We start from the raw sequence: 288,358 nt of genomic DNA, 5'->3' as shown, positions 1-288,358 counted from the left end.
AACTGGCTTGATGTGGCAGTGTGTCAGGGAAAGTCCTGCCAGTGTCCGTGTGTATGTGATGGTGTGGGGAATAATGGGTTGGCAGGGAGGGGGTTACATTTCTCCCTGTCAAAACATGTGTATAAATAGGGTGGTCACAGGTGTTAGTTAGAAAAAAATGGTTAGGGTTAATGTTAGTGTTGGAGAGAGGGTATGTGTTTTCGTGCCGTTTTATTTTGTGAATGTGTTTTGTTCTGTTTAATGTTCAGTTTGTTTGTATTAAACGTGCACATTAGCGCTTCACTGCAGAGTCTCCCTTCCTGGTCTAACAGCATTGCTAGTGACGCTTTCCTGTCACATTTGAGTTCGACACTCGACCTCACCTTGGTGTTGCGTCTACATTTATATTGACATCTCTGAGGCTCTGAATGCCAACCCCCCTGGTAGAGCTTAGGGAGGAGGAGGTGAACTCAAAGCATGGCACAGACTGCAAAGTGATAGCTTTAAATGTACCTGGCTTGATTACTATTGGAAGCTGCCCCTTGCTGGAGGGAACTGTGGGAGTCACCTCCTTAATCCAGTACTTGACTTTTGGTAATGGCTGCAGAGAGTCAATCCAATGATGGTGAATTTAGAATGTTTGAAATGCTTTGCATACATTTGTTTTTTCCTTTAAAAAAACAGGAGTCAATTACAGATTGGATTAAACATTTTGAAAATAAGCACCAAATATGTTTCTTTGTGCATGCTGAGATTAAAAAAGAAAGAATCCAATCAGGGGTAAAATCCTCACCCGCTTCGGTGAGTCTACAGGTATGGGAGGGTAATCGGCATTGCAAGGCGCAGCTTGTATAATTGAGTCGTGTGAGCGTCAGGTCCTCTAGGGTCCCTTGATTAACTCGCTACATTAAATCATTTTTACATCATTAAACAACAAGAAGTCGCTGCATAGGGCCTGGGACTCTGGGAATTGGAGGAAAATGAACAGTTCTGAGACTGAATCACAGTACAAAATCATTTTTTTTGTACTGTCCCTACACCATTTCTGCTGTTCGTTTTTGAAAAGGAAAACATGTTTGCTATGTGTTACTTTAAAAACTGCTCATGCAGAATGACAGTGCTAATGTCACAAAGGACCAAAGTTTTAATTGTTTTATCACTGGTGGTTTAATTATATACTGTTTTAGTTGCACTAATTAGTGTGTTTTATTGCACTATTTATTGTATTTTTATACTGTGTGTTTTATTATTTTTACACCCAAAGGGAGACCCCAATAAGGGGTTAAAGTTATATGTTTTATGTACCCAAAGGGAGACCCCAATAAGGAGTTTCATGCATGTGTTTTATCCTTTTAATCATTAACTGAGTGAAGCCTGTTTATCTAGCCTCTACACTGTAGATTCATTCCCTGTGCAACAGCTATTAGGAGCTCATGTGACACCACCTAAAGTACAAAAAGTGGGTTAAAGATTCAGGTGAGTGGGGGTGTGTGGCAATGTGCCCCGCCCGTGTTTATTTGTGTGTTGTGTGTTCTGTGTTGTGTGTTAATGTTGGTGTATTGTAGTTGGTACACTGGATATAATGTGGGTAATGAGCACGAGTGTTTAAAATGTATGATTGTATTTAGACATGATGGTGACACAAATCACTTCACGTGCAAATTAAAAAGTGTATTGATATGTGAGCACGGGAGTGCACAGATTAGTTCACGTGCAGGGATTCAAGTGAATAATTAATTGGCAATTGAATCCCAGCATAATTGTGTATATATAGATGCACGAAGCACTCACTCTGGGTTGTGTGTTCAGGTTGAAAGAACGGGAGAGAGTGAGGAGAGTAACGTAAATTAAAAAAGAAATCATAAGCAATTGCTACGTCATGCTGGAGGACCAGCACGGTACTTGTTTGTTTAGTGTGCGTCCCTGTGTGTTAGTGTCTGCTCGTTTTGGTTATCTGTCTGTTTATTTTGGTGTCAAGTGCTGTGTGCTGTTTTTGTTTCAATCTTTTCTTTGTTTCATTAAAACACTGAGCGCCGCAGCATCTCAATTTCACTCACCAGTACTGCCTGTCTGTGTGTTTCTTTCTGGCCTGACGTCACCCCTACAGCCAGCCTGTTCACACAGGTGCACACCTAAATTATGGTGGCAGGATAAAGTAATATTAGCTAACAAAATAATTCCATAAATCTAACCCATTTTGCAATTGTGCACTTCCATTAGCTACACAGGTCTCAAGTGTGATTTAAAAAAAAAAAAGCAATCATGCAATCATTTTAAGACAGACATCTGGTACTACATTAAGTTTTCAGTTTGCTTCCCTTGTCATCCAGGAAGTCTGTTGCAGCTCTACTTTCTTCACCCCAGCAGTATCTTCTGGGTCATGTTACTGGCTGAAAGCATGCCAGCCAATAGGGGAGGCAATGGATGGGTTATGGACAGGAACAAAGTCAGTGAAGGGGTGGGGACAATTTTAATCTAGGAAGTGCGACAGTCTAAAAGCATAGCTTTTTAAAATGAAAAATACATGTTTGTGAAAATATGTTTTTCTTTCAAAACTGCACATTTGGACATACATAATGAACAGCTATACATAGCATAGAAATTGTATGGAACTATTTGTTAGTTGAAAATACTTTTAAAAGATTACTTTTCTTTAACTCTTCCCTTCATGTCGCCCTTCCCTCTAATCTCCTTGTGGCAAAGTGGGTGGTAAGGGGAACAGGTGTAGCAGTGATGCGGTGCAGGAATGACGGGCAGACAACGGTAATCCAGGAAAACAAGCTTTTATTTTCAGTCCTGGTCTAGTGACCACAAATAATAAGCCCCGGCAATACACAACGATGTGTAAAGCTCGGGGCTGAAGAACACAGGTTGCAGTCCTGACAAAGGAAACAAAAACACGGTCACCCGTCTCGGGTGTGTGCAGTCGTGATGGTGGTGCGTGAATATACTTTATTCCGTGACAGTTCGTGAAGTGGTGATCCGGCTTGTGCTGGCCCAAGGCGACAGCTCCGGATGTGCGTTTAGCTGTCTAGTGATTTCAAAGACACAGACAGTTAGTTTACAGAGACGAACAAACACAAACCCACACACACACAACTCTTTGCAGAGTAATACAGTGATTACGTCCTTCTCGGTCCTTGGCTTAACCCAAACGAAGGAAAAGAACAGCGTTACCCTGGCCCCTATATGTAATCCCGCATGATATCTAGGTAAACGGTTGCAGCTGCCTTATTACTTGCAGCTGCCCCTCGTTTACCTGTCAAATCAATACGGTCTTACAACAGAGTCTCGCTTCCTTCCAGGCTGACCCACTTTCCGGTCCCGGAAACGAACTGTCAGGCCAGCCCTTCCAGATACTTCTCCTCCCGTTCTTTAGCGCCCTCACAGGTCGGGAGGAAGATTTATCACCAGAACTCATTGTATTTCTGTCACACTCCTTCATTCCCCTCTCTGTCCTCCGCTTTCTCTCTCTCCCTCTCTCCTCTCTCATAGAACGCTCAGTCTCCTGCTCCCTCAGCTGCCATCTGCTGCCGCCCACATGTTAAAAGAAATAACACTTGCTCTTCAGCACATCGTACTTTCAAGCCATTGAAGGAGCTGTCAGAGTTTTATTGAAGGGCAAAATCACTCTGAAACTAAACCATTCCAGAAAACTGAAAAACCGCACTTTAATCCTACTTTCATCACAGTCTATTACACCGAGGAGACCCCAGAAGAATCATTTTGCAGACCATGGAATTACCAGCAATGACAGTACAATGGATTGGGAACAAATGCTGTACATTGGTACTGCTACAGTAGCACACTATGTCAGATTCTGATATAGTGCATCTGTAATGGATTACCAGCATTGTGTATTGTATGCTCCTAGATATACACGATAAACTACAATATATTATCACAAATATAAACAATATACAGGGGTCTATTCAATTGATTTAAAAAGTGACAAATCTAAATACCACCAAATAAGGACCAATGTCTTTTTACTTTTAAATGCACAAATACATCTAAGAGACTCACACATGCTGTTAGAGATGTTGACTTTCACAAAGCCGCCTTTTTTTTTAATTTAGAGTATCCTTGCCCCTGTAAATAGTGTGTGTGTGTGAATGTGTGGGGGGGGAATGTAAGGTTGGCAGGGATGGGGTTAAGCCTGTCCCTGCCAGCAATCACAGGTGAGGCCATTTCACAACTAAGTAAATGATGCAAACTGAGGAGTGGCCACACATGTATAAAGCAGGGAGAAATCCTTCGTTTTGGGAGGTGGGAGTTTGGGTGTGCTACCTGAGTGCTACATCTGTGTGCTTTGATGTGATGTTGCAATGTTATAGTGTAGGCAAAGGCCCAACCTATATTGTATTGTAAGTTTTGTGTTTGACTCTTTATTTTGTTGTGCTGTGTTTTTTTTTTGTTATTTTTTTGTTAAATAAACGTGCACTTTAGCGCTTAAATTAAGTTTTGCAGAGCCAGGACTTTTTACATTAAGAATGGGGTTGCAATGTGGTTTGAAGTAAATCTCACACAATCACCTGCTTTCATTATAATAGAACCCTTTTTTAGAATCGTTTTACTCTAACACCACTTTGTAATATCGTAATATCAGGGATTATTGTCGCAGATTCCTGTACCCACTCACGGCATCAACAAAGCAGTGCTGTCAGCTATTCAACTTCCCTCTGAAAGAAACCATTAGGTCTTCAAGAATGACATGCTATTTAGCAGCTCAGACAGCTATATTTTCCCTTGATACTGGATCATATGTATCAAGCAAACAACCATTGTGCAAATCCTAATTTTTCAGTTAGATGTGTTGGATTTGTTTTGTGGTGTTAGATCCAACACAGCTGTTCATGGAGCTCTGTAGTTATGCTGTAGTTACTATGTTGTTGACTGCCATTAAATAACCACAGCGCTCCAGGCGTGTTCCTGGATTATTCTGGATTATACCTGGGATCTCTCCATTAATGGAACGCTGGCCCTGCAGGTGTCTGCAAAAGCTCACTAAGAGCCTGGCCAGTAGGGTCCACTGTAGACGGTTTTGCCTCCCTAACCCACAGGTGCATCAGAGCCAATGTTACGCTCCCTGTGGAATCCCCAGTGAATACCTCCAAATTCACACAGCCAGGAAGCAAACTTGCACTCCCCTGACTGCTGACTCCCACTGTACACCATGCAGCCGTGCTTTTACCAGGTGAGCCACTTGGGGACTCACACGTTTTTTAATATGCCGTACCATGCCCCTCTGGGCTTTACATTGCTTAAACTAGGCTTTATTACAATTTTCTATGCATTTACTATGGGAAACTTTTATAAGAGAAAATAGCTCTTATAAAAGTTTCCCATAGTAGCTATTTATAAAGCAAGCTTCAGATGTGTCAGTATTAGCCAAGGAAAGAAGTATACTGTATACTGCAGCAAGAGATACATGCTTACATTGACTGTTTTTATTCTCTGAATAAAATCTTTAATTGAATATAATATACAAAACCATAGATTTTGAAACTTAGGGGAACTGTCTGAATATTTAAAAAGATAATACAAAACAGATACATTCCAGGTGTCTCATATTGTCAATAATATTTCACGCAATCAGGGCAGAAAGGTAGTCAGGGGATCGGGATGATGAATGTGTTGTTCAAGTTCATCCCAAACATGCTCAATTGGGGTAGCCGTGTAAAATGCCTGAAGTCTCTGTCATGCTCCTGAAACTATTTCAAAACAGCCATCGACATGGCATTTGTACCAACAAAGTTAAACTCGAACTACAAGGCTTACTGCCTTTTATCAATTTTACTTACACACCGTGCTGTCGTAAAGTAATGCAGGTTTAGAAACACCTACCCCCACGCCCTGCATTTGCACTCATCTTCAACCATGTGGGCACTTACACTTTGAGATAGTGAGTGGGCATCTAAAGTGGCATCAGGGTTGGCTGTTACCATTGTGAAAACAAATTTAGTTTGGAAATGAATGACAAAATGATTGACCCAGTAGCTCTGCGTTAGTAGTAAAATCTATCATCTCTGACGTTCCACTGCATTTGTGAGATTAAATTATTTTGCAAGTTTTTGGAAATGGGACGATTGTATCAATACCAAGTAATTCTGTAGGCAAGAGAGGAAACACATGATTAATGTGCTCGTGTAGAACGGTGACCAGAGTTACGACAACATTACATTTATTATACGCTCAACATTAGGTTCATCAAACAGTCTGACCCAAACTACTTGAGTCTGCTAGCCAGAAAAGCTTGTTTAAACAAGTACATTTGCAGATGAGATTTGAAAACAGACAGACCTCTTATCTAGTGGAAAGGCATTCTATAATCTTGGAGCATGACAGCTAAAAGCTCTTTCTTCCTTTGTATTCAAATTGACTCTATGCCCAGGAACATAGGGTGACAAGAACACAGACAGGCAGGACCAAGACTGGTTACAGTACAGCCTTATAAACTAAAAACAAGGTTTTTGTATTTCCATTAGCTAAATAGGTCATGTGCAGTTTTGAAAGAAACACATGTTCGAGCACACATGTACATGTTGCTGGCTGAAAGCATGTCAGTCAACAGGAGAAGCAGCTGGTTGGTTAATGACAGAAAAGAACCCCTTGAAGGGGTGGGGACAATTTCACCCTCCAGGTACAATTACCAAGCAAGTGCAATACTAACTGAAAGCATGGCTTGCAAACAGAGATTTATTAAACCTAAAGTTGTACAAGATATATTACATTAAAAATACATGTTTACTACAACCTGCGTTTCCTTCAAAACTGGACATTTGAGGCATGTCTAACAGATGGAAGTACACAACCTGTAAGTTGCTGAATTATTTTGTTAGCTACAATCACTTTAAAATAATCTCTAAAGCGCACTGGAAGCCAATGCAAAGAAGCCGGTATTGGAGAGATGTGTTGCAGATGCATTTTGCACAATATGCAGTCTAGACAAGGCCTTATAGGCCAGCAACTAAGCCATTAAAATAGTCAGTCCTAGATGACACAAACACTGGAACGAGCCTCTCAGCAAGACAAGGCCTAATTTTCTCAGTAATGTTCTCAGATTTTAGAAGGAGAGCTTTTTGGATATGCTGTGGAATCATATTTTGTCCTACTGTACCAATGGTATCACAGTAGTATGAAAAATCCAATACACATTGCTGGTTATCCATAGCAGTACCCTTAACCCTAACCAATATTTTAAGTGCAGAATATAAACCAGACCCGGGAGACACAGTTGGAAATTAAGTGGAGATATTGTTAGGACCGACAGAATGAGACACCTCTTCACACAGAGTGGTGAGGGGATGGAATGGGCTGCCTCTTCATGTTGTTAATGCTGAATCACATGGATCACTTAAGACCCAACCAGAAAAAGTTCTGTGATCAATCAGCTACTAGGAACCGGACAAGCACACGCTGTAGATGGGCCGAATGGCCTCCTCTCGTTCACACATGTTCTTCTATGAGTACCAGACACACAGCTACTAGATTACCCATGGTAACATTAAACTAAATCCACTGTGCTGTCATTGCTGGTAATGCTGTGGCCTGCAAATGCTTGTTTTTTAAACATTTCTACTGGAGCTCATCTGATTAAGTTTCTCTAATTACTGTGTATGTACATAGTAGTTACTCAGTAAATACATGTGCACTTACATATAATTACAATGCTATTTTGCATAGTTACAATGTAATTAATGTGTGTTAATTTTGCACTAACCCTAACCCTAACCCAAACCCTAACTCTAATCCTTTTATGATACATGTTAAGTACATTATAAGTACACATGTATTTACTATATAACTGCTATGCAAATGCACAGTAATTAGAAACACTTAATGTAATGTTTTACCCAAATGGCTTAGGATCTACAGTACTCACATCTCTGTTCATTGTGAATTTTAAATCAAGCGAGATGCTTAAACACTATCAGGCTATGATTGAAACGTATTCCTGGAAGTGTTATGCAGAGAATATGTCCCGATGAACAAACAGGGTTTCACAGCCCTATAAAACACCTGCTTTGCTGAGATATTACTTCCACAGTACTGGGCAGGTGCATCGTGCATTAAAACCATCAAAGAATGGGAACTGTTATTGAGCGAACACATCATTTCTTTATTACAACTTTCATTTAGAATAACTGGACCTTTCCTCACACAGGCCTTGAATTTCATTACATACATTTGAATGTGCAGTAATGTTGAAAAGCTCCATCCTTCAAATAGACTCAGGATTCAGACATTATTGTCACTTCAAATCCCTCGAAGGTTCCACTATGAGCCACAAACCCAGTCAATATTATATATAATAACAGCTGAAATCAGGAACATCTGTATTATATGGTTATATAAAATCTATAACAGGTTTTTAATTATGTTATCAAAGTTAAGCTCTTGATTTGCTGGTTCAAAAGCTCCTCTACTATAGGCTCAGCTATGCATTAGCATATACATGATGTTTTAGAACATTAACACATCGTTTTAAGCACTTAAGTGCTGAATTTAGAACTGCTAAAATAAACTAAATAATTACATTTGTTTTAGGATTGTGTGTAAGTTAGTGCACTAACAGTTATGAAACAGTATGTTCACAAATAGAGCAACAGACATTTTTTTTAAATGGCGACTAATAGACCCAGTTGACTATTTTTACTATTCATTCTTCCCCTACTTCCAACTCCACTGATACCACACTAGGAGAATGTATCGTTAGAACAAATCCAGGTTTTAATACAAGGAAAATCATTTTCTAGCAGGGATAGTGATACACAATACTACCTGATGGGAGAGCCTTCAGTTACTAAGATATGCCAAGAAAAACACGGTGACACCACTGGAGTAGAGAAAACTAGAATCACAAACTGAAAACAAAAGTTTTGATAAGGCCACTGCACTGTGAATCAGACACAAGTGAGGCCTTTGTTTTTGTAAGTCAATATTAAAGCAGTAAATGCATGGACAGCCTCTGCTGAGGCCTGTAAGAGAGTGGAGAATGTGTCCGCCCGCCCAGAATAAAATGTTTCAGTGAGCATGAGATCTGAGTTACAAGTTTCCACTTTGTAAACCAGAAGGGTGTCTGGGGATACGATGACATTATTGCAAAGCAAAAGCAGGGGAATCGCCAGCATGGTCTCTGCCTTTGTCGATACTGACTGAAGGTGAGCTTAGGCAAGGGGGCTCTTGCTCTGATGCTTAATCAAAACTTTGTCCACATCAAAACATATTAGGTGTGCTGGGTTTGCGCTGAGTGAGAGTAAAGAGGAATGACACTGCGGTCCCCTGGGGAGCGTCACAGTCCTGCAATTCGAGCCTCTAGCCGGGGGCAGATGGCAATGTCAGTTTAGCTGGCGAGTACCTTTTTATCCCTGTATGACTAAGTCAAATAATCACTCAGTTTAAACGCAATGCTGCTGACTGTGTTTCAATGAGGCATCTATCCTCAGGGGGAAAACAGACCACAAATAAGTTTAGCATGTCTGGCCATCTAGCACAAAACTAACTTTTATTAACCTTTTGAATACTGACAAGATTTGTTCCATAAATTTGCTGTTGAAAATAAAAAATCAACCTTTAATGTAAAAAGGGGATGCTGAGATATGTGCTCCTACAGACTGATAAAATGTCATTAGTCTTTGAATTGTATGGCTTGTGGTTCACATACAGCCCTTGCATTTTCATTCATTTCCATGGGCTGAGATGGCAATTCATTACAAGCCCCTTAATTTAAGTTTAATGTATTCCACTAATTTGAAATGAAGGTGAACATTTATGGAACGAGGGGCCTGGGTGTTGTGAGGATGAAGAGTATCTGTGGTGAGTTAATTCACTTAATCCACAAGTAAGGCACAGAAATAAGGGATTCAAGCCACTGTTTTTTCACATGAGAGTCGCTGTTATACACTTCATGTTAATTTTGGACTCGGCCAGATAAAATGAGATATTATTATTTATTTCTTAGCAGACGCCCTTATCCAGGGCGACTTACAATTGCAAGCAAATACAAATACATTCAAGTGTTACAATATAAGTCATACAATAAGAACAAGAAATACAATAATTCTCAAGTGTGACAAACCACAATTCAATAATACAGCAGATAATAGTGAAAGTTACATCAGGATATGATTAAATAGTGATAGTTACATCAGGATATGATTAAGTACAAAATACTACAGATTAAACACTTGGCAGATTACAATATTCTGAGGTACAGGATTAAATGCAGTAAAATAGGGGGCAGATAAGAGCAAAATAAAGCATATTTAAATGAAAGGTGATAGTGTCCCAGGATACAACAGAGGAGTTCTACAGGTGCTGTTTGAAGAGGTGAGTCTTAAGGAGGCACCGGAATGTGGTCAGGGACTGGGCAGTCCTGACATCTGTAGGAAGGTCGTTCCACCACTGCGGGTGGAGAAGGAGCGGGCTCGGGAGGCAGGGGAGCGTAGCGGAGGTAGAGCCAGTCTTCTAGTGCAGGCGGAGCGGAGAGGTCGAGTGGGGGTGTAGGGAGAGATGAGGGTCTGGAGGTAGCTGGGTGCAGTCTGATCAAGGCATCTGTAGGCTAGTACAAGAGTCTTGAACTGGATGCGAGCGGTGATCGGGAGCCAGTGGAGCGAACGGAGTAGTGGAGTAGCGTGGGCGAAGCGAGGTAGAGAGAACACCAGGCGAGCAGCAGAGTTCTGGATGAGCTGGAGCGGACGGGTGGCGGACGCAGGGAGGCCAGCCAGGAGGGAGTTGCAGTAGTCTAGGCGGGAGAGTACCAGGGCCTGGACCAGGAGCTGGGTAGCATAGTTGGTGAGGAAGGGTCGGATTCTTCGGATGTTGCTCAGGAAGAATCTGCAAGTGCGTGCCAGAGTGGAGATGTGCTGGGAATAAGAGAGGCAGGGGTCCAGGGTGACTCCAAGGTTCTTAGCTGAGGAAGAGGGAGAGAGTGTGGTAGATTCCAGAGGAACAGAGATAGAGAGATCAGAGGAGGGGGAGGAGGAGGGAAAGAAAAGGAGGTCAGATTTAGAGAGGTTGAGTTTGAGGTGATGCAAGTGCATCCAGGAGGAAATAGCAGACAGACAGGTAGAGATACGGGAGGAGATGGTGGAGTCAGAGGTGGGGAAGGAGAGGAAAATCTGAGCATCATCAGCATAGAAATGGTATGAGAAACCATAGGATGCGATGAGGGGGCCCAGGGAGCGGGTGTAGAGAGAGAACAGGAGAGGACCCAAGACTGACCCTTGGGGGACTCCAGTTAAGAGAGGGTGAGGTGTGGAGGTTGCTCCACGCCAGGTTACCTGGTAAGTGCGGTTGGAGAGGTAGGAGGAGAACCAGGCCAGAGCAGTGCCAGAGATCCCCAGGTCAGCAAGAGATGATAGTAGAATAGAGTGATCAACAGTGTCAAAGGCAGCAGAGAGGTCGAGGAGAATTAGGACAGAGGAGAGAGAGGCAGCTCGGGCACACTTAAGTGAGTTGGTGACAGACAGGAGGGCGGTTTCAGTGGAGTGAGCAGAGCGGGAGCCAGATTGGAGAGGGTCAAGCAGAGAGTGGTTGGACAGGAAGATAGCGGTGGTGGGGACCCAAGATGTAGCTTTGCTGTAATATATGAGCCTTCAGCTTTTCCTCCAGGTAATGTGGATTTCCTATTGGCCCGGTGTTGATGGCTGAAGTGTTATGGTGGCTCCAGGGATCAGCCTATTTTCACCCTCCCTGGTGCACAAGCACACACGGCAGTGATGCTGGCTTCATGCAACAACCAAAGTGAGGCCTCCCTAGTGCCTCAGCATGGCAACCGTCTGGAATGGGCTGGGTGGTGCTTTGCAGGGGTCATCAGATGGGCACCTCCCATCTTCTGGGTTTCCTCGACTAGCCCACAATATCTCAGGAAGGCTTGACAGTGATGCTGGCATCCCAGCACCACTCCCCTCCAATCTCTGGTTAAAATCATAAAAAGGTAAGTGGCAGTAAAAAAGCTACTTGAATCCTCTTTATTAATTGTTTCTGTTTGGTTATTTGTTATTGTAGACTGACATCCCAATTAAATAAAGACAAATTAAAGCTCTGACCTCATTATTAATAGTTAAGAAAGTAATTGTTTGCAACTGGAAAAATAATCAAACATCTAGCTTTGAAAGAGTGCATAAACCCCATGATGGACACAGCTATTTGAAAAGGCACAATACATTTCCCACATAAAATGAGATATGAAGCTATTTTATTTGATCTATTCTTTCAAATAAGTTTATAGTTGAATTCATCATTTTTATTAGTGATCTCAACCCTCTTGTTTTGTACATTTAAAATAAAAAATAGTAATAAAATATAGTGGCATGAAAAAATATTTACAGAAACCTGCCAATTATTTTGTCCAAGATTTCCTCTCCAATTAAAATGTCCAATTCCGTTCACTCACCTCAGTAAGTCCCCACACAGCTCAGGAGAACTGATGGTTCAGTATGCTTCCACTGATCCCACGACCGAGCCAACTGCCTCTTTACACCCAGAAACTCGACAGCAGATGTCTGCTGGACTCTGGAGGACAAAGGCCAGCCATGCGATTGCCTACTTGAGCTCACAAGGTGCTTGACCGGTAGGGTCTGCTGCAGTGTGATGATGAGAAAGTCCCAGAGCCAATGTGACTCTCCATCTGGAATCCCAGTTATTATAACATCTTTAAAAATCAAATCTGGAAATCTATTAAAAGGATAGGAAATCTGGCTAGCAAAGATAATTAGTGTCTATGTTAGCGATAAAAAGTAGGTTGAATGCTGTCAGGTTAATACATTGTGATAATTCTAAAGAGGCTGAGTCAATTATTGTTTCCCAAGCTGGGTATGTAAATGTATATAATCCTCAATTTCTTTAAACAGGACTTTACACATGAGGTTCTCGGAAATGTCACATTATATTTGCAGAAAGTACTCGTCAGCAGAAACAGAAATCCAAGCTATTAAAACTAGATATTTTCTTGAAATTTAATCAAATCTTGCACTGCCCAGGATAATACTGTACTAGTAGAATGTGTCTTCTAATGTCATGTTTGATAAAGTTTAATTGAAAAATATAAAATTGAGTTTGTAGCTCCTTAGCTCCACACCACTGCTAAGTATACAAGCCTCTAGCTTACTTAATATATGTCCTTGGAAAACAACTAACATTTAAGAGATGCTCCTGAACTGGCAAAAACACATCTTAATATAGAAGCAAACATAATAATAATAATAATAATAATATGTGCAATAAGAACCAACAGTAATATATTATATATATATATATATATATATATATATATATATATATATATATATATATATATATATATATATATATATGGATAAGGGCATCTGCTAATAAATACATAATAATAATAATAGTGAAGCTGGCTTTATGTTGCTGCTTAAGTTCTAAAAAATATCTTCGTAGGATTTTTAACAAATGTAATTGCATGATTGGTGGCTGACCGGTAACCAGTGTCACACCCCAGTGTGACACAGCAAGGTGGAAGTTTTCCATGGAAGCCACTAGAGACTGTATAAAAGTGATATAGGATCATAAAGCACATGCACTGCCTCTGAGCGACTCTCCCTGAGCCTTTCCACACTCATTCATATGAAATCCTCTTTCCAGACGCTAATGTGAACACTCAGTCATACAGAAAGGCATTTATGTGTTATGGAAATGCTTTATTAAACTGAAATGTCCATTCCACTGATTAAATGTATCTACAGTGCAGTGCTGTTGGAAATGATGGAAACATGCGTGCAGATTCTTTCAAGAGGTGCTCACTAAGCTTGTGGAATCAATTCCCCTTTGCTTTAACATTGCCACGGATCCCTTTTCTTTTGCTAAAGATATCATTGTATGTCTGTATTAAAGAAGTGCTTGCCAAGGTTTTTACATTCACATGTCTTACCTTTTATTGGCGCTAGCAATTCTATCGCTGGTTCTAAGATCTTTTGGTTAAAAGATAACCCTGCTGATTAAAACAGACTCGGTGGCTGTGTGGTTTAGTGGTTAAAGAAAAGGGCTTGTAACAAGGAGGTCCGTAGTTCAAATCCCACCTCAGCCACTGACTCATTGTGTGACCCTGAGCAAGTCACTTCACCTCCTTGTGCTCCGTCTTTCAGGTGAGACATAATTGTAAGTGACTCTGCAGCATAGTTCACACACCCTGGTCTCTGTAAGTCACCTTGGATAAAGGCGTCTGCTAAAAATAAACAATATATTACTTCATGGGGTCTGTTTTTCTGAATATTTTCTGAACCAGAATTTCTGAGCTTTCCTTTACCCTGTATTTTTTTTTTTTTTATTGAATGAAGTATTTTGGATCAATAAATAACTTCTGGGGGAAAACACCACCTGGATTTTTTTTTTAAAGTTAAAAGGTGGTGGGTTTTGGTCATTGTTAACATAATTAAAATGTATTTAGTTCAAACCAATGGTCTAGCTTCAATCAGACCATGTGACCCACATCAAGGGTACCAGGATGCAGGCTTTTATCTAGAGTTGTATTTCATACAATACTATAAGATCAATACATTTGGATACATTTATTGTTATTGATGATTATGAGGCATACAAAATGAACGGACAAAATAACAGACAGCACCAAGGGAGGAGATGGGGGAGGCGGAGGGATATGAATTAATCAAACGCAAGAAGGGTAAGTTAACAGTCTATTTATCTTTCTGTGATAGGTTAGAAGAAGATGACATCATGTATGTAGGGGGCAGTCCTTACTCCTGAACCTGTTTTAAACTTCATTAAAAAAATGCAAATCCTAAAACTTATACCTCAGAACTTTTGGGTGCTAGTAGCTTAATACTTTCCAAGAGTATCAGTTAAAGATATTGATGTGTGTGTGTGTGTGTGTGCGTGTGTGTGTGTGTGTGCGTGTGTGTGTGTGTTTGTGAAAGCTTATCTTTAGGATAAGACTCTTGAAGAACATACACATAGAGAGCCATGTAAAAGAGTATGTACACACATAATCATTTTACAAAATAAAACATTGTTAGGAAGTATAAATGATACTACTAAGGAGAATGAAGATGCAGAATCAGTGTGTGTATCCGTGCGAGTGTGTCACTGTATCACTGGCTTTGCTGAGATTATTCCAGCTCAAACTGCCTGCAGCTGATACTGACTGATTCGAAGCGACTACTGGTTGAAAATGTTAATTTGCGCCAGTGGCGATCCAGGATTTAAGGAGAAATCTTTTTACTTTTAAAATAAGTTTTTCTGATACAAGCAGCAATCAGTCCAAACAGCCCCACTCTCCTCGACTCTGTGTGAGCCGCAGGCAGAACTTAAGATCATTGCAGGCAGTATTTTGCCAGTGCTTTACAACAGGCTGGTTATCAAGGTAATGGTGTGTCAGAGAGCACTGCACTGTGGCATGGATAATGTATGTGTGGATTATATATGAATGTATTACAATGCAATTGTAAGAGGTTTATGAGCAGCGAAGACTAAAAACAAAGGGGCCCATATGCATAAAAAATGGCGGCAATTTAAAGCCATTAAAAAGAATTACACTTGGTAATGTCCCACGATCAAAGAACACAGAGGATTTATTTTCACAGCTCTGTCAGGTCACTCTTTCTGAGCAATTCTAGCTCTGTGGTTGATTCAATGCGATTATTTCTCTCCCTCACTCTCTGCTGAAAGCTTCTGGCTCTCGGTTCCCTTTTAAAAGGTTGGGCGCTCGGCAAAACACAGCCCCCAGCCAATCAGGGATTCCCGGTCACAGACCACCCAACTGACCCGTATTCCGCAGGTCTGACCCATAAATTGACATTAAAAACGTCAGACCCACGACAGTCATTGTTCAACCCACAAAATAAAACTTATATGTAAGATCATTGTTTGGGTGGTGTAATTCAATTTGTAAATTACATACTTTTAAATTAACCAGTGTTGTTGTTTTCTTTTTTCTTTTATTGATTTGAAATAATCATTAATTTTAGTAATTTAGGTGAGATTAATTTCTCCAGGAAGGATAACCCGAACACTACCTCCACCCCCCCACTCATCTGATAAATACAAGATGTGTTTCTTTCAAAACTACACATTTGAGCCATATATGAATAGAAAGTGCACACAGTGTCAGATTTATGGAATTATTTTGTTAGCTACATTGACTTTAAAGCCAGATTCGCACAGGACTAAAAATCACCACATAAATAGGTGGATTCTGAATTTTTAACGACATCGGTGAAATTTAGTCCTGTGCGAACCTTTCATTTATTTTTATCCCAGGTCCTCCAATTTTTTTACAGGACATCGGGACCGTCTGTAAAATTGTATGCACAACATCGCATTTCATTTTGAAAACTAATCCATGTCTGGGAGGTTACTAGACATCCTCTGCTTTTGACCAACTCTGAGGACACCTTTATTTTCTATATTATTTTCTTTCTCTAGGCTGGCTGTCTTCCTCAGCCGTACTTGCCTATTTTGGTCGCTCGCTCCAACAACTGGCGTTCCTGCCTGGTCTATGTTTACACTGGCCTTCTCAGCCAGCGTCTCTGTGTATTCCCAATCACGGCCACCTGAATGCATAACCAAGCACAGTTCTTATGGGCCGAGCAATCCCCCAAGGTCCGCCTCTCAGCCACTCAGAGAGGGAAAGCTAACACACCCTCTTCCCCACCTCTCTGTGTCATCGCCATGACTGACAGGCAGATCTTACGAGGCTGCCACCCTCTTCCTGCAGAACCACGCATGCACCAGACAGTACAGATCTCCCCCACCCCATTACAATGAACAAAAAAAATGTAATAATATTTTCTGTTCATTCTGTATCAGTTTTACTTCATGAAATGAAATATGACAAATCTATTAATAATTAATACAATGTGTATTATTATTATTATTATTATTATTATTATTATTATTATTATTATTAATGAAGCGTGAAAACTCCAAATGAGTTATCTGATAAAAACCTGTGGCTAATATTTTAATAGCGTTTCCTCGACTCTTCAAATAAATCCTGTTTTTTGAAAGGTGAAAAAATCATGTTAATGTTACACAATAAGCAAAAGCCCTTGAGAGTGCTGAAGAGAAGTAGATGTTTATTATTTAGTTGTTTGGTTCTAGTTTTGTAAAATTAACAGACGTTTTACCTTGTTAATTAAAAACTTCAGTAAACACTTTTAAAATATGTCCGTGTGTGTTCCCAGCATTATCACAGCGATTCACTGTCGAAGGGAGCAGGTACAGAGCAAAGAGAAAAACCAGGGTGGAACAGATTTATTTTCAAGAAAATGTATTAAATGTCATACCCGCTATTTCTAGATGTGCAGTGCAGGAATATATAACCCTAGTACCTATTACCGTAAAAATTTCAAACTGATGCATAAGTGCATGTAATAGGAGTGCGCTTATATACATGAGATAAGCACATGGGCTTGTATGCAGAACTAGTGAAAATCTATTAGAAATCAAATTACTTTAGGGTGCTCTTGTATCAATGTTACTGTCTGATGCATAGAATAGCATGCAGTATTTATTGTATACACATTTCTGCCCTCACGCCCTTCATATATACTTATCTTCAACAATGGGGGAGTCTAATCCTGGAGATGGCTCGTGGGCTTATAGATAAAACCAGGAATAACTCTCAGAAAGCACCTAAGCCCCTGCTCCTATTTGTGTGATTATACGGTAAAATGAGAAACATGCTTACACACACACACACACACACATCCACTGTGATTGCCTGCTGTATTCGGAGAAGGGGAGGGTGGTTCTGTCCTTCGGCTCTGCCAGCAGAGATCCACGCTGCAGTGAAAGGGCAGCTTTGTCCCGCAGTGGCAGCTGCTGTGTGCCAGGTTCTGTCAGTGTGTTGTATCCATGGCCTCTCAGTGCTGACGAGATGGGGGGTGACAGTCCTGAAGAGAGGCATATTGCAGAGTTGCCTCTTCAGAGCGTAATAACCATGCAGTGTTGAGCCAGGGACCTGTCAGGGCAAACAGGGAAACAAGACTCGGCACACAGTAACACTATCACACATGTTTAATCCCTTACCAAGTGATCTTCATGTACAAGTGGCAATGTAAGGGTACCAATATAATGCATTATACCACTCATGTGGCTACATTTCCATGAGTTATTTTATGTTATGTCATGAAAAGCTAGTGACTGGATCTTTTTTTTTTGCGACATACTGCAATGAAAATATATTCTATTGCTAAGCATACTGCGTATCATTTAAAACAAACTGTTTTCACAACATACCAGCTATTTTAAGATGGAAGTAAACTTTGATCTAAATTTCAGAAATTTCAAATAGCTTTTAAAAAACACCAGGCTTGTAGAATGCCCTTCTCTACACACCTGTCTCACCTGTCTGAAAAATGCCCTTCTCTACACACCCGGCTCACCTGTCTGAAGAATGCCCTTCTCTACACACCCGGCTCACCTGTCTGAAGAATGCCCTTCTCTACACACCCGGCTCACCTGTCTGAAGAATGCCCTTCTCTACACACCTGTCTCACCTGTCTGAAGAATGCCCTTCTCTACACACCCAGCTCACCTGTCTGAAGAATGCCCTTCTCTACACACCCGGCTCACCTGTCTGAAGAATGCCCTTCTCTACACACCCAGCTCACCTGTCTGAAGAATGCCCTTCTCTACACACCCGGCTCACCTGTCTGAAGAATGCCCTTCTCTACACACCCAGCTCACCTGTCTGAAGAATGCCCTTCTCTACACACCTGTCTCACCTGTCTGAAGAATGCCCTTCTCTACACACCCAGCTCACCTGTCTGAAGAATGCCCTTCTCTACACACCCGGCTCACCTGTCTGAAGAATGCCCTTCTCTACACACCCGGCTCACCTGTCTGAAGGGATAAGGTCTGTACTGCCTACTCTGTGCTGCCTTGTAAAAAATAACAGATTACCGTACAGTACATTTAAACAAGTTAGGGAAATTATACAGTAAAAAATGGCAACAAATGTCCCTCCTCTAAGCACCACAAAGCAGTGTTTAAACACTTTTTCCATGTGAGGCTCAAAGCTTGTCTGTCGATATCAACTCACACTGGCTATTAAATACTATTAATAAAATTAATGATTGCCACAGAGAGGAAAATAAGAAATACAGTGAAGAATAGAACAAAGCAATACATTCATTTAATTAACAGTAAAGATAACTTCTATAAAATATTTGGCAAAATATTTATTGAAACTGCCTGAATGTTTTTTGGTGTTAATGTGTTGAGTTCGCTATGGAACAGAAATAATTACATATAGTTTAAGAAGCGATTATTGAAATTCCTCATAGCTTCCAAAGCTTAAATGGATTATGTTAAACAAAAAAATGGTTACTGCATTTCTAAATGAATGGTGTTTCTTTGGAAGATTACAAAAAATTATGTTGTGCAGTTTCTGTTTCTTTATCGTGTGTGTTTTTCAGAGTCATGCAAATCCTATTCTACACAATTAACTCTGAGGGAACTTCACCCTGTGTCATTATGAGGCTTACAGTAATAACAAGCAAGTCAGACAAGTTCAACCCCTGAGTGACTTTCAGTGGAGCTGAAAGTTCCTGGAGCCTCTTTCAGTGGAGTAAGGCTGCACCCACCAACAAGAATACCGCCCGTCATTGCACAGCAAAACACAGGTCTGTAAATTACATACTACTAGGGTACTCTTACTGTCTACTGTATTAGTTATGATGAGAAAAGGAGATTTAAAAAGTTTTCTAACCGCACACCAGCTTAATTTCTATTAGAAACTGGAAACAGTATTTTTAGGTGAATGCTTCTAAGTGGAGGGGAGCAAGGTCCATGGGGGATATCTGGGGGGGGGGGGGGGGGGGGATCTGGAGAGGGGGGTAGCAACGATTTTTATTTTGACCAATCACCACATATCACAAAGTGAAGCTGTAAAATAAATAGCCATTGAAGACTGTGGCAAAGTGCCCTCCCCTGTGTGTATTTTGTGTGTTATGTGTTGTATGTATGGTGCGTATGTTAATGTTGGTGTATAGATTGGTACACGGGATATAAACGGGTCTGTGTTTCACGTGTGTTTAAAGTGTATAATTATATTTAGGCACGAGGATGGCACATCACTTCACGTGCAGATAAAATATGTATAATGTGTGGCACGGGGTTGCACAGAATTAATTCACGTGCTGGGATTCAAGTGGATAATTAATTAGTAATTGAATCCCAGCACAATAGTATATATAGACGCACATTTCATTCAGTCAGGGTTGGGTGTTCGGAAGAGGAGAACGGGTGAGAGAGAGAGGAGTAACTAAAAGCAAAATAAAACGTGCAAGATAAGTGTTTGTTCTCACCGTGTTTGTTTGTCTGTCCGTGCACCGTTTGTTTAGTGTCAGTCGTTTTGTCTGTCTGTTTATTTTGGCGTCAAGTGCCATGTCCTGTTTTGTATTCCGTTGTTTAAACCTTTTATTTTGTTATTAAACGCTGAGTGCAGCCATTGCACTCGGCTCATCATCACAACCACCGTCTCTGTGTATTCCTTTCTGGTCTGACGCCACCCACTCTGGCCGTCTTTGTGACACGTGGTGTCTTCGTGGGATAGCCGCGCCTCCAAGCGTCAGACCAGGAGGGGTCTGGATTAAAAAAATAAATAAATAAATAAAATTTAAAAAAATAAATAAAGGATTACAAATATTGTTTTGGGGGGAAAAAAAAAAGTCAATGGCAGAAGACGCCATCAAACTACGGGGCTGGTTCCTGGAGAATGCTGGGCTGGAGGCCCAGTCTCTACCCATAGTCGTCCGGGCCCTGTGGATGATGGACAGTGAGAGATGCGAGGCATATCAGGAGGAACACACCCCAAACACCTTGGAGGAAGGTGTGGAGTTTGTCCTCAGCTACCTGGAGGCAACCATAAACGGAACAGCAGCCCAGGTAGCAGGACCACCAGCAGAGGAGTACCTGCTGTCCCCATCTCCACCAGCAGAGGGTGAGTACCTGCTGTCCCCATCTCCACCAGCAGAGGGTGAATGCCTGCTGGTTGAGCGTCCACAGCCCAAGCGGAAGGAGCCTGAACGTCCTACGCCTGAGTGGAAGGAGCCCGAACGTCCTACGCCTGAGTGGGAGGAGCCCGAACGTCCTACGCCTGAGTGGGAGGAGCCCGAACGTCCTACGCCTAAGTGGGAGGAGCCCGAACGTCCTACGCCTGAGTGGGGGGAGCCCGAACGTCCACAGCCCAAGAGGGGGGAGTCGGTGCGTCCACAGCCCAAAAGGGAGGAGTCGGTGCGTCCACAGCCCAAAAGGGAGGAGTCGGTGTGTCCACAGCCCAAAAGGGAGGAGTCGGTGCGTCCACAGCCCAAAGGGAGGCAAGTCGGGGCTTCCACAGCTCTGGGACCCAAGCCACCAGCAGAGGGAAAATGCCTGCTGGTTCAGCCCCAAGAGCCGGAAGGGGAGGAGTTACAGGCCCAACCCCCTGAAAATTTTTGGGGGGGAGAGGGGCAGGAGGCTGGTGTCCCCCAGCAGCCTCTATTCATGCTGCTGAAGGCAGCACGGCGCGCACCAGCCCAGCCGCCACAGCGGAGGGAGCCAGCGCCGCCAGGAGCAGAGGAGCTGCCTCTGCCTCCGCCACCTCCACCGGAAGGAGCAGAGGAGCAGGAGCTGCCTCTGCCTCCGCCACCTCCACCGCTTCCTCCACTAGGAGCAGAGGAGCAGGAGCTGCCTCTGCCTCCACCACCACCAGGAGCAGAGGAGCTGGAGCTGCCTCTGCTTCCACCACCGCCCGGAGCAGAGGAGCAGGAGCTGCCTCTGCTGCCCGTACCTCCACAGGGAGTACGGTGGCCGGAGCCCCAGAAAGGGGAGCTGCCGGCCACGAAGAAGGGGGACGAGGTCTGGAGACCACTTTCCCCAGCAGCAGTTTCGCTGCAGGAGTTCTTGTGGCCGGAGCCCCACAGGAGGGAGCTGCCGGCTACGAAGAAGGGGGAGGTCGGGGGACCACCTGCCCCCGCAGCTTTTTCGCTGCAGGACGGGACCAGCATGCTGTCAGCCGTGCCACTACCGTCAGGGGAGCTGACAGCATTTCCAGCCATGGGCCCACTGAAGCCTCCCTTCCCAGCCCGAGACTTTGGCCTGGACTGCTGGGTATTTAAGGGGGGAGGTGGCCGTTGAGGCCATGTGTGCTTTGCACAGGGGGGGGGGTATATGTGGCAAAGTGCCCGCCCCTGTGTGTATTTTGTGTGTTATGTGTTGTATGTATGGTGCGTATGTTAATGTTGGTGTATAGATTGGTACACGGGATATAAACGGGTCTGTGTTTCACGTGTGTTTAAAGTGTATAATTATATTTAGGCACGAGGATGGCACATCACTTCACGTGCAGATAAAATATGTATAATGTGTGGCACAGGGTTGCACAGAATTAATTCACGTGCTGGGATTCTAGTGAATAATTAATTAGCAATTGAATCCCAGCACAATAGTATATATAGACGCACATTTCATTCAGTCAGGGTTGGGTGTTCGGAAGAGGAGAACGGGTGAGAGAGAGAGGAGTAACTAAAAGCAAAATAAAACGTGCAAGATAAGTGTTTGTTCTCACCGTGTTTGTTTGTCTGTCCGTGCACCGTTTGTTTAGTGTCAGTCGTTTTGTCTGTCTGTTTATTTTGGCGTCAAGTGCCGTGTCCTGTTTTGTATTCCGTTGTTTAAACCTTTTATTTTGTTATTAAACGCTGAGTGCAGCCATTGCACTCGGCTCATCATCACAACCACCGTCTCTGTGTATTCCTTTCTGGTCTGACGCCACCCACTCTGGCCGTCTTTGTGACAAAGACATAGTATTAGATGTCTTGGTTTTGTCCCAAAAAAATAAAAAGGAAAACCACAAAGCTCACCGGAATATGTGCTTATTGACACTGCAGAGTATAACCGCAACTAAACATTGTGTGCTATACAAGCGCATTTTTCTGCTGTGCACATGTTTCCCTACAGTATTGTACAACCACTCAAGCAAATATTGCATTTATCATTATTTCATTTTTGTTTTTTGTATGATTTGATGCTGGTATGATTTGTTACAATTTTCCTTTCTTAATAAGCATGTTTTTTTTAACAAAATATTCATAAGTGTAATTTGGAAGGAAACGGGACAGACATTCAGTGGAGTAGTAGCTTATACTGAGCTTTATCTCAAGCAAAGATTGCATACTATTGTATGACTGTTTAATGTTGGGGAAGAATACACGTAGGTGCATGTAACCAAGAGCACTTCAATTAACACAAAGCTTATTTCTCTTGAAACATTGAAAGCTTTATTTTTTCCTTTTAGAAAAATGTTGCAAAGTGCACGGTCATGGAAGCTTATTAAAATAAACCACTTTGTATAGGATCTTCATTGTATTTCGTAGTTGTTGAGAGAACTGGAAAATAGGGAGATGTAACACATACAGCTATGTAAAGCTGTTTAAAGTAGCTTTATTTTGTATTACTTTAAATAGCTATTTTAAAACAAATGTGAATGACATTTATATGGGTTTTAATAGCTGCATAATAAAAAGACATTCAAAATGTTATACCGTGACATCTATATCATGTGCACAGCAGGGCATAAATAATGTATAAAGAAATGCCCCTGTTTGATGTAGCTGTGCGTGACACAGGGACCATGCGCAGTGGGGAGGTTTATTTTCACAATTGCATTGTGTTTTTGTATTACCATATAATTATAGTATATTTGCAGATTTCAAGAATTGGTTATCATTGGATATGCCATGTTACCTGAGACACACCTGTAAGTGCACCGCATGCAGAAATACCACACAGTCACAGGGGAAATCACACTGAAATGAGAGAGAACAGGTGCAGAAATACCACACAGTCACAGGGGAAATCACACTGAAATGAGAGAGAACAGGTGCAGAAATACCACACAGTTACAGGGGAAATCACACTGAAATGAGAGAGAACAGGTGCAGAAATACCACACAGTCACAGGGGAAATCACACTGAAATGAGAGAGAACAGGTGCAGAAATACCACACAGTCACAGGGGAAATCACTCTGAAATGAGAGAGAACAGGTGCAGAAATACCACACAGCCACAGGGGAAATCACATCGAAATGAGAGAGAACAGGTGCAGAAATACCACACAGTCACAGGGGAAATCACTCTGAAATGAGAGAGAACAGGTGCAGAAATACCACACAGCCACAGGGGAAATCACACCGAAATGAGAGAGAACAGGTGCAGAAATACCACACAGTCACAGGGGAAATCACACCAAAATGAGAGAGAACAGGTGCAGAAATACCACACAGTCACAGGGGAAATCACACTGAAATGAGAGAGAACAGGTGCAGAAATACCACACAGTCACAGGGGAAATCACACTGAAATGAGAGAGAACAGGTGCAGAAATACCACACAGCCACAGGGGAAATCACATCGAAATGAGAGAGAACAGGTGCAGAAATACCACACAGCCACAGGGGAAATCACACTGAAATGAGAGAGAACAGGTGCAGAAATACCACACAGCCACAGGGGAAATCACTCTGAAATGAGAGAGAACAGGTGCAGAAATACCACACAGCCACAGGGGAAATCACACCGAAATGAGAGAGAATAGGTGCAGAAATACCACACAGTCACAGGGGAAATCACACCGAAATGAGAGAGAACAGGTGCAGAAATACCACACAGTCACAGGGGAAATCACATCGAAATGACAGACATCTTTGCTTTTACCACACACTGCGTTAATCAAGGTAGAGAGAAAAACCCTGACCATTAACTTTAAAAAAGTACTTTTGACCTTTGTAGGGCACTAGTAAATGAAGAACTGATGTAAGGAATCTGTTCCATACTTTTAAAACATAACCGTGGCAACTCTTACTTCAATGGGGCACTGAATTTATATTTATATTTTTATCAATAAACTTTATTCGCAGTATTGAAACAGCAGACCAGATCTGTTGCACACACACAGTTCATGGTTTGCCAGTCGAATTTGAAATATATTACTAGGCACCAGCAATACATAAGAACATAAGAAAGTTTACAAACGAGAGGAGACCATTCGGCCCATCTTGCTCGTTTGGTTGTTAGTAGCTTATTGATCCCAGAATCTCAATCAAGCAGCTTCTTGAAGGATCCCAGGGTGTCAGCTTCAACAACATTACTGGGGAGTTGGTTCCAGACTCCCACAATTCTCAGTAGTTATTTATTTAAAACCGCTTATCTTGGCTGAAGCTCAACCACCTTGGATAAATAAAAGACATTTGCTGCATTCCTGGAATTACTTTTGCCTCAGTAGGTTGCCAAGCAACCAGAATACTATATACTAACAAAGCAAGCTTAAAAAAACACAAATAAAAAATCAACCAACAAGCCTTTAGGATGTCCTTGATATGTCAAGGCAAAGACAGCAAGCAGCAGAATCAATAAGGATTTAGTATGGTTATGTTTTCTACATTTCTGCCTAAAGTAATATTGGTTTATCATATGTTTTGAAAGGTTAAACTTCATCAATGCTTATATAAAAACAAATCTCCAAAGAAAGACCAGCTGTATAGTAAATATATCTGCCCAAATATATTTCACATGTACAAAAAAATATGAATAAAAGGAACCAGCTCTGTAAAGATGTCATATCTACGAAAGGGGCTGTCTGTTAAATTGATTTTATTAGGTCCCTGAGTGGCACCTGGTAAAGCATGGCCGTGTGTTGTGCAGGATGAATCATGAAGTCAGAGCAGTGCAGGTTCACGTTAGGGAGGCATAACCGTCAGGAACCGTTTCTGCTTCTTGCACTACAGCACACCCTACTGGCCAGGTGCCTGGATAGGGTAATACAATGAACAGCACTAACCTCACCCGACCTGGTGCAAGCAGGAGTTGTCTGGTCAAAATGTTGCTAACACACAAGAGATAAGCCAGCAGCTAAGCATTGCACAGAAAGGGGAGTAAAAACAGTATAAAACAGCAGGCACTTGGAGGTGCATTTGAGAAGCATAAAGATCCTCCATGAACACACACCAGCACCATGTCCGATGCTTCTTCCAGAAATTGCTAACTCATATCACTGCTTAATTTCTGTTAATCACTAGTGGCCTCATTATTGTGTCTGATGATAATGATTAAGCTGTTAAAGTGTGACTTTTGATTATTGGACCAATAAAGGAAACTTGTTAAATTCTGCTTAAATCCTTGCTGTGTGCGTGCCTTCATAAAGAGAACTACATAAATAATCTAGTTTCCTTCATTCAAAAACATTGAGACAATTCCCTATAGGACTACTTCATTCAAAACATTCAGACCATCCCCTATACAATGACTTCATTCAGAAACATTGAGACCATCCCCTATACAATGACTTAATTCAGAAACATTGAGACCATCTCCTATAGGACTACTTCATGCAAAAACATACCTTGTTGGCTCTCTGGTTTGTTTACATTCCCTATAGTTCCAGCTTCAGGCACAAAATAGCCTTCTTCCTGTTTGCTACTCTGCCATTGTGACTGTTCCTGCTACTACCTGCAATGGGTTCTGTATGTCACCTGTAAGCTACACTGTAACCCAGGGAAGCAAAACAGACAATTGGGAAAAGACTGGTGTTGTTTCTCCTGCTCCTCCCTGCAACAGACACAGGTTACAAATGTCATATCAACAAATGTTACAAAGGTACACTGCAAACTAAGGAAGCAAAACAAACATGTAAGCAATGGGGGAAAAGGGGAATTTTTTTCATCTGTTTGGTTTTACAGATTTTACAGAAAATATCTACATAGCTGGTGTTTTCAACATGGGCTAGAAGGTATCAGCTTTTATAAATAAGTAAAAAGAACGTTTAAATCACGTCACTAAAGTAAATGTTGAAAAGAAACAACTGTTTGCTTTGACCAGTGCAAAGGAAGAAGTCATGTTTATATAACCTCTCAGGTACTGGAAATGATTAGAAAGGAAATCAGTATGTTCAAGCCACACTTTCTTGTTTGCTTGTTTTGGGGATAGTAAATACAGTATGTAGTCCTGTGATAGGGTACACCTCGTCCCTGTATTATTATTTTTATATTTCGTATTATTATTATTATATTTGTATTTGACGGTGGGAAAGCCGTGTTTTCTTATTGTTCGTTTTGTTTATTAATTTAAAAAACCTGTGTGAATGTGGCTGGAGCCTCAATAAGGTAATTGTTTTATTGATAATTAATTAAGGCTCCAGCCACAGCTTAAAAGAACGAGCTCCAGGGTAATGGGGGAAGATTTTCCTTTGAGTTAGAGACGGGAGGACGGTTTAGAACGAGATCATACATCCGAAGCAACTGCTACCGCTGTACCACTCGGTATTTGTTTCTTTATGTATTTTTGGCCATCGAGCCCTTTTGTTTGTTATAAAGTGTTTTGTTTATTGTTTGATTTATTATTAAAACCCGAGCGCAAACGCGTCTCGTTTTCCCTACCTACCTTTGCCTTTGTTTTTGTATTGCTTCTTCCTGGTCCGGGACGTCAGTACTGCAACCGCTCTGTCACAAGTCCCTATTTAAAAACCAGTCTTATAGTCTGAATTAACATATAATCCGAGCCACATTATCATAATGAAATGCAAGACTGAAGCTGTAGAATTACACATTTCAATGGTAGTGTCTTAAGCATTGACAGAAGTATTTTGTATTCAAATGGTTATTATTGATTTCTGATTTAATATAAGTATCAAAAACATAGAACAAACAACTTTTAGTTTGTTACAGATAATGACCAGTACTCACTAAATCACTATTCTAGGCCATTCCAAACTGATTCAGATTAGTGTTGTTAGCTTCTGTACCACAGCTCCCCTTACCATTGAGCACTGAATAGTTTCATTTCTAATGCTTGTTAATGTTTTAAGGTCATTTGTTTTTGCTGCACCCTGTTAGCCTTCTTGGTTCTTTCACCATTAACAAAAGAAAATCTGTACTCAACATAAACTTAATAGAGACAATGGGTCAAATGTTCAAAGTGTTTCCTGTAGTCTTTAATGAACTCCTATTGCTTTAAAGATGAGAATTGAACAGTAAGGTACAACACTGAGAAACACATTCAGAATGCTATTAAATGGCGTTGTAAAGGCAATAGGTCATTTTCTCCTTTCAAAAATATTAAAGACCACCCTTATAGGTATATGCAGTGGATCTTTCCAGTTTATTCATGTAAGAGCAGCCCTCTTCTCTTCTCCTAGATCAAACTTTTTTTCAGCCTTTAACTTGCTTACAAGCTGTTGTTTCTGTTTGCTCTTTTATCTCTGACAATTCCTGGCAGACCCAATCTAAGCAATACAACATTGGTGAACACAAATTGAGCTTTAGCCTGTGGCCTGCATCAAGACATGCTCTGGAAATGTACAGTCCACTGTGCTTGCCTGACAGAGTTAGAACTCCACTTTGCACATGCTGTGCCATCCTGCTTTCTTTATTGAAACTGTGGGGCAGGTGACCAGCAATATACAGGAGTTTTAACCAAGTCTTTTATAACATATTTGGCCAAACACAGCAGACAACGGGGACTGTTCTAATCATCTTAATAACATTGCTCTGTAACTCAGTGTAATAGACTGCTGAGGATCTTTCAGCCAATCAGAGTGCACCTGAGTTCCATTCAACTGCAAAGTCCATTCAAAACATCCCAATTGGCCATCTACCTCAGCCACTTAATGGTATTCTGTTCACCAACCTCTTTCCAATAGCAATGACCATGGACTAAAAAGTAAATGATTAGAAAACAAAACTAGCTGTTTTTTTTTTAAAACTTGAATATTAATAAAAGAGACCAGTATATAATCTAGACTCAGGTGAAGTAAGTAGTGTGGTTGCTGTACAAGCTCTCTAAACCTGTTGGTAGGTAATGTCAAGGGTGTTGACTACAACATGTCTGACACAGTGTCAGTAGTTAAATGTCACCACTTCACAAATAAAAACAACACCAACCCGGCATTTCACTTGAACACACATGTATATTACAACAAATATTTACTAAAGTCTGTATCAAATTCCCAATACTGTATAAATTCTAATGTCAAAGTGAATTGAATAATGTATATATAATAGACCCCTTTCAATATGAATACCATTTAATTCTGAATGGTCTGTCATCATGTACTGTGAAAACGATGTAGAAATGTACACCAAACTAATACATAGTCACAGTTTCTGAATTAAAAATGGTATTTATATTAATAATCAAATATGAATATTAACAGTAAAATACAGTATAGAAGAATATATAGGATCACAGTGAAGCAGTACCTGCAAAAATACTTTCTTTACAGTGTGTTTGTACTGTAATTCATATATTGTTATAACTGTTTCAAGGTAATTTGTTTCATAAGAACACTTTTATGAACAGCCCATCTGAGCTCGTCTGGTTCCTAGTGGCTGATTGATCTCAGAACTTTGTCAAGTTGGGTATTAAAGGATCCAAGGGTTTCTGCTTCATATGTAGCCCATTCCATATTGAAGTGAATTGAAGTGTCTCCTTCCTTTCCCTCAACACTCTCCTTCCCTCTGTTCCGAGTCTCCATTTAGTCCGACGAGTGCATGCCAGGGAACCTGCATCCACTTTTGACACCAATGTAGCGATCTCGGTTAACGCAGGCAGGCGCATCCCACAGGGCAATGTGCCTGCCTGCGTTAACCGAGATCGCTACAATATATATACTGAGCATAAAAATAACCTTATCATGTATATTTGAGCATCAAAAGAAACGTATCACTTATATTTGAGCATCAGAAGAAACTTATCACTTACATTTGTATAAAATTCACTAGATGTGATCGAAAAATGACAAACTCATTTTTAGAGCAGGTGCAGTGACTTTTTTATTCTGCTGATTAACAATTGACATCACGGAGATGCTGCAAAATGATCTGTCGATCTTGGGCAGGTATTGTGACTCTTGGTCTCCCAGTTCGTGGCCTGTCATTGACAGAGTGTGTCTGGTTATACCGTCTCGCCAGGTTTGAAATTGCTGGCTGTGAGCGCCCAAGACAATGAGCCACAGTACCCTACCCTAGTTCAGCCTCCAACATGCCGATTGCACGAAGGTGCTGCTCACTTGACAAACGTGGCATATTGTTTTTTTTTCTGTGATTTTCTTTATTGCTTTTACTCAAGCTTGCAATTCAACAGCTGAAATCACTCCATATCCAGTGTCCAATTAACTGTCTCACTAATTAGGTGATTAAGGGCAGCAGTGTTGTGGGTTCAATCCCCAGTGGGGGACACTGCTGTTGTACCCTTGAGCAAGGTACTTTACCTAGATAGCTCCAGTAAAAACCCAACTGTATAAATGGGTAATTGTATGTAAAAATAATGTAACAATTGTAAGTCGCCCTGGATAAGGGTGTCTGCTAAGAAATTAATAATAATAATAATAATAATAATAAGTGCATATGCTTCAGTCACAGTCACTCAAGCATGTCATGGTCAAGGATGAATGATCGAGTGATTAAAAAGAAAGCAAAAACATTTCGTCAATGTCCATCATTTATATACCTTAATTAAAAAAAAAAAAAAAGTGTTATAATAGTGATACGTTTCTTTTGATGCTTGGTATAGATTAAAACACATGAGACAGAATAAATGTTCTAATATAACTGTCAAACACATCAGATTTACAATGTTTTTTCCATGCCTTTCTTACCTTTCTTACATGTTTCTCTGAAGCAGGCTGTGATGTCTTTTCTCTCCGACATGACTTTTTTCTATAGGCAGAACCTTGACTTAAGAATTAACTTAAGAATCTTTACCAATTTGATATGAAAATGCTTATATAGCGCCCGACCACTGCATTTTCGGTGCCTGGGCACCAATAAAGCGATCTCTTTTCTGTGGGGAAGTCAAATTAGACTTTCTGTGCTTGCTACTAGGAACAAAAAAAAATAAGTGTCCCGTTCCCTACATACTAGTTTTGATGGTACACTCCGAATCAAAGTCTCTGATAACCGGCGCGCATTTTAAATGTTGCACAGTCAAGAGTCCACACATCTCCAGCACAATTGTCTGAGTCAGTCAGTCATCCTTGTGATGCAATGAAGAGAACATTAGGAATTACAAACTAGTGCTACTTTAAGAAGGCTAACAATTTTTTTAGTAAAAATGCTGTTTTTTAATATAAATGTGACTGAAGACAGGGAGGATGTGATATACTATACAGGGCATCACTGTGATTATAGACAAGGAGGATGTGATATACTATACAGGGCATCGTGGTGATTGAAGTTCTGCATCGGAGATGACTTCATAATTGAAAGGAATTGAAACATGGATGATAAAAATAGCCAAATAACCAAACCAACAAACTTTTAAACAACATTTACCCACTCTAGATGCTTTCAAAACAAGTCAAATTTGGTTGGAAAAATGGGGGGGTGGGGGGGGGGTGGACTAAATGTCACACGCGAGATGCATGCATTACATATTAAATGTTCCCTCAAGTTCAATGTACAAATAAAATGCGAATTTCTTTAAGAAAAATCTATATTTTAATTGCTCTTCCAGTACTTTAAAATTTAGCACTACACCACTGATTATTATCAGTAATAAGGAAAAAAAAACCTAACAGATAAATTGAGTTGATGAAAGATTATCTGCTTATATCCACTTGTTTCTTGATATTTATAAATGTTGTAAACATATATATTAAAACACATGAGACAGAATAAATGTTCTCATATAATTATAATTTGAATACATTGTTTTTCTGTTTCTTTCTCATCTCTAAACATGTTCCTGTGATGTTTTGTTTCTGCATGCTGCTGTAAACTTTCTCCACCCTTTAAAATTCAAATGCCCGTCACGGTGACATCACACGAAAAAAAAAAAAAAACTATCAGGGAATTCAATTAAATCCCTCCTCTATCCAATGATATGCACTTCCAACATGTACGACAAGGTATGGTGGCCCACTAGGTCAATAAATTGAAGTGCGTTTTTTATCGTGTTTACCCGATCACAGGTGCAGAAAGACATCAGTATGATCGTGTTTACATGATAACGGTCCTTAAAGGGTTAATATACTGCTCTCTGGAGGAGTAAGACCAGCCAAACAGTTGTCCATTTGAGCTTAGGGTCCACGGTGTGTGCCTTGGGCAATTGTCTGACAATTATTTACAGTCCCCCACCCCCTTAATTTTGTAAAGGCATTATTCAGTCATAGTAAATTATATAGTCATGGTAACTGGCACCGGGCCTACTCACATGCGTTCACATATACTTCCCTCAGATGAAAAATGCTGCAAATATTGAACTGTGTGAATTTAGTTTATTTCGGGATATGGATAACACTCTGCCCACTTTCAGCTAAGTAGCTAGAGACCCCCAAACTCATTTCACTTGCTAAGCTGTATTTGAACACAGGCCTCCTGAGGCATGAGACAGTATTGTGACTAAGCCCACTGTGTCGCTTAATGGTTGGGGTTAGTGTTAGAGGCACGAGGCAGTATCATGAATAAGCCCACCGTGTCAGCTAAGTTAAGCACCATTATGTCGTCTGTCATTCGCTTCCTGTCTGGTAGCAGAATCACTTTATTATTTCTTGCTGAGAACTCTGACTCCATTGCCTGTCAGCACCACTGTTTCCATGACAGCCAGTCCTGTCGAATGCAGGTAGGCATGTAGCACTAGCTACATGAATGCAGCATAAGTAATTTGCTGCCTGCTGCTCTTAATTGAGTATCAGAATACCAGGCCAGGTTAAGTTAATTCTCTATTCAATTGCTAAATAAGTAATTTTGTCCTCGTTTCTAAAGTGGGCCTTTCAGATTCATAAGGTAAAACGTAGGTGAAGCTATATCAATTTACTGTCAGTTTTTGGTAAGGGGTTTATCTCTGCACTGGTCTCTCTTGTTTTAACTGAATGATCTTTTCCTAAATTTCCACATGGAAGTTCTAATTAGAGTCAGGTGTTGCTAATTGCCTGGCAAAGGGCTTATTGAGCTTGATTTATCTTTGTCTAAGTATCTTAATTGGGAGCCCTTTAAATATGGCTATTACTTCCTGGGAAGGGGGTGGTTCTTTTTTTGGGTGATTCTTTTTCTGGGTGATTCTTTTTCGGGTGTGGTTTTGTGTGGCTGCAGAGTGTTTGGAGGAAAGAGCAGGGTTTTTTGAAGAAGGTTGCTGTCTATAAAAGAGAGATCGGGAAGCAATGATCGGTTGGTTGTTAGAAACAGTGTATTTTTTCTAATCTGCCATTTTCCAGTTGGAAAGTAACCAGTTATCTAAATCTTCTGCCCAATGGAAACTATCTACATCATTCAAATTGTTTATTTTTTATCCTAAGAGCAACAACAGTGACTAATCCATTTATTATCCAAATCATCACTTTTTGTCTCCTTACCTGGTTGGAAACTCCAAGCTCGACAGGACCAAGGAAGAACTGGGTGAGATCCCCCAATGGGGAGGAATCTTATTTTTCTGCTGCTGGATTATCTGTTTTGTTCTGACTGTTTGGGATTATTATCATTTTGTTTATTTATCAGGGTTTAACGAGTACCTCGCATAGAAGTCTCATTTTGTTTATTTATCAGGGTTTAACGAGCACCTCGCATAGAAGTCTCATTTTGTCTTTTGTTTTGTGTTTAAACTATTCTAGCTTAACCTGTATTCTCAATATGGACCTGATATAACAGCCTGGGACTTTTAAAGTATTGCTTGTGGTTGTTTCATGGACATTTTTTTCTATAAGGACTGCCTGATGGACTCTGTGATAAACACTTTAATCAACATGGGCATATTAGGCTGAACATTTACTAAACACTTGATCTGTCCTATATGATTAGTATTAATGTGGTCTCTGCTGAACATTTGTGAATGGTCCAAATGCTGTCTGATTAAAACTCATGTACATCAAATGTTTGATACCTCTGTTGACAAGTATAATATTCCACACATATTCAATAACATCTGCTATGTGAATTCTGGTGCTGTCTAATGATTTAATTTTCTTAATATTTTCTATGTGTTGTAAACAATCCTGCCTTACCCAGCAATTTTTCTTGGTTCTGTCGCGCAATCCTACTGCTTTGGAGAGTTTATATTGTTCAGGGTAGTTTACTTGTAATTCTGTCACAAAATACTAATTATTGGATGTTGCTTAAGGATTGGGTTTGTTACAGGCATATTGTGCTGTCTGAACTGTTCTCTCTTAGTATTTCATTTTTGTCAAATATTTTTATTTTCAATTGCCAGCTCAGGGTACGCCACAGTTTTCAAACCACGTCAGTAATTCAATAGAGTGGTTTCACAAATCTTTACCTGATCCTTCCAGTCCTGGTTAGTGCAGAACTCCATGTTTGGAAGACTAATTTCAGGGTCAGAAATGAAAGTGTTTGTTTTAAATTAAACAATAAAAACTGACACACAAAAAAATAGCATGTTTTTGGTTTCCAGACTTTTACAATCTGAATTATAGTATTTTGAGATATTACATTATGGCATTTCTACCAATAGTGTACAAGAGGAACCAAAAAAATAACAAAATAATTAAGTAAATCTTACCTGTTTTGAACATCTGTTCACTATATATAGTAGATCTCAAATGTGGAATTTTGAAAAGAACACATTGCATGGTAAACATATATAAGAATGTTTACAAACGAGAGTAGGCCATTCGTCCCATCTTGTTTGGTTGTTAGTAGCTTATTGATCCCAGAATCTCATCAAGCAGCTTCTTGAAGGATCCCAGGGTGTCGGCTTCAACAACATTACTAGGGAGTTGGTTCCAGACCCACAATTCTCTGTGTAAAAAGCACCTCCTATATTCTGTTCTGAATGCCCCTTTATCTAATCTCCATTTGTGACTCCTGGTCCTTGTTTCTTTTTTCAGGTCGAAAAAGTCCCCTGGGTCGACATTGTCTTGAAACAAGAGCAGTACCAGATATCGTATTTTAAAATAAAAATACATGTTTACTCTTACATGTGTTTCTTTCACAATTTAACATTTAAACACTGCAGTATATTATGGAAGTGTGCTACAGGTAAGATTATTTTTTATTTTTTTTTAAATATATTACACAGTTTGATAGAAGCTGTACTTGGTGCTACTGCAATTCGATAAACTGGTATTTTTGCATACCCTCTGACTGTACCGATTTGGCTGGTACAATACCATCTGTTGTACTTTGGTACCAGATCCTCACAGCTTGATCGTGTGCACTGAATTTTGAAATCCCACTCTTTCCCGAGTAGGCTGACAGTGACAGACACTCGGCTTACAGCACTGCTTTAAACAATACAGACAGATTTGTCTGAGGTAAAGAAATGACTGAACATTTTATTACAGGTGGGGTGCTGGGGATTAAAACCTGAGAGTAAGGAGAACAAATACATAGTTTTTTAACAAGGTTGGAACCCTTCCTGGTGCCAGGCAGTCCACATTTCTCTCTTATCTCCAGGGGAACAAATCATTTTAATAATAATTGAATACTCTTGCTCACAAAGTATAGCTGGCTTCTAAAGCAGGTGTGGTCCAGGACAGGGCAACTGAGCACAGGGTTCATGAAACAGGGAAGGCCCCCCTAGAAGCACCTCTCTCACGTCTCTTGCTCACTTCGCTGGAGGTGGGGCGGCATACTTTCAGACCCCCCCTAGAAGCCTCTCTCTCACGTCTCTCGCTCACTTCACTGGGGGTGAGGGGGTGAGGGGGTGAGGGGGGGGGGGCATGCTGTCAGACCCCCCTGGAAGCCTCTCTCTCACGTCTCTCGCTCACTTCACTGGGGGTGAGGGGGGGATGGGGGGGGGGGCATGCTGTCAGACCCCCCTGGAAGCCTCTCTCTCACGTCTCTCGCTCACTTCACTGGGGGTGAGGGTGAGGGTGAGGGTGAGGGTGAGGGGGGGGGGGGGGGGCATGCTGTCAGACTCCCCTAGAAGTCTCTCTCACGTCTCTTGCTCACTTTGCTGGCGGTGGAGGGGCATGCTGTCAGACCCCCCTGGAAGCCTCTCTCTCACGTCTCTCGCTCACTTCGGTGGGGGGGGGGCATGCTGTCAGACCCCCCTGGAAGTCTCTCTCTCACATCTCTCATTCACTACCAAACCATGAGCTGCTCTCTCGATTACCACAACACAAGTGGACCTATTTTCATCTGTCAAATGTTGGAGGGTAATGTTTTCATACAGTTTATGCTGCTGACTCTTCCAGTAAAGACAGGGCAGATTTATGGCTTCTGCCGAGTGGAGTTGAGTTATGTTTCCAAACTTTTGTTCAGTGAGGAGTTATGGTTGTATTGCACTGAGAAACATGTAATATAAACTGAGTTACTCCACAATGAAATACCCCCTCAGAGAGCGTGGTGTTCGGGATGATATACAAACTGTGAGTGAGCTTGGGGAGTTGACAGGCTGAGACTTTGTAACGTATCCGTTTCCTAATATTTCTCGTATCGGCCCTAAATCTTCACAGATATACCACTATGTTTTTGTAAAGATTCATAGTAAAAGTTGAAATACTGTAAATAAAAAGTGGTATGCTTTCATTATACTGCAAATATAAGAAAACAAGTTTGGTTTAAATACAGAGAAGTTTGAAAACTCCCATTGGGATCCCATTATGTATGACCCTGAAGAGATCCTAGCAGGACCATTGATATCCCTTTAACTGTCAAGAATTGCACCTTTTGTAAGTACTGAACATAGTGTATATTATTATTTTACTAACATGAATGTAACATGATGCAGTTATTAAAGAGTAACTTGAATGTGTTTGAAATATGAATTTGAACGAATGCATTGTTCTTGTTTTGTAGCTCTCAATCATATCTTTACACCAGAGTGTAATCATTCACATCCTGCAGAACTCTTCCAATAGCACTAAGACATACCTCACAGAACAAACAAACCAACACCCAACACCATTCACCTCATGCAAAACTCTTCCAATAGCACAGAACAAACAAACCAATCCCAACACCATTCACCTCCTGCAAAACTCTTCCAATAGCAATGAGCACTAAGAAATACCTCATAAGAAATATGATATTCTGTATAATATATATATTTTTATACAGTACTTTAATTCAGGGCTTGCCAATTGTCTAGACTGAATCCAAGCCTGCTTTTTGGTGCCAAACCATTTCCTGTGCCATAGGTCAATTCTACCCCAGTGGCCTTACTTCGAGCAGGAAGTGATTATGTAATAGTAATTATATATAACAAGGAACCAAAATAAAACAAAGGGTTGTTTACACTAATAAGTGAGAAAATGGATGCCAGCAGTCTCATTCACAATATCCATGTTATTTGTACTGCGTGCCCAGTGGAAATACAGCATAACTTCTTAGATTGTTCACTGCTAATGACCCTGAAGTCTGTACCTGGCTAATATCCTTTATTTGTACAGCTCTGCATCCAGGTGCTTCAGACATGGGAACTATTTATATGCCTGGTAAGTAATTTTAACACAAGCTGATAATAGTCATATCAAATTTGGACATATTGAGGACTAAATACTTATATGCATTTTATTTAGTAAGGGATTTAGTTACTGTTGTTGTTTAATATACCATATTTAAAGATTGTAAATTGAATCACAAAAAATAATGTTACTTCACAATAAACCCCAGCAATCTGCTAATAAAAAATAAGAAAAAACAAAGAAACCCAATCTTAAACGCTATTTGACCTTTTTGAATACCACTTCAGCCTTTCTTCCAATGTCTTTCTACTTAGTCTGGGAGCACAACTGTTTTTATTAGTTTTTTCTTTTATTAGAAACATCAGAATTTTAATCTAACCGTCAACTCAATTTCAAGGACATACCATACAGTAGAGCACTATCTAAAATGTTTAAAATAACAATAAAGGCCATGTTTACCAGTTTATAGCAATAAAACCTGGATTTTCCAATAACGTCTGATAGTTCTGTACTGCTTCCATCTCTGCTACTGTACATACATACTGACTGAGCGAGAAGGTGGGGCTGAAACATTGCAATATATTGTGGAAGGCTGTTAGTCCCAGCATTTAGGATTCTCCAGACGAGCACAAAGCCAGGTCGATTTAGAGAAAAATGGTAATAACTCAATACTGGAGCAACAGAACCCAGAACCACGCGGGGAATTATCGGACCACCATCAGCACAAGATCGAGTTCTGCCAGACCACCTAACTGGGTCCCAGTTGAAATGGATTTGATCTCAGTCTGCTGCTGATGGAAATGAACAAGCCTGATTTCAAATCGTTTTCAAGTCAATCCCAGTGGCAGATGGAGCCCCATCTACTCTCTGTCTCTATGCAGTATGTGTAGAGCAGTGTAGCTAGCAGAGTTAAAAAGTCACATTTGAATGGAATGAGGAAGGCTGTGTGATCCTGGCCGTTAGGATTCTCCAGACAAACTACAATCCAGGTAAAGGCAGATTTATAGAAAAATGATAATAACTAAATTAAAGCACCATTACAATTACAATTGCATTTCAAACAGCTTAAGTAATGTGTCTGAGGTCCTGTAGTTTTTTTCCAGTCGTTTTCTATTTTTTTTTTACTGATAAGATTATACTTAATTGACGGATTTCAATTAGATTTATTTTTCTTACCCACCAGGATAGTCAAATTGAATCCCTCGTCAAAATGACCTGATCTCCAATATGAACTAAACTACAGAGCACAGCACTGACACATTCAAGCAAACCCTTCTGAAGTGCATTGAGAGGTGTTGGGTCTTGGTTACATCTTCTCAGTGATATAGTGGCCTACAGGTTAACAGGCCACTGAACATGTTTTACACTTAAACGCTATGTAAATCACAAGGTTACAAAATTCCCCAGCATCCCCACCAGAACCAACCCTCACATTATATCCCGAGGGCATGTCAATCAAACTGTGTATGATTCGGATCCTTTCTAAAAATGAAATGTCACCCATGATACAAACTTGCTAATTCTCTTTTAGCAAAAGACAGGCTGAACTTGTAGCCCTGTGCGATGATTAAAAACTGATTGATGCAAAGTGGCGTCTGTCTGTGTATGCTCAATACAGTGCCATGATGCTAGCTGTGAAAGTCTGTAACCCTTCTGCTTAACTCCTTCACAGCTTATCAGAGATGTTCTCAAGGTGGTTGTTCACACATGCACGCTTGTCGGACAACCAGGTTTCTGTTAACCCACTGTGATTGTTAAATTCCATTGGGATCCCATTATAACCATAACGTATTGTCCTGAATAAACCCAATCAGAGCCATAAGCCCACATTGCCAGCAATGGATACATAATGTATTGGAACCCATGTGACCTTTTCTAGGAATCTCGATCCAATGTGCAGTCTACAATCCAATCTGCAACTGGACATTACACAAGCATCAAAGATCACCAGCATGTATACATGCATGATTGCTATTTATTAATTCATTCACCAGCCTCTGATATTTCCCTGATGGTATAATATATTTACAGTTTTCATTTTCAACCAACATATTTGTTTCTGCAGTCTGAGATCTAAAATCTCCCCTCCAGTGCATTGTGCGCTCGTTAGGAAACTTCCACCATCTGTTAGGCTGAGACAGCCCCAATTGGAATCACCTTTCAGTCAGTCCCAGATGGAAACATGGCATTAGTTCATTATACTTTTTACCGTAGGGTAATACATATTGTACACCTGTCTTTTATATCATTTTAAAAAATGCAACAGGCAATGAAATTGCATAAAAGAATGAAAATGATTACGAAGTTAAAAAACAAATCTCTTCCTAACAAAACTCCTGATTCCATCTAACTAGAAGCTAATTCCTGACTTTGTGATATGGAAAGACACTAAACCACATTTTGCTGATTCTTTGATTAACACTGGTTATTAACTTTAGGGCTTTGCTAATTTTTCTTTAATTGCTTGCTTCTGCTGAGGACTAGCAGCATGTATTACTTCCCAGACAGTGAAATCCCAATGCAGGGTCTCTGGAGCTCCCATTAGCTAGCGCACTGCTGATACAATCAACCACCTTTCTCTATTCCTCTCCTAATAGCATTACAGGTGAATGTTGAAGATAATACAAATATATCACCTCAAGGTACTAGGTTATTTATCAAGCTTTATTTTAATGGTCACTTATTTTACTTTATTAAACACATAGATTCAGATTTGCATACCAATTGGCTAATGCCAACAATAGTTTGAGCTTTTTGCCCCAAAAAACTGTCTATATTTAAGCAGTCCCTTTTTATGCCACCCCACAATAAACACAATGGTTAACCAGTAACACCACCACAGATTTCTCTGGATGAATCATTTTTATTAAGAGTTTATTAAAACAGATTTTGACTGCAGTTTTAACCTTTATAGTGGACAATTGATCCCCTTGGGTTAACACTAGAACCGCCGGATCTTCAAACTACCTAGAACCACCACGTGGGTCATTTTGACCCATACATTTTTAAACTGCTTCATTATGAAAATGAAAGACATACTATCAGATACAACGGAAAAGGTTTATTCATGAACATCATATCTAACATTTGCATTGCAGAAACACCGTATTTAAATGGAAAATTAAACATAAAAGGCTTTATTTTTAAAATGAGTGCATATACAGCATGACTACAAACAGTGAAAAAATATAATAAAATACACATTTCAAAAGAAACAGGTATGTACGTATACCCGTGTATAGGTGTAAACGGGTATATGTACACATAAAACTGTAAAACCGAAATCATTGTTTGTAATACTACATAAAAAGAAAATATAACACTACTTCTGGTATGACGGCTGCATTGTACTCTATGGAGGAGCCTATGCGTCTGCCAGCTGACTGTGCCTGCATCCAGGAGCTGTGTTGTAAACACAGATGCAGTTCCATTGACCACTATTGTGTAAACACGTGTAAACTGGTACATACAATCCTGTAAAACTGAATTTTTTTTCTGAAAATAATATATAAAAAATAATATATAACATACATTTCATATTAGGTACATAAGTTGTTATCCTACCTGTCATTTCAGTTTGCTGTATGCATCTGAGTGCAGCTTGCCGTATTCCAATCAAAATGTCTACTGTCAAGATTAAATATTTCCTTCTGATATAGTCCCAGCTGCATTTCTAGAACAAAACGAAGGATTGTTGTCTCCAGGTACATAGAAAAAATAAGCAACTAGCCTTTCACTGAGTTTGCATCTTGACAAATCCACAATCATAGCTATCTCTGTCTCGTAGTCACGTGTGCTAGGAAGAGGAGGCGTGTCTTGTTTGCTGCATTTACAAAAAAAATAGAATATCTTATGTTATATAAAAAAAAGACATGCATTGTAATGCATGGGTCATATTGACCCACTTGGCGGTTCTAGGTAGAACTGTTTATGATTTTATAATTTTGGTGATTCTGGCTATCAAACGCTGTCAGGATATTTAATTCATATATTTAGGCAAAGTCAAAAATGGACACACACATACGATTTACAACAGAAGAGTAATTAACATTTGAGTCATATAGTCAGGGGAGCGCAGGGATCCCCAAGGTCTCCCCTGGTAAAGACATGGCTGCATGGTGTGCAGGGTGAGTCATACAGTCAGGGGAGCGCAGGGATCCCCAAGGTCTCCCCTGGTAAAGGCACGGCTGCATGGTGTGCAGGGTGAGTCATACAGTCAGGGGAGCGCAGGGATCCCCGAGAGTCTCCCCTGGTAAAAGCACGGCTGTGTGGTGAGTCACACAGTCAGGGGTGCAGGGGTCTGTGGCAAAGTGGTAACTACGTGCAGGTGAGTGCAGTGCAGAGCAGAATAATCACACAGAAACGTATGGTACAGGTGCAAGGGTGTTTATTAATGTTTATAATGTCCAGAGCCTTATGGCAACAACCTGTAAATAATAATTCTGTTGGAAGTGGTACAGCGGCGTGTATCACTCCGTTTATACAGATCCCACGGGTTTGACCCGCAACCAAAAACAGTCCCGTTTTTCCTCACCCACACAAAACACAAAACACAGACACAGTTTATACAGTGCGTGAATTAGGTGCTTGTGGTGAAAAGACAGTCCTGAAGTGAAAGAAGTGAGTGCTGAAGTACGGGTTAATGCTGGCCGACAGCTACAGCTCCGGATTGTGCTAGTACTCTTTAAACGACAAACAGCACAAAACAAACAGTATTACAAGACAGACGAATACAGCGAACACTCACTGTTTCTTATTTTTCAAGTTCATGGGCTCCTTCTAGGTTTATTTGCTTAACCATCTACAAAGGAACAGATCACTCAAGCCATGCCCCCTATTTATACCCTCGCTCATGACCCCGAGGTTAACGAGCGCATCTGCTCCTCCAGTCCTCGGATGCCACGCCGCTTACCGTCTGGGTCACTGAGTTTGGGTGCCGTAGCTCCGTCCCTTTCCTAAATGACCGACTTCCACCTACCCTACGGAATAAATTGTCATGCCATTTAATTAAGGGTACTCTGTTCCTCTCGCACCATGCCCTCACAGGTCGAGAGGGAGATCTAACACCAAGAATCATTCAATCTCTGTCACAGGGTCCCAGAGGGTCTCCCCTGGTAAAGGCATAGCCATGTGGTGAGTCACACAGTCAGGGGTGCAGGGGTCCCAGAGGGTCTCCCCTGGTAAAGGCACAGCCGTGTGGTGAGTCATACAGTCAGGGGAGAGCAGGGGTCCCAGTGGGTCTCCCATGGTAAAGGCACGGCCGTGTGGTGAGTCATACAGTCAGGGGAGCGCAGGTTTGCGTCCTCGCTGGGGATTCTGGAGGGAGCGTCGCATTGGCTCTGGTGATCTCGTGGGTTAGGAAGGCAAACCCAGCAGAGAAGGCACACCCCGCCGGATCTGACCGGCCAAGCTCAGGCAGACACCTGCAGGGCTGGCCTTTGTCCTTCAGAGGCCAGTAGCCCGCTGAATCTGTTCTCGAGCTCCTTGATGTAAAAGAGAAAATTGGCTTGGTCACGGGATAGGAGGAAACCCACTGAACCTTCAGTCCTACTGAGCTGTGTGGAGAAGTGCTTTGGTGAGGGAGCATAATTGGATTTGGAGAAAAACAGGGGTAATCCAAAAAGGTTCAATTTCTAAGATTTAAATTTCAAGGCAGACATGTGTACAGGATAATCCTGATTTTTATCACATCAAACTGTTATTTATCATAAAAATGCATAAGACGAAAACAATTGTTAGACAACTGAGAAAGCCCAATTGCGATTTAAATAATGACACATGTTTTCTTTATTCCCCCTCGGGAGGCACAATAAATCTTGTTCTCTTGTTCGTGTTTTCAATTATCTTTGTTCATTTTGATCTTTTCATTTGTTTAATGGAATCACAGCAGCTCAAATGCCTCTCTCTCTCTCTCTCTCTCTCTCTCTCTCTCTCTCTCTCTCTCTCTCTCCTCCTCTCTCTCTCTCTCTCTCTCTCCTCTCTCTCTCTCTCTCTCTCTCTCTCTCTCTCTCTCTCTCTCTCTCTCTCTCTCTCTCTCTCTCTCTCTCTCTCTCTCTCATTAGGTATCAGTTTGTGTCCCATCGAGGTGACCTACACAGTTTCGGAGCCAAACCAATTACAAGTTATAATTGGAGGAGGAGCAGTAATTATCTGCAGACACACACAAGCTCATTAATATACATAACCAGACCTTTCTTTTACAAGTGAAACATGTCTTTCTTTTTTGTATGGCCTTTTCATCCCCAGCCCACTGCATTATTTCAGGTGACACTGTCAGTAAGATATAGGTTCATTATTACTTATTAAAGTGATTGCAGCTCACACAATAGTTCATTTCATGCCCTCTGCTATGCACATACATTCTCAAATGTGCAGATGTGGAAAAAAAAGAATAAAAGGGGCTACATAGTCAAAGAGATTAAGTCTTTAATTAACTCCTATTTTTTGGATGGAGGAAAACATCTGTTAATATAGGTAAAAATAATTAGGTAATATTATACACAGTCTCCCAAGCACCCTAAAGTTGTTTGTTTTTCATTTGGTAACATTAATATGATTTGGTAACACTTTACATTAAGTGTCTCTAATTACTGTGTATTTACATAGTAGTTACTCAGTAAATACATGTGCACTTACACATAATTACAATGTTATTATGCATAGTTACAATGAACTCAACGTGTAAATCTTTTTCCATCTCTCCAACCCCAGCTCCATCTCTCCAACCCCAGCCACTCTGCTGGATTACTCCCTCTCCTTCACTCCTTCGACTTCTGTCTCTCTCCGTCCCCTCCTACCCACAAAGCTGGCCGTCAACTGGACCTCACCTTCTCCAGGGCCTGCTGCCCCTCCACCCTTTCTGTCACCCCCCTGGACCTCTCTGATCACTATTTCATCTCTTTTTCTCTGTCTCTCCCCCCTCTCCCTGCTCCTCCTACCCCCACTGTCACCTCTCGCCGTAACCTCCGCTCTCTCTCCCCCTCTGTCCTAGCCTCCACTGCTCTCTCTCACCTCCCTCCTATCGACTCCTTTTCACAACTCTCCGTAGACTCTGCTACCTCCACCCTCTTCTCCTCACTCACCTCCTCCCTCGACTCCCTCTGTCCCCTCACCTCCCGACCTGCTCGCCCCTCCCCTCCCCTCCGCTCGGCAAGAATCACACTGCGATCTGCTGAAAAGAAATGGAAGAGAACCAAACTCCCTGCTGCCCTAGACCTTTACCGCACTCTCCTCTCCTCCTTCTCCTCTACTTTCTCCTCTGCTAAATGTGCTTATTTCCAATCTGTAATACAAGCCTCCACTAACAACCCACGTAAACTATTCTCTACCTTCTCCTCCATCCTAAACCCTCCCCCCCTCCTCCTCCCTCCTCGATCTCCCCTGATGACTTTGCCTCCTTCTCTTCTAAAATCTCAGATATCTGCAAACTCTTTGACACCTCTCTCTCCCCCGCACCCCCTCCTGCTCCAACCCCTACACCCACTACATTCCCTACTAACTCTCCCTCCTTCTCCACCTTCTTGCCCCTCTCAGACTCTGACCTCTCCTCCCTGCTCCAGGGTCACAAACCCACCACGTGTGCCTTGGACCCCCTCCCCACTCACCTCTTTCAAGCTGCTGCTCCTGCTCTACTCCCCTTCATCTCCTCCCTCCTCAACACCTCTCTACATTCTGGTATCTTTCCCTCTGCCTTCAAAAAAGCCTCTATCACTCCCCTCCTCAAAAAACCTACCCTCGACCCCACCTCCCTCCAGAGCTACCGTCCTGTCTCCCTCCTACCCTTCCTCTCCAAAACCCTTGAGCGGACTGTACACCGCCAGCTCTCTGCTTTCCTGTCCAACCACTCTCTGCTTGACCCTCTCCAATCTGGCTTCCGCTCTGCCCACTCCACTGAAACCGCCCTCCTGTCTGTCACCAACTCACTTAAGTGTGCCCGAGCTGCCTCTCTCTCCTCTGTCCTAATTCTCCTCGAACTCTCTGCTGCCTTTGACACTGTTGATCACTCTATTCTACTATCATCTCTTGCTGACCTGGGGATCTCTGGCACTGCTCTGGCCTGGTTCTCCTCCTAACTCTCCAACCGCACTTACCAGGTAACCTGGCATGGAGCAACCTCCACACCCCATCCTCTCTTAACTGGAGTCCCCCAAGGGTCAGTCTTGGGTCCTCTCCTGTTCTCTCTCTACACCCGCTCCCTGGGCCCCCTCATCGCATCCTATGGTTTCTCATACCATTTCTATGCTGATGATGCTCAGATTTTCCTCTCCTTCCCCACCTCTGACTCCACCATCTCCTCCCGTATCTCTACCTGTCTGTCTACTATTTCCTCCTGGATGCACTCGCATCACCTCAAACTCAACCTCTCTAAATCTGACCTCCTTTTCTTTCCCTCCTCCTCCCCCTCCTCTGATCTCTCTACCTCTGTTCCTCTGGAATCTACCACACTCTCTCCCTCTTCCTCAGCTAAGAACCTTGGAGTCACCCTGGACCCCTGCCTCTCTTATTCCCAGCACATCTCCACTCTGGCACGCACTTGCAGATTCTTCCTGAGCAACATCCGAAGAATCCGACCCTTCCTCACCAACTATGCTACCCAGCTCCTGGTCCAGGCCCTGGTACTCTCCCGCCTAGACTACTGCAACTCCCTCCTGGCTGGCCTCCCTGCGTCCGCCACCCGTCCGCTCCAGCTCATCCAAAACTCTGCTGCCCGCCTGGTGTTCTCTCTGCCTCGCTTCGCCCACGCTACTCCACTACTCCGCTCGCTCCACTGGCTCCCGATCACCGCTCGCATCCAGTTCAAGACTCTTGTACTAGCCTACAGATGCCTTGACCAGACTGCACCCAGCTACCTCCATACCCTCATCTCTCCCTACACCCCCACTCGACCTCTCCGCTCCGCCTGCACTAGAAGACTAGCTCTACCTCCGCTACGCTCCCCTGCCTCCAGAGCCCGCTCCTTCTCCACCCTTGCTCCGCAGTGGTGGAATGACCTTCCTACAGATGTCAGGACTGCCCAGTCCCTGACCACATTCCGGCGCCTCCTTAAGACTCACCTCTTCAAACAGCACCTGTAGAACTCCTCTGTTTGTATCCTGGGACACTATCACCCTTCATGTAAATGTACTTTATTCTGCTCTTATCTGCCCCCTATTTTACTGCATTTAATCCTGTACTTCAGAATACTGTAATCTGCCAAGTGTTTAACCTGTAGTACTTTGTATTTAATCATATCCTGATGTAACTATCACTATTTAATCATATCCTGATGTCACTATCACTATTATCTGCTGTATTATTGAATTGTGGTTTGTCACACTTGTACTTTGCTTGAACAAAAGTTATTGTATTTCTTGCTCTTATTGTATTACTTGTATTGTAACACTTGAAATGTATTTGCTTACGATTGTAAGTCGCCCTGGATAAGGGCGTCTGCTAAGAAATAAATAAATAATAATAATAATAATAATGATATATGTAAGTACACAATTGTATCAGAAAAGGGTTAGGGTTAGGGCTATGCATAATAACATTATAATTATGTGTAAGTACACATGTATTTATTAAGTAACTACTATGTAAATAACTAGTAATTAGAGACATTTAATGTAGAGACACCTCTATATCCTCACAATCATATTCCCAATAACTTTTGCTTAATAATGTTAATACCAAGTTTCATCACAATTAACAAGTTATCGATGTATGCAAAAATGTAAGTGTGACATACAGATGGACAAACATACGCTCAAATATATTGCCAGAATATAATCCTCTCAATAATCAATGCTAAATAATGTTAATATCAAGTTTCATCATAATTGGATGAGAGGTTTTCAGATATAAGGAATAATGAAATGTGTGACATAGATACATGCGGGATAATAAAGTGCAGACAAGCATGGTTATCATTGGGAAAGCACGTTAAATGCATGAAAAACTGGCAAATTACTTTTCAGATTTCCTATAGTAAACTTTTATAAGTGTATTCCTGTCAGGTCTTTGTGCAGTTTTCCTATCAATCAGTTTGACTGCCTGCTTTTACTCCTCAGTAAATCTCAGCAGAATAGACGACACTAGCATGTCACAGTACTTACAGCAGGGGAACGCTCAAGGAAATTTCAATGATACATCACTTAACATGCATTTATGATAGTTATTCATTTTAGCTGTCAAATAGTTCCTGGATATGGCGTTTAATAAGAGTGCCATTAGCAGAAATTAATTCAATCTTCTCATTAACTACCTGTATGCTACAATTCATCTCTACCGAATAAGTAGAAAGGGGTTTGGCCAATCATTTTAAAGACCTACAATATACAGTGTGCATTTTGGAGTAACACATGACTGATTCCAGTATTGCGCATATAGAATCCCTGATGTGAGTCCTCGATAACTGATTTGAAGAGTTGATACTGTTTATTAGAGTGTTGTTATGTTTTAAATGCTTGCTGTATCATATTTGAGACCAGTGCATTGCATGACCATTAAGAGTTTAAGAAAGCATTTTGTTAGCGCAACCACTTTAAGTACATTGTAGATAATTTTGTCGAGGTGTGTTTTGTAATATGTGCACTGCAAAAATGAACCACCTTAAAATTTGAAGAAAAAAAAAACTAAACACTTTGTATTTTTTTAAGTTATATAAGAAAATGTATCTGCCGGTGTGGCAAGGTAATTATCTTAATACGGTGATCAGTGGAAAAGGTGGCAACCCTAATTTTAGTCCTGCAACAGTAAGCAGACGCCCTTATCCAGAGCGACTTACACTCTTAAACAAAAATACATTAAAAATCACAGTACAAGTATTAATACAATTAAGAGCAAGATAAAATACAATGACTTCGGTTCTAGCAAGTACAAGTATATGACAAAATACCTTGCAATGTATGCAATGTATTCTTTTCATAGAAAAAACTAAACAATAACCATTGAAGATATAAAATACTAATATGACTGGGACAGGGTAGATGAAATCCCTGCACTGAAACGTGCACCTCCCACCAGCAGGGGGAACCTGTCCATCCAGCAGGCTCTAGCAACTACAGGGTTAATATTCTGTAGGAGTCGGCTTGCTAGGAGGCTGGTGGAGGGGAACGAGGTACACCTTGTTCCAAGCCCAGGTAATCGGGTAAGGACTTGTGTAACTATTATAAATAGTCACCTTTTTTAAAGGCACAATACCCATTTATTTTCTGAACGCGCATCATTTCCAAAACCTGAACTCTCTCTCTGTTTCATTTCCAGGCCTTCCACAATGACATGCTTGGTTTAGAAGAGGGAGGTCAGGCAAAGTGTAGTGTCCTTTATATTGTATGAAGTTACAAATGATGGCATACACTGCTTTTTATTTTAAAAATAAATTTATCAAAATCTATCAAAAACATGAAAAATGTCAGTAGTTTCACTAATTCCCCACCCCATAATCCTAATAACATAACTGGTATCCTAAACCTAATCCTAATCCTAACCCTACCCTAACCCTAACCCTAACCCTAACCCTAACCCTAACCCTAACCCTTTTCTGATACAATTGTGAACTTACATATATCATTTAAAGATTTACGCATTAAGTACATTGTAACTATGCATAATAACATTGTAATTATGTGTAACTACACATCTATTTACTACGTAACTACTATATAAATACACAGCAATTAGAGACACTTAGGGCAGGGTTTTCAAAAGGTCATAAATGGTAACTCCAGTGTTAATCAAGAAATCGGTACGTAGCATTGATTTTGGCATTTTCAAGCGGTCTATTTCGTTATTAAATAATCGTCCTAATGTGATTTCCAAAATTATGTTGATTTATGAAATAATGTTAATATCTTAACGAGCAGGACTTCTTGCGACTATTTATTTTGTTTGCGTGGGAATTTAAAAGCAAATCCGTGTTATTTGTCATAATTTATTGGGAGTTAATTTGCACTTGGAAAAGGAGGGTTTTCATTAACAAAACAGTAACTCGCCCTGAAACAGAAATTTAACTGTGACGCCGACGATACAGAGACTGCCTAGATAATTCAATATTTGCAGTTATGGAAATATTTTTGATATACTTGTGGTTGTAATTGAGATTTGTTCACTTGTTTGAACAATTTGTAAACTTAAGCCCGGAACACACTGCAGGAAGGGATGTATGGATGCATAAAGTCAGTGGCAATGGGGTAAATCAATAGCCGAAAAGATAAGGCTATGGCAGTAATAAATATCTACAATTTTGTCTTGCACCACATTGCACTTTTTAACTATTAGACAAAATATTTACAGAATACTTCAAAACTGCTGCTATAATCATGATTCGTTTATTATTAATAGTGTTATCTTTTTTTTTTTAATTTGGAATCACCAATTTTTTTTTTTTTTTTCTCCCCAATTTGAAATGCCCAATTTTTTTTATTTCAACACAGCCCACCGCTGCAACCCCCGCACATCACTTGCTACTAAAGCTCTCGTTACTATACCACAAGTTCGATACAATAACACTGTTTCTTGAAAATCCTGCCCTTAATGTAGTGTTACCACATAACCTTACCAAAAGCCTAATTGTAAAGTCTAGAAATTACTGGCAATGCAGTGCAAATCTACATGACACTAATTGCTATAATGCTGAAAGTAATATATATATATATATATATATATATATATATATATATATATATATATATATATATATATATATATATATATACAGTACTGTGCAAAAGTTTTAGGCAGGTGTGAAAAAATGCTGTAAAGTAAGAATGCTTTCAAAAATAGACATTTTAATAGTTTATATTTATCAATTAACAAAATGCAAAGTGAGTGAACAGAAGAAAAATCTACATCAAATCAATATTTGGTGTGACCACCCTTTGCCTTCAAAACAGCATCAATTCTTCTAGGTACACTTGCACACAGTTTTTGAAGGAACTCGGCAGGTAGGTTGGCCCAAACATCTTGGAGAACTAACCACAGTTCTTCTGTGGATTTAGGCAGACTCAGTTGCTTCTCTCTCTTCATGTAATCCCAGACAGACTCGATGATGTTGAGATCAGAGCTCTGTGGGGGCCATACCATCACTTCCAGGACACCTTGTTCTTCTTTACGCTGAAGATAGTTCTTGATGACTTTCGCTGTATGTTTGGGGTTGTTGTCATGCTGCAGAATAAATTTGGGGCCAATCAGATTCCTCCCTGATGGTATTGCATGATGGATAAGTAACTGCCTGTACTTCTCAGCATTGAGGAGACCATTAATTCTGACCAAATCCCCAACTCCATTTGCAGAAATGCAGCCCCAAACTTGCAAGGAACCTCCACCATGCTTCACTGTTGCCTGCAGACACTCATTCGTGTACCGCTATCCAGCCCTTCGGCAAACAAACTGCCTTCTGCTACAGCCAAATATTTCAAATTTTGACTCAACAGTCCAGAGCACCTGCTGCCATTTTTCTGCACCCCAGTTCCTGTGTTTTCGTGCATAGTTGAGTCGCTTGGCCTTGTTTCCACGTCAGAGGTATGGCTTTTTGGCCGCAAGTCTTCCATGAAGGCCACTTCTGACCAGACTTCTCCGGACAGTAGATGGGTGTACCAGGGTCCCATTGTTTTCTGCCAATTCTGAGCTGATGGCACTGCTGGACATCTTCCGATTGCAAAGGGAAGTAAGCATGATGTGTCTTTCATCTGCTGCAGTAAGTTTCCTTGGCCGACCACTGCGTCTACAGTCCTCAACGTTGCCCGTTTCCTTGTGCTTCTTCAAAAGAGCTTGGACAGCACATCTGGAAACCCCTGTCTGCCTTGAAATTTCTGCCTGGGAGAGACCTTGCTGATGCAGTAGAACTACCTTGTGTCTTGTTGCTGTGCTCAGTCTTGCCATGGTGTATGACTTTTGACAGTAAACTGTCTTCAGCAACCTCACCTTGTCAGCTGAGTTTGGCTGTTCCTCACCCAGTTTTATTCCTCCTACACAGCTGTTTCTGTTTCAGTTAATGATCTTGTTTCAACCTACATATTGAATTGATGATCATTAGCACCTGTTTGGTATAATTGTTTAATCATACACCTGACTATATGCCTACAAAATCCCTGACTTTGTGCAAGTGTACCTAGAAGAATTGATGCTGTTTTGAAGGCAAAGGGTGGTCACACCAAATATGGATTTGATTTAGATTTTTCTTCTGTTCACTCACTTTGCATTTAGTTAATTGATAAATATAATCTATTAACATGTCTATTTTTGAAAGCATTCTTACTTTACAGCATTTTTTCACACCTGCCTAAAACTTTTGCACAGTACTGTATATATATATATATATATATATATATATATATATATATATATATATATATATATATATATATATATATATGTGTGTGTGTGTGTTTTGGTTTTTTATTTTTTATTACCAAAACTAAACAACACTGTGCATGCTGGGAATCCACATTTTTAAGATTAGAATCCTGGATTTAGCAAGGTGTCTAATGGTTATTTTACACGACTCTGATTGCAACACTAGTTGATGTTGTGAGTACCCCGAGGCCATTTGAGTTTTCACAAGTTATTTAGGTGATGTTACCGCAATGCATATAAAATATTTGAACCCCAAAATATCAGTCAAAGACAACCAAAAAAATCACATATAATTGTAATAATGATTTTAAGAAACGTCATATCTGAGATTTGAAAAACAATTAAACATATAACTGCCTCAACACCCTAAATTCATGACATTACATTAAGCAGAACAAAATGATGTGTAGCAAATGTTATAGTACGATAGCATGTAGACCTTTCATGTTTTTGGTTCCATATAAAACACTGACATTTTCTAATAGACACAAAGATGCAGTTTGTATCACATCGACGTTCTTGTTGACTTGGCTGGGAGAAAGTGAATCATGCATAATAGATGATAAAGGAGTGAAAAGGAAATGGAAGAACGATAATCCTCTTTTCATCTGGAAGGTTGGCTCTTCTGCTGTTTCCTCCTGAGGATTCACACCTGAGGTGAAATGTCACATTTCAACGTGACACTTTAAAGCACTGTGGCAACTCCCTCGCAGGAAATCCAGCTTCTTTTCACAACAGTGATTCCTGTCACTTTCTTTGTTGGAACAGGAAAGATGTACATTAAAGGAGGAATAACTGCAAGTGATCTGGGTCGGGTATTTCTTCAAAGAAGAACAGCGTTGAAATCCAGCTGAAGCTCTTCTTTTATTTTCTCCCTGTTTTTCTCCCCAGTTTAGAACGTCCAATTCCATTCCCTCACCGCAGCATTTCCCCACACAGCTCAAGGGAAATGAAGGTCAGTGGGCATCCTCCGATCCTACGACCAAGCCTCTTTAAAACTTGAGATGCCATGGAGCTACCTTAGGAGGACAAAGGCCAGGTCCGCTTTAACTCACCAGGTGCCTGGCCAGTGTGAGGAGAAACAACGAGTGTGCCTGAGCCAATACAACGCTCCCTGCCTAACTAAAACCTAAATCTAACAGTCTAATTAAGAACTATTAGTTCTCCACTTTTATTTTATACTTCATTTTGGAAAATGACAGGGGGAGCAGTAATAACGTTAATAAATAACCAGAGGTAAATAGATTCAGTTAGACAGCACTTTAAAAAAGTAAATACATACTTTAGCCACTGCGTAAGGGTTATTGTATTTTCATCCAGCTCTAAATGGTACTGTCATGTGTTTTGTTGCAAAATATGTCAAATCTGTTTGTGCTTCGAATGATTGGAGATACGTGAAAGGACAGCATTTTCATTCATGTGACATTAAAAATAGAATTGAATTGTGTACAGGGATCAGTGAATGAAGAAGCAGTTTTCTAAGTCTAATGAGAGAGGGGCTCCTGCGGTGAGAAGGCAAGGTGAAATTGCACCCTGAAGCTGAGGGAACACAAAGACACTTCTTTAGGAACAGCGGCTTGAAACCTGGTTCCAGGAGACCGGGAGGCCTAGTTTGAGGCAACTTTGCTGTATCAAACCCCAAGTCTCCCCTTTTATGTCAGGCAGTGGCCTGAAACCTAGTCTCCTGAAACCAAGTTCCAAACGTTATATCGTCTGTGTTCTTACCAAACCTTGTTTGTCACATTTATGATTTTATCAGGAACCCAAATAACTGAGATTCCCACATTACCACATAAAGGCCAAAGGTAAAGTCATGGGGTCTTTAGATACACTTTATTATTATTATTATTATTATTATTATTATTATTATTATTATTATTATTATTATTATTATTATTATTATTATTATTATTATTATTATTATTTAATGAACTGGACATGGTAAGAGACAATACTATTCAATTTATCTAGGAAACCCAAAAGTACTAAAAATGGATATCTGCTAGTGTCTAGTGTACAAGTAACTATGTGCAATCTTAAATGGCTATTGTAAAACAAACCTAACCTATTCCAACCAGTTTTCTTTTTTTGTCTCCAAGTATCACCGAAGATGTGACGAGCTCATCTCATTATATGACAAGAGTTCACCACAAACAACGCAGAGCGGCTGCTTTGGTTCCCCGTCATTAACTTTGGAAGCTCATACTTTGATTTCTCAGACTTGCTCTGAGTTCTATTCTTTGTCAGTGGTTCAGTGGTACAAACAAATTGATACATTCCGATTAAGTGAGTATTGTGGTTGGAGAATCACAAGCTCTGGTCTAGATCTATACAGAAAAGCTTCTCTGTTTGCCTAAAAGTTTGGTCCTAACTTGGCTGGAGTCAGTACTGTGACTATAGCTCAACTGTGCCAGATCCAGTAAGAAAACAAGAGTGACAGACGTCCAAACAGGTGAAAAAGGACTAGTGACTGGAATGGAGGTCACCTGTTGTTCTTTAGTCTTCATGATCGCTAAGTGTGTTTCAACGAAGGAGCAAATGGGTATACCAAATCGAGTTGAAAAACAGAGATGAAATTGAGAAAAAGGATTTTTAAAAAACTCAAATGACACAGAAGAGCTACTGGCCAAATGGATCTGAATTCTAGTTTGGCATTTTGATTGCATAGCATGAAGCACAAAATCACTGGTGTATTTCTTCCCACACGTCACTTTTTTTAGTTGGGCACAGTACATAATACTTAAAGAGAAATGCTTTTTTTATGTTAGCTTGCGAGGTTCGGGGGGCGTGGAGCTGGGGGGGGCGCTAATCTCTAATCTTTCAATTTTCTAATCTCCAGTTAATTAGTTCTATTTACTATTTAAGACCTGATCACCTGCACCTTTTCTGTCTAGTGTTTCGTTTTTCCTCCTCCTCCCCTCCTCCACCTTCTACATGCCTTCGCATCGGTCATCTCTGGGGGGCAAGTGAGGCTCACTTCCCCGACCTCAGGGCTAGGCAGCCGCCTCCCTTACCTTCAGGGGTTCTCACCGCGTGAGTCAGAGCGGACCCCCGGCCAAACTCTGTTCTGTCGCAGCTCCTGCGCTCATCTCACTCGAGGCTCTCTTCTATTCTGCCTCTCTTCAGGACGTGGTCACTCGTGCCGAGTCCTATACTAACCTCAATGCTCTGTCCTTATTTTCAGGTCCCAGGCAGCGTGATGTCTCGGCCAATCAGGGGTTTTACGAGCGCCCCTTACATAAGCCTCAAATGCTGGGTACCTCTCTCATCTCCTCCCGAGGGGTGGCTTTTCAAGTCTAACCCTCATATGTGTTTTCAGGTTGCCGGGTCCTCCGCCCCTGGGATGTCGACAGCGTCGGCCCCAGTCGACGACCTCTTTTCTATCCCATTTCCGGTTGCCGGGTCCTCCGCCCCTGGGATGTCGACAGCGTCGGCCCCAGTCGGTGACCTCTTTTCTATCCTGTTTCCGGTTGCCGGGTCCTCCGCCCCTGGGATGTCGACAGCGTCGGCCCCAGTCGGTGACCACATTCTGTCCTACTAACTGCTCCTTGCTGCTTCTTCTGCCTTATCTTTCCCCCCCAGCTCACGCCCAGTGAAATCAGCATTAAATTTACAGAAAGGAAAAAGGGGTAGTTATTGTAATGAGAATTTGCCACTAGATTAATTTACAAAGTGCTGTTTTGCAGATGCAGAGAATCAAAGGTAATCATTTCTGACAGTATAAACCATCCATCTGGATTCGAAACCTGCATCAATGCAGCAGAAAAACAAAGCTAGCTACTTCTGACAGAGAAGCAAAATTCTGATGTCACTTTCTGACAGAACACACAACAGCCACTACAGTATAGCAGATGCTTCAAATTGTGTATCTTATACTGGTACACAAATATGATGCACAAGAATAAATACCCTAACCCAATTTTATGGAATAATAAATACTATCAAAGTGGATAAACTGCATGACAGCCCCTCTGGGTAATTGAGGATTATGAAAATTAGAAAAATAATTTTTTATATCACAGTCTGCAACTAATTACTACAGATACTATACACCTTTCCACTTCAGTACCTAAATAAAACTAAACAACTGCATTAATCCCTGCGTTAATCGAAAATTACATCAATGGTATGCTTTTTTATTTTATTTGTACTATTAAATCATAAATGCATTAACTAAGTAGATGTTCATTATACAGAGTCTCTGAGGAGAAAGAAAGCAAAAATTCACAATCAATTAATTACCAGCGTTTGCAGATCATTCATCTTTATTAAAACTGAATGCAAATGAGGGAGAATGGATTTTGTAATGCCCTTCCTAAAAGACCTTTTAACCAACACAGTTTGTATTTGTGTGTTTCTGTACCTATTTTAGCAATGCATGGTGCTTGTTCAGCCTAGTTCAAGAGGAGACTCAGCCCCAGTGCCTGCCAACAGCACTCATGCTTTCACTAAGTGCAGTAGGCAAGAGGTCAATCTTGTTTTCATGGACTGTTTCCATTTATAATTTATCAATGCGCCAAAACAACAAGATGGAATTAGTCTTTGCTACTTAAGTTGGTGTTCCAGCTAATTAGTTTTAATCTATTTTATGAATTTCTCTAGTTTCTCACACAATCTTTTCCTGTACTTTTATATTCTGTGTTAGCAAAAAAACCCTGAACCAGTGAGTCATTCTGCCCATCTTATGCTTTTAGGTAAAAAGCTGCTTTTTCATGCTGTTTTAGAAACTATTTATTCTGATGATATATATCACGCCTGGGGTGGTGATGAGGCCTGAGGCGTAAGCCAAGAGCCTTTAACCACTTAACCACCCCAGAAGTGGTATATATCATCAGAATAAATAGTTTATACTGTTTATAACATGGCTACCTGTCATTTGGGGGAAGAAAAATAATTAAAATAATTAAAACACATTTTAAAGACAAAATCAGAAACTTGTATTGTGTAATTTAATTAAATTTATTATTCACTTATTAAAAATTACACATGTCTATTTATTATGAATTTCTGCATTGAAAGTGGCATCTCACTAGAAACTAGAGACCTGAGCACAAGCTGATGATGGGCAGAGTTTCAAATGACATTGAGGAAGGCGATGGAGGCTTAAGCTGGATCTTGGGGTGAGTTTGTGTCCTCATTATACGCGAGGCACACATATTCAAGTCTGTTTTCATCCTTATGGATCTCAAAAAATGTTTTTGTTAGTTGTCGAACACCCTTGAGTCCAAGTCGTACCAGATTAAGTTGAAGATCGATTTACACACCAATCCGACCGCGGTGTCAGGGGACAGTGCCTTAGTTTCCTGCAGACGCTTCAAATCCCGGCCGGTAATTCAGGGGGTGGTGTCTGGCCTTGTCTTTACCTGCTTTACTAAACGTTTTCATGACTGACAGAAATACATTATTGCTGGTTTTAAACTCGCTGTCAGCAAACTTATACTGTTAAAATATCTATTTACTGTGTAGTTCAGTGTTATAAAACTGGAGACTGAATACTGGTCCCCAGTTGAACTTCTTGCACTGGCATAAAATCCCTTAATGTTGTTTCACTTTTAAAATGTAAATTACTCTCCGTGTGTTAAAGATCCGCGGTTGTCTACTCTTGACTTTTCCTAAATACATGTATTAAATACACTGACAGCATTTGAAAGTCAGAATCGCAAAAAAAAAAAAAAAAACACTTCTACCTAAGGAATATACCGGGGAAAATATCAGTAGGAGAGATCTCTTATGATGCTAGCCACGGAGCTTTGGCAGAAACATTTCGATCAGAAAACAGCAAAGTGGCAGGGAAACGCAGCTCAACCTGGATACAGTGCGCAGCAATCAAGTGACACACGCAACAGAAAACAATGCCAGGTAACTAAATGCCAGTATGAAAGAGCAGTGGTAAATGCACACAAGTTGATAAGCATTACATCTGTGTGGATTGTGCGAATATGGGGGCTACTTTGAAGTATGTTTCCCTGAATGCACATTCCTGTTACACAATGGGAACTGAGTTATTTTCTTTTTTATGTTATTTTTTATAAATAATTATTTCGATTTTACAATTGTGTATGTAGGCCTACATATAACCAGTTTACAGCTGGTTGCACAATATTTTCTTTTGAAATGTTTATTTTATTATAGTTTTTCATTTCTTACATCATGCATTATACGTGCTGATTTCGTTGAGCTAATTTATGTTTATTTTTTCATTTAAATACAGTGTTTCTGCTATGCAAATGTTAGCTATGATGTTCATAAATAAAACTTTTGAGTTGTATCTGGTAGTTTGTGTTTCATTTTCATATTGAAGCTGTTGAAATGTTTTTTAAGCTAGTCTTTAAGTACATTAACAGCCCAGCTGTAGTTTTTGTGTGTGTGTGTGTGTGTGTTTTCAATCTTTGTTTTCTTCTATTTCATTTAGCTGTTCCTCACCTATTGTCCTTGACAGTTGCTGGTGCACTTATTGTTTATTTTTATTTTTTCAGGTGGACTGCTGTCTTCACTTAGAAAATTGGTGTTGTACCAGTTATGTGGAGTTTCATCCCCAAAGATATTAAAGGAAATAGGTGGAAATCTACTCATTTTTGGCTGTGGTTTTGTAAAGGCCACCATACACAGGGTGATTTTTGTCGCCGGCGATGTGTCATCAGTGATTTATCGTGAGAACCTTCTCACCATACACGGGCCGATTTCTGTCGTCATCCATTGAGAGAATGGCAGAAGAAGGACTGGTTGTTTTATGTGCTTGTGCAGCTCTTGCTTTGAAAAACAGTTAATGTAAATGGGGGTGTGGGTTTAACATATATATATATATATATATATTTTAGCTCAAAGAGCCAGCAGACACACACACATACTGCATATGGACTACAGTAGCATATACCAACCGAAAATTATAGCAGATCGGCGTACAATGTATTTTTTTTTTTAAAGTGTGTCCCGTAGTGAGCTGGCGAGAGGATTGTGTATGAGAAGTGTAGTGGAGACGACTGAGACAGAGAATAACCGAAACAAATTAAGAGAAAGACTAATTAAAGGGGTTTATTATTTTGACGCGGACCGTGGCTGACAGCGGTTCTGTTTATTGTAAAAAAATAATAAACCCTTCAATTTCAGAAAACGAAGACCCTACATGTGTGAGTCTGCTTTATTTTCACACAACGCTGCAGTGTCATAGCGTGTCAATGCACAATTATCTGTTATATTAATTGTGTACGAAGTATGACTATGTTAAAAAAATAAAAATAAAAATAAAGTGCGCTGAAAGCATTTAGTTTCAATTTTAAATAATCTTTTTTTCGCATTGTACAGTACTGTGAACAAAGCATCACAATCTATGTTTTGTTGCCAGTAGCCTGTGCACTAAAGTATAAAGAACGTGCGCTATAGCTGTAGATATTTATTTGAGTTTATGTACTAAGGCCAACTGTGAGAAAACACAATGTTATTTTTCAAGGAAACTATCTATTTATTGCCACGTAACTATAGACACCATTTCTCCAAGTTGTTTGAATGACTTTTACCACGTGACATCGACAGCCTTGCTTATTGGTTGATTCGCAGGAGATAAAATCGCCCCATGTATGGTGGTCTTAATAACAAATAAAACGGCAGTTTGTCATGGAATTTAGAGTGTAGTGGTGCGTAGTGATTTATTCAATGTGAAGCGGCTCATTAGTATGCAAGCTATGGTATACGCTATATATACCCACGGTCATGTGATGCTGTTTAACCAATCAGAGGTTGTTATTTTTCCAAGCAGTGTTAATTGTTATTGTATGGCATTAACTGGATAACTACCAATGGTTCCTGCTCGTACATGGTAACTAGTGGTGACATGCAGTAAGTGTGTATTTACATTGGGTCGTGGTGTTACCATGTCATTACATCAGGTAACAAGATACTGTTCACAAGGCCTTGTGAATGTAATTACATAGTGATTACTGTGTAAGAGCAGGAGCTGTGGGTAATTACTCAGTTATTACAATGTAATTATTATTATTATTATTGTTTTTATTATTATTATTATTATTATTATTATTATTATTATTATTATTATTATTATTATTATTTATTTCTTAGCAGACACCCTTATCCAGGGGGACTTACAATTGTTACAAGATATCACATTATTTATTTATTTTTTACATACAATTTACATACAATTACATACAATGTTATTATCCAGAATGCTACTGAAGACATGGGATTTAAAGTTACCACTGCTTTCATTTCTTTCCGAAGCGGAGCAGGGAGTTTTGTAGGCACTGTGGGATTGATGACAGTGATAAGACAACCACTCTTCTAAGGGCAGTTTGTTTAATTTGACTTTTTTAACCTCAACAACTTTTATGATTGACGACTGGTTTCAGACTGGTCTCTTATGTTGTTTTCTAGGGGGGTCTGCCGTTCTCAATAATGGAAACTGCGTCCGAGCGATAGCACTAATTAATGACACCTGTTCTAAATCCACTGCTTACTGATGAAGTATTTCTCATACACACTTGAGCCCTGCTGTCAAAAACTGAACTATTTCGGTGGACTGCAATGATTATTTCAGACAAACTGAGGTAAATTATCAAATTAACAGCAACACTTTACATTAAGTGTCTCTAATTACTGTGTATTTACATAGTAGTCACATAGTAAATACATGTGTAATTACACATACTTACAATGTTATTATGCATAGTTACAATGCACATAGAGTCATATTATTTAATATTATATATAGAGGAAGTTATAGAAACAGTAAAGAAGTAGTGTTACTAGTTAGGTGTTGAAAATGGTTTGCTTCTTTTTACTGTTACAGTCTTTCAGACTCCTGCGTAAGGGTGTCTGCTCTACAGAGATCTGCTCAGGAAGATGCGTGGTCCTGCTCCGTCTCCTTCTGGAATCAGGATGTTACAAGATGGCCTCTCCAGTGATAAGAGTTACACTAAAAGTGTTATAAGCTTGTCTCTTATTGAAGATCTTGACCTTGTTTATTAAGACTTTTGTTTATCAGAGTAGGTAAGAGAAAAGACCTGAACCAGTTGTGGCCAGACCTTCTTCAGAAGCTAATACAAATTAGGTTCATTTGAATTTTGTTAACTACTGAAATTAAAGACAGGACTCAGTAAGCTATTCCTCAATAAATTACATTGTATTCTATATAAAAAAGCAGCAGGCATGCATACTACCGGGACCTCTTCTTGCTGCATAATTACTTAATCAAATAGGATGCAGCTGTTATTGGTATAATGATATCACAGTGGCTATGGGGAGCAAGAGAACATTGGTCTCAATTTCATATAAACCAGAAGCCCCCTCCCAATTCTTCAAGGAGAAAACCAGTTGTTACAACGAGTACTGTCTGTAGCAGCACGAAAAGCGCACTTTATAACAATTTTTTTTTAATTATAGTAAACTATTATCAAAGAAAAAGAACACCCTAAATTCCATCTTCACATCAGATAAAATAGTGATGAAATATGAAGAAATGGATACCATAATGCTATACCAAACCGTAAGGTATGCAGTATAGTTCAACTTTATTTCTTGACTTCTGGGGTTATGTGTTGTATAATGTACAAGGTGCATGGTATATAACATACAGTGAATTACTTCTTATAATACAAATTCACTTAACACAAATTTCCTGTTAGTGCAAATTATTTTGGAGCCCTGCCAGTGAAGAAAAATTTGAATAAAACGCAATGCCCTAGTTTGAAATAGTAAAGGATATCCCATGTAGTAGATCCCATGATGCATTTCGAGTTGCCATAGTGCTCACGCAAAAACCTACACTATCCTTGCAGACAAAACATGGAGGTGTTGAAAGAGGTTGATAATGCACCACTGTATGAGAAAAAGAAAGATGTTGCTACAGATCTCTACATTCCCACAAACACGGGGTTCAATAATACAGGGCTATGAACAGCACACTGGATGCCAGTCGCCAGCGTGTCCAATTTGCTCAATACCCTGATGTTGAGGGTTCAATAATACAGGGCTATGAACAGCACACTGGATGCCAGTCGCCAGCATATCCGATTTGCTCAATACCCTGATGTTGAGGACGTCTTGCTTTGTGGTTTAAATGCCTCTGATCAGAATAGGACATGCAGGTTTCAAGTGCAGTTCATTTGCAATGTACTTTTCAAAAGTTCACTTTCAACTGTATTTTCAATAAAATGCACAGTACTTTTAAATATATAATACTTTTCATTGTTCTATAATTGAAATTTGATTTCAGTGTTACTGTAACTTCAACACTAACTAACTGGATGCATTTGGCTTAGACTCCTGATAATACCAATTATTGATAAGACACATTTTTTGCTGCTCCCTTGAAATTCGTATTAACGAGAATTGACTACATATAGTATTCTGTAGAACAGGGGTGTCCAAACATGGTCCTGGAGGTTCATTCCACTGCAGGTTTAACAGGTAAAATGAGATAATGAACCACTGCATGGTCTGGATGGAGGTTTCATTGGTTCAATTAAACAATTTAGAACAGGTGTGGAGCAAACATCAGTGCTGAAAGGACACCTGCTACAGAGCATTGTTTCTATTAATATTGTGCTACTGTAGGTAGACAGTTCACTGTGCAATATTCATTTCAACTCCATTGTGCTGACATTACTGCCAATTGAAAGTAAATGAAATATTCGCTTTAATTGAAATACCATAGGGTATATCTGCAGTATCACCACATTCCTACTGGTTCGAATCCTATGTAGGGCCACTTGTTCAATGTTTAAACACCCTCAGTCTTCAGTATATTGTTAAGCATTATGAGATGTGATACATGTTAAATGATGATATTATGGGTCTACAAATTTGATACACATGGAAAAAATAAGAATGTAGCAAATCTATCATATAGTAGTTCTATTAAAGGTGAAACTACTTTCACAGTAAATATTCCAATATTGGCCGTCACTTGTAGGCAACATTCTATCTTTATAGACCCTAGTCCAGGGGTGGCCAAACTTCCTGACCCTATGACACCAAAAATTCATACGGCCGAGAGGCACAAGACACATACTAAAACATAAAATGTTTGTGAGCAAGACATTTTAAAAACTATTATTGTTTTAATTTTTTTTTTAATTCTCTAGAGCATTATAACAGAATCTTGCACTTGCTCTGTGCAGTACAGTACCGTAGTTGTTATCTTTTGATGACAGTAAAATATACAAGAACAAGGGAGAACATTGCAGAGCCTTACAGTTTCTGTGTCATTTTTATTGTACTGTATTCAACCTTAAATGTAACACTGTGGTGTTTGTTCCACTATATCCATTTATACTCTATCTATTATGCACTTTAAATAAAATATATTCATTATGAAGCAAAATATGATAACTGCCCTGATTTCACCAAAAACACCAACAAAAAGACACATTTTTGCAAAGATTCTTTTTGACAAGCTCTTCCCTTGAAGAGCTTAATACTCGGTTTTCAAAAAAAAAGAAGTGTTTTTTTTTTATTGTATGGCTTCTCGTGACGAGGCGTAATATATGTAAATATAATATTAATTTTAGACCTGCAATATAACATTTAAACATGCATTCTCTAGTCTTTGCGCTAACACTCACATTTTATTAAAACATTCATTCATCTGAATATGGCACAAGCGATATTACATGGCATACAAAACTCGCTGGAGTCATTACATCAGCTTCTTTACTGAACACCAAAAGGAGAATCTGCTGACTGCTGAGGCATGCTTTTAAAGAGGCCAGCTTGTTTCTCATTAAGCCTGATCCAGGAGGATATTCAGATGAAAATGTGATGTGATTTGTTTCATAATGACGTTTGAGATTGCTTGCCTTATACAGGCTACAGTGTGTAAGCGATTTGTTGCAGATTAGACACAGAGGTTTACCACTGTTTTAGTGAAAGCAAACTTCCTCCCATTCTGACTTAAAGTCTCATACTTTAGTTTATTACTCGTGGATGGTTTGCTCAATGCCATTTTATTCATGAAACAGACAAGCACTTAATTCAAAATTATAAAACTGACTTCAATCCAGCTTTAACTCGAGGTGATCGGAATACGCATGTGGCAGCGTGTGGTGTCGAAGGTCATCGAGTGATGGAATGTCCTTGCAGTGAACATGCAGGCTCCAAGAAACTGAAGAGAGAGAAGGGGAGAGAAGAAAAAACAATAAACACGAATACAAATAATTTGTTGTGTTTATTTTTTACTTTTGCTCTCTTTTCTTTCTTCAGTTCATTCGAGGCGCAATGTGTGTCATCCAGCATTTCACCGGGAGACGCACTTGAACTGCCCGGGAGCCGTGGTTTGACCCCTCTGCCCTAGTCCTTCACCATGGTAAACTTATTGCAAAGCCCATTCTTTCTTCTTCTTTCTTTGTAATGCAAATGAACTAATTTACACAACTTGTATGATAAAAACCCTCATTGATTGGAAAACTCTTTGAGAAAATGCATTATAATAGACATTGAACAGTAAAAAATGAAATGTCTCAAAAACATAATTATACAGTTCAGATAAATCCCTTAATTGTAGCCCTTACAAGTATGGAGATAGTGGGATTATTATATTTCATTTTAAACAGCTACACCAGTACAGCTAGTTTCTATTATGAAAACTGAAACATTTTGTTCTACTTCCAAGCAGTGTAATAAAAGTACACCATGAATGCAACCAAAGCCCCTGAAAGCTGTCTGTTAATTACAGTTATTTTAATTATTCTATTGTTATGCTAATTTGTTTTTTAAAACCCAGTGTTTTATTACTCAGTTATTTGCTATTGTATATCACTATCACTCACTCTGAGAGTGTGATTATTATTACAATGTATTTAAATGTAATGTATTTCTCAGCTCTAACCTCCCAGTAACTCAGCTCTAACCACAAGGCCACACTGCCTCCCAGTCCCTCAGCTCTAACCTCAAGGCCACACTGCCTCCTAGTCCCTCAGCTCTAACCACAAGGCCACACTGCCTCCCAGTCACTCAGCTCTAACCACAAGGGCACACTGCCTCCCAGTCGCTCAACTCTAACCACAAGGCCACACTGCCTCCCAGTCACTCAGCTCTAACCACAAGGCCACACTGCCTCCCAGTCCCTCAGCTCTAACCACAAGGCCACACTGCCTCCCAGTCCCTCAACTCTAACCACAAGGCCACACTGCCTCCCAGTCCCTCAGCTCTAACCACAAGGCCACACTGCCTCCCAGTCCCTCAACTCTAACCACAAGGCCACACTGTCTCCGAGTCTCTCAGCTCTAACCTTAAGGCCATACTGCCTCCCAGTCACTCAGCTCTAACCACAAGGTCACTCTGCCTCCCAGTCACTCAGCTCTAAGCACAAGGCCACACTGCCTCCCAGTCCCTCAGCTCTAACCACAAGGCCACACTTGCAAATGCAATTGTAATCACCTCTTATAAACAAATAGCTGCTATGCATCCAGATTCTATATATGCCTCCACAGTTTATTTTCAAACACATGCTCCCTGAAGAAAGGTATACCGAAACATTGGACAGCTGGCTCTTTTGAGAGTAACTATTATTATTATTATTATTATTATTATTATTATTATTATTATTATTATTATTATTATTTGTGTTTTCCATTCCTTAGCTGGTTAACATTACAGCTGCTACCTTGTATTGCCTGTGACTGTGGTTTTATATATAAACTGCTGTATCTTTGCTATAAGCTGCATGTTAGATAATAAGACTGTGTGGGCCACCTGTCCTTACACTTTCTGATTGAATCATCTTCCTAGAGAGACAATAGGCATGTCATTTTAACAAGATAAACTCACACTGCGCCGCTCCCTACAGAGTATGCATTAAATATTGGATTGTTTGTCTGCAAGGTCACCGTCTTTGACACCTTACTGTAATCACAGTTTTTTGACCAATCAATTGGGCACTAAATTTACCTAAATCTGAAGCTATAGCTAGAAACATTATAACATTGTACATTAATACAGAAAGAAAGGTGATGCTTCGTATCTGTTCACTGGATGATGCTGGCTTGTATTTTTGCAGTGACACTTTGACTGATCTAGACTAGTTTGTTTATGAATATGGCAACTGAACTGAAGAGCAGCTCCTGAACGTAGCTCAAGCACCTTACCATAGACAATATCAAAAAGAAATACAAGCACAACAGTGAGTGAAATGAGAACCACTCAGAGTGATTGCAAACATCAAGGAACAGCTCATGCTTACTCTTTAACACATCGTAGCTTTTTTTATTTGTTTGCTATCAGACCGGAATTTCAGAGTTGTTTATTTTAAATACTGTATATTTCACAGAAATACCTATAACATTTGCAGAATTTTCAATTCCTTAACCTGTTTAACAGCATGTGTTTTGTTGAATTTTGTATCGCTGCTTCTGCTTAGATGATTATTTGTGGTTAAAAAAAAGGCTTAAATAATTTTCTCATGGATTTGGGGTGGGGAAAGGGTCATACAGTGTGTTATATTGTTGAATTAGTCTCTCAACTGGATACAGTCATACATTCTTACAGGACTATGAGCTTCGTGGATTTGACCAGGACCCCTGTCTTTTTATGTACCATCTGTCTTTTTAAAGCCCAGTTGAAGCTAATGGAGCTCAAATAACAGCATAAACCCAGAACGCTGGTGTCACAAACACATACAAAAAATGAACGACAACCAGCGTTAATCTCCTCTCTCTGCAGCTTCAGCATTTTGAAACACAATGATGTGTGAAATAGTCCCAGCATAAAATAAATCTTGCTGCTTTACGCTCATGGGGGATATTCTTTTTATGTTTCAAACATCCAAGCTGTCGTGTCTTAAACAGCTGACTGCATCAGAACTGCATTGTCCTATGAACTCGGTTTCAAGTCAGTTTCGTCATGATGGGACAGTTGAGCTGACAGACTATGATGGAGGGATGATAGTAGGTGCTTTTTTGGCAGGCACCTCTGACTTTTTCACAAGGAACTGTCTCCAAAAAGATGACTCTCTCCAGTCACATATGAGCCATTCTGGAGAACAGACTTTGCAGCAGATTTTCCACCCCCAATACAACTTCCCAGTGGGAATTAGAGTCTGGTAGTCATTCAGGAATGATATGTCCCTCCAGAACCATTTCAGGAGCTTACAGACTCACTGATACATTAAATTAGCACAGCCCTAGGAGCCCCACCAGTTTGACTGTAGTATGGCAGGTGTTTCTAAAAAAAATAAAAATAAAGCAGTGAGGTCAGGTGATTAAAAACTAATAAAGACTTTCTTTAGCCATATAGATATTGAAACACAACCTTAAACCTAACTCTAACCCTTTTCTAATACAATTGTGTACTTACATATATAGTGCAAAAAAGATTTACATGTTAAGAACACAGTAATTAGAGACACAATGTAAAGTGTTACCTCTTCAATTGGAAAGGTTACTAACAACTGATAAAGCCTTTCTTTAGCCGTATTGATATTTCATTGGAATACAGCTCTTTGCCCATGACCAAAGCCCATGATTCATGACTAATTGACCTCAGGCAGCACCAGCAACTGAGCAATACTTTATTAGGCATTTTTCTCATGATAAAGAGTCATGCATTAGTATTTCTTACAATCACATTGTAATGTATGGAAACCTTTTGATTTGCTTCACAAACAAGCAGTTGTTCTTCATCAGCTGCATTCATGCAAAGTGAGGTACAGTATTGTGATGGACCTGGGGGGGGGAGTCTAGTGCGTGAACAGCAGGTGTCAATGAGGGGTGGGGGCAAGGGTTGTTAGGCCTGGTGGTTAGAACTGGGAGGGAGGGAAGCAGTGAAGGTTTAGTTATTAGAGCTGAAGGGCTGGGAGAGAGGGAAGCAGTGAGGGTTAGTGGTTAGAGCTGAGGTGCCAGGAGGGAGGGAGGCAGTGAGGTTTAGTGGTTAGAGCTAAGGGACTGGGAGGGAGGCAGTGAGGTTTAGTGGTTAGAGCTAAGGGACTGGGAGGGAGGCAGTGAGGTTTTTATCAGCCTGGTTTTTATCACTTGCCACAGCAAGATTTATATGGCACACATTTCTCTCTTTCCCAGGTTAATTAACTTACAATGGGCTGCCAAGACATTGATCTATTTTTCCCAAGCCAGCTTTTCATTAATATTAAAATAGATTTCATGGGCATTATAATACAGAGGGACCTTTAGAATTTAGAATTCCATTACTCATGTTTCACCAATAAACCAAGATTTATTTGATAAAACTAGAAAAAAAAACAATGGTTGTGTTTATCAATTCCTACTGATGACATTGCAAACATCTTTTCGCAAGTTTTTGATGTGGTATTCTAAAATGGTTAAAGAAAATCAATAAAGAAAATGTCATCAGATTTGGGGATTCTTATTATATATATATATATATATATATATATATATATATATATATATATATATATACAGCTTTGTCTTTCAATATAATTTAAAGATGTAAACCACTCTTCCAATCCCATGTTAAGTCACTCATTGACACTGCTCCCTGCCCTACCATCGTGTGGCAGCTGTGTGCCACTGGGTTTGCAATGTTTCTTATATTTCAATCAGGGAACCGATGCGATAGATTATTTATTAAAACAGACTAGACTACAACAATATACATATTTTACACTACATAAGAACCCATCAATGAATGGAGTGTATATACGATCACACAAACAGTGATCTTACACAGATGTTTTATTTTGCCGGTTGTACAATGACTGTCGTGGGTCTGACCTGTGAAATGCATCTCACTTGGGAGGTCTGGTCAGGGGATGGAGGAGCTTTGCAAGAGCAGTGGATCAGTTGTCCTGTTATGTTAAGCAGCCTCAATAAACTGACAGGCACCTCAAATGCCAGCATGCTATTGCAGACACCACATTACTGTATACTACAACCATGCTTTATATCCGTCCTAAACAGATCATGAAAGAAAGAGTCACACAGGTAAACTGGAGACATGCACTTGAGTGATTTTGGGAAGACCTCCAGGTCAAGGATAAGAAATACCAGACTACTTGCTTTTCAATGTTCACCTGATAGGAGTAGAACCAATGATCAATTATGGATGAACTATGGATGAATAAAGCCATCTAAAACTGGCGTGTCCTCTGTTTTTGCCTTTCTCAAAGTAAGAGAAGGACCTTGAACTGATTTGTAAAAAAAAAAAAAACAATTCAAATACACAGTAAGGTATGAGCTTGGATAATATCATTATTGAAATCTGTTTAACAGAAATTTGTCATAGCTAATGGCCAATGTAGATGCCTGTGTAAATATGGCTCCAGATACCAGTTCTCACTGTTTTATAACTCAAGTGTTTATACAAATTACCTTTCAACAGCTCCAGGGACAAGCCTGAGTGGCTTTACAAGCAGTTTTAGCCTTGCTGCTTTGTACGTTTTTGCAAATCAATTTTATAGCTTATGTTAAATAAAAGTATATGTTCTTGTCAATAAAACAATAAAAGCCTGCAGGGGACATTTATAAATGGTTCAGTGATAATCACCCCTCTAAACAACTTGCGCTGTTGGAAAGTAAAAGGTAAGAGAGAGATACTAAAAGAAACAAAAAGGCTTTTCATTTGTTATTAGGCCGAAGTATGACAACTGCTTCCCACATAGTTGATGCTGGATGAACTGCCATTGGTCACACACCCATGGCAATACTATAAGTCAGTGCACTCACTTCCTACAGGTATATTGGCAGACAGTGCGATGGCTATGTGCTCCTAACCTGGTGGTCTCACACTGACTACTGTATTAGCTGTAACAGCCAGAGACACTGCCCTGACTTGGCATTAGCTACACCATCCCAACACCTTCTCCACTTTCTCCTCCTGACAATCTTGATTTCTATGAAAGCCCCCTCGGCTGTCTCCTGTTATGCAGTGACCTCAAACAGGACCCCCAGCACAGGGCTGTCCCTGAAGCTGCTTCCTGACACCTGCCATTTACACATGAGTGCAGCTGTGAGGTGTTGAGCGCTGGAAAGCAAGAGCGCAAGCGCCTATGTTTCACGCCTCATAGCTCAGAGCCAGGAGCTGGGTGCTGTTGTGTATGACAAGCAGGGAGAACTGTGCAGGCTTCAAGCTTTCTGAGGTGTCTCATACATAAAATCCATTGGGAGCCTAATATATTCCCAGTGTGTTACCCTGGACAATCCTTTGAAGAGCCATTCGACAGCATTGCCAGTGGTCATGTTATGTTAGCATATATATGGTACTGTACCATTTTGAGACCATTGGCATATCAATGTATATATATATATATATATATATATATATATATATATATATATATATATATATATATATACAGACGTGCTCAAATTTGTTGGTACCCTTACAGCTCATTGAAATAATGCTTCATTCCTCCTGAAAAGTGATGAAATTAAAAGCTATTTTATCATGTATACTTCCATGCCTTTGGTATGTCATAGAATAAAGAAAAGAAGCTGTGAAAAGAGATGAATTATTGCTTATCAAATTTGTTGGTACCCCTCCACAAAAAACGAAGAATGCACAATTTTCTCTGAAATAACTTGAAACTGACAAAAGTAATTGGCATCCACCATTGTTTATTCCATATTTAATAGAAATCAGACTTTGCTTTTGATTTTTTATTCAATATAATATTGTAAATAAGAAAACAAATGAAAATGGCATGGACAAAAATGATGGGACCGCTAACCTAATATTTTGTTGCACAACCTTTAGAGGCAATCACTGCAATCAAACGTTTTCTGTAGCTCTCAATGAGACTTCTGCACCTGTTAACAGGTAGTTTGGCCCAATCTTCCTGAGCATCCATACAAAGATATTCTAAAATGGCCTGGACACATTTGTTGGTACCCCTTAGAAAAGGTAATAAATAATTGGATTATAGTGATATTTCAAACTAATTAGTTTCTTTAATTAGTATCACACATGTCTCCAATCTTGTAATCAGTCAATCAGCCTATTTAAATGGAGAAAAGTAGTCACTGTGCTGTTTGGTATCATTGTGTGCAATACACTGAACATGGACCAGAGAAAGCAAAGGAGAGAGTTGTCTGAGGAGATCAGAAAGAAAATAATAGACAAGCATGGTAAAGTTAAAGGCTACAAGACCATCTCCAAGCAGCTTGATGTTCCTGTGACAACAGTTGCAAATATTATTAAGAAGTTTAAGGTCCATGGAACTGTAGCCAACCTCCCTGGGCGTGGCCGCAAGAGGAAAATCGACCCCAGAGTGAACAGAAGGATAGTGCGAATGGTAGAAAAAGTACCAAGGGTAACTGCCAAAGAGATACAAGCTGAACTCCAAGGTGAAGGTACGTCAGTTTCTGATCGCACCATCCGTCGCTTTTTGAGCGAAAGTGGGCTCCATGGAAGAAGACCCAGGAGGACTCCACTTTTGAAAGAAAAACATAAAAAAGCCAGACTGGAATTTGCTAAAATGCATATTGACAAGCCACAATCCTTCTGGGAGAATGTCCTTTGGACAGATGAGTCAAAACTGGAGCTTTTTGGCAAGTCATATCAGCTCTATGTTCACAGATGAAAAAATGAAGCTTTCAAAGAAAAGAACACCATACCTACAGTGAAACATGGAGGAGGCTCGGTTATGTTTTGGGGCTGCTTTGCTGCGTCTGGCACAGGGTGCCTTGAATCTGTGCAGGGCACAATGAAATCTCAAGACTATCAAGGCATTCCGGAGCGAAACGTTCTGCCCAGTGTCAGAAAGCTCTGTCTCAGTCGCAGGTCATGGGTCCTCCAACAGGATAATGACCCAAAACACACAGCTAAAAGCACCCAAGAATGGATAAGAACAAAACATTGGACTATTCTGAAGTGGCCTTCAATGAGTCCTGATCTGAATCCTATCGAACATCTATGGAAAGAGCTGAAACTTGCAGTCTGGAGAAGGCACCCATCAAACCTGAGACAGCTGGAGCAGTTTGCTCAGGAAGATTGGGCCAAACTACCTGTTAACAGGTGCAGAAGTCTCATTGAGAGCTACAGAAAACGTTTGATTGCAGTGATTGCCTCTAAAGGTTGTGCAACAAAATATTAGGTTAGCGGTCCCATCATTTTTGTCCATGCCATTTTCATTTGTTTTCTTATTTACAATATTATATTGAATAAAAAATCAAAAGCAAAGTCTGATTTCTATTAAATATGGAATAAACAATGGTGGATGCCAATTACTTTTGTCAGTTTCAAGTTATTTCAGAGAAAATTGTGCATTCTTCGTTTTTTGTGGAGGGGTACCAACAAATTTGAGCACGTCTGTATACAGTGGTACCATTTTACCAGATGTAGCCTTGCTAAGGGCTTTCTTTCTATATGCTCTACTCAAACTCACTCCACTCCCTGTATGCTTTTAATAAAAAGCTCTGGTTCTAAGAGGCTCAGAGACTAGCCCCATCTTAATTGAATTCCCCCAATTATCTGACTTCTATCTCTAACATGTTCTTTACATTCTATATAGATAATAATTTTCCCCAGGGGGAGGAGGCTGGATTTCCACCCGTAAGTTCTCTAGCCAATCAACCCAATCTAGCCATCTGAGCAATGAAGAGGACAGACCAATGCCTTGTTTCCACTGCCTGGCGCTGCAGGCTTCGGCTGCCCACGGCTCGCCACCCAAATCAAAAGAGCGTTTCAGTCCTTTTTAACAAACTGACCAACCTTGGAAATTCTTGCAATGGTCAGAGCTCACTGGGGGATTGTGGGATTGTGGGATTGTATTGTGTTTTGTTTTAAAGAAACTGGTGGTAACAAATACATTTAACCATAGGCTCATTACAAATAAGAAAGAATCTGGTTAAAATACACAGTAATTAGAGAAACAATGTAAAGTGTTACCCTCTTAATTTCCCCTTGCTTTTTGTGGATATTATAATATGATTCCACCACTTTGAGCACTGTGGGTTCAGGGGTTATTAAGTGGTTCGGATTCCTTACTTCCATGTCTTTCTTGTGGTTTAAGTGGTTTAGCTCTCACATCTTTCAGGCCCCTTTCTCACTGCTCCCAGCCTCTTCTTTCTCACATCTCTCGGGCACCTCTTTCTGTTAATGTGTTTATTACTGCTTGCTGTTGCTTTGACTGAAGACAATTGCTCCAGGAATATCTACGCTTCTGGAAGCATCTACGTGTAAACCTGATCGTTATCTTATCACTGTCTCCGATCTTTAGCGTAATACTAATATTAATCATTATCAGATAGCAAAATTGCTATTCAGTCCTCCAGCGGGACGGTTTTTATATGCCAATTCAAACTTGGGAGAAAATCGGGGTTCAAATAATAATTGGACACACTAAATAAAAATAAAAATGTATCATTGGATTGACAGGAACCTCTTTGCAGCCATTACCAAAGGTCAAGCACTGGATTAGGGAGGTGTCTCCTTCAGTTATCTTCAGTAAGTGACAGCTACCAATACTATTCTAGCCAGGTACATTTAAGCCTACCTCTCTTTGGAGTCTGTGCCATGCTTTGAGTTCACCTCCTCATCCTCAACCTCCGCCTTTTTTGCCCTCACAGGGGGATTGCAGTCAAACTGCCTCCCTGCTAACACCATTTACCCCAAATGGCTAAGCTGAACGCCTAAACCAAGGAAGTCAAAATCCTGTGATACCTGCTTATGTCAGCTGTCCTGATAGAAACTAATGAGACTGATTTCAAACGGAAGTTAGCACTGAACTGTACTGATCAGAGCGAGTTCAGGCACTTATTGCCCTCCAGTATCTGAAGATGGTGCTGGTGGAAGAGTTCTTCTCTGTGGCTTGGCTTGTATCAGCAGGTGATTTGTTTTAATTCCACATGTTTTCAATCAGATCCTGTTAAACCGAGCACTGCAATGGAACAGAAGGGGGGGTTAATTAAACACATCATATAGTCAAGGAGCCGATTTGTGCTGAGAAGCATTCTAACGAGACCAAGTGCACAGTGGGAGTTCTGTAGTGAGAATGGGACGTCAGGGATGACTTCACTCTCAATCATTAAAGTACTGTAAAGCTTAGGAGGAGTCAAGTAGCTGTCTAGTTGTCTACTTAATATAGTTTCTTATGAGTTTCACTTGAAATGTATACAGAAGTAATAGGGGTGTACGATTTGCATATGCTTCTGGAAAATCTTTCTATAATCCCTAGTATAGACTGCAATACCTACTTAAGATTGTACTGGCTACAGTCAGCAGGCAGGCAGACATCATGAGCGCTTCCCTTCACTGCTCAGAGAGAGAGAGACTTAGAGACAGAGAGAGAGAGAGAGGCAGAGAAACAGACACAGAAAGAGAGACACAGAGAGATTCATCTAAAAAATAGTGACCCAAACTCACTCCATCATAAAGCCCTGCAACACCAAGAGCTCAGACCAGAAAAGAGTCCCCTCAGACAGCTGGTCCTGAAGCTCACTGAGCTGAGCAACACTGACAGCACTGCAAAAACAATTCCAATTAGTGTAAACCAAATTATAAAACACCTCAAACACTCCTATCTGGACCATTGGGATACAAACACTAAAACATAAAACAAACTAGAGTACTATCGGACCCTAAATAGAAATTACACCCTGGCAGAATACTTACTTGGTAACTGTCAGAAACAAAAAGCATAGGCAGATCCTGACCAAATACTGGATCAGTGACCACAACCTGGCCATTGAAAAAGGCAGACACAGGCAAACCTGGCCAGGGAGAACTGGCTCTGTGGTCACCGTGAGACAGGAGAGGTCGAGACAGAGATTCACTTCCTAACACACTGTGAAAATATATAAAAACATAAGGGATATTTTCTTCCCCAAATTCGGTGATTTAGTCCCAGAATTCCCCAAAATGCACAATATCCAGAAGCTGTCAATCCTGCTGGGGGAGGACAAACACACAGCCATACTGGCTGGTCAATACGTGGCATCCTGTCATAGCCTGAGGGACAAACAGTGAACACATCACACTAGAGAGGGAAAAGAAAGAGGGATGGAGGGAGGGATTCTGTTTAATATACAGAGAGGGAGGGGGTACTGTTTAATATATATATATATATATATATATATATATATATATATATATATATATATATATAGAGAGAGAGAGAGAGAGAGAGAGAGAGAGAGAGAGAGAGAGAGAGAGAGAGAGAGAGAGAGAGAAAGAGAACCTTGATGTTGTCGGCCAGTCAGTTCTGGGTCTCCCTTAAGCAAGCTGAGTTGAATTCGAAGACATGTCTCCAAGGAAGAGGATTGTGAACTAGCCTGTGTACACTAATTAACTTAATGTATTCAATTTCAGCTGAAGACCTTTTATTTGTCACCCTCTGTCTAATTGAAATTGAAAACACAAAGTGCTCCAATGTGACCCGTAGGTGGCGCTGTTTTACATAATTTAGAGGTTTCAGTCTACATGCTGATCAATGGAATTTCCATTGGCTTCAGCTCCAGCATCCATTCTTGGCAGGATGTTGTAAACAGATGCTCAGTGCCTCTTCATTGAAAAAGCCTTCCTGATTCCCAGAGATAAGCTCCTAAAACTGCAGTGCCATTGCTCTTGTTGGCATAATAAATGTATAAGCGGCTTATTCCCTGCTCCAAGGCCAGCATGATGTCTCTGTTGACCAAAGTTAACCCATTTGTGCATTAAATTAATTTAATCATTCCAAATAATTTCTCTGCCTTTCAAATGCATTCATTATTATAGGTCCCAAACGTGCAGTTTTGAAAAAAGCACACACGGATTCTATTCTAGGTTACATGCATCTCTGTTAACAAGACAGGATTTTCTTGCATGTTCTGGGTCATTTCACTAGGAGAGTAACATTGTCCCCACCGCTTCGTTAGCTTCTTTCCTGTCAATAACCAATCAGTTGCTTCCCCTGTTGATTGACATGCTTTCAGCCAGCAACATAATTTGACCCAGAAGACACTACTAACAGATGAAAACAGAAAATAAAGAATAGAAACAGAGAGCTTTCTTTAATCTAAAGTAGTTATAGATATTGTGTTTTAAAATGGAAATACCTACATAGGTTTCTTTCAAAACTGAACATTAATATTTATTTCTTAGCAGGCACCCTTATCCAGGGCGACTTACAATTGGTACAAGATATCACATTTTTTATTATTTATTTATTTATCTTTTTATATACAATTACATTGTTTTTTTTACGCACAATTACCCATTTATACAGTTGGGTTTTTACTGGAGCAATCTAGGGAAAGTACCTTGCAGCAGTGTCCGTCACCTGGGATTGAACCCACGCCCCGGTGGTCAAGAGTCCAGAGCCCTAACCACTACTCCACAGTGTTGCACTAAACATTTGAAGCATATGTAGTTAATGGAAGTACAACATTACTTTGATGTATGAATTATTTTATTAGCTACAATTACTTTAAGATCTACCTTTTATAGAGAGCAGAGGGTCGGTAATGCAACTTTCTGTAACTTAATCAAGCACACTGCTCCCTATGGGACACAGTGTCATTATGGAGTACATCAAGTGACAACTCTATGTACCACATTTCAGTGCTCTCTCTCTCTCTCTCTCTCTCTCTCTCTCTCTCTCTCTCTCTCTCTCTCTCTCTCTCTCTCTCTCTCTCACCACCATTTCTGTTTAACGCCATTTTGACAACCCACAATCCACAAAAAAAAAAATCTTGTATGAACTTAATTTTATTTTAAATACATCTTCAAATCAACATGTAATTCATATCAGTACTGAGAATGAGAAAAAAAAACAAAAATACAATGAGGCACAGGTGTGGTTGGAACAAAGTCAGTCAGGAAGAGTCGTGTGAAGGACCCAATAAACAAACACATTGATTCTCTATCAAACAAGGTGCTGCTGTGCGTTTCACACACAGTATCTCTGGTTATTGCTGCAATATACCATATAACCTTTTTCCCTTCTGTAAGAAACAGCATCTGTTTTCAAACGACTTCAAGATTTCTAAATCCTACAACAAACAAAAAATATGAATACATTGACTTCAAACACTCATTCATGATTCAGAGTAAATTAAAGATTATACCAAGTTAAGTTGTGACACGCATTTCGGCTAATGCCTTTATCAAATGTTAAGACATATCATAGATTTACTCATGTTTAACACAATATTGAAAGCAATGAAAACAAAAAAAGTGTTGACAGGAACATCTGACCGCTTGTTCTTCGGTAAAACTCTTAGTAGTAAAATAGACAGATGTTTAGCCTACAGCTCTGATAAAGGCATTAGCCAAGGAAGTGCAGCTTTAGTTTCTTATTCAACAATGAAGCAATGCTGTGACCTTGTCCTTTTTTGAAGCATGAAGTCCATAAACTGCCAGCCACAGCTGTATTTGTATCGCCATGTAATAATAATATATATATTTTAAAAGACGTTTACAAAAAATGTTTGTTCTTCAGTTCACCACAATTTCAGGTTAAAAAAACGAAAATACTTTTTTTTTTTTTTTTTTTTTTTTTTAACTATTTTCCCAGTAGAATCTTTACAGAAACTATAGTGAATAAACTCAATTTCACCTTTACAGTACAAAAGAAGAATGATTTTTCATACCTATTCACAGTATCGTCTTACAGATTTTCTTTAGTTTTTTGTTGTTTTATTCCCAGTGTTGCGTCACAATGAGAATAATGGCAAGGTTCTCCTCAAAATTGAAAAACATGTACAATACATAAATAAATACATAAATAAATACATACATCCTCATTTTGGATATTTGGCGGTTGTGCGATTCTTTTTTCCAGGTTTGTTTTTCCAAAGTGAGAGCATGCTCATAAAAATGATAAACAGCGTCTTTTATCAAAAGTACACATTTTTGTGACTTACAAAAAAATGTCAATTGTCATTTCTTCCATATGAGCTTCATCCATATCTGGCTTACTTCTGAACTTCATTGCTTGGGGCAAAATTTCCTTTTGTTGTGGTTTACGGGCTTGACCGCCATTTGCAACCCAGTGCTGTATTAACAAGAACAACAGCAACCTGTGAATAGAAATTCCAATAATAATAACAATTTTAATAACAAAAAGGGTTTGCCAGGACGGAGTGGGGGGTGTTTAAGTTTAGTATCACTCTATCATTATTTTAGTTTGTTTTTAGTGGGGGCAGGGTGCTAGGAGCCTTCTTCCTCGTTATGCCCCACTATGTACAGCCCCGCAAGCTGTCGAAAGCGCGACCCCCAGTCACTTAGGTATGAAAAGTCTTGCTCGGATGTGTTAGAGAGAGTGTGGATGGAGCTCAGGGAGAGTGCTGGTGAGCTGGAGCCCTCGAAGGCGTACGTTTGAAAGGAATCGTATGGTGGGACGTAGAGATCTGTGTCTGCCTGCTCCACCTTCTTGCAGATGTAGCTCTGGAAGATGGAGAAATCTGACGCTGTGGCCGAGTCGTTCGGGTCGCCCTGGCTCTGGTCCTGTATCCACTGGGGCAGGGAGTGAAGATCAGGCCCCGAGTCGCCCCCCTTGACTTCGGGGAAGTCGTACAGGCTGCGCAGGGCACTCATGTCGTAAGCCTGGGTGTCTTGCTCGCCGCCACCCTCGTCATTGTATTTGATCACGTTGTCGCGCATGTCCTCCTCATCCTCTGACATCCGGTGGCCTTTCCGGTGTCGCTTCAGAGCTAGGATCAACAACACCAGCACTGAAAAAAATAGAACATCTCATCAATACTGGTTTCAAATATATCACAAATAACCTGGACCAATTGTTCCAGAACCATAAGCAGCCCATTACCAGCATTTCATTGCCACAGTGGGTTTCTGCAATGGTGACTGTCAATGATATTGCATTTGTCACCATTACAAAATTCAATTCTGAGGGATACAAAAATATATTGTTAACAATGGGACTGATTGTAGTTAAATGGGTGACAAATGTCCCATCCCCAGTCGTCTGTGATTCATGGAAAACGTATATATTTTTGGGGTACCATTGGACTTGTGAGACCTCTTGGCTTATTAAAAACTTTTGCAGGTTTTTGAAAAATATTTTGCAAATATCTACATTCAGGGATTCCTTTGTTTCCATTTACCCCAGCTTTTACTCCAATTTAGAGGTGTACCACCGCCTCTCCAATTTGAAAGCCTACCGACTGACGGAATAAATAGCATTACCCCTGCGACAGTTAGAGTATTAACACCTTAGAGGATTTGTGGCTCATGAGGGAATTGAGTCCTTGTGAGAAATGAAGAAATGAAATGACTGTCAGTGGTGCCCCGGGCAGCAATTAAAGCATCATCTACACTTCCACCGGCACCCAGTGCAGAGGCTAATCAGCCGGCTCATTCTCATGCAGATATCAAAGGTCACTTAGGGAAAACCAATAACCCAAAAAGCGGTTTGGAAATGTTTCAATGTTTTCAAAACGTGTAATGAACATTTCTTTCTTTCTTTCTTTCTTTCTTTCTTTCTTTCTTTCTTTCTTTCTTGCAGTTGATCACAGTATAACAGAGTAATACCGATGACCAGGGAGTTCTTGAAGAAAATACTGATGGAAAAAACACTGTAACATAAAACAGGTTTAGTTTATAGCTGTCTGAATAGTAGACTAGATATTAACCAGACTGCAGAGACACAGCTTCAGTGTGTTGGTGCTCATCAAACACGCGTTTAAAAACAACATCCATTCTGCAGTATACTAAAGACTAGCAATTTCTCTGGTAGCCTTTGCATGGCTTAAGACCTGATTCAGATGCTATCACGATGGCTGTGTAAAGCAGTAAGGCTGGTTCATTCCTCAGCTTTACAACTACCAGGAGATGCTCGTGCAACAGTCCTGTGACGCGACCAGCTGGAGTTGAGAAAAACATTAACTCTGGTGACCAATCTCTGTTGGATTGCCAGACAGTCATGCGCCCTCAGCCACGGTCACAGGATTGCAGTATTTACTCAAACTCACACTCAGAATAGCAAGCACTGAATCTCACTAGGAAAGCGTTAAAGGATCCTTAAAACCATATTTATATTTCTTTATGCTTTTACTAAGGTATTACAAGGGAACTAATTAGGGACGCTTGCATAATACAGGATTAGTGTATTAGGGGCTGATGTAAGGATACATGCAAAAATGTGTTTAGCCGGTGTAAAGTGGGATTTTAGTATCATTAAAAATGCTGCATATGTAAAGAATGGTTTTCACCTGGCATTCTGCACCGTCTATCAAATTAGAAATTTTCCATCATTAATCAATTTAAATGGTATTGAAATGTATTCAAAGGAAGAAAACAGCATGGAATTGGGCAGGGATCTGGAATACTAAGCAATTGCTGAAACCTCCACTTACAAGGTGCAAACCATTGCAGAAGCGAGTAATTAAGAGCTTACCCATTCTGTATTGTCTAAGCACCTGTAAAATAAATACAGATAATTCACTGTAAAGAACATATTGATTAAATTAGGGTGGGACAGGGAAAATCTGTCCTCCTGTATGCACCTAAAAAGGTCTGTAAAATCTCATACTGCACCTACTGCTCTCTGTACTCCTAACTCACCTCACCTGTGGGCTGTAAGTGCAGCCGCTATTGCATTCCTTGTTGTCATGATTGCGGATCATTATTTGTGTTGAGTAATTTGCATTGCTCTTAAGCTTACATAGGCCGTAGTGCAAAATAATTGCTGGCCGCTAGGCAATTTGGATTTTGCTGGCGCAATTGTTTGCACTGCATCTACCCTTACATCAGCCCCTAATAGCATAGTGCAAGAATAAATCCTGTAGCAACTCTCAATGCACTCTCAATGCAGAAAGAAGGCTACAGCTTCATTTGTAATAAAACTATGATGCATAAAATGATACATATTTAAATTTAGGGTAACTGTCTGAATGATTGCTGGTGCCACTGTACCTGTAAGTGTTTTAGAGACAGTGCTGCACTGCCCACATGCCTAACTTCAATTTACAGGACTATATTTCATTTCTTTCATTTTTAGTCATTAGAGTCTCCACCTGGAGCTGAAGTGACAGGCTTATTAATCTGTATTAGTGGTTGTATAAAGGGCTGGTAATTGCCTTTATTTTGTGTAAAGTACTTGAAAAATAACACTTTAAAAAAGACAGTGTTTTAAAGTGAGACGTGCCAATGCTTGGAAAGTGAAGGCACTGTGAATGCTGATCACAAGGTAGCCAGTTGACCTGTAATAAGAGGATGTTTTTTGGTGCTAGTATGACAAAGTGGCCCTGACCTAGCTGTTTGAAGATCCTTCAGCATTATTGTCACGTGCTCGTCGATGACAGGAATATAGTGGAGACGTGCTTTCGCTTGTATGTTACACAATTTCGTTTTACATACAGTGCTAACCCTTTATAAAGTGGCACACTGAACCACCATAAGGGTATATGGACATGGCTCCCATTCACCCCATAATGCCATTTCACCAACACTTTCATTCTCTTTTTAAGGTGGAGTGCAAATAGCATGGTCTCGTAGCTAGAAAGTCTGCACACCCACTCTCCCCCCTCTCCGTGTCACTGCCATGACTGACAGGCGGATATTGACGAGCTGCTGCCCTCTCCCTGCAGCACTATGAACACATCAGAAGAGTCAGCACAGGTCTCCCCCTGTTACATATCCTCCCCCTTAGAATGGCACCACCGGTCCATTCGAAAATCCTACATCCCCATGCCTTCCCGAGAGAAAGAATCTGCATTTTGATGCAGCTTTCCTGCTCGGTGGACAACCCTGAAGGCATAGGGCTGCAGGGCCAAGTACCACCGCGTGATTCTGGCGTTGTTATCCTTCATCCGGTGAAGCCATGCCAAGGGGGCATGATCTGTAACCAGGGTGAAGTGTCGCCCCAGGAGGTAGTACCGGAGTACCCATTTTACTGCGAGACACTCCTTCTCGATGGTACTATAGTTTTTCTCACGGGGAAGGAGCTTCCTGCTGATATACAGGACCGGGTGCTCTCTTCCCCGCACCTCCTGAGACAACACTGCCCCGAGACCTGTCTCTGACGCATCCGTCTGCAGGGTGAACCTCTTACTGAAATCCGGACTGCATAGCACTGGCTTACTACACAATCTCCGCTTCAAAGCGAGAAAGGCCCTCTGGCAAGGCTTTGTCCACTAAACCGTATTTGGGGCAGCCTTCCTGGTGAGGTCTGTCAAGGGAGTAGCAAGCGTGGCGAAGTTCGGAATGAACTTCCTGTAATAGCCCGCTAATCCCAAGAAAGAGCGCACCTGGGTTTTGGTTGTAGGGACCAGCCAATCAGCCAAGGCTTTCACCTTAGCAATCAGCGGTCTGATCTGGCCACCCCCTACTCGATACCCCAAATACTCCGACTCACTCTTCCCAATGGCACATTTCTTTGGGTTAGCAGTGAGCCCAGCCTCCCGCAAGGATTGCAATACCGCCGCTACCTTATACAGATGACTCGGCCAGTCCTCACTGTGGATAACCACGTCATCTATGTAAGCAGCGGCGTACTGCTGATGGGGCTGCAAAATGCGATCCATCATCCGCTGGAAAGTGGCTGGAGCTCCGTGCAACCCAAAGGGCATGGTCCTAAATTGGTATAACCCAAAGGGAGTCGAAAACGCCGTCCTCTCTCTGGATTCCGGGGACAGGGGTATCTGCCAGTACCCCTTCGTTAAATCCAGTGTCGTCATAAAACGAGCCGTGCCTAGACGCTCCAGCAACTCATCTACCCGGGGCATGGGATAAGCGTCAAACTTCGATTTTTCATTAACTCGCCGTAGGTCAATGCAAAATCGAGTTGAACCGTCCGGCTTATCCACTAAAACAATTGGACTATTCCAGTCACTTTGGGACTCTTCTATTACCCCCAGTCTCAGCATTTCATCAATCTCCATTTTTATTACCTGTCTTTTACGTTCAGCCACTTAGCCAGAAGTTTTGACTCAGAACTGGGTAATAATAGAAGCACTTTATCCCCCGGCTGAAATGTGCGTAACCGGGCTCCTCTATTGTATTGGGTCTCCTGTCTGTGTTGTGCCTGCTGCAAATTATCATGCGCCCATTTTCCAACAGACTCCAGATGTTTGAGCAGGTCCAACACATACCGGACTGTATTAGTCGAATTATCCTGCTGTTCCTCCCACATCTCTCTGACCAGATCGAGCACACCCCGGGGTCTTCGCCCATACAGCAGCTCGAATGGCGAAAAACCCGTGGAAGCCTGGGGTACCTCTCTGATCGCAAAGAGAAGGGGAGGAATCAGCTGGTCCCAGTACCGCACATCACTGCTAATAAATCTGCGCAACATGCTCTTAAGGGTCTTATTAAAGCACTCCACAAGACCATCGGTCTGAGGATGAAACACCGAGGTCCTAATGGTCTTAATTCCCAAATGTTTACATGTTCCGCGGATTAGCCGGGACATAGAGTTGGTGCCTTGGTCGGTCAGTATCTCCCTGGGGATCCCCACCCGGGAGAAAACCTTCATGAGCTTGTTGGCAACAGACTTAGCGGACATAGATCGGAGGGGTATAGCCTCTGGATAACGCGTCGCGTAATCCAAAATGACCAATAGGTGTGTGTATCCCGCCGCACTCCTTTCCAATGGCCCAACTATGTCCATCCCAATACGCTCAAACGGAGCTTCCACTAGGGGCAACGGCACCAGTGGTGCTCGTGGGACGGCTCTAGGGCTAGCTTTCTGACACTCCCCACACCGTTCACAAAACCGTCTGACGTCACCATCCAACCCCAGCCAATAGAACCGTGTCACAAGACTCGCTTTGGTTTTGTCCCTTCCTAAATGACCAGACAGAGGAATAGCGTGAGCAAGCTGCAGCAAATCCTCCTTAAAGGGCTGAGGAATGAGCAACTGATGACGCACCTCCCCGTCTGGGGTAATTTTTCAACACGGTACAGTAGATCTCAATTAATTTCAAAGTGAGGGTACGTGGCGGCGCGTCTGGGCTCGACCACCCGACCATTAACCACCGCTGCCTGGTCAAAGAGCCTGCCCAGCACGTCGTCACGCCCTTGCTCAAGTCGGAAGTCACGGGAACGAGCTAAAAAATCAGCTCCCATGGCTTCCAGCTCTGGGTCGGGTCGGTCCGGAGTGGAGGCAGCCGAGCCAGACCCCTGTGCTGGCTCCACAGCCTCCCCCCCAGACTCTTCACCAACCGCCCCCACCTGAAACTTCTCGGACTCCTTCCATCGCCAGCCCTCATTGTTAGCGGCCCGACGTTCCCGTTTAGTTTTTCGGGGCCTAAATCTATGGCAAAACCAATTCGGGTCACAGAAGGGAAAGATCTCTCCAATTACTTCCTCCTTTTTGGCCAATAGGGTGGGCGGGGCTGTCAGAACAGCTAACCAATCCTTAAACTGCCCACAGTCCCGCCCCAGAACTACTGGTACTGGCAATCGAGGACACAATCCTACATGCACCTGCGTCCCCTGCTGGCCAATAGTTATATTCACACTTATCTTGGGATAGGAGCGTACATCCCCATGAATACATTTAATATGCACCTGTCCCAATAATCGTTTATGCCCCAGTGAGATTAGGCTAGCCTGTATTAGGGACTGACCACACCCTGAATCCAGGAGCGCCTGGGTTTTTGTACCATCCACTGTCACAGGAATAACAAAACCCGTCTGCTGAAGTGACTGAGGTAATTGAACAGGCTTACCTGGTCGGCTGAGGTCACACTCCATCACGGGGCAATCCCGCGCGAGGTGTCCCACCTCCCGGCACGTCCAACACCGCAGTGGGCTAGTTTCTCGCCCTGGAGCCTCGGCAAGAGGTGGAAACACCGGAGCCATCAAAGGGGCTCGACGGTAAGGAAGCCGTGCGAGACCCCGGTCCGACCCCGCAGCAGCCCGCGGGGAACCTCACGCTGCCCCGGTCCCTGGGCCGGGAGCTCTCACAGCCCCCCCGTCCAAAACCTTGTACACCCCTTCCCCCCAGTCCCTTCGCCCTATCCGGGGCCGGTGGTGCGGATGATCCCGCAGTGCTTCTCCCCGGCAGCCTGGCTGGCGTTGGTTCGGCTGCCTGGTACTGCTCTGCCAGTGCGACCGCCTGATCCAAGGTGGCGGGTGCCTGCCGCTGTACCCACAGCCGTGGTTCCGGAGCTAAACACTCCAGAAAGCGCTCCACCACAATCACCTCCACCAGCCTGGCTTTCGTGGTCGCATCCGGCCTCAACCACCCCATGGCGTACTCATTCAGGCGATGGGCAATGGTTCTCGGGTGCTCCTCGTGCGAGAAGCGCTCCTCCCGAAACCTCCTCCAATATCCCTCCGGTGTGGCCCCCACGCGATTCAGGATGGTGGCTTTTAGCGTGGGGTAGTCCATCATCCGGTCGGGAGACAGCGTCCTCGCTGCTGCTTGCGCCTCCCCTGTTAACTGGGCCTGATCCCACCCGGGCCTCAAACACCTCAAGGTAGGCTTCGGGTCGATCCTCTGCCGTCATCTTGGTGGGTCTCATCAACCGGGGGTCAGGTGCCGCTGCTCTAGCCGCCCCTTGCACGGCAGCCGTCAGGGTCTGGCGCAGGAGATTCATCATCTCCGCGAACTGGGTGGCATCCATGCTGGTGTGCACTGCTTACAGGGGGCAGTGCCAGTGAATCCCACTCTGACACCACGTGTGGAAGGGTGGTGGGTAATTCACTGACACAGGACACAGAGAAGTAATTCTGAAACACCGCACAGGTGCCCAGTTTTATTATGGGAGCTTAATTTCTTTTCAGCCCGCAGAGGGCACTGTTGTCTGTGGTCTGCCGTACCAGCTATGGTAGCGACAGAGCCACAACTATACCAGGGCGGTACAGGGTACAGAGTTTCAACAAAACAATAATCAAAAGGCGAAAGGAACAGGGAAAATAAAACACAGTAAACAAAACTACAAAATAAAAGATGCTGCGCTCGGCAGCTTCACCCCAACCGTCGCTACCCGCACGGCCCGGGTCTCCATCCTACACTAGCAGCTCCCTCAGCCTGCTATACACTCTTTCCCGGGGCTGCCCAAGAGTTTTCCCCGCTACCGCTAATTCTTTTCTTTATTTGTTTATTTATTTTTCTTGTGGGGATTTCCGTCCCTGCTGATTTTTCTCCAGCGCTTCCGCACACCTTTTACGTCTCGGAGGGCAGAGCTGAGGGAACAGCAGAATGTTAACTTATAGGGCCAGCAATTCCCCCAAGACCCGCCTCTCAGCCACTCAGAGAGAAGGAAAGTCTGCACACCCACTCTCCCCCCTCTCCGTGTCACTGCCATGACTGACAGGCGGATATTGACGAGCTGCTGCCCTCTCCCTGCAGCACTATGAACACATCAGAAGAGTTAGCACAGGTCTCCCCCTGTTACAGTGCCACTAAATGTTTGCTTATATCTAGAGAACTGTTTATCCAATTGAGATCAAACTTGGTAACTACTGTACATTCTCTACCATTATTCAGAGTGTCAGAATCTGGGAATATGTGAGGGAACCTGCCCGTCCTTCCACAGCTATTCTTTATAACAGTTTACAACAGGAAATGTGCATGGTAATTTCACAGTTTTCCCATGTATATTATTATGTCCCTCTGGGCTTTACAATGCTTACCTATGCTTTACTATTCTTTCACTATGCATTACTGCATTATGCTTCACTATTACTATAGTAAACTGGTATAAGGGATGGAACACATGTATTCACATGGATATCCAGCAGTGTACCATACTAAAATACCTAAGATAGGGGTCTTCTAGCCGTTTAGTGGGTTTAAGTATCTGAGAAAACTGTGTGGGACACAGTAAACATGGATCTCTGTTTTGTGTAGGAAAGGTTAAGTGGAACAGTTGAAAAGAAGCTGGATAAATTTGGGGACCTCATCTACGCATATGGAAGTGAGAGGTTTGGAGTTGAAAAAGGAAGGAAAAAGTACAAACTATTTCTGGAAGGTCTAGACGGCAGCAGGAGATTGAATGCTTAGTTAGAGAAAGGAGACAGCTGAGGAAGCAATGGAGAAGAGCAGAACAAATTCAGAAGGAGGGACTCAATCTGTTACAAAGGGTCATAAAAGACAAGCTTGCAACATTGCGCAGAGCTGAGCGCCTATGGAAACGCTACAAAAAGAAGGAGCGTGTGAGAACTAACTTTTATAAAGATCCATTCAATCCACCAGAATACAAAATGGAGGACTGTGCACCTAAGTGGAAAGAAGTAGAGCAAGCTGTGAAAAAAGCAAGGGCCTCATCATCTCCAGGGCTTAATGGAGTTCCGTACAGTGTAATAGAGTGCTTCAGGAGTTTTACGAATCCTGTGGAAATTGATGAAAGTGGCATGGGATAACCAAGTTGACCAAGAGCATGGTGCCGAGCAGGAGGAGTCTTTATACCAAAATAAAAAGATTCTACAAGCATCAGTCAGTTTCGTCCTATTTCCCTATTAAACGTAGAAGGCAAGATTTTCTTCAGCATTATTACTGAGAGATTGTCAACTTACCTATTAAAGAACTGCTTCATTGACACTTCAGTACAAAAAGCGGGCGTTCCAGGTTTCCCAGGATGCTTAGAACACATCAGCATGATCTGGCAACAAATTCAATCAGCTAAAAAGGAGAGGAAGGAGCTCCATGTGACATTCCTGGATTTGGCTAATGCATATGGTTCAGTGCCACATGAAATTCTTTGGGCAGCTTTCGATTTTTTCAGTGTACCGATGACAATAACAAATTTAGTGAAAGCCTACTTTGGAGATTTGCAATTTAGTTTTTCAACTTCAGAATTCAGCTCTACCTGGCAATGCCTAGAGGTTGGAATAATGGCAGGATCAGTGTTCGGGCTAGGCCAAGCCATTGCGCCAATGCCCCCCTGAAATAAAAAATGTCCCGCTGCATTTCTCTTAACGCGCCCGTATGTCCCCCTTCCCAGACCAGACGCAATACCAATACACAGTAAATTAAGGCACTTTGTATTAACATGACATGTCTGACGACAGGCTAATCTTTTTTACTTGTTTGTTTATACTTGCGTTTTCATAATTAAACTCCTGTGCTTTTATTCCCCGAATGTGCTCGCACCCTCCCTGGTTACAGTCAGTTTCACAGTAACGCCTGGACGGCAACATCATCAGGCTTGTTAACAACATGGCCCGGCGCAAATATAACCTTGTATCCCTGTTACACCCGACCGTTACTTCTGGAAGAATAAGTAATCAGCTTCGGCAGTGACTCTTGAAATGTAGGCTATTATATTTGTGCTTAAATAATAATTAATAATACTGTGAAATTCATCTGCTGTTAATTGATCTATTTGCAAGTGAATGGGAGAAATTTGAACTTGTGCGTACTAAAATACAGTTTATAGACAAAGTGCAGTAGATTTGTGAAACGAAAACCGCATCGATTAAAAAAAAAAAGTAGACTACGGTAACGTTATAAAATATGTGAAATATGTATTTTCTAAAAAAAAATATAATTCAGTATGTGTTAAGCACCAAGTGTCTCTTGGCCATTTCACCAGTAGGCCTATAACGGCATGATAAAAAAAAAAAAAAAAAACTAACAGAGCTGTAACATGGTGTGACGAAGTGCCCGCCCCTGTGTGTATTTTCTGTTATATGTTGCGTGTGGTGTGTTAAATGTTGGTGTATAGTCATTGGTACACGGGATATAAACGGGTCTGTGTAACACCAATTTTTTAAAATGTATATTTGTATTTAGGCACGAGGATTGCACAGCACTTCACGTGCAAGTAAAATGTAATATGTGAGCACGGGGAATTGCACTTTATTAATTCACGTGCAGTTGTACCGAGACTCCAATTGAATGATTGATTAGCAGTCGAGTCTCGGTACAGCTGCATAAAAACAGCATGTTTTCACATACTCGGGGTTGGGTATTCGGTGAGTGGAGAACGAGTGTGGAGAAGGAGGTAAAAAGAATAAGAAGAAGAAGAAGAAGAAGAAGAAGAAGAAGAAGAAGAAGAAAAGAAGTGTCTCACTCACCGTGTTTCGTTTGTCTGTCCGTGCACTGTTTGTTTACTGTTTAGTCCGTTTTGTTTATATATTTATTTTGGCGTAAGTGCCGTGTCCTTGTGTTTTTGTTTGTTACCACCGTTTATTTTCTGTTCTGTTTATTTATTAAATGCTGAGCGAAAGCATTTGCTCAGCTTCACCAAACTCCACATCTCTCTCTGTTTATTTTCCTGTTTCTGGTCTGATGCCACCCACTCCGGCCGTCTTTGTGACACGTGGTGTCAGAGTGGGATAACAGCGCCTCCAAGCGTCAGACCAGGGATACTGCGGGTGGAAAAATCATTAAAAAAAAAATTGGATGGGAGGAAGAAAGGCAGCCATGGTGTAATTGCCAGGAGGAGTTGAAGGAAGGAGGGGCTCCATGGTGTGCCTCCTGCATGGAGTATGGGCACCTCCGGGAAGTTTGCCCCTATGAAGACCCTCTCTTTTTGAAGGCCCTCGATCAGGGAAAGGTGGAGGATGCGGAGGAGTGGCTTTGCCTAAAAAAAATAATAAAGAAATGGAAGGCTGGAGCTGGAGAGATGGCTGCCAGGATCTGGAGGACCTCCTCGGTGGTCTAGAGGACCAAGGCTGGTGCCTTGCCTGTGGGGAGTTCGGGCACCCGGTGGTGCGCTGCCCCTACCAAGAGGGAGAGGAGGAACTGGCCCAGGAGAGGAAGGTCTGTTTACTGTTTAGTCCGTTTTGTTTATATATTTATTTTGGCGTAAGTGCCGTGTCCTGTTTTGTGTTACAACCTTTTTATTTTCTGTTCTGTCTGTTAATTATTAAATGCTGAGCGCGATCATGCTCAGCATTTAATACAATTTAACATGCGATCACGCGCTCAGCTTCACCAAAACCCCAAGTCTCTGTGTGTGTTCCTGTTTTCTGGTCTAACGTCACCCACTACAGCCGTCCTGTCACACATGGCTAATGTACATATTAAATATGTACGTTATAAATAAACCCTGTTGTTTAAATGTCATATAAACAGTTGGGCCGTTACTGCAGTCTGTCTTTGGGATAAAAAAATAAAAAAATACATATTTTAAAAAACTAAAAGCTAAAAAAACTTTAACTCATTTTATTTCCTGTGTGCGTTCATGCCTGCAAGTCGACATACATATATATTTTTTTCAATGACCCGATTAAAGTTTATTGTAACTTAAGTAATATTGGTTCATTTCAAAATACATAATGTATGGCCAAACAGAAACAGAAAACTAATTTGACAAGCCGTTACATCTGGTGTGAGAGTAAGAGTTTTTAGCTTTCAATCCAGTGAACAAATGGATTGTGGGCTCAATACTAGAACATTACTAGCAAAGGGCGATCAAGACGAAATACCGTCAGAGATTAAAAACGCCAAAAATGCCTTGCGACTGAAGCTTTCTCCAATTTCCACAGTAAACAAAACTACAAAATAAAAGATGCTGCGCTCGGCAGCTTCACCCCAACCGTCGCTACCCGCACGGCCCGGGTCTCCATCCTACACTAGCAGCTCCCTCAGCCTGCTATACACTCTTTACCGGGGCTGCCCAAGAGTTTTCCCCGCTACCGCTAATTCTTTTCTTTATTTGTTTATTTATTTTTCTTGTGGGGATTTCCGTCCCTGCTGATTTTTCTCCAGCGCTTCCGCACACCTTTTACGTCTCGGAGGGCAGAGCTGAGGGAACAGCAGAATGTTAACTTATAGGGCCAGCAATTCCCCCAAGACCCGCCTCTCAGCCACTCAGAGAGAAGGAAAGTCTGCACACCCACTCTCCCCCCTCTCCGTGTCACTGCCATGACTGACAGGCGGATATTGACGAGCTGCTGCCCTCTCCCTGCAGCACTATGAACACATCAGAAGAGTTAGCACAGGTCTCCCCCTGTTACAGTGCCACTAAATGTTTGCTTATATCTAGAGAACTGTTTATCCAATTGAGATCAAACTTGGTAACTACTGTACATTCTCTACCATTATTCAGAGTGTCAGAATCTGGGAATATGTGAGGGAACCTGCCCGTCCTTCCACAGCTATTCTTTATAACAGTTTACAACAGGAAATGTGCATGGTAATTTCACAGTTTTCCCATGTATATTATTATGTCCCTCTGGGCTTTACAATGCTTACCTATGCTTTACTATTCTTTCACTATGCATTACTGCATTATGCTTCACTATTACTATAGTAAACTGGTATAAGGGATGGAACACATGTATTCACATGGATATCCAGCAGTGTACCATACTAAAATACCTAAGATAGGGGTCTTCTAGCCGTTTAGTGGGTTTAAGTATCTGAGAAAACTGTGTGGGACACAGTAAACATGGATCTCTGTTTTGTGTAGGAAAGGTTAAGTGGAACAGTTGAAAAGAAGCTGGATAAATTTGGGGACCTCATCTACGCATATGGAAGCGAGAGGTTTGGAGTTGAAAAAGGAAGGAAAAAGTACAAACTATTTCTGGAAGGTCTAGATGGCAGCAGGAGATTGAATGCTTAGTTAGAGAAAGGAGACAGCTGAGGAAGCAATGGAGAAGAGCAGAACAAATTCAGAAGGAGGGACTCAATCTGTTACAAAGGGTCATAAAAGACAAGCTTGCAACATTGCGCAGAGCTGAGCGCCTATGGAAACGCTACAAAAAGAAGGAGCGTGTGAGAACTAACTTTTATAAAGATCCATTCAATCCACCAGAATACAAAATGGAGGACTGTGCACCTAAGTGGAAAGAAGTAGAGCAAGCTGTGAAAAAAGCAAGGGCCTCATCATCTCCAGGGCTTAATGGAGTTCCGTACAGTGTAATAGAGTGCTTCAGGAGTTCTACGAATCCTGTGGAAATTGATGAAAGTGGCATGGGATAACCAAGTTGACCAAGAGCATGGTGCCGAGCAGGAGGAGTCTTTATACCAAAATAAAAAGATTCTACAAGCATCAGTCAGTTTCGTCCTATTTCCCTATTAAACGTAGAAGGCAAGATTTTCTTCAGCATTATTACTGAGAGATTGTCAACTTACCTATTAAAGAACTGCTTCATTGACACTTCAGTACAAAAAGCGGGCGTTCCAGGTTTCCCAGGATGCTTAGAACACATCAGCATGATCTGGCAACAAATTCAATCAGCTAAAAAGGAGAGGAAGGAGCTCCATGTGACATTCCTGGATTTGGCTAATGCATATGGTTCAGTGCCACATGAAATTCTTTGGGCAGCATTTGATTTTTTCAGTGTACCGATGACAATAACAAATTTAGTGAAAGCCTACTTTGGAGATTTGCAATTTAGTTTTTCAACTTCAGAATTCAGCTCTACCTGGCAATGCCTAGAGGTTGGAATAATGGCAGGATTAGTGTTCGGGCTAGGCCGCGCCATTGCGCCAATGCCCCCCTGAAATAAAAAATGTCCCGCTGCATTTCTCTTAACGCGCCCGTATGTCCCCCTTCCCAGACCAGACGCAATACCAATACACAGTAAATTAAGGCACTTTGTATTAACATGACATGTCTGACGACAGGCTAATCTTTTTTACTTGTTTGTTTATACTTGCGTTTTCATAATTAAACTCCTGTGCTTTTATTCCCCGAATGTGCTCACACCCTCCCTGGTTACAGTCAGTTTCACAGTAACGCCTGGACGGCAACGTCATCAGGCTTGTTAACAACATGGCCTGGCGGAGATATAACCTTGTATCCCTGTTACACCCGACAATTACTTCTGGAAGAATAAGTAATCAGCTTCGGCAGTGACTCTTGAAATGTAGGCTATTATATTTGTGCTTAAATAATAATTAATAATACTGTGAAATTCATCTGCTGTTAATTGATCTATTTGCAAGTGAATGGGAGAAATTTGAACTTGTGCGTACTAAAATACAGTTTATAGACAAAGTGCAGTAGATTTGTGAAACGAAAACCGCATCGATTAAAAATAAAAAAGTAGACTACGGTAACGTTATAAAATATGTGAAATATGTCTTTTCTAAAAAAAAAATAATTCAGTATGTGTTAAGCACCAAGTGTCTCTTGGCCATTTCACCATTAAGCCTATAACAGCATGATAAAAAAAAAAAAAAAAAACTAACAGAGCTGTAACATGGTGTGACAAAGTGCCCGCCTCTGTGTGTATTTTCTGTTATATGTTGCGTGTGGTGTGTTAAATGTTGGTGTATAGTCATTGGTACACGGGATATAAACGGGTCTGTGTAACACGAGTGTTTAAAATGTATATTTGTATTTAGGCACGAGGATTGCACAGCACTTCACGTGCAAGTAAAATGTAATATGTGAGCACGGGGAATTGCACTTTATTAATTCACGTGCAGTTGTACCGAGACTCCAATTGAATGATTGATTAGCAGTCGAGTCTCGGTACAGCTGCATAAAAACAGCATGTTTTCACATACTCAGGGTTGGGTATTCGGTGAGTGGAGAACGAGTGTGGAGAAGGAGGTAAAAAGAATAATAATAATAATAATAATAAGAAGAAGAAGAAGAAGAAGAAGAAGAAGAAGAAGAAAAGAAGTGTCTCACTCACCGTGTTTCGTTTGTCTGTCCGTGCACTGTTTGTTTACTGTTTAGTCCGTTTTGTTTATATATTTATTTTGGCGTAAGTGCCGTGTCCTTGTGTTTTTGTTTGTTACCACCGTTTATTTTCTGTTCTGTTTATTTATTAAATGCTAAGCGAAAGCATTTGCTCAGCTTCACCAAACTCCACATCTCTCTCTGTTTATTTTCCTGTTTCTGGTCTGATGCCACCCACTCCGGCCGTCTTTGTGACACGTGGTGTCAGAGTGGGATAACAGCGCCTCCAAGCGTCAGACCAGGGATACTGCGGGTGGAAAAATCATTAAAAAAAAATGGGATGGGAGGAAGAAAGGCAGCCATGGCGTAATTGCCAGGAGGAGTTGAAGGAAGGAGGGGCTCCATGGTGTGCCTCCTGCATGGAGTATGGGCACCTCCGGGAAGTTTGCCCCTATGAAGACCCTCTCTTTTTGAAGGCCCTCGATCAGGGAAAGGTGGAGGATGCGGAGGAGTGGCTTTGCCTAAAAAAAAATAATAAAGAAATGGAAGGCTGGAGATGGAGAGATGGCTGCCAGGATCTGGAGGACCTCCTCGGTGGTCTAGAGGACCAAGGCTGGTGCCTTGCCTGTGGGGAGTTCGGGCACCCGGTGGTACGCTGCCCCTACCAAGAGGGAGAGGAGGAACTGGCCCAGGAGAGGAAGGTCTGTTTACTGTTTAGTCCGTTTTGTTTATATATTTATTTTGGCGTAAGTGCCGTGTCCTGTTTTGTGTTACAACCTTTTTATTTTCTGTTCTGTCTGTTAATTATTAAATGCTGAGCGCGATCACGCGCTCAGCTTCACCAAAACCCCAAGTCTCTGTGTGTGTTCCTGTGGGCTCAATACTAGAACATTACTAGCAAAGGGCGATCAAGACGAAATACCGTCAGAGATTAAAAACGCCAAAAATGCCTTGCGACTGAAGCTCTCTCCAATTTCCCTGCCATCATCAGTGATTTGTGTGGTAACAAGCAGGGATATCCATCACACTGATACTAGGTAAGCATTTTGTTATTGTTTTTTAAATAGCATCAGTACTGTACGTTTTAGTCACCAAGAATTAAAAAAAGACAAAATGTTTTCGTAATGAGGTCAGCTGTAGAGAGCCATGGATAGTGAACTTTTCTTTGCAGCCTTTTCTATAATTTTATTAATAATATAAATACATGAGTGCCATTTGCTCTCACGTAATAGTCCTATGTCTTTTCTGAGTGACTGAGTTTAGCACGGAGGCTTTGTTGATATTAATTCATTAGTAATTACAATAAAATGATGTTAATGTTTCCAACAACTAGAAACCTGTTTGAGGGACTATTTTTATCCAAAAGTAAATATAATATATCTTTTTTCCATTATAATACTGTAACTTTTATAATTTTATCCATCACACACTCCAAGGCTTGTGTGTTTTGTTGTATCATGTTATTGTACAAACCTTTTTTCTGTTTTAATTTTATTATGACTACCTCAGATGGGGGTATGCGGTGGACTACATTTTTTGGAAAGGGGTATGCAGTTTAAAAAGATTGAAAACCCCTGTTCTAATGTGATTTGGTACAATGAATATCCTCTACTCAGTGATACACCAGCGTCACTGTGACACATTTCCCAATATTTTCCCCAAAAGTGACAGTGAGTAGTGTAGAGACACCTTGGTTGTATCTGGCATATTCTGTATCTGTATGGCTGGCATATTTAAAAACAAACAAAAATAAGAAATGGTGGTTGGTTCTGAATTATCAAACATATTGACCCCCTCACCGAAGAAAATGTCCCCCTAAAATTTAGAGTGGGGGCCACATTGACCCTCAGTCTGTAATTCCTGGAGCAAACACTGCAGGATGCATCATTTCTCCACTGGCAAGTAAAGGCCCTGGTTGCCCACACCTCTGATGTAAAACGCTGGATGCACAGGCCTGTCATGGTGTTTGCAGAACCAGTCCGAGCTGAGCCTGGCACAGAGTTCCAATCCTGTTGGGAACGTGCTGAGTTATTAGACATGAATTGGATGATTTAAAGTGGCCTGTATTGATTGAAGTGATATGATATACTCTTTGTTCCTTTCAAAAAGATCGGTATACTCAGTAGAAAACAATGGACAGATGTTGTGTGCAGTCTATGAAAGCACCTGCTGGAAGTAGTCAAACTTGGCAGGCTCTTAGCATTAGGCCTTGTTAGCATATTCCAGTTTTATGAGAAAAAGTAGCCAATTTCTTTCATTACTTTACTTTCATTATTTTCGGATAACAGAAGGTAGGAGTGTTAGAAAATGCTTACGGTAGTGTCTCATACTAATCAACACCAAAAACTGGCAAAATATATATTGAATATTCTAGAATTTAGCGGTGGGCGTTTTTAGCTTTTTGCATTTTATAGCCAAAGAGCTAAATATATAATAACCATATTTGTATAACTGTATTGAAGTATTAATGTTGTTAAACCTGTAAAGGCACTGGAAATGCCCAGACTGCCTGTCAGCTGGGATTCGAAGTAGTCTGTAACTACTCAAACCATTTTTAAGCATTTAATAAACCGAAGGAGTACTGATAATACTCTGATTCATTAAAACTTCAAATTAAATGAGTCTGTGTGATTTTCTTGATTATTAAAAAGTCATCTAGATACGTTGCAAGCCCAGTGCACGAACAATCCACTTACGGGGGTCCGAAACATGAATTTAAGAGTGTGCTCACAGCATATATATAAATAAAAAGAGTATGTGTGAAAATTCTGACAATGCAAAGGCTGCTCTTTGAATCGGTGATATCATGGGGCAAGTTCAGAATGGAAGAGGGGGTCTTGGTCTCAGTTCAGCTCCTCCTACATGGCACAAAGCAGCCCCAACTCAACAGAGGAAGCTGGTAGTCAATGAGGTGCAAAAGCAGGAGGAGATGATGAGGTGTGTAAAGGCCATTTCCCAAGCCAAGCAGGGAGAATGGATGAGATGGGAGAGTGTGGAACAACGCAAGATCAGCTGGCAAGACCTACAGACAATGGAACAGAGCAGGATCAGTTTCCTCATCAGGTCAACATATGATGTTCTCCCATCACCACATAACCTAAACCTCTTGGTAAGTGAGGATCCCTCATGTCCTTTGTGTTCATCACCTGTAACATTAAGGCACATTTTGACAGGATGTAAGGTGGGTCTTAGCCAAGGATGGTTTACTTGGCGCCATGACCAGGTGCTGCGATGTTTGGCCTTAGCATTGGAAGACAAGCGTAACGTGGCCAATAAGTTGCCACCAGTTCCATCAAAGCATTACACACAAAAGACAACATTTCTCCATCCAGGAGAGCAACCACCAATAAAGGTGTTAAAACCAAGCCCAGGACAACTGGAAGCTGCTAGATACTGGAAAATGCTGGCAGATGTTGGTCAACACTAACCTTTGACCAGATATTGTCTTGTGGTCTGGATCAGCACGCCTTGTTCTCCTGGTAGAGTTAACAGTGCCATGGGAGGATGCTGTGGACGAGGTGTATGAGAGGAAGAAACTGTGGTATGCTCAACTAGCTGCTCAAGCAGAACAGCGAGGATGGAGAGTCTGGGTTTACCTAGTGGAGGTGGGTTGTCGAGGATTTGTGGCACACTCTACAACGCGGTTTCTCCGAGACGTAGGGTTCAGTGGCCAAGAGTTGTGTTGCACAGTGAAGAACTTATCTGTAACAGCAGAAAGGAGCAGAAACTGGCTGTGGTTGAGACGGAAAGATTCTGGCTGGGGATCTCAAGCACAATAGAAAGAAAGCAACGCTGATGTACAGGTAAGTAAGATGGGCTGAGTTGAGTGGGGGACAGAGGGGGTGATGCTGGGATGCCAGAATCACTGTCGAGCCCTCTTGAGTTGTCGTGGGCTAGTCGACGAAACACAGAGGACGGAAGGTGCCCACTTGAAGACATCAGAGATGTACCCTACTTAGCTCAATCCAGACAGTTGTCATGCTGACATGCTGGGGAGACCGCGCTGTGGTTGATCCCCGGAGCCAGCGTCGCAGCGGTAGTGTGTGCTGTTGCGCCTGGGAGGCAAAATAAGCTGATCCCTGGAGCCAGCATTACACTTCAGCCATCAACACCAAGCAGAAAAATATCTACATCATCAGATGGAAAGAAATGCAAATGGATGGAGATGCAGATGGATCACATTAGTTTACTGTAATGCTATGTCTTAGTTGTTGCTTATCTTGGCGAGAGCCGAGTTCAAATCAGCATGAAGTTTTAACATCTACTCTCGTGTAATGGAAATCATTACTGTACCTTGGTTATATGTGGTCCAGATGTTTCAATAACAGTTCTCTACTTGACTGCGAGATTGCCCTTGGGTCTCAGATTACAAGCCAAACACAGCCTCTCCAGCAGATGGGCTATAATTGGAACGGATGTTTGCAGATGCCTCCTGTACGGGGCTGTATTCATCACATCACTTTTAAATGAATTGATGGAGCGCCTGTTTGTTTGTAGGTAATTAGCCAGAAATTTGTTTTCATTTGCTTCGTCAATCGGCGATTGATCTAATTGCCCCCAGGGAATGCGGCTGCAGAAATGTGCTGAAGATGAGGGGCCGGCTGATCAAGCCTCATTCCCACAACAAGACTCTAATGTATCTGCAATGCAATACTGAGGGGCAATGGTAGCACAGGGGCATCTACAATGGGATGAGGCTGTTATTGATAGAATGGTACACAGTGTTATCATATTTTGATAAACTAGTATTAGCATAATGCCATCTCCAATATACATGCAGTGTGTAAACCACAAGAAGTACCTTTAATAAAAGCATGTGCTCTTCTTTCCATTAAAATGGCTTTTGGGTCACATCATTATAGTGAGAACATGTGAAAAGTTCTGGAATGAGTCGCTGTATAACCATTCTTAGCACTCTATTTGCCTCTGCTAGGGAGATATAATTTAACAGGACAGAATCTAATTGTTTTTTTCAATGTTCCCAGTGTTTTAGTTTGGACTATTTCATCTGGTAGGCTAGCCCATGATTTCTAAGTGCTTCCTACCTTATGTCCTACACTTTACTCTGACCTACACTTTACCCTAACCCTAACACTAACCCTAACCCTAACCCTAACCCTATGTATGACTTTCTCTCTCTCTTGTCTTACTCTCTGTGCTAAATTTGATGGAGTGAATTTATCTATACCATTTTTTTAAAAACGATATTGATGAAATAATATGTGGGTCACTGTGTTCAAGTGACCAAGTTCTGCTACACAGAAATAAAACCTGTTGATAAACCTGTCTAGCACAGTGTGCGAGAAAAAAAAAACTTGCTCTACATAACAAAGTACAAGCTTTCTCTGTCTATCTACATCACAAATGCACGTCAAATCATGAACAACTTGACTAAGTGATATTTATGATTTTTAATTTTTTACATTTAATACATGGGTGTGAATTAAAGGTCAGAATAAATCATTTAACTCTCAGAATGGGCCATTGCTAGAGAAGTAAATACTTATTCAATATTCCATTAAGTGTTCTCTAGCATTCTAAATAGTTTCTGTGTAAGTCATTATTGTGTGTTTTTAATTTTTGTCCCAGTAGCAGCTGTGAGTAAATGGAACATCTCTACACAAAATCAAGGTTCTTAATAGATCAGTTTTAATGTCTTAATGCGGGAGTCTTCTTTTTAAAAGGTTTCCTCTCAATCCAGCAGTGCTCGATTCAGAACTTGAGGAGGGCTTTGGAGCAAAAACCTTGATGTTTAACCCCAGAGGATGAGCTTTACCCTCCACCAGAGAATCTGCGCTTAGCTGAATCGTAAGACGTTTGTGGTTCACATCCAGCCCTTGCCTGTTAATTCAATTAAATGGCTAAGCCATTACGCTGGCGATCACCTCCTATTTCAGTGTCTGTACTGTGGAGCTGTATTAGTCATGATCCTGTTTCAGTGTTTGTGGAGCTGTATTACTCATGATCCTGTTTCAGTGTCTGTACTGCGGAGCTGTATTAGTCATGATCCTGTTTCAGTGTCTGTACTGCGGAGCTGTATTAGTCATGATCCTGTTTCAGTGTCTGTACTGCGGAGCTGTATTACTCATGATCCTGTTTCAGTGTCTGTACTGCGGAGCTGTATTAGTCATGATCCTGTTTCAGTGTCTGTACTGCTGAGCTGTATTAGTCATGATCCTGTTTCAGTTTCTGTACTGCGGAGCTGTATTAGTCATGATCCTGTTTCAGTGTCTGTACTGCAGAGCTGTATTAGTCATGATCCTGTTTCAGTATCTACAGAGGCAAGTTTGTGTGAACTATGCATAAGTTGCAGAGCCACTTACAACAACATCTCACCCAAAAGACAGAGCACAAGGAGGTTAAGTGACTTGCTCAGGGTCACACAGTGGGTCTGTGAGTGAGCCGGGATTTGAACCGGTGTCCTCCTGGTCACAAGCCCTTTTCTTTAACCGCCGACCACACAGCCTCCTCAGCATGGGTTAAAAGGGTAACACGCTTGGTAGAGGTACAGTATAAAACACTGTATTTATCTTATTAATGTATTTTTCTTTTTGTTTAGATTTGCTTTGCGTATAATTGTGTGTCCTCTCATCCTGGTGAAATATAAGCCCTCACAATGACTCTCAAACATGTCTTCTAAGCCCAGCTGATAACCATAAACCATGGTAAGAAACACCATGCTGGCATTTCCTGCATTCACTGGGATTACTAAAAAGCACATCAGCTGCTAACGGAACAGGATACTGGTTACAGTACATTCAGCTGTCTCTACTAAAACTCTCCCTAAAAGCATGATAAAGCATATGTTATCATTGTAAAGCCCAAAGGTGTTTGGTAAAGATATTAAAATAACCTAGCAAACCATGGTAAACTGTGATAGATGCATATTATAACCATGGGAAAGGCTGTGCACAATTAATCAATTGAACTTAGAAGATATGTTTGCGAGCCCTTCTGAGGCCACGGGGAGCTTTAAACATCTTTTGAAAGGTCACCAGGATTGTATGAGTGGAAAGGATAACATTCCTAATATGAATAATAGTTATTATAGTTGTGATAAGTTTTTAAAACAGAACAGAGAAAAGCACAGATAAATAAAAAATGCATTTCTAAAAAACCCAAATACAACTTTCAACTTGAGCAGGTGCCACACACCCACAGGCAGGTTCTAGACTTTGTAGTTCTTTTAAACTGCAAATGAATTTCTTTAGGACGCACAAGACATTAAAAGCCATATGTACAGAGACTGCAGCTATCTAGCCAGCACCAGTGTGCCAGCTCAACTCTGCTAACATCTGCTATTATTATGAAACAGTTTGGTCACATTTTGTTAAGCCCACAGAGAGCTTTGTTTTATTGAACAAAGGCTTTTACGAAAGCACAAGCAGTGTACTAACTCAGAGGCAGGCTGAAGGTAGAGATACATGATTTATCACTGCTTCCTTTTAGCTGGTTAGAAGGTGGGTGATGTCAATTTGAACATGAAAGTGTTATGAAGTGAAAGAGACAGGGAATTGGACTGTTAAAATGTTGAACATGCCAAGAAACAGCAACAAAACCAGAACAGCTGGTTACAATGTTATTATGCATTTTTACAAGATACTTCGGGCTTCTGTTTTATTTGTTTTGTATTTTTTTGATGCTTATTTTGAGCTATTTTCAAGTTTTATGTAATTCGTTTTTCAGGGCTTTCGCTTTTTTATATACTGTACGTAATTATTGTTTTCAGTTACTTTCCAAAATGCTTGGGCACTTAAGTTGTACCTTTCCTTTGCTGTCTTCCACAACAAAATCCTTATGGTCACAGGCACATTTGTCTGGGGTTTTGTGTGCCTAGGCATTTCTTTACATTTTGCCACAATTTACAATTCTGTTTTAAATTCTTCCCATCTACCGTAATATAGCTTTAAATCCTGCGACAAGCCTTCTAATTGTAATCTCATTTAAAATCTTGCAAACTGAGCCTCCAGTAGTAATTTTCAAATCCCACCTCAACCACTGACTCACTGTGTGACCCTGAGCAAGTCACTTCACCTCCTTGTGCTCTGTCTTTCGGGTGAGATGTAATCGTCAGTGACTCTGCAGCTGATGCACAGTTCACACACCCTAGTCTCTGTAAGTCACCTTGGATAAAGGCGTCTGCTAAATACATCGGGAAACAGCAAAAGAACGTCCTTTGGTCAGCACGACTTTAAGGGCAGGATCAATTGCTTTCTCACGATAAAAATAGCAGTAAAAACCCATGTAAACCAGAGCGGGAATCATGCTTGAGTAGTAGGTTTAGTTGTAGTATTTATTTACTTCTAGAGTTAAGAAAGAAGCTATCAGTTGCAGGTTACTGTACATTTACCATTTGATTTGTATTTTTTTTTAAAGCTTTGCAGCCTAAAGCAGTTTGTTCACTCATTTTTATGGATGTGTGCGTGCTTTTTCTATAGATGTTCGCAAATCCGACTTTTTCACATATCCGCCTATATCAGGTCCATAGCATATGGAGAAGTGATCCATTCTCTTGATTGCAACGCCAACAACTACCATATTTTTAAATATTGCATCTACATAGTTTGACAAGAGTATAATAGGTTCTATTAAGTATTTTAAATTGAATTGATCTTAATTTCACATTGGTAGATTAACTTTTAACACTTTTACATTCACTAGACCTCTGAGAATGTAACTCGTTTTTACAATTTTGACTTTACAGTCTTTAAGGATATTATCTCTTATAAAAGCATACATTTTTGATGCAGTGTGTACATCATTTTTATAATTATAAAAATATTTCTAAAGCCGTCATTTTTGGATAAGTTAGGTTCTTGCCTAACATTTTCACGAAAGCATCACTACTTTGAGTAGTGAGTTCTAACATGCACTGCCGGTCCTACATGAGCAAGTTTTTTTTTTCTGTCTTCTGCATGTGCTTGATTATTATGAGTACAGCGTACAAACAAGCTGGAAGAATATACAGACAAATAATTTTTACCGTAAATAAATAAAACAAATAAATATATATTTTATTTAGTCATAGGGAAAGGTTTTGACTAAAAAAATAACATGTAGGCAATAAACAATAAACAACGGGGTGGAACAACCACAACAACACATCCTAACGAAAAAAAAAGGACAAGAGAGAGGGGAAGAGAGAGAGAGAGAGAGAGAGAGAGAGAGAGAGAGAGAGAGAGAGAGAAAGAGAGAGAGAGAGAGAGAGAGACATGAATAAATCATATCTGGTTAACAGGTTGTGGGGGTGGAGGGAGTGAGAGTGTCTAATGCTTCAGCGTATGATACTCCTGAAGCATGGAGGAACGCACAGAGCCTGGCACCGGCTCTTCACTGTCACTTGATGCTGATGGTAAATATTCTTCACTTATGTCTTCACTGACACACTCGCTGACATCCGATTCAGTGGAAGAATTGTATGCATTTGAATTTAAACCAGAATCTAAATTCAGTATTATTACTAATACTTCTTTCTCACTGAGCAATTTTTGCCAGTTTAAAAACACTGTTGACAGTTTTATTATATGTAATTCATTCAATACCTGGCAGAGGGCACAAGAGACCAATAAAAGGTGTTACAGAAACCTAGTTTTACAATATTATGTTATCAGGGGTTTTGTAGACTCAGTAATTCATGGTTAAAGTTACTGAACGTACCGGTATTTTCGTACTCCCTGGGGACCAGAGAGCAGCGAACATACCAGTACATTCGTACTACTCAAAGGGTTAATATGATTATGTAGCGGACAGTGCAGTCAGATGAGGGTATGGCTGGATACTGAAATGCACAGTTTGAAATCATTTGAGAAACTTGCAAGTTAATATTTTTATCTTCTCCCATCTCTTGGACAGAGGTAGACAAATGCAGCTTTGTGAAGCTGGGTTGTAAAGATTCCTTTGCAGAATCATAAACTGGGATCTCTGGCAGACTGATGAGAAATAGACATTGGTGTTTCTCCCCCCTCAAGAAAGCAGAGAGGGGGGAAGCCAGTCAATTACCCTTGACAGGACAAAGGAACTTTGGTTGAACTGTCAATCACGAGCTGTGGGCAAGGCCAAGGAGTGGTCCAGAGACAAACCAACTAGTGTTTAGGCCGTTGCGTGACTTTAAACACCACCCACAAATTCAATGATCCAATCAAGACGGGTCAGGGTTTAATTCAAAAGACAGAGGCAAACAGAAATCAAAAGGTAGAATCAGGTCTGAAAAATGGCTAAAATCATGTTCTGACAAGACTAAGAGGAGGCTGAAATCAGCTCTGGAGGGTTGTGCTCTCTGCTCTGCGAGAGACTGAACCAGGAAACAGGACACTGCATTGATCCAAAAGCGGGCCTTTGTTTTTATTTTTGCTGCTTGAAACCAACCACAAAATGAACTGAAGCAAAGAGACAGCAGCTGTGCCTTTGGAAGTTCCTGTAGCCTGTACAAAAGAATTGCAACAAGAACACTTACAAACTACATAACTTTTCAATTGCAACGCATTCATTGAACTGTGAGTTGCTTCTGACCAACTGAATTATTTCCAGTTGGAAACCATCAGACAAGTCAAAGATAATGTGGCAAGACTATTGGAAATCAACATCTGCCTCCTTTCAAAAATAACTATCATTTTGCTGAGAGCCGATGCAATACAATGCCTTTCAAGGACAATCATATTTTTTTCTTTCGGTGGAACTTCAGATCCAGAGAGAGAGAGGAGAAACGGTGATCTCATCACCCTAAGAAGACTGACTTCTTAGTTGAAAAGTATTCAACATATCAAATATAAATTTTATGACTCGAGAAATTAACTGTAGCTAATGCTATCAGGTTAGTGGATTAAATTGTTATACAAATAGAATATAACTTCCTGTTTTGGAGTGTGCAGGAAATGTATTTGGTTTGTTGAAATGTGTAATTCAAAGGAGTTGCCTCATAAATGCAGAGAATTAAGTAGATATCACCAACTGTAGCAAAACCCTGTTTCTCCTGCTCTACACCATGAGGAGTTTTTCTATTGAAATAAATTGATGGATTATGCCATAACCCTGATTATCTATATAACACCTGACATGAGTTTGTTAAACTTGCTATCCTATTAAAACCCATGTGAGATTGAGATCATATAGGATGGAATCTATGGCAGTTGGGAGGGTGTGCATTCCTACATCTAGATGATTCGTGAGCTCAGTTCAATTCTGCTCTTGACAAATCCCACCAGATCTTTGGCATAAGCCACTGAAAAACAATGCTTTATAAACGTACTTTGATAGGAAAGATGATACCAATACATATGTGGTATATCCAAGCCACCATTTGCATTGCTATGAAAGACTTTCTCTTTTTACTCTTTTCTGATACAATCGTGCAAAAAGATTTTCACGTCAAGTACATTGTAACTATGCATAAAATTATGTGTAAGTACACATGTATTTACGGAGTAAATACAAAGTAATTATAAACACCTAATGTAAAGTGTAATCCTTATTTCAAGACTAGATTAAATACAATAGAACAAGGTGGTGTTGTAGATGAATTGGCTGGCTATCAATTCGTTCTCTGAAAATGGGTCCGGAACATCCACAACTCCACATAAACTTCATATCACTGAGGGGACATGGAACATCCACAACTCCACATAAACTTCAGATCACTGAGGGGACAGGGAACATCCACAACTCCACATAAACTTCAGATCACTGAGGGGACAGGGAACATCCACAACTCCACATAAACTTCAGATCACTGAGGGGACAGGGAACATCCACAACTCCACATAAACTTCAGACCACTGAGGGGACAGGGAACATCCACAACTCCACATAAACTTCAGATCACTGAGGGGACAGCGTTCTTACCGATGAGTATGAGCAGCTGGTACCCCTCTATAAGCCATGTGAATCAACGTTCTTACCGATGAGTATGAGCAGCTGGTACCCCTGTATAAACCATGTGAATCAGCGTTCTTACCGATGAGTATGAGCAGCTGGTACCCCTGTATAAGCCATGTGAATCAGCGTTCTTACCGATGAGTATGAGCAGCTGGTACCCCTGTATAAGCCATGTGAATCAACGTTCTTACCAATGAGTATGAGCAGCTGGTACCCCTGTATAAGCCATGTGAATCGGCGTTCTTACCAATGAGTATGAGCAGCTGGTACCCCTGTATAAGCCATGTGAATCAATGTTCTTACCGATGAGTATGAGCAGCTGGTACCCCTGTATAAACCATGTGAATCAGCGTTCTTACCGATGAGTATGAGCAGCTGGTACCCCTGTATAAACCATGTGAATCAGCGTTCTTACCGATGAGTATGAGCAGCTGGTACCCCTGTATAAACCATGTGAATCAGCGTTCTTACCAATGAGTATGAGCAGCTGGTACCCCTGTATAAACCATGTGAATCAGCGTTCTTACCGATGAGTATGAGCAGCTGGTACCCCTGTATAAGCCATGTGAATCAACGTTCTTACCGATGAGTATGAGCAGCTGGTACCCCTGTATAAACCATGTGAATCAGCGTTCTTACCGATGAGTATGAGCAGCTGGTACCCCTGTATAAACCATGTGAATCAGCGTTCTTACCGATGAGTATGAGCAGCTGGTACCCCTGTATAAGCCATGTGAATCAACGTTCTTACCGATGAGTATGAGCATGCAGACCAGCAGAGCGATGAGTGCGCCGGGGCTCAGCGCCGCTGACATCACGTAGGCTGTGGTGTTGCAGGTCTGGATGGTCCCATCGGTGTCACAGCCACACACTCGGATGGTCAGCGTCCCAGTGCTGCTCAGGGCGGGGGGGCCACTGTCCACCACCAGGATGGGCAGCAGGTAGACGTTCTGCTCCTGCCGGTTGAAGCCTGCCCGCTGGGTTCGGATTCCCGCCGTGTTGTCTGGAACACACAAAGCAGCTCTTCTCTTTAACTGCGCTTGGGTTAAATCAACAGCTTCCTTATATAATTAAATTAAACGCTCCAGGTCAGGTTTCGGGTCATTGAATAATTTATTCTCCAATTTAGCTGCAATATGAGTAAAATGTGTTTCAGGCGAATAAAATACAACATGACCTTGAAATCATGAGTATTTTCAATAAATACTGTACATACTTTTAAGTTACAAGAAATAGATGTCTACAATTATTTATTTCAGCATTTCTTCAATAGTATTGTCTATAAGGTGCTAGATATATATATATATATATAGATAGATAGATAGATAGATAGATAGATAGATAGATAGATACAGTATATATATATATATATTCCAACGCTGCAGATGGAATATACTTAACAAAAGGCTTGCATGCACATGTTTATTGATCCCCTTGCTATAGCAATATGAAGCATTCTGAATATTGTGTTTATTATATAGATTTACCTTCCAAAAATTCACTTGAGAGATCGGTACATTGGTAAGTTAATTTGAGGGGGACTAAGACGGCGCAGAGAAATCTAATCTAATCTATTTTGCTAACATGCTGTAATGTTGTGACTCCAGTCCATTAATGCTTTTGTTCCAGTTCACAGTTGCTGTTGAAGACTGTTCAATAAGTCTAGTCCTAGGGGCACGAAGTAAGGGTGACATTTGTAAGGGCTCCAAATTGTTCTAAGGCAATGCAGCTTGGCAGCGGATTACATGTCAAGATACCCACTGACTGACGGCCAACTTACAGATGGTGAACCGCATCGTGCAGCACAGACCACACACGCACAGCCAGCATAAAGTTAACAAACCGCTGTTCAACACAAACACATGCTACAACCGTGGAGGAGCATACCCATACACTGGAGAGCAATCGTCCTGTTCTACAAAGGGAAAGCAATGCAAATCATGTGTGAAATCGAAACAATTCGCCGCTCTAAATCACAAGAAGACAGAAGACATGACAAAATGGTGAACAAAGCACACAAGAGGCAACCAGCAGTAAACGCAATTCAGCCTGATCCTCCCTGCAGCTCTGAAGCAACTGACAGCGATGATTTGTGCTCTTCCAGCACCGATGACGAGTGTATGTATATGTGGTATGCACTGTTAATTATCCTAACCGGCCTTGACTACTGTCACCATCCCAGATGTGCCTGTTAAAGTCATGATTGATTCAGGGGCCAGTGTGAACCTGCTTGATGAAAATGCATACAGTAAACTGTAGCCGTGTGTAATGCTGCAAAAAACAAACATGAACATATCTAACTCAGCTCTGGAACTGAAAGGCAAGTTTGACACAATTGTTGAATCAAGTGCAAAAATCACACAGTAATTAAAAGTCAAAAATGATCCGCACACTGCTGTTTGAAGAGTGGTGATAAAAAACCACTACAAAATCGGTCGCATGATTATCCTCAGTGCTAGCGAATTAGGAACACCTGAGTATTTAAGATCTTATTTCAATTGAAGATAAGTATCAGAGGTCAGGTGTTCAATTAAAGACAAAACAACATGTGCACAGACCAATTAATATGTTAATATAGTGATAGACATTAGAGGGAATATATTACTAAATACTATTATAAAATGTCATTATAGGACGAGTTACAGAAAAATAGCAAAAATAACAATGGCAGAAATCATCAGTTAAATATATCTTATTGTTAATTATTGAATTTTAAGATCTATTTCAATTCATATAGATCTACTAAAGCCAAAATAATAAAAATTAATAACAATTAATGTTAATATTAAAAAAATATGCAAATACTATATAGATACTATATAACATTTGTGGCCATGGAGCCAAATAGTGACAAGTCTTAAGTATAACGTAATGAATTAATTATCAAATAAACATTAATGATATAAAGAATACAAAAGCAATACAAAAAATAATATATTCATGATGTATTTATAATAAAATAATCTCTTTATTTTGTTTGTGCATTGATCTACTACACATGTGAACTCAAGCTGTGCAGCAAAATTGCTTGCTTTACGCATGAAGTTTAAATACCATGTGCAATTCAGATTTTTTTAAATGTGTAAAACACCCAGTACGCAGCTTATCTGGAGCGCTGATTAAATTAATTCATTTTTAATTACATAATAGCTAAACCTGAACTATATATTACAATTATAGTTCATTGTTTTTGCAGAGTGTAAAAATACTGTAATGTAGGACTCACCTTTGAGAGAACTGTATTTATTTGAACCGATTGGAGCTCTTCATTGAAACAGCATAAAAACAGCAGGTTTGGGCTGAAAGGAAGTGGCTGCTTCATGTGATTACATTCAATTTATTTGCTGTTTCTGATCAGTTGAAACCCAGCGTGAGTGAGCAGGGGGGATTTAAGACAGTAAGCAGACAAGCTGGGTGTCAGTCAGCATTGAAATAAAACAAGTGACATTTAGGAAGCCCCCAGCTCCTTGTGCCAAAACAGAGGGACAGGGAAGGAACTCTTCATGTAATGCTGAAGTTCTGAACTTTCAATTAGACTTGCTATACTTTTACGATGGGAAACTCTTACAAAGGAAATCTCCAACGGCATGCTGGTAGTGCTACTACCAAGGCTGCAGTGGTTCAGCACTAAAGGTCAATGTTACCACAAGGGCAGCTACAATGGGATGGGGCTGCCATTTTCATATTTAGACATACAGTACTGTATCATGGCATGGGCAAGTGATACACACTGCTGGTAATCCATTGCATTGTTAAATAACCTTTCTGTGATTGTAAATGTAGGTTAGTAATTTAGGAGCAATTTGTATAGTAAGAAAGAAAGTATTTTTATTTTCCACAAAACTCAACATTCAAGTAGATTAAAAGTAAATTCCATGTAATTAAAAGTATCCGTTTGATATTTTCGAGTTTGGGGTTGACAGGTTTTTTTAAAAAATAAATTGAAAAAAAAAAATAGGTGGTTGTAGTCCATTTGTAAATGAAATTATAAACTGTGGAAAAGGTGTTTGACAAATAGAGAACAAATTGTAGTTACGCTTGATGGAAACCCTTATTACAAAACCACACAGTCGATCTTCACCAGCATACATCACTGTCAGGGCTTATGCACTGCTAAGAAATATTTATTCATCAGATTTCCGAGCTTGTTTATGTTTTTTTTTTTTTTAATAAATGAGATATTGTGAGGAGCTAAGCCAACATAAAATGTTTTATTTTCCTCTCCCCTGAAAAACTTTAAAGAGACAGGCCTACCACATAACATAAAGGACATATGTAGCAAGGTGGTGTCCTTACTACTAGGTAAATACACATTAAATAGAGACACTTACAGTAGTGCTACCTCAATGTACTGTAGCTACCAAACACAGCTACAGTTTCCACTTGCACAGTAGGATTTCAGGTTTGAGAATACCAGAATTTTGGCTGTTGCATCAACTGCGTTCGTCCTTGGCTTGCTTCTAGTTCCACATGTCTGCAGTTCGTGATACACAGTTTCGTTTGTGCTACACATCGTTTACCACAATCCTGTAAGTTATCATTTTTAAAACTGTTAAATGGTTTTGGGGCCAGGAGACAGTGGAATAATTCACTAGCCTTGTCCTTTCTGGAGGGCTGGGTTCCAGTCTGCTTCAGACAGAGTCAGGGCACAGCAAGTGGCCCTTTTAAAGTAATCGTAGCTAACAAAATACTTTCATTCGTCTCAGCTACTTTGCACTTCCATTAGATACATAGGTCTCAAATGTGCAGTTTTAAAAGAAACACATGCATTTTAATTTTAAACCATGGTATCTGTTTCTGGAAGGAAGGAAGAGCTCAGTTTTCATGCTTTATTCTCTGTTTGCACTTGCACTTCCTGGGTCATTTCACCTCAGCAGTGAAGGGTCAAAACATGTTACTGGCTGAAAGCACAAAAGTGTTTAAAGTGACAACAATTTTCATCAGCATTAACAAAAATAAAATGTTTTCCCAACAGCAACTTTAGCAGCAGAAACTAATCACATTTCTAACATTTCCTGTATTACATATACAAGCGTACTCACTAAAGCCAAGTGATTTGATTACTTATTAGGTAAAAGTAATTATTATTTATTTTCTTGCATTAATAATATTTTGTCTATTTTGTAAGTCGTCCTTTTACAGTAGAAGTTTAAAATCTAAACCTGAATGTCCCAGCATGTGCACAGTGCAGTATACTGTGTTAAAATCTAAACCTGAATGTCTCAGCATGTGTACAGTATTGTACACTGTGCCTACATAATACTGTACGGTGCTGTGAAACTGAAACAACAATGTTTTGTATGTTGTAAGAAACTCTTGTACTCTTCCAGCGCTTCCTTATAATTTTTGCATGCCTACAGTTTATATATATATATATATATATATATATATATATATATATATATATATATATATATATATAGGGGTTCATTTGTGCTGGATCACACCCAATCCCAGATCTGGTACCTTTTGCTGACAGGCAAGAATTAGACTGTTTTCAAACTATGAACCATATAAAAAAAAATTAAATAAAAAAATATATAACATGTATAATAAAAAATAAAAAAATGCTTTCCTGTTCCATTAAATGAATGACAAAAGTGTAGTGTACCGATATATTTTAGGATGTGACGCCTTTGAGTAAGAAAATGACTAGTTTTAAAATGTTTTTACTTCCTTTGTTTTTATTTCCTTTGTTTCCCAGGACGGGGGTTGTGAGAATGGTGTCTTATTGAAGTTCAGTTGAGCTGCGTCGGTTCAGGATGCAACATGTTCTGTTTGAAGTGATGGATTTGCTCACCCAGGTCAGAATTATGTAAACATGTATCTTATCTTATATTTATCTTGGTCTAGTTGCTATGCCTCACTGTCATTGTTGTGTTAAATTGACTATTTGCTAGTTCCTGTTCCTCGTTCATTGGTTTAATATCATTATCAAATTCACTCAGTTACTCCACTGTTTTCATTCTGAAAAATGTTTGAAGTGAAAAAGAACTACAGTACATCTTAAACTGGAATACAGTAAAATTTGATTTGGCTGAGGAGCAAACCGTACTTCTATTGTGACGAACACACCCAGACGAACATAACACATTATTTTTTGCTGTGACGCACGTAACACGTTATTTTCTGTCAAGCACAGACAAAAAATATGGTTTATCTATGGACCTGTATTCTCACACACATTGTATGTATGTATATATATAGTCTCTGTAAGTCGCCTTGGATAAAGGCATCTGCTAAATAAACAAATAATAAATAAACTATATATATATATATATATATATATATATATATATATATATATATATATATATATATAGATATAGATAGATATATATATATATATAGATATATATATATATAGATATATATATATATATATATATAGATATATATATATATATATATATATATATATATCTATATATATATATATATACAGTATATAAGCACACACACACACATTAATAGCCATCTTATTTTCTCAAAACAACACAAACGTTACTCTGACCAGATGAATTATAATATTATTAAATAGCAAAGCCACTCTCGCAGATTTCACAAGGACAGACTGAAATGGCTCATTGCCGTGACCCAGAGGACATTCGCGTAAGTACATCCTACAGGGTCAGGGGTTGTTTGAGCCCAAGGGGCACGTTTATAGAGCTGCACAATCAGAGCTAATTAGGAAAAGAAGAAGATCTGGATGTCTTTGAAATGTCACATGTTGAAATATTCAAAGGTCATTTGTAGTCATGAAAGAGTTTTCACCATGACATTAAAAGGCATAAAAATAGCCACAGGCTTTTTCCAGCTGTCTACCTTCCACACTGCATTTTCCTTTCTAACCACTGAGCTACTGAAACCTACTACCTTCCACACTGCAGCCCAGCACTCTAACCACTCAGCTACTCAAACCTACTACCTTCCACACTGCAGCCCAGCACTCTAACCACTCAGCTACTCAAACCTACTACCTTCCACACTGCAGCCCAGCACTCTAACCACTGAGCTTCTCAAACCTACTACCTTCCACACTGCAGCCCAGCACTCTAACCACTGAGCTACTCAAACCTACTACCTTCCACACTGCAGCCCAGCACTCTAACCACTCAGCTACTCAAACCTACTACCTTCCACACTGCAGCCCAGCACTCTAACCACTGAGCTTCTCAAACCTACTACCTTCCACACTGCAGCCCAGCACTCTAACCACTGAGCTACTCAAACCTACTACCTTCCACACTGCAGCCCAGCACTCTAACCACTGAGCTACTCAAACCTACTACCTTCCACACTGCAGCCCAGCACTCTAACCACTCAGCTACTGAAACCTACTACCTTCCACACTGCAGTCCAGCACTCTAACCACTGAGCTTCTCAAAGCCACTACTTTCCACACTGCAGCCCAGCACTTTCTTACTCTAATCACTGAGCTGCTCAAGCCCCCTACCTCCCACACAGCAATATTATGATACGGTAACACTGTTTGCTACTGATGTGGTACCATGGTACTACACTACCAACAGTGGGTATTACTTGTTCATACCATGTCACGATATGATACGACTGGGTATCAATGGCAGCCTGTTCCCACTGTTGCCTTCGTTCTACCATTTGCCATTAGCACAGAACCGTTATAGTGACGCTAAAGTGCCACTAAAGATAATTTGGTAAGGGGTTACATTTTTTGTTTGTTAATGTTAAATAAAATAAAACAGTCAGTGTTTTACACCTCAGACCCCCTGCCTGCTAGCACAGTGTTTTCAGGCTCACACACATCGTCAGGGCTGGGATGCAGCCTGGGAGTGTAAGGGGCTGCAAGGAAGGTGTGTCCTTGGTAAAGTGCAGGATCAAACTCCACAGCTCTGACTGCTGGGTCAAAATAGTCAGGCTTCATCTGTGGGGCGGTCAGACACGTCTCTTTAAATTACTCAATGCAGCCAGCTACCAGAGAGAGTTCATTATAAAGGAATAACACTACCTGTTATGTGACATGTGATCTCTGCAGCACTAGAAAGCTATGGAAGCACACTTGCACATAGCCCACTAGAAATGGAGAAAAGCAGAGATGAGTATCCGAAAGAGGCATGATAGTGGATGCACGTCAAGCAGGAGCCACAGGAGCAAGGACAAGCATGTGTAGTTACATAATATTAACATAGTATACCATGTTTAGATCCACTGAAAATACCTCACGGGCAGGATTTTCAAAAAACAGTGTTGTTGTATCGAACTCATGGTATAGTAACAAGAGCTTTAGTGCAAGTGATTTTCAGAAGAAATGTGTTAATTAAATTAATCCGTTAATGCTTTGAAATTGAGTCGATGAGGTCGTTAATGAAAGCATTTCTTATTAAAAAGCTTAATTGTCGCAGGTCACGTACATCACTTCTTGTCTCAATGACTAAATACGGGGAACTCGTTAAGCAAAATGCATGTTAACGAGATGAAGAAAAATGAATGGAAGCAGAATTCGCTGTTATGGAAACTACTAGCATAGAGTGAGGCGGCTCTACCACCAGGGAGCAGCAGCCAAATGGAAATCAAAAATAATGGGATTATCTATTTTGTGTATAATTTGTAAACTTCATTTAAAATTGTGCATTTTGACATTCAGAATGTACATTTATTTAGAACACCACATATAAAATGCTGATTTACGATTATCTGGTGTGTGGGTAAAAATCGAACGGCACGGATTTAAAAAAAAAAATGTATTAATATTTTGGATGGGGCGGGGGGGGGGTATTTTCTTATGTTGACATCTGCTTTTGTATGTATTTTAGTATGTACGATTGTAGGCTGTAAATACATGTGTTTCAAGTGTCATTTGTGTTTGTAGTTGTTAGTTATTACACATGTATACCATGTATGTAACACTTCATTATACATTTATTAAGCTTTTAAAATTATGATAGAACTCCCTAACCCAATACACAATTTGTTTATAGTTAATTGTTCGGTGAATTCCTCTGATCATGCATTTTCTCTGGTACTTTTTGCTCGCCTCCGTGATGAATAAACTCAACATGAATAGAAGTAGCCACTGAACACTTACAGTATTTTAAGCTGTTATAATATGTGCATACAGACGTGTGAAGGTGAGAGTGCACACTGTACATACAGTGTGGGGGGAGTCCATGTCAATGATCTTGATCACATTAGGTATTCCATTCATGTCTGCAGTGATATCTTTTGAAAACAAGCCCCATATTGTACATTTTAACTATTAGATGAAATGTTTACAGAAAAAACTGTGACATAAAACTGCTATTAGGACCATGCTGCATGATTTGTTTATTATTAAGGGCGTTACAATTAAACTATACCAAATCACATTTTTATTTGCAACACAGGGAAAGCATGTTTTTGCTGACTTTATAAGCATTTGGGTGACACAGTATAGGTTACCTTCATTGTAAATAAAAAAAAAGTGATTTGGTATAATGTAATGATAATGCTATTAATAATAAATTAATCATGATTATATATAAACCAATGGAATACCGTGTATGTATGTGTGTAGTTGTGTGTGTGTGTGTGTGTGTTTGATAGAGAGACAGAATACATGCATGTCTCCAGTCACATGTGGTTTTCACGATCATGTCGCATTAAGTTCTAGCCAAAATCCCTTCCTGCGATGTCATTGGGCAATGCGTTCTGGGCTTAAGGTTACAAATTGTTAAAACAAGTGAACAAATCTTATTCATAACCACAAGTATATAAAAGTGTAAAATATTTTCATAACTACAAATATTGAATTATCTAGGTAGTCTATGTATCGTCGGCATCACAGCCAGGGTCTGTTAAATTTCTGTTTCAAAATGAGTTATATATCATTAATTAAAACCCTCCTTTTCCAACTGCAAATTAACTCCTGATAAATTATGACAATTAACATGGATTTGCTTTTAAATTCCCACGCAAGCGAAAGAAATAGTCACAAGAAGCACTGCTCGTTAAGATATTAACATTATTTCATAAATCAACATCATTTTGGAAATCACGTTAGCGTGATTATTTATTTAAAAACAACCTTTTGAAAATGTCGAAATCAATGCTACACAATGATTTGTTGATTAACACTGGAGTTATCATTTACGACCTTTTGAAAATCCTTCCCCACGTGCTGTAATGTGATACTCCCAGGTTCTGACTACAGTCATGTCCCGTGCCATATGCTTCCTTTCTCTAATAACCAGGGAGTCAGTTCCGAGATTTATGCACAAACATAAGGGAAGCTGACACCTAGCTGAGCAAATCTGATTAGGTTTCAGAAATCTGATCAAATTGATGAGATAGAGAATGAAAGCTTTTCTTTTTTATCACTGCTGCTATTTGGGAATGGAGTTATTATCTCAAAATGTAGCTTCCCACGAGACCTTGCTCCGTGTTTATATTATCTATCCTACAAACTGACACACAATGGAAAATAAATGAAAATATAATGCCTTCAGCGCACCACAGAAGGTTGTGTGTCATTGAGTAATTTACTCTTCAATTTAGACGCTATGTTTGAATGGATTCAACCGTACAACATGTTTCTGGTAATTCTCAGGCAGGCTACAAGCTGTCCCATCACTTCTCTAGCTACCGCATGCAGTATATTCCCAATTGACCATTGAGACGCTGGGAACCAGCGAAGTACATTAAGCTTGATAACATGATCTTTACACAGCTTGTCTGGAGTGCAGACTGCCTTAGCAAAAAAAATAATGGCCATATGATGTGAGTCATGTGACCGTTGTGTGGAACTAACTTAAGAATCATGGGAAATCAGAAGGATCTCAAGGAAGTTGGGTCAGTCACTATATACTGTATGCCTATACAGAGTCCTATATTGCTATATAACATCATTTAAAAAGCATGGCAAACTATTGAAAGAAGATAAGTTCTGCTGTAAATACTGGTAACCAATGTCTCAATGTCTGGACTGGCTATCTCACTTAAACGCAGGACTATATTTTCTTATCTCAGAAACAACTTGTCTTACACACTGGAAGGGGATTTCCAAAGAGACAGCACTATATGAACCAATTGCATTGCATTTTCTATCATCAAACTTCAATGTAACGGCACCATCAAAACCTCTGACACTGTTTTCATATGTGAGATGTGAGAAAACAAAATGCAAAACCTGAAAAAAAAATACAATGCCAAAAAAGGTTGACGGGTGATAATACTGCTAGTGCTAATAATGGATTTTAAAACCTTGACTCCCACTCCATTAAAAATAGTGTAACTAATACAATAATTGATCAATTCATGTGCAGCTACATACATGCCAAGTTACATTTAAAAAAGTTTATCTCAGAGAACACAAGCCAGCAGCTGTTTCTAGAGCAGGAGCTGCAGACCAACATTTGTTTTTGTTTTCGGAAGCATTATACTGAACTCCAAAAGCAGCTCTGTGAGTCAACCTGAAGATAATAATACCTCTGAACCGCTTGCTATTCCTTCAGAAATGTATACATAACTGGGAGAGACACCTGGGTGAATACAGATAGATGTGAGATGATGAAAATGTCACGCTGTAGGTCTTGGAAATGTCAGTGCCTCAAAAGAACATCGCTGTGTGTTTACCTTCACACATCAGTGTCTGGCCTTCAGCTTGCTATTGACTCGGATTTTACCTTTCGCTTCTCCATCAAATCACAAAGATTTGTCAGCCTGTCTAAGCAATATGTGAATGCATTAGCTATCTCTAAGGGATTTATCTAGTAAACATTTCTAGACGTTTACCACAGTGGTACAAGCCAGCCTCGTATTCCTTGTCACTGCTTTATCCACAACTTTCAAAAATCAATCAAAAGAGATTCATTACTACAGAGAAACTGGGTTTTGAGAAACACTTTTTCAAAGTCTTCAATAAATGAAAGGCTTTCATTTCAATTATTTTTCAATTGAAATCCTTTCATGTATGGTAACAAATTAATACCAGTAAATCTTACCTAATATATAATTTTATTTATTTATTGAGCAGACGCCTTTATCCAAGGCAACTTACAGAAACTAGGGTGTGTGAACTATGCATCAGCTGCAGAGTCACTTACAAATACGTCTCACCCGAAAGACGGAGCACAAGGAGGTTAAATGACTTGTTCAGGGTCACACAATGAGTCAGTGGCTGAGGTGGTATTTGAACCGGGGACCTCCTGGTTATAAGCCCTTTTCTTTAACCACTGGACCACACATTTTCCCATATGAAATATACACACATTTTCTAATATGAAAGATGCAGTCATTTTGCAGTTTTGTGCGTTTCCCATGGATTACAATGGTACCACATTTTTTAAATGTGATTTTGAATATGCTTTACCATACAGTACCTCAATGGGTTTTACAGTGCTTACTTACAGATAGACTAATATACCTGCATGCTGTTTGAAATCGTGGTCAGGTTGTTTTTTGTTTGTTTAATTTTACTTAGAAAACTATATTATAGAAATCCAGTGTAGACTGTAGTGGGTGGCAAAGGGTTAAGAATGTGTAAAGCAAGTGTTGTACTAGTTTGATTACCTTTAACTTTTAACTTACTTGATTTGTTTAGCTGCAATTCTAAAAATAAATAATCGCATAAATCTTACCTATTTAGCACTTCCATTAATTACACAGGTCTCAGTGTACACATGTTACACCAAACATGTCTTTTTATTGTAAACAAGCATCTGGTACTGCACTAGGTGCTCAGTTTGTTAGCCTTTCCTTCCAGGAAGTCTGTTACTGCTTTACTTCCTATGTCATTTCATCCAGCGTCTTCTGGGTCAGAGCATGTTACTGGCTGAAATCATGTCAGTCAGTAGGGGAAGCAGCTAATTGGTTATTGACAGGAAAATAGCCAGTGAAGGGCTGGGGATAATTTCACCCTCTTGTGAAATTACCCAGGAAGTGCAAGACAGTCTAAAAGCAGATTTCATGTTTTAAAATGAAATCACACATTTGCTAACACTTGTGTTTATTTATAAACTGTACATTTGAGATATAATAAATGGAGAAAAAAATACTGAACTATTTTGTTAGCTATAATTAATTAAATATTCCTTAAATGAATCTCCCCTGGTGTGTCAAGTGCCACAAACAAATCACAGTAATGCTATCATTAAATAATTAACTATAAATAAATAAATCACCACCATTCTTTCTGAAAGCATTTCAACAGCCACTAATGTCCACGAATGAAGTATGTTAGCTGGCAAATAATACATCTGTACACAGTATTAATGATATCATTCTGACACCCAATTACAGGGTTCTCTGTCCTATTCAAGCATGCCCTTCAGTAAGAGGCCTCGAGACCACCTCCCCCCCCCCCCCCCCCCCCTTACAGATTGATTGCAGCCCCCCTGTCAGGTCTCGAGCACCCAAGGTCAGGATGTCATTAGCACTCCAGCATCACTCTTTAGTGGCAGCTCAGTTAAGGAGATGGCCATGGAATCAGCTGACAGCCCCTAACTCGTCACTCACAATCTTGTTTCAATCACAGCCCTCACTCTCAAATCCCATTCTTTACCTAAGGACACCTTCTAGATAAAAATATACAGCTACTTTACTGCAAACTGAGAGCTTTCTGGAGTTCAGTGTGCCACCAGATATTTCTTAAAATGAAAACGCATCTTTGTAATCAACATGCAGTGCTTTCTCGGGGCAGCACCGAACAGTCGACTAGTCAAACAGGAAAGTGAGTCAATCTCAGACACTGCGAGTCCCCTAATCACACGTCACATGTTTGTGAAACTCACATAAGCTAAATGCTATGAGACTTTGCTCTGCTTCATGCTATAAAATGTACCAAACATCAGTCCTTCTACTTGTGCCCATAATAAACAAACTATTAAGGACAACCGTAAGGTTATTGGATGTGAATCTGCACAAATATACTTGTTTTTAATGCATACCTTTCTATATATATATATATATATATATATATATATATATATATATATATATATATATATATATATATATATATATATATATATATGGAGTAGTGTTTAGGGTTCTGGGCTCTGGACTCTTGACCGGAGGGTTGTGGGTTCAATCCCAGGTGGGGAACACTGCTGCTGTACCCTTGAGCAAGGTACTTTACCTAGATTGCTCCAGTAAAAACCCAACTGTATAAATGGGTAATTGTATGTAAAAATAATGTGATATCTTGTAACAATTGTAAGTCGTCCTGGATAAAGGTGTCTGCTAAGAAATAAATTTAAAAAACATATATATAATATCACTTTGAAATATTTTTTCCCGTTTTATTTAAAATATTTTTTAAAGCATGCTTTAATTTGTTTTGTCTTTGCCTTTGAGGATAATAATTGGATAAATCTGATAAATGACTGAGGGCTGTACAACAGACCAATCATCAAACGCTGGAATTCTATTGCCAATCACACAGACTGCATTTCCAAGAAGGCCATTTCCATAAAGATGACGCTATGCCTATTATTCTGTATTACCTGTAGAAACAGCTACTTTTATGTTATAAAACACCTTAAGATATGTGGATTTACTAATGATAATGTAATATCATTCTTTTTTTGTATGTAAACTCCTGTGTAAAATAAGCACACTGATAAAAACCTCACCACTTACTGGCTGTGTCACCATTTCAATCATGAGAATGTCTGTAACAGTTCCGTGAGAGTAATTCTTTCTTGCATTTATATTTTTGTTTTTTTTCTCCAAATTATTTTCCTTAAAACAAAACACAGTCAACTAAACCATATATTTAGGGTTACAAACTATGATTTGGAAATAATGAAACCAGAAACCCATAAAAAAAAATCTGGTAACACTTTACATCATGTGTATCTAATTATACTGTGTATTTACATAGTAGTTACATAGTAAATACATGTGTTCTTACACATAATTACACTGTTATTCTGCATATTTAAATGTACTTAATGTTGCATTTTTGTGAAGGATATAACCCAAATCCTAACCCTCACTCTAAACCTAACCTTTACCCTAACCTTTTTGATACAACTGTGTGCTTACATATATCATGCAAAAAGATTCACAAGCAAAATACATTGTAACTATGCATAATAACATTGTAATTATGTGTAAGTACTAAGTCACATTACATAGTACATAGTTACATTACTAAGTAACTACTATGTAAATACACAATAATTAGAGACACTTAATGTAAAATGTTACCAAAAAGCCAATACCTAACCTTCAATGACCCCATTAAGCAGAATGCAGTGTAGTAACATACAGCAGTGAAACCTGGACTGGCTGGGGCACTGCAGTCTTACCCTTGACATCCCACAGCTTAAAGTGTCGGTTGTTGGCTGCCTCAGGTGCGAGAGTGAAGTAGAATCGATGCCCAGTCTGCGGTTCATCTCTGTCTACTACACTGATAGTGTGGATGAGCTGAAGGGAGAGACAGGGAGAGCAGGGTTAGAGATCTCAATCAATCAATCAATCAATCAATGCTTTATTCAAAACTTATGACATGTGTCTCTTGCTAGTTTAATATCCTGTACCATTTTCTGTTGTTTCTGCTTCAATCATTTTTTGCCGTGCTTTTTACATATAAAAACACTAAGGAAGTGCAGCACTATCTGATAGCACGTCTTGCAAACAGAGTTTTCTTTAAACTATACCAGCTGAGTTTCTTTCAGAATTGTTCTTTTGAAACCCGGAGTACATAACGGATGGAAGTGCACATCAGGTAAGAAGTTATGCTTATTAAATAAAACAGAACGAAAACCATCTCATAAAACACTGACTAGCTCACCGTGAGAATTACCAGATTTTTCTTTTCTGTTTACACACACACAAAACAAAAATGAACTGGTTGATTTGTATGACTGGGATGTTTTAGCAGATGAAACCCTCTTTCTCCCCAACTCCTGCACACCAATGAGAATCATTGGCCGTTGCTAGGTTACAGTCAATCATACCGGCTTATATTTAAAATCCTTGTGGTATAAATGAAAAAGTTGAAAGTTACAATATTTATCTAACTCATTCCATCATCACTGGAATACCCCTACTCCATTATTTGCATGTGATAGGGTATTTGCACAGACATCACTTTTTAGATAAGTCTCTTACCTAATAGCCTGGGGACAGCTGTGCTATACTTATTTTGTTTGTTACAATAACATGTAATGCCTTTAGATAAAAGGTAGACCCTGCAAAAGTTTTGGAATCACTGTGTTAGCCATCAGTAATTAAGGAAAGGTACAACTTTAAGGTACTTGATGTGATTCAAATAAATCTCAGATGGCTGTATCACATCAATATCTGGGTCTACAATATACACCCACAATGGGCTAACCAATGCTTTACATCCATTCTCTTAGCTCTTATTAGCTTTATCAACATTATTACTGATAGACACACATTCACGATAAAACCTGGAAGTGAGTTCCAAAGTGAAGGAGCTCAAGAACTAAAAGCCCTCACACCGAATTACCAAGAGACCGTCACTGGCAGATCTCAAAATACCAGCCAGTTTGTGGGGAATAAGTAACTCACGCAAAGAGGCAGGCCAGAACCGTGAATAGCCTTATAAGTGAGGAGCAGCAATTTAAAAATAAATATGGTGCCTCACGGGATGTAGGGACCTTAAAACTGGAGAAATATGACTACTAGACCCCCTTCCATCACTGTATGCATAATTGTTTTGACAGAGCAACTTCTCAAACGTTATACAGTTCACACAAACTGTTTAAAAAAATTCTAAAAACGTAATAAAAAACCCAAAGGAGATATAGTCCTGGAACTTTCTTCAAGCAGAGACCGACAGTAATAACTGCGTGGGATAGGCCTCCAGGGGTGAAAGGCATGAGAAGCTAGCCCCGTCTTTCACTCTACGGTGGCACAGAACAGGTTCAGCAGTGCATATGAATATATTTATAGTGATTCCCTCAAGGGCATTCAGATCCCAATAGCTATTAAAAGGTTCATGATGGGCCTGTAATGTTGGTGCTCATTGAACCACCAAGTGGCCTCTAGCACCTGTCATTCTAAATAGACCTCTTTATTGAGAAGGCCTGAGACGAGCTGACACCTGATTGAAACATAAATTATACTCGATTCTTTAACCTGTTCAGCAGTCTTCAGTAATTCAGAAGGCTTCCGTTGCTAGCACAGTACCGCAGTTGTCTCAAACTTTGACATACTAAGGACATCATAATGATATCTCGTAGACACACTGCTGGGAATCCATTGCAGTACCACAGTACCATGTCAGTACCAGACAGACAGTGTGATATCATATTAGGACTGCTGTACTGTGCAATAAAATGTTCAAAATCCATTGTGTTGTCCTGGTGTAGTACAGCTGTAATAGGGTTGTGGAAATCATAAGTAAAACACAATGAACATAAGAACATAAGAACAAAAGAAAAGTTTAGGAATGAGAAAAGGCCATTTGGCCCATCAAGGCTTGTCCCTTGTTAGCACACCATTCTCCCCTACTGGAGGGAACTTGTTTAAAAGCACAGAATCTAGTCTTTTTTTCATGTTTTAGATCCTACTTCACCTGGTAGGCTATTCCATGCATTTATAACCCTCTGTGTAAAAACGTGCTTCCCACCTCCTGTTCTAAACTTACTTTTACTCAGCTTCCATTTATGCCCATTTGTGTCTTGGGTTAACTTTATCTCTACAATTTATTAGTTTAAAGAATTAAATCTGTCCCTTCTTTTCTTCTGGGCTAAAAGTTCATTATTTTAACCTGTCTTCATAGCTCATGTCATTCAGTCCTGGGATCAGTCTAGTTGGCCTTCTCTGTACCTTCTCGAGTGCAATGATGTTTTTTTGGTAGTGAGGTGATGCACACAGTATTCTAAGTGAGGTCTAACTAGGGCATTAGATAATCTTCTTTAGACTTGTATTCCACGCTTTTTAAAATACAGCCTAACATTCTATTTGCCTTTCTAATTGCCTCACCACATTGGAGAGATACTTTTAATGATGACTCCACTATAACCCTGAGATCCTCGTCCCTATTTCCTGAAAGGAAAGCAATAACCCTGACATCACCCTTTAACCTAGTGTAGTACCTCATATCGTGCTTTACAATCTAAACCTGTGCCTTTCAGAACTTACCATTCAAGACCTATATAGCGGATGGAAGTCCACAATAAGATTTATTTAATTATAAACCCCTTTTTAAACTAATCGAACTAATAATGTGTCTGCTATTCATAAGACAACCTATACATATATAAACTTATAGGAAATTGAATATTTTTATTAACCACTTTAAATATACAAGAGACTGAGCGACATAACAAGGACTGTTCTTAATGGTGGTGTCAAAAAACAAACCAAAACCTCCAGCTGTTTATTGAACACGTAGGAGTATTTATTGATTGAATAAAAGGGAATTCCCTTAAGCATTGCTGCTTAATTAGACTTTATACTAATAGCTCCCTTCAAAAGCCTCCACCCATATTTACTTGTAAGTAATTCAGCTGTGAAACTTTAGGAGTTGCCTCTGTTGACCCATTAGCAGTCCACAGCATTGCCAGCAATGGCAAATGAATGCATATGGAAGAAAAATGCCATTAAAGGGGTCCTGATATAGCAGCTCAGTGCCTGTCTAGTGCTGATAAGGTACGTGGTACTGCAATGGATGATTGGCAATGTGTATTGCTTGGTCATACCATTGCTGATTATCATGTCAGAATGAATTCAGAAGTCTTGCATTGTGCCACTGACTGCAGTGCCATTGAAGATACTCTTGTAAGCATAGCACAGCATGTTTCTTCCCAAACTAGTCAGTGAATGAACACAGCGGGACTGCGGTGGGACATTTAAAAGCAGTTTAGACCACAACCTCTTATAAAGGTTTTCCATAGTAAAACCTTAGCAAAGGTTGATAAAGCATAGTGAAATCATTGTAAAGCATAGGTTAGCACTGTAAAGCTTATTAGGTTTGGTAAAGCATATTAAAAAGCAAGGCAACCCATGGTAAACTCTGGTAAATATGTAGTATAGTCATGGGAGAAGCATGGAGGAAAACTGCAAAATTGCCGTGCAAATTTAAAAAGGGTACCCCACATAACACACATCTTTCTTTCTTTCTTTCTTTATTTCTTTCTTTCTTTCTTTCTCTTTCTTTCTTTCTTTTGTTCTTCTGTAATGCAAACAGTAAAAATCAATCTAACAGAAAAACAAGATTATATATTTATGCACACAAAGGTTGCTTTTCAGTTAAGTTCTTTCTTTCTTTCTTTCTTTCTTTCTTTCTTTCTTTCTTTCTTTCTTTAGTAAAGTAAACAAAAGCAAACTAATCAAAACTCATCAAAACTGAAGGTTGGATTTAAATTTAGTATGTGAAATATGCATTCACATGATGGCAAGATATCCCCTTCACTGTTGAAATAGCTCATAATTTAATACAAACAATAGAGGAAATTGACAAAGGACAATTAACCATACGATCCTTGAATCCTGATGTTTGAGGGCTTTGGATGAGCACATCTGTTAGTAATTTGGCCCAGAAGCAAAGTGAATGAAAACGCTGGCCTCCTGTCTGAGCTTCTGTTTAAAATGTGCGTCAGTATGACTGCCTGTGGCTCCTCGGGCTAGGATTAGTATTTCCTTTTCAATCTGACTCATCTCCTCTAGATTGTACTATCTGATACCTGTCGTTTGATATTTACTCCAGTAAATACCGTATGGTTGCAGCATGAAAAAAAGATTTTTGGTTTTGTATAGATTTTGATGAGCATGGCGTTTATACTGTCCATTAAGTTCCATGACTCAAGTACAGACCCTTCTTCTGTGTCTTGGAATTGGGGCAGTAAGAGCACTATTGACTGCAGGGGGAGCCATTCACTCTTATTCAATCAGAGCTGTGTGGCAGATCCAGATATCAGACTCTGCTCCCCTGCAAGTTAGGCTGGGGAGCTTTACCTCATTGACCATAACTGGTCAGGCACCTCGACAGCAGCTTGCTAACATCAATGCTTAGTAATAATAATAATAATAATAATAATAATAATAATAATAATAATAATAATAATAATAATTAATAACTGGTATTAGTAAAGTTAGAATTCGATGCAAACGATTTGATGAATGTCTGTAGTTTCTCTGGTTTCTTACATTATTCAATGTGTATATGGCTCAAAGTTTTTCTTTAATTACATTGAATTACATTTTTCTTCCTCTTCAAAAACTGTCAAGACCACGTTGCCAAGAAGACATATTGTAAATCATTCTGATGCTATCCTTTTTATACAAACACTGGAGGCGCTTGTGGGCTTTTGATGCACATGTAACTACACTCCCTTGTTTCTATTTAAATCTATTAATTTGCTTGAGATGTCATTTACTACATAGTTAATGATGTAATGATCTATTATTCCTTTCTATTTAAACATTTAGACATTGTGGTATTTATTTATTATTTATCTATTTATTTTCCATTATTCTTCTGTAATGTAGTTTATCTAATTTAATTTCGTTCTAAAACTGCAAATTGTAGGTCATACATTTTCGGCAATATATACCATAAACACACACACACACACACACACACATACTAATTCAATTAGATAATTCAATTATAATCAAGTCATTTAGTAATTTACAGACATGTCTACATTGTGCAATTTCCATTAGTTCTTAACAATTGACACTTTCAACTGTAATCACTTATACATACATGATCAATTAAATAATGTAACTGTAAAATTAAATTATTTGGCACTTTGCATAATTATCCACATTGTATACATGTCTGTAAATTACTAAACGGCTTGATTATAATTGAATTATCTAATTGAATTAGTATGTGTGTGTGTGTATAAGTGACTACAGCGGTAATTGAAATTATTGATGAAGACCTGTTGTGTCGAAACGCGTAGTCCTACTACCATTTTGTTTGTTTGCTCGGTTTAGTAAAAAACATGTTTTAACTAACAAAATGAAGAAAATCTTTTATAAAAGACTCCAGTAAGTCTTGACCTGATTTTGAGTGCGCGACCAGTTGGTCTTTTGGACTTCAATCTATAAATCAAGGTTGGTGGATCGATTTGAGAATTGAGTGTAAGCCCAAACAGATGAAGATTTGCTACTTATATTATTAGTACTAATAATAATAATAATAATAATAATAATAATAAAAATAATAATAATAATAATAATAATAATAATAATAATAATAATAATAATAATAATAATAATAATAATAAAGTAAACCTTTCAGACTATTCAAACTTTGATTGTACAGTCTAACCTGCCCTGTTATCACAGACCATGCACTAGCCAGCCCTCAGATTCTGATAAATTCATTACAGTGCAGTACTGTACTGTTTATTACAAATGTGAGAAGGGACTGTATTATTTTGAATGAGATTTTCACAGATGATTGCAAAGTTTCCCCGCTCTTTACAAAACCAAAGTGTGGTGTGGCTCATCTGCAATGGAATAAGGCTTGTAGAATGGTACAGCCTTGTGTTTTGGGGTTGTTTTTTTGACACACCAGTGGTATTGTAATGAAATAAAGATGCAATGCAGGTCTGTTAGTGGGACTCTAATGGGATTTCACTCAGAATGGTATTTTTCTGTAAGGCTGTAATAAAAATGAATCTTAAACTATATTGCTTACAAATACAGAAAAACAATCTGCTGTTACTCAGTGTCACGGAGACAGACGCAAGCTGAATCGGAAACTCTTAAGCTGAATAGCATGTCAAACCTGTGGTTAAAGACTCATTTTCATCTGGTCCTGTCAACACCGGCGATGTAACAGCTCAGTATTTGGAATGAAACTCCTATTATAGGGTTTTGTATGATGTCAGGAAAATGGAGTATAAATGGTATTCTCATATCTTTAAGTGGTATATTGTGTGTCCGTCTGTAAACATATTTTATTTTTAAAGCCATAAACTTTTTTTCTGACATTTTTGTCACCTGTATTTACTTCTGTATGCAGTACACTTGATCAGCCTTGGGCTGGAGCTGGTTCCATCTGCAGTCTACAATCCAATCTGCAACCGGACATTACACAAGTCAAAGATCATCTTTATGTATCATTTTTTGGTATGTGATTTATATTTATTAATTAGTTCTCCAATCTTCAACATTTCCCTGACGCTATTATAGTATTTTCAAAGCTATGTTCAGCCAACACACACACACATATATGTATGTGTATATATATATATATATATATATATATATATATATATATATATATATATATATATATATATATATATATATATATATATTAGAAATAGAATATATCCATGCACAAAAAGTTTAACACGAGGTGCTTACCACGAAAGGAAAATAATATATGAAGCTAATTCAAATGTTCTCATTTGCCCACACCAGAAACAAGTTTAGTAGCACACTCTTGTAGATCCTTTTAGATTGCAAACAGATAAGAGAGGTGGATCAAGAGGTATCCCATTAGCTTTTATTCATGTTAAAAAGAGCGTCAAACAACAACGCCCGAAGGAAGACTATTGTTACGGACAGGAGGTTATAATACCCAAAATTTGAATTTCAGAAAGTCAGAAAACAGTGAGAGTGACGTTTTAATCACCATTTTAGTGTTTGGAGCATCTTTCTTTTGTAGTATGTTTTGTAATTCATTTTCTGTTTACTCACAATCGGTGTTCAGCCATTTTCTCTCGTGAAGAGTGCAGGGGAGAAAGGCATTCGTTTGAAAAGGGGCGGGACTGACAGTGATTTGAACCAATTACATGACAGATGGAGACTATTGACCGGTGGTGTAAGGACATTAGGGCAATAATTAAATCTATTTTTCCTCCTTTGATAAGGTTTTAACCAATCACAGGTCAGGATTTCCAATCACTGATTTGTATATATATATATACACACAGTCTGAGATTTCAAACCTTCCTCTCCCCTCCAGTGCACTGGACTTCCACCAGTGTGGAGCCATCGTGTTCTGCCAGCCCACAGTCCTAACTGGGGTTGACAGAATCCCATTTGAAAGTTATTTGATCTTGATCTGCTTCTCACAATCCTTTTCAATTGTACACTTAAATATAATGTATCGATTGAAAACTGCAGTGCCCTGCAAAGATGTTCAATACCATTTACAATGTACACAATACTGTAGATCCAGCATTTTAAGAGTAAAGATCTAAATCTAGGCATGTTTAATTTGAATAACCTTGTACCCTATGCTCATTCAAAGCCCTCAAACTCAGACAATATCAATCTAAAAAATAACTCAGAAAGGAATTATAATAACAGTTACAGCTTAGGGTTTAGTCTCTTTGTTCTCGCCTTTTCAACTACTGTGCTTTAATCACGAAGAAAAGAAAGCATGAAACTATCCTAATAATAATTTCAAATTAGTTTTCTATTCAATATGTATTCCTCAATATGTATTGCCTGCACTTAGCTGACATTTACTTTGACACAGCTTTGTATTATCAAATGTGAGCTCTAAAGCCATTGGTTCTCTGTTGGATGCCTTGGAAAATTGGAACAGCTTTTTGGTTGTTCCTATTAGCCAGGGTCTGTCCTGGGGAGATAATTGGTTATTATTGGTCTGAGAAACATTGTAAAAGTTTATATAAAAAAAGCTGTTAATAGACCAAAGTTAGAGGCTTTTCAAGTACTGTGCTTTAATCACGAAGAAAAGAAAGCATGAAACTATCATAATTATGAATAATAATTTAAAATTAGTTTTCTATTCAATATGTATTCCTCAATATGTATTGCCTGCACTTACAGTGGCTCTCAAAAGTATTCACCCCCCTTGGACTTTTCCACATTTTATTGTGTTACAACATGGAATCAAAATAGATTTAATTAGGAGTTTTGCCACTGATCAACACAAAAAAGTCCATAATGTCAAAGTGAAAAATAAAATCTACAAATTGTTTGAAATTAATTAAAAATACAAAACAGAAAATAATTGATTGCATATGTATTCACCCCCTTTGCTATGACACACCTAAATAAGCTCTGGTGCAACCGATTGTCTTTAGAAGTCACATAATTAGTTGAATGGAGTCCACCTGTGTGCAATTAAGGTGTTTCACATGATTTCAGGTTAAATACACCTGACTCTGGGAGGTCACACAGTTGGTTAGTACATTTCCTAACAAAAACTACATCATGAAGACGAAGGAACATTCAAAGCAAATCCGGAATAAGGTTCTTCAAAAGCACCAATCAGGGGTAGGATATAAGAACATTTCCAAGGCATTGAATATCCCCCGGAGCACAGTAAAGTCCATTATTAAGAAATAGTTAGTTTTAGAAATAATATAGTTTTTTTTACTATATATAGTACAACACACAGACACTAATCATTAATTAGCAAGGTAATGGCTTGGCTCTTTAGTGATCAATGCGGCTCTCTTTCTGACTCTCTCTCTGTCATGCAAAGTTAGGCTGGATGAATAACAACTGAACTCTGAAATCAATGCAACCTAATTAGATACTTTATACCTTCTTCATTTCTGCAATATTTCATTTTGTACCGTTTTCCATTATTAAATGTGTTATCTATTCTTCTCTTGTTGTGATGAATAATTAGTTGCCAGACTTTCAAACTGATGTCCTTTTTAAAAAAAGGTGCCAGCTTCTTAAAAGACTCCTAAAAGCTGAATTTCCAAAGGGAGAGGGTGACCACTGGGGATGTTCCGCTGTAATTCCCCCCCTCTGCCACAGTGGCAACAGTGAGATCGAACATCTTAATGTAAAATCTAAATATGGATCAAGAACACACAGGACATTATGAAGGTCGAAGTTACATTACATTTTCAAAGCTGTTGTTAAAATTAGTTTTAAACAATAGCACTGCCAATTCCTGATATGGAGTTAGCCTACTGGCCTGCTGGCCACAGCAGACTGTTTACAGATATCCACTTTCTTGGGTAAGCAGATATTTAGATCTCCCTTCAAAAGCCTAATGATGACCTGGCAGGTGACTGTTATGTGTATATGTTATTATTATTACTATGTTATGTTATTTGTTTATTTATTTAGCAGATGCCTTTATCGAAGGCGACTTACAGAAACTAGGGTGTGTGAACTGTGCATCAGCTGCAGAGTCACTTACAACAATGTCTCACCCGAAAGACGGAGCACAAGGAGGTTAAGTGACTTGCTCAGGGTCACAAATTGAGTCAGTGAGAGAGCCAGGATTTGAACCAGGGACCGCCTGGTTACAAGCCCTTTTCTTAACCACTGGACCACACAGCCTCCCATGATATAATAAAAAAAATATGCTGTAGAAGCTCTGTAATAAACGAGGACACTGTCAGGAGACGCTTTGGGGGCTGTACCCCAGGGACCTGATGGAAAATCGGTGCCCAATTAGAGGTGAGAGAGCCATAGGCGAATAATCAACACCCTATCATGTGATGAATCAGGTTTACAGCTATCAATATAGCTCAGAAAAATACCACAGATACAAAAAACTATTCTGTTCTAGTTTGCTCCAAATCCCCCCACAGGCGTATATTCTTTCAGTGATATACGTTCATTGGTCAGATCAGTAGCCTGGATGTCTGATGCAGCGACAATAAGTGAGCTGATTTTATGTAACACAGTTTAATTTTGTTATGCTTTAAAATAATGAATCTGTTTAGCCTAGAGCAAAGAAGAATTAGGAAGGGCTTGAGTGAAATCTTTAAAATCTTAAAAGGAATTGACAAACCCTAAGCAATACTTTAAGTGCAGCACAGAAACCAGGACCAGAGGACAGTTGAAAATTAAGTGGAGGTAGACTTAGAACAGAGGGAAGGGGACTTCACACAATGAGGACTGGGATTCCCTGCGGACCAAGCTCTACCAAAACAAGTCAGGTGCCAACTGTGGTTGAGGGACCCTAATTGTCCTGAGACAGCCTCCGATGCCAACACATTAACAGATCTCTGACATGCAACACTACATTTTACTGACAAGTTGCCAAGACTGTGTGACATTCCTCTATTCTCTTATTACATTTCTGTCACAGTTCCCATAAAAAAATATGCTGCTGAAATGCAAATAAACTTATTCCAGAGCTAAAACAACAGGAAAACACACATGGATTTTGTACAATTGAACGCAAATATGAGGCAAACCCCCATGTGAATACATAGTGAGGAGTACAGACCTGGCCAGGTTTCGCATCCTCACAGATAGACGCTTCGTTAGGAGCTGCCAGCTCGGGTGGGTTGTCATTAACATCAAGGATTCGGATGCTGACAGACGTCTTGGACACCTGAGAGGGGTTATCTGGAATACATGAAGGAATACATTGTAATGCATACGGCCATCTGTCCACACATCCCCACCTACTGAAACTCTCAATAACTAAATGGTGTCTTTACAATTGCATCACAATTGGATCAGCGCTACAGTAGGGTACACAATTATGAACCAGCCTTCTCAAATCGGAGAGATGATCGTATCTCCTAAATTGAATCAGCACACCTTTATATATATGTGAAAGAAATCGAGCCGTTATGGAACCCTCTTCGTATTAAGATGTACCTCCAGGTTTTTAGACAGTCATCTGGGGTACAAGGTCAGTCAATACATTCCCAGTTAGAGGTTGTTATACCTTCCTTCAGAGACCACCAATACATCAAGCATCAACTAGATAGATTGCTTTTCAGACCTGTCCCCAGTATTGGTTGTTGCTTCCATACTTCTAGCTACAGCTTCTGTTGCTGATTGTCTTTTGGAAACATAAAAATATAAGCCTGACATATGCTTAGATAGACAGTCCTCATGGCATTTTACCCTGATACATTTTCACGGTACTGTAATTTAGCAATTTTCCTCATGGTTATACTCTGTATTTACCCTTTTTCAACATGCTTCACCATACCTCTCACCATACTTTTACCATGCTTACCTATGCTTCACCATGCTTTCACTATGCTTTAATACTAAGGCCAACTCAGAGAGGAGCCTCCATAGATCCCCAGATTATCTCAAAAATGTTTATAAAAGATGTCCTTCCCAACAATAATGAATTGTAGCTTGTAACAGGGGAGATCTGGACTGACTGTCTGGCACATCCGTATTACTGCAGGTAGAGGGCAGCAGTCTCGTGGGATCCGCCTGTCGGTCATGGCGATGACACGGAGAGGTGGGGAAGAGTGTGTGTGTGCTTTCCCTCTCTCTGAGTGGCTGAGGGGCGGGCCTTGGGAGACTGCTCGGCCCATAAGAACTGGTTTGGTGATGCACTCGGGTGGCCGGGTTGGGGAAAGTACAGTGTCGCTGGCGGAAGAGGCCAGCGTGAAATAAGGAGCAGGCGAGCCCGACTGAGGGGACAGCCTTCTGTAAAAATAATTTAAAAAAAAAGAAATAAAAGAAATAATTACGTACCCGAGGGGACGTGTATAGATATACGGGGAACCCTGGCCAACCCCAGTGTATAAGCACAGTGTAGGACGGAGACCCGTGCTGACCGGCTTAGCGGCAGTGGGGGCACTGCATAAGCAGCACTTTTGTTTGTAGTTTTATTACTGTGTTTTATTTTCCCTTTTCCTTTCGCCTTCTGTTTTCATTATTATTTTTGAGCACTTGAAGGTGCACGGACTGGGATACCTGTGTTGGTAACCCCGTGGTCCTGGTTTACTGTCGGCAGTATCCAGACCACGGACAACAGCGCCCTCTGCGGGCTAAAGTAAACAAAACAAGCAATAAGAAGAATAAATAAATCTGGGCACCTGTGCGGTGTTTCCAAATAAAATCTTCTGTCTCCTGTGTCAGTGAATACCCTCACCCTTCCACATAGCTACTTTTCTTTCTACGTGGATTGCTAATGTTAGCCCAAAGTGGCTTGCATTACATTCTCATTTACGACTCACTTAGCAAATTAACTCACCAATTCTCTGCTCCACCCCACACCCCTCCTTAGGCCCCAGTAAAAGGCAGCTCCAAGTTTCATCAGCATAGCTCCCCTGGGATGCTTAATAAATATTATCATAACACATTAATATACTGAATAATATGCTATGCCTTAAAGGGATTTCAAATAAGAACATGCTTTAAGGCATCTTAATCTATTTCTGTGTTGGGTTTGCCCAGACTGCCATGTACAGTATTGGCTGTGTAAACTATCTTCCGAATATGGGCAATAAAATCGGATGCAACACTAGCCCTCAAAGAATAGTATAAAGAGTTTTAAACACTGCTTTACCAAACAATTCGAACCCTGTGCTGGGAGCCATGGGATATTTGTTAGTCATTCTAACCCAGCTATGTGTTGATTTTTTTTTTTACAGCACCAGGGAATTCAATTGGATTTTTAGGGGGAATTCGGAATAACCACAGCTAGGAGGGTGATGCAATCCAGAGTGTTGCCCTGTGCTTTAAAAGGCTCTAAACAATCCAGCTACAGCTAATGCTTAGGGTTCATAATGCTTAGGGTTCAGAAACAAAAACTACAGTAAGCTTGTGGGATGTGAAAACCTTATGTTGCAGTCTAAAATGAAGGCCACTATTTTACAGTCCCGATTTTCATATACAGATGGCATGTAGAGTCCCCTTCAATATTAAGGCCACTCCTGTATTCAGTATTAAGTCCACCTCCTGGTCCCAAACACACTGTTGCAAAATTAGATCAGAAAGAGTTTGTGTGCTGATTTAAAAAAGCCTCTGTACATCTGTGTGTCCTGATTCCACCCCCTTCCTCTGGCACTGTGACCTTTCATCTCTTCCTCTGGCACTGTGACCTTTCATGTCTCCCGCTGGCACTGTAACCTTTCATCTCTTCTGCTGGCACTGTGACCTTTCATCTCTCCCGCTGGCACTGTAACCTTTCATCTCTTCTGCTGGCACTGTGACCTTTCATCTCTTCCTCTGGCACTGTGACCTTTCATCTCTTCTGCTGGCACTGTGACCTTTCATCTCTTCCTCTGGCACTGTAACCTTTCATCTCTCCCGCTGGCACTGTGACCTTTCATCTCTTCCTCTGGCACTGTGACCTTTCATCTCTCCCGCTGGCACTGTAACCTTTCATCTCTTCTGCTGGCACTGTGACCTTTCATCTCTCCCGCTGGCACTGTAACCTTTCATCTCTTCTGCTGGCACTGTGACCTTTCATCTCTCCCGCTGGCACTGTAACCTTTCATCTCTTCTGCTGGCACTGTGACCTTTCATCTCTTCCTCTGGCACTGTGACCTTTCATCTCTGTTGATTTATAATTAAAAGTTCATTCTGAGAATACACACCCTGAAATCAGTTCTTTCTGTGTTAATCCACACATTTGAAAGCAGGGTTTCAAGTCCCAATGTAATTATAATCTAAACCCATCAATCAATGCAAATATTCACAGCTCCTTTCGAGATGTTCCCTGGGTTATCATTAATCAATTCAGCCCACAGCCATTAGACTCAAACATGCATTTAGCCCATACACATACATACACTGCCTGGATCTTTATTAGGAGATGACTACCTGATTTGGCATTGCCCTGCTATGCGGCATGTTCTTCTTGTATACCCTGGGTCCCTTGATTTCTCTGGAAAGCTGAATGAATGGTTTACTGAAGCATTGCTGCAGATCCCCCAACACAGTGGCATTTGGACCCTGGTGGTGATGGCTACTTTCAAGGAGCGAATGCACCCACTCAACGTGCAAATAGTATGAGGAGCATGGCAGAGACATAATCCAATTGAGCATGTCAGGGATGAACTCGAGCAATGCATTTCTTCATCACGATATTTAAAATGCAATTAATTAACATCCCTCAAGACACCTTCCAGCATCTATCGTATGTATGTGAAGGGATTTCATCTTAAACAGATACCTTTAACATTTTCCCAAAATTGTATTTCTTACCTTTTTAATGTCTCATTCCGTGGCTTCTCTATAATTTGTTGATGCTCAGATCGTTATTTGCAGTGTACTATTCCAGTCCTGAAGGTCTATATTGAAGTGGGGTGGGAAAGCAAAGCAGTGCACAATACTTTGATGCACAAGACTTCTCCAATGGGCTTCAGTGCACAGAGCAATGTTAATATGATTCCCCACCTCACTTCAGGAGTCTGGAGAAGTCTTTTCATCATCTTTGTCTGCAATAGTTATTAAACATTCCAAATAACGATCTAAGTAGAAACAGCAATGCATACATAACACACATTCTAGAACAGTATACAGGTAAGAATTGATATGGGATTTAATTTTCTATTTTTTTAATTTGCTAGACTCTATGAAATTGGCACAAAAAGGTTTGGCTGACAGATTTTAATAATGTAAACTGACAGCAGTGTCAATCACAGAGTAGCCCAGAGCCTTTATTTGAATGGGATCCATTTCCTGAAATAGCCAGGATGCTGTGTGCGCATCAGCACAACTCTGAACTGACTACCCCTCAGGTTACTAACTGGGAGAAAGTTATCAAATTATCCTCCTACAAACTTCTGTTGCTCTCGGACAAAAAATATTTTATTAAACTATGTGGGTCTCAGTACTTGGAAACTGAAGAAGAAAATCTTCAAATCATATAAAGAAAAAATGAATGTAATATACCGCACAAAAACAGCCAGGTTATACGGACCAGACGATTTAAATGAAATGAAGGAATAGACATTTAAATATACAATAAACCAGTTCACAAATATTTGAAGGCATGTGCTTTCATTCACCATGTAGGTCTCACGGGTGCAGTTTTGAAAGAAACACATATTATTGCAAACATACTTTTTCTATTTTCTAACTTTCAGCCTTGCACATCCAAGTTAATATCACCTGGTGAGTGAGATTATAGCTGAGGTGAAATAGCTCATAAAGTAAGGCATACTGTGTAAAGCTTTCTTTAACCTAGTATGGTACCTATTATAATATGATTTTAAAAAAAGTATTATACATATTTTGAAACATGTCTTTCAAAACTGTACATATGAAATATACACAACCAGAGAGTCTACTTAAATTGTATTTTCTTCACTTTTTAAGGTATCTATATAATTCAAAGGGGCAGCAGTGTGGAGTAGTGGTTAGGGCTCTGGACTCTTGACCAGAGAGTTGTGGGTTCAATCCCAGGAGGGGACGCTGCTGCTGTACCCTTGAGCAAGGTACTTTACCTAGATTGCTCCAGTAAAACACCAACTGTATAAATGTGTAATTGTATGTAAAAAAAAATAATAATCTGATATCTGTATAATGTGAAATAATGGATAATCTGATATCTTGTAACAATTGTAAGTCGCCCTGGATAAGGGTGTCTGCTAAGAAATAAATAATAATAATAATATTTGATATGTCTGTGTCAAGGAGCTATTCAAAAGCTGCTCTTCAGTTCTAGTTGCCTGTAACAGGCTGAACACCATGTATAATGAAAGCTGCTCTCTCATCATCCTGAGTAATGCAGATTGACAGCTCCTATCACCCCAGACATGTTCTAGTATTTGTACCGTTGTATTTGGAATCCACTTGCTGTGTGGAACACATTTTGAATCAGATATCTGTCTTTTTGCATTTACTGCAGCAAAACATTATAAGGTTGTGTGTTTTCTTAGATCCACATGGGGTAATATGGAAAAACTATAAGTGTGTGTCCTGTAATATCACTTCACATTTTTCTAAATTTGGTGTGCCCAATTATTGTACAACATATTTTCTCCTTTGTTTAGAGCATCCAATGATATTCCCTCACCTCCGTAATCCCCCACAACAGCTCAGGAGAATGGGGATCAATGGGTGTCCTCCAATCCAAAAAAACAAGCCAATTGCCTTGTTACACCCTGGAACTTGAGGGCGGATGTCGTCAAGCTACCAGCCTCTGGAGGACAAAGTCCAGCCCTGCAGGTGTCCGCTTGAGCTCAGTAAGGTGCTCTGCAGCACAATGAGGAGAAACAGGCCCTGATGGGTTTGCCTCCCTAACCTGCGGGAGCACAGCCAATGCAATGCCAATGCAAACCATGGAGACACTCAGAGAGTCCTGGGCTCCCCTGACTGTATGACTCACCCTGTACATCACATGCCCGTGCCTTTACCAGGGAGACACTCAGAGAACCCTGGGCTCCCCTGACTGTATGACTCACCCTGTCTTTACCAGGGAGACACTCAGAGAGCCCTGGGCTCCCCTGACTGTATGACTCACCCTGTACACCACACGTCCGTGCCTTTACCAGGGAGACACACAGAGAGCCCTGGGCTCCCCTGACTGTATGACTCACCCTGTACACCACACGCCCGTGCCTTTACCAGGGAGACACACAGAGAGCCCTGGGCTCCCCTGACTGTATGACTCACCCTGTACACCACACGCCCGTGCCTTTACCAGGGAGACACTCAGAGAGCCCTGGGCTCCCCTGACTGTATGACTCACCCTGTACACCACACGCCCGTGCCTTTACCAGGGAGACACACAGAGACCCCAGAGTTTACTTTTAAAGGGGTTCATAAAAAACGAAAAAATAAGCATTGCAACATTGAAAGTTATACATTAAATAACTGTACAATACTATATGCTGAATACCGTGTTCTTAATTGAGTGTCCTAAAACAGACAACCAGACCATTCTACCAATTAAACATGGTGTAGAATGGCCCTGGAGTAGATCCTGAAATAGAGACTTTCCACAGAAAATTATTCAGTTCAGCACCTTGGACAGCAGTCATGTCAGAATCGTGTGCCTGTTCAAAGCTTTCTGGTATAAACAGCCATGCCTATCTAACAAGAAGTGTGGTGTGCTGCACTACTGTTACAGATCCTGTCCCCTGTCAGTGAGATGAGATGAGGTTAAAGGATCTATAACCACACATGCAGATGAGCCTGGCTCTGTTGCATAGTGTTCAAGACGCTCACGGTCACCGGTTTGCGCTCAGCCTTCTTACACCCAAAGAGCCAGCAAATCACAAGCATGAAGCAAATAAAATGCAAACAGATTCAGTTTAAAAGCTCCCTAAATACCATATGCATTGAGAAAACTATTACAACCAGTAATTCTATTATGAAAATCAAGATCTGTGCATTAGATTCGGACAATCACTGAACAAAAAACAAACAGAAGAGCTTAAGTCTGATAAAAAGGAAAGTGTGTGTTACAACGTGTCAGGACAATTACTCAATCAGTACATGTTTAATTGAACCTCTCAGAATGGTGATCAATAATCTGTTAATCAGTGTCACAAAGACGGCCGGAGTGGGTGGCGTCAGACCAGAAACAGGAACACAAACGACAGAGAGATGTGGTTTGTTTAAGCTGAGCGCGTGATCGCGCTCAGCATTTAATAATTAACAGCACAGAAAATAAAAGGTTTTAAACACAAAAACACGGGACACGGCACTACACGCCAAAATAAACAGGTAGACAAAACGGACAGACACTAACAAACAGGGACGAACAAACACGGTGAGTGAAAACACTTATCTTTACGCTTTTGCTTTTGCTTTTGCTTTTGCTTTTGCTTTCTTTTACTTTCTTTTACTTTCTCCTTCTCTCTCTCCCGTTCTCCACTCACCGAACACCTAACCACGAGTGACTAAAAATGTGCCTATTTATACTGTTGTGCTGGGATTCAATTACTAATTAATTATTCACTTGAATCCCAGCACGTGAATTAATTCTGTGCAACCCCGTGCTCACATATTACATTTAACCAGCACGTGAAGTGATTTGTGCTCTCCTCGTGCCTAAATACAAATCTACACTTTTTAAATACACGTGAAACACAGACCCGTTTATATCCCGTGTACCAATGACTATACACCAACATTAACACACGCACGCAACATACAACACACAATTGCACACAGAGGCGGGGCACATTGCCACAATCAGTTAATTGTTGTATCTGCTGAAATGAGATTCTTCACCTCGATCTGTTGGGCAGTCTACTCTATAATGTTTATCTATCTATCAGTCTATCTCTCAGTGAACAGATATTTTGATGACTAGCTTTAGATGGAACCTGTTGGTCTCTGTGACCTCATACTCACAGCAGGCAGATGTGTGTGTAAACACTTTGTAGCTTTGTAACCTCACGCTGCTCTCATTAGACTACCCCAGCACTGAAGCTGATACATTTAGCTGGGCTGTAGCAGAGTGGAGACAGAGCTATTGGGAGGTTGATGTAAAAGCGAATGTGTTTGCTGTCCTCAGTAACACCTTGCTATATGTTTGAATACAGCACCAGCCGGGGGGAAAGCAACTTAAAGTCACAGTGTCACAAAACCATGTTCAATTTTACTTAGCCAGAGTTTATAAAGTCTACAAGAATAGAATAGCCTTCCTCGGGGGTCTCCAAGTAGATGCTGTATATCCTCTAGTTACAGCTAATATGTGAACTTAAGGCAAATTAGCGTCAAATGACTGTTTAATTGTTTTATATTTCTCATACTATCTCATGGTGTTTGCTGTCATTCAGAGTGGTTCTGTTGCTCCAATATTGTGTTCTTATCATTCTATTAATCTGTCTTGACCTGGCTTTGCACTTGCTTTGAGTTTGTTGGGAGAATCCTAAGTGCCAGCACTGAGCTGCCTTTCTGAATCTATTCAAATCAAGAGACAGCTGATTGTTCATCTCCACCTACTCTACATATGTATAGACCAAGAGAATCTCCATGAAGTGTATTAAGGATACTGGAAGCATGATAGTTAACCCATTTCTACCAGGCACAAGGTAAACTACCTTCAAGTGTGTGTGTTTTCAGAGTTATCTTTAGGGTCCTCATTAAAACAAAAAACATAGACCTGTATGCAATGACTGTGTCTCTCTGTCATCATACTCTATATCAGTGGTCCTCAACTCCAGCCCTTGAGATCTAATCCAATCCAGGTTTTTACTCCATGCAGGTTCTAATGTAGTTAATTGAAGCTGTTAAGAGGCAATTAACAAATTTAGGACCTGGTTGGAATAAAGACCAGGACTGGAACAAATCTCATACCATGTAGTTGAGTATCATTGCTCTACATGGTGAACATGATAACTGCCTTGATTTTGCACCTGTCTTCACCAGACTTGTATCATACACTCCTAGCCCCCTATAGATGTTTCACATTGTATTTAGCTATAATCTGATAAACTTTATACACATGTTTGTAACTTGTCACTTCCTGTTCTCTTATTAAGTGATTATGAGGACCCTCTGTATGTGAGGTCACTGGTTTCATTGTAACAGTAAAAGTGCTAGACCACAAGATTCCATGCAGTAATCTCCACATCTTAGCTCTCTACCTGCTTCCATGGCCTGTACAGTGATGTTGTGCCAGCCTGCTGTCTCCCGGTCCAGGATCTTGCCCAGGGTGAGGGCACCAGTGATGGAGTCAATGTTAAATATGTTCTCCAGATCTGTGCCCTGGTCTATAGAGTACCTAAATCAGAAACAGTGTATGTTACAATAGCACAGCAGTGTGAATATGCAATATATTGACAAGCACTGTATTTAAATTGTAGACCACATAGGTCATTATCAAGCGATGGTACGCCAAAATGTCATAATCTAGAAAAGATTAATTTTCTAATATATTTTCTTATAATTATCTGTGCTGTCTCAGTGCAGAGGTACTCCATTATGTTATCCATTGCTTAGGAATGACAAATTGGGCCATTTCTAGCTGGATTAGACAGATATCTGTTCAGGGATAGCAAGATATTTAGTAAGCAAGTAATCATTCAGAGTGGGTAAGACTCAAGCAAGGCAGTGTGGGACAGCACTTAAACCAGAATGTTTGGTTATGAAGTCAGAAGTGTAGAGTACAGATCAAAGGAGGTTATGATGAGGTTTATAATGTGCAGGTGAAGCAGTACTTGGATATTGAGTTCAATTCTGGTCCCTGCAATACACAAATTTGGGCAGCAGTGTGGAGTAGTGGTTAGGGCTCTGGACTCTTGTCTGGAGGGTCGTGGGTTCAATCCCTGGTGGGGGGACACTGCTGCTGTACCCTTGAGCAAGGTACTTTACCTAGATTGCTCCAGTAAAAACCCAACTGTATAAATGGGTAATTGTATGTACAAATAATGTGATATCTTGTAACAACTGTAAGTCGCCCTGGATAAGGGCATCTGCTAAGAAATAAATAATAATAATAATAACACAAAGGACAGTGTGGCCTGGGAGAGAGTTCAGTGAAATGCCCTGATTCCCTTGGTTAAAGAATTGAGTTATGAAGTTTGTTTGAGAGAACTGAATCTAGTCTAAAGAAAGATTAGGGTCAACTTATTGGAAGCCTTTAAAATCTCAAAAGGAGTTAACAATGGTAACCCAGCCAATACTTTAAGTGCAGCATAGAAACCAGGGCCAGAGGACACAGTTGGAAATGAAATAGAGACAGACATCAAACAGAGGGAAGGAGACACTTCTTCACAATGGAGAGTGTATGGAATGGGTTACCACGTTGTAGATGCTGACTCACATGAAGGGTATGGATTGGGTCACCATGTTGTAGATGCTGAATCACATGGAGAGCATATGGAATGGGTTTCCACGCTGTACATGCTAAATCACATGGAGAGGGTATAGAATGGGTTACCACGTTGTAGATGTTGACTCACATGGAGGGTTTGGAATGGGTCATCACGTCGTAGAAGCTGAATCAAATAGTGAGGGTATGGGAGATGCTGACTCACTGGGATCTTTTAATGGCGAATAAAGTTTATCATTTAGCAACTAGGAACTGGACATTGATGGAGTGAATGGCCTCATCTTGTTTGTACATTTTCTTATGTTCTTCTACAGTATATAGGTGCCTCTTTAGCACTCAGGCAACTCACAAGTTATCAGAATCTGTGGATATCTGGTAAGCCTGTCTGTCTGTAGGTCACATTTGGATAAGAAACATAAGGACGTTTGCAAATAAGTGGAGGCCATTTGGCCCATCTATGCTTGTCCGATTCCGAGAAGCTGATTGATCTCAAAACGTCTTAAAGGATCCAAGTGATTCAGCATCAACATTTTGACAAAGTAACGCATTTCATCCCCTCATCACTCTCTGTGTTAAGAAGCGTCTCCTTCCCTTTGTCCTCAGTATCTCCACTTCATTTCCAACTGTGTCCTCTGCCCCTGGTTACTGTGCTGCTCTTACAGTATTCAGGTTAATTTTGTCAACTCCTTTTAAGATTTGAAAGACTTCAATCATGCCCCCTGCCCCCTAATTCTCCTGTAGCTGGATGCACTGTATGTGATGTACTGTTTCATGATACTGATAGGTTGTATTTGCAGCTGGGGTGAGGAATGTATTCTGTTGTCCAGGTCGGGGTGAGGGATGTATCATGCGTATGTTGTACCTCACAGGAGCATTGTCCAGGTCAGGGTCCACTGCATTCACGACCCCCACCAGAGCCCCCAACCTCGCGTCCTCCTGCACCTCCAGCACCGCGGCAGGTGGCCGGAACTGTGGGGGCTCATCCCAGTCCGTCACGCTGACCCTCACGATGGTCTGGTCTCGGAATGACCCCAGGTCTACAAAGCGAGGGTCCACGTGCTTATTCACTGCCTCCACCACCACATTGTGCGTTCGCTTGTTCTCATAGTCCAGGGGCTGGACACACAAAGCATGGGTCAGTTTACAGGGCTCACTGAGTTTGAGGGTCTCAACATTACCTCAGTATTAGTTTAATCCACATCACAAAACAAACACTGCACAACACAATTTATTATAAGCAATCTGTACTTGAGAGAGGTCCACGACTGAATGGGTGGCAGAGTGTGTTCAGGTGAGGATTGTGGTGTGCTCTCTCTCTCTCTCTCTATCTCTCTCTCTCTCTCTCTCTCTCTCTCTCTCTCTCTCTCTCTCTCTCTCTCTCTCTCTCTCTCTCTCTTTGGAGGGGGCTTTACATTATCACATAGTTGAGGATAGGAGAGAAGGAGGGGTAATATTGTACTGTATAGGGGTGTCCATTTAATTGGAATGTTTCAAACCAATCAATAACAAAAGATCATAAGAAGCCCTCCATCACTATTTGACTTACTGCAGCGTGCATTTGTGTATAAGACTGCATGTGCACAGCATTGAATTGTACATGGAAAAGACAGCAAACAAACATTCATTATAAAATAAACTGGCCTACACTGTATACTTCTATGTAAATTTGATCTGCATATTTTCAACACAAATGTTTAACACTTGGCTAACATTAAAACTATCAAACTATCAACACCCCCAGTACTGAACATCATCACAGATTGCAGTAGAGTTTTCAAGGCGAGTGTACCTTTCTGACAGTGATGATAGCCTCTTGGGAGTCCCCATCAGTGCTGACTCTGAACAGCTCGGCCCCCTCCTCGTCTTTAATCAGGTAGCTCATATCCGTGTTCTCGCCCATGTCAGCGTCCTCCGCCTTCACCCTGCCAACTGGGGTACCCACTGCTGCAGACTCGGACACAGAGAACTGGTACATCTCTACAGAGGCAGGAGAGAGGGGGTGTAGTATGACTTCACTAAGACACACCGTCACAGACTCGGACACTGAGCTAAATTTTTAGTGGGCATCCTCCGATCCCCAAAACAATGGCCTCTTTACACCCAGGAGCTTGAGAGTGGTTGTCAGCGAGCTTCCAGCTCCTAGAGGACAAACATCAGTCATTAGGTTCTCAGATGAGTACCAGCAGAAATGGTTTGGTACTCATCAAAATTAGGGGTCATCATCCAAGTCGCTGTCTAGCTCCACCTCCTCTCCGACAGGTCAAACTCCCCATAACTACATGCCTCTTCTCTGTAATGGACTGCTAAATGATTGATGTATGAACTAGAGTGATTCCACCTATTGCTCTCTGTTTATTTTTAATAAAACCTTAAAGCAGCCAATGATTTGAATTGGAACCCTCTGGTCCTTAGTGAAATATGGGGACTGGTATATAATTATGGTCAGCGATAATAAGCTCAGTTGACCAGAGATCGTTGACAGATCCCAGAGACCATGAGACTGAATAAAAAATCGGGAGGTTAGGCAGGTATGGGTCACAGCCAGATAATATGCTTGACCTTGCAAGAGTGAGCACCCTCGCTGCCGATATGAAAAATGCTTTCCTGTTAAAAATGTACTGACGGTAAGCATTTGCGTGTTAAAAACAATATGAAAGTTCACATTTTTTTGTACTGGTGCGCATGCGTACCTGCGTACCAGTTATGTGAACCCCTGTTTATAAAACATTCTTATATTAAAGTGGCTAACTCTTTCAATTAAGTGTCTCTAATTACTGTGTATTTATGTAGTAGCTAGTACATACATGTGTACTTACACATAATTACAATGTCATTATAAATAGTTACAATGCACTTCATGTGGAAATCTTTGTGCACGATATTCCCCTAACGATAACTCTTTTCTGCTACTATTGTGTACTTACATATATTGTGCAGAAAGATTTACACATTAAGTACATTGTGACTGTGCATAAAATATTGTATTTATGTGTAAGCACACATGTATTTACTAACTATGTAAATATACGGTAATTAGATACACTTAATGTAAAGTGTTACCTTTACAGAAATGTTGTTAATGAGGCTGTTGCTAGCACATCAATGCCCCTAGGGCAGTATCTCACTCTTCGCTTAATGCTGCTAAAGTCTCTCGCTCTCAAACGCTGTTGAACGTTTGTCTCCTTACTCTGTGGGAAGCGTGGGGGGCTGTCGTTGACGTCGGTGATCACTATGGTAACGGTGGTGGATCCTGAGAGCCCGCCCATCTGCCCCGCCATGTCAGTTGCTTTGATGACCAGCTCGTAGCGATCCTGCGTCTCTCGGTCCAGTTCAGCCACAGCTGTGCGAATGATCCCTGAGAGATCAATGAATACAAATAGATCAGAGGAGTCACATAAAATAACTACTACCAAATAGGCACAGTGTGACATGACAAGCAGTCACCACAGGGGTGTCTCTTAATGATGATGGTATTGGTCTAATCGTTTGTCTTCTATCTGATTTGTTTCTTAATGATGGTCTAATCGTTTGTCTTCTATCTGATTTGTCTCTTAATGATGAAGGTATTGGTCTAATCGTTTGTCTTCTATCTGATTTGTCTCTTAATGATGAAGGTATTGGTCTAATCGTTTGTCTTCTATCTGATTTGTCTCTTAATGATGATGGTATTGGTCTAATCGTTTGTCTTCTATCTGATTTGTCTCTTAATGATGATGGTATTGGTCTAATCGTTTGTCTTCTATCTGATTTGTCTCTTAATGATGATGGTATTGATCTAATCGTTTGTCTTCTATCTGATTTGTCTCTTAATGATGATGGTATTGGTCTAATCGTTTGTCTTCTATCTGATTTGTCTCTTAATGATGATGGTATTGGTCTAATCGTTTGTCTTCTATCTGATTTGTCTCTTAATGATGATGGTATTGGTCTAATCGTTTGTCTTCTATCTGATTTGTCTCTTAATGATGATGGTATTGGTCTAATCGTTTGTCTTCTATCTGTTTTTTCTCTTAATGATGATGGTATTGATCTAACCGTTTGTCTGCTATGTGATTTTCACATTTTCTTGTTGCATGGTAGAAGTATCTGTAGCTTTGAGTGAGTTGTGTGAGTCAGACCCCCTTTGCCATACTGGAAATATTTCAGGCTTGTTAATTTGACACATTATGGTAAAATGTTTACTTGTAATCAAATGTTTTAGATATTACAGTAAGGTATTACTTTTTATTACTTCAGTTGGAAACCGTGCATCTGCAGTGTGTGCAAATCACTTTTCCTTAAGTATCAGATTTGTTTTTTTGCACCTTACTAGCATTACAGTGAAGATACTGGCTATTAAATCTCACCTCTTTGTGATGTGCTGTGTTTGAATAGATTAATGATGCTTGTTTTGAGAAACTGGCTTAATTCATTAAAAGGCTATTCAAAGATTAAGAATTCTGTGTACTTTTGAGTGCAAAATTTAAATGTGCACTCAAATTATTATTATTATTATTATTATTATTATTATTATTATTATTATTATTATTATTATTATTATTGGGAAAAGTAATAAGTAATAAGTATAATATTGCTTCTGTAAAAAAATCATCAGTATATTACTTTTTTCCTGTCAGCAGTAGAACTCTGGGTAATATACATTGTTAAAAACCTAAAAGTTTGTCGGCAACCACATTTGTGTCTGTATTGCTAATCTGAATTAAAAAGAAAATGTTATCACAGATTAAAGCTCACATGCTTTTTGTGAAGAGATTTAGAGCAAAATTAATGATGACTGACAGCTGGACACATGAATAAGAAGCTGTTGTAGCAGATCTTTTTCATGTGCATATTGAACATCGCTGTGTGAGAACTTCAAACATCAAATAAATTCTCTAGATTTACTTTTATTGGGATTGTGACAGAATGATGAGTTCTCTGTAGTATTATACATGCACATAACTGTATATAGTCTGTGTGCTGTGTACTAGGGCAGGGAGTAGGGGTTAAATCCTTGCATTGTGTCCAGTGTTTCCACAACGGACAGGGCAGCCAGCCATGTGAGAGTGTGGCTGGACTGTGTTCAATCTGACTGAAAACCCTGAGAGAATGTGCTCAAGCTAAATTGGATCATTTTCAATTCAGCTGCAGGGCCACGTGTATAGAGAAGGAGCAAGCTCATCAGGCTAAACCTGGGAGTCCAAGAAAGTATTGATTTGTGATCTATGTCCTGGACACAGAGATAGTGTCTTGTTGACATTCTGAATCAAATAATATTTTTCTGTATGTGACTCCTGCTGCCTGCTTGACCATCATCCAACCTATCACAAGGATATTACATTTTGATTGCTTGATTTGTTTTACATGTGTTTGTCTGCATGATGTACCAGTGGCATAAGCTAATGAGAAATAATGCTATACAAGAATTCACATAAGCACTTAAACAGAAGCATGTCACCATAGAAAACATATAACCACTAAAATGGTAATAATCATACCATACAAATGATAAGAGACCTAGAATTAAAGTACAGCACAATGTATATGAGATACACAACCCTAACAAAACCATTAGCAGATAATAACACAAAGGATTCGAAACAATTACTGGACACTGGTCCTGACTCAGGAGCACACAGTCTGCTACGTATGCGGTAACGTAGCACTGCAATGCAATGCATTACCAGTATGTATTAATGTGTTCATGTCATTGGGACATCCATGGCCAGAATGAGATCCTGTGGTATACTTCTACAAATGACAGCCTGTGACAGTCTGGCTCGCAGTGGTGTGGTGGATGACGTCACGGACCAGGAAGTAACTGACTCCAAAACAGTGGATGGGCGGGTGAAACTGAGTGCAAAAGCACTCAGCGTATTTAATAACAAACAAACAAAATATTTAAACAAAATACAAACAAAAGGGCACGAGGGCCAAACGAATAAATAAACAAACAAGTAAGTGCCGTGCTGGATAATCCAGCACGTATTAGCAATTGTTTTTAAATGTTATTCCTTCTCTCCTCTCTCCGCTCCCCGTACTCTCTACTCCAACACCCCAACATCAAGTGCAGAGAGCTGCAGGTTTATATACTCTGGCCGAGGGATTAACTAGTTGGTAATTATCTTATTATCCCCCGGCCAGAGTCTGCACGCGTTTGGTAAGGATGCATGACTGTCAGCTATTTAAGTAATCAGTAGCTGATCAGCCATGCATCCTCACGGGGTTTTTAAATAATAATAAAAGACGCGGCGCTTTTACCCGCGCCGCAAACAAAAATACAAATAATAATAAATAGGGGCGGGACACTCCGCCACACATGCCCCCCCTTGTGCGCAGCACACATGGCCCCAACGGCCACCTCCCCCCTCAGTCTTTAAGTCCCGGAAGAGGGGGAAGCAAGTTACTTCTGGGGGGTGGCCATGGTGGAATCTCTGGCACCCCCCCATTCTTCGTGGCCGGCAGCTCCCTCTTCCGGGGCTCCCGCCACACTCTATCCTGCCGCGAAAGTGCGGCTGGGGGAGCTGGTCTCCTGACCTCTCCCCCCTTCTTCATGGCCGGCAGTTCCCCTCCGTGGGGCTCCGACCACATGATCTCCAGCCGCGAAAGTGCGGCTGGGGGAGCTGGTCTCCTGACCTCCCCCCCTTTCTTCATTTCTGGCAGCTCCCTTTCATGGAGCTCCGGCCATCGTGTAGCGACCCCAGGCGAAGCAGGATCCCTGGCGACCCCAGGTGAAGCCGGACCCTCGACGACCCCAGGCGAAGCAGGATCCCTGGCGACCCCAGGCAAAGCCGGACCCTCGACGACCCCAGGCGAAGCAGGATCCCTGGCGACCCCAGGCGACGGCAGCAGCAGCGGACCCTCGGAAGGCGACGGCAGCAGCAGCGGACCCTCGGAAGGCGACGGCAGCAGCAGCGGACCCTCGGAAGGCGACAGCAGCAGCAGCGGACCCTCGGAAGGCGACGGCAGCAGCAGCGGACCCTCGGAAGGCGACGGCAGCCGCAGCGGACCCTCGGAAGGCAACGGCAGCCGCAGCGGACCCTCGGAAGGCGACGACAGCCGCAGCGGACCCTCGGGAGGCGAACTCGGGAGGGGAGCCCCTGGCCATGGAGGCGGCAGCGGGAGCTCCACTTCTCCCTCGTACCCTGTGTCCTGTGGAGAACAAAAGGCAGCCCCAGGCGATGCAGAACAGCCATCCCCAGGCAATGGCGATGGTGGGAGGGGAAAGCAGTCCTCCCACAGCGGCTGAGACGGAACCAGCAGGTATTTACCCTCTGCTGGTGGAGCTGGGAGTGGCAAGCAGTCCTCCCACGGCGGCTGAGGCGGAACCAGCAGGTATTCACCCTCTGCTGGTGGAGGTGGGAGGGGCAAGCAGTCCTCCCACGACGGTTGAGGCAGAACCAGCAGGCATTCACCCTCTGCTGGTGGAGGTGGGAGGGGCAAGCAGTCCTCCCACGACGGTGGAGGCGGAACCAGCAGGCATTCACCCTCTGCTGGTGGAGGTGGGAGGGGCAAGCAGTCCTCCCACGACGGTGAATGTGGAATCAGCAGGCATTCACCCTCTGCTGGTGGAGGTGGCGGAGGCAGAGGCGATGGGGCGGATGCTGGCCACTCAGAGGGAGGCTGTGGCGGTGCTGGCTCCCTCTGCTGTGGCGGCTGGGCTGGTGTGTGCCGTGCTCCCTTCAGCAGCATAAATAGAGGCTGCTGGGGAACACCAGCATCCTGCCCTTCTCCCCCCCAGAAAAATTCAGGGGGTTGAGCCTGTAACTCCTCCCCTTCTGGCTCTTGGGACTGCAGCTTGGGTCCTAAGGCTGTGGAAGCGCAGACTTCCACCTCTTGGGCTATGGACGCACCGACTCCCCCCTCTTTGGGCTGTGGACGCACCGACTCCTCCCTCTTGGGCTGTGGACGCACCGACTCCTCCCTCTTGGGCTGTGGACGCACCGACTCCCCCCTCTTGGGCGTAGGACGTTCGGGCTCCTCCCACTCGGGCGTAGGACGTTCGGGCTCCTCCCACTCGGGCGTAGGACGTTCGGGCTCCTCCCACTCGGGCGTAGGACGTTCGGGCTCCTCCCACTCGGGCGTAGGACGTTCGGGCTCCTCCCACTCGGGCGTAGGACGTTCGGGCTCCTCCCACTCGGGCGTAGGAGGCGAAACCAGCAGGCATTCTCCCTCTGCTGGTGGAGACGGTAGCGATGGCTCCTCTCCCTCTGATGCTGGAGACGGTAGCGATGGCTCCTCTCCCTCTGATGCTGGAGACGGTAGCGATGGCTCCTCTCCCTCTGGCGCTGGAGACGGCAGCGATGGCTCCTCTCCCTCTGGCGCTGGAGACGGCAGCGATGGCTCCTCTCCCTCTGGCGCTGGAGACGGCAGCGATGGCTCCTCTCCCTCTGGCGCTGGAGACGGCAGCGATGGCTCCTCTCCCTCTGGCGCTGGAGACGGCAGCGATGGCTCCTCTCCCTCTGGCGCTGGAGACGGCAGCGATGGCTCCTCTCCCTCTGGCGCTGGAGACGGCAGCGATGGCTCCTCTCCCTCTGGCGCTGGAGACGGCAGCGATGGCTCCTCTCCCTCTGGCGCTGGAGACGGCAGCGATGGCTCCTCTCCCTCTGGCGCTGGAGACGGCAGCGATGGCTCCTCTCCCTCTGCTGGTGGAGACGGTAGCGATGGCTCCTCTCCCTTTTGTGCTGGAGATGGCAGCAGCAGGGTCTCTCCCATATCCGCAGCCAGGTAGTTGAACACCATGGCTGCGATGTCTGGGAGGGAAGCTGGGTGGTGTTGCTGTTCCCCGGCCTCCCAGCGCTCCCCATCTCTTGCCCACAGGAGGTTGATCACTGCAGGGAGGGCTTCCTCATAATCCCTCCCCGGCTCCACCAGCCAGTCCCAGACTCCCTCAGAGGAGAGTGCATTCGTCCTCTTTGGAGGATGCAGGTCCTCCCTCACTGGACGCTCTGGCTCCTCTTTCTCCTGCCATGGAGGGGGTTGGTCGGGTGCTATGTGACCCACTTCCCCAACAGCGAAGCACCACTCCTCACCTTTCAAGCAGGTGGGGCAGACGTCCAGCATGGTTGAGCTACAGTGGGACCTGCGACCGGCCCCACGCTGCTGTAGCTGCTGCTTCCTCCGTCCGCTTCTTCCCATATTTTTTTTTTTTTTTTTTTCCCCCAAAAAACACACAAAAACACTTTGAAAAAAAAACGAACAAAAAAACGAGCTTTCCTTTCCTGGTCCGGCTATTGGAGGCGTTTGTTTTGTCCCACGCAGGACACCATATGTGACAGTCTGGCTCGCAGTGGTGTGGTGGATGACGTCACGGACCAGGAAGTAACTGACTCCAAAACAGTGGATGGGCGGGTGAAACTGAGTGCAAAAGCACTCAGCGTATTTAATAACAAACAAACAAAATATTTAAACAAAATACAAACAAAAGGGCACGAGGGCCAAACGAATAAATAAACAAACAAGTAAGTGCCGTGCTGGATAATCCAGCACGTATTAGCAATTGTTTTTAAATGTTATTCCTTCTCTCCTCTCTCCGCTCCCCGTACTCTCTACTCCAACACCCCAACATCAAGTGCAGAGAGCTGCAGGTTTATATACTCTGGCCGAGGGATTAACTAGTTGGTAATTATCTTATTATCCCCCGGCCAGAGTCTGCACGCGTTTGGTAAGGATGCATGACTGTCAGCTATTTAAGTAATCAGTAGCTGATCAGCCATGCATCCTCACGGGGTTTTTAAATAATAATAAAAGACGCGGCGCTTTTACCCGCGCCGCAAACAAAAATACAAATAATAATAAATAGGGGCGGGACACTCCGCCACACAGCCTCATCCCATTGTAGCTGCTCTTGTGATGCCCCATTGCATTGCCATTGATAATAATAATAATCTTTATATAGCACCTTTCATAGTGGACCACCATCACAAAGAGTTTTACAAGATACGAGACCTAGGGTGTGTGAACTATGCATCAGTTGCAGAGTCACTTACAACAACGTCTCACCCAAAAGACAGAGCACAAGGAGGTTAAGTGACTTGCTTAGGGTCACACAATGAATAAGGGGCTGAGCTGGGATTTGAACCAGGGATTTCATGGTTACAAGTCTGTTTCTTTAACCACTGGACCACATCGCCTCCTAAATGATGCACCATTATCTGTCTGCATTGTCACTCAAGATCATTTGGGAATGGTATAGTTCTCATATTTTGGTGCCATTTACCACTGGGAGCCCCATATTATTGTAGCTGCCTTTGTGCTACCATTGACTCTCAGTGCAGTTTCTGTCTGCATTGTCACTGAAGATCATTTGGTAGGTGCACTGTCACATCCAGATTACCTGCTCTAGCTGGTCACTTGAAGAAAGCAAGACAAGACTTATTAATCAAAACTTAACCTGTGCATTTGAGTTGCTTTCTTACTCTCATCTCTCCCCTCCCAGGATGGTACAATCTGAAACGGAGACAGTGTTTTTATAACTTGTTTTTTTACATGCACAACCCGATTTGATACGCTTTGGAAACGGCAGCATTAGCAGATTTCTGCTCTGAGAGCTGTTGATTGAGTAGTCTTGAAGTATATTAACTTGACATTGGTGGAGACAGGCGAACTGAATGTGCTTACTTGTCGACAGGACATACATATGCATTCCTATTACAGGTAGGATGATGCTCCTCAGGAGTGCTTGAGTGGCACTAATTCTGCTTAGCAAATGATCCTTGTGTTTCTGTGCAGTCTGAGGGATAATAGTCGCACAAAGGCAGTTGCAGTGGGATGATGTTGCCACTGTCGTCAATATCAGGAACATTGTAAATGCATGGAACAAATATGACTCCAAAAGGAGGACGTTTTCTGCTCACAGCTCTTTCTGTAGCTTTGTTTTTGAAGCCAGGCAGCCTGGCTTAGCACTGATTATATTATTGTGTTTAGCAGTAATAATAGATGACCTAGTCATAGTAGTAATAGTAGTGTAACTGTTTACATTTGTATAATGGGACCCCTGGAAGATAAGAAGACTGAGTGAGCCACCAGTAAATAATAAACAGAAACGTGTTCACCGACAGCGGTATCAGAAGATAAAACTGACATCCACATTCAGATTCAGATAAATACAGCAACAATGAAAAAACCTTGAGCCACATACACATTTAATATGTGAGATACACTTGCAACTAATTATAACAAATAAAGTACACCATAATGGGCATTTAATGTTATAATTCCACACTGTATATAGCACCCTTGTCATTTATAAGTTAGCAAATAAAGCCTTAGAGCCTTATTCTGTACATTGTAAATACACAGAATTAGAGATGCTTAATGTAAAGTGTGACCCATTCCAAGTAAATAGAGAACTGTGTGGCCTCATAAAAGTAAATGGGATAAAACTAAAAGGGCATGGATAATGAATGAATTGGTATCAATCAGGAGTCTTGATACAGTATATAAGGGAGTGGCAACAGCAGGAGACAGACTCAAAGAGCAGCTGTTTGTGTGCAGTGCGCACTCAGCAGAGCAGTCTTCTGGAAAGTGTTTCTGGAACTCCAGCTCAGACATCAGCCAGGGCTCTGTCTGCAAACTGGAAATAATACTGAACTTTGCAATGGACTTGTATGATGAAGTGTAACTTGGACAGAGTTTATGGAAAGGTACAATCATGTTTATGTTGAAGATGGTCTGTCTCAGCTCCAAGCCTTATTGTATGGTTTTTTTTTTTTTTTTTTTTTACTGTACTTAATGTATTCATTGTTTTTTACTGTATCTTGTAAAGCGCTTTGTGATGGTGGTCCACTATGAAAGGCGCTATATAAAATAAAGATCGACTGATTCATCGATATTTGTACCAGGGTGCACAGTTACAGTGTTTGAGGTCTCTGGCCCTCCTGGTCTTTGTTCCACCAGCCTTCTAAATTATTTATTTGAACCAACCTCCTTCCAGGTCTTTATCAATGAATTGTCTACTGATACCTATAAAACCTGGAGGATTGTATTTGTGCGCCCCTGACAATAACAATAATATACAATAACACTATTATTATTTATTTATTAGCAGATGCTCTCATCCAGGGTGACTTACAATTGTTACAAGATATCACATTATTTTTACATACAATTACCCATTTATACAGTTGTGTTTTTAATAGAGCAATCTAGGTAAAGTACCTTGCTCAAGGGTACTGCAGCAGTGACCCCCACTTGGGATTGAGCCCAAGTGTCTGTAAAAAACAGGGCAATCTGACAAGAAAAAGCACACACTGAGGAGACATCTCATGCTGCTTCTGAGAGCCAATATGTTAATGCTAGGTTGCCTTGCCAAGTACAGTGCTGCAGAAAGAGATGTAAACAAGCATCAAACGATTATTTTCAAGGAAGGGCATATTGACAACTAGCAATTTACATCAATATTTCCAGAAACATCATTTTTCAGAACAGCCTTGGACCAAAACAGGGCCTTAATAATGCTCACCCTTTTTCTCTGTAATGCTCATTCTATTAAAGTGACTCTGCAGGAAGCAGTGCTGTATTGCCCTGCATATGAGAAAGAGAGTCCAGTAGCTGATGTTAGTGGCATGTGTGCCTAACTTCATTACCCTGGAGCAGTGGCATGTCTTCCTTCTCCAGATCACAGTATTGACAGGTATTGACAGGTGGCTATTGGGAATGTATGCTGTATTACGTTAACCCTGAGGTAATCTGTTAAGAGCTGTAACCTACAATTAAATAAAGAGAGACCTGCTGTGTGCCTCCACCATTCCTATTTCCCTGTCCCGGATCAAGAAGGTCCGTCACACAGTAGGATAATACCTCCACACTCCCCTAAATAGAAGGAGCTTGACAAAGGCGAGTCCATGCCATGTGGTTTTCGAAGGGAATGCCCTTGTGCAATGTTTGTGCATGTAATGCAATGTTTCAGGCTCCAGGCTCAGACAGTACGCATTGCCCATGCTGCTCAGACAAGTTCTGTTCTGCGCTGTCTGCTAATTGCTGTGCTAATTTAATTAAGAGAGAACAGCTGAGCAGCAATCCCAGGGCTGGCACACGCGCAGCTGGGGACTGGCACACAGCTCTCTGCCACTGTAAAGGGCAGTGTTGTGTGATACACTGCCTGTCGGTGAGATGAGATGAGGTTACAAGCTCTAAAAACATGAATGCAGATGAGCACCTAATTTCCCACCTAATTCTTCTTTGTTCTAGGAAAAATACATTCTGCTCTGGCAGATACCATTGCAGAAATACTTTTGGAGCCACTGAACAAGCAGGACAGATATACAGACACATCTTTCCATATCTCCCAATTGTGAAACACAATCATTTGTGACATGTTATAACAAAGTCTGCTGGCAATGGCTCTGGATTTCTGTCTAGGTATATTACAGTGCTACTGTTCTCAGACAGGGGGCTGCTTAGACGCACTCATCAGGAGTCCAGGACACATCTGAGGCTTTCACTGTATGATTTGGTTTCATTATAGCACGGTCTACATCAGCGCTGGGTTCAGAACACACCGGCAGTTGGAATTCAGATAAAGGGGAATCCTGCACAGCGCTGGGGTCAGACCCTGCTTTGCTCCCCTCTCCCTCTTTGCAGGGAGGGACAACCGCCCTGGCTTGAGACAGCAGGTTCCCCTCCTGTACAAACTGTGGCTGAGTCTCTTTGTAATGGTTGTGACTCGTCTCTTTGTAATGGCTGTGGCTGGTCTCTTTGTGACAGGTTGTGGTTGGTCTCTTTGTAATGGTTGTAGCTGGTTTCTTTGTGACAGGCTGTGGCTGGTCTCTTTGTGACAGGCTGTGGCTGGTCTCTTTGTGACAGGCTGTGGCTGGTCTCTTTGTAATGGTTGTGGCTGGTCTCTTTGTGACAGGCTGTGGCTGGTCTCTTTGTAATGGTTGTAGCTGGTTTCTTTGTGACAGGCTGTGGCTGGTCTCTTTGTGACAGGCTGTGGCTGGTCTCTTTGTGACAGGCTGTGGCTGGTCTCTTTGTGACAGGTTGTGGTTGGTCTCTTTGTGACAGGCTGTGGCTGGTCTCTTTGTAATGGTTGTGGCTGGTCTCTTTGTGACAGGTTGTGGCTGGTCTCTTTGTGACAGGCTGTGGCTGGTCTCTTTGTAATGGCTGTGGCTGGTCTCTTTGTGACAGACTGTGGCTGGTCTCTTTGTGACAGGCTGTGGCTTGTCTCTTTGTGACAGGCTGTGGCTGGTCTCTTTGTGACAGGCTGTGGCTGGTCTCTGTAACAGGCTGTGGCTGGTCTCTTTGTGACAGGCTGTGGTTGGTCTATTTGTAACAGGCTGTGGCTGGGCATCTTGGTGACAGGCTGTGGCTGGTCTCTTTGTGACAGGCTGTGGCTGGTCTCTTTGTGACAGGCTGTGGCTGGTCTCTTTGTGACAGGCTGTGGCTGGTCTCTTTGTAATGGTTGTGGCTGGTCTCTTTGTGACAGGTTGTGGCTTGTCTCTTTGTGACAGGCTGTGGCTGGTCTCTTTGTGAAAGGCTGTGGTTGGTCTCTTTGTGACAGGCTGTGTCTGGTCCCTTTGTGACAGGCTGTGGCTGGTCTCTTTGTGACAGGCTGTTGCTGGGTCTCTTTGTGACAGGCTGTGGCTGGTCTCTATGTGACAGGCTGTTGCTGGTCTCTGTAACAGGCTGTGTCTGGTCTCTTTGTGACAGGCTGTGGCTGGTCTCTTTGTGACAGGCTGTGGCTGGTCTCTTTGTGACAGGCTGTGGCTGGTCTCTGTAACAGGCTGTGGCTGGTCTCTTTGTGACAGGCTGTGGTTAGTCTCTTTGTAACAGGCTGTGGCTGGTCTCTGTGACAGGCTGTTGCTGGGTCTCTTTGTGACAAGCTGTGGCTGGGTCTCTTTGTAATGGTTGTGGCTGGTCTCTTTGTGACAGGCTGTGGCTGGTCTCTTTGTGACTGGCTGAGGCTGGTCTCTTTGTGACAGACTGTGGCTGGTCTCTTTGTGACATGCTGTGGCTGGTCTCTTTGTAATGGTTGTGGCTGGTCTCTTTGTGACAGGTTGTGGCTGGTCTCTTTGTGACAGGCTGTGGCTGGTCTCTTTGTAATTGTTGTGGCTGGTCTCTTTGTAATGGTTGTGGTTGGTCTCTTTGTGACAGGCTGCGGCTGGTCTTTTTGTAATGGTTTTGGCTGGTCTCTTTGTGACAGGCTGTGGCTGATCTCTTTGTGACAGGTTGTGGCTGGTCTCTTTGTGACAGGCTGAGGCTGGTCTCTTTCTGACATGCTGTTGCTGGTCACTTTGTAATGATTGTGGCTGGGCTCTTTGTGACAGGTTGTGGCTGGTCTCTTTGTGACAGGCTGTGGCTGGTCTCTTTGTGACAGGCTATGGCTTGTCTCTTTGTGACAGGCTGTGGTTGGTCTCTTTGTGACAGGCTGTGTCTGGTCCCTTTGTGACAGGCTGTGGCTGGTCTCTTTGTGACAGGCTGTGGCTGGTCTCTTTGTGACAGGCTGTGGCTGGTCACTTTGTAATGGCTGTTGCTGGGTCTCTTTATGACAGGCTGTGGCTGAGTCTCTTTGTAATGGTTGTGGCTGGTCTCTTTGTGACAGGCTGTGGCTGGTCTCTTTGTGACAGGCTGTGGCTGGTCTCTTTGTGACAGGCTGTTGCTGGGTCTCTTTGTGACAGGCTGTGGCTGGGTCTCTTTGTAATGGTTGTGGCTGGTCTCTTTGTGACAGGCTGTGGCTGGTCTCTTTGTGACAGGCTGTGGCTGGTCTCTTTGTAACATGCTGTTGCTGGGTCTCTGTGACAGGCTGTGGCTGGTCTCTCTGTGACATGCTGTGGCTGAGTCTCTTTGTGACAGGCTGTGGCTGGTCTATTTGTGACTGGCTGTGGCTAGTCTCTTTGTGACAGGCTGTGGCTGGTCTCTTTGTGACAGGCTGTGGCTGGTCTCTTTGTGACAGGCTATGGCTGGTCTCTTTGTAACATGCTGTTACTGGGTCTCTTTGTGACATGCTGTGGCTGGTCTCTCTGTGACATGCTGTAGCTGAGTCTCTTTGTGACAGGCTGTGGCTGGTCTCTTTGTGACAGTCTGTGGCTGGTCTCTTTGTAATGGCTGTGGGTGGTCTCTTTGTGACAGGCTGTGGCTGGTCTCTTTGTGAAAGGCTGTGGCTGGTCTCTTTGTGACAGGCTGTGGCTGGTCTCTTTGTGACAGGCTATGGCTGGTCTCTTTGTAACATGCTGTTGCTGGGTCTCTTTGTGACATGCTGTGGCTGGTCTCTCTGTGACATGCTGTAGCTGAGTCTCTTTGTGACAGGCTGTGGCTGGTCTCTTTGTGACAGGCTGTGGCTGGTCTCTTTGTAATGGCTGTGGGTGGTCTCTTTGTGACAGGCTGTGGCTGGTCTCTTTGTGACAGGCTATGGCTGGTCTCTTTGTAACATGCTGTTGCTGGGTCTCTTTGTGACATGCTGTGGCTGGTCTCTCTGTGACATGCTGTAGCTGAGTCTCTTTGTGACAGGCTGTGGCTGGTCTCTTTGTGACAGGCTGTGGCTGGTCTCTTTGTAATGGCTTTGGGTGGTCTCTTTGTGACAGGCAGGGGCTGGTCTCTTTGTGACAGGTTGTGGCTGGTCTCTTTGTAATGCTCTTTGTGTGCTGGTCTATATAATGTGAAATAATGTGATAACTTGTAACAATTGTGTCGCCGTGGATAAGGGTGTCTGCTAAGAAATAAATAAATAAAGAAATAATAATAATAATAATAATAATAATAATAGCGCACAGAGTACATACAACACAGTGTACGAAAACTTTGGTGGGATCTACAATCTTTTCAATTTTTTCTCTGTTCAATAATATACGGAATCAGGCTACCCGCCCGGCTGTCAGTGGTTTCGACTTGCTTACTCACTCTTCGGCATCCAACCCTGGTTCTGGTTCTCGCTCACTCACACACACATTGGCGAATATCAACTTCTTTAGCCCAGTTTGCTTTGATTTTGCAGCTGCCCTGAGGTGAATAAATGGAACCTTTTTATGCCTGACGTGCTGCTGGAACACACCTACCTGCTGATTACATTCCACAGACAACAGGCAGGCCTCCCAGGAGCATCAGGTACTTCATTAATTAATTACAATAAACACACATTATTTACACACACACACACACACACACACACACAAAAACTCTTTATGTGCAGGGCTCCTGCCCTGACACAGTGATGTTTACCCTTACATTAGTGTCATGTAATTTACACAGTAGCAAAATGCATAGGTTAAAAAAAAAAAAAAAAAAAAACTTCAATTGTAAGCACAACTCGCTTTCGCTTTCAAGTAGCCATTCTGCATTAGTGCTGTACACATGGGTGACGTTGCTGCTTGATCATGGCGGATAACGGTTAGGGCGGGTATGTGATGGGCGAATACCCGACGGAGTACTGTATTATATTTTCTGACCTATCTAACGAATGGTACTGCACAACAAGATTTATGGAATTATTCTGTTAGCTACAGTCCCTTTAAGTGATACTGCTTCTTGCACTATACTTTACAACAGCTTCCACAGCTTCTGTTAATACATTACACAGACATTGTACAGTGATTCAGGACACACATGTTGTGAAGTGTTACCGGCCTGTGAAATATAGTTGTATTTGCACAGTTTCTAGATGAAGGGGTGTACACTTTGAGTGCATTGTTAAGCTCTCTCCGGTCCGCGAAGCAGCTTCTGGGGGTAGGGGGGCAGTACCTTGCAGTGACAGCAAGTGATTCACAATCTCGAGTGGAGGAGAGAGATTTAAACAACACACTCTGAAAGGAACCATTACAAGTGTAGTGATAACCTTCAGGAAATGTCTCCTGAAACTGGATTATCTCTCCTGAGAGAATGGACACTTGTCGCTCGATGCTGACGCTCAAAACATAGAGAATAATGGTTTACTGATCTTAACCTGAGATATCTGTCCTTCTTGGATAAAGGAGCCATACCTATAACTACTGGGCTCTTAAAAGACCATAAAATTATATGAATAAGAAAGCTTCACTTTCTTATACAGAAGGCAGCAAATGTATCTTTTTTATCGTAAAAATCTGTATTTATTGTTTGCTCTTCAAAAAAATCGATTATTTTCTGATATGGTGCTGTGACAGAGACAGAATGATTCTTGGTGATAAATCTCCCTCCTGACCTGTGAGGGCACTGTGTAAAGGGAACAAAGTGCCCTGGACTGGATGGCCTGACAATTCATTCCCAGGGTTAGGTGGAAATTGGCTATCTAGAAGGGGGGGGGGGGGGGGAAGCGATGTAGCGACCTTGGATTGGAGGAGAAACGGTTGCATTCGTTAACCTGACGGTATATAAGGGAACATAGCAAGGCGATCTGTTCCTTTGTTATGATTAAGGTCGAACCGCTAAAGGGCATCTGTGAGTGTTTTGTTTGTTTGTTTTGTCTAACTGTTGTATTTGTTATTTGTTAGATGGCTAACACAATCCAGAGCTGTTGCTACAGGCCAGCACAAACCCGGATAACCAGCACTGTTGTTCACAAATAAATTGTATTTGCACCACTAGCACTGATAGCACTCACCCTGGACTAGGACTCGTGTTTGTGTGTTGTGTGTGTGTGTTTAAATACTGTGCTTATTATTTCGGGACTGAACTCCATGTTTATTTAACTGAGCAGTACACATCGCTGGGTCGTTATCTTGAAGACTGCATCACCTCTACACCTGCGCACTGCAACCCACATTGCCACAGGTGCATATACGTCATGGAACTACTGTTACAAAACCAAGCAATTTCGTTGTTCCAATGCAAATTTATTTTTCAGGTTTCACGTAGCAGCGTGACATCACAATAGCGGCGTTGCCAAGCTTTGAATCCAAGACTCCCCACTGCAATGGCAAATCCATAAAACAAAAATAATCCTTCTATATCCACTGCCACTGCTTTGGACACATTAGGAACATTTCAGAATTGGGATAGAAACTTAACATTTCCAAATGTGCATGTTACCGCTATATCACAATTTCAGTAGTGGATTTTGATGATACACACTGAAACGCTGATTGTCTGTAGAGCTCTTACCGGTCTTGCTGTCCACAGTGAAGATCTTCTCCTCCTCCAGTACGCTGTATATGACCCGTGCGCTGCTCCCGTATGTGGGATCATCTGCATCGGAGGCGGTTACCTTCATCACTGATGTCCCTGCAACAAACAGACAGATCAATACCACAGTTCACTACAAACAAGCAGTTTTCAAACCTGTGCAATGAATCCCACTTTTCCTTCCCATTTAGGGCTGCATCCTACTCTACCACAGCACTATTATTGACTAACCGACTAATGATTGTCATAGCTTTTATTCTGCCTCAATTAAACATTGGTTGATTGATGAATCACCCTGGTGCTCCTGTGTGAAGTCTCACATAACTAGCAGCCCAGTAAATGTGCTTTCCTGGCACATTACTAGATTAAAGCCCTCTTGCTCGATTTTTAATAATTCAACCAATAGTTATAATATTGTTCTCAATGCATATATTATATTATGATGTGTAATAATATGCACATGTTTGTAGTTTCTTGCTTTTGAATATGCAATCTTTCTTAATGCGTTGATTATTGTTGACTATTGCCTGTCCAATATTTGATTAGGTTGCCGATATCAGCTCTACAAAGCTTATGAGGGAGCCCAAACCAGTCTCTTATTAACACGCAGCATTATCACGGTTCTCCTTGTCTTCCGCTGTTGAAGATCTTTTGGTTCTTGTACTTTCAACTTCAATTTGTAAATGCAGATATTCCATAGCTCCATAATTCTATAGATGACAAGTTGCAGCTACTCCCTTAATCCCTTCAGGTGTTGCAGTTCCAATGTACTTAATGTACATTTATTTTTGTATGATATAATCCTAACCCTAATCCTTACCTTATTTCTACCTCTAACCCAAACCCTTTGTTGACACAATTGTGTACTTACATATATCGTGCAAAAAATATTTACACATGAAGTACATTGTAACTGTGCATAATAACATTGTAATTACGTGTAAGTATACATGCATTTACTGAGTAACGACTATGTAATTAGATGTGCTTCATATAAAGTGTTACTGTCTTCAGTGCTTAGTACAACCCTGGTATCCTCCTTCCCAGAGCAGAATTTTTGTTGGGACTGTTGGTTAGTAAGCATGGCAAATAATGACCTAAGCATCCTTCATTAAAACAACGAATCGAATATTCAATTAAATACAGTACTACCCGTTATAACACAGTTGTCGGGGTCCATAATTGCAGACCGTGTTATTTGTGTTTTGCCTTATAACATATATATGCATTTGGGTTCCCGAAATGATTTACAATGGCCAATTTAATATTGTAGCGTACCGTGGAAAATGAAGGAAGGAGACACACACAATTTGCAGGTACTCGAATCCACGGTTTATTGGGATGATTATTCCCGGCCCCTGTCAGCCTGGGCCACACCAAAAACAACAAACAGTCTTGCACATTCACACAGCAGCTTGTCTGACTCAGCTGTCAACTCTGTCTGCATTGATGTGGGCTTTCATGTCCCCACCTACCCGGATGTCAATCAATCCCAGGTGAGGCAAGCTTAGAGGTTCCCTGCTTACACACACACACACACGCACGTACGCACGCACACACACACGCAGGCACGCACGCACACACAATCTGTTTGCACTTGCGCTTCCTTTTCACTTCATCAGTGTCTTCTGGGTCACAGTAGTTTCTGGCTGAAAGAATGGTCAATGCATAAAGGAAGCCTCTAATTGTTTTTTGACAAGAAAGAAGCCAGTGAAGGGGTGGAGACAATTTCACTCTCCAGGTAAAATGACCAGGAATTGCAAGACAGTCTATACCCCTTTCACACAGATGAGTTATGACGGCTCAGAGCCGGCACTGATGTGGCATTTTGGTCTATGTGAATTGCCTACACCGTCACAGAGCCGTCTTATTTTACGCCGTCTCTGAACCACCTTACGAGGTGGTTCAGAGATGGCACTGAACCATCTTAACTCCTGTGTGAAAAGCTATAACGGCACTGAAGCGCTATAGTGAGCATGGGTTGAAAGTCATCATGCCACGTGACTGGATGTATACAGGACGTGTTGGGTATCTTTGTCGTTGGTGTTACACGTTTTCATTTTTTTCAAATACAATGGCTGATCAAGAACGAGGTAGTAATTGGAGTCTGAAATAAGTTAAGGAATTGTAACTTTACGGGCTGACGAGGAGGTGAATTCACAAATAGAAGGGATGCTGTAATTTATGGGCGAATCTCCGTTGCCATGAAAACGATCTGTTGACTGACAGGTTTGAAAGTTGTACTCACATGATCCCTTTGGCTGTGTGAAAAGGTTATGATGTTATTATACTGGCATAGATTGCACAATTCCGTGCTGTCTGAATGGGTATTTTAAATAATTTGTTTAATGTCTCTGAGACAGCTCAGTAGCTGCATTTGTGTGTGAAAGTCTAAGGTTTCCTTTAACCTAGTGCGGTACCAGATATCTTTTTTTTTTAGAATGAATATACATGTTTCTTTCAAAACTGCACATTTGACACATGCATGCTGGGGAAATGTAATGGAACTTTTTTGCTACAATTACTTTAATAGCACAAAAAACACTCTTACACCACGAGAGCTGGTCAACTTGACGGATCATTTTAAAATAATCACCAAATGATAATTACAGCATAATGATTCTATTATTATGTTGCATTTTCAAAAACAATTAGTATTTTTATTTTTGACGGAGCATAAAAAAAAAAAAAAATTTAGAACAATCTAGACTTCATTTCAATAGAACTGAGATTCCTTGGTGTGCTACTGTATCAGACACTGAAGTGAAGGAAAATGCAGACGGGAAGTGGCCTGTCTGACATGAAGTATCAGATAATTACTGGCAGCTGGTGGCATCCAGAAAGGCCACAGCTGTAAGCTTTGAGGGGAAGTGTCATGCTCCAGTCCAGCTATCAGAATCATGCTCATTGCTGTGAGGTAATTAAGCTAATTACTGAGATATGTCACTGTCTTGTTTGTTTGCTGTCATCTCACCCCAGGTCTAAAGTGACAGGCAGCGCTGGTCATTAAAATAGCCTGGGCCCTCTTCATTAATCCTCAGGGTGGCTGCTGTGTGTGCTAATAAGCTTTGGGGACTCAGTACTCTCTTTTGTCTCTTTTAGTCTCAACTCAAACTGTCCCTTCATTGTTAGTATAGAGGCACTGGCTGAACTTGGCCCAGATATGTGAGGGAAAATGGCTGCAGTGTGGAGTAGTGGTTAGGGCTCTGGACTCTTGACCGGAGGGTCATGGGTTCAATCCCAGGTGGGGGACACTGCTGCAGTACCCTTGAGCAAGGTACTTTACCTAGATTGCTTCAGTAAAAACCCAACTGTATAAATGGGTAATTGTATGTAAAAAATAATGTGATATCTTGTAACAATTGTAAGTTGCCCTGGATAAGGGTGTCTGCTAAGAAATAAGAAATACTAATGTTCTAGGAATGACAAACAACTAGAGTGGGACGTTTAATTAAATCCACTTACACCCTTATTAACTAAATGTCTTGGTATGCATAGATACTGGTAATCAATAATTAGTAAAAGATAGTTACAGTCACACACTGTAGGTAAATAAACTCAGGATTTATTTATTTTTTTTCTACCTGGAAACTCCAGGAGAAAAGACTTTTCTTGTAAACAGTGTGTCTAGATCATGCACCCTCCTTCTACCATGCTGGCCCGCTAATTGAAACGAGCATTGTTGCAGGAGGGAGCGTAATCTGGATTCACGATGATCCTTTAAAAATAAATGATTTTCTCCTGGCGAGCGCTCTCAAGTAAATGCTGAGAAATGTATCCTCTTGATTTATGACCCATGATGTGTGATTAAAAATTACAAAAGAGTCGGCAATATGTTTAAAAATATAACACTGCGATATGGACGACGCGGGACACAGCAAAGGTAACGTAATGTGTTTCTTATAAATACTGCAGGAGGTTCTGAATCACTTTAACAAGCAACTTCCAGTAATAGGAAATGTAGAAACTAGGGCCTGTTGTGTGCTCAATGGGCTTTGAGACACACCATACAATATTTCATAAAGTCTAGGTTCACTGGCAGGGAGGGTACACGTGAGTCTGGAGCATTTTGTACTTATCCAACATTAGCTGTGTTTACTCCAGGGCTATGCCCTATAGCTCTCACAAAACAGAGCTGAGCCTGGTTAGTACTGACAGTGAGATCCTCGGGGGAACAGTAAAAGCTACAGGCAAAGAACCTAATACCCCAACACCCAGACTCACACCTGCAGCAGCACGCTTACCAGCTGTTCCTTAGGGTTTCCTCATGTATTTAGAGTTGACAGCCTTTATTAAACTTGCACACTGTACTGTATTAGTAGGAGGACAGAGAGGGTGAGAGTGGTATGATTAGGGGTCATATTATAGCCTTGTAGTTTGATAGCCCCTGATCCCCTGTAACACTTCTACTTCCTAGGTCATGTCACCTCAGCAGTGTCATCGGGGTGCAAAGCAGGTCAGTCATTAGAGCAGTAGCTGCTTGGTTACTGAAAGAAGGCCCTGGAAATGCAATCTGAAAGCCAGGACTGCAAACAGAGATTTATATAACCTACTACAGTATCAGATATCACACTTTAAAACACAAGCGATTAAAGTAAGCCCTAGCTGTACCTTTTGGGGGGGTTTCATTGAGGTAACTGCGTTTTGACTATGGGCTACAATTGATATCTGAACTCAGGGTAACTGCATGAATACATTTCCCAGTGCTTGGTGTGTAGAAGGTACAGTAATTCATGCCACACTCTCACATGGTTATCCAGGTAAATCACTCCTGCTTCCAAATGTAATAAATGTTTGCCATCTGTTAAAAAGCTGCAGGCTAAAGGCTGTACGGAAAGCTAATATTTTAACTTGGCACCCTGCAATGGAGAGGCCTTTAGATGTAGCTGAAGGCACAGATCACCTACTGTAGCTAAATCACACTGAGCATTAATACAATCTCTGCTGACCTGAGCTAGTGGAGTCTCATAGCTCAGCCTTACTGAACTCTCTTCAATGGCATTTCAGTAATGGCACTATAAAGGCGAGCAACAGTTCTGTACTAGAGACTGGCACACTACTGGAAATCAATTGCAGCACGATGGTGCCATATCAGTAAGAGACGGTGTGGTCTAGTGTTAGGATCTACAAGGTGCTGGATCTTAATACAACCACCGTGTAATTAAAAAAATGGTTGTGCAGTGCTACCTCAGTATTTATCAGCTGGAAATACAGAAAGAAACTTAATTAATCCAAATGTTTACAGTCCTATAACTCTATTATATACTGCCTTGTGTTTAAAATACAAGTTGAAAAAATCCATATTTGTTTTTCATTCATGACCAACCTTTATTTAGTTAATTTTGATTTACACTGAAAGGAGGCTGATGAAGAGAACACTGTTAAGTGTCTGAGATACTGTATGTGGCCCATTGTGATGTCACAGTTTTGAAGTGAATTCCAAAACGTGCCTCAGATATAAATTTCTTTTAAAGCTGGCAACCCCAACCGTGCCAATACTGAGCATGGTAAAAACTCAATATGGTACACTGATGTCATGACTTGTTTTTCTTTGTGATGTCCATGGCATACAGCAGGTGAACGCTGAATCTGATTGACTGACAAAAAAAAAAAATTCTATACTACAACTCTGGTCCTTTTCCATGACCAATGGCTTTCATTGGCTAAACACTGTGCTGACAATCCCATTTCAAATGCTGCATTGCCTCAGCCCCTCAAGCTTTATCATGCTGTTTTATTTGTATTTTTGAAAATGAAATTGCTAGCAAATCCAGTGCTCCAAACCGTTAACATGAAATTGGGATATTATTGTACCTACCAGCTCTCTCTCCCACTGGCTAATGGAAAACCACATCGGAGTCTCTGAACAATATTGAACTGTGTGTTCAATAGTCAAAATCATTTTGTTTAGCTTAGTGGTCTCCAGTGGAAATAACAAAAGCAAACTTTAAATAGGAGTGGAGTGATTAATGGAAGTGTATTAAAAGCATGCTGCAGTGAATCAGGTTTCCTTTCTTGGCTGTGTGATAATGTGTGTGTTGCTGGTGAGATTGACTTGAGTAATGGGGTATTGAAGCAGCTGAAGAATAAAGAGCTGGGCGGGGTATAGCCATGGGTGCTGACTCATTAATCTGAGACGCAACTTCCTTAATTAATAAGTTTGTCATTACCCTGAAATTATTTCAAATATAAAGGCTGTAAAACTTTAAATCCCAAAACACTCAGTTTTAACTCTTTAATAATTGTGCCAGAATTGAATCATAGTACACAGCTGTGCACCAAATCTGAAGTGTCTCTTCACAGCCTGAAATGTCACCTGACCGGTAACACTTTACATTTGGTCAGAGGTTAACATCATGGCCACCAACACATTTAGTGTGTTGTGTTAATAGAACCCTGCAAATATAAAGTACCTCAAAAGGCTCCTGAAATCTAAGGGTTCATGTGTTTTTACAATACCCACAATCAAGACTTGACCACACAATACTGTAAGATGAGTTTCCATAACACTGCTATTGTGAAGTCACCATCTCACATGATTTCTGATAAATTAACAGTTAAACAGAGGAGCAGGCAGCATATTTACAAGCACATGCTCATGGGAGTGATTCATTATTTCATTAGCTAGAACCTCTTTAAATGGTTGCTGCAGCGTTGGTTCAAAATGAGTTTTCCTGTAGTTTTTCATATAATGAAAATGGCTGTGAAAACTAGAAAATCTATAGCAAGGGGAATGGTCTTCTTATTGCACTTAAATGAACACTGGTGAAAAAATACCAGCAGGAATATGCGTTAAAGAGAAACTGTAGTGTTTAGATCCAGCATTGTTTAGATTCAAACAGATTTCCCCAGGTAAACTTTGCATTCTGATATCTTATCATTTCTCATGGTCTACCAGAGTGAGTCTGAGAGCATGGGTGTGAGGCTACATAATGGAAGTGGGGGTGACCTACAGCACAGACTGCACCAAGTTACCAGTGTGTCATAATAGAAAAAATATTTTGCATTAGAGTTGAGAAATGAAGAACGGTGCTAATGTTGCTAATGAGAACTGAAGGTCAGTGGGATTGCATCTTTACACCCTGCAACAAGAGAACGGAGTCCTCCAATCCCAGGACCAAGCCAACTGCATCTTTACACCTTGGAACTAGAGAATGGAGTCCTCCAATCCCAGGACCAAGCCAACTGCATCTCTACACCCTGGAACTAGAGAATGGAGTCCTCCAATCCCAGGACCAAGCCAACTGCATCTTTACACCCTGGAACTAGAAAGCAGATGTCGACATCTGCTCTCTAGTTCTGGAGGACAAATGGGAAGCTCCCTCCAGAATCCCCAGCAAAGACCAGCCCTGGGATTAGTCTGGTGTATCCTCATACTAAGCAGAGCATGATAATAACCAGAGTGTTATTATCAGGACCGTGTCACCATTCATTCCAATTATATTTCAAGCAGAATGTTACATTAACACCCACTTTGGTTTGAATGTATTAGTGTCTGATTCTAAATTATCATCAGTTTTTGTAAAAAAAAATGACACATTTTCAAGGACTGCAAAAACCTTAGGAAACAATGCCATTTAGGTTGCTGGGGACCTCAATTCCAGAATAAATGCAGTAAGCAATTAATGCAGCTCATGTCTACACAAAGATAGAGCTGAAATTGGATAACAAGTCTATCAAATGAACACAGTTACACTACAGATTCTGAGCTAAGCTTTATTAAAGAGAGTGTTGACTCTTTGCACTGCTTACATAATTAGAATTGGACAGGAGTTGCTTAGCTGCCAATGATTTAACTAGCCCGACCCACTCTCAATTCAGAAAGGTCACATGGTTTGAATGGACTGAGGAAGGCTGTTAGTCCCAGCACTTAGGGTTCTCCAGACAATCTCAAAACCAGCCCTTAAAAAAGATTCCATATTAAAAGCATAGATAAGTGTAATAATTCATAGTGAAAAAACAGTAAAGCATAGGAAAGCATCGTAAAGCCCAGAGAGGTATGGTAATTTTTTTTTTAATGGCATATTGTAACCATGGGAAAACTGCAAAGGTACACTTTTATAAAGGAAGTTAAAAGCAGATTTAGAGAAACATGGAAATAATTCAATATTGGAACAACAGGACCCCTGAGAATGATTGCAAACACCATAAAATAGTAATTACATTAAAAAAAATAAAGTGAAAAACATTCTCTGTAACTTAAACTATGATAACTGCATGCAAAAATGAAATGCTTGCTTTTTTGCTTTTTTTATAAGGATAGTGGCATCCTTATTAAAAAAAAAAAAGTAAACCTATAGGTAAATACAGTTAGAGTACCCATTTACAATTATAAAGTTGGAATCCCTATTTGGAGTCAACTCCCTTGCACCATGCCCAGACAGAGATCTGCCTCAATTTGTGTAACTAAGATCAAAGAAAACATGTAGCTCAAAACAACAAATTGATATTGGGGCTGATTTTCAAAGTCTTACTCCAAACAGCAAATCACTGTTTTATTTTGAAGAAAGAGAAAAACACAAGAGTTAAAATTATTATTAGAAGACATCCTTGCTATCTGATGTAAACTGTCAGGACGGAGTTTAAGGCCTGTGATTATCAATGATGGGTGTGATGGGACTCTGATTCTCAAAATAACAACCCAGATTTAAAAGCACTTAAGTCTCAGCCCTCCTCCTGCTCTTCATGTCTCTGACTGTGTAAATAAGGACAGCGTGCTGTTAGAAACAAAAAGACTGCCATTGCTGAAACTGCAATGTGTAACTGAAGCAACCCAACCCTGTAATTTCAAGCTGTATAGCAGTGGCTAAACATAACAGAGGTGCTGTGTGTCTGTGGATTAATGATGTGGAAACAGAATTCAAGTTCAGGAAATGGCTTTAAAATCAATTTTCTTCCCTGTTATTAGTATGAGTAACAGTATCACTGCTCCCCATTTTCCTGGTATCTTTCTTTACCTATTTACATTATTAGAAAGTAGAAGCAGCACTATTCCAATAGTCAACTGGTCAACGAGTCAAACAGTAAAGCGACAGTCGACTGGTCAACGAGTCGAACAGTAAAGCTACATTCAACTGGTCAACGAGTTGAACAGTAAAGCGACAGTCGACTGGTCAATGAGTCGAACAGTAAAGCTACAGTCGACTGGTCAACGAGTCGAACAGTAAAGCGACAGTCGACTGGTCAATGAGTAGAACAGTAAAGCTACAGTCGACTGGTCAACGAGTCGAACAGTAAAGCGACAGTCAACTTGTCAATGAGTCAAACAGTAAAGCGACAGTCAACTTGTCAATGAGTCAAACAGTAAAGCGACAGTCGACTTGTCAATGAGTCAAACAGTAAAGAGACAGTCGACTGGTCAACGAGTCAAACAGTAAAGAGACAGTCGACTGGTCAACGAGTCAAACAGTAAAGAGACAGTCGACTTCAGAAACAGGTAGTAAACCATTAACATAAAAATGACATTTTATAATGTCAATACAATCCCAAGTCTTTTTAAAATACAGTGCACAAAAATCAAAGTGTTACCAAACAGTATGTTCACCAGTCCAGCACCAGACATTGACAAAGTACATTATGTATTAATGTATATATTTTCAGTGGTTACTTGTTGATCTCTCCAACTATTTGATCTACCCCTATTGTAAAGCTTGGATAAAGGTGTCTGCCAAATAAATAAATACTACTACTACTACTACTACTACTAATAATAATAATAATAATAATAATAATAATAATAAGGGTTTGTCAACAGCAGCCCCTACAGACCAGGCACCCAGTAGCTCAAAGCAGACCTTGCAGGACTCACCTTGTCCTCCAGGGGGCAGGCATGAGGCATTATTCTCAATCGGGGATAAAAACGGGTAAAATAAACATCATTAAAAAACAAGTCATTGATTTAGATATTTTATTTTATTTTTATGCTTTCTCTACGATCTGTTGCAGAAAACAGTCAAGTAAGCAAAATCCCAAGGCAAACACCCAGGAGGATCAATTGAATAAAGGTATTTGTGGACGTGTTGTCAGTGAGTAAAGCAGACTTCCACACAGCTCAGCATGTCTGTGGCTGAACTACTCCCCTGACAAGCATCATTGCAGACAGCTGAACTACAGTCCACCCCCCCCCCACCCCCCATCATAAAGCCCATTTGTATGATGATTCATGTATTTCCTTCCACAGTCTGCTGACCAGCTTCCAGCTGCATCCCAGGGCAGGCTTGTTCTATTACTGGCAGAGATGTCTAAGCAGACTGCTTGTGCAGGAGTTCTGCCTGGGAGCTTTCTAAATGGGTTTGTCATGTGAACTTGATTTGTATCTTTACCCACTGTGATCAGCTGCTGGACTGTAAGATGTTTCCTAAACTACACTTTATTCGTTTTATAGCACCTATGATAAGTGACAGACGTTATATTGCTTAAAATATGTATCAGTAACATAACCCCCCTCCACAGGCTATAAATACAAAATGAGTGCTGTCGGTATCATCACCATTACATATATGTACTGTGCATGTGAAACTGTGCCACCGCATGATGTGTGACATATGGATGGATAGGTGCTTCCATTACATTATGAAATGAGACCCCTTCTTAAAATAAAATGTAACTTCTGGCAGAAGCTTTCTAGTCCCCTGGTTGCAGCTACGTCTCTGTGTAGATTTGCTACCTCTTTGCATTTCTCAGCCACTGTAATAAAAACCTCACTTCCATCTCTTACATATTGTAGTGTGTTGGTAGTAAAATAACTTTTGGTTACATATTAACTGCTGGTGGTCCGTTTTGATTTGACCTCACACTTAAAATATGTAAATAAATACATGCTGTTTATATTATAAATTACAATTGAGATTTTAGTCCCCAGTGGCACACTTGGTAACGCACTACCATGCAGATTACAGAGTGACTGCCAATCTTGGCTGGAGAGTCCACAGGGTGTGCTGCATGGTGTTTGTGCTCTCACAAGTCAGGCAGGAAAATAAACTGGGGGTACTTCATCTCTACAGTGACCCCTGCTGGTCAAGCAACATACAAGACCCTGCAGTCACCAGGCAGGCTCAACTCAAAGCCTCTAATTTTGGGGTGAAATCCTAAATCCTAAATCCTAAAGAGCAGCAGTGAGATGGCATTTGAAATTAGATTCTAAATGACATCCTGGCTTTGAGATCAGCTGCTCATGCTGATTGAGATTTGATTGCAGCACCATTGAAGGTTTTTGCTTCAATACCGACTTATTACGGAACCTATATATTTAAGAGCTCCTGAAAAAACTACCCAAATTCAGCAACTGAATCTACCTATTCAAAGTCTCCTTGATTCCATCCATCTGTACCGAAACATGCAGAAGCTCTGTCGTGCTACACTAATTTCATTGTCGAAATAATGTAAAAACTTGATGCCTGATATTTGCATTTTTGTCAAGTTTGCTGTAGCTGATTAACTATTTTGCATATAAAGTCATGGGTGGGGGATTACAGTATGTAGCGCTCTGGGGAGAAATTGCTGGTAATAATACACTGGGATTATAACAGGACGGGCAGTTCTGTTACTGCCAACATCATAATCCTATCTGTGTTCTCAGCGTTCGCTTCGGCTTCATCTGATGTACAGAAAGAAGATGCAAGTACAAATGAACAAGCCCTTAATTAAAGCCCCTTCATTTCCAAACCTGTACAAGCAGCTAACAAGAAAACTTGAAATATTTAAACTCACCCTGGAACTGCCTTCAAGTCAGAGGGACAGGAAGCAAAATGCATCAATTATTAATTTCACTGTATGTCTAACAACTCCGGCAGAGCTCAAGCTGTCAAGATCAAGAAAAAAAACTGCTAGCTTCCGAGCGCACGCTGAGCAAGAAGTTTCCTCAAACCACTGCCGAATCTCATTCACACATTCCTCTCGTCTGCTCGACATTTTGAAAAGGCAAGATCCAAGCACTATATCTTCACCTTGGAACCACATACCTAGCTAAATGATCTACAATGGCAATACAGTAGCTCTCAAAAGTATTCACCCTTCTTGGACTTTTCCACATTTTATTGTGTTACAGCATGGAATCAAAATGGATTTAATTAGGAGTTTTTGCCACTGATCAACACAAAAAAAGTCCATAATGTCAAAGTGAAAAATAAAATCTACAAATTGTTCAAAATGAATAACAAATATAAAACAGAGAATAATTGATTGCATAAGTATTCAGCCCCTTTGCTATGACACACCTAAATAAGCTATAACCAATTGTCTTTAGAAGTCACATAATTAGTTGAATGGAGTCCACCTGTGTGAAATTAAGGTTTTTCACATAATTTCAGGTTAAATACACCTGTCTCTGGGAGGTCCCACAGTTGGTTAGTACATTTCCTAACAAAAACTACATCATGAAGATGAAGGAACATTCAAAGCAAATCCAGAATAAGGTTTTTCAAAAGCACCAATCAGGGGTAGGATATAAGAACATTTCCAAGACATTGAATATCCACCAGAGCACAGTAAAGTCCATTATTAAGAAATGGAGAGAATATGGCACAACTGTGAATCTGTCTAGAACAGGCCGTCCTCAAAAATGGAGTATCCGGACGAGAAGGGCACTAGTCAGTGAGGCTACCAAGAGGCCTATGGCAACTCTAAAGGAGTTACAGTCTTCCATGGCTGAGCTGGCAACAATAGCCCGGGTGCTTCACAAAACTGGCCTATATGGGAGAGTGGCAAAAAGAAAGCCATTGTTGAAAAAAAACTCACATCAAATCTCGGCTAGAGTTTGCCAGAAGGCATGTGGGAGACTTTGAGATCAAGTAGAAGATTCTATGGTCTGATGAGACCAAAATAGAGCTTTTTGGCCTCAACGCTAAGCGCTTTGTTTGGAGCAAGCCTAACAACGCACATCATGCTGAGAACACCATCCCTACTGTGAAGCATGGTGGCGGCAGCATCATGCTATGGGGATGCTTCTCTGCGTCAGGGCCTGGAAAGCTCGTGAAGATAGAGGGCAAAATGGATGCAGCAAAGTACAGAGAAATCCTGGAGGAAAACATGCTGAAGTCTGCAAGAGACCTGGGACTTGGGAGAAGATTCATCTTCCAGCATGACAATGACCCCAAACTTACAGCCAAAGCCACACTGGAGTGGCTTAAAAACAAAAATGTCAAGGAGTGGTCCAGTCAAAGCCTGGACCTCAATCCAATTGAGCATATGTGGAAAGAGTTGAAAATTGCTGTTCACCAAAGGTCCCCATCCAACTTGACAGAGCTTGAACAATTTTGCAAAGAAGAATGGACAAAGATTGCAGTGTCCAGATGTGCAAAGCTGGTAGAGACTTATCCAAATAGACTCATGGCTGTAATTGCTGCCAAAGGTGCCTCTACCAAATATTGACTCAAAGGAATGAATACTTATGCAATCAATTATTTTCTGTTTTGTATTTGTAATTAATTTAGAACAATGTGTAGATTTTATTAAACTCCTAATTAAATCCATTTTGATTCCATGTTGTAACACAATAAAATGTGGTAAAGTCCAAAGGGGGTGAATACCTTTGAGAGCCACTGTACTAAGCCACTGTGTTGTAGGAAGCGACTGCACTGCTGTAACGGATCCACTCCTGGAAGTTGGTGAGTTAATAGTTCTTACATCAGCCTGAGACACCCGCACATAAGCTTGCTCTTTAGTTGAATGGTAAGATGCTTGTCTTTGAATCGTGTGGTTATTGGTTCAAGTCGACCCCATGCACCGCAAACAAGCATTTTAACCGTTATGCAAAAGAGCCAGGCTCATCTGCATTTGTGGTTATTGAACTTTTAACCTCATCTCACCTGCAGGGGACAGAATCTGTTACAAATGTTGTCAAAATATTTCTCTGCACTGTACTTTCAGCAAACACTTTAAAACAATATTGTGCATTCCTATGAATTTCCCATTCTTTGGAGTAACATCTGAATTACAAATATGTTGTTGCTATTTTGTAATGATTTTTGTAGTCCTGAAGATATTTGGCCATAAATTCCTATTGAATTCAGATGGAATGCCACAGGAATAGCAGCTAACGAGTTGGAACGTATAAGAATATAAAGTGTAACAAGCTTTTCAGTAGGTACCCTCTTTGTGGGGACATCTGCTCTAATTTTGTTCCTATAAGCACAGAATATGCCTCCAGACACACACAGCTACAGCTCTATCACAGTCAAACACAACGGGAATCTGGATCTCATTTCTGTACAGTGTCTGACTCACAGTTACAGCCCTGACACAGTCAAACACAATGGGAATCTGGATCTCATTTCTGTACAGTGTCTGACTCACAGTTACAGCCCTGTCACAGTCAAACACAATGGGAATCTGGATCTCATTTCTGTACAGTGTCTGACTCACAGTTACAGCCCTGACACAGTCAAACACAATGGGAATCTGGATCTCATTTCTGTACAGTGTCTGACTCATAGCTACAGCCCTGTCACAGTCAAACACAACAGGAATCTGGATCTCATTTCTGTACAGTGTCTGACTCACAGCTACAGCCCTGTCACAGTCAAACACAACAGGAATCTGGATCTCATTTCTGTACAGTGTCTGACTCACAGCTACAGCCCTGTCACAGTCAAACACAACGGGAATCTGGATCTCATTTCTGTACAGTGTCTGACTCACAGCTACAGCCCTGTCACAGTCAAACACAACGGGAATCTGGATCTCATTTCTGTACAGCGTCTGACTCACAGCTACAGCCCTGTCACAGTCAAACACAACAGGAATCTGGATCTCATTTCTGTACAGTGTCTGACTCACAGCTACAGCCCTGTCACAGTCAAACACAACGGGAATCTGGATCTCAATTCTGTACAGTGTCTGACTCACAGCTACAGCCCTGTCACAGTCAAACACAACGGGAATCTGGATCTCATTTCTGTACAGCGTCTGACTCACAGCTACAGCCCTGTCACAGTCAAACACAACAGGAATCTGGATCTCATTTCTGTATAGCGTCTGACTCACAGCTACAGCCCTGTCACAGTCAGACACAACGGGATTCTGGATCTCAATTCTGTACAGTGTCTGACTCACAGCTACAGCCCTGTCACAGTCAGACACAACAGGAAACTGGATCTCATTTCTGTTCAGTGTCTGACTCACATCTGGAGAGAGCAGTGTGGGCTCTATTACACTCACTGCAGGCAGCAGCAGAGCTAATAAATGGAGATTCATTTTAATGGCTCTCTAATCGCCATGTTTTAATCAAGCAATCTACCCAGCCATCACTAGCAGTGTCAGTGTCATCCATTTATTTTCTTTCTTTCTTTCTTTCTTTCTTTCTTTCTTTCTTTCTTTCTTAGACTATAACATAAGAACATAAGAAATTCAAGAATGAGAAAAGGCCATTCTTTGGTGCCAGCGTGATCCGTTATCACTCAAGAGAGGAAAGTTTGTGGCTAGCAAAATAATTTCATAAATCTGAATTATTTTAGGGTCAATTTCACCCTTCATGTGATCAAGGAAGTGCTACAATATATGAAAGCATGGCTTGCAAACAGACATTTCTTTCACCTAGTGCAGTACCAGATATGTTTTCAAATAAAAATGTCTTTCTTTCAAAAGGTTTATGAAATTATTTTCTCAACTGCAATCCCTATGAATGTGTCTACTTATCTAACCCGTCGGTCTGCTTGTCAGACCTACCTGTCTGTCAATTTAGCATGTCTGTGTGTTTGCCTGTCTATCTATCTCTCTGTCTGTCTGCCTCCCTGCTCACCTATCTGCCTGCAGTACCTGCTTAGATACCAGGAACAAAAAAAGTTGTACTTGAAAAATGTGTTTATCTTGAATTAAAGAAAGAAAAAAAAGCAAAGTGATAATATATCAGTGATAATATTACTAAGGAGGCTTGGTGGTCCAGTGATTAAAAAAAGGGGCTTGTTATCAGAAGGTTCCAGGTTCAATCCCTGTATGTGACCTAAGAGCAAGTCACTTAACCTCCTTATGCTTCGTCCTTCGAATGAGATGTAACAGCCAAGGTCCAATTGTAATGAACACTGCAGCAACAGTTGTAATGCATAGTTCACTCCCTAGTCTATGTAAGTTGCTGTGGATAAAAGTATCTGCTAAATAATAATAATGCTAGTACAATGTAATAGAAATGAGTCAAACTTAATACTATGCAAGAGTATTTATCTATCTATTTTAACAGGGCTCACCCTATTGCAATGGGAGCCCTATTAAAGTGTCAGCCTATGCTGATGACATTGTAGTTCTCGTTAAAAACGAAAAAGATCTAAAAGGTTTTAATTGTAAATAACCTAATAGCAACAATGCTCTGGCACACACTGATCTGTTACAGCAGCTCCACAAAGTGATCCTGGATTTCTTCTGGCTGAGGTAGAGTGTGCTGTACCTGCCCCTGGAAGATGGTGGGCAGGGCCTCATCCATATAAACAGTCACACTGCTGCCTTTTGTTTACAGGCCCTGCAAAAACTCCTGTCTTGTCCCAAAAACCCCGCTGGAGAGAGTGAATAATTGATTGAATAATTGAGGAGGAAACACTCGAATTGTCTTTGTTTTTGTGATTTTAATGTGCTTTCTTTACATTTTAGGTTGACAAGATAATTTAATTGCATTTTATATCTGATTTTTGGTAATAGTAACATGAATGTGGTTCTGTTTTTAAAATAAAGTGTATTTTTTAAAAATAAAAAAGTATCTATCTATCTATCTATCTATCTATCTATCTATCTATCTATCTATCTATCTATCTATCTATCTATCTATCTTGTGAAATCTGTCTGTCTGTCTGCCACTCTCCCTGCCTCCCTGCCTCCTTACCTTCCTACCTGCTTTATCTACAAGCAGTCACTCTACTGTTCTACAGCAGAGTAACTACAAATGGGAAACAAACTGAAAGCCACTACAAAGCTCTCTCTTTATCTCATTAGGGCCGGTGTGCTGTTCGATGTATAAAACATGAAAAGCAGACTCTGTTAATGCTTCATCTGAGCACAGGCTAGGCAAGTTAATGAGTGTTGCTCAGCCTCTTTGTTTTATTAAATAGATGCTTGTTTTCAGAGACGAGGGCGGCAGTGTGCTGAGACGGCAGGAATTCATTCGGATTACTGAATTCAACAGGTCCCCCGCCTTCAGCACAAGGCCAGACATGTGCCTTTGAAACTAAAACGTTTCTTTGTTTAACCCATATGGAAAAGCCATATATTTGTAATGACTGTGAATTCCACTAAGTTTGGACCCCACATATTATTATTATTATTATTATTTATTTCTTAGCAGACGCCCTTATCCAGGGCGACTTACAAGTGTTACAAGATATCACATTATTTTTTACATACAATTACCCATTTATACAGTTGGGTTTTGGGAAGGTTGTTAAAAAAAGGTCCCTCAGCTCTAACCACTAGGACAACGTTGCTTCTTTGCTTCTTTCCCAATTTCCCAGCACACCTTTCTGCTCAGTACCTCAGTTCTAAAAGCTAGACAAGGCCACACTGCTTCCCACCCTCCCAGTCCCTCAGCTCTAAACTTTGGACAAGTCCACCCTCTTCCCTCTCTTCTTGCCCTTCAGCTCTAACCACTAGACAACATCAGACTGCTTTCCTCCCACCCAGTCAAGACCACACTGCTTCCCTCCTTCCCAATCCACTCATCTTACCGATGGGTGACAGCTCCGGGACACTCCCAATGTAAGGCCCCTCCAGGAATTTGGGCTCACTGTCATTGATGTCCTGGACCTTGATGATGAACTCAGACTCGGGTTCGAGCGGGCGGTCAGTGAGCCGGTCCCTGGCCTGGGCGCGCAGTGTGTAGAAGGTCTTCTCTTCACGGTCCAATCGCTCGGTGGCATGAATATCCCCCGTAATCTCATCGATGATGAAAATGGTGCCAGCGCCTTCCCCTGAGATTGTGTATTTGATTGAGCCATCCCCCTCGTCAGAATCCGAGTGAATCTGTGGATTGAAAACAGGAGAGGTTGAAGCGTATTGACAGCTCCTCTTTGCAACTGGCTGCTGCTGTTGGTTTTACTGTGTAGACACAACGGTATGATATTTGGCTGCTTCAGTTCTGGATGACTTTCTACAAACCTATTCAGGGGTATATTTTTTCCATAGCTGATTCTCAGGGTACAGTGGGTGAATGAGTATTGGGCTGTTTTTGTGTTCTATTCACATACCTGAATGTTTGGCAAAGGTAGCATCATTTTTGGAAAATGATACAACTTTAAGAAGAACCTCTGTCCTATATATGGGTGTAGCAGGGCGGTAGAGAGCCCTGCTGTGTAACTGTATTTTGATTATTTTTAAAACAGGGTTTCCCCCTCCACCCCTGTATTATTTTGTATTTGTTTGTTATGATTTATTTATTGTATTTGTGATGGCGTACCGCCGTGTCATTGTGTTTTATATTTGTCGGCGAAGCGACGTATGTTTTTGTGGCGGAGTGTCCCGTCCCTATTTATTATTATTTGTATTTTTGTTTGCGGCGCGGGTAAAAGCGTCACGTCTTTTATTATTATATTTAAAAACCCCGTGAGGATGCATGGCTGATCAGCTACTGATTATTTAACTAGCTGACAGTCATGCATCCTTACCAAACGCGTGCAGACTCTGGCCGAGGGATAATAAGATAATTACCAACTAGTTAATCCCTCGGCCAGAGTATATAAACCTGCAGCTCTCTGCACTCGAGGTGGTTGGGTGTACAGAGGAGAGTACGGGGAGCGGAGAGAGCGAGTCACATTTGAAAAAAAACAATTGCTAAAACGTGCTGGATTCTCCAGCACGACACTTACTTGTTTGTTTGTTTATTTGTTTGGCCCTTGTGCCCTTTTGTTTTGTGTTTTGTTGTTTTGTTTAAATCTTTTGTTTTGTTTGTTTATTAAATACGCTGAACGCAATTGCGTTCAGCTTCACCCGCCCAGCCACTGTTTTGGTTTGAGTTACTTCCTGGTCCGTAACGTCATCAACCTCACCACTGCGAGCCAGACTGTCACAGTTTTGTTATTGTTTTGTTTATTTATAGATGATGGCGTAGCCGGGCGGTTTTGTTTATTTTAAAACGTGTTCTTGCAGAGGCGAGATTGGTACTCGTCGTCTGCCAGGAATAATTAATAAACTCGTGCAGAAGGTGGCCATCCCCCGAATTAATTAGGTGATTTAATTTGTTGCTAATCGGGAGATGGTCATCTGCATAAAAGCATGCAGCTCACTGCACTCGGGGTGGGTGTTAGAGAGGAGAGAGCGAGCAGAGAGAGTGAAAGCGAAACTAAAAAGACATAGGAACAGTGAAGGCAATCTGCCCAGCCTGACCTGTGTTGCGTTATATTATTTTGTGTTCATGATTTGTTTTATTTAAACCTTTTATTTTCGCTCTGTGAGTCTTTTTGTTAAAACCTTTTATTTCATTTTTGCTTAATAAAAAGGGCGCCGCCGCATCTTTCATTTACTTTGATCTGCAGTATTTGGTGTCAGTTTATTTAGTTCCTGCTTCTGCCGTGACGTCACCACCCAATCATCCTGTCACAATGGGTATGTAGTATATATGCGGTACACAATAAAGAATCGCAGACAAAAGTATTTGGGCAGTTTAAAAGAATGAGAAAAAACACAAAGAAAGTGATTGCTATAATTTCTAATTGTTCTATTGAAAGATCTAAATTAAAGTAGCGATTCAGCTTTATAATAAAACAACAAATTATTACATAACATGCATACAATGAAAAATAACATGCAAAAACAAATTTCAAAAGTATTTGGGCAATCAACACATTTCATATGAAACCCATATATTGCTAATAATTGACAATTATCATGATTGAAAATCAACACCTGATGATAATTATAGAATACATACATAATCATCAAGTGCTGAAACATAAATTGGAAATTTGTGATTAAGTTTGTATTCCAGCATGATAATGACTAAGCATTCTGCAAAGTCTGCAAAGGAATTTCTGAAAAAAAGCAAGATTACAGTTATGGATTCGCTATCTCAGTCCCCAGACTTGAATCCCATCGAGATGTTGTGGATTGACTTGAAGGCTGTTGTTGCAAAAAGGAAACTAAAGTCGATTGCAGAACTCAAAGCTGTATGTGTTGTAGAGTGGGCAAAAATATCTCCGGAAAGATGCCAGGAACCGGTTTCAAAATACAAAAAAGACTGCAAGCTGTAAAGGAAGCAAAGGGTGGGGACACAGAATACTAATGTAATACTAATACTTTTGGCAAATGGTAAATGAATAGAATAATCATTGGAAAACTGCTAAAGTACATGCACATTTACTGTTGTAATTGTTTAATGGAAGGGATGCACACACAAGGGATGTGTGCTGTACACAGGGTTGTAACCCGAAGCAGTTCAGACATTTACACACCATACAGTACACATTAAAATGTGATACATTCCAAGGAAATAGAGAATCAAAGCCAGCCCAGAGGGATGAGGCAAGCTACTTCTAATGAGAAATCTGTCCAAGTGGGAAACTACATTTTACCCCACTGTTAATGAGTATAACGCTGCACTCGTTAGTAGGATTACGCATTAAAATATAACAAGGAGCACAGGGTCTGAGTGGTGTGTAACCCTCCCGTCCCCTGCCACTCCGCATTCATATTCCAAGCACAATACAAGTGTCTATTATATGGGAAAGCAGACCATACCTGTAATGCAGTGCAATGGGATTATCATAACCCTGGATTATTATAGAGCTTGGTTTAGTTTATTATCAAAGGATGGGTCTGTGTCTATTGTTCCAATGCATGCAAGATCCCAGGTCTGGAGGCTGACCTGTAGATGCAGCCCAGAGGTACGCTGGAGCTCCCCATTCAGTTGAGCGCACTTGCAGCCCTTCACTCTGACACAACCTCCAGACACTGTCTGTTCTTAACAGCAGGCTGTGAGCAGAGCGACTGCAGCAGACTTCACATCCATTACTCTCCAAACTGCAGTCACGCTGGAGGAACTGACAGGGCTCAATCTATTATAAAATCAAACATTGTAGGACATTTGAACCCTTACTGTTTCATAGTGAGTAGTTCTGAGTGCTGCTGCTCGGATTTTGAGTTTTATTGATTTTTTTTTTTTTCATGTCACCTGGGATGATGCTTTGAACTGTTTTGAAATGCCCAGCAAGAGTTGCCAGTACTTCTAATTTTTCTTGTAGTTCCTCATCCTGGTTGTTATCCTGGTTGTTAACATGTAGTTCCCATTGAAAAAGTGTATACGTATTTTGTATCACTTAAAAAATAAAGACAGCAAACGTTTGCCTTATTGATGCACTACCTGTTACACTGCATTCAGGAACCTAGTATAATGATACTCCCTGATAAAACTAAAGCATTTTAAATAAATGGCAATGCAGCAGTTCAGCTACATGCAATGGTCCAGTAAGTAGAACAAGGTCAATCACAATAGCATGAGGCTGACCACAGTGGGAAATTATTTTATAGTTTTATGAAACATAGGAACGCAGAAAAAGAAAGTTTCTAATCTACAGCTATGGCCAAAAGTTTTGCACAACCTAGAATTTTATCCTGCCCCTTGTGAAACAGCCCCTGTATTGAGGGATGAGCTGGTTGTACAGACACCCACTATCCTGCCCCTTGTGAAACAGCCCCTGCATTGAGAGATGAGCTGGTTGTACAGACACCCACTATCCTGCCCCTTGTGAAACAGCCCCTGCATTGAGAGATGAGCTGGTTGCACAGACACTAGCCGGCGGCTCCCTTCATTGATGCTGTAAATCATTTGGGTGGGGAATATTGGGTTGGCAGGGAGGGAGTTAAATTCCTCCCTGCCAAAATACATGTGAGCATGTGGCTGGAGTCTGAGGTAGGCACATGGCATATAAGGAAGGAGAAAGGAGGGTGTTTGGGTGAGTTTGCACTGTGGTGTTGGGGATTTGTATGTGTAGAGATAACAGTATCTGTTGTTTTGTGTTTTTTTTAAACCTTTTACTTTGGCCCTTGTGCCTTTTGATTTCTGTTTTTGATTATTGTTTTGTTAATTAAAAATGTGCATTAGCACTTCAACCAGGTTTTCCCTGTGTCTGAGTCTCCTTCTCTGTTGATAGCACCTGAGCCCACAATGCTATCCTGCCGCAATGCTGAATAGTTGCAAACAACTGTCACAAAGCTTATACACTGTATCATATATTGTGCTCAACATTATGGTAGTGACCATTGCAGAAATATATCTTGGGGTAAAATAAAGAACAGTTGTCCCCCACATGCATCCTGCATTGGTAGTAAACTGATAATATGTGTGGTATCACTGGACCTGAGGGACTGATTTTTTTTTATTAAAATCCTTTCCATTTTTTTGAAGACAGTTATCAATTCCTGTATTCCAATATATTTACTGAACAAGGGGCCAGAGTGGGAAAAATGTGGTGCTAAAATCCACGCCCCAAGTCATACTACATTCCTAAAAGCAGCTTTTGGAGGAGGCTGTGTGGTCCAGTGGTTAAAGAAACACTGCAGCATCCACTGCACACAAACCTGCCTTGAGACTGCAGCTCTCAACAGAATGAACTGGCTCTTTCTATAGACACTGCAGCAGCCATTCCACACAAACCTGCCTTGAGACTGCAGCTCTCAACAGAATGAACTGGCTCTCTCTATAGACACTGCAGCAGCCATCCCACACAAACCTGCCTTGAGACTGCAGTTCTCAACAGAATGAAGCACATCCCCAGATTCAAAGTGGACTGTAAACAGATTAATTCCCAGACAATCAGTGTCCATTTGAGAAAATACTATTGTAATGTGGCAAATTGGCTTGCGGCTGACGTCAGACCAGGAAGGTGGCACACACACAGCACTGAGGTATGAAGCGCTGATGCAAATTTTAATTATAAATAAACAAATAAACAAATAAATGGTTTAAACACAAAACAAAACAAAAGGCACGATGGCCAAAACAGACAAATACAACAGACACAGAACAAACACTAAATAAAACAAGTATGGCGCTGGTTTAGAACCAGCACACTGAACCAGCACACGTAGCAATTGTTTATTATTATTTATTCTTTCTCTTTACCTCCCAACTCTCGTTCCGCCACTGAACACACCAACGCCTAGTGCAAGATCTGTGACTTCTTAAATACAGCTGTGCCGGGACTCAGTTGCTAAGCACAGTCTGCATGTGAACTAATTCTGACTTCCCTGTGCCCACATACCAACATGCATTTTAAATCACCCTACACTATACAAACCCAACACAAAACACAAAACACACCGCTGGGCAGGTGCATCCCGCCACATGTATACTGTAGGGTTAGTGGATCTTTGTCCAGTCAGTGTATATGGGTAGGTCCACTGTAGACAGTCAAGACAGCATGCTGTCTAAACCGTTCTGGAGTGATCATTCCTCAAAGAGCACGCCTCTAATTCCTTCAGGATGTTTTATTGAGGGTGGAGAAGTTCTTCAATAGGAGATATTAGCAGGGATAGAAGATGTAGCACTGTGGCCAGTGAAGGGAAATCTGCATCTTTTAAGTGATTAATTATGGAAGTACGTGGGGAGTTTAGCTGATGTTTAAATAGGATGGCATGAACTGGAGATGATTTTATTAATACAATTATCATGAGTTATTGCACTCCGCAGTGCCAGTGCACATGCCAAGACTATTAATAGTGTACGGAGGACAAACACATTTCCATACACAATCACAGACTTTAATTAGGACTATATAGAATAAAATATGTCTGCCATGCCTTTTTTGTCAGTGTCTGCAATTTAGCCTGCTCCCTTTATTTTTGCACAAACTCAGCAAAGATGCCAAGGCTGTCCCGTCCATTAATCACCTAATGAAATACGAAAAAAGTTTAGCACTCTCCTACCATAAAACAGACATAAAACAGACTACACTTTCATTAAACACATTCTAGTCATTAATTTTCCTTACCCATCTCTTTCCTTTAAATAATAAAAAAGACTGATTGGATATAAAAGGTTACCTACAGACTGTGCAGTAACCCTGAGTATTATAGTGTAAGGGACTGGGGTCAATCAAAGAGTGATTACAAAACCCATGTCCTGCCTCTTTTTAGCGTAGCAACATTAGCGCTGCCCACCTTTTACTGGTGCTGAAGACCTCTTGGTTTTGCTTTCATTTGGGATATGCAGATTACGTTCTGCTGCTTTCGTAATGAGCAGTGCTGTGTAATTACAAATGCTGACATGTGAAACAAGGCAATAGCTTGCTTGGGGTTCGCCGGTTCACATCCAGCCTCTGCATGTTACACTAACATCAAATCACTCCCGCCTTGCAGCAATCAGATAGTGTGGCCTACTGTACTTGAACTGAGTAGATAAGTATTAAAACCTACTGCTATCCATGACAGTAGTTACAAATGAGTTACAAAGTAGTGCCTCAATAGTTACCTGAGTGATAATCACAAAACAAATACAGTTATTATGAATACGTCGTGTGAAGGGTGTCCCTTATTGCTATAAGAGAAGTCATCTCATGAAGTTTGGGTGAAAGGGTGACAAAGTTGAGTACTGTTATAATAAGATAAACCCTACGACTTATTAACTTACTATAAACCACAAGAACGAAGATTGTATTCATGAGCGACCTTTAAACAAAAAAGTGTATTTGCGTGTTCTATGCATGGGATGACATCTATATACAGGTGGGAGGCGCAACAGGAGACGTGTTGCTAAGCAACTTATTGAGCAGGTTTCCACAGAGTAGCAGGTTCCTGAAGCAGGACGTTTCCTTTAGTGGAACTAGCGCTGGCCTTGTGTGGCAAACTTTTATTTTTAGCTTTGTTTTGTTTTGTTTTGTTTTCTTTATTAAATGTGACATTAGGGCTACCATTGCTGGTACCCTAGTGTCAGCACTTGTGTTAATAAATCTGCGCGCCTGTGTGACGGGTCAACACCCATTGCTCTGTGTCTGCCTCAGTATTGTTCAGTGATGACCCACGTGTGTAACAAACCCCCCTTGTTACAACAGGGTACTAGAATTTAGACAACTCTTTAATGGTGATGACTCTGATTCACTGTAGTTGGAATGTGCTACTGATGTAAGGTTAATAAACAGTTTGATACCTTTCCTACGTAGAGAGGTTCCGTCCCTGTGTATTCCTCCACAACGAAGAACTGGTTCCACACCCAGCCTCGCTTCACGCGTTCGTGAGACATCGACTCGCCTTCCTCTGGCCTGTCCTGAGCCAAATTGGTCTTTGTTACCATAGAGACGACTAGGCCGAAGTGCAGTTGGAGCGCCAGTAGCAGCAGCAGCAGGGCTTCAGTCCCCAACCTCCCAGGTAGAGCCATCACTAAACCTCTTCCCAAACCTACATTGAGTCCAGCACTTAATGAGAGAGAAAGTGGTCAATTTAACTTCCTGGACCTAGTCAAGCTAAAACCAGATCTACAACACAGTCTTTTTTTCTGGGAAAGTTTTTTTTTTTTTTTTTTTACTGAGAAGAATTTAAAAGACCCTTTCTTTCACCGAGGTAAAGATTATAAGAAAGTCAAGACAAATGTTTTTGCTATTGCCTTCATCTGTGCTCAAGGTTTTGTGGTGTTCTGTTTGTATCTACCATGTTAGGGGGGAGTAAATCATTTATATTTCCTTCAGTGTCAATTATCCGTTAATTACCATTAATTATCGTTAATCACATTTAATCACTGGTAATCACTTGTAATCACCAATAATTAGTGGAAATTAGTGTTAAAAATATCCATAGAAAAGGTGATGTTCGGACTGAAGCATGTGTGGAATACACAAACAATGAAGGGAGGTCTTTCACAGTCCTTGAGGATCTTGTATCCAGTAGTATTTTGCATCTTGAATTCATAAGTACAATAGTTATTGAGATGGACAAATATTACGCATCTGTTCAGGTCCAAAATGAAGATCTATAATCTGCGTGAAGGAATAGAAACCAAAATCCACTCCGGGACTATCGTGTGATCTAAACCATAAGGAGCCCCTATGTAGGTGTATTGTGATTTCCAGGCAGGTGGAACAAAGCCAGTTCTGTTGGTTGAGTAGCTTCTAATGCTATTCCAGGAAAACAAATAAACCACGGATGCAATTTAAAAAAAAGTGGGTTCACTGAATTCCACCCATGATATGACCCAGGTTAGGAATAGAAAAGAAGACACCTTAGAAGTGAAATGTCTGAATATGGTCTGAATATTCTTCTCAGCAGACTCAACAATTTGCAGTTATTTCACATAGTGTGGACCAAGTAAGGATTTTGTATTTTATAGTCGAAAGCCAGAAGGGCTTGCATCTGAAGAATACACTCCTTTTGAGAAAGAGAAGGTGCTTTATAGTTTGTGAGCACTAGCAGACCTGCTCTTTGCTCACACGGGGTATCAGTGAAAATGGGTACACCACCATTAGAGGAGTCATCCTAGTGATGATGCGTCACAAACAGAAGAAGAGATCGGCTGGTTCTGCCTTTGCTTCTATAGTGCAATCACTGCTCAGTGAATTCAGTCAGTGTGGACACTAGAAGTTACAACAGTCTAGGCTTATGTCTTCTAAACACATTGACAACCTTCACTCCCTAGTGCCAGCACACGATTATCTCTACATCAATTTCAGCTGTCAATTTGAGTCTTCAGTTGCCACCATTGTTGTTATCTTTGCTCGAGCGTCCTGTACCAACTCTGGAACTGTGATTCACTTTCTTTCTGCTGTCCCGCCTCACAGTGTTCTGAAATGGAAATGTCTCTGGTTACTTGTTTGGATTGCTCCCACAGTTCCTCCTAACAGGACGTTGATGGTCCAGGCGCTCTTCGTTTGCTGTCGTCAGTTCTGTGTCGCCTTGTTCGGATTGACCTCTTGGGCAGAGCAAACTACAGAATTCACTGCACCTTCTCAAGACACCACTTTACCTAAAAAAAGAGGGAAAATACTGTATTATCATTTATTACCCCCTCATCGGGGGGTTATTGAACAAAGTAAATTGGGAGTTTTATTAGATGTAACCCTCTCGTTACCCATTAAGGCTTTATAGGTTAACATGCCTTCATTCATGTATGTATGTATGTATGTATGTATGTATGTATGTATGTATGTATGTATGTATTCACTATTTTTGTATTATTATTTTTGGGTGTTTACTTCAGTGTTCATGAAACATACGGACAGTACCTGTGTGTGTGTTTGTATAAGAAAAAACACTATGGTACTGCTCACACTATACATTTCTATTATACTTACTGTAGTATGCTATAGGTATAGACTGTACTTACTATTGTGTTTTGGATGGTATATACTATATTATAAACAGTATTGTTTCTGTGTGTGTGCCTATGTGTCAGTGCGTGTCTGAGAGTGTGTTTCTCTTTGTGTGTTCCTCTTTGTGACTGTGTTTCTCTTTGGGAGTGTGTTTCTCTTTGGGAGTGAGTTTCTCTTTGGGAGTGTGTTTCTCTTTGGGAGTGAGTTTCTCTTTGGGAGTGTGTTTCTCTTTGGGAGTGTGTTTCTCTTTGGGAGTGTGTTTCTCTTTGGGAGTGAGTTTCTCTTTGGGAGTGTGTTTCTCTTTGTGAGTGCATTTCTCTTTGGGAGTGAGTTTCTCTTTGGGAGTGTGTTTCTCTTTGGGAGTGTGTTTCTGTGTGTTTCAAGTTGACAGTAGCTATTGGAAGGAGGTTTCTGCGCCCTGCCTCGTGTCACATCTACCCCGCAATCACTGCAAATTGAATAACCTCCCCTCTGCTGTCAATATTTATTACATTCGACCAGCCGAGTCTCAGGAGTATACACCAGACAGAGGGCTTTGAAATGAAAATAATCAGATACATGTTGAATATAAATAAATAAACGCTCACTGTTACTTTTCTTTCTATGTAAAGTGTACAGATCTAAATAACCGTCCTCCAATAATTATAGAGATGCATTTCAACCCACTCATATGCCATGTTTTCTGAATTAGAACAGAATTGCCTGCTTTTCAAATGTACATTTTAATGCATTTACTATCTAATTATTACCAATGCTGATAGACTGGCATTTGCTCTTCATGCTACCCCACAAAATCCCACTGGTTTTTGCAGTGAGACTAACTACCAATACTGGCACAACAGCATATCTTGAGAACCAATTATCCAAGTTTCATGAAAGTTAATAAGGATATACTTTACTTACATATGTGTCACTAATATATCCATGCATGTATCCTATATTGATTTGATTATCACGCAACACATTCTTTTCTCATGCCTGTGCAAGTAGGTCCTCGTGATTCCATGTTTCAGCTCTAATTTAATGTTGACACTGGCGTGGGTTTATTTTATGTATGTTTACTGTTTGTATGTATTTTTTTCCTTTCTGTGTTGACCAGGTCTTTTTTTTCCAGACAGCTAAGTAATAAATTTGTGTCTACAAGCCCTGGTCAGACTGCCCTGTGGTTCAGTGTGAAGGCAGTCATGTTTATGCAGGATTTGATTAATCACTTTCGGGATATGTGAGGACGTATAGGCAGAAAATACAGCACATACTGTATAATTGAAATATATATTTTTTAACTGACACAAAGCTGGCATAAAGTTGCTTGAGGCATATCCACACATGGTCTGACTGTTCTAGCCCACGTAAGGTGCTGGCACAGAACAAGTTTATATTGAGCAACTATAAAGTTCCCAGCTCATTCACTCAGCACTACATTGGCTAAATAACGCCTGTGTATACTGTATATACCCCATTCAGCTCTGTACATTGGCTAGTGCCTGTGTATACTGTATATACCCCAAGCAGCAATATACCAGCTATGTATATTACCCCAATCTTTAAAAAGGCGTTTAAACTGGCCTTATACTTGTGTTGATGTTTGCAATCATTTGGAGTGGCTATTATGGCAATTACTCAAACTCTTTGTTACAGGCATGTGTAAGGTGTTTTTGACTATGAGTCTTAGTAATATAAAGACACTGACTGATCTATCCTATGTTACATATATCCATGCCACTTCAGACCAATTTCATCTCAGTCTGCTTCTGATGCAAACAAACAGGACTGATAGTGAATCGATTTATCTAAGTGACAGGTGGAATTGTACCACAGATAGGGATAGATAAAAGATGGGAGCTAGTTTAAGACTGTGAGTGTGCACACAAGCCCGGTATTAACAGCCAAACAGACAGCTGGCTCGTGCAGGTAGAGGTCAACATGGTTAACCTAGCATAGATCACAGATTAATTGCTTAAGGGACAGGCGATTGGGCAAAAGGACTAATCAATGAATTCAATACATCACAGCAGCCTCACACTCAAACAAGCGCTTTGCAGGCACAGAGATTAAACCAAATGGGAAGATGATTAATTGGGCATTTCTAAACCAGCCCATACCTTCATTGTATCTGAGATGACCCAGCCTGAAGAGACTAAAGGATAACAATCTCAGAGACTCGCGCACAGCACAGTACAGGGCTCTGTTGAAAATGAGAAAAAGAGATCCATAGTGTCTGTGATAAAGTGCTATTGATAATTATTTAGGAAGCTGCTGTAAGTTTCAGTATCTGTACTTCTATATATTACATCCATAAATATTAAACAATGAATTTATAAACTTAGGAATTGAAAAAGACTTCTGGGTGAAGCGTTTGTCATGTAATGTGTTTATTTTATTATGTCAAAATTCTAAATATTAAAGTTTGCTTTAATTGTGCAGAAAGACACATTTCCCTGTAAAATCAATAACTCAATTCTTTTTTTTTCCTACGGTGTCTCATTAACAATGGGGGAAAAAAGATTCAATTAAAATTTGTAAATTGTGGTGTCTTGTGAAGATAAAATCTAAAATGGGATTGCCATCACAAGATAGATGATCTCAGGATTTGACATTTCAGACTGTTTGGTCGAGATAAATGATTCCAGGATCTTGACATTTTAAATAGTTAAGCTCATAATATAATTTATCTTGTGATCTCAACAAATAACTGTTCCATGTCTTCAATGAGTCACAGTAATTTACAAATGGTTTGAGGAAACCAATTATAATTTTCACACAAAATGAGTCTGACCGTTTATGCTGACATGGAATGTAATTAAAATCTCCTGCAATATATTCAAATATACAGCAGTGTGCATATTTATTAGAACACCTCAATATCTGTCATTTATATCCTTTATATAGCTACCTGTATGAAAACCTCTAGGTGTGAGAATTTCAATTTTCAGTCAGTAATCATTGACATAGAAACAATATGCACTCGTGTGAAAATGTTACACCACTTTGTGCTTTAGTTAGGCATCATAAACAACTTCTAAAAGGTCTCCTGCACTTTACCATTTGCCATTATGTGTTCCTTTTCTCATGCTATTGTAAAGTAAATGTATGTGTGGCCTATTAAAGTCACTAATTTGCCTATTTGACAATGTTCCTAGATTTTCAGTTCCAGTGGTTTGATTTCATATGCACAACAAATGAAAACTACAGAAGCAATGGGGTGTTCTAATACATGTGCACATGACTGTATATAGTCACAAGATTCAGCATGTGATCCACTAGAATTATACAAGCTGTATGAGATTTGTGTGCAACTATTCAGCAACAATCATGGGAAAGCAGAAGGATCTCAGTGACTTCACAAGAGACATGAAAGAGGGAGCAACCGGATGTCCCACAACACCAGGGCTGCATTGGCTAGCGTGGCCATCAAGTCTCCTGGGTGCTCCTGGAATAGTAACGCTTGTAAAAAAATATCACTGATGTCTTCAAATTGGAAAAGACTTGTAGTGGAAATGTTTGTCGTTGAATGTATTTCATTTCTAAATTCTGCTCTACTGAGAGTTTAATAGTTATGGGGCTACAGTACAGTAGTAATGCTTAATGCAGAGAGAAGGCACTTCATTCTCAAAGACTTTTCTAAATTGTAATTATACAGCTGACAATAATAAAACAACTTACAGGCACTGACATTTAAAGCGTCGGAGTTGTTTATTTCTGAAGAAAAGAAATAACAATGGCGATACAGAGAACCTATGATTTGCAGTATATCATAAGAATAAGTATAAGAAACTAACCCTAGACTTGCATTTTAATTATAGCACTGCTATCCTCATTGTGGCTTTTCAAAAAATATCCATTTACTTAAACGATGATAACTGCGCAATTATGCAAGCTAAGGCAATCAATGGCAAAAAATACCAGTTGTTTTTTTGTTAGGTACTTTAAAAGAAAAAAAAAAGCATGTAATTTGTTTTTTTCATGTAGAATGATTACATCGTTTGAGAAAACTGTAAACAATGCCAGCACATCTTTGTTTGTTAAAGGTAATCAAGTATAATAATAACAAAAAAAATTCTTCATGTGTTAGAAAAACTGATATATCTCATTCTGTGAGGGTGGCTTAGGATATGTTTAAAGTTATCAGATCAAAATACACATTTGGCTTATATTGTTTTATGTTCAATGCAATGAGCCGGAAGGAAGTGACTGGAGCTCTACTCTGCTTGGTTGAAATTGGCATAGTGCAACCGACACAGCGACAGGGGAAACCATTTAGACTAGATCAGATATGTTTTCCATGCTGCTCCTTTTTACTAACCACTTGCGACTTGCGGTCTTTATCTAAAAAATGTCATTGGAAAATTGAAAACCATTGTCTCCACACAGAAATATCATGGAGCACTTCAGACCGCCCAAGTGACCCACATTTCGTGGGTCAGAACTGCAAATTGACATTCAAACCAGCAGACCCGCCACAGTCATTGGACAACCCGCAAAATAAAACGTGTATGTAAGATCACTGTTTGGCTGATGTAAAAAACTGAATTTTGTCATTATCAACATAGGATTGTAGGTACACTCCATTCATTGATGGGCTCTTAATTCAAGTTGCAAATCATATAATTTTAAATTAACCAACACTTTTGTTTTCTTTTTCTTCTATTAATTCAAAGTGTCATTTAAATGTAGGTCTGATTAATCTGGAAAGGGGATCACCCCACCAGTCCCCACCCACTGCTCATCCACAGCAAATAGTCTGGACCAGCAGTCCCCCTGATGAAACTTGGGACCCATGTGTTTCTTTCAGCAATGCTTACTTGGGAAACCAAGACGTGAATGTAAATCTACACTAGTAGCATTTGAAAATTCCAGTGTAAATTAAGCACCTACACAATCACGTAATGCAATGACACTTATCAACTTCTGAAAACCCTTCAAACTCTCTGGATCGCTATTCCTGAGCTAGCACAATAGACCTCTGCACTTCTGGATTTCATTACCACTGCAATTCCCACTCCCAGCATCTTGTGAGTTTGATAAGCCTGTGATCATGTTCACTGACACATCATTGAGAGGCTTGCTTTGTTTGTTTGACGGTTTTACAGAGTGGCTGGAAACAGCAGCCAAGCAGACAATCACTAGATCCCAACCACCTTCTTATAACAATACAACAATATAATGGACTTGCTCAAGGTCTGATATATCACATATACGTGTAGGCCATTAAGAGTGGAGCCAGAGGGCGTCTGCATAGAGCTGCTTGCAAAGGTCAAGAATCATTTCCATCCGACAGCCCTCGCATTTCCATTCCACCACATCTTCTGCCAGTCGCATATTGATTCTGTTATGTTATGAAACCACACTCAATTTATATCTGTCTCTAATTTTAGCATATATGCTGTACTATATGGTTTGTATTAGGGTACAGTGACAACATAATTATTCAGCCGATTTGTAAAAAAAAAATCGAATCTGGCTACTCAGGTCAAAACCACACTAGATGGATATCCACTTTTTACAATGTTTTTTTTTATTTTATTTTAACCCCACTCATATCATTCTTTTATAAATGTATTGGGGCCACATAATACACCAGTAGAATGATCACACTGCTCAAAGTGGACCTGTTTAAGTTACCAAAATAATTCCATAAATTTCAGATGTTGTGCTCACCCATTCGTTAAAACATGTATTTTTTTTTATTTTAAAACGTGATATATTACTCTGTAGTTGGTTAAAGAAAGCTCTGTTTGCAAGCCATGCCTTCAGCTGGAATTGCTTATTACCTGAAGGGTGTGCCCACACCTTCAATGGATTACTTCCTGTCTGTAACCAGCTAGCTGCTTCCCCTAATGACTGACATGCTTTCAGCCAATAACATTACCCAGAATACACTGGTGAAATGACTCAGTAAGTGAAAATGTAACTGATACCCTGAGAATAAGTAGTAAAATCAAATGAATACCTAGTAGGCTTTTTTTTGTCTATCCTACATGTAATACAGTACAAAACAAACCATGCTGATGCGCTGTAGGCGTCACTTTGTTGTAGGACACCGTAGATAATAAAATATTATTTTAAATTTAAAATAAATTATTTCAGCATATTTTCTTTCATACCTCTCTCATATTGTTATCCCTGCCGCCACCAGTAAGTAAGCTCCTCCACCTGTTGTCAATAGAATAAATACTGTGCGCAACTTCAGACCTGTTGCCACCCACAATCTGTATGCTAATTAGAATTTTTTCCGACTGGTATTTTTGTTTCTCATTAGTCAGTAAATAGGGCGTGACACACCCTGGGAAATACCATACCAGTCATCTCAATTTTCCTCCTGCAATTCTTGTCAAATTATCGCCATTTAGGAAATGAGGACCTACGTGTCTCTAATTACTATGTATTTACATAGTAGTTACTTAGTAAATTCATGCGTACATACGCATAATTACAATGTTATTACACAGTTACAATGTACATCATCTTTTTGCCTTATATAACCCTGACCCTAACCCTATCCCTATCCCTAACCCTAACCTTAACTCTTTTCTGATACAATTGTGTACTTACATATATCGTTCAGAAAGATTTACACACAAAGTACATTGTAACTATGCATAATAACATTGACACCACACTGTTCACCTATCATTTCGGTTTCACTAATCAAATCATAATGACCTTTAAAAAGTAAGAAGTGGACTGCACCGCTATCGCCTTAAAAGGAGTCTCAAACATGTCTTCTCTGCAAGTACAGCTGGTACACCAGTGTAACTATTAACCTGTCCCCTGCAACACTGCCTCCTGTGGCCAGTCTAAGGCCATTTTGAGTCCGCAGGGGTGCTTTCAGCTTCTGCGTTTTAAATATTACCGACCCGAACCAAGCAGCTTTTCAATTATACATTATATGCATTAGCACAATTTAAATGCCCTAATGCTGTTTATCTCAACGTTAGATCCTTCCTTTAGCACTTGTGTCCTGCATCAGTCAAAGCGAACAATTGGACAAAACGAATTAGCATGCACTCCTTGTTTATGTCAATTATCCCAGCCAGACTGGAATACAGCTGTAATTCGTTCACCTCCCACAATTGCTCTTGGCAGACTAAACACAGCGATTCGTGACCTATTAGGTCAGAAATTGATTATAGAGCCTGGCTGCTACATTTAATCACTTGGCGATCCATTGACAGGGTCTGGCAGTTTTGGGGAAAACAAACATCTGGTATCCGTTTGGCAGGAACTGATCGATCATTGAGGGCTGCACACACCAGAACCAGACCACAGGGTACCAGAAGAGCAATCTGTCATCTACACAAAGTATATTTTTATCTCCCTCTCTCTGCCTCGCTTTCTTATATTCCATCAGCATTGCATGTATAAAGCATTGGATTACAGGTACTGGTTAACTGTTTCATTGGGTGTTGAAGTCAGCGAGTGATTCATTTAAGGGATGATGGCAGCTGTGGCAGGTTGTAATGATGTAACTTGTGAGTCAATAAAGCCCAAGACCGCAGTTCCATTATTACAGAGGAACTATTTGTTGCTTCCCTCCAATCCCAATGTACATCAAATGTGGACAATGCCAAGTTTCAGCCAACTCTTTTAAAAAGAGCAGCACTTGGTAAATAATTACTATTTCCACATTTTGGTGTAAATGCATTTGAATAAGCAGCAAAAGATCCAGCCTCACTTTGTCAGGTCACAGTGATTTTGGTTGCATCTAAGAACAAATCTCTAAATATTAGACCTGGCTGCACTGAACCCTACCCAGACCTGCAACCCCCCCACCCTCCCCCGTCACACAGCTGCTCAGTGAGTCAGCAGCTGGGCAAGGTAAGGCATTCAAACCAATACCTCTTTCTGTCCATACCAATAGTCTGCAGTGCACATCTGCTCAGTGTTTCTGTGTTAGACCTGCAGCCCTCCTTGTCCAATACATTTAGAGAAGCTGCTATCTATTGAGCCATGAGATGCCTATTAAGGAAGGTTACGAGTGCAGGACACTTATCTGGGTACCCGTCAGGTTTTAAATTACCCTACATGACCCAGGTCCAATTTTACTACCCGGGTATCGATTTATTAATTTGAGAAAATATGCCATAGATTATTTATTTAATTTAATCAGTAATTTATTTGTATACCACAAGCCAGTACTTTGGGTGGCACTAGGACCCAGTGGAAAGGCTAGCCTGCTTGCCTTGGTTGGTGCGCAATGCATTGTGGGGCGCTCTAAAGGTGCAAACAAAATCAAATCAGTATGATCTAACGGCAGTGCGCAGTCGCAGGCTGTCATGCTACTTGAATACAGCATGGCTTGAGATCGACTACGCGTGTGTGGCTGTGACGTCGCTCAGAGAACCTGGTACTATTTGAAGTGCCAGACTAGTCACGAAGAACTAACGCAGCATGCCAGACACAGTGATACCATTTCTACACACAGTCCCTTAATAAAAGTCCCTTTTATTACAACATTGTAACTCAGTTCTGGACTAGTCAATGCTGGTTCCTTCACAGAAGAGAGCTAGTCCGCAAATAAACTGGACTAACTAATGTTATTTTAGGTAAGGTAAGATTAGTGCTAGTCAGGGTCTGTGACAGTAGTGTTGTATTGGTTTCACATAGCTGAGAACTGTACTGGTCATTCAATGAATTGATAGTGATTGTTGAAAACCATACTAACTAAAAACTTGTAGAACCAAAGTTTTGACATCAAAAAGTTGTGTACCATACTGTGTTAAATCAACATTCGACTGCCCAAATTATTGCCAAAGTGTTCCTGACGGCAGTTTTAAAATACCTAGAGGAACACTGCAAGCATGTCTGCAGCAGTCTTTCAGTAAAACTCCAAGTGCGTCTCCAGAGATAGTAGAAATGAAAGTATCAGGTACATGCATACTGAAGGACCGGCATCACCTTATATTACCCAGATTCTCTCAATAACTTGTGTTAAAGAATGTCCTGTGAAAGTGTTGTGACTGTTAGAGAAGCAGTTCTCTCTAGATAGACGTACATCTTTATATACAGTACATTCATATATAGATGGATGACTCCAGCTCCTCTGCATTGCTGGACATTTGCACCCTGAGTGCCAGAGTGGGGGTAAAAAGAGTGCTTAAAACAATACATACACCCTACTCGTTTGGTGGTTAGTAGCTTTTTGATCCCAGAATGTCAGCTTCAACAACATTACTGGGGAGTTGGTTCCAGACCCTCACAATTCTCTGTGTAAAAAAGTGCCTCCTATTTTCTGTTCTGAATGCCCCTTTATCTAATCTCCATTTGTGACCCCTGGTCCTTGTTTCTTTTTTCAGGTTGAAAAAGTCCCTTAGGTCGACATTGTCAATACCTTTTAGAATATAGAATGCTTGAATCAGATTGCCGCATAGTCTTCTTTGTTCAAGACTGAATAGATTAAATTATTTTAGCCTGTCTGCATACAACATGCCTTTTAAATAATTAAATAATTCTGGTTGCTCTTCTTTGTACTCTTTCTAGAGCAGAAATATCCTTTTTGTAGCGAGGTGACCAATATTCTAGATGAGGTCTTACTAATGCATTGTAAAGTTTTAACATTACTTCCCTTGATTTAAATTCAACATTTTTCATGATATATCCAAACATTATGTTGGCCTTTTATTATAGCTTCCCCAAGTCTTACTCAGCTAGCGTTTTGGGAAACAAACTTACTTCACTGATCTTCCAGTTTAGGAAGACAAGCTTAAATCCAGCCTAGACATGGTAGGAGTCTGATTGCTAATTAAGCCATAGTGGGACAAAGCTGCACTCCTCTTATCACAGCAAGGCCAATCCCCTGGAATCAGCATTATTCAGCAAGCTGCAGGATTGAGAGAGCTGAAGGAAATTGAACTAGATGAGGCCACTGCCACATGTTTGCCATTCCAGTAATGCACCACCATCTACTATAAGTATGAGTAGAGATGAATAAAAGAAGAATGATTGTGGATGTTCAATCTCACTTAGAACCCTTGCATTTGTATTATATTGGTATCTCTAAATGGATAATCAGCAGCTTTTTGAATGTACAGTCAAACCTGTATTAAGAGACCAATCAAGAGACACTAATAATAGCTTCTTAACACAGGTGGTCTCTTAAAAGAGGGCCTATAACTTATGAATTTTCTATTTGTCTCTGACATGCTTTCCTGTAATTATGTATGTCTTACATACACTGTAAAAGCCAGCAGATGTAATATGAAAAAAGGAAGTATGTAATTTAATAACATTCATTTAGATAATGCGTTTACAAAACAAATTATTTTGTTAAAGTAATGAATGCTTGCCTGTCTCAGGTCACACAGAATGTTTTAAATCTTTTGCAAATTTCAATGCCTGTGTCTGCCTTTCTGGTACGTGCTGATTCATTGCATCCTGAAACCAACACCAGCATACGCAAAATATATTTTTCGATTACCGCACACATTGTTTTCATACTCTTATAAGTATGGCTTGAATTTTTCAGTGTTTTATTTGCAGCCATTTTCAAAGAAGCGTCATTAGCTTCCTGAGGAAATCAAAGAGAAGCTTTTACAATTTCAGTGTTTCTAACAAACAATACCAGCTTGGACAGATCGGAAATGCTGATCAGACCCCCGTACTTTTCAACATGCCAAGCAATACCACAGTTCACAAACGGAGTAATCACGACTGGAAATGAGAAGCAGCACATAACTAATGCTCTGTGTGATAGTCCTATACTACAGTATACCTCACTGCAGATAACATAACCTGGTGCGGTGTGTGTCCTACACACAATCCACAAATAAAGGCAGACATTAAAGCCAGTCTCATAAATAACAAATATAAAGTTCAAATATAAAGTTCAAATGTAAAATATAAATATTTTACATTTGAAATGTACTGAATCTTACTGGTGTACCAGGAATTATACAGCAAGCACCGAGAGCTCATATTCAGTAGTCTTGAGTGAATACTTTCCTGTACCGCAGCTCATTTTGGAATCTATCTCGCCTTCATTCAAATCCAATGACAGAATGATCAGGAAAATCTGTCTCTTTTAAATTACGCTGCATTGCTAAGCAGATGCTGATCATGATCTAAGGAAACCAATTATCTGAATTGAGTGGTTTAATTTAGGTTTAAACAAGTTTATTTTCCATGTGTATCCTTGTTATTAACCAGAATACTCTGTGAATGTTCATAGAGTGCTGTGGGTATTTCACTCTCGAGGATTAAGGATAACCCCTTTAGGGTGTCCGTAGCTAATTCGACTATCCTCATCAGTGAAATAACTACAATACTCTAGGAACATTCAAGGTGTATCCTCTGTTAACCCCACTCATGATCCGATACACAATGAATATTCAGTACAGAACTTCTATCTGAAAGATGTATTATTATTTATTTATAACACATCTTTGGACTTAAGTGTCGCCACTATTTTAAAGGTTTTCAGTAAGGGTGAGACTGAAGCCGAACCCCAAACCATACCAAGCTTTTTCAGTTTTGGGTTTAGTGATGAAAGAGGTCAGGCTTCTTTCTGCCCAGTACCAATGGAGATAAACGTATTGTATATGTTCAATATCACACGCAGGAGGGTAGAATATGGAATTGGATGTTTATATAAAATTGTGTGCCGGGGGGTGGGGGGAATCTCAAAAACGATTTACTGAGTTTGTGGAGTTTCATTGTGTTGAAATGTGCTGGTGACCCTTCAAAGTGATCCTCAATAAGAATGCAGACTTGGTACATGTTGGTCTGCTGGAATTAGCATCCTGTACAAAAAAGAATGATGGCTGAGCATTTTGTAAAGAATCCCCTGCCGTTAGTAGTTGTGTGAATGCAGCAGATTTTGAATGCCAATAGCCTGTCATATGAGTTCCAATGAAAATGCAACAGCGGCACTACAATAGCACTGGTTCTGTAGTAAGATGCAATGGTAGCTCAAGGGCAAATACTGTGATATGTGGCTGTCATTTTCCTATTTTGACATATTGTAAGGGATTTCCTCATAGCGGCTGATGGGTTAATAATACTGATATCATCATAGCTTGCCTTTCGACTATGGAACTTGCACGTATGATTCAAATCCAGCCATTGCCATTCCATTCAATTCAATGGGCTGAGGATGCCAGTTCATTGGAGTGGTGTTCTATGGGAAATATTCCTGACCCCTGTGGTTGAAACAGGTAAATGAATGTCAGTGTTCTTTGTATTATTATAGCTGTAGCATGTATACTGGCTTGCAAGACATGTGCTTCTAAAGTCACTCGGATCCTTAGGAATGGTGAGTGGCCAGTGTTTGATGTGCGTATGTCTCACTAGGAAGCTGTGACAGTCAAACTCCAGTTACCAACTGACCTGGGCTGGGACCAAATCAAAACTTTGACAACCCGCTAATCGCACTTAACAAAACCATATTTAATAGCGTTTTCTTTTTATGAGTAGAAGAAATAAGATACTTACTAAAAAAAGAAAAAGCTATTAAATATAGTTTTGTTAAATATCTGCAATAAAGGTTAGCAGTCCCAGATAAAAAAAATGGTTTGCTGGTTTAGCTTTTTACCAATTACAGCGCTGCACCCTGACAGTCTCTGTTTGAATGCTACATTAATGCTGCATATATTGGTTTTATCCATAGTAATGAATCGCATAAGCGATATTTAATAACACATTTTAAAATGTCTAGCCTGTGACTAGCAACTGAATGAGGTATCCTTCTGTCATTTTATCCCCACAGAAATATATTGCAGTTTGTCTGTGTTTCCTAAGCTGAATTGCCTGGTTTGGATGTAAATTAGCTCCTGTAGCTCGGATTAAATTTAAACTGCAGCACTGCTGTGCATAGAACAGCTTTCAGAAAATAGGCAAAAATAACAACTGTAATAAATATTATGGGTCCCAATTTCAAAAGGGGTTTCATTTTCAGTGGAAACGACAAAATTGGTTGAATTTTTTCAGAAGTTACTCCGTTGAAAAATATCCACCTATTTTCTAACGTGATCCTCCATTTTATCCTCCGGCGGATGACATTTCATGCAGATTTTTCTGCGGTTCTAAATGAATAAGTAATGAGCATTTTATCTGCCAAAATAATATGTCTGGTTCAATTGTGTTAGCAAATGCTATATAAACACAAACACAAAATTGTACCAAACCAGCGGAAAAATGAGTCAAAACACAAATGCAAACACGAGGGCACATTCTAATTTCCATTCAGTCTGACCAATCGCTTGTTTAATTAGGACAACATAAAACAAACAAACATGATCAGAACAAATGATGGGAGTTGAAAGGAGGTATGACTGAAGCGTGCAGTGTATAAAAAATTTAAATAAAAGTTTTTGGGGGGGTTTTTTGGAAGTACACAAAAGGTTTAAATCAATCATTTATTTCAGGACGCTTAATTTTTTTTCTCTACACAGATGAAGACAGACTTTAGTCTAACACGTCCTGAAATAAATTATTTTTTACATCCAAAAAAAATAATACTTTTATGTTATCTCAAGCCAATATCTCAAGTAGCCTTGAGAACCGTTCATTCACATTTTTATAAAGCCAAAATCTTATTCGTCTTGTGCAGACAATTTACCTAAAGCCGACCTGAATAAGTGTCAAAGTGAGACTAGTTTGAATTATTTTCCAGGGTAGCTAAATGTGTCAAACTGTACTTTGGAAATAAAAATGTAAAAATTAATAAATAAATAAAATAAATGCATTGCAGACATATGCTTTTAAATAAAATCATCAAACCATCAGGTATTTATTTATATATTTCTGTACTAAAGTGGGCTAAGTAATGTTTAATTATGAAGTCAATATTGCAACAAGCATAATATCAGAACTTTCCAATATCATAAATATGCACTAAAGAAAATGAACAGTACTGAAACAAAACATTGCAGCAAGTAGCACATATGCATTGAAATACTGAATACTGTATTGTTAAAGTGAAGCCGGTCCCCGAAGAGCTAGCTTACTTTAAGGAATGTATTTTGTATGCATCCACAACTTTACACACTCAATTATAAATCCTACTTAAAACTAAAAACAACTGTTTACAATTCTACTCAAATACCATGTTTATATTAGGTGGATGGTATGGTCATGTTATTTAAAAGCATATGTCTGCATCGTATTCATTACAGCATTCACACGATGCTGAAGGTGCTTCTTATTTGGCCAGCTTCTTAATCGCATCCCAGCTTCTTATTCGCATTCCAGTTTCTTATTTGTATTCCAGCTTCTTATTCGCATTCCAGTTTCCTATTCATATCCCAGCTTCTTATTTGTATTCCAGTTTCTTATTCTCTTCCCAGCTTCTTATTCGCTAATATGCACAGATGTAACTAAAATTGAATAAGTGATTGGGCCCTGGGGTATTGCAGGGGATAAATCGCCTCATGCTGCTCATTTCAAGTTCATACAAACACAGGGGTAACACCTCCACGGCACCCATAACTATTTATCTAAAACGGAATTTGATACTAGAACAGCGGGCAAACATTGGCACACATAGCAATATTGACATCGGGTTTAGTGCAGCATTTCAAAGTAGGTATCCAGAAACCCTGTGAGTGATCCTTACGTATTCTTCCCTGTCTAACATGGAATTTGCTTTCCTTTGTTATCTTGTCTAATAACCCATTTTAAGTTTCGTGCTTTCCCCATTTAATATAGCACACACAGACCTGAACAGGAAAAAAGTCAATTTAAGTACCACTTTCTGTTTTGGGCCGGGATAAATACATATGGGTGACGTCCCCTGTGTTTGTATTAACTTTGAAATGAGCAGCTCGAGGTGATTTATCCCCTGAAATACAACCCATTACTTATTCAATTTTAGTTACATTTGTGTAGATGAGCAAACAAGAAGCTGGGATGCGAATAAGAAGCTGGTCGAATAAGAAGCCAACTTCAGCATCGTCGCATTAACGTTTTTTTTTTGTTTTGTTTTTTATTTTTATTATTATTTTTTAATTTTGTTTGTTGTTTAATTTTGTAATTTTCCAAAGTAGCCTACAGCTTGACACATTTGGTGCTACCCTGGAGAATAATTCAAATTAGTCTCACTTTGACACAAAGGGATGGTCGGATCTTCTTCAGATCGGCTTTTGGTAAAGATTGTGTGCATTGCAATGGGATTGTACTTCAGTTTGGGATCGTAATACAGTACATGCGCACACACACACACACACACACACACACACACAGCTGCGTCTAACACAGGATCCACGTTGAATGCCAGGGAGACTTGTACTGACTGGCTGTCTGTTTTTTACCGGCGGATAGTCATATTGACTGTGCCGAAGCTGGCGGAAAGCTAACTTGTAGAAGTTTACATTCTCCACCACTTTGCGCTTTAGAAAATCGACAGATTCTTAGATCATTACCATATTCCACCAAAAGAAACCGTCAGAATAACTAATGAACCAAAGTAGCAGATAGTCACTTCAGGTCACTTTAGCAGTCTGTGTATGATAATTTTAATGACGATGTAGCTACAGAATACGGTGGATTTGTGGAAGACTGCGAATTCCATTTCTGAACTGCTTTAATGTATTTATTTAGAAATCCTAAAATAAACTTATCTAATTATTTAACTGACTAGGATTGCATCGTCTTGTGAATTCTGTTAATGTAATTTCATTCCTATTGATAATCGGCACCCAAAGAAATCAACTCTAAAATAAAAAAAACAATAATAACCAATGCAAAAAATGTACATTATAATACACACACAGCTGCAAGAGGGTTTGTGTTTTTGTTCGGATTACTACAGTACACCTCAAATTGGGTCATTTATATCCTGCATGAAAGCCTGTGGGGGTGAGAATTTCAATGTTCTTTTTCTCACTACTATTTTAAATGAATTGCATGTGTGGCCTATTAAGGTCATCGATTAATTAGAGTCACTGATTTGTCTATTTTGACAATTTTCTTCAAAGATTTTCAGTTACAGTGGATCTTAGAAGCAATGGGATGTTCTAATAAATGTGCACACTACTGTATTTATGGATGATGTATTTATATTGACATATGTATCTTGTATATATTTTTGCCGGGTGGAGACGATGGTAATTAGGTGTTTAAGTATTTGAATGTCCGTGCAGTTCCATGCAAATGTTCTCCATCCTCAGTTAATCATGGTCTAAATCTTTCTGTCTTCTTTTCTTTTTCGGTTATTTTGTTAGCATTTTATTTACGTACAAAGACCTGTCAGAAGGCTGTGTTTCATTGATATCAGGGTCTACTCTATATAATTGGTGTTGAGATATCTAGCACTGAATAGTTTGATTTTTTTTTTTTATCTAATTTTGGAATCTAGCATTTGTTTAAATCCTCTGACAGAATCGCCAAGTGAATCGTATTGATCTGAGGAAAGTAATTTTCAGAATTCAGTTTAATTTAGGTTTAAACACACCCTGAATGTTCATAGAGAATAGCCATAAAAAACCCAATATATACTGTATCACTGTATAAAATGTACAACGATGCTTCATTATACACACCGATACCGTAGTGATAGTAGTAGCTCTACTATGGAACCAGTATTTGTTTCTCTGCACCAAACAAAGGACCATATTGTCAAAGCATTTCCTCCATTATTTAATTAACTCCTATTTTTTGAAAGGAGAAAATCACATTAATCCTACAAAATCACATTCATGTTACAAAATGAAAAACCAAAAAACACCTTGAGAGGGTTTAAGAGAACTTGAAATATAGAATTGAGTTGTTTGGTTCTAGTTTGGTAAACGTAACTGGCGTTTCACCTTTTTCTAAGAACAGGAGTTAATAAAAGAATACAAAAAGCATTGAAAATATGGCTCAAAGTGTCTTTTAAAATACACAGAATCAACGGTAAACAGAATACATTATAAAAAAATAACAAATGACAGAAAGTGTTTACTGTTGTACTGTAATTTCATCTCGGAGATCAGATGGGGATTCATGAGAAATCACAAGCTTCTCTCCTGTTTTATTTATTTCTCCATGACATCGCTTTGATGAAATTATAAACCGTTATAATACACTCAGTGCTATATATTATCCTGTCTCTCAGAGTGAAAGACAAGTAATGACACGTGTACAACTCAGACCCTTTACCTACTACATGTCTTGATCTCCCTGAATTTCATCTCATCTTTAAATACATGCAAAGGGTTTTAATGATCAGGCCATCTCAGCCATCTGGTACCCCAACTTGCTATCCACTCTTAGGGATGCACAATGGTTATGGGTGGGGCTTTTATTGCTCAGTTGTTCCACTCACTGTCCTTGCTCACTAAATATCTTGGTATCCATCTTTAATTACATGCTAAATATGTAAGTTAAAAATCATTATTTTACCCCAGAACATGTTTCTGCAATGGTGCTACCAGGACTGGCACACAATCCAATGAGGTCTCATTCTTGGCAGTAACCGTATTCCGTCTCAGATTCCGTCACACCTGAATACAAGTGCAGGAGTAACCAAAACTAGTATTCATTGTTTTGGAATACAGATAGGCGAAAAGATAACATGATTTAAAAACCCCAACCCCACTATATATTTGAGGTGTGATATTCGTATTATATATTTGGGGTGTGATATTTTTGTTATATATTTGGCGTGTGGTATTTTTATTATCTATTTGGTGTGTGATATTTTTGTTATATATTTGGATGTGGTATTTTTATTCTATATCTGGTGTCTGACTTTTTATTTTGTTTTACTATGTATATACAAGGCCATTTGTTTTCATTTTCTATTTTGTTTAAATTGTTAAACTGCAAAATAATGAATTTCACGGTTTTCTGGGTAACTATTGTGGGTGCTATTGGGGCACAGGAGGATAAAATAAAGGTTATTCGTAGAGTAAGTATTTTCATAAATGTGGGTGGTTCACAATTTAGATGAAAGTCGTTGAGGCCTTGAATATATAGTAAAATAGCTAGACAGTTCTCAGCACCACTACATATAGGATCTCCAGACCTTTAAACACTCAACCATACCTGCTGATAACACGCCTTATCAATATTTTATGTGATATGTCACAGCTGCTCATTTCAGTAGGCTAGGTAGAAAGCCTTGCCATTGCATGTGTTGAATAATGCTGAGAACTAGAGATTAGATTACTGGAGTGCTACATCAGATAGATCCTGTCCATTAAAATAAATCTGAGTGCCATTATAATCCCTGTGCATTACCCCAAATAAACCTTAGCAGTCCACAGCATTACCAGCAATGGCAACACAATGGATTGGGGTCAGGTAATGTACAGCACAGTACAACTCACATCAATTCTACCATAGGCACAAACTGAAAATCAATTTTACTCTGGATATTCTTCCCAATTACTTCCCTCACTGCAGCAATTCCCCACAACAGCTCAGAAGAACTGAAGGCCAATTACCTATTTACACCCAAGAACTCAAGAGCGGATGTCAGCAAGGTACTGGCATCTGAAGGACAGCCCAACAGGTGTCTGCTTGAGCTCAACAGGTTCCTGGTCGGTAGGGTCAGCTGTTGTGTGATGTTGAGTATTTCCTCCCTAACCCGCGGGAGCACCAGATCCATTACAACGCTCCCTGTGGAATCCTCAGCGAAGACCGATGACTTCACACAGCCAGGACATGAACCTGCACTCCCCTGACTGTATGTCTCACCCTGCACAACACACAGCCAGGACATGAACCTGCACTCCCCTGACTGTAAGAATCACCCTGCACACCACACAAAAATACTGTGTATTTAACAGGGGAGCCACCCGCATACAACTTGTCTAAAATAAATCATTATAAATTCATTTTGGCAAACTTATAACTTTCTTATAGTTGTGGTGGATATTTTTACCATATGTTCAAATCAATAAAAAAATACAGAAAGTAATACTCATTAGTACAGATGTGTTAGTTGTCATGGAAGAGTCCATCTGAAAGATTTCAGATGGCGATTATAAGATCTGCCACTGATTAGATCAATTGAATATACTATTTTGGTTCATTTTATTCTTATACCATTGCGATGTCAAACTAGCAGCCTCATGGCAGCCTTATTATCCCGCGCAGGAGATGAAATCCCCATCGACAGGGATATTGTGGAGGCTTAACATTTCTATGTGAAAAACCGCTTACCCACTTGTGATGACACCTGGCATTGCTGGTATTCAGTCATTGAGAGTATCTGATGGGGGATGCAGGAAGGACTCTCTATGTCTGTACATTCGCAGTCTGCATGTCCCAGTTACATTTTTTTTGTGATCAAATTTTTATTGTGTTTTTATACAGCACAAAAACAACACCACTACATACAATAATGCACACATTCCTCTCCCCCGGCGGACCCCCTCATCCCTCCCCGGACACCATGAGAGTAATTTGACAGTAACAGGGATACAGCGACTCCCGACAAGCCCCACATTTCCTAACTATCCCAATGACAATTAGGCAGCCGTCAATAGCTATCTCAGCCGTTGCTCCACTACAAATCTCCAAGGTGGCAGTTTTTGGCATATTTATCCTGGCAGTTGATAGTTCTAGCATAACTATATCATTAAAATATGACAACCACTGCCGTACAGGAAGTCTGTGGGGAGGGAGCCAGCGCTGTACTATTACTTTCTTTGCCGCTGTCAGTCCAGCAAGCCAAATGTTCCGCTGCTGCTCGAGTCTGGAGTCATCATTAAGTAGCAGTACCACTGGATCTAATGGCAAGTCTCTCCCAGTTATGTTGGACAGTATAAATGTCACTTGGCCCAAAAAGAACTAACCTCTGGACATGCCCAGTGCATGTGCATTCAGGTGCCAGGTGTTTTAAGAGAGCAGAGGTTACAAAGTGGGTCTGAGGGGATTCCCACACAGCATCTCTTAAGAGGAGTCCAGTATGTCCTGTGGCACACTTTGAAATTAATTAGCTGATGATTAGGATTTTTTGACGCATAAAATATATTGTCCCAGATTGCATTCCAATCAACAGGCCCATCCTCTGAGGTTAGATATGTTTCCCATATTTTGATAATAGACAGCGGTTTATATGAAGCTTTTAGCTGAGTATATCGCAGAGACCAGCCCTCTAGTGGCAGTTCCTGAGACCCAGTCTATTATAGGATGCGCTTTAAATTCTGTCAACCAGGGAACCCCATAAGCTGGCAAAGCAGAGCGCAGTCTAAGATATGAGAAAAAAGATGATCCTGGTAAATTGAAAATGGAGCTCAAATCCTGGAAACTACTAAGCCCGTCCTTATCGTATATGTCACTAAGGGCCCTATTCATAAAAGTACTGCCATAATAAAACGAATTTCATTTAAAACTAACAAAAGTTAACGGTTGTTATATTATAGTAGCAGCAGTGTGGAGTAGAGGTTAGGACTCCGGATTCTTGACCAGAGGGTCGTGGGTTCAATCCCAGGTGGGGGACACTTCTGCTGTACCCTTGAGCAAGGTACTTTACCTAGATTGCTCCAGTAAAAAAAAAAAAAAAACTGTATAAATGGTTAATTGTATGTAAAAAATAATGTGACAATTGTAAGTCGCCCTGGATAAGGGCGTCTGCTAAGAAACAAACAATAATAATATATGAACAGACCTCTAAGTGTGTTAAGTAAACAATAAGACACGACAGGGTGTTGGTTGTGCTAGAATAACCGCATGCCCAGGGGCGTAGTAAGGCACAGGGCTTATTGCACTTATAAAATGGGTTACTAGATTTTAGAAATAAAGATAGACACATTTTTATTTAAAAATGAATATTATTATTTATTTCTTAGCCGACGTCCTTATCCAGGGCGACTTACAATTATTACAAGATATCACATTATTTTTACATACAATTACCCATTTATACATTTGTGTTTTTACTAGAGCAATCTAGGTAAAGTACCTTGCTCAAGGGTACAGCAGCATGGTCCCCCACCTGGGATTGAACCCATGACCCTCTGGTCAAGAGTCCAGAGCCCTAACCACTACTCCACACTGCTGCTGAATTATTGAATTATTACAGTACAACCAATGGGTAAAAACAAGTCCCAGCAAGTCCCAGCATCTAAGACTACAAACTGCTGCTCCACATTGCTGGTTTATTTTTTCCTAAATATATTACTACGATAGGAAAAATAGTTCCAATAAATGTAATATCTCAGCTGGTGCCCAATAGCTTCTTAAACTACTACTAATGGGTTGGGAGATATCTACGTCCTGAGTACCGATGACTTAAGTTTGTTTAAGTCTGTTTGGGATACAGCAGGGTGATGTTGTGACTTGTCTTTTTGTTGTCGCGTGTAAGTTTTCAGGACAGAAATGAAGACGCTGTTTGCTGTTTTAAAGTGGGTATCTGAAATTATGTTTATAGATCGTCCCACTGTGGCAGAATTTAAAAAACGATTCAGTCAGCTCGCAAGCTTGTGTAGCTTGCTAACTGAATACTGTGTGCCAGCTGATGTTATCACTGCAGCAAATAAACTTCTTAAAACTGTGTATATTTCAGTCTTAGATGAAGTTTTCCAGTCCATATTATTTTTTGTTTGTGCTGACCAATCATTAAAAACTGACACAGCCCAAGCGGTTACTTTTTTAGTATTCTGCTCTTCTTTATTGGCTTCAATTGTATTAGTTTCAGCAGTACTGAGAGAGAGCTGTCTTGTAGTACTCACGGTTTCATTTTTTTCCTGAACTTTTTTTAAAATTATTACTGTCGGTTCCATTACTGAACTGTTGCAGTCTAAATCCTCCAGCAATGCATGGACATTGGAGTCACCAAACAAGTTAAAATTTACATGGAGGAAGTCTGACATTGCATTATTATTTTGTTTTTTATTGGGTAAAAAATGGCAGCCAATTAAAAAAAAAATTTAAACATTCGAAACGCTCATCGCAGTAATATCTGTTTGTAAAAAGTCTTAGATGCTGGGACTTGTTTTTACCCGTTGGTTGTATTGTAATAATTCAATGGCTTGGAACGCCTATCAGCCAATCAGGATCCAGATATTTCCCAACCCATTTTATAATGCCTTTTTTAGACCATGGTTTGAAAACAAAGGGTTTTTATTATGCCAGATAGGTGAGTGTTGGTGCCATTTAATTTTTTGACCCATATATTTTTCTACCACCCTCCAGTTTGCTATTGTATCTGCCATGATAAGTGTAGTGCACATTTTTTCTTCGTGAGAGGCAGGGACAGGGTTAATGTTTCTGCCAGCAACCACAGGTGTGGCCACTCTCCAGTTAGTGCAGATTGATTCTAATTGGGGACTGGTCATCTGCATAAAAGCAGGCAGAAAGCTTGTGGTTTGGAGAGTTTGGTGAAGGAATCTATGTTAAAATACTAGGTGTTTGTTCACGTATGCCCAACCTGACATTTTGTTGGTGTTTTGTTAAACATTTATTTTGGCCCGTGTGTCTTTTTGTTTGTATCTTTGTGTTATTTAGTGTATTCAAAGTCTGCTTCAGCACATAAACGGCAGCCTTCCTTGCCTCTGAATCTCTGTCTCGCCGCTACCCTGCAACAGAGACTTCTTGTTCCGTACGAGGCCACGGCACACATTTCACTCAAACCCAGGGCTCTGAAAGAGAGGCTGTCCCATGGTATTGAAAGGGTTAACATAAATCTGTCAGTCAACCCAGCAGTATATATATCCCTTTACAGCATAGCCTGCCTGCCGTAGTTGTAATACTTTTCTTTTTTAGCCATTTCAGCGTATAATTACGAGATTAGAATGTGCTAAAGTGGTGTGGGTTTGCATCTCAAACAGTGTAGAATTCTGCTGAAAGCAGCTGAAAACCTGCAACTGAGATTGACTTCATCAGGCTTGGATCAATGTGATCCAGTCACACCGTAACTGGGCTCAAAACACCCTCTAATCCCCCAAGCTTTGCTGTCCAAGCACGAACTTGGAGAGTAATTAACTTGCACCCTGCAGTGAGAGTGGGAGAAGAAATTGGTAAAAGGCACTGTAATGTTGAACTATGTGGACTTGTGTTCACCATTGTTAATCGTTTCATTGTGCAATTTTCATATCCATTTGTCTTACAGAGACACACCTCTTTTTCACGGACGTATTGCCCATGCATTGTATAGACAAACTGAATTGATGTGAAAGGGTCTATAAGCACCCCTATAGACGAGCCTGGCTCTGTGGCGTAGTGGAGTGCATGCTTGCTGGTTCGTGCCCAGCCTCTGCCCTGTTACACTGGTACCGTGACTCGGATCTCATCGGCTGCAGCTGACTGGTGAGGTAAAGGGGTAAGAGTTTAACATGCAGTGTTGCCTGGCTCAGTTATACCCCCATATATCCCCACAAATGAATACTCCCAAACACATTCCATTAATTAATGTTAATGCTAAGTTTCATCACAATTTAAAAGCAGTTTTTCAGATAAATGACAGACAAATGCACAGACAGACAGACACTCCAACATATCCCCAGGCACAGTCAATGCCCCCAGTTCTGTAAAGATCAGGGCTGGCTGGCTGTCCTCCATACAGACCTATTATACGTTCTGCAAAAGAAATACAAAAAAATACAACTCTATTCCAGTCTGAACAAAACAACTGGTAGACACAAGAACAGTTATGTAACATGTACCTTACAACAACAAAAAAAACACAAAACTATAATTACCATAATGGAGATTGTGCTTATTATCCAAAGACTAATAGAAGATTAAACAGCAACAAACAGATGGAGAACAGTTGGCATGGCATTTGAGGAAGGCACACAGATGCCACGGTGAATTGAATGTTGACAAAAGCCAGTCAGCCACATCTCTGTATTACAGTGAACACTCTGCAGCCTGCTGGCTGTTTACATACTCGCTGTAGAGAGCAGCACATTATTGAGTGTGTAATTAAAAACTGTGCCAGACGGGAAAACGCCAATCCTAAAGTAATGGGGTATGGTTCCAAACACAAACAGCATTCAGACTTTCAATTAAAATAAAAGAGATCAATGTTTCAGAAGTTGATTTTGTTTTTGTTTCATTGTTCATTTTCTGGTGGAGTTCATTCACAGCAATCCTGACCCAAACACCCCTGCCTGGGCCTCACTCAAACAGGTATATAAAGCCTAGCTTTGGCCATTAACACTTTGCATGAAGTGTCTCTAATTACTGTGTATTTTCATAGTAGTTACTTAATAAATACATGTAGACCTACCTATAATGACAATGTCATTATGCTTAGTTACAACATACTTAACGTATAAATTGTTTTGCACGATATACTGTATGTACAGCTATTTTTTGGATCACCTACAATTTTAGGATTGAGACACAATGAAAAAAATACATGAACGTCATCTTGGTCTTTTATTTAACATCATGTAATCAAAGAAACTAAAAAATTATATCGCAAAAGCAAAGTTAGTTAATTTTACAGGGTGATGCAAAACTTTTGGCTATAGCTATAAGTACACAATTGTATCAGAAATGGGTTAGGGTTAGGTTCAGAATTAGGGTTAGTGGGGTTAGGTTCAGAATTAGGGTTAGTGGGGTTAGGGTTAGGTTTAGAATTAGGGTTAGTAGGTTTAGGGTTAGGTTCAGAATTAGGGTTAGTGGGGTTAGGGTTAGGTTTAGAATTAGGGTTAGTGTTATTAGGGTTAGGATTAGAATTAGGGTTAGTGGGGTTAGGGTTAGGTTCAGAATTAGGGTTAGTGTGGTTAGGGTTAACCACCGTACTGCACCATCGCTCATGCTGTTTCTCCTACGTACAGTATTTCATGCACTTTGCTGAATTGTTAATTTTCTCTAAATCCTAACTCTAGTTTATCAGTAATTGGTATTCTCAGGCAATCACTCTAATCTGTAAACTATATTTGTACATTGTAACGCAAGTGACAATCCACCAGACATGTTCATGATTCTCGATTAGAGAGAGTTTCCGAATGAGAGCTATAGCTGCCAATCTCATCTCTCTCTCTCTCTCTCTCTCTCTCTCTCTCTCTCTCTCTCTCTCTCTCTCTCTCTCTCTCAACCTCTATTTGGGATCTGTAAGACTCATCTGTAAAAAAAGACTTATGTTTACAAAAAAGCAGTACTTTAACTTTGCTGAATCCCCTGTTGTCACAGCAGTATTTACTGGTATCAACTTTAACTCTGGAGCATTCACCAATGGAAAGAAGCCACTTAGGGACTCTGTATTTATTACCTTTATTAAAATGATTGTCACCCTTATATTGAGTTTCTTTTGGTTATTCAATTCCCCTTTACATTAAGAACATAAGAAAATTACAAACAAGGAAAGGATATGCATATGTTTAAAGTGCAGAAAAACGGTTGCATCCTGGTACCTTTGCTGTGGCCAGACTGCAGCTACACCATTAAAGTTAGTTTCCAGGAAGGAGCCACACCTTCTCATTGCCTTGTCTTTGAAATACCTGCATATCACAAACTGAACTTCAAACACAAGCAAAGAATCAAAAGATCTTGAAAAGAAGACAAGGGAGGTGGCATCGATAACATTGCTTGTGCTAAACAGAGAACATTGATTTTTAAATCTTAGTTAGTACTGCTTTAATATATTCTTTTTAGCTTCAAGTCTGTACACTGGAAACTCAATATTGTACTGGGGGGGGGGGAGAGAGATTTTAAATAAAGAAATCAATATATAAAGTTGAGGAAACAATGGCTCTGGGCTTTGGAGTCTACAGAAATAGTGTCTTTGGATTTACAGACTGCTGAAATCCTGAAGTCTTACTGTACTGAGACAGACTCCCTCAGGCAAGTAATACAATCAATAGGGAGCAGGGAATAGGGATTGCAGATCAAACTGCTTACAGCAAGACTGATCTGCAGTGGTACGACCACTGCCATATGTAGTGGGATTTTGGGAGTGCTAACCAACTCATCTCCCTTTGTTCTTTTGCTTGCATTTGTACACTGCAGTTTGGAATGTGCAGATGGTAGCTAATCACTCGGACATATGACACTCAGATACAAGTCAGTTGCGTTTTATTAAGAATAAAATCAATCCCAATTATATATACTGTATGTAACAAATAAATGCACTTACCCATCACACGTGATTTCTGACTCCGTCACCAGTTGTCTGATACAAAGCCCATCTCTTCAATGTTACAATTTATTTGAATATCCGTCACAGCCACTTTTATTTAATTTTGCTGTGGGTCAATGGGGAATTTTACATACTGTTACCATACATATCAGATTTAAAAGTATGTACTGTATTACAGTCCATGTGTCGTCTCTTCTGGCAAGTGATATTTTCAGTATCAGTGGAAGCCTACTTATTTTAAAACACAGTCCGCTTTCAGCTATGTATTTTTTGACATTGTATCTTTTTTGTGTTCCCTGTTCCCAAGGGTTGGAACAGACCTAAATGAAATAATCAGATATGCGTCACACGCGTTTAACCATCACTGAAGTTAAAATTTTATAGGGTCGGATATGTGAGTCCTGACTGTATAATGAATACATGTGCTTGGCAGAGAATATCTATGGGACTGTTTTGTTAGTTACAATTAAGTTAGGTGTTTGTGCTTTTAGCATGTGCTTAAGCCCTGTTTATCCTGCATGATAATATTAATAATAAGACTATAAGTAGATGAGCATGCTAAAAATATCTAGTTCCAATGGGGGTGCTCAGACTCACAATGGAAAAAAAACACAAACAGCTCCATTGCATTTATAAACAAATTGCTTTCAAGTTATTTTTTTCCCCCATTAAAAATAGATGCTGTGTATTATTTCTTTATTTGTATAAAGTTTGACTCCTGGTGGTTTTTCTTGAGTTAAGGAGCTGCTCTTCAGACTTAGTTTCCTGCCATGCACATTTTGTTATTTTACTCCCAGTTTTCTCCCCAGTTTACAATGTCCAATTATGCTCCCTGACTGCAGGAATTCCCCACACAGCTCAGGAGAACTGAAGGATAGTGGGCATCCTCCGATCCTACGACCTAGCCGATTGCCTGATGCCAGCGAGCTACAGGCCTCTAGAGGACAGAGCCCAGCCCTGCAGATGTCTGCTTGAACTCACCAGGCACTTGGCCAGTAAGGCCCACTGCCGTGTTTTACCTGGTGAGCCACTTGGGGACTTCAGTCAGGAAACCCATGCAATAGATTGTTCATTAAAACAGACTAGATAACACTACTACAATATAAATATTTTGAACTACATTCTTTGGCCTTTGGCCTCACCTTTTGAGGTACCCCTGCCCATAAATTAGCTTGCAGATAAGTGGAGAGGCTGACCATAGGTAAGCCATGGGCAGAGGGGCAGGATAGCTGCCCTCCCCCATTAGACAAAGCCAAAAAGCAGGTCATGTCTGGGGAGGTGAACTGTAGCGCACAGCAGAAACATAATTGATTGAGGTAAGATGTCAATCCTTTCTTTGCCGATCATTGGACATATTGTTTAACAAGATGCTAGCTATTCGACTGAGGAGTTAGTCTGGTATTGGGAGCACCTAAAATATGCTTGATATTTACGTGATTGGATCTAAGGTTAAATTGAGTTCCCTGCCAGAACCATTGCTTTGCTTTATTGACAGTAAGAATGATGGCAAACATCATAAAAAGTGGACAGTAAAAGAAATCAACAAGAAGCTTCCAATGAGTTGTGATCTGTAGCACCCATTGTTTCAAAAAGGAAAAAGCACTTTGAAATAACATTCAGGAAAAATAATGTTATAGACAGCGTTTGAACAACCGCTCAATTCCTTGTGCACCTTAAGGGGTTAAAGCTGGGATGCCAGCCCAACCTGCTGTACAATTCTAGTGACATAGAGAATACATGTAGGTGGTTCTGGAACATTGCCACCTGATTTGAATGTAATCAGGAACCAGCTTCAGTCGCAGACATTAGGATTCTCCAGCAAAGCAAGTTCAGAGCCAGGTAAAGGCAGATTCAGAGAAAAATGATAATAACTTCAATTAACAAGACAGTTGAACCTTCTGTTCAATAACAAACTCAACCTTAGAAAACAATAGCTTTCAGCTTTCTGTGGACTAACTTTAAGTTGCTTAGCAACCACTGCTACAAAATAAACTTTTAACAGTGGTTGTAAAACCAAACTTCATGAGAGACCTAGCCGGCTCAATGCCATATTAAAACACCCTGATAGAAGTACCTCAACCAAATTATCTATCTTGTTTATAAAGTAAAATAAAAACTCAATGCCATAGCTTGAGAAGCTAAGTGGCCTGAGTCTGCTGACTTTTAAATCCCATCTTTGTTTGAAAAAGGCTGAGGGCTAATTACTTCCATTCCCTGCGCACCAAAAAACATGTCCAAAGTGTAATCCACTGAGAGTTGTGTGTGAAAGTATGAAGCGAGGTTATATTCCGCTAACAAAAGCAAATCAATAAAATCCATATCTCTAATGATCTCTGCCTCTGTTAGAGGGTTGTGCATTTCCCCCAGGGAGGAAGGGAATATATATATGTGTGTGCGTACAGAAATGCAAAGGCGCTCACGCTGTCTAACAGGAACTGTCTCTTCATTTATCATGAGGCACCCAGGGTCTCACCTACTTAGTTCATAAAAGAAATAGGCATGCTGGGAGTTTAGTAATAGTGCACCACCGTGCTGTTAGGTTAACAATCCTACACTACACATTCAATAGCATTTCTAGGGGTCTGTGATGAGTCAAAGGGGTTTCGGTCTGTAATTCAGCCTCCCGACAGTAGAAGGCATCAAACCAACTCAGGACTTCCATTACCAAGGTCTCGTGACCATGACGAAAGTCATCTTTATGAGGGGCGGCACCTTGGTGAGGGGCGGAAGTACGAGTATGGAAATTCCAGTCATTGGAGTCAAGTGAGTTATAAGGACACTTGTCAGTTGGGGATTGGTGTTCCACTGACTACAGAGGCGGGACGTTGCATACTAAAGGGAACGTACTACTGTGTTCGGGGTTGGTCCTGAGTAAAAATAGGCGGAGTAACGGGCGGCGGGAGAACGAAAGTTTGGTGATGGTTCGTTTTGAATTTTTCAAGAGATACGAATTGGAAACTGTACTGCTAATTTCTTTTCTGTGTGTGTTCTTTTTGTTTTATGTCTGGGGAACACCGTGAAGATGATTAAAGACGTTTTCACTTCTCTTCTTTTTGGATTATTACTCCAGAACCCCCTCCCTCACGCTGTTCTTTTTATTTTTGATTATTTTTGTTGTGTAAAGGAAAATAATAAAACGATTTATTCTTTTACACATAAATTACTGTCTGGACAATCCATTATTACTCACACGCCTCACAGGGTCATATTTCTTTCTCTGTAAACTATGGCATGTTATGGCTTTTTGTGTCTATTTTGTACTTATTTAACCACTCCACTGTCAAGTCAAAATGGATGGTGCTTTGGTAAAATGGCAGTTTTCTGAAATGTGCTTTATACAGGGTTATACTGCAGACCTGCAATATTGACATTAAAACCTTCACACCTGCAACAATTATTGTACAGCCCGCAAAATAAAATTCAGGTCTAAGATTCAATTGAAGATCAGTGTTTGCGCAGCATAAAGGCTGCTACCCACCAGACACGATGCGGCAAGCGAAACTGTGCAGTGATTCGACAAAATGGAACCTATACTTTCACACCACAGGCGACGCCAGGGCGGCACTGGAGTGATGCAAAATAAATAGGATTGAATCCTATTTTTTGTGATTTGTCGCTAGGGCATTGACCAATTAGAGAACAGCTTCAATGCACGTGGTCCAGCAGGGGGAAGCAATATCTAAAATGACGGAGGAAACAATAATACTTGAAAAAATGCCCAGAGCTTTAAGACAATGGTCATCACAATTATAAAGATACAGATTTCAAAGACACTATATGGGAGTCCATTTCAAAGGAGCTGGATAAGCCTGGTATATACAATTTATTGCCATATGTGTTTAAATGCCATCAGAGAAGACACTCATAATTTTCACATCATGTTGATGAATATGTACCAGTCTTGATTATAGTTTTGTCAATAGCAATTTTGAACAGTTGTATAGATCTGGCAGTTTCTAAACCTGTCGCATTGCCTCTGTGTCGCTTCTGGTGTGTATGGTCATGGTATCTCGTCGCCAATTAAATAATTATATTACGTCTGGTGTGTGGCAGCCCTTAGAATAAAGTCTCAATAAGCATATACATGTAGAAAGTGGATTAAACTGTTTGGGTGATGTAAAAAACTGAAAGTTGGCATTATCAACATATGATTCTATGTACACTCCATTCATTGATGGGGTCATAAGTTGCAAATTATCTAATTTTAAATTAACCAATGATGTTGTTTTCTTTTTCTTTTATTGATTTGAAATGCCATTTTAATAATTTAGGTCAGATTAATCATTGTCCAAAATTTTCTGGGAGTAAAATTATTTACACTGAAATACATTTTGTTTTTTGTAATTAATATTCACCAACAATATATGTATCTAAATAAATGAAAGTCTCACTGTGTAGAGAAATCATTTTTTTACCTTGAGGAAACAAAACCCCATTGGTTGATATTGGGTAATAGTTTATGATGAGGTTCTATAATGCACTTAGAATACTGTGCCCAGTTCTGGTCACCTCAGCACCAAAGGGACATAGCGATCCTGGAGAGAGTCCAGCGAAGAACAACCAGACTAATCCCAGCATGGCTTAAAGGAATGAACCATGCAGATAGACTGAAAGAACTGAATCTATGGTCTTATGTTGAGATTTTATTTTTAAGCATTAATGTCCGTCACTAAATGGTCAAGTTCAATGATCTACAGGTAATGACCAATGCAGAGCTGTTTGAAATGTATGTCGTTGTTTGAAGTGAATTTCAAGATTCTAAGTCTGGTTAGTTTTTACCTGTGGGATAAGGACTGCTCTACTCAGAAGGCTGTGAAGTTTATAACAACAATCTTATAAATGTGTGTTCTTCACTTACTCAGATTGCTGTGTTGTACATGTCAGTATCTATTAAATTAACATTACTGATATGGGCTTCAAACATACCAGAAGGGAAAAACAAAGGCACTTTTACAGTGGAGTCTGGTGAAGGTTAACTGCACTTAATTAGACTGTAATTACACAGGTGTATACAGGAGTTACATTTCGAGTTACAAAACCCCACACTACATCAACAGAATCAAAATACAATGGGGATTCTAAGTAATCAAATTAGCTTGGATGTTCTTTGTTGTCTAGTGAATAGTACATTGGAAAATGGTCTTGAGGGGTGGGGGTGGGGTGTCACTCAAAATTCAATATTCTACCAGGAAAGCCCTCCCCCACCCCCGCTTGCCCTTCCGATAACAGTCACACAAGTAGAAATGATAATGGCAGTACCTTCCCTTCGTACATTAGCTTTGTTCATGTTAGGGAGTATTAGACTATGTTTCATTAGTATCTCAAGGACAACACATTGTGGTGACATTGAAAAAGGAAATTCTTTGCTTCTGTTTGTGCTGTGCTGCAGGTACCCAGCATGCTGTGCCATTGGGCTCTCACATTGCAATATGACATTGCAGTGCATTAGAAACGAAGAGCTCTTTAGAAAAGTCTGCAGCAAAATGCTTCTTTCATTCCTATCACCTGTGTGGACTCTTGTTAGCAAACCAACCTATTTAATCTCATTTACGTTTCTTTCTCATGAATTCAGCCGGTGTCAAGCCAAGAATCAGATTATCTAAATGTTTTTGCTGAGACTATGTAGGGATTCAGTGCTTTTTAATAGGCCGTTATACCCTATGGGGTGAGATGCTATTTTCACAACTCCAGTGAGAGAGATAGCAGACCACCCAAGTGACCCGCATTTCACAAGTCAGACCCGCAAATTGACATTAAAACCTGCATGACATTAAAACCTGCATGACATTGCAGTCATTGCAGACCCGCGACAGTCATTGTGAAACTCACTGCTTGGGTAATGTAAAAAACTGACAAAAAAAAGTTTGTCATTATCAACATAGAATTGTATCTACACTCCATTCATTGCTGGGTTCTGAAATTGAATTTGAAGCGACTTACTCTTTGTATAAATGCACACACTTTCATTTTAGGCACATCAGAATAAAAAAAGTGTGGATGTATTTTCCTATTTGCTGTCTCTCAGTACCGGCCCTGTATTTACTCAGTAATCCTTGAGTGTCTGGTAAAGCCCTGTGTAAGTGAAATATCACACAGTGTGGGTTTGTTGTGTCATGTTGTTTTTTTTGGGGGTGTTTTGATATTTTCACAATATGCAGAGGAGGTTATATTTCTGGAGTGCTGTTTTGTTATGCCATGGTGCACTGCAATGAAAGCCTTGTTATTTGCAGAGTAATGTTTTAGGACTAGCGGAGACTCCCTAGGCTGTTTGAGTTCCATACTGATTTCCAGAGATGCTGTGTTTGGCTGCATTGCAATTGTTGTCTTGTTTTTTTTAAAGCACAGTCTCATTTAATTCAGTCTGTTCGGCGAGCTGTGGTGTGTGCACTTGTGTGTGTGCAGAGCTCAATTTGAAATCAATTGCAGGTTAGGCCAAGGTGCAGATACCCCTGCTGGTTTGTAGTGCTCAGAGAAAGCTTGCAAGGGAAAGAGAAAGATTGGCAAATACTGCTAGCAAGTAGAGGAATACAACCTTCAGGGAGATAGATATTCCTGTTGAGAACAAGCATACATGTATTGTGCCTCTATATGAAGTCTTGAATTCCTAATGCTTTAACTCTTAGCCTATTTAAGTATAGCTGTGTTGCACTTCCGTAGGCTACACATGTCTCCCACATGTATTTGGAAAGTAACTTATATTTTTAAAACATGATATCTGGTACTACCTTAGGTTAAAGAAAGCTCTCAGTTTCTATGTTGTATTCTCAGGAAATGTGTTAAACTTGCACTGGGAGGGAGACAGGGTTTGATAAAGCTGCCCGGGTATCACTTTATATTGAGGTGCTGCTTATTAATGTTTTATAAATATATAATAGATACTTAATGGCTATGACTATTGCATGGTTATAAACCATCTATAATGCTTTATTAACACTATATAACTATATAACATATATTATATTTATAAAACATATATAAAACATTAATAAGCAGCACCCTAATGTAAAGTGTTACCGCTGCCTCAAACTAGGTTAATGGGGGAAGCTGTTGGTTGTAATGAAGCAGTTGAAGGGAATACTTTTTGAAAGCATGGCTTCCAGAGATACATTTCTTTAACCTACAGTAGTGTAGTACAGTCGTCTCCAGCTAAGAGAACACCCCTCGGGAAGCAAGCAAAGTGTTCTTATAGCCGAAGTGTTCTCTAAGACGGAGTTAGCCACCAGGCACAATATGAATCAATATATATATATATATATATATATATATATATATATATATATATATATATATATATATATATATTGTTAATTATCCCATGCACCTGGGTAGTAATTGTAAATTAGGACCAGGTGCAGGGTATATAGGAGGTGCAGTCAGAGTCAGTCTGCACAGGGCTGCTGTGTAGAAGGAGACAGGTAGTGTGTTCTGTGTCCAAGCAGTCAATGGAAAAAGTAAGTGTTTTGTTAAAACTGTGTGGTTTGTTTTTGTGTATGCTAGGTAAACGGCTTAGCCATCCTGCAAGCTAGTCAGGGACCAGCATACTGTGCAGTAAGCGCTCCGAAGGAGCTAGGTGTTTGTTTTGTTTGTTTTGTTTTTGTGTTCATTATTAAAGAAAAATAGTGGGTCAGCGCTGGAAAACTCAATTTCTGTGTCCTGGGTCAGTGTTTATAAAGGGGCAACGAACCCGAGTGGGTGCGGTTTTATATATATATATATATATATATATATATATATATATATATATATATATATATATATATATATATATACAGTATATATGCATGTATTACTTTAAGACGCACGTGCATCAACATATGAAATTAACTGAATAAGTAAAAGTAAAACAGTAGGCAAGTGCATGTTAAACTATAATAATAAAGTAACAGGCAAACAAACGTTAATAAAACGAAAGCAACAACACGGTCAAAAACCTTAAATCACCATGTACTATGAAATTAGCTGGCGGGTGTGTTTCGGGCTATCACAATGGCAGAGACAAAAATAATGGGCATTGCTTAGGAATAACTTAACGATAATTAACTTACTGTTAACTGTCAGACTAAATCAACACAGCACCCCTACACACATTACAAAATGCAGCAGCAATATACAAGACATGCACATTATTTCACAGAAGCAACTCACCAGAACGGGAAACACCAAATTGCTCTGTGACTTGTGTCTGATTCAGGTTTTTTTCAAGAGTTCGAACAATTTTTAACTTTGTGTAGCAAGAGAAACATTGTTGCATTTTCCTGTTTGTTTACATGGCATTTTGTAGCGGTGAGGTGCACTCATGGAAATCAAAATACAAAACGAGTCAATGATATGATGGCAGATCTGGAAAGATTTAATAAACCAATTAGTGTCCCTCAGGACACTCTTGCGATGAAGTTGCTTTTTTACAAAACAGTTCTGCAAGCATTGTGAACGGATTGCTATCGGTGCCAAGAAGGTGTTCTTTTAAGCAAAGTTCCTGTTCCTTTAGCTGGAGCATTTACAATGGAGGAAAAAAATCAGTTTCACCACAAGGGTGTTCCCTTAGACAAAGTGTTCTCTTAGGAGGTGTTCCTATACACAGCGACTACTGTACCAGATATCATGTTTTCAAATAAAAATGCACGTTCAATGAAAAATGGTAAGGTTTCTGGAATTAGTTTGTCGGTTACAGTTACTTTAAGGTAAAACAGCATTAATCTCATATTTTTATGAAATTATAGAACATGATTTTTTTTTAGACTGTAGGACCCTGAGATGCTTGTACAAGAAAGACACTATGTAAAGCAAATTGGTACAGTATGGTTGAAATCCCCCTTGCCTCTACTCCTCCCCTAGGCTCTGTTTCCCTGGCACCAAAGAATGCTTCAGATCGCAACCTATTATCAGCCTGGCCCCAGCACCTGTCTCATTAGACCTGGCAAATTGTTCAGCTTCCCAGGGGCAGGATTTTAATAAGAGGGGAAAGGTAATAAGAATTAGCATTGAGTTTGCAACTGAGCATTCACAGGCCCTCTTGTGAATATGAAATTGATAAACAGGTGCAACTGGAGTGTGTACATACAGATCTTCCTCCAGCAATTAGCCAGTCTCCTTGAGTCAGGCTGGTGCTTATTTCATTTGTTATGTGCATATTCAAGGCTAGGATAATGAGTGTGGAATACAGTATTGGAGATGAACATTGTTCTGCACACAGTGGTTTGGACAGAATGCTTTGATAAAGGGATCCCTCTCTATTTCGCGATGTGACGTGCACATTAAAAAACATGAAAGACTGAAAACAGTGAATGAGTGAAGGGCTCTTATACAGGTAAATGCAGGCCTTGAACAATTTCCTGTCAACATGGCTTAACCGTGAATTACCTAACATCGTAATATATCCATAAGTAACCTGTCCCTACATTAGAAATTGATCTGTAACATACAACAGCTGCATAGTTTGGATTTAAGTCAGTTTCAGACAAATGGCAAGGTAGACAGAACCCTTATAATAGTTTACCACAGTATTTTTGCACAGTAATTTTGCAGTTATTCCCCATGCTATTCCCATGGTTATACGATGCATTTACCCTAGTTTGCCATATTTATTAATATACCTTGCTGTTATTTACAATGCTTGCCTGTGCTTTTCAATGCTTTTTCTATATTTTATTATAAGTTGCTGTGCTTTTACTGTGGGAAACTTCTATAAGGGAAGATCTATCCGACTTTGATGGCTGACATTAGGTGCTTGGTTGGCAGGTGCTTCTGTATATCAGCGACAAAGTCACAATTGTATCAAAAAAGGGTTAGGGTTAGGGGAGTTAGGGATAGGGTTAAGGGGGTTAGGGTTAGGGTTAGGGATAGGGATAGGGTTAGGTTTAGGTTTAGAGTTTAATCATGCAAAAATATTTACAAATGAAGTACATTGTAGCTATGCATAATAATATTGTAATTATGTGTAAGTACAAATGCATTTACTACGTAACTACTATGTAAATACACAGTAATTAGAGATACTTAATGTAAAGTGTTACCATATTGAATATGGATCAAATCTCAAAGCACAGTTACAGTAGAGAGCTATCCAAGCCCCCATTAAAAAGGTTGCCTTTAGTTGTAAACACACCACAACGCCATCTAAAAATCTCTAATGATATGTTTTAGGTAAACTTTTTGTTAAACTTTGGTTTTGACTATGAAACTGTTAGGTATATCCGAGGAAATTAACCTAACAATTCAGCTAACAAATGCTGCTTTTGAAAACATATATTTTCTTAACTGCATCAATTCGGTCAGTAAGAAAACTAACATTAAACATACGTTTTATCCTAATTGCAACTGTTCTATCAACCCCAAAAAACAGGTCTGGCATTGCTGTTGAGACAAGCACGGTGTATTGATGCAACAAAAATGGTGTAATTGCGAAATAAATGACCCTGCTTCCACCTCTTGATATGCAAACTGAAGGTTTCTTGGGGATGTTTTGATGTTAATTGCCAGTCTAGTGCAGGATCAACTGGATTGAGTAATTGATGTAACATTAATTAAATACATTTGGAGAGTATTTATTTTGATGATTGAAACGCAAGTGTTTCAAGGGCATTTTAATTAGTTTCTACCCATCACTAATCTCCCAGCAACACACCCCACATCCACATAACGTATCCTTTCAAATTTACGACCAATGTTTTTATTCTTCTCACTTGTCTTAAATTTGAGTGTAGTGATGGGTGTATCAAAATCGACAACAAAAGACATGCCTGAGTACACAAACAAGAACGTGACTGACTGCCCGAGAAAAGAGGAACAAAAAATCAAACAAGAACGTGACTGACTGCCCGAGAAAAGAGGAACAAAAAATCAAACAAGAACGTGACTGACTGCCCGAGAAAAGAGGAACAAAAAATCAAACAAGAACGTGACTGACTGCCCGAGAAAAGAGGAACAAAAAATCAAACAAGAACGTGACTGACTGCCCGAGAAAAGAGGAACAAAAAATCAAACAAGAACGTGACTGACTGCCCGAGAAAAGAGGAACAAAAAATCAAACAAGAACGTGACTGACTGCCTGAGAAAAGAGGAACAAAAAATCAAACAAGAACGTGACTGACTGCCCAAGAAAAGAGGAACAAAAAATTGTTACTGCCCAGTCTCGAATCATCCATGACAAATAGGCAGCCATTTTCAAAACGGGAGTCGTTGTCTGAGAGATGTTAAGTAATGAAGAGGACTCCCCCAACTCAGAGGATGAGAGGCTTTGGTTTTTATTTTTAACGAGATTGTAGTTAACAATATAATGCAATACATGTTACCTGCTGTGCACTTCTAATCATTGTATAGGACTTACATGTGCAGTTCTGAAAGCAATTAAAACACATCTGGTACTGCACTGGGTTGATGAAATCTTTCAGATAGGGCTGCACTTCCTTGATCATTTTACCTGGATGTCCCCATGCCTTCAACAGCTTGTACCAGACCGGTGCATGTTTCTTAATATGTGTTTCTTTCAAAACTCTGCATTTTAGACCTACGTAGCTGAAGATTTTTACTCCATATTATAATGATCACATTTTCTAAAGAGAAGAACAGCTATTATTAACTTTCCTCTCCCTCCTACACATGCTGTAGTGGAGTGCTGCTTCTCATAGCGGATCAATAAGCATTAGGTGCTGTTGTTTCTTATTAGGTTTAGAATCGGTCATGATCTATGAGAATTTGGGCCATTGTCAAATGCTTTTGTATTATCAAGAGTATGTGAATAAAAATATTTGAAAAAATCACGATTATGTTAAAGATCTCGATGTGATATACAGCAGTGAGCACATTTATTAGAACACCTCGTTGCTTCTGTTTTGATTTGTTGTGCATATCAAACCACTGGAACTGAAAATCTTAAAAAATTGTCAAAATAGGCAAAATAAGTGTCTAATTTAATTAAATTGAATAGGTCATGCATGCAATTCATTTAAAATAGAAAGAGGAAAGGAACACAGAGCCACAAATAGTAAAATGCAGGAGACTTTTTAGAAGTTGTTTAAGATGCCTAATTAAAGCACAAAGCGGTCTAACATTCACATACATCACTGATTACTGACTAATTGAAATTCTCACACCCAGAGGTTTTTATGCAGGTAGGTATATAAAAGATATCAATGACAAATCTTGAGCTGTTCTCATACATTTAGACGGTTGTCATGCTGATGCGCTGGGGAGGCCGCACTTTGGTTGATCCCCGGAGCCAGCATCGCAGCCGTTGTGTGTGCTGATGCGCCAGGGAGGCAAAATAAGCTGATCCCTGGAGCCAGCATTACACTTCAGCCATTAACACCAGACAGAAGGATATCTACATCATCATATGGAAAGAAACGTAAATGGATGGAGACGCATATGGATCACATTAGTTTACTGTAAAGCTACGTCTTAGTTGGTGCTTATCTTGGCGAGAGTCGAGTTCAAATCAGCATGAAGTTTTAACATCTACTCTCGTGTAATGGAAATCATGAAGATCTGGATACGTCCAGTGACTGCTGTGAATAGTGCAGCTGGCAACAAGGGAAAGACCTTGTGACAGCCTGGAGAGACAGCTGACAGGAGGAAAGAGACCCCATTGGGGCTGGTAAGGGTTAGCTACCCTAGTCGGCAGTATCCAGCTCTGTGTTTACAGGATGCTGGAGACACCCGCCCAAGGCTTCTAAGAAATTAAAGAGAAAAATACCCCTAGAGTCTGCGAGAGCGGGGGCGGAAGATGACTCAACGTTGGACAACACGGTTAACGACTTAGGAACGGAAACGGATATGAGTATGGAGAGTACTTCACAAAAGACTAGTTCAAGATCTGCAGTTAACAAAGACATGGAACTCCAGGTTTGTGTCTGCGGCTGGAGCAAGGCGACAACGGTCAGGGGTTTGAAGATTCATCAAGGGAGAATGAAATGCTTGAGGGAGAAGGGACAAGGGCCTCGCATTGATCAGTACTTCTTACGAAGTCAGTCAAGTCAGTCGAATGAAATCCAGCGACAGGAAGCAAACCACAGTTCGCAGGATATCAGCACCCCTGTCATAGATGTGAGGGGGACTTGCATGGACACAGTTAGTGATGAACCTAATGATCCTTGTGAACCCGGTCAGACAAACCAGCATAAGAGAGAAAAGAACCTCAACGGGCACAAGCCTGGAGTTAAATGGCCAAGAGCTTGTGAGAAAACTGCATGGGACACAGTAAACACAGATCTCTGCGTTGCATTGGAAAGATTAAGTGGAACAGTTGAAAAGAAGCTGGATAAATTTAGGGACATCATCTACGCATATGGAAGTGAGAGGTTTGGAGTTGAAAAAAGGAAGGAAAAAGTACAAACTATTCCTGGAAAGTCTAGACGGCAGCAGGAGATTGAACGCTTAGTTAGAGAAAGGAGACAGCTGAGGAACCAATGGAGAAGAGCAGAACAAAGTCAGAAGGAGGGACTCAATCTCTTACAAAGGGTCATAAAAGATAAGCTTGCAACATTGCGCAGAGCTGAGCGCCTACGGAAACGCTACAAAAAGAAGGAGCGTGCGAGAGCTAACTTTTATAAAGACCCATTCAAATTTGTAAAGAAGTTATTCACCAGTGAGAAGAATGGCACACTAAAAGCATCTAAGGTTGAGCTGGAGAGATATTTGGAGGAAACACATACAGATTCAAAAAGGCAGGAGCCTATGTCAATTCCGTCAGACATCCCACCTATCAATCCACCAGAATACCAAATGGAGGACTGTGCACCTAAGTGGAAAGAAATAGAGCAAGCTGTGAAAAAAGCAAGGGCTTCATCATCTCCAGGGCCTAATGGAGTTCCGTACAGAGTGTACAAGAGTGCTTCAGGAGTTCTACGAATTCTGTGGAAATTGATGAAAGTGGCATGGGAAAAACAGGTTGTACCAAGAGCATGGCGCCGAGCAGGTGGAGTCTTTATACCTAAAGAAAAAGATTCTACAAGCATCAGTCAGTTTCGTCCCATTTCCCTATTAAATGTAGAAGGCAAGATTTTCTTCAGCATTATTGCTCAGAGATTGTCAGCTTACCTATTAAAGAACTGCTTCATTGACACTTCAATACAAAAAGCGGGCATTCCAGGTTTCCCAGGTTGCTTAGAACACATCAATGTGATCTGGCAACAAATTCAATCAGCTAAAAAGGAGAGGAAGGAGCTCCATGTGACATTCCTGGATTTGGCTAATGCATATGGTTCAGTGCCACATGAACTACTTTGGGCAGCATTTGATTTTTTCAGTGTACCGATGACAATAACAAATTTAGTGAAAGCCTATTTTGGAGATTTGCAATTCAGTTTTTCAACTTCAGAATTCAGCACTACATGGCAATGCCTAGAGGTTGGAATAATGGCAGGATGCACCATTTCTCCACTGGCTTTTACCATGGCAATGGAAGTAATCATTAGGGCATCAAAATGGGTAGTAGGAGGAGAGCGCTTGGCTTCTGGAATGCGACTACCACCAATTCGAGCATACATGGATGACATGACAACCATGACTACAACAGTAGCCTGCACTAATCGATTATTGGGCAAGTTAACCAATAACATTGAATGGGCACGAATGCAATTCAAGCCCACTAAATCAAGGAGCATCTCTATAATTAAAGGCAAAGTAGTAGATAAAACATTCTTCATTAATGGTGAGGCAATACCAACAGTGTCTGAGAAGCCAGTGAAGAGTCTTGGGAGATGGTACGACGGGGATCTAAAGGACACAGTTCGTGTGGGAGAAGTTAGACAACAAGCAGTGGAAGGGTTGAAGAGCATAGACAGCTGCGCTCTACCAGGTAAACTAAAACTCTGGTGCTTTCAGTTTGGTCTACTGCCGAGGTTGCTGTGGCCACTGACTGTGTACGAGGTTTCTTTGACAACAGTAGAGAAGCTGGAAGCTTTAATCAGTTCATACATCAGGAAATGGTTGGGAGTTCCACGCTGCCTCAGCAGAGTGGGACTTTATGGTAAAGGAATACTGCAGCTACCAGTCTCTGCTCTAACCGAGGAGTTTAAGTGCGCCTAGGTCAGACTGGAAATGACATTAGTAGAGTCACACGATAAATGCGTAAGGGAGGCAGCACCTGTGTTGAAAACTGGAAGAAAGTGGGCGGCAAAGAAAGCTGTGGAAGATGCAAAGGCTGCCCTTCGAATTGGTGATATCATGGGGCAAGTTCAGCATGGAAGAGGGGGTCTTGGTTTCAGTTCAACTCCTCCTACATGGCACAAGGCGGCCCCAGCTCAAAGAAGGAAGCTGGTAGTCAACGAGGTGCAAAAGCAGGAGAGGATGAGGTGTATAAAGGCCATTTCCCAGGCCAAACAGGGAGAATGGATGAGATGGGAGAGTGTGGAACAACGCAAGATTGGCTGGCAAGACCTATGGTCAATGGAACAGAGCAGGATCAGTTTCCTCATCAGGTCAACATATGATGTTCTCCCATCACCACAGAACCTAAACCTCTGGGTAGGAGAGGATCCCTCATGTCCTTTGTGTTCATCACCTGCAACATTAAGGCACATTTTGACAGGATGTAAGGTGGCTCTTAGCCAAGGACGGTTTACTTGGCGCCATGACCAGGTGCTGCGATGTTTGGCCTTAGCATTGGAAGACAAGCGTAACATGACCAATAAGTTGCCACCTGTTCCATCAAAACATTACACACAAAAGACAACATTCCTCCGCCCAGGAGAGCAACCACCAAGAAAAGGTGTTAAAACCAATCCTCGCCCAGGACAACTGGAAGCTGCTAGAGACTGGAATATGCTGGCAGATGTTGGTCAACGGCTTATTTTTCCACCTGAGATTGCCACCACTAACCTTCGACCAGATATTGTCTTGTGGTCTGGATCAGCACGCCTTGTTCACCTGGTAGAGTTAACAGTGCCATGGGAGGACGCTGTAGATGAGGCGTATGAGAGGAAGAAACTGCGGTATGCTCAACTAGCCACTGAAGCGGAACAGCGAGGATGGAGAGTTCGGGTTTACCCAGTGGAAGTGGGTTGTCGAGGATTTGTGGCACACTCTACAACCCGGTTTCTCAGAGACGTCGGATTCAGTGGCCAAGAGTTGCGTCGCACAGTGAAGAACTTATCTGAAGCAGCAGAGAGGAGCAGCAACTGGCTGTGGTTGAGACGGAAAGATTCTGGCTGGGGACAGGTAAGTAAGCTGGGCTGAGTTGAGTGGGGGACGGAGGGGGGTGATGCTGGGACGCCAGAATCACCGTCGAGCCCTCTTGAGGTGTCGTGGGCTAGTCGACGAAACACTGAGGATGGAAGGTGCCCACTTGAAAACCCCAGAGATGTACCCTACTTAGCTCAATCCAGACGGTTGTCATGCTGATGCGCTGGGGAGGCCGCACTTTGGTTGATCCCCGGAGCCAGCATCGCAGCCGTTGTGTGTGCTGATGCGCCAGGGAGGCAAAATAAGCTGATCCCTGGAGCCAGCATTACACTTCAGCCATTAACACCAGACAGAAGGATATCTACATCATCATATGGAAGGAAACGTAAATGGATGGAGACGCATATGGATCACATTAGTTTACTGTAAAGCTACGTCTTAGTTGGTGCTTATCTTGGCGAGAGTCGAGTTCAAATCAGCATGAAGTTTTAACATCTACTCTCGTGTAATGGAAATCATTACAGGATGTAAATAATATGCTTGTTGTAAAAACAATATGCTGTACGTGACCTCTGCAGTTTTAACAAATAACATTGTACCTGTGCTGCATGCGGTGCTGTCCATATCGCAGTGGTATATATTTAACACTAGAAGACCTGGAGATATACTCATACCTAGAAGCCCTGCAGCAGTCTTTCTGACGGCTGTATTCAAAACACTGTAAATAGTATAACGAAAGGAGAAACAAAAAGATGTAATTAGTTTTTTATTTTTTATTTTTATTGAGTATGTCACATAAACATCTGAACAACCGAAACATATTAAATATTATATATATATATATATATATATATATATATATATATATATATATATATGAACATTTAATTTACAAATCAAAACAAGAAGATGTAAATAAATAAACACCTGAACAGACTTAGAACATACATATTTATAGGAGGCTGTGTGGTCCAGTGGTTAAAGAAAAGGGCTTATAACCAGGAGGTCCCCAGTTCAAATCCCACCTCAGCCACTGACTCATTGTGTGACCCTGAGCAAGTCACTTAACCTCCTTGTGCTTCGTCTTTCGGGTGAGACGTAGTTATAAGTTGATGCATAGTTCACACACCCTAGTCTCTGTAAGTCGCCTTGGATAAAGGCATCTGCTAAATAAATAATAAACAAAACTGAAAAGATATCAATACATTTTTAACTTTTCAACAGCAATCGGTTTATTATCAGATGCGCAAAAGCAATTGAACAATGTAGATAAATAAACTTAGAAGAAATCTTTTTACAGAAGCACAGCAGCACTACAAATTATAATAAAAAGTCGAATTTATTTTTCTTTTTTTCTCTTTTTTTCGACAAAAGGGTATTCCTTTACCTTGAGTCTAAGGCTGTACACAATCAACACAGATAATGTGCTTCTCCACACTTGCTGTCCGAAGTTTTATTTTTATTGCACTTGCAAACCTGGCATTGGCGTCTTTTGCAGCTCTCAGCGGGGCTGCCAGCTTCAGCTGTGGGTATACACTTGGCAGTCTCCCTCTGTTCCAAATGATTTTGCAAAGTTCATTTGCTAACTGTAAAATATATTCTCTCCTTGGTAAATTCTTCTCCATGCATTTTTTGTAAAGTACTGTGATGGAGAGCGAATGAATCCAAATCAACAATATCCCTCTCGACCGGTGAGGGCACTGTACAACAGGAACTGCGGGCTTCATACTGAATTGTTGGGCAGTTCATTCCGGGGACAGTCGGAAGCCAGCCATTCAGGAAGAGGGCGGCGTTACGGTACCTGGAGTCATCGCCCTAGTACGGTGAGCGAAAATTCAGTCATGAATTGGAGGAGACGTGATTGAACTAGCCTCAATCGGTTCCTTTTGTTGTGGTTAATGGGAGGAGACAAGGACGGAACCTTGAATGAAGTGTGGTTCCATTGATTAAACGGTTGTGTTTGTTTTGCCAGAACGGCGGCGGGAGGGAGGGGCTAGCGGGGGCTTAAGCACCCCCTGAAAAAGGCTGAGCCGCCCCTAAGCCCCCCCAAACCCCCAGTAATTTTGTGATGAAAAATATTTATGGAAAAAAATATATATATGAAGACATCGGACTGACTTATATGTAACAAAACTAAACTATGAAATCATATTTTTCATTTAAGTAAGTGATGATGACCGTTGACCTTTGCTGCTTGTTGTATGTGATTTGATTGGTTGGTTCAAATCATTGCAAGTGTGATTGCATGTGCGTGATAATGTTAAGGTTAGTCTAGCAGTTTCGAAGTGTCGAATCGATTCGGTGAAAAACAATAAGTTCGTAGGTTTTAGTGAGCTATTTAGCTGATTATGGACTGCTTTACTTTTGTTGTCCCAAAAAAAACGAGGGAGAGTGGATGATGTCGGTGGCGATCCACAGATTCCTAATTCCAGCAATGTGAATGCTAACGTGGTGGAGGACATCGTGATGCCAAAAAATGGAGGATAATGAGGACGAGGAGGACGGTGAAGAAGAGGAAGAGGGGGTAATGTTAGTGGCAGCGGAGGGTTCGTCTTTGGCAGAAGACTCGGAGAGCGATAATGAGAGTGGGGTGGGGGAGAGAAGAGTTAGCTTCCACTGCCATAGCTGCCGTCACTGGCAAGAAAACTGGTGGTCCTGTGGATTTAAGCCAAGATCCAGCTGAGGGACCGAGGCGTCCTCAATTAAAGTCTTACCCGACTCGAAAATTTGGATCTCAATCAAGGGGGTTTAACAACTCTTGGTTCAAACAATACTCGTGGCTGGAATACTCGTTCTCAGTTGATGCTGCTTTCTGCTATGCGTGTAGACATTTTTTCCACCATGGGCTGGGTCATATCGAAAAGAGCTTCACCCATGCCGGGTTTCGAAACTGGAGAAAAGGAGCAGAGAAACTGGCCCAACACAATGCAAGTGTTTCCCATAAACTAGCCATGGAAGCATGGTGTGAATTTAAGGTGCAATCGACATTGGACATTCCAAGATTGTACAAGAAAACAGGCAGTACATGCAAGCAGTAGTTGAGTCACTACGGTTTACAGCTTGTCAAACAATTGGTCAGTGAGGACACAGAGAAAACGAGCAATCCACCAGCAGAGGTCATTTCCTTGAACTGTTAAACCTGCTTGGAAAGTTTGACAGTACTGTGCTAAATATGTGCACTATGACATTCAGAACGAATTGATTGACATTATGGCTAGCATAATAAGGGGGCAAGTAAGAGACGAGGTTAAGCTGGGAGAGCACTTTGCTTTAATGGTTGACGAAACCAAAGACATAAGCAAGAAAGAGCAGATATCTGTTGTATTGCGTTACCTAAACAATGACAACATTCATGAAGAATTCTTGGACTTTATTCCGGCAGATGGCTTAGATGCACAGTCTTTACTCAAGTCAGTTAAACAGATGTTGGCTAAGTGTAACATAGACAAAAACGCATGCATTGCCCAGTGCTACGACGGGTCATCAGTTATGTCTGGGTGCAACAACGGTGTCCAGGAAAGATTTCGCCAAGAAGTGCCACACACACTTTACATCCATTGCTATGCACACAGACTAAACTTGGTTTTAGTTGACTGTGTGCATAATGTGAAACCAGTTGCAGAATGTTTTGCAGTAGTGCAGATGCTCTACAACTTTTTTTCCGGGTCTGTTATTCACAAACTGTTTGTCGAGAAGCAGCAAGAACTTGAGCCCACCAAACGGGTAGTGGAACTGAAAAGATTATCAGACACGCGATGGGCCAGCAAATATTCTACACTGTGGGCAATAAAAAGAGCTCTCCCTGCTATTTCAGCGACTCTAGCAGATGTGAGCGACCAGTCAAATGCTCATAGGGCGACCGAAGCAAAATCACTGATTGGATTGATTGATGGACAGTTTGTTCTGCACGTCACTATGCTGGAAAGCATATTCAGCCTCACAAAAACCCTATCTGATCATCTACAGGCCACAGATTTGGAGCTGGCATCTGCCACTGATCTGGTCTGTTCAGTTGTCGATACCCTCAACGAGAAACGCAACGTTGAAACGTGAAATGCAATCTGGGAGTGTGCCAGTGACCAGTGTGCTTCGGTGGGCATTGAAATGCAGCGACCACAGGTGAGGAGAAAAGCACAGCCTCGCCACCTGCAGGAGTTTGTGGTGAACAGCCAAACAGGGTCAAGAGAGCGATTGGAAACTTCAGACGACTATCGTAAGCACTGTTTTTTCCCAGTAATCGACCGATTGGTTAGTGAATTGAACAGACGTTTTTCGTCTGAAAGCTGTCACATTCTGAGAGGAGCAACAGCCCTCAACCCCAAGCACAAAACATTCATGGACAAAGACTGCCTTTTGCCAATGGCTAAACACTATGGGGTAATGGAGGAAAACCTCTCTGCAGAACTTCACCAGGCAAAGCGACTTATTGAAAGGAAAAAACAAAATGGGGATATTGTCAACACCACCCATGACGTGTTGGTGCTATTAAGGCCATACAAGGATGCGTTTGTTGATTTATATAAACTTGTGTACCTCTCTATGACACTGCCCGTCACATCAGCTGCGTGTGAGAGGAGCCATTTAAAGACCTATCTGAGGAATAGAAGCGGAGACGCTCGAACCAGCAATCTGGGTGTGCTGGCGATCAGTTCCAGAAGGACCAAAGAATTGGACATTAATGCAGTGATTGACTGCTTCGCTGCAAATCACAACAACAGGCAGATTGTTCTCCTGTGACTGGTGAGTACAGTACAGCAGTCTGTTGATATGCTGGTTTAAATGACTTTGTTTGAGTAGGTTGATCATACCAGCAGCATTTAACCTGTGCGTGTGTGAGTTCAGTGTTTTGGGAGGAGGGGGGTGGATTATGTTTTGTAAGAGTACAGAAAGAAAACTTAAAGGCCAGTAAATCCACAGATACTTTCTGTGGTAAATATGATTTGGATTGTGATTGTTTGTTCGTGCTTGTTGTCGTAAACTTTTTGTATGCATTTGATTTGTTCATTTTAAATTCACGGAATTAATTGTGCTTGCGTTGTTCTATAATGCTAAACATTTAGTAACGTGCATTTCAATTATGTAGCCTATTAGCCCGGGATCATTGAATCTCGTTTTTCTGTAGTAGTATTGTTTGTTATTGTTTGTTGCGTCAAAATTCTTCAGCACCTGCTATAAACAATCCGGCAACCCCCCATCCCCCCCCCCGTAGCTTCCCCAATCAAAATTCTCTGGCGCCGCTGATGCCTGCACCAGAGCACACAGTCTGGAGACGTGTTGTTTGTGACTGTATTGTTGGAATTATTATTTTGGGACTGCAACCCCTTTGTTTTGTCGCTGGCAATACCCATTGCTGGGTAGAGCCAGCTTTATTATTTGAGTCCAGTTTTCGCTGGCAATACCCATTGCTGGGTAGAGCCAGCTTTATTATTTAAAAACCTTGTCAAGGAAATTAAAGAACCTGACCTGTGAACTTTGTGTTTGTCCTTTGTCTGGAGCACCTTGAATCACCTGTACACCGGAGCACTACAAACCACTTTGCCACAAGTACCTAGGAGGTGATGGCTGCTAGGTCCAATACATTGTAAAACACCTGAACAGACAGGCCACTGTCGGGAGCCAGCTTTCACAGAATACTTCCGTGCTATCTGATCCAAAAACATCAACTCCATATTTTGTTGCGTTGTAAAACTCCACGGGCTCTAGCATTTTTTTTCACTAGTCCCGATGCTAATTGACTAACCAAAAAAGTGAACCTGGCAAGCAGATGCCAACCTTTGAAAAGGCTGATTGAAAAACAATAGACTGTCAGTCATTCACACAGGCCGAGAATACAGACTAATCTAATTACAGCTAAACCTATTGCGGACTGGTAAATAAAAATAATAAAGTAGAATACCGTTCTGCATACTGAAAATACAATTGTTTTCTGTGTGGCCGTCAATGTGACTGCTCTCAGGGCTTTTAGTCAGTGGCGTGCCGTCAGGACCTTCAAGGTATTCTCTGCTGACCAGACAGTGCCAAGTAAACCGTCAGTCAAATTACGTTATGTTTCCTCACTCACTTGCGTACAGTTTCTCTAACTGCTCGACCCACAAAAGTTTGGTGCTTACAAGAATAATTTTCCTGAAATAGCCCTTTTAAATGTGCAGCAAACGTATGGGGAGCATTTTGATGCAGTGAGGCTGATTTTCATGTATTCGATGACGGATGTCCAGGGTAAGCATCCTGGTGATCTACTTCAATCTCTCATTACCAATGGACTCAAAGACAGCATGCCAGAATTCTATGCCCTGATCTGCCTGATACTGACCATTCATGTTTCTGTGGTTTCAGTAGAAATATATTTTTCTGCCCTCAAACTGATCAAGAGTTATTCCAGAAACACCACTGGACAAGATCGAATGTCATCCTTGGTGATTATTTCAATTGAAAGTTAACTTCTTCTGCAGCTGAAGTCGAATGACAAATTCTACAACGACGTGATCGACTGCTTTATGAAGAAAGAGCGCAGAATGGATTTTGTGTGCAATTAATCTGGTGAGTAACTTTTTACATGTACCTGTATAATTTGCAAAGTTAAAAAAATACATTGTGCATAACACAAAAGTCAAAGATAAACAATATTAGGTCTATCTTACTAACAAAGTAACTTAGCTCTGTTCATTTTTTGTATCCATAATAAATATATAATACAATGTTACAAATACAGTGTTTCAAACCAAAATGGAAAAACCTAAATAAATAATAAAACAAAAATTGAAAGTGCAACATATTAACCAAGTTTACTTTAATTCAAATATAATTTAATGAATAAATGAAATCAAAATTAAATTAAATATAGGAAATATATTACATTAAAACTGGAGAGTGGAGAAAATTACATTTTAAAACGAAAACACGCCAAAATGACTGCTGTGGGGCTTCTAGTGTTAATACCTAATTAATAGTCACACATCACGGGTCAGGAGAGCATTCACCAGGAGGAGGGAAGTCTCCTTTAGCACTGTAGTGTATGAGGAGAGCATTCACCAGGAGAAGACATCTCCTTTACCACTGTAGTGCATGAGGAGAGCATTCATCAGGAGGTCTCCTTTAGCACTGTAGTGCATAAGGAGAGCATTCACCAGGAGAAGAAGTCTCCTTTACCACTGTAGCGTATGAGGAGTGCATTCACCAGGAGAAGAAGTCTCCTTTACCACTGTAGTGTATGAGGAGAGCATTCACCAGGAGAAGAAGTCTTTAGCACTGTAGTGTATGAGGAGATCATTCACCAGGAGAAGTCTCCTTTAGCACTGTAGTGCATAAGGAGAGCATTCACCAGGAGAAGAAGTCTCCTTTAGCACTGTAGTGTATGAGGAGAGCATTCACCAGGAGAAGAAGTCTCCTTTACCACTGTAGTGTATGAGGAGAGCATTCACCAGGAGAAGAAGTCTTTAGCACTGTAGTGTATGAGGAGATCATTCACCAGGAGAAGTCTCCTTTAGCACTGTAGTGTATGAGGAGAGCATTCACCAGGAGAAGACATCTCCTTTACCACTGTAGTGTATGAGGAGATCATTCACCAGGAGAAGAAGTCTCCTTTAGCACTGTAGTGTATGAGGAGAGCATTCACCAGGAGAAGAAGTCTTTAGCACTGTAGTGTATGAGGAGATCATTCACCAGGAGAAGAAGTCTCCTTTAGCACTGTAGTATATGAGGAGAGCATTCACCAGGAGAAGTCTCCTTTACCACTGTAGTGTATCCTCATCATGCTCCCTCCTGGTAGAGCTTTTAACATCATCTCATCTCACTCACAGGAGACAGAAGCTTTTAACCTCACCTCATCTCACTGACAGGGCATAGAAATACTACTTCTAGCATATTTCCTTCCGCTCAGACACAAGCACTACTTTCCAAATACTGTGTCAGACTTCTGTGCATCTCTTCATAAATAAGACATACACCAGTTTCTGGAGTTGTGATTGTCACTTACTGATTGAGCGTTTAAAGTTGCAGCGAGATAACGAGATAAACTTGCTGTAGGTCTTCCGATTTCCAAAGTACACAAGGTGGTGTAAGCACAGATTTCACAGTGATTATGCTAGTAACCAGACACGCGGTGGAGCCTGCAGAAGAAAGCACTCATTCCCCGTCTGCTGGCTAATTGCATTCATCTTGAAGAAAAGTATAACTCAAGAAGAAAGTTATTTAGAGTTACTTATACTGTACATTTAAACTGATTGCAAAGTGCAGAGTGGCTACTGTATGTACACAGAATACAGAATCAGACTGCCATTCAACTGCCTCTGTATTTTAAAACACGCATTTAACACAGCTATAAAAGACTGTAGACAGCAAGCTGAGATGTCTCTAAATCTTTAAATTGCTCTCTTGCAAATGAAGTAGTGGCTATATTAAAGGATTTACAAATGTTACTAATTTACAAAATACAAGTCTACTCGTTTCCATTGGTATTCTTTGTTGAAATGAATAAAAATGTGTAGAATCTGTGAGGCCAACAATTAATATACTACTGTGGCACAATACATTTTGATTTGATTCAGACCTGAGTCTTAATATAAGAATAATTACATTAAAATAAGCTACAATGTTTTAATGACTGTATAGTTGTTGTTGTTGTTGTTGTTGTTGTTGTTGTTGTTGTTGTTGTTGTTGTTGTATTGTTTTATGAATTTGACCCCTGGTTTCTACCCAATTTGAAATTCAACAATTTGAAAGTGCACCCCTGCAATCCCCTTACTGGTCAGAAGCACTGAAGATGAATAGGTGACCTCCGCTCCTCATCTTATTTCACCTAAACCTAAGAAACCAAGCAACTTAACTCCGGAGCTGAGGAAGGCCCAGTCTGGACTGCTCTGACCAGTAGGGGGTGCTGACGCGTGATCAGCGCAGATGCGAGGAATCGGTCTGATTTGGAAAAACAGAAAAAAAAGATTTTCTTTCTTGACAGTGAATAACCAAAAAAAGATATATTTTTCAAAACAAAATCAGTCAATATTTCAACACCACTTTCCGTTTTTATTTTTATGTTTACATAAACATGTCCAAAATTAATGCATCCGATGCACAGAAGTTCATAAACCTGGCTTTCGTGTCGATGTCTAAGTGTGATGTCGTAGATACATCACGCATAACTTAAATGGCAAAAGTTTTGACTGGTTTTCAGTATTTCTTCTCCATTTCTTTTAGTATTTCTAGATGTGTATCAATAAATAAACTCTCAGCTGTCTGTCATTGAAACTTGTTGTTGGGTTGTCTATATTGTGGCTGGGGAACTCAGTATATAGATTTGATTTGATTGTTTGTTTTAATAGCGAGGCTAGTGCCCCCTGTGGTTCCCAGCTGAGATGAGGCTCCACCTGCACTCCCAGTGCACTGCTTTCACTAGGGGGCCACGGAGGATCCTCCATGTTTGTAAATTCACGTGTGCAAAAAATACAGTGAGGCTCACCACCATATTTGTTTGAAAATATATATTTTTTGTGCAGTGTTAATCAAGGCAACCGTCATCATTTAAAGAGTAAATTACTCACTTGCTTCAAAAGTCTCTTCTTCGGTAAGTGGAACATTTGCATATCAGAGCCTTTTTTTTTTTTAAACAATACATGCCTGATAGTACATAAAAAAACATTCCATTCCTATGGTAACTGAATGGAATACTGAATACTAATATAAACACACCATATTACTGAAAACTATACAGTGTGAAGCTATAGCTGAGGGAGCACTATGTTTTCAGGAACAGTGGCTTCACCTCTCCTGTATCAAACCCCATCTACCCTGGTGTGCCATTCAGTGGCCTGAAGCCTAGTCTCCTGAAACCAAGTTCCAAACCACAAAGTGGCTTTGTGTTCCCTCAGCTTGAGTTTCAGGCAGGAAACTCAAAACACACTCTGCAACCATCACCATAAGTCAGGCAGTCATTGGACTAAGGGGGTACCTCCCATATTTATGTCATCCTTCATCGGTGGCAACTCCCTGTTGTATTCAATACATGTATTAAACCTCTCTTTGCAGTCAGGTATTATTCTCTTTGCTCCATCTCATTTTCAGCCACACGAAGGGGGGCTGGCAGTCACATTGCCTCCCTGCCTGTGTTTCAGAGACATTGATCAGAAAGACAGAAGTGTCTCAAAAGTCAAGGCCAAGCGCCTAAACGAAGTAAATCAAAATGCAGTGGTGTATGCTAATGTAAACTGGTTTTAGTGTGTACATTTAATGTGTACATTTTTGTGCATGCTATAACCCGTAACCCTAACCCTAACTTTAAACCTAACCCTAACCCATTTCTGATACAATTGTGTACTTGCATATATCGTGCAAATAACAGTACACTGTCGCTGTGCATAATAACATTGTAATTATGTGTAAGTGCACATGTATTTACTATGTAACTAATGTGTAAATACACAGTAATTAGAGACACTTAATGTAAAGTGTTACTGTGTTTTCAATGTCAATTTAATTTCTTCACCTTACAAAGTTGACTGGAAGTTAGCATTGAAGTATCTGCAGGGAGCATTCGATAAATATTCTTCACTAACAGCTTCAAATAAATGATCATTCAAAAATCAAACTCACGTTTGCCATAATTTTGCATTATTCACAAAGGAGAGTCTGAGACCCCAGAAATGATGGCAATATATCTCATGTTTACTGGAATCATTTCGCTATCACCATGCCGTTCTCTAGCAGTATTTATGGGACCTGTCAGAGGACATGTGCTACAATCACTACTCATAATTCTTATCACTTACTTCACAAATAGATTATATTGTACACATTGCCCCTGTCTCCTGCCTAATGTCAAGCAGAATACCCTCCTATTTCTTTTATCTTTTTTGTTATTTAAAAAGGTGTGATTTCCAGTAGATTAGATTGTCGCTTGTATGAGAGGTTGTGCTGTGTTTGTCTATAAGGACTCTGTATTCACAGCTGGAGTTGACACAGATGTGTTTTCTGAAGGCTTCACAGTGGCTCACCGAGGAGAAGTCACTTTTACAAAGAAAATACTGAACTAGACAGTGGTGTTTAAATCTATTAAAAGGAAAAAGATTATTGTTGTTTGGAAAAGGAGATAGTACCGTGATCATTCCCTATAATGTGCAGTTTTGAAAGAAACACGTTGTAGTAAACATGTATTTATATTTTCAAAACATGATATCTGCTGCTGCACAAAGCAAAAAAAAAATCAGTAGATAATTGTAAACCATGCTTTATATCGTGCTGTACTTCCTTAGTCACCAGGAGGGAGGAATTGTACCTGCCCCTTCAGCAGATTCTTTCCTGTAATTAACCAAGCAGCTGCTTCCCCTATTGATTGACAAGCTTTCAGCCAGTAACTGCTGCAAAACAGGAAATGTAAGGAATTATTTTATTAGTTACTGTTACTTTAATATCAATAAATGCATTCCACTTTTGATAATAGCATGCAAATAGGATATTAGGTGACACCCACGGGATGTCCACACTACCTAAATAAATGACCATTTGCTTTATTCACAATCAGGTTTTTGAAACCTGATGAGCATGCATTGTTATGATAGTGTAAATAGGGCTTCAAGGGTATTATGTTAGTAGTGACTCACGTACATTTGAAGGCAAAGCAACACCTTTGTGAGTTACCACATCTTCTAATTTGAAAATCAAATGAACTCACGACTAGCACCTAAAACCAGAAATACAAGATAAACAAACACAAGGTACAGCCGCAAACAAAAGTATTAGCATGCTTTGCTTAATATACCATAATTCAAGTAGATTAAGGACAAGCATTTAATACATTTTAAATACTATTATAAATCCAAAAGCAAACCACACCATTTCTAGTAATTTAACAAACTTATTTTATTTAAAGTATCTCTTCATGACAAAACATTGCTCCCCCCCGCTTTAGTATTTCGTGTGTCCTCCTTTTGCTTTTATTATGGCTTTCACACATTTAGAATAGTTCTTAACCAGTATGTTACATCTTGTTGGTAAAATCTGGATGGCAAGCCAAATGATGGGATATCTCAAATTTATTTATAGATATCTCAAAATATTTTATAATATCTCTAAATAACTTCCTGTTCATTTACTGATTCCTCTAAATCATTTAGCGATATCTCTAAATAACTTCCTGTGCACTTAGAGATTTCTCTAAATCATTTAGAGATATCTCTAATTGGCCAGGATGTCCATTCAAAACATAGAGCATTTTCACAGGAAGTCATTTAGAGATATCTCTAAATAATTTAGAAATAGCTCTAAATGAACTGGAAGTCATTTCAAGATATCCTAAAATGAATTAGAGATCTCTCTAAATCAGGGGTGCCCAGTTCTGGTCCTGGAGGGCCGTTGTCCCTCCTGGTTTTTGTTACAACTGTACACTAAATTGCTTAATTTGACCAATTAAGCTTCTAATAAGTGCTTGATTGGTCCAATTAAGTAATTTAGGGGGCAGTTGGAACAAAAGCCAGGAGGACACCGGCCCTCCAGGACCAGGATTGGGCACCCCTTTTCTAGATGAATGGGAAGTTATTTAGAGATCTCTCTAAATGACAGTTTGGCATACCATGCTAACAAAATAGTATTTAAAGATATCTGCAAATCAATTTGAGATAACTTTATTTCATGTTTAGATGTTTCAAAATGAAATTACAATATCTTCAAAAGAGTTTATTTACAGATATATCATATTCATGTAAAGATATCTGCAAATGATTTACAGATATCTCTAAATATTTCAAGATATCTTAAAATGCAATTTCAGTTACCTCTAAATAGTAATTTGACTTGCCATAAAATCTGGGCCCATTCTGTCTTGCATATTTCCTTCAGTTTATATTTCTTGGCACATTTTAGATGGTTTGTTTCATGAATTTTCTTTCAAAGTGGTTTGCAGCGAGGTCTGCGTGCACACAGCTCTTCAGGTGTACAGTTCTTTTGTGCACTATTATGCCTGATGCTTCTAAATCTTTCTTTAAGTCATTGGCTGTATTAATCTTGGATTTTTTTTTTAGCTGCCTGTAATTTTATTTGGACGTCCACTACTTTCAAGCGTTTCAGTTGAATTTGTTCTGTGGTTCTTGATTTTTGCTGTGGTTGTGGATTTTGGTATTCCATATTTCTTTGATACTAATAATATGAGTGCTTTTCTCAAACATGAATCCAATTCCTTTGTCTTGACCATCGGCCGCTGTGTTGCTCAAATGACCTCTTTTTCTGGTTATTGACTTTATAATGCAGCATATATATTTAATTTCTATTACATTTTACAGACTTTTAATGTCAAGGTGCCAATACTTTTGTCATGAACAAATATTTTGATTCGAGTGAAAAAGACAATCAAGTCTTCACAAAAATAATTTATTTTAACAAATTATTTCCATTATTCTTATTTTTTATTTTAGCTTTTCTCTACACATATTTTTTAGAAAACAAAAAAGCACAAACAAAATCTCAACGTGTTTCAACAAAGACTCTTAATCATGAGTAGACTTAATTTGATACAGAAGAACACCCTTTTTATATACACTCATTTTTCCACAGGTGATTAATCACCTTTACGTCACAAACCTTCAATTGACAATCAGAACAATCAAAAACAATTTAAAATATTAATAAGTAATTAGGTACAGAAACAAAAACAAAAGGCAACAGACCATACTTTTTTACATTATTTTATACACCCAAACTGTACGTCAACACAAAACATTTTATACAGCTGGAAGCTGGCATGAACAAATATTTGAAATTGGTTAAGTGCTTTTGTTGTTTTTGTAAAGATTACATGTTAAACTACCAGAAATTGTGTATTTTGGTCTTTGTTATATTCATTAGTTGGTAATGTTCACTAAATGCTTGTATTTTTGAATTGTTGTTGATGCTGAATCTTTTAAGGACCGACCTGGCACAGTTTTGAGATCCAGACAAGCACAGATGGGCCGAATGGCCTCCTCTCCTTCTGACATGTTTTTATGTTCTTGTGTTTTCTTATGTTCTTTTATAAAACAGGCAAAATAATTAATATTCTGAAAAAGATTTATACAATCTCCATTTAAACCTTCGCAATGTGACGCTGACAATATATACAATAAAGAAGGTCAAACACACTTTCAAATAAATGTTAAGGAAAAACCAAAACAACGTAGCAAGCTTTATATGTACAGGGGGACTGGGAGGCAGGGTGGAGCCGGTTATTAATAGTTTTCATTTCAGGTGGCAGTGTAGTGTGACAGTTTATGTTTCCCCTCATTGTGTTCCCCACTGTCTCCCTCCCTCCACCCTCTGTCTTTCTGCCTCTCTGCTAATTTGTACAGCCTGTTTGACACACTGAATGCTAATATTAAGCAATGGAAGCAGCTGAACTGGTCGTACACGCACCACAGGACAACTGAAATGGATGAGGCTCGCCAGCAGCCAATAACATGCATCTATTGAGATTCATTGACTGCAGCAGCACTGAGGGAAGCATGCTTCTCTCGCACTCTTGCTTTCCCTCTGCCTTCCTCATTTTAAATCACTTTCATTCATTACAAACCTCACGGATCGTCACAGGCAAACGGGTTCCAAGGAGAGGTCATTATCCCGCAGAGAGATGCCCTCGAAAAGCTGACAGGACTATAGAATCTTGAAACTCGCTTTCAATGGCAGCATTTCAAGACGCCAGATCAGAACTGTTGGCAACACTTTACGTTAAGTGTCTCTAATGACTGTGTATTTCCGTAGTATTTTAATAGTAAATACATGTGCACTTACACATAATTACACATGTTATTATGCATAGTTACAGTGTGCTTAATGTGTAAATCTTTTTGCACGATATATGTAAGTACACAATTGTATCAGAAAAGGAGTTAGAGTTAGGGTTTGGGCGTTAGGGTTAGGTTTAGAGACAGGTTTAGGGATGAGGTTAAGGTTAGGATTAGGGTTATATCATGGAAAAAATGCTGCACAGCTGTCATTACCTGAAGATAATAACCATTTGTCAGGTGCCCTCGCCTTCTGCCTACACCTAAATGTACTGCAGTCAATTATATAACAGGTACAAACAGCTGTGCTGGACATTAATGCTTATCTCATTATATTCTGGCATGACAAAAAAAAGTGTTGCTTCATTTCCACATTGTGCTAGATTTTAAGTTTTCACTACAGAACTGTTGTATAATTGTTTCAGAAAAGAAAAAGGTTCGTATAAATTTGACCAAACTTGAACAACTCAGCTATTGTATTTAGCAGCTTGTAAATACATTTGTTGTTTCTCATTAGTTGATGATGTAATCGGTTCTAAATCAATTTAGTGTAAAGTGTACACCGTAAAAGAGTAAAGTTTACACAACAATCCGTGTGTAAAGCAAATAACAAATAACACCCAAAACTCAGCATCCACTTTGTTAATTCATAGCACAGAATACAAATAACAGGGAATTCATAGCACAGAATACAACTAACAGGGAATCTATAGCACAGAATACAACAGGGACACAGTGTAGGACCAGTATAGTCTTTCCTAATTTCATGTTAAGGGTTTCTCCTGAGTGAAATAGTTGGGCTCCCCAGTGGCTAGTTAAAGTACTGCCCTTTGAGTCAGTCAAGGAAGATTTTAATCCTGTTCAAGTTGCCAGAGGGAAATAGGCTTGGGATAGTTCACTCCATAAAGCTATAGCGACCCCTGTTGGTGAGACGCCGTCCAAGAGGAGACTTCCCAGACTGGGTCCTTGTCTCTGGGTTCAGTTGTTTGGTAACATCTGTTGTTAGGGAACATAGTAGATTGGCTTGACAGCATAGGCCGTCTGTTGGTCCTCAGTTTTCCCATGGTTATACCATGTATTTACTATAGTTACCATGGTTTGCCATATTTTTATATATGTTTTACCATAACACTCTGGGCTACAATGCTTATCTAATCTTTACCATGCATTTACGGTGCTTTATGTCACATTGCTATTCTTTTACTACAGAAAACATTTAGAAGGGGAATAGTGTATAAAAATATCTACATTTAATTTGTCATTAAAACAGTCCCGTATTTTAAGTCCATTCCAGGTCCCATAGGTATTTTACAATAAAATACTCTCCAGTCTGCATTCCATTTCTACATCCTAATGGCTTGGCATGGTTTCTTAGACAATATGTCTGTGATTTGGAGTCGAATAAACCACCACTTGTAAGGCAAATTATGTGCTTGCAAAATTGCAGTACAGAACACCCAGAGTAAAAAATAAATATTGGATGAAACCAGCTGGATGTTGCCCAGGGCCTTTTTGGCCATAGATTAAAAAAAGTGGTTTATCAATAAATGGAGTCAGCAGAAATGTTTTGTCAGTAAAAATGAATTCATCTCCAAAATGGCCATTTAATCAGAGAGGTGAAGCAATTTCCTAATGGACAGAAAGCTGCAAATGCCTCTCAACTGCAGATAAAAACAAAAAACATTTAGGAGCAACCACTGCTGCCAACAGCGCTGCGTTCTTTATTTAGTGTTTCTTTCCTTTTTTGTTTTAATGTACAGTGGATGATATTCAGACTGCCAGGCTAAGTTTCAGTCTCCAGAGTTTAATATTTTGTAATGGTCTCTAATTACTGTGTATTTACATAGTAGTTACATAGTGAATACATGTGTACTTACAATGTCATTATGCATAGTTACAATGTACTTAATGTGTAAGTACACAATTGTATCAGAAAACAGTGTTAGGTTTAAAATTAGGGTTAGTGGGGTTAGGGTTAGAGTTAGGCTTAAGGTTGGGTTAGGTTTAGAGTTAGGGATAATCATGCAAACAGATGTACACATTAAGTGCATTGTAACTATGCATAATAACATTGTAAATATGTGTAAGTTATCATGTATTTACTAAGTAACTACTTTGTGAATACACAGTAATTAGAGACACTTAATGTAAAGTGTTACTGATTTTACTATAATAAACTCTTATAAAGATTGGCACAGTTGGTTAGATATTATGTCAATGATTTGCAGTCAAATGACGCTTGCAGGGCAAATTACATAGACTCACTTCCCTAAAAAATGAAAGACGAAATGCTAGTAAAGTAGTACGTTTGCAGAGTGAAATGTTAGAAAAGTAGCACGCTTCCAGAGTGAAATGCTAGTAAAGTAGCACGCTTGCAGAGTGAAATGTTAGTAAAGTAGCATGCTTGCAGAGTGAAATGCTAGTAAAGTAGCACGCTTCCAGAGTGAAATGCTAGTAAAGTAGCACGCTTGCAGAGTGAAATGTTAGTAAAGTAGCATGCTTGCAGAGTGAAATGCTAGTAAAGTAGCATGCTTGCAGAGTGAAATGCTTGTAAAGTAGCATGCTTGCAGAGTGAAATGTTAGTAAAGTAGCATGCTTGCAGAGTGAAATGCTAGTAACGTAGCACGCTTGCAGAGTGAAATGCTAGTAAAGTAGCACACTTGCAGAGTGAAATGCTAGTAAAGTAGCATGCTTGCAGAGTGAAATGCTAGTAAAGTAGCACACTTGCAGAGTGAAATGCTAGTAAAGTAGCATGCTTGCAGAGTGAAATGCTAGTAAAGTAGCTCGCTTGCAGAGTGAAATGTTAGTAAAGTAGCATGCTTGCAGAGTGAAATGTTAGTAAAGTAGCATGCTTGCAGAGTGAAATGCTAGTAAAGTAGCTCGCTTGCAGAGTGAAATGTTAGTAAAGTAGCATGCTTGCAGAGTGAAATGTTAGTAAAGTAGCATGCTTGCAGAGTGAAATGCTAGTAAAGTAGCTCGCTTGCAGAGTGAAATGTTAGTAAAGTAGCATGCTTGCAGAGTGAAATGTTAGTAAAGTAGCATGCTTGCAGAGTGAAATGCTAGTAAAGTAGCACGCTTGCAGAGTGAAATGCTAGTAAAGTAGCACACTTGCAGAGTGAAATGCTAGTAAAGTAGCTCGCTTGCAGAGTGAAATGTTAGTAAAGTAGCATGCTTGCAGAGTGAAATGTTAGTAAAGTAGCATGCTTGCAGAGTGAAATGCTAGTAAAGTAGCTTGCTTGCAGAGTGAAATGTTAGTAAAGTAGCATGCTTGCAGAGTGAAATGCTAGTAAAGTAGCACGCTTGCAGAGTGAAATGCTAGTAAAGTAGCACACTTGCAGAGTGAAATGCTAGTAAAGTAGCACACTTGCAGAGTGAAATGCTAGTAAAGTAGCTCACTTGCAGAGTGAAATGCTAGTAAAGTAGCACGCTTGCAGAGTGAAATGCTAGTAAAGTAGCACACTTGCAGAGTGAAATGCTAGTAAAGTAGCACGCTTGCAGAGTGAAATGTTAGTAAAGTAGCATGCTTGCAGAGTGAAATGCTAGTAAAGTAGCATGCTTGCAGAGTGAAATGCTCGTAAAGTAACATGCTTGCAGAGTGAAATGCTAGTAAAGTAGCTCGCTTGCAGAGTGAAATGTTAGTAAAGTAGCATGCTTGCAGAGTGAAATGCTAGTAAAGTAGCACGCTTGCAGAGTGAAATGCTAGTAAAGTAGCACACTTGCAGAGTGAAATGCTAGTAAAGTAGCACACTTGCAGAGTGAAATGCTAGTAAAGTAGCATGCTTGCAGAGTGAAATGCTAGTAAAGTAGCTCACTTGCAGAGTGAAATGCTAGTAAAGTAGCACGCTTGCAGAGTGAAATGCTAGTAAAGTAGCACACTTGCAGAGTGAAATGCTAGTAAAGTAGCATGCTTGCAGAGTGAAATGCTAGTAAAGTAGCTTGCTTGCAGAGTGAAATGCTAGTAAAGTAGCTCGCTTGCAGAGTGAAATGCTAGTAAAGTAGCTTGCTTGCAGAGTGAAATGCTAGTAAAGTAGCTCGCTTGCAGAGTGAAATGGATTTCCAGAACTACAATATATTATTTATTTAAAACGCATTGCAATTTCAAATCAGCGCCTCCGGTGTAGGCGATAGAACTTCAGGAGTCTGTTCAACAAGTCGCTTCTGCAAATGAAACCCCTCTTGTTCTTTTTTGATATTAAGCTTGGGGGGGGTCATGCCAACGAACTCTTTACTTACTTAATAAACTGAAACTGACCTTTTTCACGGAGCTAGAATATATACAGTGATTCTTGTCTTGAGAATACAGTAGGCTACATCTTAAGTGAGCCTACATTCATCACATGATCTACAAAGGCAATACAGTAGTGGTTCTGTACTAGCTAAGGGGGAATTGTCCCACACGGGCAGATACAATAGCATTAGGCTGCCAATGGCTGCCATTAGGCTGCTAATACACACTGCTGCTCATCTACGTCACTACCAGACCAACACTGTTGAACTGAATCAGGACGTCATTGTTCCCAATGAAAGTGTTCAGGACTAGGGGGCTCATTAAGTTACATTGACTCTGACATGACCATAACTGTTCTGATAAAGAGAGTATAGAGTTGGTGAGAACTGCTAGTTGGACATTAAGTATATGAAAAACACGTGTAATTTGCAATGGCCCTCTTTAAATGGCTCATTCTGGTGAAGCTGGCAGGTTAATGGGGCATCCTTTTTTCAGCTTGTGTGCTAAGTGCAGCTGAGAGAATTGTGTTTTTTATCAGATCTCTTTCATTCAAACCTAGCAAGAGAATTATCATATTGCTTTGCTTTACTCAGCCGATGCAGAGCTTGATCTAAGGAAAGTGATTCTGCGGGAGAAAGATATCTGCTGTTCTGTTCGGGTTTAAACATACTTTATTTTAAACAGAATATAAACAGAATACTCCATGAGTTACAAATCTTTTTGATTTGGTTTATGCATCAATAACCACAAATGGAGGAAATGCAGCTGGGCTGACACAATAAATATGTGAGCTGCTGAAAATGCTGGGATCGGTTTGCTATACTGTACATAGAGAATGCTGGGATAGGTTTGTTATACTGTACATAGGGAATGCTGGGATAGGTTTGTTATACTGTACATAGGGAATGCTGGGATAGGTTTGCTATACTGTACATAGGGAATGCTGGGATAGGTTTGCTATACTGTACATAGGGAATGCTGGGATCAGTTTGCTATACTGTACATAGGGAATGCTGGCTCTCTCTAGCGCTGTTGATTGTCCATAAACAAATTCAAGAATACAGAAATGATAATACAATTGTATATACAATAGCGTGCAAATGTATGAGCCATTGATATCCTTTCTATACCTGTTCATTCTTCACTCTATGTAAAAGCTGTTTGGGGCCTAATTAAATTATTAAACAAACAAACAAAGGCAGGAACAGCCTATGGCCTTAAACCATTGAGTGGTAAGAATGAATTACTGCTGGAGGTTGTATTTAAAAAGGTGCCTTGTTAACAGCCTATGAGAGATGTGAAAGCCTTCTGTTGGATTCACTGGGTTCATTAATTTGAATGATTTCGAATGCTAAGCACAGGGGCAGCTATTTTGAGAAGGAGCATCGTGTTTTAACACACCCAGGAGACGTTACAATCATTGAGTCATGTGTAAAGGCCTGTCAGAACTGACATGCCATGGAACTCATGAAATCACTTTACCATACAGTGAGCAAAACGTTAGAAACACACATCAATACATTGCAGACCTAGTCTTGCTTCAAAATCCAAGAACTACTGACCAACCCTCTGAGATCATAGGACCTCACAATCCAAGATCAAAAAGTACTGACCAGCCCTCTGGGATCTTATGATCTCACAATCCAAGATCAAAAAGTACTGACCAGCCCTCTGGGATCTTATGACCTCACAATCCAAGATCAAGAAGCACTGACCAGCCCTCTGAGATCTTATGACCTCACAATCCAAGATGAAGGAGTACTGACCAGTCCTCTGAGAATTTTAGGACCTCACAATCCAAGATGAAGGAGTACTGACAAGTCCTCTGAGATCTTATGACCTCATAATCCAAGATGAAGGAGTACTGACCAGCCCTCTGAGATCTTAGGACCTCACAATCCAAGATGAAGGAGTACTGACCAGACCTGACCCTGCCGCTTAGCCCTCTGAGATCTTAGGACCTCACAATCCAAGATGAAGAAGTACTGACCTACCTTCATCAAGAAAATGTTGGACAATGATTAATCTGACCTAATATTAAAATTACATTTTCAAATTAATAAAAGAAAAAGAAAACAACAACATTGGTTAATTTAAAATGATATGATTTGCAACTTGAATTATGAATCCATCAATGAATGGAGTGCACACACAAACATATGTTGCTAATGACAATTTTACATCACCCAAACAGTGATCTTACATATAAGGTGTATTCTGCGGGTTGCACAATGTGTACAATGACTGTCGCGGGTCTGCAGGTTTTAATGTCAATTTGCGGGTTGAAATACTGGTCACTTGGGTGGTCTGCTCTCTCTCGGCAATCGAAAGAAATCTCAGGTCCAGTATGGATCTCTTTGTATATGACTGCCTCCCATTCAAACACACTGACACACACACTCTGTTGGACAGACATAAAAATGAGGCTCTTTGCCTGCAGCTGCTATGCGGTGCTGTGGTGGCATTAGGACTTCAGGCAGTGATTATTCAAAGTGTAGAATCAACATCTCCTGCCAGGTGGATGTGATCCATCACTCCCCCTCCCCTGCTAGGTCTCACAGTCCCATCCAGCAACCATGCAGTCTGACTTTACATGTTAACTCAGTCAAGCCCAGGCAAGTTTAATGTCTTATTTTCAAAATTAATTTGTATTACTGTTGAACTTTACAAAGATTTAATTTGCCATACATATTGTGGTGAATTGGCCCATTGAATTGAATGGAAAGGCAAGGGCTGGAAAGGCAACCACTGTTCAAAGATAAATTAATTACCATTCAACTAAAGAGCAAGCTACGCCACAAACCTAGCTTCTTTCTGAACCCAATAACTTTATCTCTAAGCATCAAAATATGTGTAGCTTTGCCTTGCAACGAAAGGTTGAGATCATTCAGAAAGTTAAAGACATCAGCTACTATGAAAGTTTTGAAAGAAACATTTGGTCTTTAAATTAGCTTGCATGGCTGTAGTTTGTGTTTGACAAGAATTCCTCCAATTCCTTGCACAACTCAAATACCCGTTGCAAGACTCGTCCACGAGACAGCCAGCAGCCCTCGGTGTGCAGCAAGAGTTGGATGTGATCAGTGTGTTAAGGCTTCTCGATGCACAGTGCAGTGTGTTAAGGCTTCTCGATGCGCAGTGCAGTGTGTTAGGGCTTCACGATGCACAGTGCAGTGTGTTAAGGCTTCTCGATGCGCAGTGCAGTGTGTTAAGGCTTCTCGATGCGCAGTGCAGTGTGTCGAGGCTTCTCAATGTGCAGTGCAGTGTGTTAAGGCTTCTCGATTCACAGTGCAGTGTGTTAAGGCTTCTCGATGTGCAGTGCAGTGTGTCGAGGCTTCTCGATGCGCAGTGCAGTGTGTTAAGGCTTCTCAATGTGCAGTGCAGTGTGTCGAGGCTTCTCGATGCGCAGTGCAGTGTGTTAAGGCTTCTCGATGCGCAGTGCAGTGTGTCGAGGCTTCTCGATGCGCAGTGCAGTGTGTCGAGGCTTCTCGATGCGTAGTGCAGTGTGTTAAGGCTTCTCGATGCACAGTGCAATGTGTCGAGGCTTCTTGATGCGCAACGCAGTGTGTTAAGGCTTCTCAATGCACAGTGCAGTGTGTTAAGGCTTCTCTATGTGCAGTGCAGTGTGTCGAGGCTTCTCGATGCACAGTGCAGTGTGTTAAGGCTTCTCGATGCGCAGTGCAGTGTGTCGAGGTTTCTCGATGCATAGTGCAGTGTGTTAAGGCTTCTCAATGCACAGTGCAGTGTGTTAAGGCTTCTCGATGCGTAGTGCAGTGTGTCGAGGCTTCTCGATGCACAGTGCAGTGTGTTAAGGCTTCTCGATGCGCAGTGCAGTGTGTCGAGGCTTCTCGATGCATAGTGCAGTGTGTTAAGGCTTCTCAATGCGCAGTGCAGTGTGTTAAGGCTTCTTAATGCGCAGTGCAGTGTGTCGAGGCTTCTCGATGCACAGTGCAGTGTGTTAAGGCTTCTCAATGCACAGTGCAGTGTGTCGAGGCTTCTCAATGCACAGTGCAGTGTGTTAAGGCTTCTTGATGCACAGTGCAGTGTGTCGAGGCTTCTCGATGCGCACTGCAGTGTGTTAAGGCTTCTCGATGTGTAGTGCAGTGTGTCGAGGCTTTTCGATGCACAGTGCAGTGTGTTAAAGCTTCTCAATGCACAATGCAGTGTGTTAAGGCTTCTCGATGCACAGTGCAGTGTGTCGAGGCTTCTCAATGCACAGTGCCTATTATTTCACACTAACTTCTGTTACTATGCAGCTAACCTCCCCCCCCCAAACATATAATATGGAAATAATAGGGATATTTCTATATCCCTGGAAACACTGTAGCACATATTTCATATTGTTGAAAATAAAAAGTACTGAAACTGTGGTTTTAATGTTTTATTTTTATTTTTTTATTTAGTCATTCCAAGTTAGGAATATTGAATGCGGTGCGCTACTTGTATATGTGGAGCAAAGAGGCTGGAGGTTTTTTTTTTCCTAAACAGTGAAAACAAGCAGTAGCTTGAAAGGACAGATTAGAAAGATGTGCATTTACATGAATGCTTTTGTTTTTTAATAATGCTCGCTAAAAAATGTAAATCTGTAATTTAGACAAGACAAATGTGCCTTCATAATGTGTAACAGTTATTTAGTGAGTGTTTGTTTCACATTAGAAAGCTGATTCAGTTAATGGCGGCTTTGAAGGCGATGCTTGGTATTGCATCAAAGGGAGTTGTAATATATATTCATTTATAAACACACCCATAATAAAAGAAAACAGATAAAGGGGATTGTGATAGAGAGAGAAAGGTTCGATGCTGTAAATCTCCCTCCCGATTAGAAAGGGCGCTGTGTAAGGGGGAAGGTATGCTGCCTCCTAGATCTGCCACCTCGGTGGTAGGTGGATACCGGAAGGTGACCATATTAGGAGGGGCGCGTAGCTGCAAGTACTCGGGACGATTCCATTGTGGTCAGCTGCGGGGCAGCCCTCTATTGGAGAAACCATGACGACGCGCTGACTGCAGGGAGGAGTTTGCTGGGTACAAAGGGGAAGCAGCTACGTCAAAACCTCCCCTTTCGCTGAGTTAAAAAGCGATCGGCAGGAGCCGATGTTTGTTTTCTGTGATTATGTGTTTGTTTTGTGTGTTAACAGAGGAGCGGGAGGACGGGAGGCTGTAGCCAGCGAGCCAGCACATACCCCAGAGCACGCCCCTCATTGCACAGCACTTCACAGCACAGCGCACACACCACAAACCTTGGAAGAGAAGAGCACATTTTCGTGCACGGAGGACTGTGGTTATTGGAGTGTGTTTTGTTTACTTTTGTTTTAGCTGGACGCAGTTGAGTTTTGCCCCAGTACCATCGCTGGTACTGGGGCTTTTTATTATTTATTATCATTATAATTATTATTTATTTTTCCAAGGGGATTTATTTTATGATCTTTTTGTTTGTTAATTATTAAAACCTTTTTGTTATTGGGAGAATTCATCTGGACATTCACTTTCTACTGCACCACACCATTCAGCGTGTCACAGAGATAAAATGCAGACTGCATACATGTCTTATAATGATATATAATGTGGTTAAAGCTGTGTGTTGTGCTGCTTAGTAATACACATTGTAGTTGCACAACATGCAATTGTGTAGAAATGGGTTTTTGCAAGAACTGCTTAACCGAATTTTGGGAGTTTCTTGCGGACCACCTGGACTTTACTCAGTGGTCCATGGCCCACAGGTTGGGAACCACTGATGTTGGGAGTAGAGAAACGTCTCTTTAATCCACTTGAACTGGAATGAGTCAATGAACTGATCCCGTCTCTATAATCTGAAGTAGCCCTCCTTCCACAATACAACAGTATTATTTAGCAATTCACATAGACTTAGTGGTAGAGGTGAAGGGACACATTCTTTGTACTGCATGTTGTTTTCAGCACAGACTTGCAGCAGGGTCTGTTTTCTAGTTACAGTGGCAGATCGACATTCTGTTACCTGGTTATTTTTGCTGACCTCATGTGAGAAGGTGAAAACCCTGCACAAGTGAATAGTGTTTATACTGGTGGCGGTTCTCCATTTTATTTGTGTAGTGAACTGATGTATGTGGCACCAGTACTTGTTTTCATTCAAACTCAAATTCTACAGTCCATTAATGCACATTAACGTCATCCAATAACAGCATTATCAATCCAATTTAAATTGACGCTTTCTTTAAGCCCTGTATTTTGTTATGGTTTTTAGTAAAAAAAAAAAAAAAAAAAAAAAAAAAAAGTGGATATGACATGTGGGGTCACATGATCACTTCAAAACAAAAAGATGAAGGCCTAAAAGTATTTTTTTTTTTTTGGTTTGGATGAATTATTATTTATATTTGTAATAGTTACTTTTTGTGAAAAGAAATCGTCTTCACAAATGTAAAACATTTTTTTGAAGTGTATGATTTGAAAAACCTGTTTTCTGTTTGGGCCCTCCTTGTCATGTGACGAGGAAGGTGTGTATAAAAGCATGCTTTTAAAAGGGAGAGGAGGCACTTGAGCAGGGTGCGTGGCTGTGGCAAACGGGTTTTGTTAGTTTGAATGTTGTTTTGTTATGATTTGCTATGATTTAAAAAGTGGTCCTGTGATCCTGGAATCATGAATTTGACAATATGTGAAACAGAGACGTTCGCAAAGCATCGTGTTGGTGTACCGTGCCAAGCTACGTGACCTTGCAGATAAAAACCTGAAGAATTCAAACCCCACTTAACTGCATATAAATCAAGGTCTGGCCTCCATGCAGAGCATGGATTCATACCCACATAACTGCATATAAATCAGTCTAGTCTCTGTGCAGAGCATAGATTCCTGTAATTTGCACCAGGAACTTGGTGTGGTTTCAGCCTCCGGCTGTTTCGGGTGATAAAGCTCCTTTGTTGATAAATGATATCTTCCTGTAAATAATTGATATTCCCCGTTATTTAAAATTAAACAGAAAAGGGAAACCGTGTTGCACTGAGCTCTGGGTGTCCTTTCTTTGTCATTACCCTTATTATGCTAATTGGATGCAAATCTACTGTCTGTTACCGATTCATAAAGCGGTGTAGTCAAGGTTAATGGGGGTTTGTGCTGTGTTTCATTATTCGTATTATTTTATTGGGTTTGATTTCATAATTTACTGATGCTACTTCTTCTGATGAAACTTTATTTAAATGCAAGAAGCAAAAACTTGTAGACTCTACACAAATGCCTTTAAATACAATATGCTGGTAATATAACCGTTATAAAAGTTTACTATGGTATTTACCATGGTAACATTTCCTATGGTTATACTATGCACTTACCATAGTATATCGCTGTTTTGCCATGCTTTTTTAATATGCTTTACCAAACCACTCTGGGTTTCACAGTGCTTGCCTGTGCTTCATAACACTTTGCTATGATTTTTCTATGGGACCCTTGTATAATCGTCTTGAAAACACAGTAGGACTGTCTGGCCTTGTCCTATCCTGGTTCAAATCTTATGTCTGATGGGTTTCAGTTCGTCTATATTGGGGAGGTAAAATCGGCATTATTGGAAGTTGTCTGTGGTGTTCCACAGGGCTCCATTCTAGGTCCCTTGCTGTTTTCATTATATATGCTACCATTGGATGACATTTTCCACAGACACAGAGTGAACTTCCATTGTTATGCTGATGATGCCCAGCTGTATTTGTCCCTAAAGCCAGGAATGTCTTCTGCCTGGGTGTTATTAGCTACTTGCCTTACAGACGTCAAGCACTGGCTGTCACAGAATTTTAATGTTGAATTCAGATAAAACAGAGGTTATGCTAGTGCGATCACAGAACCAACTAAAAGGAAATGTGGGATTACATAAGCTCGACGGTCTTTCATCAAAATTTAAACTAGAAATTAAGAGTTTGGGGGTCATCTTTGATCCTGATCTATCATTTAAGACTCATATTAGGGAAGTTACAAACGTATCTTTTTACCATTTGAGAAATATAGCCAAACTTATAACAATTATTTCCGTATCTGATGCAGAGAGACTAATGCATGCCTTTGTTTCATCTAGAATTGATTATTGTAATGCACTTTTTTCTGGTGTCCCAAAACGTGTGGTATCCCGCTTGTAGCTTGTTCAGAATACCACTGCTAGAATTCTGACTACAACCAGGAAAAGTAAACATATTACCCCTGTTCTGGCCTCTTACACAGGCTCCAGGTGCAGTTTAGAATAGATTTTAAAATGTATCTGTTCACTTACAAGGCCCTGAATGGATTAGCACCTCGTTAGTTGCAGCACTTACTGACCCCGTATATTCCAAACCGCACTGTGGCAATGTGCCCCGCCCCTGTGTGCATTTGTGTGTTATATGTTGGATGTTGCGTGTGTTAATGTCGGTGTATAGATTGGTACACGGGATATAAACAGGTCTGTGTTTCACGTGTATTTAAAAAGTGTAGATTTGTATTTAGGCACGAGGATGGCACATCACTTCACGTGCTGGTTAAATGTATATGTGAGCACGGGGTTGCACAGAATTAATTCACGTGCTGGGATTCAAGTGAATAATTAATTAGTAATTGAATCCCAGCACAACAGTATATATAGAGACACATTTTCACTCACTGGTGGTTAGGTGTTCGGTGAGTGGAGAACGAGTGTGGAGAAGGAGAAATTAAATAATAAGAAAGAACGTAAATATAAAAGTGAATAACTGTCTCACTCACCGTGTTTCGTTTGTCTGTCTGTTTACTGTGTAGTCCGTTTTGTTTGTCTTTTTATTTTGGCGTGTAGTGCCGTGTCCTGTGTTTTTGGTGCTGTTTTCAAACCTTTTATTTGTTAATAAACGCTGAGCACTCAGCTCATCATCACCACCGTCTCTGTCTGTGTTTGAGTTCCTTTCTGGTCTGACGCCACCCACTCCGGCCGTCTTTGTGACACGCACTCTTCTCAAAACGCACTTTTATAAAATGGCTTTCTTATCTTAGTGGGTTTTAATGTAACTTTAAAATTGCTGCTTTTGTATTATTATGTGTATACTGTTATTTAAATGGTCTGACTGTGGCAGTTGTATGTGTGACATGCTATAGAAATGTATCATGCTTTTTCTTTTTTTCTGCTATGTATTGTACAGTGCTTTGTGATACTTTTTCTATAAAAAGTGCTATATAAATGCAATATATAAATAAAATAAATAAATAAGGGTATATTTACCTTAGCCTCCCAATAGCACACCAGGGTAGGGTTACCAGATTTCCAAAAACTGGATTTATTTATTCAATTTATTGAAGATATAGCAACTTTGAAGCAGTTGAAATAAGAGTAATAACTGTATACAGTTGGGTTTTTACGGGAGCAATCTAGGTAAAGTACCTTGATCAAGGGTACAGCAGCAGTGTCCCTGTGACAGAGATCGAATGGTGCTTGGTGTTAGATCTCCCTCTCGACCTGTGAGGGCACTGTGTAACAGGAACAGAGTACCCTTAAATAAATGGCATGACAATTTATTCCGTAGGGTAGGTAGAAGTTGGTCATTTAGGAAAGGGGAGCAGCTACGGTATCCAAACTCAATGACCCAGACGGTAAACGGTGTGGCATCTGAGGATTGGAGGAGCGGATGCGCTCGTTAACCTAGGGGTCATGAGCAAGGATATAAATACATGGGCAGCAGTGTGGAGTAGTGGTTAGGGCTTTGGACTCTTGACCGGAGGGTCGTGGGTTCAATCCCTGGTAGGGGACACTGCTGCTGTACCCTTAAGCAAGGTACTTTACCTAGATTGCTCCAGTAAAAACTGTATAAATGGGTAATTGTATGTAAAAATAATGTGATATCTTGTAACAATTGTAAGTCGACCTGGATAAGGGCGTCTGCTAAGAAATAAATAATAATAATAATAATAATAAATAGGGGACTTAGCATCTGTTCCTTGGTAAATGGTTAGTGTTGAAAACCTACAAGGAGTCTGTGTGCTGTTTAGTGAACCGTGAGTTTTGTTTTGTGTATGTTAGTGTTTTGTTAATTGTCGTCTGTTTTAATAGACTACCAGTTGCACGATCCTGAGCTGTAGCAAAAGCCAGCATGAACCCGGACATCACTTTCATCCCTGCATTTCACAGAGAACTGTATTACACCACTGGCACGTATTCACTATCACTAAGAACTGTGTTTGTGTTTTGTGTTTAGTGTTGGTGTGTAAAACTGGACTTTTGGTTAAGGGTCAAACCGGGGGAATTACAAATACCGAGTGATACACGCCGCTGTATCACTCCAACATTATCATTTACAGGTGTTTGCCATAAGGCTCTGGACATTGTTAATTAAATCAGTAAAAAAACCCTTGCACCTGGAAATCATTGTCTGTCTGTTTTATATTCGCTCTGCACTGCACTCACCTGTATTCACTCACTACTTTGCCACAGTCCCCCACCTGGGATTGAACCAACAACCCTCCGGTCAAGAGTCCAGAGCCCTAACCACTACTCCACACTCCTTTAACAATTTTACTGTTTCTGAATGACACAAAAAATAAGGCTGAAGCCTGATGTCTGGTAACCCAACACCAGAGCAATTATTGGCTCAATTAATACTTAATTGAGCCTCACAAATTAAACTCCACGGGATGTACAATCGATGAATCAATTCATAGTTGTATCTGCAGTCTCTTTCGAGACATTGTCACTGTGTGGGGTGTGAATTCCATGGCTCTTATTCAGCGTGCACACAACACCTGCCCTGGAACATTTTCTCCATCACACATGTTTTTTGTATCATCAGCCACAACTGATGGAAACATCTCCACAGAACTGGGTCCTCTTGAGCTGGTATGACCCTCATTGCCAATGATGCTGTGGTCTGTTAGTTCTGCTAGGGATTCATGAGAGAAATATGCTTATAATAGGATCCCAAAAGCATTTTTCAAAATGTTCCTGTAAAAATGCCCTAGATCACAGCACAAAGCTCTTACAGAAGTAACTGTTCCACATCCTCACTATTGATATTTCAATTAGCTCCAATTGAAAGAGAAATGTAAAGTTACTTAATAATGTACAACGAACTTATCAGCAAAATATCTAAGCATTAATTAGTAGTCAAGGGCAATCACCAGGAGTCTAATTAATGGCCAATAATTCTCTGCCATGCCCTACAAGGCTTGAAAGCATTCCCTGTCTCTCAAGCAGAAACAATCTGCAGTTTCCAGTTTTTTCGACACTATCAATAAGCTAAAAGCCTTATTCAGAACAATGTCTGGTCATTGCTTTTATACAAGATTCAGTGGTGGAGGAAAAATTTTACTCACAAATAGAGCACTGAAAAAGATGGATGTCATTAAGACCTGGATTTTTCCTGGCTTATTGTTGAAAAATAAAGTCTGTATATTTTCAAGGTGAAGCATTATGATAATAATTATGAACTAACTATGAAGTTATTTCTGTTATATTTTCCACCCGTGTGACCATATGACTGTGTTTTTAAGGGCAAATATGGGGTAAATATATAAATAAAATTATAGGTTGGATTTTCAACTCTAATACACTGTGTTGAAAATACCCCTTTATTTAAATTCCAAGTTGAAGGTGCTTCCATTTTGAAAAATACACATAAGAAGACAATAAATATGAAACAGGTCGAATTACAGAAAGTGACAGTTATCATAGCATTATTGTTTGACAATTAAATTAAATAAACAGGGCCATATTTTCAAAGCATTTACTCCTGTCTTTATTGAAGTCCTATTTTTATTTTAGAGGTAAAACACCTCTTCATTTTACAAAACTAGAACCAAACAACTAAATGATATAAGTTTTCTTAAGCACTCTCAGGTGTTTTTTTTTAAAATTTTATTTTATAACATTTCCCCCTTCCAAAAAAATAGGAGTTATTTAAAGAATAGGGGACATGCTTTGGAAGTAGGGCCCAGTGGATCTCAATGCCACCACTGTTTGAATGATAATAAAGGGTCCAAGATTATATACAATGCTCCTAAGTGGGTAACATAAAAATAATCAAGGAGTGAGGGAAGACATACACACAGACAGAGGTAGTGTAACAGCATGCAAAGCTTGGGGAAGCACTATTGTGACATCACACTGCTACAAACTAGCCATTCTGAAAAATAAATACGCTGTAGAATAAAATCTAATTATCTTACAGTGCAAGTTAGTGTTTATTTCTGACTGTAAAAATCTGAAAAGCCCAGGAGGGTTAATATTTGAATGATTTCAGTGATGGCGGTATTTAGATCACTGTTCAGTAGAATTGTCTCTTTCTGATGAGGCTTATTGGAGCCTTAAATTCTGATGGCTCATCAAAATTCTAAATGTTTACCTTAAACCTGTCAATAGGGTGTAGTGCCTCCATTGGCAGCCACAATGCCAGTTATTCAACATGGCAGCAAAGCATTCTGGAGAAGCATGTACCCTTTCCTCATTGATTAAAGCATTACCAGCACTTACTCCGGACGACCCAACCCCCCCCCCCAAAGTTGCTTTTAATATATATATATATATACACACACACAAACACACACACACACACACACACACACACACAATACTTTGAAGAATGCACAGCAAACAAACAAAAAGATTTGCGATCGCTCTGCTCTACCGGAGAAAGAAAAACACTGTATGTAAGATCGTTGTGGGTACATGACATCCTGAAGAAAAGAAAACAGTACGGCGAATACCATCCGCTGCTCCAGTGAAGTGGCATGGCAGCACAGCATTGTTTAATAAATAAATACAGCGGGTCTTTTTAAGTTTACTATCCCATTTTTTACATTTTTACTTATGGGTCATTCCGTGTCAATACATCATTGTCACCCATCAGTCTCAGATTTGGATAAAACGTTTGCTTTATCTTTTAAGTATGTCTGCAGTTAATTTATCAAAAAAAAAAAAATGCTTACGTTATAGTAGCAGGTGCATAATTATTTTCAATGTGGAGTTTAGCACAAAAAATATATATTACCTAATTTACGTAATTATGTATATTTAATATTCACTAGGTAATCCCATTTGTACACCCACAGACCACCATTCTACATCTTTTTTTATTAATATCTCGGTAACTATTAATTATATACAATGCCAGGCAATCTGAAATTAAAGCGAGCAGCTTTTACTCCATTTTATTTTTTTATTTCTTCCTCGCAAAGGATCCTTTTTCTTTCCCCTGATTGGCTGTTGGTAGGTTACGTCACGACGCGGCGCGGCAAAAGTTGAAAATATTTGATCTCTTGCGCGTCCCTCTGCCGCTGCGCGTAACCGCCTTCATTGAAAACCATTGCTTTTACCGCGCTGCAGTGCCGCGCCGCGTCCGGTGTGAACGCCCCTTTAGTTTTAATCTTAGAGTCCGTCTTACCAATTATTGACTGTGGAGTCACAGTCCATCAGAATGCACAATAAACATCTCAGGACAGCTTGGAAAGAATAATTATTAGGCTGCTGTGCTGGTTTGGATTACAATACCTCTTAGGAATCATGAAATGCATCCAAGCTGTATCTACAAAGCATGCAGTACGTTTGTAAACATCTGGGTCTTGTTAATGGAATAGAATGGCAGTGTACTAAGGGGCAAAACATTGATGCACCATATTAGTACCAAACAGGTATATTTGTATTACTGATTATTTTTAAGTTATGGAGGAATCAATACACACTGCTGGTAATCCATTGCAATACCATGGTACCATATCAGTATCGGACACAGTGTGCTACTTTATCAGGACTACTCTACTGAGCAATATATGTTCCAAATATTACAATTGCTGTTAATGGTGTACTAGGATTTCTTCAGGATAATATACAGGGATTATACGTTTTTGAGTAGCTTTCCTATGAGGAATTATTGATAAATATGTTGGTAACACTTTAGTTTTGGGATCTGTTATAAGTCGTTATGAACAATAGCAAACAAAACAAAACAATGGCAAAAGTGTATAATTACTGTATTGCAAAAACTAAGCAGCCCCATACAATTAGTGAGACAGACATAGAAAGACAAACAGACCTGAAAAGACAGGCAGACAGTCATATCTGTTATAAGTGATTACAAACAATAGCACAAAACAGAAAAGTGTATAATACGTCTTATTATTTCTAATAATATTCTATACTTGTTAATAGCATCATTAATAACATGTTTATAGATTGCTTATAATCACTTATAACAGATCCCTAAACAAGCCCCTAAATGAAATGTCTAAGTGGTTTATTTTAGATGTGGTAACTTTATTAGGGAAAACATTAACAAGATTGCGCTGATGATGATTTGAGTAACTTTGAGAATGTACCCTGTTGTCACAGATAGAGGGCAGTATTACTATTCAAATGTATTAATCATCCATACCTGTTACTGAATGGGAGGGAGAGAGCAAAGCAGTATGGCTCTAGTGGATGCAGCAGGCGGACTGCGAGGGAGGGAGGGAGGGAGGGAGGGAAGCAGTGTGGCTCTAGTGGATACAGCAGATGGACTGGGGGGGGAGGGAGGGAGGGAGGGAAGTAGTGTGGTCTAGTGGTGAGCGATGAGAAGCCAGTCAGATATAGAAGTAATAAATACAGTTTTGGGTTTAAATGTTGTCTATTTATTTTGTGTTCTTTTTTATTCTTTTTATTTCCCAGGAGAATCCGTTTCTTTGGTCCTCCATACCCTTTCATCATGTCTTCCTTGTAGAGGAGTTCCACTTGTCACCACTTGTGTCTTAATAAAATGACCATCTTTGAACTACCAGGTTCTTCTGTTTCTGCCATTGTGACCCAGAGACCCAGAGTGACACCGGCTTGTACAGGGACTCTGGAACCAGACAACTTCACGCTTGCAAAATGAATATATTTCAGATAATTTTCACAATGGCTCTTCAATAAACTAAAAAAGAACAAACTTAGTAATTATACTACTGTTGGGTTTTTGTTATTATTTTGAGCACCCTCTTCAAACATCTTTTAACTCATTAATCAGAGCTCACAGGGAAGGCGGAAAATGCATTTACAAACATAAACGTGACTGAATTTAAAGCAAAAGACACAAAATGGGGTTATTAATATTTCAACTGTTCTGTAATGAATACATGTTGTGTCGAAGTGTTTTTTTTATATGATTAATTTAGTTTAAAAAACAAATCAACAGTAAATTCCACAAACCTCCACACTTAAATATATACTACAAAAATAAATATTATATTGTACCTGAAAACTTAACCTGTACAAAATCTTAACATGTCAACACATACCTGTGCTTCAATGTGAAAAAAGTATTTTTGTTGAAAAAACAAACAATAGTGCACAAAGAGAACTTGAATATATCACATCAAGAGGCTCCACCCCTCAAAATATAAAAAAGAATGCCAATCCATATAGCGCCATTATCAAAGTTTCAAAGTCCTGCAGATGGGGCACATTTACTCTGAACTGCCTGTCATCTCTCTCAGGCAACAAAGGCTGTGCACTAGTGGTAGCCCAGTATATGAAAGACTTATTTTTACAACTTGCAGAATAAAATCTTATTTTTTTCAATAATGTAGAGTAGGAGATAATAAGCTGGGTACTGAAAAGTATGCTGTAATCAAATACAGTGCTGGAAATGTATGCATTATAGACACAAGACTCATTCTAAAGCCCTTTCACAATACAAGTGTCTCCAAAGAGATTCCCAAATCTTTCTTTTTATTCTGTGCATCCAAAAATACTGTTTGGTATTCTGTCCTAAACCAGCAGTTTGTCAGTCCCAAACTGTTGTAACATAAATCATATATTAAATAAATGGGGAAAATGTATTTATTAATCAGATTATTCTGCCTTGTATTGCAACTGTGGTACCGTTCAGTAGTGCGGAAATTGTAAAACGGTACTTGAGTTGAAAACTCCAGACAGAAAAAAAGATTGAAAACCACTGCTGTAGATGAAAGACAGGCCCCTTTTGCTCCCTGGAGACAGAACAAATTATAAATCATATTGTTTCAATACTGTACTGCAGCAGGTAATAAGCAGGGTACTGTAAAGTAATGCAGTTATCTAAAGCAGTGCTGAAAACGAATGTATTATACACACAGAGATGCACAATGACCAGCAGTGTGGGCTAAACGAATAAATATTTAGGGATACATCAATAATTTTAGAAGTGATACACCATTCCCACATCTCCCTCATCTCTCCAGTACTCTCCAAGATCTATTCTGCCAGTAAGCAGGAGCTGTGTGATCTTGCTATGTGAAAAATGTATATAGGCGAAAAGGGATGCAAATGCACTTCAGAAATGTACCAGGTTTCCTCGAGTCGGACAAGGACGCTCTTGGTATCAACATAAAGCTAAGAGATTACAGTTAAATCACATGTAAGGGTACCCTGTGGTCTTCTGAGACTATGAGATATGTTTTAAACAAGCTGGGGTGCATTTGAACAAAGAGTTCCTATTTATCTCATAATGCAACATACGGAAGACTGAAATTGTCTGAAGATGGTAATATGAAAAATTAGCAAAATTGCACAAGCGGGCATGCATAAGATTCAATACACATGATGGAAAACAAAGCAGCAGACAAGTTCATTTCTGAAAATATACCCTCTAGTATTCCATTAAAGGATAAACAACGTCCATAGTAAATATTTCATTTATGGCCGTCACTAAAGGTACAATTCCCATCTCATAGACTGTTTGGTGCTGCATTACAGTTCATAACAGGGCAAAGTCACAGGCACCAAACTCAGGTGAAAGAAGTGAAAGGCTAGTGAATTAGCTTGCTTGCACCACAGCAGCCCCCTACAGTGTAAATACAAATGCATGCAGCTTTCTTTGCAGGCGAGAGAATGCACTGCCGTGTTTTCTCTCTCACAGTTGCAGAGCTGATTTGCTCGGGGACCGCTCTGCTTCATTCATCACTGAACATTAGATTTGCTCATCTTGGTTGACTCTTATCCACCAGCGGATAAGTTATCTATAGTTTAATAAGCATCGCCGTGGCCAGGCTGGCTCCTGCTGATGTGACAAGCAGGCAATCTTTCAGTGCTAGGAAATCTCAGTCCTCATACTAGCCATACTGGAGTGATAAACCTTCATTGTTCTCTGTTCCCTTCACACCTTTTAGCACTTGCAACAATGTCGTTGGTCCCTTTTTCTTGTGATGAAACTGTTTAAATAAAATTGGCTCCCGTATGCGCTGCTCTTGTCTGTCTCTCACACTTCACATAAGGAACACGATATCTCCCTTGATTATGTGCCGATCTTCACCAGACTTGTACAGTTCTAGTCTCCTATAGATGTTTCGAATTGCATTTGGCTATAATTTGATGAACTTTATACTGTACATATATTGTTTAACTGCATCATTATATTGCAGGTATAAGGACCCTTGCTATGTCGTGCACTGGCTTTTATACTGGCTTTTATACTTTAGGATATGCATCTACAAATAGCAATACAATTATTCTTCAATGGCAATGCATCTACAAATAGCAATACCATTATTCTTCACTCATTTGGTACTAAGGGGCAATGGTTGCAATGGTTGCAATGGTATGAACTACAACACACAAGCTGGCAATACATTGCAGTACCTTGGTACCATATCAGTATAAGTTTGCTACGCCCTATATTAGCTTCACAGTATGAAAGAAAGAAAGAAAGAAATGCTTATTATCCCATGTTATTGTATGCATATTATCTTGTGGTACAAGCGTGGGTATATCCAGCGTGGGATACATTTCTGTTATATATAAAGAGAGAAATAGTATATATATATATATATATATATATATATATATATATATATATATATATATATATATATATATATATATATATTCATTATAATAATTGCACATTATAATATGTTTGTACCTTTGAATTATGGATTGTAAGCTTCTAATGTTGAATTGCTGAGTCAAGTCACAATAGGTCTGCCTGTTCCCTTACATTTGCATTGGAAGCTGAAAAGAATAAATAATTCATATCTAAATCAGAAATGGGTGAGGTCGGCAAGCACTGTATCCACTTAAGAACACCTCACAGATGAATGTTTCTTGTTCTTGTTCATGTATTTATTACTAATGTATCAGTATTATAACATTCCCGAGAAGACAGTGCTGAGGTGAAGACCCAGGAAATGCAAAAGAATGAATTGCCGCATGCTAAAAGCAGTAAACCTTATTTTGCCGATCATGAAACATACTCTTGTCTTAATTCCTTAATTTTAAAATGTTTGATCAAGCTCTGATCCGACTCTGATCCTGCTCTGTAGCAAGATCAGATTTTGAGCTGAAACGGAGCTCAGGATCAGCGCTGATGTTTTTAGTACAACCCAATACATCACAAGGGTAAGATCACTGGATCCAGGATAGAATATCTTTAGTACAGCCGGCCCCAGGAGTATCTACACTTAAACTGAACATGACCAAGGAGTCATAAAGCCACCAAAGGCATAGTGTTGCACAAGGTTCATGTCTGATTCACTGCCCTCTGAAAGATGAACTGATCTGGTGATGCAGGGCAGCAGGGTGGACCCCCACCACCCCCCGCCTCTATAAAGGGGACTGCCTGCAATGGAGTGGCTGGGGAGGTGGGGGGTATTGTTGCAACTGGGATTGCAACAATTTATTGAGCGATGCTCTTAACCTCCCTGATAAAAGTTCTCCAAAGTAAAAGCATAGCAAAGTGTTATAAAGCATAGTGAAAGCATGGTCAAGTCCAGAGTGGCATGGCAAGCAAATTAAAAACATGGCAAACCATGGGGAATATAAATGTATAAATGTAAACATAAAACTGCCAAATGACCATGGAAATGTACATAAGAACATAAGAAAGTTTACAAACGAGAGGAGGCCATTTGGCCCATCTTGCTCGTTTGGTTGTTAGTAGCTTATTGATCCCAGAATCTCATCAAGCAGTTGCTTCTTGAAGGATCCCAGGGTGTCAGCTTCAACAACATTACTGGGGAGTTGGTTCCAGACCCTCACAATTCTCTGTGTAAAAAAGTGCCTCCTATTTTCTGTTCTGAATGCCCCTTTATCTAATCTCCATTTGTGACTCCTGGTCCTTGTTTCTTTTTTCAGGTCGAAAAAGTCCCCTGGGTCGACATTGTCAATACCTTTTAGAATTTTGAATGCTTGAATCATATCACCGTGTAGTCAAGACTGAATAGATTCAATTCTTTTAGCCTGTCTGCATACAACATGCCTTTTAAACACAGGATAATTCATCTTTGCACTCTTTCTAGAGCAGCAATATCCTTTTTGTAGCGAGGTGACCAGAACTGAACACAATATTCTAGATGAGGTCTTACTAATGCATTGTAAAGTTTGAACATTTCTTCCCTTGATTTAAATTCAACACTTTTCACAATATCCGAGCATTTTGTTGTGCTGAAAAATAAATTGGAAATTTGTGATTCAAAAAAGCAACAAAAATGGTTAAAACTAGAGTACAGCAAATAAATACTCTGCTATTGTGTGGGCTCTTATTAACAAGCACAGGAGGAGAACAGGAACTACTGCAACTAGCTCCAGGTGTGGAAGACCAAGAAAGATTTCTGCAAAATCTGGAAGAAGAATCATTCGAGCAGCCCGGCAAAATCCTCAGATTACTGCAAAAGATTTGACACAAGAATTGAGAGAAGATGGTCAAGAAATTCACAAGCGAACAATTTAACAATACCTTAAGAAGATGAATGTCCATGGGTGAAAACGAAGATACAAACCTTAACAATTAAAAACCTTAACCTTAAAAACAATACACAAAAGAAAGCGATTGGAGTTTTCTATTGAATCCTTGAAGAAGCCTGATGATTTTCGTCAGCCAAATGTTATGGTCAGACGAATCCAAAATATATATTTTTTCACCAGGAAAGCAACAATATGTTAGAAAGGAGAATAATTTAGAGAAATTAAAGAAATCCCTTTCTTTGTGGTTTTTCTCATTTTTTGACTGCCCACATACTTTTGTCTGCGACTGTACATGGTTATTTATATTCTACACAATAAGAGTAGTTAAAAATTTGTATAACAGTTTATCATTGTAAAAACATAGCAAAGTGAAAGCATGGTAACGCATAGGTAAGCATTGTAAAGCTCAGAAAGGTTTGGTAAAGCATATTAAAAAAACATGGTAAATGCAAAGAATAACCATTGGAAAACTGCTAAAGTATGTGCAAATGTACTGTACTGTGCTAAATATATAATGGCTACAGGGAATGCTGAATAATAATAATAATAATAATAATAATAATAATAATAATAATGTATATAGGACAATGAATGTCTCTTTGTCCTTGGATGTGTAGTACTACGTAGTGCTACTTTTAGAGCAACTAGTCTTGCAACAAAACTGCTTGGGTGAAGGCCAGGCTTAATAGGAATTGGAGGGGCATTATTAATAAAGACGATACAAATTACACCTCATTAGTCCTGATTAATGAAAGCCAGCAGGTGACATAATGAGACAGGGGGCTTAATTGATAGCCACTGTTTGACAGCAGAGTGGAATTAAAGGGACGGGGTGTACGGCAATCAATAATTCCAAAAGGTCTTAAAGGAAAAGGTTTTTACTGGATCAATCACCCAACAGCCACCAAAATAAATGTTTAATTAATTTATAACAGGAATATGTGTTTTATAATAGTTTTAAAAACACAATATCTATTAATAAAGCAAAGGTCACTGCAAAGGGATGGGCTACTTAATAATATAAAACTTTTTTTTTCATTAAAGCAAAACAACACTTAAAGAAGTGCTTTAAAATCAATGCTTCTTATTAGTAACATGCTCACTGCTCCCCCTGTTGGTGTGGGGAAGATCTTTTTCCTGACGTACTTTGTTGTTTTTGTTAGTTTTAATTCAGATGTGCAAGTTCCACCTTACTACAAAACGTGTCGAGACCCAGCATTGAATAGCTTTTTAATGTAATGCTGCTGAGTGAATTTTTTATTTGATTTTTTTTATCTCATTTCGGAATCAATCTTGCATTCATTCACATCCAAGGACAAAACGACAGGGCCAAAATACCTCACGTTGCTAAGCAAATGCAGAGCTTCACCTCAGAAAGTAATTCTCAGAATTCAGCTGTTTAATTTAGTTCATTCATTGTTATACCGCATAAACTCTTCTGGGGGCTTGTCATCTGTTCATCCGTCCATACTGGGGGAAGAACTCCACTCCTCCATGAAAGTCCATGTGTATCCTTTTTATATTTAGAAAGACCTGGTTCTTGATGCACTGTCACTTCATTGTTTAGCCTCACTCTCCCAGACCCGACTCTGGGATACGATGGGAGTGAGGTTGACATGGGATTGTGAAGACAGCCGGAAGCAGCTCACAAAGAGACATGTTTTCAATGTGATTTCTCCAGTCTGGTCACTGAAATGTTACAAACCCTTAATGAACACAGTAGCACGGCTTTGACTCGTGAAACAGCCCTTCTGAATTGTTTGTTTCTAGTTTTGTAACATTTGCTGTTTTCCTTTCAAATGGTGAACAAGCTTGGATAAACCTGACTCAAGGTCTCCTAAGAAAAACGGATCTCATTTTGTAACATTTTTATGGATTTTTTTTTCTACTTTCAAACAAAACTAGTAAAGACTGGAGTACGGGTGTACACTCCCAGAGTTTCTTCACAAGTCAAGAATTGATCCTGGCAGGTTTCCAGTGTTGAATAAAGCAATACAATTCATATACTGTATGGAACATTTGTCTCGTTTCATAAGTGAATAATTAAGAATATTAATAATAGATGTAGTCATGGCTGTGGTCGTAGTAGTAAATGTTTCTATCTGTATAAACTACTCAATTTTACAGCCTTCTTATTTATAGTTCTCACACGACCCCTGTAGGATAATAAGACTGCACTGGGCCACATCGACTGCACAAAAGCTGTTCAAAGCAGCCGGCAAATTCAGCACATCCAGATTTCAAATTCTTTTGATTGATGACGAGGAGAAAAAAAATGTAGTGACCCTTTCAATGATCGCATGTGTTAGGCATGCATTCCTGCATGAATGAACACTTCTCATAATCTCCCTTCTCACAAGGAATGCATGCCTTATACATGTGATCAATTTGTTACAAGAAAACATGGAATGAATGCAGGTAATTAAATCCACATGAATTAACAGGGCTGAATTCAAAATGAATGACTGAAGAACTCAGAGGAAGTGCAGAAGATATTCAGGTGTTATTATTCCTGTGGGATCCAGCCGGAATTCATAGGAATTTCAAGGCAGTATTTGAAAGCGTTACCAAAAAGGTATCACATTCAAGAGAATACAATGACAACTCTGAGAGACAGATTAACACATTAAGTACCAAATTCATTTTTCTTTGAAAAAAATCTGAACACAAGCTGTATTTATGTAAAATGGTTAACAGAGTAAGTTATCATAACAATATAGTTAGAGAACATTAAAACAGCAGGTAGATGCCAGTTAAAAATGTTCCAAAAAATTACAAAGGAGCCTGTCCTGAAATGAGGACCATGGTAAGTAATGGGTGAATGTGAGAAACCCGAGAAGATTGATCATGTACAACTAATTATAACCAGTAAATAAAGAGCATTAAGGCTGTAATTCCATGGCAGGGTTATGGTGACACAGGCTAGATCTCATGATTCATATGCCACTAAAAACCCTGGTTAATGTACATTATTATTATTATTATTATTATTATTATTATTATTATTATTATTATTATTATTATTATTCATACCAGTACAAATTATATGTTTCCTTTAACATATCTGCCCAAAGATTATTGGGACATAAATAATGTAATACACTACATGATATAACTGATGTGCCTAAATATCCAAGTAACGGAAGGTTTTCCTGCTTGCTAGAGTGAAATGTACCCTGCTAAGTTCAATAGAGACTCACATCTAAAAATGTAAAATTATTCATTTCTACAATAGGGATACCAAATTATTTTTTCAACTGAAGACTAATACATCAGAATTTGTAACAGCAGCTATATTACTTTTTCAAAAGCCACTACAAAATACATATTCTATAAGTACTTTATTTATCAGCACAGCGCTGTACTCCGAGGGAAACTGTATTCGGCAGAACACACAACCCAATGCAAGTGGATGGAAAAAAAACATTTAACTATTAAACTAGAAAGAGAACATACATCTATTGGTTTATTGTGGGTACTGTATGTATGTATGTGTGTGTGTGTATATATATATATATATATATATATATATTATTTTGATCACTTACAATGCATATATAATAACAATGCAAGCACTGTAAATTGCAGTTCAATTAAAATTGTTTTAAGATCACATTTTTCACATTTCGTAGCCTGTATAAATATGCATACATATACGCTAACACAATGTATTAATGTATTTATATTCTAGAACTATGTACCGTACGTTTAGTTGAATATGCCAGCCTCTAAAATTTAACACAGCATTTTAAATGTGCTTTAAGATAGTTTGTTACAGTTGCATGTTTGTGTCTCAAAAGATTTATAAATTCTGAAAACTATTTACATACTGTACTCTGAAAAAACACAAACAAAAACAAAAAAACAATACTACTTGCAAGCCCTTACATTAAAAGTATGACCTTTTCTGTTAACTTAACGTGGTTTATTTTTCATGTGCATAATTACCAGAGGGCTTGTTTTTTTCAAAATCCATATTTAATTTTAATTTTCATTTGTATGGGAAAATGTAAAAATTTGCATGAAACAAACACACGAAATAATCCCACAGAACACAATATAAAATACATAAAAAAATATATATTTATGAGAGTTATACCCATGCTAACTTTTAATATTTACTTTAGATTTGCATCCCGCAATAGGATACATAAGAAAGGTAGCACGGTAACATGCTAAATAAATAAAAACATCCCTACACAAAAAAAGCACAATGTACTGGACACCTCTGCATATCTAAACTTTCATTTCTGATACCTGAATTATGTTACAAGAAACCATAGAATGGAACTTAAAGTCAGAAACCAAGTGTACAGAAAACAAATGAGGTGCTGCTTAGTACTACTAGATCAGGTCCTAAATTATATTTCACATCCAGTTTTTAAGAATCATCTTAGAGTTAAGGGATTTCAATCTTAAAATGATTGATCGATTAATCAGAGTAGGTAATCGGATGGATATTTGATTAATAACATATCGTATATAAGTCCTGTATGATATGAAATTGTAGTAGGACCCCAACAGCAGTTAAAACATCCCCATTAAAAATTTGCTCTAAAATACCAGGAAAGCCATCCTCTTAAGACACTTTTTACAGTTTTGTATTTAGTATTTACTTCAGGACATAAATACACATTTTCCCATTCAAACTTAATCAACTAAACCCCCTACTCAAAATGCATTAGAGAAGCACCTGGTAAAATATCTTGGTCTTTCTTACCTTGCTGTTGTTAAGATGCCATGGTACCTGGAGAGACGCCCCTGCTATTCCCTCTGGCTCCTGAAGATAAGTCAGTCTCTTTCAAACTGTACTGTAGGATCCCATTGCATTGCGAGCAGACTGGAGAGCTACGAGTCTGGGAGAGACAGGGAGAGCTCCACACTCCTTGTGCTGCAGCAGGCAGGCTGGTACTGAGGAGCCTGTACAACAAGGCAGCGAGGCAAAGCAGGCTGTCCAAGAGCAGCCAGCCCCTTGTGGACAGAGAAAGGATAGAGAGAGAAGGAGGGGCGGGGGAGTTCCGTGGATATTAATGACTTACTGCAATAGAGCATTGAGAAAAAGTTTAACCTACAAGTAGTCGGCATTGTCAATCTACATCTTAGATACCTTGTCTACAACCCATGGAGCTGTAAAAAAATAACTAGATAGATAGATAGATAGATAGATAGATAGATAGATAGATAGATAGATAGATAGATAGACAGGTAACATTTGAGAACTATGCATTGCAGCTAGACATTTAAAAGAGGAGACGATTATCTATTCCGTGACACCAAGATATTTAGTGATCCAAGTGGTAAAAAAACCAGTACAGGTCTTATCCCACGTTCTTCTGCATCCCTCTGTCCCAATATAGAAATTGCTGGAGATCAGTCTATATAAATAAAGAAATGGGAGAATATAATTTAATACAAAACATGAAGCAGTCCCGCAGAGACAATAATATCAGCTTTATTGTATCTAATTTGTACAGAATAATTTGACTGACATGATAGTGATAGTGGGGGAGGCGTGCTCTCCAAAGCCCTGATGTTTTCTCAGTGGTGGAGTGTGATGGAGCTTGTGACAGATGCCAATGGGCTTCAAAGCTATTCAGCAGCATATTGGCTGTCATCAGTGGTTAAAGAAAAGGGCTTGTAACAAGGAGGTCCCCGGTTCAAATCCCACCTCAGCCACTGACTCATTGTGTGATCTTGAGCAAGTCACTTAACCTCCTTGTGCTCCGTCTTTCGGGTGTGACGTAATTGTAAGTGACTCTGCAGCTGATGCATAGTTCACACACCCTAGTCTCTGTAAGTCGCCATGGATAAAGGCGTCTGCTAAATAAACAAATAATAATAATAATAATAAAAGCCATGTTGTTGACTCTTTCATGCCCTGTGCACACAACTGCGAACATGTATTTATTATTATATCCCTCTTTGTACCCTTAATGTTTCCCCATTGACAAAGTCACACCACCTTGCAGACTGTCCACTCTTGTGACACACTTACCAATCCTTCATTTGCATTTGCTTTGAGCTTGTCTGGAGTATTCCGTTCAAATCAGGTGACAGTGTGACTTTTCAATGACCCCATCTAAACTATGTGTAGACAGAGCAGAGGTGGGGCTGACAGAGTTAAAAGGCCACCTGAAGGCTGCTAGCCCCAGCACTTAGGATTCTCCAGACAAGCTTAAAGCCAGGTAAAGACAAACAAATTAACTCAATACAGGAGCAACAGAGCCAGTCTTAAAACATGAAGCCGAGTTCTACATATAAAACACAGTCCTCACTACTATCTTCACTGACAACCCACACACATTCCTACAATATGAAAGACAAACATTTAACTGTTTGAACTCAGCATAACAAAGGAGCAAAAACCAAATCCAAATTTACCAAATGAACAGTCGGTTGTTGAATGTCATTATTGAACGTGTATTAACGAGGAAGACAGGTTTTAGCTATGTGATGACGTTGACCCTTGTACTCAATGTTCCAGGTGTCTGCTCTCACCAGCCCCGTCTTCTTGTAACAAATAAAGCACTCACACAATTGTTTTTCTGTTGAAACTCAAAGTGTTGAATCGGTAAGCAAAGAATCCACAGTGTCTCGTTCAACACTTGTTTATCCCTTACAGAATGATTAGAAAAACCCTAAAATAGAAAGGAAAGTAGAAAAAAATTAATTAAAAAGAGCTCTCGCCCATACCAAGTATGAAACCAGAAGATTGGAGTTGTAATGCTGCGCCTCATTGCTTCTGGAGTTAAACAGCCAGGGCCCAATGCAAACAAAAAAAAATATTTGGCAACTGTTTTTTGGGGGGGGGTTAGTGCCATTGGTGCCTGTAACACAAATATGCTGCCACTCCCTTTAAAAACATATGTCACTATTTATGAATGCACTATAACGTCAGCCTGGAGTGTGAGAAGGATGGTAACAATCTGATCAAATACAAATGCTTAGAAGTCCAGAGGAGCTCTATTAACACCAGCAGAATACAGTCTGACTTCTTCAGACAGACACTGCTGACAGTGACATGATTCAGTTTTTATTTTTTATTGTATTTTTTTATTGTATTTATTGTATTTTTTATTATATTTATATACTGCCACCAACTGGTCAGACGTGTCAAATGTAAGGCAACTTTTATTTGAATGAATTGTGGTTTGTCACACTTGAACAAAAGTTATTGTATTTCTTGCTCTTATTGTATTACTTGTATTGTAACACTTGAAATGTATTTGCTTACGATTGTAAGTCGCCCTGGATAAGGGCGTCTGCTAAGAAATAAATAATAATAATAATAATAATATTTGGATCATTTATTACACGTACTATTTTCTTTAAATTCATTGGTGCTTATTTAAATTTCAGTGATCTGATTGGCCAAATTAGTATGTGTAATAGTATGAATTACAACGCATACTAAATTCAGATTAGAACGTGTACTACATAATGCATTTTTGACCTGGGTGGCCTTCCATACAGTGGGTGGCCTTTGACACATACAGTTTTAAGAAAGATTATACACTGCAACTGTGCTGTGTTGAGGACTGTTGTAAACAACTGTGAAGTATCTCTATTACAGTTCCCTAACTGTAAAGAAATTCCTTTGCAAAGGTGTCAGTTTGTGCAAGTCAGAAGGCCTGGTTTTGTTGAAAAAAAAACAACAACAAAAAAAAACATTTAGAGGTTTTTCTATTATAGCTTTTGAAAAATAAATCTTTACTAACACATAATATTGTTCTTGCAGTAAATGAATACACATTTCCATTCCATTTCATGATCACATAGATTAAGCTCCATAAGGCATGTTCAATATACAGTCAGAAATACTTAATATAATTTCTAAGAGGAGTTGACTTTATCAGGAGTTTGCTAATAACCTGGCAAAATAAGCATTTCAGACCATCAAACATAGCATAAATAAATACAATAATTACCATAATTACCATGCTGTACCATGGTTGAACTCCACTTTTTATAATTATAAAGTTACAGTATGGTGTTGTTTATTTAAATGTATTGCCATCTGCCATTGCTTAGCACAGAAGCATGCAAGCTGTTGTTGTTGTGTTTTTTTAAAATCAAAAAGCGAGATAGGTTTTTATTGTTTCATTATACCATACAAAAACACAGAAGTATATATAATATATATATATATATATATATATATATATATATATATATATATATATATATATATATATATATATATATATATACAGTATATATATATACAGTATATATGTATAGCGCATATGTGGCGGGGTGCCCCGCCCCTGTGTGTATTTTTGTGTTTTATGTTTTATGTAGTGTGTATGTATTGGTGCACAGAGTGTGGGTTCCCTTTCAATTTGAAGACGACCACCAACAATACTTTTGGAATATGCCTGCCACAGGTCAGGTATTCACTAAGCATTTTATATCAAAGCTGCCGATAGTCCCCTCTGGGGAGTGACGTCCTCGGTCCCGCCTTCCGAGGGAACAAATAGTCACTCCACGGACCTCTCTTCCTCTTTTGCATCGAGCCCGCGAAGGTGACCGACGCGACCTCGCAGGTTGGTGGTCGTCTTCTCTTTCAGGGAACCAGAGTTACATCCGTAACCTAACGTTACATGTTATTTTCTTCTGCTACTTGCAGCTAGGACCCAGCTCTGCCCAAACAAACGTATAATGCCTGGTAAAGCCCTCTGTGTCGGGTCAGCCGCTCATTAGGGTTGGGTGTTCAGAGAGTAGGAACATAAGAGGTACAATATAAAAAATAACAATTGCTACTCGTGCTGGCTTGAAACCAGCACAATACTTGTTTTGTTTAGTGTGTGTACTGTTGTGTGTCTTTATTTTGTTTGGAAGATGCCTTTTGTTTTGGTTAAACCTTTTATTTTTATCATTATAAAGAAAGCGCATTTGCAACTCACTTGTAGTACCTGCCTGTGTGTGTTTACTTCCTGGTCTGTGACATCACCACTTGACCATCCGGTCACAGCAAGGTACATAACAATTCAAAGAAACAAACAGAAACAGAACTCTTAATTATAACTCTCCTTAGTATTAGCATCCAAGGTCATCAATGTGGGACTGCACATAGATAAGCTTATTTATTGTAACATTTTCAAGTTGGCAGTGCCTCCTCTGCTGCCTGTGATGAGCCGCCTAGTTGTCTTTAATCACTTTTAGTTTTTTTTCTGTTTCAGTCGTCACGTCCTGGTGACTTTTTAACTTAGTGGATGTAAGAAATGCAGTAGTGTATTAGAACACAATTGATTTGTTGTGCATATGAAATCAATTGAACATCTTGGAAAATTGTCAAAATAGGGAAATTAGTCATTCAACTTAATAGAGCACACATGTAATTAATTTTAATTAGTAAGATTAAAGGAACACATAGCTGCTTGAGCGCTTCATGCACCTGGCCTCCTTAACCCGCTGGATTGCCAGGGCCAATTATTATTATTTGTTTCTTAGCAGACGCCCTTATCCAGGGCGACTTACAATTGTTACAAGATATCACATTATTTTTATATACAATTACCCATTTATACAGTTGGGTTTTTACTGGAGCAATCTAGGTAAAGTACCTTGCTCAAGGGTACAGCAGCAGTGTCCTCCACCTGGGATTGAACCCACGACCCTCCGGTCAAGAGTCCAGAGCCCTAACCACTACTCCACACTGCTGCCCATTACCCCAGCGAAGACCAGCAACCTAGCACAGCCAGGGCATGACTGCATGACTCACCCTACCACAGCCAGGATGTGACTGTATGACTCACCCTGTCACCGCCAGAGGTACAATATAAAAAATAACAATTGCTAACAATTGCTACTCGTGCTGGCTTGAAACCAGCACAATACTTGTTTTGTTTAGTGTGTGTACTGTTGTGTGTCTTTATTTTGTTTGGAAGAAGCCTTTTGTAGGCATTTAACAGACGCTTTTATCCAAAGCGACTTACAGAGACTGGCATGAACAATTGCTGCAGAGTCACTTACAATAGGATCTCATCCAAAGGACGGAGCACAAGGAGGTTAAGTGAATTGCTCAGGGTCACAAGTTAGTTAGTGGCTGAGCGGGGATTAGAACCGGGGTCCTCCTGGTGTCAAGCCCATTTCTTTAACCACTGGACCACCAAGCCTGCCTACAACGTAGCGGTAAGCCACTCTGGGGGCCACGCTACACTAGAGCTGTCTAAAACTGTACCCAGAGCCTTTTCTGTTGTTGTGTTTATATGTCACACCACGTATCCACCACAAAGACGTTCTGTATCTCATTCTTTATTTACAGAGAGTATCACAGTATGCGTTGTTATGAAGGCATCCTGTATGCCTGTATGTCACACTTACATGTGTATGATGCAGATGTAGGCCATAGCGTTTCACTTTTTAATTGGACTGCTAACTCTAATTTTGTATTCTGAAACATTGACATGCTTGTTTTGTCATTGGTGTTTTTATTTAGTTCAATAGAGACATTTTTGTATAATTAATTAGCTGGGTAATTAATCAGGCTTCTTTCTGCGTACAAAGATTGAGACACTTGTAATGATAGGTTTGCAAACTGTGGATGAATAATGCATCTCTGAATTGCGAATTATGAATAACTGATAATTTTTACTGCTTGGGCTCTTTGCTCCGTGGATAGATGTTGTTGAATATAAAAAGGCTGAACTGGGAAAAAAATTATCTTTAAAACAAATATTATGAGAAGAAAACAGCTTCTTTTGCAAAATATGTTTTCAATGACAAAAGAGCCATCTCCATTATGGTAATGCAAGGTTTTATGCAACACAATGGGGCCGTGAGAATGAATGCTTTACCTGAATATATTTTTTAAATGATAAGGCAGAATGATGTGCACGGAATAAAGACTACACTGCCAAAGGCTGTGAAAACTTACTTTCATCTTATGTAGAACTTGGTTTGAATACAGCTCAGGTTTAACGTTGGAAAGTTGGACATCAGTGGCAAGCAGGGGGGTGTTCAGGTCAGGATTGAGTCAGCCTCATCCTCAGCCTCTCTCTCTCTCTCTCTCTCTCTCTCTCTCTCTCTCTCTCTCCCAAGATCTGCCAAAGTGTATAGAAGTGCCAGCGCCATCTATTGTTCTGCCATTTTAGAAAGAAGTTTCCTTTAGTTTTGCTGGCACAGCTGTGATCTAGATGGCGCAAGAACATACTGATTAAGATTTCCATTACATGAGACTAGGTGTCAAAACTTCATGTTGATATTGGACTCAGCTCTCGCCAAGATAAGCACCAACTAAGGCATAACTTCTTTTACTGTAAACTAATGTGATCCATCTGCGTTTCCTTCCATCTGGTGACGTAAATAACCTTCCTCCTGGTGTTGATGAAGTGTAATGCTGGCTCCAGGGATCAACCACAGTGTGGCCTCCCTAGCGCCACCCGTCTGGACTCAGCTGAATAGGGTACTTCTCTGGGATCTTCAAGTGGGCACCTTCCATCCTTGGTGTTTCGTTGACTACCCCACGACACCTTAAGAGGGCTCAACAGTGATTCTGGCATCCCAGCATCACCCCCCTCCGTCTCCCACTCAGCTAAGTCCAGCTTACTTACCTTCCTTTACATCGACATTGCTATCTTTCTACTGTGCTTGAGGTCCCCAACCAGAATCTTTTCGTCTCAACCACAGCCAATTGCTGCTCCTCTCTGCTGCTTCAGATAGATTCTTCACTATGAGTCGCAACTCTTGACAACTGAATCCAATGTCTCTAAGAAACCGGGTTGTGGAGTGTGCCACAAATCCTCCCACCCACCTCCACTGGGTAAACCCGGACTCTCCATCCTCGCTGTTCCGCTTCAGCAGCCAGTTGAGCGTACCGAAGTTTCTTCCTTTCATATGCCTCATCCACAGCATCCCCCCATGGAACTGTTAACTCTACCAGGTGAACAAAGCGTGCTGATCCAGGCCACAAGACAAAATCAGGTCGAAGGTTAGTGGTGGCAATTGCAGATGGGAAAATAAGCCATTGTCCAACATCTGCCAGCATTTTATCATTATTATTTATTTCTTTGCAGATGCCCTTATCCAGGGCGACTTACAATTGTTACAAGATGTCACATTATTTTTACATACAATTACATTATTTTTTTACACATTATTTTTTACATACAATTACCCATTTATACAGTTGGGTTTTTACTGGAGCAATCTAGGTAAAGTACCTTGCTGAAGGGTACAGTAGCAGTGTCCCCTACCTGGGATTGAACCCACGACCCTCTGGTCAATAGTCCAGAGCCCTAACCACTACTCCACACTGCTGCCCACTTTACCCATATACAGACGTGCTCAAATTTGTTGGTACCCTTACAGCTCATTGAAATAATGCTTCATTCCTCCTGAAAAGTGATGAAATTAAAAGCTATTCTATCATGTATACTTGCATGTCTTTGGTATGTCATAGAATAAAGCAAAGAAGCTGTGAAAAGAGATGAATTATTGCTTATTCTACAAAGATATTCTAAAATGGCCTGGAAACATTTGTTGGTACCCCTTAAAAAAGATAATAAATAATTGGATTATAGTGATATTTCAAACTAATTAATTTCTTTAATTAGTATCACACATATCTCCAATCTTGTAATCAGTCATTCAGCCCATTTAAATGGAGAAAAGTAGTCACTGTGCTGTTTGGTATCATTGTGTGCACCACACTGAACATGGACCAGAGAAAGCAAAGGAGAGAGTTGTCTGAGGAGATCAGAAAGAAAATAATAGACAAGCATGGTAAAGGTAAAGGCTACAAGACCATCTCCAAGCAGCTTGATGTTCCTGTGATAACAGTTGCAAATATTATTAAGAAGTTTAAGGTCCATGGAACTGTAGCCAACCTCCCTGGGCACGGCCGCAAGAGGAAAATCGACCCCAGATTGAACAGAAGGATAGTGCGAATGGTAGAAAAAGAACCAAGGATAACTGCCAAAGATATACAAGCTGAACTCCAAGGTGAAGGTACGTCAGTTTCTGATCGCACCATCCGTCGCTTTTTGAGCGAAAGTGGGCTCCATGGAAGAAGACCCAGGAGGACTCCACTTTTGAAAGAAAAACATAAAAAAGCCAGACTGGAATTTGCTAAAATGCATATTGACAAGCCACAATCCTTCTGGGAGAATGCCCTTTGGACAGATGAGTCAAAACTGGAGCTTTTTGGCAAGTCACATCAGCTCTATGTTCACAGACGAAAAAATGAAGCTTTCAAAGAAAAGAACACCATACCTACAGTGAAACATGGAGGAGGCTTGGTTATGTTTTGGGGCTGCTTTGCTGCGCCTGGCACAGGGTGCCTTGAATCTGTGCAGGGCACAATGAAATCTCAGGACTGTCAAGGCATTCTGGAGCGAAACGTACTGCCCAGTGTCAGAAAGCTCTGTCTCAGTCGCAGGTCATGGGTCCTCCAACAGGATAATGACCCAAAACACACAGCTAAAAGCACCCAAGAATGGATAAGAACAAAACATTGGACTATTCTGAAGTGGCCTTCTATGAGTCCTGATCTGAATCCTATCGAACATCTATGGAAAGAGCTGAAACTTGCAGTCTGGAGAAGGCACCCATCAAACCTGAGACAGCTGGAGCAGTTTGCTCAGGAAGAGTGGGCCAAACTACCTGTTAACAGGTGCAGAAGTCTCATTGAGAGCTACAGAAAACGTTTGATTGCAGTGATTGCCTCTAAAGGTTGTGCAACAAAATATTAGGTTAGCGGTCCCATCATTTTTGTCCATGCCATTTTCATTTGTTTTATTATTTACAATATTATGTTGAATAAAAAATCAAAAGCAAAGTCTGATTTCTATTAAATATGGAATAAACAATGGTGGATGCCAATTACTTTTGTCAGTTTCAAGTTATTTCAGAGAAAATTGTGCATTCTTCGTGTTTTGTGAAGGGGTACCAACAAATTTGAGCACGTCTGTATAAAATAAGCCGTTGTCCAACATCTGCCAGTATCAGGAAACTGAACCTGCACTGTTCCATTGTCCATATACCTCGCCAGCCGATCTTGCATTGTTCTACACTCTCCCATCTAATCCATTCTCCCTGTTTGGCCTGGGAAACTGCCTTTACGCACGTCATCCTCTCCTCCTGATTGTCATTTCCAATCGAGCCCTGGCGCACTTAAACTTCTCGGTTAGAGCTGAGATTGGCAGCTGCAGTACCTTTTACCATATAGTCCCACTCTGCTGAGGCAGCATGGAACTCCTAACCATTTCCTGATGTATGAACTGATTAATGCTTCCAGACTCTACTGTTGTCAAGAAAACCTCATACACAGTGAGTGGCCACAGAAGTTTTGGCAGTAGACCAAACTGAAAGCACCAGAGTTTAAGTTTGCCCGGTAAAACGCTGCTGTCTGTGCTCTTCAACCCTTGCACTGCTTGTTGTCTCACTTCTCCCACACAAACTGTGTCCTTTAGGTCCCCATTATACCATCTCCCAAGACTTTTCAGAGGCTTCTCAGACACAGACACTGTTGGTATTGCCTCACCATTAATGTAGAACCTCTTATCCACTACTTTACCTTTAATTATAGAGATGAGCCTTGACTTAGTGGGCTTGAATTGCATTAGTGCCCATTCAATGCTGGCTGTGCAGGCTACTGTTGTAATCATGATTGTCATGTCATCCATGTATGCTCTAATTGGTGGCAGTCGCATTCCAGAAGCCAAGCATTCTCCTCACACTACCCATTTTGACGCCCTAATAATTACTTCCATTGCCATGGTAAAAGCCAGTGGAGAAATGGTGCATCCTGCCATTATACCAACTTCTAGGCATTGTCATGTAATGGTGAATTCTGAAGTTGAAAAACAAAATTGCAAATCTCCAAAGTAGGCTTTCACTAAGTTTGTTATTTCCTCGGTACACTGAAACAATCAAATGCTGCCCAAAGAGGCTTATGTGGTTATGTTAGTTAAATCCAGGAATGTCACATGGAGCTCCTTCCTCTCCTTTTTTAAAGCCCCACCTGCTTGGTGCCATGCTCTTGGTACAACCTGTTTTTCCCATGCTACTTTCATCAATTACCACAGGATTCGTAGAACACCAGGGGCACTCTTGTACACTCTCTACGGAACTCCATTAGGCCCAAGAGATGATGAAGCCCTTGCCTTTTTCACAGCTTGCGCTACTTCTTTCCACTTAGGTGCACATTCCTCCATTTGGTATTCTGGTGGATTGATAGGTGGGATGTGTGGAATCCTCAAGATATCTCTCCAGCTCAGACGTAGTTGCTTTTAGTGTGCCATTTTTCTCCCTGGTGAATAACTTCTTTGCAAATTTCAATTGTCTTTATAAAAGTCAGTTCTCGCACGCTCCTTCTTTTTGCAGCGTTTCCATAGGCGCTCAGCTCTGCGCAATGTGGCAAGCTTGTCTTTTATGACCCTTTGTAATAGATTGAGTGCCTCCTTCTGACTTTGTTCTGCTGTTCTCCATTGCTTCCTCAGCTGCCTCCTTTCTCTACCTAAGCGCTCAATCCTGCTGCCGTCTAGACTTTACAGGAATAGTTTGAAGTTTCTCCTTTCTTTTTTTCCCACTCCAAACCTCTCGCTTCTTTATGCGTAAATGATATCCCCAAATGTATCCAGCTTCTTTTCAACTGTTCCACCTAACCTTTCCAACGCAAAACAGAGATTCATGTTTACTGTGTCCCACACTGTTTTCTCAGAAGCTCTTGGCCATTTAACTCCAGGCTTGTGCCCGTTGAGGTTCTTTTCTCTCTTACGCTGGTTCATCTGACCGGGTTCACAAGGATCATTAGGTCCGTGTATCCTTATGTCAATGACAGGCAACTTAACCCAAGAGCAGCTCCTATATTCAAAGCACCTTAACACAGACTTATCAATAACAAAATAAATAAATCACAATAAACACCACTAAGAATGATCGCAATCCTCATCAATAGGTAAAAGGGAAGTTAAACAGATACACAATTTGTAATTTGAAGTTTCTAACACTTTCAAATCTTTTGTATGATTTTGTAAATGGTGTGATTACAAACATATTTTGTGAATAATCATCTGGTCTGAGTGGAATAAAATGGGCAACGACCTCACCACTCCCCAGGATTCTTGTGTGCAATTACTTGGGTGGCTGAGTATTTAACATTAACTACAGTGAGCATGCAAGTCAATGCTACTTACCCATTAAACAATGTTGACATTTATGGCAAGAGTCAATCGGCTGTATCCAGATGTCTGGGCCATGTTAATTGCTTCAACAGTCAAGAGAGCTAATAAATATATATGATCCACATTAAGCAACAGCAACAGTAACCTGAGCAGCCGTTTTCAGATCGTCTCTCATTCCCTCGCATGTAATTCTCCGGCACCTATAAAGCACGCTCAAACGACCCATAAAGAGTAAAAATTGAAACAGCTTTCATTAGAGTCAAGAGACAGAAAATCATCGCTCTGTCACAGTAATACAAATATTTGCCATGCTTCTCTCTGCACCATGAAACCAATGTGCAAAAGAGCATCTCATTTGTTTCTAATCTTGTCTGCAATCGACAGTCCAATAGGCCACACAAACATCAAATATGTCCTTAATATGGATCAAGTTATTGGGTCACCTGGTAAAAGCACTACCGTATGGAGCGCCGGGAGGGTCATGCAATCTGGAGCTTGCAGGTTCAAATCCTGGTTGCGCCAAGTTGGCAATCTTGATTAAGGACCAATAGGGAGAGTTAAAGAGTAAGTAGCGGGGTTCCGAAAAATATAGCGTTATACAGCCCCACGTGTCGCTACAACTGTTTTAATAACATACCTGTAATTGTTCTTTTCATTATTAACATCCAGATAACGTTTTACACTTATAAGTTTATTCTGTTTGAAAGCTCTTTTCAACATGTCAGCTCTAGTGCACTGGGATTTGAGATCAGGGGTGTGTCCTCTAAATCACTGCAGGAAGAGCAATTAGAAAAAAACAAAACAAAACTACAAGTGCTCTGGCTGTTGTGTTCCATACAACATCATGGGTAGGTATTGCTGTGTTACCTGTCTGACAATGTGGGCAATAATCCTTACACTGTCAGCTATAATAATAATAATAATAATAATAATAATAATAATAATAATAATAATAATAATAATAATAATAATAAAGCACACAAATGTAATACATAATGAAAAGATAAATACTGTACCTTGGCTATTAGTCATTGTTTCTGTTGATTTTTTTTTATGTGTTTGGAAAGCTGCTGAAGCTACTGAAGTAATGTTTGTTTTTCAGTTTGTAGGCATTTGCAAATTGTTTCCTTAGAGGGTGTTTGTGTGAACTGGTTATTTATAAAGATACAAGATGAAGCACTTGTTTGACCAATGTCGCTGGCATGTGCTTGCAACACAAACACCCTCTAAGGAAACAATTTGCAAACTGAAAAACAAACATTACTTCAGCAGCTTCAGTAGCTTTCCAAGCACATCAAACAAAATCAACAGAAACAATGACTAATAGCCAAGGTACAGTATTTATCTTTTCATTATGTATTACATTTGTGTGCTTTATTATTATTATTATTATTATTATTATTATTATTATTATTTTTATTATAGTGTAAGGATTATTGCCCACATTGTCAGACAGGTAACACAGCAAATACCTACCCATGATGTTGTATGGAACACAACAGCCAGAGCACTTGTAGTTTTGTTTTGGTTCTTTCTAATTGCTCTCCCTGCAGTGATTTAGAGGACACACCCCTGATCTCAAATCCCAGTGCACTAGAGCTGACATGCTGAAAAGAGCTTTCAAACAGAATAAACGTATAAGTTTAAAAAGCTATCAGGATGTTAACAATGAAAAGAACAATTACAGGTATGTTATTAAAACAGTTGTAGCGACACGTGGAGATGTATAACGCTATATATTTTGGAACTCTGCTACTTACTCTTTAATCTGTTGCATGGGCAATTATGGAAAACAGGGTAGATTTACTGTGGAAATGACAAGAAAACATTTAACTGCGATATTGCAATACTGCACATCATTCCAACACTGGATAAAGCACATTGCTAACACAGTAGTGCTGCACATCATTCTAACACTGGATAAAGCACATTGCTAGCACAGTAGTGCTGCACATCATTCTAACACTGGATAAAGCACATTGCTAACACAGTAGTGCTGCACATCATTCTAACACTGGATAAAGCACATTGCTAGCACAGTAGTGCTGCACATCATTCTAACACTGGATAAAGCACATTGCTAGCACAGTAGTGCTGCACATCATTCTAACACTGGATAAAGCACATTGCTAGCACAGTAGTGCTGCACATCATTCTAACACTGGATAAAGCACATTGCTAGCACAGTAGTGCTGCACATCATTCTAACACTGGATAAAGCACATTGCTAGCACAGTAGTACCACACATGCATTCTATCACTGACATGTTTAAGCATCATTGAAGACGGTTTCCAATTTGAAGCAATGCAACTGGAATGCATTTTTTTTTTTGGGGGGGGGGGGGGGTAATAGTCTGTAAATCTCTAAAAATGTGATTCAGCTGGCTACAACGTTCTCTTCATAATGACATACCTGTAAAATCGAAGCAGCTTATCGATCAAGTCCATTCTTTCATTTTTCCAGCCTATTTCTCATCAAGCTCAGTAATTAATATTGGCGTTTTGTGTTCATGTTAAGAGGTGTTTGGAATATAAAATGTAAAGGTATTATTGGCTGCATTAATATCGCTGAAGCGTACCGAATAAAGTGGTTGATTAATTGATAGCCGTGTTGTTCAGTGTGTGACCAATTTCTACAAAATGAGTTTCTTGTGTGTTTGATCTTACAGGTTTGAAAATTAATTGTCGTACTCTTTGTTGTCATTTTTACTGCACCTAAACTTTTAATTTCTTCTTCACTTTGGACTTATTTATTTTTCTATTTGGAAATATTGCTGTGCAGGATTATGAATGACGATTACCCTGATAAAAGTTTTCCTCTGTAATTTTGCAAAGTTCCCCCATGCTTATCACATGGTTATGCTATGCATCTATCATATTTTAACATGGTTTGCCATCTTTTTCATTTGCAACTCTGCTGTAATATTGCTCCCTGACACCCTTTTCCTTCTCCTGTCATTCGGCGGTGCAACTTGGAATTCCAACGTAAAGTGTCCAAATGAACTGGATCTCACTCAAGGAAAACTTAGGAGAAACACTAAACTTCCAGGGTGTCAGTACTGATCAGTTTACACTATAGCCAGGGACAGACCACACACGTGATTGATGGGAATGCTACATGCTACACTGTCAGTCCTGACAAGCTGGCATTAGGAATAGGCCGATCCCTGGAGCCAGCATTATATTTCAGCCATCAACACCGGGCCAATAGGAAATCCACATTACCTGGAGGAAAAGCGCTGAAGGCTCAAATATTACAGCAAAGCTACATCTTGGGTCCCCACCACTGCTATCTCATTTTATCTGGGGGAAAACCGAGTCCAATATTAGCATGAAGTAAATAACAGATCCTCTCATGTAATGAAAATGCTTTAATAACCTCACAATAATAGTCACGTCCTGTGTATTGTGAGATCGCCACTAAGATGTGTCAAGCTGAAATTGTTCCCCTTCAAGCTTTGGTCACCTGAACGAATATTTCTAGGAAAATAAATAATGGGGGGGGGGGGGGGGTCATGTGACAACGCTCTTTAGTTGAGGAGCTATGAGCTTGCATTCAGGACCAAAGCCGGCGTGAGCTGTGTGGACTGATAACAGTTTTTACAACCAGATGACTCTAAGTGGACTTTGGTCTAACTTAAAGACACTCACATGCACAGTTGGAGAAGCTGACCCCTATTTTCTTATTAAAATCGGCCAGTGTTAAACGTTGAAAAGGCCCCCTCTCCCCAGCTCGTTCTGTGTCCCTCCCACTGTAGCACCTGTTGCTTTGTGCACGTGCAGTACTGCTCTGGCTCCCTGTGATGTATGTGTGATTAGAGTCATTAGATTAACATTGATCTGCAGGATCAAACTCCACTTCCCCCTCTCACTGCTCTGGGACCTCCACTGTTTGAGAGCTACATTTTAAAATAATGTTGCACATTGTGAAATACTGGAGTTTGTAAGAGAATATACACCATCCACCTCAGCTGTAAATACAAAATGTTAGCTATGAGTGCCATGAAACTCACTTACCGTGACAAACAACATATTAGTATTATTAGCTGTAAATGTTTACACCTGTATAAATACGGTACAACAATACACCCTACTGTACAAATAAGACTGCGATTTCAATTGAATGTCAGGTAAGATTTATCCAGTTAAAAGATGCTTTCTAAACAGATCCTTCAACTAAGATGTTTCGCTGGTTTAAATGATCGGACAGGCCCCTCCAAGGCCCT

The 288,358-nt window shown here is 40.3% G+C and overlaps 1 protein-coding gene across 1 annotated transcript; it reads right to left on the bottom strand.

The window, feature by feature from the left end:
- Positions 1–75,583: 75,583 nt before the first annotated feature.
- Positions 75,584–272,905, bottom strand: LOC117427501 (cadherin-22-like). Its single transcript, XM_034045717.3, has 12 exons — positions 272,726–272,905; positions 185,206–187,011; positions 177,797–178,091; positions 160,134–160,253; positions 144,331–144,498; positions 142,933–143,120; positions 142,006–142,259; positions 139,957–140,093; positions 130,932–131,053; positions 120,121–120,238; positions 105,603–105,854; positions 75,584–78,217 (listed from the first exon to the last, which is right to left on the bottom strand). Exons 2-12 carry the CDS (start codon positions 185,431–185,433, stop codon positions 77,694–77,696), a joined length of 2,406 nt encoding a protein of 801 aa, XP_033901608.2. The 5' UTR covers positions 185,434–187,011; positions 272,726–272,905; the 3' UTR covers positions 75,584–77,693.
- Positions 272,906–288,358: the final 15,453 nt, after the last annotated feature.

Source organism: Acipenser ruthenus, chromosome 29 (genome assembly GCF_902713425.1).
Source record: "Acipenser ruthenus chromosome 29, fAciRut3.2 maternal haplotype, whole genome shotgun sequence".
In the NCBI taxonomy this organism is placed as follows: Eukaryota; Metazoa; Chordata; class Actinopteri; order Acipenseriformes; family Acipenseridae; genus Acipenser; species Acipenser ruthenus.
The sequence above is the reverse complement of the archived record's forward strand: the minus strand, read 5'-3'. Positions and strand labels throughout refer to the sequence as shown.

Coding starts and splice junctions, on each gene's coding strand:
- LOC117427501 (XM_034045717.3), bottom strand. CDS start 185,433: ATGGCTCTACCTGGGAGGTTGGGGACTGAAGCCCTGCTGCTGCTGCTA. Junction 142,260..142,932: donor CTATCATCACTGTCAGAAAG/GTACACTCGCCT, acceptor TTGTGTGTCCAG/CCCCTGGACTATGAGAACAA. Junction 140,094..142,005: donor CTGGACAATGCTCCTGTGAG/GTACAACATACG, acceptor TTTCTGATTTAG/GTACTCTATAGACCAGGGCA.